Source organism: Glandiceps talaboti, chromosome 18 (genome assembly GCF_964340395.1).
Source record: "Glandiceps talaboti chromosome 18, keGlaTala1.1, whole genome shotgun sequence".
NCBI classification, from domain to species: Eukaryota; Metazoa; Hemichordata; class Enteropneusta; family Spengelidae; genus Glandiceps; species Glandiceps talaboti.
Window position 1 is genome coordinate 9,947,278 of NC_135566.1, and position 254,804 is coordinate 10,202,081.

A 254,804-nucleotide genomic window follows, 5' to 3' on the forward strand; every position below is an offset into this window, starting at 1 on the left:
ACTAGCATCAGGATTACAAAAGTTGGCGTGAAAAAGTTGTCAGGCAGAGCTATAGAAAATTTTATCCATAACAAAAGCCTGTTAAAATAACTGTTTACTCATTATTCAATCATTATATGTATTGTTATTGCATCATATAATATAGGGCTATTATATAAAAACTTTCTAAACAAAATTTCCCCTTGATGTTTTTATCTTGCGACAATACATTGTATCTAAATCACGATTGCATGGTGCGGTGAGCTGAGGTCCCCGCAATCTACACCATCCCTCCATAGACAACCTGAACACCCCTATTACAACGCCCTTGTATAGTTTCTTCCAAAATATTTGAGGACAAAATGGCGGACAACGGAGATTCAGACTTCGGGATAGCTCACTATCGCAGCAGAGATCCCATAAAAAACCTCAAAATTAAGTAAGTTTGTGAGTCTGCATTACACGATATATTTAGTAACTTCACTGTGTGGAAAAAAAATTATATGCTTGTACTACAGAAAAGATAGAACCCCCTTTGCACACGGACAGGGCTGTGGCTAGAAGTTACCGGAAGACTTTATATTTGTTATTTTATTGTATTATTATTTGTTTTTTTTGACTGTGTATCATTGACGTTAGATTATTAATACAATGTACTTCAAAGAGGAATCATGTAATATAAAAATTCATGACGTTATATGACATGTTCTTTGAGAGATCATTTAATTTCACTATTCTGAAGGGAATGGTGAAAGTTTGAAGACACTGTCTTCAACAAATAAACATGACACCAGCTGTAGTCGTCAACCTGGCTCTGGATATACTAGCTGCGGGCTTTCGACTCGTCATTTCGGAGGGGAGACGACGAGTCGGAACCCCGCAGCGGGTATATCCAGAACGATAGTCAACCGATTGCAATGATGGTCTACTTGTAGGTTTCTATTTTCAGTATTAAAATGTAACCATGGAAGTATAACCCACTATACTTCCATGCACCATGGATGTATTAGTGAGACTAATACATCCATGCATGCACTAACCCACTGCAGCTATTAATTATGCAACAAACATTTCATTGTGTTATAAAATGCTGTATTGGAGTTTGATTAATGCACATTGCTAGTGGTTTTGGTAAGAAGTATACTGTATAGTGTATTGTATAGCTTTGATCATGGAGGTATAAGGGGAGATCTTCCTTATACACCCAAGCTTTGATACAGTTTCATCAGGCTGATTGCCATTAATGAAACTTGAAGTGGGAGTTTTTATGTAGATTTTTTTTAATGCATGGCACACAAATGACTATGTACAGTAATTATCATGTTCATGCTCAATGAATAAGAACTCAAGACATATACATATTACATATATTTGTAGAACCATAGACATCTATGGTAGAACCAATAGATCTTATTATTACACTGTTTACAACTATAGATCTGATTATTTCTTTCTTTCAATTTAAGAGTGACTCTGCAGCCAGTTACATCAGCCACTACAGTACCCACAGCAACCAGTCTTCCAAGTGGAGATGGAAGTCGTGTTCAAGACCTGACGACACAACGTAAGGAACTAAGAAACTGTATTGACCATAGACTGTAAGATAGTCATACGTTGTGTCATTCACTGTTATCAGCCTAAATCAGACTTCTTGAGAGACAGTCAACTTGTAAGATACAGTATGTTGTTCAACCCTAATCAGGCTTCTTTCTTTGAAGTAGTGTCTGATAGGGTGACACAAAATCTTGCAACCTATGTTGATCATCCCATAACCTTAGAAAGAAAGACTGTTAAAGAATGAGGATGGGTTACATGTATTACAACACAGTTGATACCAGTGGACTGACCATGCAAATTAGTTTTACATGTACTTATTCTCAATTACAGAGTGACGTCATGTACACATAGTTCCTCAATATGTTGTACAAGGCCAACATGACTGGTGAAAATAACCCCTTCTGAGGGGAAAAGGGTTGGCAAATGCATGAAGATTTCCCAATATGGCATACCCATTTACAGACCATGGTGAAAGCCAATAAACCTAATACCTAAAGCTTGCAATAATCTATTGAAAATCTTCACAGAACAGTTTTCGGGAAAAATAGATTGTTCTACTTGTCAGCCTTGCTATTATTGCAAACTTGTTTCTGAAAGATTTTTTTTGGAACAACCAGGGGTGAAAAAATCATTTTGTGAACTGGTGGTCCCCGGACCAGTGCCTTAAAAAATCCAGTGGTCCTGCTGAAAGAATTAGTGGTCCAAGGTCCCGCTAATGTGAAACATTCAATCTTACCTATAAATCTGTATATTCAGATGACTTTTTAACATAAAATTTGTGTGGTTCGCCCAAAAAAATCGCTAGTCCTGGACCCAGGACCAGTGGATTTGTTCACCCCTGACAACCGTATTTTCAGCAAATTTAAATATCTGGATCATAATGTCGAGAATTTGGAATTTGTTCCTCAAGCAAGAGAATTAGGGTAAGAAATAGATTAGGGACAGGAATTTAGTGAGACCCTTGATTACAGTAGATTTTTTTTCCTGAGCTGAAATTGGATGCTGTTCTATAGTTGCCCCATCATGTTATTATCTTTGATGTTTCTATTTCAGAAAAAGATCCAGATGGTTCAGAAGTGTACACTTTCCGATGGCAGGAAAAGGTATTTTGTAAGCGGGAAGAAGAATTGTATGCAGATGAGAACAACTGTTTCAGTCCACTAGACTATAAATATCATGATGAAGTCGTCCAGTTACAAAATGCTGGTGGAAGACCAACAAAAAGATTGTTTTCATATGTTGATCATGATAGATTTACTAACATTGATGAGGTAGGTGTAGACTTAGCAACAATAAATTGAGAACGACAAACTTTTAGATATCATTGCACCTCATTTAAAGCTTAAAGTGGCCATATGGATGACGATGGGGGTGGTTATTTCGGATTTTTAATTTGTAAAATAATTATATCCTGGTTTCCTACTTGAAAAGTAAATGTGAAACAATGTATGCCAAGTCTGTGTTTGTAACTTAATACAATACAAAAAGCTAAAAAAAATGTGTCAAAAGTTTGTTATTGCACGTACATTAACAAACATTTTACATATTTTATTAATATTCTGCAATTTATTGTTACAAATTAGGACTTGGCATATGTTTTTTCACATTTATTTTTTAAGTAGGAAACTATAATAAAATTGTTTTGTGAATTAAAAATCCAAAATAAATACCCAATCCTCATCCATATGGCCACTTTAAGATTGTTATGCAGAGTGATAAAGTTCATTTCACAATGGCAAATATGCATTTGTTGTAAAGTAAAAAATAAAATATTTTATTTGGTTGTGTTTCAGCAAACCACGATGATGACCACCTCACCTAATGAGCAACCTACCTGGCTGGCACACAGAGTTCGCAATGTCAGACAGAGGAGAGTACAAGACAGGAGAACCAGAGAAAGGTCAGAGGTCAAAATAGTGACTGACAGTTAAAAAAACACCATTCTTACCCTATTTGTAGTTTGTGCTCTCACAAAGGTAGTGGGCATTTAGAAAATACTGTACCACAGAAAGGTCACTGGCAGGGAGAAATGTAGTGACACCATCCTCATCCTAAGGCTAGCTTGCACCCAAACTGAGGTGGTGATGATGTGGAAAATACTGTATGAAGCAATTCTAGTAAGATAGATTGTCAGTATTCCATAATAACTTCATACTCTGATAATCAAAAATATTCATAAACAGATATAATACTTGTAAACTTTAGAAAATATATTTTACCTTTAACTTTATACTTGACAATACTTTTATTTCTGTAGTGAAAGCAATGCTATGTTGGCTAAGATGAGTCCTATCATAGACAACCCATCAGAAGAATTCAAACTACGTACCCACATCACCAATACACCATTTCAAGTTATGCATATCATGGCTGATCTTACTTCTCAAGGATCTCAGTAAGTTAAACTTGTAATATGTGTGTAAATGGCAGCCATACTTACTTCTATGTTTCTGGTGACCTAACTGACCCTATGTTTGGCATGCATACAAGTAACATGTAATGAGATGATGTGTATGAGTGTATGTAGGCAATGTGATATGTAAATGTATGGCAGGATAGATTGGTAGCAGTCGGATGTACTGTACAATTACAAACATTTTCCTCTGTTTATACAGCAAAGCTGTGATGTATTAAAAGCAAGTTGTAAGTTCTCCAGTAAATAGGGCCCTGTGATGAATTCAATGAAGAACACAATAATTGATCAGCTTGCCCAGAATTTATTTACTAATTCTAAGAGTGTAACAGGAACTTGACTAGTTGCAAGACAACTAATTTTCATCTCCCTTTCCCACAGTTGATACATATAAGATTGTGTTTAGATGTTATTGTAAATCTATCTTGAGACAAAACTGTGTAACCATTTCATTAGATAACCCCAAAAAATTGAACCCATTACATGTTAAGTTACGTAAGTACACAACATACTGTATTTTTGCATGACAGGGTACCTGATTTGGAAGATGAGTATGTCCTATGTACAATTAAGGTAAGGTAATTCTAATGTATATAACTAGCTGTGGAAATAGCATGTTTAGACTTGTTAGTATACTATTTTAGATGTATATTCAGAGGTAGAAATTCTGTTCTAAGGCGTAAAAATTTAACTCATGCATGGTACACCCACTTTATTTACAAAATACAGGGTATATTTGTAACTTTAGCCATGGTAAATATGACATAGCAATTAGGGATGATCTTACAATGTCATACAAGCTCAATAAACGAACTTTAGGCATTGTCCTAAAAAATAGAATGAAATTGTAACACCTTCTGTACAACTATGTAGAGTGTAGACTGTAAGATATGTTGTGTTGTTTCCCCTCCTCTCTCTCTCAAAGGAGAGGGGTTGATCAGTGTGTGAGAGTGGCCCGTCATGGCGCACCTTACAGACTATGCAGACTGTTACTTGTAATCACATTTGGATGAAAGTGTTATTAACTTTTACTGACTTAGGTGGACGTCAATGGTGTGATCAGTGTGAAACCAGATTTCAATCGACACAGAGCCCCTTATGTTATAGTAACCGAATCATCAAAAAGAGATGCATATAGGTTTACACTTCAACATGTGTCTAAACAAATGACAAGAGAGGAACGATCTAGAGAAACAAAGATGTACAGAGAATTATACAGCAGACATGCAGATTTCCTTGCAGCGTGTGTTGGACACGAGTTTGAAGATGTAAGTTAATTTCAAAAAAATTTTTACTGTATACTTCTCTATGTGAAATCCAATACCAGTATAATGTACACAGTATAATTTGCAGAATTTTTTGAGTGAAAATAGTGAAAAACAATGTATATTTGCTAATAAACACAAACCCAATATACTTATTATTTGATCTATTCTGCAGTCTTGAAAACTTAGTCATGTGTATTTTAAATAATGCAGACACATTGAAAGAGTGCTTTTCCCAGTAAAAGCAGGACCATTTTGTTTGGGGCAAACTTTTTTTTTAGTTCTGCCAGATAACTGTTTTTCACGCCCTAACTGTAACCCTAATCACAGTCCCCCCAGCATTGTTTTGAAACCTGACAAAGTTTCTTTGCATAAGTCCTTGTTTGGGTAAATAAACCATTAACACCTTCTTTCTAAAGGGGATGTGGACTGTGCCCTTATCTGTACATAAGTCATAACACAATTCATGGTTTGTTGACAGGTACCCAAGGGAGTTCTTAGATTGTTGATTCTAGGTGAAGTCATCTCAGCAAGAAACTTTGAACATGACAACCTCTACATACACTACTTTATTGAACTACCAAGAAGTAAGTCTATACTTTTTTCCTCTGAAAATGAATCTACAGTCCAGTAACTGTAACTGAAATAATATATTTCATAATGTTTGTTATTTAATATGTTGTTTTTTTTGCTGAGGTGTGTTTATATCAATGATCCATGGACATTAGAGAGAGCCAACATCTATGTAGGATTCCACCAATTTACATTTAAGGTGCGGATGTTATTCATGATTTTTGCATATGGACATCACATCAGTGTAGACAAAACTATCGACAATGAGTAGAGAGGGTGGTTCAGATTAATTGAACTGTTTTCAGTAAAGGTTTGATATATTTCTGGAGTCAAAAAATGAACAAAAATGTTAAAATGTTACTGGTATTTTAAAAGAAGGAGTCTCAGAACAAATTTATTACATTCTAATGAAATTCTTTGTTTTTTTGTACACAGATTGGTCAGCAGCCAGAAATCAACAGTTATCAGGAGTATCACAGATCTGTCAGACAAAAGTAGAAGGAAGGGTAAAAATCATTTATCATACTTAGAGTGCCATAAATATTTGGACAGTTCAGCTATCCACGTAGCATACATAATCCACCATACTCATTGTCTCCTCAAAATAATGTACATCACAAGGTTCTCCTTTAACTTAAGTATATTAAAGTAACTTTCCTGTGACATTTTACATTTAACACAGTCAGAAATATGAATAACATGTTATCTGATGACACATGCAAGCACCATATGTGTTCTAACAAGAATCCATATCTACCTGAAAAACGGAATAGTGCCAAGAAAATGGTCATTTTGACAGATTATAGTTAGATTGTCATAAATGTTTACAAAAGTGATTGCCTGTGAAAGAATTTTATTCATAATTTGTTCTATTTGGTAGGAAAATGTAGCATATTTCTGTTACCCTTTTGAGTTTGATGTGCTGTATCGTAATGAAGATATTACTGAGGATGAGAAGTATGTGCTACCACATTGGCCACAGTTGTTTGTTGAGGTGTTATCACTGGATTCCTGGCAGAGATACCGTACAGAGGGTTATGGTTATGTAGATATGCCTGGAACACCAGGTAAGCTCATTATTCTATCCATGTAGAGGTCCTGGTAGAGATACCAGACAGGTAGAAGTCTCGGTTGAGGTACCATACCAGGTATATTGAAGTCGTGGTAGAGGTATCGCACCATTTAGATCAAGGTCCTGGTAGTGATAACATACCAGGTAGATCCAGGTCCTGGTGGAGATACCATACAGGTAGAGGTCTTGGTAGAGGTACCATACCAGGTAGATCGAGGTCCTGGTAGAGATACGGTACCAGGTTGAGGTCTTGGTAGCGGTACTGTACCAGATAGAACGAGGTCCTGGTATAAATACCGTACCAGGTAGAGATGTAATTCTGAGAGGATCACATGTAATGCTAATAGTTAGTAATACACTGGGGAGGGTGTTACATAACTGGGATCCACAAAACTCAATGTTAAAATAGCACTTTTATCTAAAGTCAAGACTACATGTAGATCAGGCAGGACATTGAGAACACATTACATATACATATGGTCTACAGTTATATGGCATATTTCTCTTTTCAAGGAATTCACAACATAGAAATTCACACTTGGCGTCCGATGGGAAACTCAGTAGTGGATAAAATGAGAAGTTTCTTCATTGGTGGATCACCTGAGCTGGAAGACCCAACATACACTGCTATACCAGCAACACACGAAGGAGAAATTCTGAGCAAATTTGGTTTTAAAACAGAGAGTTCTGGCACAGTTCAACTCAGGTTGAACATGGTACAACAGAGTCAGTAAGTCAATATAGAAAGCTATGACCAGTACTGCATTTCACATATACTGTTAGTGACGTTGAGGGCGCCATTTTCCTTTAAACAGCAAATGCTCAGTCCTAGATTTCAAAGGAATGGCCATTCGTTGTAGACTTGCTCACTATACTAGAGTGGATTCAAATATCTTGTATTTTTTCCCTTGTGTTTCTTTCTTGAATGAATATTTCATTTCACATCTCAGCAGTTTGGTGTCCTTTTCTGAGCAACAATTTTTTCGTCATGTTTTATTGAGAGATTTAATTCCTTACTTTACAGGATTTTTATGGAATCTACCACATCAAAGAGGAAGGTTGGTTCACTTATTGATAGACTTGGGTAAGTGTTATTGTATTTCAAACTTTAATTGTAATGTTCCTTCCCTCACGTCATCAAATCTCAGAAATGAACTGTAACCCATTATAGAAAGTTCCTACATAATTACTTCAATGTGAAATTGAGTGCCTGAGTTGATTTTATAAAAGATGTTAGTATGCCTTCATGATTAAACCCAGCTAGAGAGTAAGCAAACTTTCCAGTTGATTTTTTTTGGTACATAACAGTTGGATTATTGTTGATTGTCAGAAAACTCTTGCTTAGACTTACACTACTGTACAATGTACTCTATATCTCAATAATTATGTAATATTTGTATTCACAGTGGTCTCAGTATGCAGCATTCCGTCCAAACAGTATTAGGTAGGTGACAATTTCAAATTTTTTAACATCATAAAGTCACATTCTATGTGCTTGAAATATTGTTACCAAAAGACTAGTTAACAACTATTCACATATGGTTGACCAGATGGCCAACAATCTACACAGTGCACAACCCGAGGCCAAGGAATATTCTACATGGATAATAAATCATACATTTGCATATATGAATAATTTATTCATTCATGTAATGGGGTATATTCAACATAAGTCATGCCCTCACTAGGAGCTAAGATGGTGTTTTACAGTAGGCATGTAGTCAGAAGTTGTAAACCACTTACCCTTACCAGTAGTCCCTTGGCTTCACTACTTCAGTTAACATCTGTTGGTTTATATTAAATGCATGCATTTGAATCCAGTCCAGTTTATTTGCCTACCACTGTAATTTAAAAGTGTACTAAGGCAATGCGTTAAAGTCTTATATTACCACCTATAAAATTTAGAAATTATCAAATACAACATTATCACCGTATACTAAATAAAGTTATGTTTATTCATTTCAGAAATGTTTTTGAAAGCCAGGAAGAAAATGCAGGCAGCAAGAGACAGTCTACAAACACTGTAACTTGGTACTGTACTTTGTCACTATAATTTGGCACCATGTCAGGCATTGCTACTTCTAAAACATTCTCTAGATGTAACTCACGTCATTGGGCAGTGGTATTGCTGAGCAGCAGTTTATTGCCAGTCATTGAAAATGCTTTCAGTACTACAAGATGTCTTTGAGTGGAATACTGTTATTTCAAATTACTCATTGAGTTACAAGTTACAGGAAGATTAGTGACCTGGTGGGAGTTTCAGTACCGGTAGTCACCTGATGTTTAGCGTCCGTCCTAGAAAACAACACTGTACAAAGTGAAAGTAAATATATTGGACACTTTTAGTCTTTTATAATGGATATCAATTTTTATGTCCTACAATATCTTCTGTAATTTAGTCTTTTCAGTTTTTGCAGGCACAATGTTGTAAATACCGTAAGTTATTAAGGAAATTGAGAAAAAATACATTTAATTACTTGTGATTCAATATCATAAAAAAGTTAATGACCAAAATCAAACCATCAAACAGTAGTATTGAAAGTTCATTTGACCAAAACTAGTCAATCAGGGGTTGAAATTTTGTTAATTTAGGTAAATTCTGCTGTGAAATTTGAGATAAAAACAAGAAATATAATGTAAATAAGATGGCTAATTTATTGATCAACTTCTTAAAATGTTTACTTTGATAATAATCAATATGGTCTATTGATTGATGGAGAGACAAATATTTTTGTTACAAAACTTGTACTTATAGTCGCATTGAAATAATGTAAATATTTGTAATTTTATTGAATAAAAAGAGTACAAATGAATTTCAATGTGCAACTCATCTTTTGATCTTTATGGGATTCTGTTGTGATGTTAGTGATTTCCAGGTAAATCCTGTCATCACAAAACAAAGTATTTCCTGTGCCACCCACAATAAAGTGTGAGGTACGTTGTGGCAGGGCGCCCTCACAGTTTGACCAACCCCTTTTGAACGATAGCTGGTAGCATGGCATGAATATCATAAATATATATCTTGCAGCCAACAGTACAATATAATTGATGAGTCATTCAACATCTTCAGTAACATGTCTTTAGAAAAAATGACAATTTACAAGTCACTTAGTAAATGGAATCACATGTACACTGCAATCTGTGGTCTTGTCAGTCTATGTGACATTTACAGTTGTGGCAATATAATAATAATAATAAATGTTAGTTTTTATATAGTGCTTTCTCACTTTGTGCTCAAAGCACTTTACAATTATTACCCCTGGCATGGATCACACAACCGCCCTTTACACTTCCTCAACTCCCTGGGGAGCATACAATCCATTGCAGCCTTTTTATAAACGCATAGGATTAAAGCCTTTACATAGCAACCTCTATCCTACTAGGTGTGAATATGAAGATTTATCCAAACTTTATCATGAATTTTCCATTTGTGTTACCGTACTTGTAGTTCAATATGAATTCACAAAGTCCAACGAGAATGACCTTTCTGCTCTTATGAAAAATGGGGTAGTTCTTTACTGTGGGGAAGATTTACACGTGGACTGATATTGCAAAGTTTTCATACGGTGAACACTCCTCCCAAGTCTCACTGTAAACAAAGCTGTCCAGATGAGTATAACACACATGCAGGAGACTGAATCCTTGTAAAATATAACAGAATTTGTAGGTGTGTTGTAGTGTTGAATGATTCAGTGACTCCCCGTGTCAATATCATTGGTAAAAGTCATGTTATTACTCTGCTGTTGTCCTAGTGTTGAATGGTTCAGGACTCCCTGTATCAATATCATTGGTACAAGTCCTTACTCTGCTGTTACCTTACATCAGTGATCCCACTGTCCGTGATATGGAAAGATGCTGTACCATGGAGTGGCTGAAATGAAAATAAATTACACTGTTAATATACATACCAGTATGTTTGTATAGTTTCCATGACACACTTGACATGGATAAAGTTAACCTGGGATGGTTTGTGTCATTTGGATGGAAGTTGAAGTTTTGTGCTTTAATTCAGTAAATATCTATGTGGTATTTTATTCAGACTATTGAGGGGTCCACACAGTTTTGGTGAAGAAATGACTGGTTATATTGCAATCTCTATTTTATGCATGTCAGCTTTTCAGCATGGCAACCAGTAGTCACCAGTATTCAAAAGTTTAATATTCAGACCATTCCAAGACAGAAGTGGAGACCAACCGATGAAGAGGAGTGCAGTCTCTTCGAAATATTTGGGTTAGAAATGTATGGTTTACAATGCTATCATACATGTCAGAATAATATCACAGACATTGTTCTCTATTATTTAGGTTATTGATGAATTACTGGTTTCTTTCTGAAATAAATGATTACAAAAACCACTTGAATTTAAAAACTAGTTTGAGATTCATGCAGTTTTGTACTTATTTAGTGTCGAGTTATTAGTATACAATACACCCTTACCTGTCTTCCTGACTTGGAGAGTGTGGCTGTACCCTCTGCCAGTACAACTCTAGAGTGTGGTACATTCACCCAATATTTACCTAAAGCTGGTTTAGTACCACCACTTCCACCATCCCAACCTTTCTGTACCATATTATTTGTCACCTGTTGATATTTAAACAGAAAGACAACTATACATTTATTTCTAATTTCAGTTTCCCCTGTAGTTGTCTTTGCCAGCAGAGTACGTATGTTGCTAGTTTCCCCAGTAGTTGTCTTTGCCAGCAGAGTATGTGTGCCACGAGTTTCTTTTGACTGTTGACAGTTACATTTCCTTCAGTATAACAGTAATATTCTCCACTCTTGGATATGATGAATATATAAACCAAGGAGTTGTACAAATATACTTCATGAGAAAGACAATCTCAGAAATACCATCTTACTTGCACTGCAGTTTGAAACAGGCCAAACAACTGCTGTAAACTTTGAAAGATCCAACCACTTAATCTAAACTTTAGGGTTTTTACCAAAATTGTAAACTTTTATAAATTTGTTGTAGAAACTTACCACAATGGCCAAGGCATGATCTACAGCCAAAGTTAACAGTATACGAGATACATGTGTCATCAATAAATGACCTGTAATGTAATCAAATCAAAGTATACACATTGTCATCAAATCTTATATATCACTTTTAAATGTACCTATCCCTAGCAAGCTATCTCAATTTGTGAAAGTTAATTTTTTATGTAATTTTATGAATCTATGGTCACTGAAAGAGCTGACACAATTCCTAGCCAACATTAGAAACACTAATGTACTATTAATTATGTTTTCTATCAACATTGTTATATTTACCAAATTGATCAAGGTGTTCTCCTTGGCTTGTTTCTACCAGTGACCAAGTAAACAGTTCTTTTTGTTGACCACCAAGTATAGGTGATATTACAGCACCAACACATTCCACCTACCTTCTGTTTGTTGACCACCGAGTATAGGTGATATTACAGTACCATCACAGTCCACTTACCTTCTGTTTGTTGACCACCAAGTATAGGTGATATTACAGCAGCAACACAGTCTAAGATAACCAGTTTGAGTGACGTGTAAAAACTCTCACTGGCTGATATGAAGGCACTTCTTGTTTCTTCTAGAATCTGGATTACTTCAAAGACATCAAAGGCACTGATACATCGTATCCTGGAAAATGCTGTTGCCATATTCTGTGGTTAAAGATAATATATTTTTTACTGCAAAATGTAACATGTACAATACAATATCCTCTACTACATTCTTAAAGTATGTCTATGAAATATTCCATACTACCATAAACTAGTTGAATGTGTAGCAATGTTAGTACATGTACTTCAATTGTGAAGGTGAACATTTCCGTACCATCAATGGTATTATTTCATGTTTGACTGCTTTTGTTTGGTGTTTGGTGTCTAGTGACTCATAGTGACAAAGCCCTCTTACGTCACTCGTATTTTCCTTGGCTGAACAGAAGAAAAATATTGTGGACTAATATCTAATTGTCCCTAACCTTATCACTGATTTGTCTATCAGTCATAATATCTTGTAGTCTTTCAGCACTGAATCCTCCACTGGTATCGATATAAAACACATTCTGTTTGGCTGTCAATGCAACACTGGCTGCTGTTGTAAGACAGAACTACAAAACAAAAACATACTAATGTGACTTATATATAGCAATGGTAACAAATAATGTATATAAAATCCATTATTACAATTTGACATATAACAGAACCCAATAATTGTGTGCGTACCAGTTACAATTTGACATATAACAGAACCCAATAATTGTGTGCGTACCAGTTACAATTTGACATATAACAGAACCCAATAATTGTGTGCGTACCAGTTACAATTTGACATATAACAGAACCCAATAATTGTGTGCGTGCCAGTGTGGTATACTTGGGGTATTTACATACCTGTGGTGTTCTCTGTGGCAGTACTGTCACTTGCTTCACATGTTAAAGTGAAGCCGAAATGCCACAAGCATGAGTGCAAACACCAAGACTACACACACTGACACTCATGTATCATGAGGTTCTGTTAATAACATGTTTATCCAAAATGTCAGTTTTTGTGGAAATATAACATGTATGTAGTATAACTACATCGAATGCTTGTGCATTCATTTGCATACAGGTATACCAAAATGTACTGCGCTGCATTACATATACCAATAATATGTGTGTAGTGATGGTATGTTCATGATAATAACTACGTTACCATTCTGCAAATTTTCAATTTTCAGCTTTCAGTATGTATTGATTTTCTCTGGTCCACCAACTATCTCCGTCACTTGACATGTACAATCCACCATCAACAAAAACTCTGACATACTCACCTGTGTTTTACCTGAAGCTGGTCCACCAACTATCTCTGTCACTTCACATGTATACAGTCCACCATCAAGTAGTTTATCAATACTGTCAGTACAAAAACACACAATAAACTATCAAACATATGACTTGATTTTAGCCACTTTTATTATGAGTGCACGTAGGGCTGGCCTATCAGGAGTATCATGCTTGTACTCTTCCTTAGGATAGACTTTGGAGTGTTCAACCTAAAAATGTATGAACTGGGAATGAAGACACCTTGGTGTCTCTCTGACATTAGGGTATAAAATTTACTCAGTATAACTGAAAAGTTTTGTTTTTTAAATTATTGTTATTGCAACAATGAGTGATAATCACAACTACAGTGGTGTTCCATCTTTCTTACCTCTCACAACCTGTTGGTAATATTGCCACTTTACTGATGACATCATCATACAAATCACAACCATTGATAGGAAATGCAGAGTACTGGGCCAATAACAGCTTTCTGATTGACAGTAGGACCTGCAAACAGTATAAGTTATGTAAATAATATCAAGTTTTGAAGCAGAGATGAATTACTGCATAGGTGTCATGATAAAATTTAGCAATATAAACAAAACAAAAACAACTTAAAGATAATTAATTCAAAATCATGGCATTTATCTTGCATGACAGGCAAGTGATTTAGTATCTGAAATAGTGCTTTTGAAGGATTAAGAACTATTTAACATCAAGTGTAAAACCATCAAATTGTCTGAAGACATGTGGACTACAGACACTGGCCAATAGCTTTATACAATGTCAGATTGTACTCCTCTTGGCCAGAGGAGAGAGTGGACTCTTGGATAGAGGACAGAATAGACTCCTGGCTGAAAGTGTACTTACTTTATATGATAGTGAACATCTTTGAGCAAGGCTTTCTGGATCAGAACATACAAAGTCAACAACTATGAAGGAGAAAAAAAATATCTTTCAATTATAACACTTGTTACCATGTAAGTATGTGTAATATTTCCATGCTGTTTTACTAGGACATTTCATGAAAGAACCATTACACCATGATATGGATGAAAGAAGGAAAGTAGAACGATATAGGATATATACTCTATTCATACCAAACTTGTTTTTGTCAATAGCAATATTACTATTACTAGTATTAGGACTCCTCTGATTTTGTATTGTTCAATAAAACTTAGTGGTATGATATTATATCAAAGTCATTAAAGTGACCATATGGATATAGTTTGGATTTTATATCTTTTTATTATGTTTTTTATACTTGAAATAGAATGCTTGTAATTCAGTAAATCTATATTTTAAATGTAAACTTGTTTGTTATTGTGAATGATTTGTAAATAAACTGAGTAAACAAAAGCATACACTTATAACTACAATACAGTAAACATAACGGTAATGCAACTATTTATGCATTTCAACACATGGGAAATGACAGACGCAGTGATTACTTGTCTTATAAGTTATAGTAAGTCTAGTTCCTGACGGACCGTATTCCGTACTACGTTATATTCAAGGATAATGAACTAGACTAAGTTATACATCATAGACTTGAGTTTATTTATTTACAAATATATCATTATCACTTCCTGTATTTGTTAACATTTTACACATTTGTATGGGTTTTGGTATTTTTTGAGTTGCAAACACAGACTTTGTCAGTTTTGTTTCATATATCATTTTCACGTTGAAAAACTTAGTAACTAAAAGTTATTTCATACATTGAAAATCCAAAATAAACACAACACACGTGACATAGGGGAGATCAAGGAAACGGTAGCCTTACGTCTCAAGTCTCATACCTGTTTTGATTCCAACTGCATTCAACGCTTCATGAGCTTCTGCTGTTAATGCTGGACACATACCCACCCGAAGAAGGGGCATAATGGTGGTGGTGAGTGGGGACTAATTCATTGTCAACTCTTCCTGGCCTCCACAGACTTCACACTTGCCGCCATTTTGTCGTCTTCTATCCACCACATACCGCACCGCCCTCATACGGCTTCTTGTTAGAACCTTTCGTTCTAGATTTTGTATTTCGTCGAAAAGAAATATGACCCACCATTTCTGCAAATTACACTTCTAATGTTTCATTCTTTATAGTATTTAAACAGAATCAATTAATGTTTCGATAATAGATTTTTTGTTATTTCGTTTCTAATTCATGATTGTAGGTGTCATGTTACATCTCATTTCCATAGTAATTTGTTTTCAATTTTATCTCTGATTGCTTCAAAATATATTTGATATTCCATTACACAACCAAACCTTGCAACAAGGAACACAAAAAATGGATCTTTGCTCATATCTGAAAGACCACTTCTTTTAAAAAGACAATTTTCTTTTGCAATGGGTTATAAGGCCTAAAAAAAATGGGTAGTTCCAATTACATTCGATTTTAGAATAGGTAGATTTTTTATTTTTTTAAATTTCTTTTCATGTGAGTGTCTAGTTCAGGTAGTTATGTTTTCCGTTGTTTTCCATATGGCCTCTGTGTTATTGGTTGCTTCTCATCAGATGTACAGCCACTATAGACTGGAAAAAGTTTTATATTGTCTTTTTAAGATGTCAGTTTCCGCATCCACTATTGATTGTTTAATTCTGATGTTGGTAATTTTAAAGGCACTTGGTACTTCATAAAGTTCCAAAATTCACACAGGGAATGGGGTAGTGTAATAACAGGTCAAAGATGTAACGGGAGGTCGAGTGAGATCACAGGAGAGAGCTACGAACTGGGTCTATGTCAGAGATACTACTCAAAAGTGAGTGATTGGTCACAGTTGAAACGACATGGCTCAAAGTTTGTATAAGTGTAATGAAAATGAACTAACCTGTGTCATAGCTGTGATAGAAGTACTCTCTCCACATCTGTGCAAAAAAATTTCATTTAGAAAAGTAACTAATTCTCAGTACCTGCAACAGCATTTTACCTCATGCTTGAGGGTCAATAGAACAAGGTCAATTTACTCTCACGCACACCTATAGTAATGCATGTGAAGCATGTGGAGCAGAAGTTATGTCAACCAAGAAATCAAACCATTCATTATTTTTTATGATAAGCCTAGGCAGCAATATTCTATTTCAGGTGCTGAGAATTGATTTCAATCTCTCTGTGTTTTGGAAGACCTTTTCGAGATAGCCCAAAATGTAATTTGCTTGACATACTCAAGTCCCAACAGCTTCATCATGCCTGTAGGCTGGGTAATGAACTGTGAAATAAACTCGCACACTGATATCCACCATACATATAATTAGACACACTAACAAAAAAAGTATATCATGGAAAATACCCTTTATACATCTTACAAAAATTAAATAATACATTATCTGGGTAACAAGAATTGCTCGAAATCTACACAGATGTATGTCATGTGTGCGTTCCAGGCATTTAGTGAATTCCAACTCAAGAGCCAAATAATATTACATAATATTTACATTCAAGTGATATCAGCTGTGATATATATGATATTGCTATACAGTGTATACCTAGGACACTGAAGTGTGCTACATGCCTCATCAGCTAGCCATCAATCATATACTGTGTTTTCATAACTATATTAAGATATTGTAGAACATACAAGTGGTTGATTATTCTGATGTCTGTGTCTAATAAACCAAACAGTCCTCCCACATAAAAGTTCTTATCTAAGACATACAGACTGGATTGTGACGACGGCATCATTCTCCATCCCAAGATCTCTGATATCAATCTCATCTGACCAAGTTCCTGGAAAGGTATAGCTAAACTACTGTGTACCATTTTATCTAACCAAAAGCTATGACGAAAAGACTGTTTGTGATTTGGTAATATCATTCGTATATCCGATAACTATCTATGTTTTATTCTGAATTGATTACCAACTGACTCATCTGCCTTTCTGTATCATTTTGTACATCATCTGATCTTTGCTAAGTGACAGACCTGTTTGCATGGACTAATTTGCACTTGATCCAAAGAGATCGACCGACATCCATTTGTATTAATTCTCATCACACTGTACAAGCACCAATGATTTCCACTGATCAGCAAGTACTGTTAGTGACTAGTAACTGTTCTAAAGACTCAAACCACTCTGTACTAGTTGGTGACTTGTTCTACAACTGTATTTGTAGATATAGCATGTTTCAAACCTAGGTAGTAAGCATAACTGTTATAATACATTGCATACAGATTTTGAAAATGCAAATTAGATCATGAATATGCAAATATAGAGACACAATGTCATAGCCTAGGTAGTAGGCATAACTGTTATAATACATTGCATACAGATTTTGAAAATGCAAATTAGATCATGAATATGCAAATATAGAGACACAATGTCATAGCCTAGGTAGTAGGCATAACTGTTATAATACATTGCATACAGATTTTGAAAATGCAAATTAGATCATGAATATGCAAATATAGAGACACAATGTCATAGCCTAGGTAGTAGGCATAACTGTTATAATACATTGCATACAGATTTGAAAATTCAAATTAAATAATAAAAATGAAAAATCTGTAGAGAAACAATGTCTCATAGCCTACGTAGTACCGGGTTAAGCATAACTGTTACAATTGCATACATATTTGAAAATGCAAATGAGATAATGAATATGCAAATATAGAAACACAATGTTTCTAAACTTTGGTGGGTAACAAACTATTATATTTGCATATAAATTCAAGAAATGCAAATCAGATAATGAATATGCAAATGATGGAAATGAACTTGAATCACTGCATATTGCCATAATACAATGAGAAACATTATTTCTTTTAATTAACTATACATTCATCTACCTGGAGAACCAACCACGTGCATTTGATGGGAAATAAAAAGTACTTAAAATAGGTGACAGTACTATTTACAAATGCCAAAATTAAAGGCCTTTTATACAGCATTATGAGAAATTGGTGGCACTGGGCCATGACCATTGAATTCACAACATGTTTTTCAAATGAAAAAAAAAAAGTCAGGGTTGATATCAATTTTTATTTTTTATTTTCTCTCTTGAACCATAAATTCCCAGTCCCAGTGTTCTCAACTATAAATGGGTATTTTGAACTCTTGGTGAAAACATTCAACAAGATCACAATGAACTAGGCAAGTGAAAATGACTGGAATGTACTTTATACTATAATATCAAATTTTCAAATGTACAGAATACAAGACAAATTTCTTACAAAAAATTCCCTGATGAATTGTTTGATGCTACTCAATTATTTGCAGCAGATAATTTAATTATATATTTTGCAGTCTTGCAAAATGATTGAGTCGGTTTACTAAAGGTAGCTTCACCAGCTGCTAGTTGGTTCCGAGTTTTTTGAAGGTTTGCTCCAGCAGTGAACAGCTTCCTTTAGCTGTGGCACCAAAGTGATTTCCCTTCCCCTTGACTGATTTCACGTCACGTGTACATGGCAGAAATCCTGAAAGCAAGGTGTTGGTGGGTGTGATGATATTCATCTGCCACATAGTACAGCAAAAATGAGGTCCATATCCTTGGCATATCATCCATACAACTCTCTCCGCTCAGTTGAGGTAACCACGACAGGCTGGTGCTCCACACAAACATGGTATTTTATCATCTTCAATGGGGAACTTGTAATCATATGTGATTTCTTCACCTGGATTGATCTGCTGCTTGGAGTAGATTACAATCTTCTTCTGAGACTCAACAGAAATGATCTTTGCATAACAGTTGGGCTGTAGATGAACAAAAGTGGATAAATGTGAATATGTTAATTGCAAGCAATAGTTAACCTGTTGTGTTCTAAAAGGACAATAATTCAATCATCATTTACCTATTCTGCAAATTAAGCACGTCTAGAGATTTGTAATTTTATACAATGCATAAACCATAAATATGGAATTTATACCCTGGTCGTTCTATGTTATGACAACATACGTCTACATCACTGGTTCTGCTGTGTTTGAAATATGAGTCAGAATGTTCAAGATGCCATTACTTTCCCTAATTTTTCTTTGATATTACTGGCACTGGTATAATTATGTTATTCACCAATATTTTTCTTCATTCAGCCGGAAAATACTCATGACCTAAGGGTTTTGTCACTAAGAGTCACTAGACGAGTAGAGACAAAGGCCCCTCATGTCACTCATATTTTCCCTGACTGAACGATGAAAAATATTGGGGAATAACAGCTAACTATTCTGGAAATCGCAGCAACATGAACCACTGCTTATAACACTTAGTAATTTTTTGTTGAGGTTTTGAAAATACTCACATTACAACTATGATTAATAAACCTGGCAAAATTCCCACACTTGGTAGCATCGATGACACTGTGTTCGTCAACACGGAACAAGTAACTACTTCCAATACCCATCCTCTCGTAACGTTTTTCACGTTCCTCCGCGATGACTTGTCGTACCACTTGTCCAACGTACTCAACCACCATCTCATCAGCTGCTATGGGTTCCAGAGCAAACAAACCCCAGTTGTGTATAGAACTCTTCAAAAATTTCAACTGCTTCTTTCGGTACTGAAAGTACAAAGCACATTTATACAATGTAAACCAGTTACTATAGAGTATGCTAGTTACAAACCTAGTCAAACCTTGGCTTGAATCATGTACACTATGGTTATTCCACCTGCAACATTTTTTATTACAATGCAAGTACGCTTTTGATATGACATGGCTCAACTAAATTAGTTTACGCAGAACTATTTTTTTAGTTTTTCGTTCACACACTTCATAGAACGTTGTATTTCATACACGTTCTGGCCTGATGATGTTCTGATAACTGGGTGAAAGCTAGTCAGAATTTGTGTAAACCCTTTGAGTTGAGTGTTGTTGATACCATTCAGTTTTAATTTGAGTTGTATTTCATATTCATTGTTTACTTTTCTACTTGTGTACTTTCAGTTTCTGTTCTTGTAGGATAAATATCATTCGTTCATTCATTCTAAACTTGTTAGGCACTAACTCACCTTAAGCTGGTTAAATTTGAGTAAGTCACTCATTTCTGTGTGCCCAAATGATGACAGAAGTCTCCTCTGGTTGTTTCTGGCTTCTCGTGTAAGCTGTGCTTGTTGCTTGGCTTTCTCTGTCATCAGTTTACTAGCATCCTGACAATATGAACACAACACATACACATTATATTTATATTACAAACATCTCATCACTAACGCTTGTCACTCACACAAGTCTATTTTCTTATTGAAGGATTGGCAACACTTTTTCACAAGATAGTTAAACGCAAACAAAGTGACAAATTAATACAAAGCCTTGTCCCACCCAATGATACGGTAGGTGTGTCAGTCAGTGTGCAAATCTACATCCGATTTTGAAGCATTACAGCACCGGAGTTGCATTCTGACTGGGCTAGAATCAGGCTAGCTTGGTGCTGGATTGGCACTGATATATACATTACTATTAGGATATATTGGCAAATGGATGGCTTAATGCCTGCACCATACAGCCTGATGTTAATACATGGCTATCCTGACATCAAGTTCACATATCGCAAGCAACACAGAAAAGGAATCTTAAGCTGCACTCTACTCAATAACAAAGAAAAAGACTGTGACATCCATACCTCTGCATTCATTTCACTACTTTCATTACTGAGTGGTATTTGTCTGGCCTTTAAGTATTTCCTCTTCTCTCCTCCTGATATTTTGTAATATCCTTCACTCCTTGCACTGCCAGTTTGATGTTCTCTTAACATTTCCTCAAGTCTTTTCTTCTTTTTATGAGGGTAAGGTATTTTGGTTAGTGATGCAAAGTTAAGGATAATCATGACAATCTTGCTCACTCACTACCACTAGATGCAAACATACTATCACCCCTCCTCTCCACCCATTTAAAACACCACTAGATGCAAACATACTGTCACTCCTCCTCTCCAGATACTCACCCATTACCCATTTAAAACATCACTAGATGCAAACATACTGTCACTCCTCCTCTCCAGATACTCACCCACTACCCATTTAAAACATCACTAGATGCAAACATACTGTACCCCTTCTTCTCCAGATACTCACCCATTTAAAACACCACTAGATGCAAACATACTGTCACTCCTCCTCTCCAGATACTCACCCATTTAAAACATCACTAGATGCAAACATACTGTCACCCCTCTTCTCTAGATACTAACTCACTTAAAAGCAAAACAGGGGTTGTACCAAAATATGCCATAGTTTGAGAGGGGTGAACTGCTCTTGGAAATTAACAATAAAAGGATATGTGGATGGTAGACCCAGTGGGTATAGTTCAACCAAGAATCTTGACTATTATTAAGTAATGATTCGTAACACACACGAAGATATTTGGCATCTTCCAAGTCCACTCCATTATTAAGTATATTATACAATATGGCAAACTCTCCGTACGGATCACGAGCATCAAATGTCACTTTTTCAGGCTCTGTGGGTTTTTCTTCCTCTTCCTCCTCAACAACCGGCAAAGGTATTTCCTTTTTAGGTTTCTTTTTCTTTCTCTTCTTTTCTTTCTTTTTAGGTTCTTCCGGAAGAGCTTCTATTGGCACTTCATCTATGATTATTGTCTCTTCTGGTGGCAGTGTTTCAATTTCCTTGACAGGGGACGGTTGTTTAGGAGGGGGCGGTGATGGTGAAGGTGGGGGTCTAAGACTGTAACTGTGTTCAAGGAACATGAACTCCACGGCTTTTTCCATTTCCTTTGATATTGTTGGTGGTGGTGTTGGTGTCCTTGGTGGTGGTAAAGCATAGTCATGCATTGGTGGTAGTGCATAGTGGTGGTCCTGCAAAATTTAAGAAACAATTAGTTTTTCTGTCAATGTGTCATATCATCAACCCAACCATATTTCAGAGAAATACTTTTGGGATTTCAGTTTTAATCAATAATCACATTTTGAAAATTCAAATCATACACTCATGCATGGCGTGATAATTTATATTTTGAACAATGTACTCATATTCAACATCGATACAGAGTAGTAACATTCAACCAAGTTCTATTGCAATTGCCCAGCTTTTTATTTTTTAAATTTAACTTCATTCACACAGACACATCCATACACACTGTCACAGACACTTCCAAATGTCTACAGCACTACTGAACCTCAGCTCAGTTGTGCTGAAATATATTGTATAATTTGCATTAAGTTTATTAATATTCTAAGCATAATTCATAACACAGATGTATTTTGGCCTTTGCATCAAAACACTGTATGACATCAACTTCTAACTCAAGAACTAATTCTAATATAAGCAACATTTCTTGCTGAAGACAGTCATTCATATCAACCAATCAGATATTGTCATAGAAACGGCATTGAAACTTACAACAAAATGGTGTGTGACTGGGGAGGAATTCTAAGTACAAACAATACACAATATAATGACTTTGTGTTTAACCTACCGGTACTGGGACAGACAATCTCCTTTCCTGTCTGGTACATGCTAACACTTCTGCTGCCTCTCTAGCAAGCACTTCCTCAGTCTCAGAGGCCTCCTCTGTCCTTTCAGAATCAACCTCACTTACAGGAGATATCCTTTCTAATTTGATTTCTGGTGATATAGCTTGACCTATAGTCCTTTCAGGCAAAGAAATTTTGGCAGCTTGAAGTTCGGCAGCTTCACAGAGTAAGTCTAATGGGCCTTTCACATGACCTGTGGGTGTAGGAGGGGGCTGTGAACTCACAGGTGACAAAGTGACAGTAGGCAGTCCTGGACTAAGCATTCCTTCGCTGTGGTATAGGGGTGAAGTTTGTGGGGGCCTATGTACAGGACTGGGAATTAAGATTCCTGGAGTCAAAGGTGGTCTGTGAATCAGACTGTATTGTGTCTCATGGGGTCCAAGAACAGGACTGAGCAAATGTCCTGGGGATATTGGTGGTTGTACATGTACAGGACTTTGCATTATATGGCCAGGTGTTAAAGGCGGTCCATGCATTGGGCTAACAGGAGGTCCAAGGTGAAATGGTGATTGGGGTGGGACATGCACTGGACTGATAAGTTGTTCCATTGGCACTGGCACTGGCACATGTCTCTGTCCTGGAATAACCATCCTTGGCACAGGAATTTGAAATGACTCTGTTTCCATCCTACTAACAGGTGGTAGTTCAGACATTGAGGCAGCTTGTTCTTGTTGTTGTTTTGTCCTTATCATTGATGGTCTTGTTAATATTTCTAATAACATTGATGAAGTTTCTGTCCTTTGTTTATCTTCACTTACACTAGCAGCATCTGTCCTTTCAGGCGATTCCTTTGGCAATGATTCAACTTTACTAATCGCAGGCACAATAACATCCGGTGTTCTTTGTTCATGTACATCTTTCAGTTTTGCTAAGTGTTCCTCTTTCTCTTCAACTTTGATCACCTGCGCTTTGTCCTCAAGTTTAACAATAGGTTTTTGTAAGTTATCCTCTGGTAATCTTTCTTCTGGAGAACTGATCATTTCCACCTCAATATCAGGTTCAGCTTGTTCCACTTTCTCAGCAATCTTTGGAATTTCTGATGGTGGTTCACTGAAAAATTTAACAAGACTCATTATACCATGCACATGCCAAGTTGAACAAAAAAATATGGAATATATACTACTGTTGTTTATAACAGTGTCTGTCTTTGTCAACAGAACAAGTGTCTACATCAATGGTTCTGCTGTGTTCGAAATAGGAGTCAAAACTTTCAAAACTGCCATCACTTTCCCCAATTTTTCTTTGATATTACTGATGCTTTTATAATTATGTTATTCTCTAATATTTTTCTTCATTCAGCCAGAAAATAGTCTTGACCAATGGGTTGTCACTGTAGTGATAAAGGGCCCCTTAGGTCACTCACATTTCCCTTCGCAGAAAAATATTGGGACTTACATCTAAATACACTTCATAACTCATGAAGTACCAACATTTATACCAACATAATATCACATCTGACAAAAAGTTTATAAAAATCAAAGTCCCATGAATTTGCTAATGAAACAAAATACAGGATTTTCCCAGGAAATTTTTACCTTGTTTCCAGTTTTTCTTCTTTTTGAAGTTCAAGTTTCTCATCCTTCCGGATTTCTGTCGAAATATCATTTTCTCCCTTTTTGTCTACTAGTTTTGTAGTAACCTCATTGAAATCTTCATTTATTTTAATGTCAGGCTTTGCTTTGTCCCTGGAAATTCAAAAAAAAAAAGTCAGTTTTTGTTAAACTGCCTTTTTCAAAAAGACAACACAAATATACTGACATCTCAACATAACTGTATGCATAAACAAGAGCATATGAAGTGCATATTAATATGTAAACTAGAGCAAACAGCTCTGAATGCCTAAACTCTATAGTAACTCTGCAGAAATCAAAACCCTAAAATACTTATTTGGATATAAACAATTTGATAAAACGCTTACATTGGACTCGTTATTTCAGTGACTTCTTCATCAGCCTTGTCAAGAGTAAGGTCCATCTTCTCTTCTACAGCCTTGATTGCATCCTTAGCAACCTCCTCTTCTTCCTCCTCATCTTCGTCATCATCTGAATCTTCCGACTCCGAGGAGCTTTCATAGCCTGAACTGCTATCACCAGACTCTTCAGATTCAGATTCCTCATCTGAACTCTCACTCTCACTTGCTTTACTTTCTCGATCTGAAAATGACAATATTATTGTTAGTGTAAAAGATAACATACTACAACCTGTCATGTATTTGTTACAAGAAATCCTGTGAATTTTTAGTCTCCAAGTTATTCAAAAACAAAATTGAACTCTTCAGTCTGATCATGTATTGTATTTCTACACAAAGTGGGTTCGGAAAGATTTGTTAATCCTGTTTTGCTTAACTTTTGTTATAGTTTTGTGAAAACGCAAATACCCCCCCCCCCCCCCCACAATAGCGAGGATTAATGACTACAACACGATTCTATGTTTCTTTCCTCTGAGAAATAAGCACATAGAATAAAGAAATTTCAGTGTTCAGAAAAGTTATGGCAAGTGCAATTTGGTAGATTGACCATAAAATACACTGAGATATGGTCAGGTTACTAATTTGGGTTATACTACCCAGAGTATTAACTTTGTATCTGACAATGAACACCCACTACACTGTTGTCAAGTGAAGAGGGTTGTTTTATTGTATTACTGATCACTGGGACCTTGGCTCTTAACTACTTGGAAGCATGTCCAATTTCTTACCTTCAGTTTCAGAATCTTTATCGTCCTCATCATCACTGATGAGACTATGTTGTCTCTTTCGTGGTGATATTGCTGAAAAATCTGACAACTGACTAGCAACATCTGATGTGTCTTTTTCACGTTCAGAGTCAGAGTCATCCATGACAGATGGTGTACATGGTCTTGGTCTCTTCATTCCCCTGTCTTCCTCATATTCTTCATCATCAGGTGCTGGCACGGGTTTCCTTTTTAACTGTTTGAAAAGTGGATCATATCAAACATGAAGTGACCAAGCTTATAGAGCAATAGGAATATAAGATATCTTTTAAGATTAGATAAATTTAATTTAGAATCTTAGATGTGTCTTTACAATCTTAAGTGTTTGGTAGAAACAATTTTGGTAGCTGATAGCATTGTAGTTTTGACACTGCAATGAGGGAATGACCAAGATGGCAAGCATGACAGATCCCTACTTTACAAACAAGTATAGCGGACTCTGGTCCAGCATACATCACACACAAGTACACAAAGGAAAATGTATGCATGCATGATGTAAGAAGCCAGGAAGACATGGCACATATGTACACGTACACGTACACACACACACACACACACACACACACACACACACACACACACGACACGAGATACCACAGAAACATCTTACAAATCTATTTCAAGATAAGAATTCAAATTGCTACATCATGTAAGTACCACTGACAGCATGATGCAAATATTCTAGTCACAAAAAAGTAAGTACATCAACTTGTGACTGTATGTTTCTGAGATAATACCTTGAAAGATGGCATTCTTGGCATGGTAGCCCGCAGTCCAAGCCCTAGTCCCATATTTTCCATTCCAAAGTCTCTCATGGCAGCACCACCCCAGGCTGCAGTTGTGATTATTGGCAGTGACTTTTCCTTAACTGCTACTGGTTTTACTTCACTTGGATCTGATTGCTTGCTGACACTTGGTTGCTGTGACAAAAACAAAATCAATTTTACAGAATATCAACATACAATATCTAAGTATGGGTTGTCTGTGTCTGATGATCTCCAGCCATCCCTCCCTCCCTCTTTCTCCCTCTCTTTAGCTACAAAAACTAACCAGTCAGGTTACACACCAGCAAACGTCCAAAAAAAGAACCTCATGTACATTAAATATTGTACACGACTTATAATACAAAACATTTGTTTGTCTGCCTTCTGTGACTACTTCACATCAATTTTCCTCAAGATGTCAAACTTTTTCATTTCTTTTACAACTTCTGATATATACACTTTGAAATATATCTATATCCCTTTATTAAATGTTTTGGTTTATCAATGATGTCCACTGGGTGATGTTAAAATTTGTTCATGTCAGTGTTTTTGTTAAGGTTCGGGAACCCCTGGTGACAGAAAGGGGTAAAAATGGCAGTGTTTCCCCATAGAGGCTATGGTAATTTTGTTTGGGAACCCAGGCAATTGACATGGGAACCCTGGTAGATTTTACCTACTTACTGTACTTAGCAAAAATACTGCATTTCACATACCCAGTTGAGATTTCATTTGGCATGGTTTGAGTTGTATTGTAAATTTGAACTCTATATACGTGTATATTTAACTTATTTCTTTTACTTTGTCTACTGAAGTTTTAATTTCACATGCTTAACAAACCCTATCAGATTTGTCCTTCCCAGTATATTGTGTGTATGTTTCATTACCTTAGCTAGCTCCTCATTTTCATCCCACCAAGTTTCTAGTGCTTTGAATGCAGATGACTCCACCATTCTCTTACACAAATCTTTCTTCATGATGTGTTTGAGTTCTGTGACTACTTTCTGCAGTACACTGTCAATGTTCTCTTGATTGGGGTCTTTTTTGGCCTCTAAAAATCCTGGTGGAGGGACTGATGGATCAAACTGTGGTGGATACTGAATGCCAGGTTTGAAATCTGTATTCCAAACCTGAGCTGTCTGATTGTACTGTGCTGTTGGTGGCTGTGCTTGGGGTATTGGTGGCATACCAGGTGGCCAAGGTAAATTTGGAACAGGTGTACTGTTGGGAATGCCTGGCCTCCACAAACCCATTCTCATCAACATATCTGGTGAGGGTGAGCCATACATACTGTAATTTGGCTGGTACCCTGGTGTATTTGGAAGAGGCATTGGAGTGAAACTACCCTGTGTTGGTGGTGGTCCACTAACTGGCGGTGCTGCTGGTGGTGGTATGTTGACAGGAGCTTGTGACGGTGGTGGCACTGCTATTGACATGAGTGGTGGCGGTTGGCTAAGTGAGTCCACACCTGACACAGCAGGGTAGCCAGGTGGTGGCATGTTGAAGTTTGGTGGCGGAATGGCAGGATTGAAGGGTGGAGGGGGCACCGTGATTGGGACAGGCTGCTGCATTGTGTGGTTGACAGCAACACCTCCCGATATCACTGGTGGTGGCTCATTCACTTGAAGAGTTGTTTCATCACTAATAGGTGACAAACTCATTTTATCATCATCATCTGAAATGTCCATGTCTGTACTGTCAATATTTGATACTTGATCTGGTGACAAGTTCTGAGAAAATAATAACATAAATATATTGTTTTAATACGTCAGGTGGGAGGCCCAAACATTTAACTGGGTGGTTTGCCCAGTTAAATGGGCCCGTGGAGAACACTGACCTGAAAACATACATTTTTACATTAGATACAATTTTTTCTGCAGAAAAATAAGATCCTACATATGTATCATACTAGATACTTTTTGAAATAGAAATTTTAATATTAATAGTTGTTTGGGCCGAGTGCACAAACTTTGTACAGCAATGCTACAGAAGGTTGATTTTTGAAAACTTATTTTCAGTGTTCATGATAAGGGTAAGAAAATCTACTTTGTTCTCCATGCTTTCGGGCTTTTCTTTGAAGTTCAGCATAATTTACTGAAACTAAATTTCACAAAACATTTCCGCTATTAATTTACCAAGATTCACAAACTTTAAAGTGTTTTGACAGGAAACCTTACCTTATCTCTACTAGATTCATCTTTCACAGTGAACTGTATTCCTGGAGTAGAACCCCTGCTGTCCTCTTCATGCTGTACACTGCTAAATCCAGCCACAGTTGGTGTGTTTTCATGCTCAGAATGTGGTGTCCCTGTATAGCTACCTTGTAAAATGCTATCACGACTGTCCACATCTTCAGTGAACACTGGTGTGTGTTTTGGACTATCACTGTACAAATTGGAAAGTAGATCACCAGAATGTCTTCTCTTATCCCACTTGGTTTCACTGGGAGATCTGTATGTACCAGGTGATGACTGGCTAAGTTCCATGAGTCTCTCAGCCAAGGATCGCTCTGGTCTTTCAGGTGGTTTAGCTGGCACTGGTACCATCATTGGAACTTGAACTGGTACAGGCACTGGCATCGAAACTGGCACAGGAACAGGTGGTAGTGGCGGAGGCGGCAAATGAATAGGGGGTGGAGGAGCTTGTGGAATTTGAGGAGGTGGCTGAGTTTTTACTGGCTCTTCTAGAGGTGCGGGTGGGGGTGGTGGTGGAGGAGGGGGTGATGCTGCTTTTGATGGTTTAGGAGTTTCATCTTCAGAGCTGTCTGAAGCAAACGGGAGATCACTACCAAAGGCACCCCTTACACGTGTTTGTTTCAGTAACATGTCAATACGAGAGTCCAGACTTCCATAAGTAGTATCCGTTGATTGGTCTGTTTCTGTATCCTTCTTTTCTTCAACTGGTGTTGTTTTAACCTCTTTCTTCTTTTCTTTCTTTTTGACAGGTTGACGTGCAACTGGTTGGGTTGGAATTGCTGGTGCTGTTGACTGATTTTGTTGTGTAGCAGGTGGCAGAGGTGGTTGTGGCTGTGGCTGCGGTGGCACAACTGGTTGAACTACTGGCTGCACCACTGGTTGCTGCGGTTGAAATGAAGTTGATGCAGCTGGTTGTTGGAACTGTGTCTGCTGATGTGTATATGATGTTGTACCTGGTGCCTGTTGGTACTGATTTTGATAGTCATTCATTTGTAGAGGTGCAGTTTGTGGTACTGGAGGTTGTTGAGGGGGTGGTGGTGGTGGTGGAGGGGGTAAAGGTGGCCCCTGAGGCTGTCCATAATTAGGCATGTAAGAATTCCCACCATAGCCCTGTAAAGATTGATTTGTATCATACCCAGCAGCACCATGAGCAGCATAAGCTGAATTGCCTGAAGCTGCACTGCTGTACCCTGCAGCCATCCCTGTTCCTCGGTAGTTTCCTTCCACAGTTGGTGTCAGTGGACTCATGAAGTCACCAGTAAACCCACTAACATTAGTACTGTATCCGGAGTCATGACTCTGTGGTGTAAAATTATCATCATTCTGGCCATACTTCTGATTGTTGTAACCTCTTGGTGTGTTGTTCTGATTAGATCTTTGATCCATGCCACTTCTTGGAATTTCAGGAGTGTTCGTGTTCGTATTTGTGGTGGACCTCCTTGAAGGAGGTGGTCGTGACTTATTTCTTGGATCATTTGGTGCAGCTGACTTGGAAGAAGGCTTTGGCTTGTCGTTAACAAGGCATTCAAACATCTGTTCACATTCTTTCCCTGGAAAATACAGAGTATACTGTCAAAACTTGGCAAACCAAAAATTTTCAACAGACACAGTTTGGACAATTTTTACAACAGAATTCTCACATATCTGAGTTTGTTCTCTCCTTTCATTAATCGACAAATTTTGAGTAAGAACGAACTTCAGAATAGTTACTGGTTGAGTTATTCCATTTTCTGGGATTTGATTTTTCATTTGAAACTGTCAATCAATCTTTTTCTCTATACATAGAAAATCAACATACTTTCATTGACATGATCATTTGATTTTGGTATGTAAACAAGTCCCAAACAGAAAATGAGCTACTTCACAACACAAAAAGACAATATTCACAGTAACACTGAGATACCAACGTCTTTTACGAGATGATGCGAAACTTTTTGTTCATTATAAAGAGTAGACGTTAGCTAATTTAAAGTACACTTTTCGTCCAATTCATACACATGCTTCAAAGGATCCCATACTTTGAAACCTAGCCTGTAACTACGGACAAAATCCTTACACACTTATAAAAGACTTTTTCTAAGTGAACTAGTAGAGCGGCAAGAAAATAAGCCTACTCCAACATGAGAGTCAGAATGTGGGATGGGCAAGAGTTCATATTGTGACTGTGATGCAATGATCATATTTCGCACTGTATTTGTCAACAAACAAAAAAACACTTCATCCAGACATGAATAACAGAATACTACAGAACTTTACAGGAATCAATCCAAATGCAAACAAACTTACCTCCAGTGTCAATCTGTACAATGATGATATTACCCATTACAGATGTCCTGTTTAGCTTGGTCACTGCTTGCTTTGCAGACAAGACTGAATGAAACTTGACTCTTGCAAGCCCCAAATGTTTCTTGGTTTTGGGATGGTAGTATATTTTGGAGTTATCAACACTTCCAAATTTCTTACACATATCTTGTAGAAACGCTGTGTTGATGTTGTCATTCAGATTTGAGAATGTTATTTCTTTAGGTGGTAGTTCACCTACATAATACTGGTCATACTGTCAAGTAACACAAACAAAAAAAAAGCAAATAAATAAATCTGCGTCAACATTTTTGCAATGCAGTGACTCATCAATTCAGAATTATTCATTCTAGTCCACTTAAGATGTTTTTATTACATTCTTGCACACCATTTTCTCATTCCCACTATGGGTTGTATGCCTTTTAAAGTAATATAATGTGCCATACTGATGCTTGAGTATTCCCTTGTACACCAACAGTTTGTATTTCCTATACACTAGCATATGGAGATTCACAAGAAGCCCCATCTTTTTTGTCATTTTGACCCACAACAATTTTCAGTATTATTACAAAGAATCAATTGAAAACTGGATAGTGTCAACAAAACTCAACTAAAAGGGATTCCAAAAGTTTGATTAGTTTGCACTTTGCTACTTGCAACAGAATATCAACAGGTCAATAAACAGAACACACAAGTCATGGGGTATTTGCATAAAAAAAAAAAGAACATTAAATTCTTGCTATCACTTTTACACAATATGTTATATTGAAAGTAACACCATTTCAGGTATGTATGAACTAGCTTCAGTTTTAATTTACCCTCAGATAAAATGATAAATTGGTAACCTGTTGAAATGATCAATAATCAAATATGATTTTGATTTTTTTTATGTTTGACTTATCATGGTATTGGTATTTTACTGATAACCCTCCTGTTAAACCATTCATTCACATCACAGTACTTTTTCATTTTGCAAAAAAGGAATGTATGAACAACGGTATGTTCTACAGGGTCTTGCCATTTTTCCACAGAAACCCAAGTATAACCTTTCTCGTCTGATAACAAATGTTTACCTTTTGTGGTATCAGACTTCTAGTCATTTAGTCATACCCAGAATTTAGATATTTACTGTTTTACACAATTCTCAGTACCTCAAATAGATTACTCCCTAGGTGCATCATAAAAATAAGAACATTCGATTTCTTGGTTGACACCATAATTTCAACTCCATGCACTTCACATGTATTACTAAAGGTACGCGTGAGAACAAGTCAATCTTTTCGTTCTATTTTGACCCTCTAGCATGAGGTAAAATGCTGTTGCAGGTACCAACAATTAGATTGGTGTACAACAATGTTATTTTACTCAGAATGTGTTCAGCAGACTGTCTAACGTGTCATTTCTGTAGAAGTAACAGTTGCTTCTCTAACAATATCCTACAAAGATTGCCAAAAGACATGTTTACATTTTTTAAAAATTGTTCATTTATCGTTCACTTTCACTAACATACATTATGGTGACAAGAATAGTTACATAATTTTACTGGAGTACGTTTCATTTGGAAGTAGATAATTGACTTTAAATTCATTATATCAGCCTAGGCAGTTGCTGGTAATTACTGACATTTACATGGCTCAATGCAGATGAAATTGTGTAAATACTTGCATTCAGGTGACATTTCAAATTTTAATACTGGCATTTAACAATACACAAAATTTAAACTTTACCTACATTTGACGGATAAATTTTGAAGCCCACTTGCATATTGACTATTTTCACGATAATTTGGAATATCTTCATTTGTATTAATATGAAGATTTTCATTCAACTAAATTGATGATTATTTTTATTCAATAGATAAAGATGAATTTGTGACAATGAATGTTGATAAGAACTAAAATTTGATATACATTATTCTTAAGTTTTAAATTTTAGGAGCATTTTGCTCCCAAAAATTCAGGAGCAAATTGATCCTAAAAATCTTGCAAGGCATGAACTTTCTAGGCTGTGTATGTGATGTGGGATTTTATGCCTTATCATTTTCAATTAGTTAGGCTGGTATTAGAAGATGGAAAGGCTATCATCTCAACATATAAGTTTGACACATTACAATTTAATTTTTTTCTTCTGAATAAGTGTTTGAAAATTTCTATAGACTTTCATCATTTGAGACAAGTATCGGCACAGCTTCCTAAGTTCTATATACAATGATAATACAGACTAAGTTGCAAATGTTTTAATTTGCACTCTAATAAGTTTTTTTTTTTTTTTTTGGAAATCACATAGTCATCATACATACAAATGTAGTCCTCCATGGTAACCACAATGCATCAAATTTCTGTGCTAGATGCATCTCTTAGGTTACAAGTAAGTTTTTCACATGGTTTGATAATTTTAATAGTACCGGAAAAAGCTATGCTTCATTGATGATACTATTTTACCCATTTATACCTTAAACTTTGGAACAAACAGATCTGCTTTCTCCTTCCGAGGCCATAACCGACTTGAGAATCTGGATCGTGGATCCCGCACTACAACTGAATCCAAATGCTGTAAAACAGAAAAAATATTAAGATCAGTGAGATTATTCCAGACTCTTTACACTTACTACTTGACTTGAAAAAAAATGATTTGTTATGAGCCATGAGAAAAGTGGTATGTGTTGAAGACGATCATCGTTATAGTCGACTGCTCACATAACAGAGTAACACATTTAAATTTGCCTCCAAAACACTTCAAATTTGCAATGTCAGCATCAGAGAACATATTGGAGTGGATTTCATCTTGGCTGAATATTTCGGATTAAGGTTATGACTTTGGAAACTCCTGTCTTGGTTTCTGCGATACCGGTGAGGATTTTTAGGATGGGGATGGACCAAATGTTGTTGTCACTGGGACTCTTACCCCATGCACAACACCGTCATATCTGCACAACTTCTGTTGTCCTTTTCTGATGATGGGGTCGACCAGAAGCTTAAAACTTCGGAATTTTTTCTCTCCATGGCTTCCACTTTGAACGTTGAGACCATTAATACCTGAAACAAAGACAAAGTATTTGTAATTATCATTTTTGACGAGAAGGTAGGCCAACTTTCATTTTCCAAAACACAAAAAACATGTGCTGTTCTTCACCAAAACTCACTCGAAGAGGCTGACTTCCTTGTGTCTTGATGGTGATGATCGGCCGTTCTTGGCCAGTCTACCATTCTGTGATCTTTGGAAGACATTGTTATTTTCTAAGTAACATCGTGTTGGAGAAAGATCGATTCTATCCGCCAAATTTTGTGGTCATCACTTGGTAATTTGTCCTGATGAAACATCGACTGCCTGTGAAGGCTGCATTTGTAGACACGATAATACCCACAATGCTTTGTACAGGCTTCTCATTCACACTGATTATAGTATTGTACATTCAGTCTGTCGTACGTCATTGCTTAGTAAAAAAATACATAAAATGAGCATTTTAGACAAATAAAAACTTATTTAATCCATATGAAAGGGATAAAATTAATAAAGATATTATAAAATATAAGTAATTTATTACAAATATGATATTTTTATTTTTTTTTAAATGATATATGCTGCTATTAAGTAACCACTATTTATTTCTTTGAGCTGCACACCAGGGCAGAAACCTTTGTTACGGACAGTCTGATTGGTACCTGCTTTTAGCGTACGAAGGAATCCCCGTAAAGTTTCTTATTTTGTAGAGAAATTCTTGATATTTTTCTCAGTCATAGTACATTACAGTCACGAATTTGTTCTGGCCAATTGTTCTACTACACTTTACAGTTTCAGAGTAATACACATTTGCCGATATATAAGGGATGACGTCATAAATTTTACAGCCAATCAAAATCAGTGTTATTTCCTCTCACTCGTCACGAAGGACAAGAGCACGAAACTCAAAACATTGCATGCTGCAAATGATTGCGTAAAGATGATGGGGGATGCACGGAAAATTCATTTGACATAAACATTTAATTTTAACATTGTGTTGCATTAACCAACACGAAATCATGTCGACCAAAGCCAAGCGTTTCGTCAAGAAACTAGGAAGTAAACTTTCTGAAGGCAAGTATACTGCAACACACGTGTTGTGCCACCTCACGTGTCTTTAACCCTAGGGTTGAATATGGTGCATGCTCTGGAGTTACATTCAAAATGTCGTAACTATACTGTATAGGAACTACATGTAGACTACTGGATATACAAGTGTACTAAATAAATAAATAATGGTTATTAAGTGTTATATTTTTAAGCTGGACAGACACTCAGTTACTCACTCGCAAAATGTATCCCTTATTGAAGATACATACTTTATCTTTATTACTTAACAACATGCTGTGGAAAGCATGGTATAGTAAACACAATACAATACAATACAAGACAAAAATACAATACACATTACTTGTCTGCTGAGGATATCTTTCGAGATGTATCTAAAAGAATTGATACAATTACTAGATGAAAAGAACAAACAAATCTTCAATGAGGGATACTATGTATACTAAATATTAAAATAAATAAATGAAGTTACTGACTGCTGTCCTTTATTTTTAGCTGGACAGACACTAAGTTTTGATGAATTGAAGGAAAAATTTCAACACACTGTGATGCAACTTCCTAAGGGTCCATTGAAAACTGAGGTCAAGACAAATTGTGTGAAATATCTCAAGAAGCTATGGAGGTAAGAAGTATAGCGTACAGATGAGGATGTAGATGTAACAATTGTAGTTGTTTTAGTTTTGATTTTGAGTTTTTCATTCCAGGTTTAACTGCAAAACTAACGCTATGTAAATAGACCGTGATGCATCACAAAAGTTGAGTGAATTTTTCTGCCAAATGATGCCCAACCTGCCAAAAAATCAGATACTTCCTAACTTCAACATTAATTGCAGAACCCTCATGAGTCAAGAAAATAACTGATCCAAAGTACCCTATATTCCCATCAAAATTAAATTGGTTACAGTGTTAGTACTCAGAGATCACACTGAAAACATGAGCGAGATCTCAGAGTTGGTTGTACCCCTGTTTCAAATTCTGCTGTGCTAATAGTTTCTATGTACAGCACAAAGGTAATATGATGTCTAATAGTGCCCAAGTAAGGCCAAGCAATAAGTATTCTGTAACACTTATTGCTTGGCCTTATTTCAGCGTGAGTAGACGTTATACTATCACTTTCTCAGGCACATATTCTCTCCATAGTCAAAGAAAATCCCTGACACAACTTCTGTGCTACGTGAATGTTGCCCTAGGGAAAATAAAATGCAACTAGTTGCCCATATATGCAAATTGAGGTTACTGGCCAGGGTCAACGGTCTTAAGCCAATCACTGAAAGCTATAATATGAAAATGATGTGTTATGAATACATTCTTTTAGAAGTTACCAGAACTTTTGGCATATACCTGAAGGAAACTGAGTCAATTGCCTATTTGATAACAATTTCACAATGGATAAAGCCGCCTTTTATTAATGTATTATGAAAAAAGTTCTATATTCTAACATCGTCAACCCTAATTTCACACTTTTTATTCAGTGTGTTCTATATTAGTGCATTTTGTGGGACAGACATAATAACTATTGAAATATTTTCATATGGTGTACATTGCAGAATCATTAAGCAGTCCCAGAAGTCCAAGAACAGTAAGAAGACTGATCATGAATCAAATGAGTTGCCGTATAACATGTATGCTGTTGATGGCAAGAGATCTGCTTTGGAAAAATTAAAGAAAGCAGACCAAGACAAGAGACAGAAGTTAGGCATGTAACTGTTAATACTTTGTTTTCTCAAAAGAGAGCACATTGAGAAGTTATGAGAATAGGGCAGCATAATACACTTTTCCAATAAAATGTGGCAACTAAGTGATGTGAAGTCAAAAACTTTTTACACGATGACTAAAAGCTATAAATACAAATGCTGTGATAATATAACAGAAACCATCATATACACATGCAAATGTGGCATTCTTGGTGCATTTGCAATGAAGTTCTTGTAGTATTCTTTATAGCTGTAATTTCACTCACTTTGCTTGTTGAAGTACGGCTTAAAATACTGCAAGAACACATTTCATAAAAGATACAACAGTGCTTTCATATGATTTTGTGTACATGGAAATCATGTGTATGCAATAACAGTTTCAATATCACCACAGTGCAAAATACCAAGATATATATGCATGTGCAACAATGCAAGTAATCGTTGGTGTATAAGTAATGTAATGATAGATGTATGACAGAAAAATATAAAAAGAGCACCAGCTTTTGTAATTTTATTATCAAAATAGCATCAGGGATCCATATGTCAAAATGGCATCAAACCTCCCACCAGATCCCCAATATACCATATTGTACCATGCACAAGCAAAGTTGAACAAAAAATATGGTATATATACTCTGATCGTTCTAAGTCATAACAACATGCATCTGTGTCACGACAGTGCATGTCTATGTCACTGGTTCGGCTGTGTTTGAAATATGAGTCACAACATTCAAAATTGCCATTAATTTCCTTGATTTTACTTGGATATTACTACCGCACTGGTATAATTATGTTGTCCCCCAATATTTTTCTTCATTCAGCCGGAAAATACTTGTGACCTAAGGGGTTGTCGCTACTCATCGACAAAGACCCCTTTGGTCACTCGTGTTTTCCTTGTCTGAATGAAGAAAAATATTGGGGAATAATATCTAAAGTACCCTTCATGATGTCTGACTAACAATTACAGGAAAAGGTCACCAGTAAGCCAGGTAGAACTCCTATTGCTTGAATATTCAAATGAAAGACACTGTTTTCATGCTGCTGTAATGAATAATCAGGAGATTTTACTCTATGGCTGGGAAAATATAAGTTTTGCTAGTTTCTAGTCTTAAAAGATATTAATTATTGATCTTTCTACCACATGTATAATATGATATTATGGTAGATGAAAGTCAGTTTATTTGGTATTCTTTGCAATCTCTAGGACAACACCTATTGGCTGAACTTTATGAAGAAGAAGAATTGTGTAAAGAAGTTCTGGACATACTCACCATTAAGGTATAGTTGGGTATACTAGTCTCAACAGATGACTTGGGAAATATTAAAATGGGTATCCATACTTTAAAGTTAAAAAAAGATAATATTAAAAGTAAGTGTATGACGAGTACATGTTGGTGATACTTTCATTTCCTAACATTCTGAATGACATAGAAATGACAAAGTGAAAAGGAAACTTTGAACCATTTCTTTTAGTAAATTTCCCAAATTTCAGCAATAAATGATAATTTTCACTCAGATAAATGCCTGTAGGGTTGTCTACGGTTATTCAGAATTTACCAATGAACATAATTCCATTCTCATGCTGATTTATTTTGATGCAAATGCAGCAGCAAACATTGTCTCAGCTAAAGAAGCTGACATGAAAGTTTTTGTGTAGGGTATATTTTCTGTTTTTTTCTTTTATCAAATTCTTGTCGTTTGTTTTTTAGGAAAAGGAAGGAAATAGAAACTTGAAAGCTGTACAACTAGAAAGTCAGCTCACTCTAGGTACCAAAAACAGAGCTGTGTTGCATCAACATATGAATAGCTTTATAAAGTAAGTATCATGAAATTTACCGGTTTGCACCATGTGAAGAAGGTTCCCATACTCTCTTCTCAATATCATACTGAAATATTGAAATAAGAGGTGGAGAAAATGTATTTTCTAGAGTTACAATGTATAGAGAGAAAGTGATGCTCTTTTGGCATGTTGAGGGCGCTCTTGTTGGGAGTGGAACAAGTGGTGACTGGTCAGTGTGACTTTAGTCTGAGTGCTGTATGAGGAGTGATCATCAACTTTTTTCCTCTCACAAGTTTCATCAAATTTCAACATCTACTCTCAGACCATTAATACCAAATACCGCAAAACCCTGTCTTTTCAACTGTAAGTGTATAATTCTTGTTCAAAACCCAATTTTTGATTAATATAGAAGCTTAGTTTTTACTGACAAAAAACATGCGTAAACAGAAACATTGAAGTATTAGCATTGTAGGGTGTAATTTGGAAAAAAACAAATGCTATGGATGAATGTGGCTATATGTTGAACTTGTAAGCAAACTGAAATGTTTTCAAATTTATTGATATCAGTATGTTTTCATTATGTTAGAAAGATGACGATTGAAGTGTCGAATGCTTTGTTATCAAAAAAACAAAACAGGTGAGTGCACAGTGTTTTCTTGTCCTTGTATAAAATTAATATTGTACATCTGAAAAAATTACAGAAAAATAACATCAGAGTGAAATATTCAGGAAAGAAGTGGTAATTTTGTATTAGTTCCAAACTCAGATAATTTACCTAGTATATTTAGACTAAATTACTCAGACTTCAACTGTTGTGTACAGATCAATGACATATGCTTGTCATGACCAAGGTGCGATGTTATAACTTATATACTACCAGTATTTCCATCCCCTCATCCCTGTTAAGTGAAGGGTGTTGTTGGAGTTCCGTAGTTTCTAACGTACCGATAGTATCCCTCTTCAGGTCAAGTTCATGTAAAAGATAATGGCTGTGGCAGGATTAGGGATACAATGTCCTCCTGCAGTCATATGACAAGTCTGCGTCATTCATTGACATGTATACATAACAGCTGAAGAAGCTTAAGGCAGAGCAATTTCGTGGAAATATGTTTAATATATAAGTTATCTATTCTCTGAGTTTGGAACTAATTAAAAAGAAGATTCCAGCGCAAAGAAACAACATTTTTGGTTGCAATTGGTAATTGTTAACATCATTTTATCTTTTAAAACCATTTTGTTCATAAATGGCATGCACAAGACTCAACAGAGTGTACAATAGTAGAATAGAAATTGATACTTGACAATATATGTACAATATTATTTTACTGTATTGTACACTGTTATGTATTGAGTGCTGTGTAGGAAGCACTGTCAATGAAGTATTTCTATTACAGAGTTTTGGAACTAGAAGAGGCTGTATTAAACTTCTTACGATTGGTACAATTCCAGGACTCCATGATACCAAAGGTAAGAGCATCCATGGTTAATTTAAAAATAAAAGACGTGTACTTCATAATTTTCTATGAATTTCTCAAACAAGAAATGTGTCTTATTCCATCAATTGTCGATGTGCAAGTTTGAAGCAAAGATGTCCACATATACGTATATAAAGTGTTTTTTGCTAAGGGTGGTAAGTAGGTAAGATGGGTTCCCATGTCATTTTACCTGGGTTCCCAAACATAATTGCCATAGACACTATGGGGGAAACAGTGCTATTTTTATGCCTTTCACCAGGGTTCTCCAACCTTAGCAAATAAAACAGATATATAATCCCACCATCTGTTTGTTGGATGTCCTATGGGAGTATACTTTTCATTGATCTGTACAACACACAACATATCGTGAAGTTCTTCGCAAAGTTTGTTTTAATTGGATAGAAACAATGGAAAATATGACACATGTTGGTAGTATTCTTAATGATTATGATAACGTCTAGAAATGTACACTTTCCAATCAGATGGACACTTCCAAGAGTTTTGTGCAAACTCTAGGCTATAGGCATGAAGTATGTGATTTTCACCTCACAGGTTTTCTATCATAATATGGTAGTCAATTTATGGTTACCATAACTGAATATCCTCCTTGTTTCTATGACAACAGGCCAATGATACTCCCAGCTATGAGGATTTGATAGCAGCAGTACTGTCCCTGTATTTAGATCTGAATATATTCCTTGCAAGGTAAGTTAAAGGAAGGAAACATAAATGATAAGAAATTAGTTTTTCCGGAAGGTGTAGAACATATGTAACAGAATAAAGATCTGTGGAAGATTTGTTTTCCTTGTGTACAACCCTGTATAAGCTCTACAGAGTCAACATACATTAAAAGTCTGCCAAATGATATACTTCATGTAGCACAGTCTATAAGTTTGGCCATTTTTTTATCTAAGACTGTACATATTAGATAAACAGAGGAAGAAATCTAATTTTACATATGATGATGCTATAGACGATTATGGTACATACAGAAAACACTTTACCAGTACTTTGGTGTTATGGGTTATACTTGATATGGATGCTATAGACAATTATGGTACATACAGAAAACACTTTACTTTGGTGTTATGGGTTGTATTACCTTATCATTTTATGTTTTTATCAGGGGTGAGGATGATGTCAAGGTGCGAGGTAATCGGACAGTGTTCACAATGATGGTATGTTTAATGGATTCTCCTCAGTTTGCATATGATGCTATCTTACAAGTCACTGATGCAACCAAAGATGATGCTGAATTCTTACTACCTATCTTAAAGTAAGTCATTACTATGAAACCATGTCAATCGCTCTGCTCATTGTGCTAGAAACCAGAAAAGGTGTTTTAAGTGGCAGTAATGTTTTAGAAATCTGAAAGTGTTGTGAGGGTATGTTTCAGAAATCTGAAAGTGTTGTGAGGTGACGTCATGTTTTAGAAATGTCAGTGTTTTGAGATGACAGTAATGTTTTAGAAATATGAAAGTGTTGTGAGGTGATGTGTTAGAAATCTGAAAGTTTTGAGGTGACTGACGATTTAGAACTTGAAAGTGTTGTGAGGCGATATTTGAGGATGGATGTTTTAGAAATGTGAAAGTGTTGTGAGGTGAAGTGTTATGAGGTGGAGGTAATGTTTCAGAAATCTGAAAGTGTTCTGAAGGAGGCAATGGTTTGAAGTAACAGTAGTAGTAGTGTTTTAGAAACTGGAAATAGTGTTTGGGGTGACAGTTAGATTGTAGACCTTTCTATTGTCAGCAACTCACAAACAAAACATAGTATAGCTAGAATGTTTCAGATTATTGTAGTAATTGATAACCAAAACTAACAGAAAAGAATACCATGAAGTACTTCACATTTTTAGATGAAATATGAATGTTAAACACTTTCTAAATATAGCATTGATCCGAACTTATGGTGAGTGACACCCACAGGTCTCGTTAGACAACTTCTGTAATTAAACATGTTGTCAACTTCTTCTATTATTGTTGATATTTTATTTGATGAATTCTTTTACAGGAGAGTTTTACAGACCCCACCAGATAATTTGACCCATACCACTTACATCAAGTATATTACAACTGTGAAAACGGCCAGAAATTTGCTACGTGAATCTTATAAAGAGGAAGTGCAACTACTATTACAGGTAGGTTTCCTGTACACACTAGTTATGCCAAATAGAAAATCTTAAGTTCCCTAAACATCTTCATACTTTTCTCAGTGCTTTTGTGCTTCATCATGGAATGCATGAACTATTACTATATGAATATAGTACAAAAGAATGTTGACGGTTTTTGTGTTTCTTGATGTTGTACCACAAACAGGCTGCCAGGAAAGTGTCGGCACCAGCTGGATTTATGGAGTGGCTCAGTGAACTGTCACCTACAGTTATGGATGAAGTTCCACTAACAAGTCAGGCTTCTGGTGCAAAAATAACCAAATTCTTCTTGAAGGAAGCATCAATGGAGGTTATGGAAGAACTGATTGATGTAAGTTTGCTTGCCTTCAGCTGAATTTGATAACCATTAATATTCTAGTGGAAATGTGAGTGGTATTCCTTGATCATTTGAATTGCATTGTTTTTTCTTTTTTCTCAATCTGTAGAGTACGGTGGAATATGTTGAAAAATTAGTTGAGAAGGATGTAGAAAGGAGTGGTAAAGACGACACTGACAACAACTCTGAAACATTATATTTTGTTGATAAAACAGCTGATGAAACTACTAAAGGTGAACTCCAGGTATGATTGTGTTGTATTGAATTAGATAAAATCATAGCTGTGAAAAAATTATAATTTTGCCCATCCAATTTGATGTGAATGTAAAGATTTTACATCAAAATAGATATGGATTGATGTTAACACCACAGAGTGCAAAAGTAACGAGTCAAACTGTCCTTATTAATAAGTGCAATATTAATATTAATAAATTATATGCAATAATTATTGAATTATTATATTAACACCACCATAGCCTTAATTTTAGCTCATTTATATTGCTCTTAGGATGTTTCAGTGAACATGTAGTATAAACCTGTCTGGTTTTTGCTAATCAGGATACAAAAATCTCTATGAGCTATATGTGACAAGTTGGCATGTCAGAAATAGCAATATGGTGGATTCAACACCAAGCTAGAGTGTCAACATATAGAGTAAGAGTTAAGGGGTCTAGTCCTATTCTTATCACTAGCCTAACCCAATCTAGCTCCCTAGCATGATTTCAATATGTGTCTATCAATCAGTCTGTTATTGTTGTTAAAACTAATGTTGCAAATAACAACAGTATAGAAATGATAATCTGTCTCTTGAAATTTACTTTTATCATAGGCGGAACTTAGTTCTCAGATTTCTGATGGGGATGAATTGCACGATAGAATTCAGGCACTTATTAGTGACATGGACTATGAAACTGAAGACAAGGAACAGGAGGTATTTAAATTATTTTTTCATGTGTGAGTCTAGTTTAGGTAGTTATGTTTTCTGTTTTTCATGTGGTCTCAGTGTTCTTGGTTTCTTCCTATCAGATGTACAGCCATTACAGATTGGAAGAACAGTTTTACATTGTCTTTTTAAGTTGATGTCAGTTTCCACATCCACAATTTCCCACAAGACTTCACAGTTTTCGTGATTTTATTTATTTTTCCTTAAATACGTAAAAAAGTTAAGGGCTGGCAGTGAAAAACTAGGTGGTGTCAGGTAACCAGAACCAAACAATTTTTTTTAGGCCTTAGTCATGTTGATTGACAGGGATAGGTGAATTACACTGAATTCATTCTATATAATTACAGGGGAGGGGTAGAAAGACAATTACAGGGGAGGGGTAGAATGACAATTTCAGGGGAGGGAATCCTTCAAAAATTGTGTGAAGTATGTGAGATATTTTGAGTTTATCAGAAGTGTGCTCTCTGTTTGAGGAAAAAAGTTTGTCATTTTGTCTTTCTGCTAGTGTCTTGACTTTATGTAGAGTACAAATACGAATACAGAATACTTTGTTAATTGCAATTGTACAGGTCTGCCAAAAAACAAATTTTAAAAAGTCACAATAGATGAAAATATACAATGCGGGGTCCATGTTTATAGGTGTTTGTCACCTGTGAGGACTGCCTAACTTATGTCAAAGTTAATAAAATTGATGAATAAAATAGATTAAAAAAAGAATGTTCCTACCTCTCCTCAAATTAACAATAAAGTCTAAATATTTTGTCTCTGTTGTGAAATTACATTTTTATTTCAACAGGAACCTACCGAAGAAGAGCAACAGAAAGATGGACAGCAACCTCAAATGAAAAAGAAAATGGAGAAGAAAAAGAAACAGAAATCAAAAGATGATAAATCAAAAAAGATGAAGTCTGTGGTGTCACAGGGATTGGTAGAGATAGTAGAATTAAGCAATGGAACAGAAGGTAGTGAAGATGTCATCATACCAGATGATGTTGAAGAGGAGGAGGAGGAGGAAAAAATTGTACAAAAGAAAAAGAAAGACAAGGTCACACAAAAAAAGATAAAAAATGTCAGTAAAGATGATGCCGATGAAAAGTTACAGAAGAAAAAGAAAAAAGATAAGAATAAAGATGAAGTGACAGATACACAAGATGTAAATGTGGAGGCAGGAGCAATGAAACTTAGAAAGAAGAAGATGGGTAAAGGTGGTGGTGATCAGGAACAAGATTTGTCATCACAAAGGAAAACTGCTGTAGAAAAGAAGGGGAAAGTAAAAGCCAAAACAGGGAGTAAAATGGAGGAAGTACTTGTGGTTGAAGTAGAATTAGATGTTGAAACTGATGCTACTGTGGAAGATGAGGAAAGGGAACAGGGTAATACAGAGGAGGAGGAGGAAGTTGAATGTGAAAGGAGAGTGGAAGATGTGGAGCCTGAGAAGAAGAGTGAAGAAATTGATGTGAAGAAGGATAAAAAGGGAACCAAGAAATCAAGGAAATCAAAACGTCTGAGTGTTAAAGAGACAATGGCTGTGTTAGATGTCGAAGATTTAGGAAGTAAAGAGAAACAAGGTGAGAGTCAAGATAAAACAAACATGGATGAAAACATGGATGATATGAAACAGAATAGTAGTAGTGGAGTTAGCAGAGATGAACAAGCATTACCTGATACAGCAGCAAAGTCTAAGAAGACCAAGAAATCTAAACGTAAAAGTTTGAAAAGTAAAAGTCTGCAGTCTGATGAAAATGGTGACAAAGAAGTTGAGATTGTGAAAGGGAAATCACCAGAGAACAAAGATGTTACAGCTTTGGATATACAGGATACTATAGAAGTGGTGGTGAAGAAATCCACTGAGGGTAAAGAATTAGAAGGGAGTGGCAATGATGAAGACTTGACAGATGAGACACCAGATGAACGAGTTGTTGCAAAGAGTGCAAAGGATGTCCCTACCCCTGTTGCTAAGAGTCCAAACGTCCCTGCCACTGAAACTAAGACTGTCACAGATGAAAGTAGTCCAAGTGATCATGTAGAACCTTCAGATGCAGAAGAATTGAGTTGTGATGATTCTGTCAGTATACAGGATGAAGTTAACATCAAGAGAACTGCCAGAATGAGCACAGCAACATATGAAAGTGGAACAGCCAGTACCGGTAGTAACAGTGACACAACACCAAAGAAACAGATGGCAAAGAAAACCCCCACGAAGAAGAAAACTCCTAAGAGTGATCCTAGCAACCTCCCAGATGCAGAAGGAATTAGCAGTGAAACACCTGGAAGTATTGGGAAAGAGGTTATTTCCAGGAGTACAGCCAGAATGAGCACCACAGTAACGTCTGAAAGTGTAACAAACAGTAGTGCTAGTGATGCTACACCAACAAAGAAAAAATCAAAGAAAACGCCAAAGAAGAAGAAAACTTCAAATGATGACTTGGAATCAGGAAAAGAGAACCTTTCCTCTGAACAGGACCTGGCAACATCACCCACTAAACATGATAAAACTAATGATACAGAACCAGAAGCAATTAGTACAGACATTTCTGACACACCAAAAGAACCCAAAATAAAAACTCCAAAGAAGATTTCTGTACAGGAAGCTTGTGAGGATGTTGAACAGGTTGAAGATCAAGAGGGAGCAGCTGGCCATCAGAGTCAAGTAGAAAGATCAGATGATGATGATGATGATGATGATGATGATGATGATGATGATGATGATAAAGATGATGATGATAAAGATGTTGAGGAAGAGACAGGTAGCCAAGAAGAGGCAGCAATAAAGAGAAGCTCACCACAAGAAAGTAATTCTGAGGACAATGTCGTCTTCACAGATTCACTTGGGAAACCAGAAGAACAAAACGGACAGGCTGCCAAAGAGATCAAATCAAATGATGATATTCTCAAGAAAAGACAAGCTGTCTGTGAAGAAAATGTGTCTGCTGACAGTTCCTCAGAAGATGATGATAGTGTTGTGCCAGACTCACATGAATCAAGCTCTGCATATGACACAGAGATCATCAAAAGACCAAAGAAACAAGTGTTGAAGACAGTAACCAAGAAGGCAGTAGAAGACGATGTCGTATCATATGATGCAAAAGATGAGGAGGAGGATGATGAATCTGCTGTTCAAGTACTTTCAAGTGATGAATCACCTGATATTTTTGTTAAATCTTCAAGTAAAACTCCCTCGCCGAAAAAAAGAAAGTCCACTGAAAGTGATGGTTTATCGAAATCTAGTGACAAAGATGCGTCCATCTCAGATGCCTCCACTGGTTCTGCTTCCAAAAAGAGACAAAAGACCCCAAGTATCATATTGGGTCATTTGTCATTGCCTCTAAAACATGGAGAATATGTAAACGTCAATGACACGGATAGGACACCTGTGAAGATGTCGAAGTCTGCAGGTGAGGAAAGCATCAGTTCTGATGTAGGTTCTAATAAACCATCACCTGCTGGCAACCTGTTTAGTGGGAGTTCCGAGAAGAAGAAGAAGAAGAAGCCAGTCAAGGAGGATGTCCAGCAGGACAGAAAGGAAGGAAGTGAGGAAGAAGATACTGACTGTGAAATCATCCTTAAGTCAATCTCATCATCTGATGTGGAATCCATGGTAGAAGAGGGAATCAAAGTATTGAGAGATGCGGTCTCCCCAAAGACTAGACATGAGGAAATCACAGTCAAAGAGAAGCAGGAAGAAAATACTGATGTAATGAAAACTGAAGGAGTAGAAAAAATGACAGAAGCGAAGGCTCGGTCTGATACAGATGAAACAGAGATGTTAAAAGAAAAGGTTCCAAAATGTGTGGTATGTGAAAGCTCTCCCTTCAAGGGTACCAGAGGGGCTGAGGCATCTATACAGCTGAAGATGAAAACAACACCATCAAGCAAGAAGACCAAAACACCTACAAAGTCGACACGTAAGACAACAGAATCAGACTCTTTGGGCAGTGATGACATAGAAAGCAGTCCTAAAACCAGTAGGAAAAAATTGACTCCAACCAAGCTTGAGCTTAAAATATCACCAGTGAGAACAAGAGGTCGCCAAAGCAGTGATAGTGACGACAGTGGCAAAGACGAGATTAGTGCTAATGGTGTTGAAGTGAATACTAGTATGGAAAATACTGAGGTGAGAAAGGAGAAAAGTCCACTAAAGCCACATAAAAAACTATCTTCACCACACAGTCAGATGGATGAAGAAACAAGTGTTTTCAGTTCTGATGCTGTGCCGGATTCCGACACTACAATCAAAATTCCAGCACCTGACCCAGCGGTTTCACAACACTATCCAATTGCACAAGATCAATATCCCTCTGCTATTCGTCGAAGTACACGAATCAAAGCACTTGATACAGGATCCAGTATTTCAGAAATGAGTGATATTCATACTGCTACAGGAACACCAACCAGGACCAGAAGTAGAAAATCTCTACCCAGTGAAAGCGTGCTGACACCAAGAAGAAGAAGTACAAGAATCAAGAAATCCCTGCCCTATGTACATGTATTAGTCAGTGACAGTGAAGAAGGATCAGCAAGCCAAGGGTAGGTCAAAGGTCAAAGGTCAAGCCATTACTTTCAAAGAGAATTTTTTTTCAGCTTTCTGTATTACGAGTATCATTTCATTTCTTTCCGGTTAAAATCGTTCGGAAAAACGATTTCAAAAACTGTAAATCCTGTGTCATTATATACTGCAACTCAATGAGATTAAGACAGAATAATGTGTAAGTGTATTTGAAATTCAATAAAGACTGGATACTCATTAACATGATTTTGTAAATTTAACCCTACAGATCCACAAGCACTAGAGTTAAATCTGAGACCAGATCAGCTAAAAGAAGAGCCACGATGGCTGAATCAGATGAGGCTTCGGATGACTCAAAACGTAAGCATTTATGCAAATCTTGACTGTCATATGAATGGAGTCATTCATGTTACATTTGATTTTGCATATTGATTAGCATAAGGATTAACAATTAGTAGAATTTTCCAGAGGCTTCTTATGACACAAAACATGCAAATGTTTGATATATGTAAAGCTTAGAGTGTCAAATGAATGAAGTTATTTGCGTTACATTTGATTTTGCATATTGATTAGCTTCATTTGCATAAGAATTAACAATTAATAGTGTTTTCCAGAGGCTTCTGATGACACAACACATGAAAATGTTTGATATATATAAATCTTGGAGTGTCATGCAAATGTGGTCATTTGTGCCATATTGGATTTTGCATATTGATTAGCATGATGGAGTATGTGAATGAGACTAATCAAAGAAATCTATCAAAGGCTATTAAATATGCAACTATTGTGTTTACCAGTTTCGTTTGTTCTCATTATAGGTTATTCCACCAGACTATCCAAGAAGTCACGCTCAGATGTGTAGTCTGCAGTAAATTGCGACAAATCGTTTGAGTTTCATCAAGTTAGTTACTAAACTGAAGAAACCCACCATCTATGTTGTTTAAGTATCTAAAAGAAATCTTTTAATTTTTTGTTAATCTTGTTTCCATGGTGATGTCAAAAATCCATTACCTTTTTTTGTTTTTCTACGTTAATGATGTTGAGTTGTAAGTGCAATATGTGTTAATAGTGCACACATAGATTTACAAGAAGTTGTACCAGATTCGTAACTAGACAATACTGTTTCCCTGAGGAGTATATTTTGAAAACAAACCAGAGAGATTTGTGGTATCTATTAAAATGATTTTAACATCAAGTCACCACTGGTAGGCTGGTACAAACAATTTCCTCTTAATGTTTTTGTCACAGTGGGTAGAGAATTTATAACGGGATAGTTCAGAATTACAATCTCGTCATTTCAACGTTACGTTTGTTAATTTCCGTGATTGTAGATTAGATAGGCATGCAGATATTTTTCCCAAGTTTCCCGTTGCGATGATGGTCTGCTTTCCATCTTCATGTTTAGTCATAGCCTTTCACACCAACTATCCATAGTGAAGCACATATACTGCAGTGTATAAGTTTCAACGCGTACATTTTTCCCAAGTTTCTTGTGGAGATGCAGGTGTGTATTCCATTGTGTATGGAAGTGACCTATTTTTCACTTTGTGTTTGGTCAGTAATCACAACTACAGTGTGAAAACCACAGTCCACACCCTACACCCTACATGCATGAGTAAAGGTCTATGTACAAACTAATGTTTAGTCTGCCAAAACACTTGAACGTCTCAACCCTAATGTAAGAGGTCTGAGTGAGCAATGCATATTTGGTCTAATATTCTCATTTTTTGTACCTTGCCCTGTCCAAAAGTAATGTTCTCAAAAGTGCAAATTTGTATTAGCATTGATCAAGTGTAACAATTACAGTCCAATCGTCAGACTTTGGTAAATACACAAAAGTAGTTTAATACATTTCTCTCACTTAAATTGCTAAAACTGTAACAACAGCTCAAATTGTGTTTGTGTATACAGTTCCAATGTTCGTCTTCAGCTGAGGACAGTATAGTATTAGCTAGTAGCAAGTCAACAGTTTTCATGAATATTTAAATGTAACCTTTGACCTATGCTTTGTTCATATCTCAAAATAAATGCCATCGAAAGTATTCCTACAACTCAAGACAAAATATGATTTATTTAGTAATTTTCTTCGTGATTGGCCAAGAGGTTTACATAATTAGCATGTACTAATTCTAGCTGTTTGATTCCATAAGAAATTTACCTCTCTATTACAAAATACCTGTACTTGAATTGTAATGTCTGATGTCATTTTCCTGCTGATCAAAAATACAGAAAATACAAAGAAAGTGAACACAAAGAAATGTCTACATTTAATGGCTGTGATAATGCTGTTTCACTGCCTCTATCTGTTATCTGCCATATCCGTGGAAAGTTTTATAGATGAAATCCATACAAATGTTTATTGCACTACACATAGGAAAACATTCAAGAAATTTCCGGAAATGTCATATTTGATTCCTTCTTTATATACAATTTATGTAGGATGAAAGGACAACAGGTTATATAAAAAGTAAATTATTGAGGGGAAACACCTCAAGATTCTTAGAATTTGAAGTGGACTCCAATGGGATGTTCTTTCTAAAGTCTCAGTCCGTGCCAAAGATAGAGAAGTATGGTAAACTTTAAAATAGGTGAACTTTTTCTACAAAAATTAATACAGCGGTGATGTGACTACTGTTGTCCCACAGGTACAGGAAGGTTTTTGTGCCGTGGAATCTGCCAGACAGAGGACTTTGTAAGCCATTTTGATATAGCGCCCTCATACACCCAAATATGTAGTTCCTTTGTTTTTTTCACGTTACTACTAGTTGATATAAGCATAGTGTACTTTGAAACCAACAAATCATAATGTTCAAATTTATTTCTTCACTGGAATAAAGATGTTTAAGTTGTTGCAATGATTGAGTTGTGTGGGTGTGATTACTCTATTTTCACATGACATGATCTGTATTTGATGACAAGATGCATGTTCAATGGGCACCATTTTGGTGACTAACACCATTGTAATAATTTAAGTACAGGAAAATAATTTTAGGGTATGAGATGGGAGTGAGTGCATTGCATGAATGGACATCATTTCCACTAAGGCCTAATAAAAGAAAATTGTGTGGTTCCGGTTACGCTCAATTTTAGAATAGGTGGGTTAAAAAAAAGTTTAGGGTTGGCTGTGAAAAGCTAGGTGGGGTCAGGCAACCGGAACCAAACATTTTTTTTAGGCCAAAGCATGATGCTGAACAATTGTGAACAGGGATATCTTTGAAAGAACACTTAGTCTAACATTGGGATGTAAAACATTTATACTACATCACATTACAATTTTTAACACAACACCACGCCTTCATTCTGCATCACACTTTAAATACAACCATCACATTTCAGCAGTATGCAATACAGTAGCTGATAACAATTACACAGTCTCCAGGTTACATTGAATTTCGTTCTGCATCACACTTGAAAATGGAACCATTACTGCATCACAACAGCACATGACAATCTCTAACAACACCACATTCATTCATTCTGCATCACAATTGAAATGCAATTACATTCCTGTAACACTACATCAGAACAGCATTACAATCTCTAACAGAACACCTTACATTCATTCATTCATTCATTAAATCATCACATTCCTGTAACACTGCATCACAACAGCATATAACAAATCTCTGACAGAACACCTCACATTCATTCTGCATCACACTTGAAATGCAAGCCAACCATCACATATCGACACTGCATAGCAATCGTAGCTGAAATCCAACTTCAAAATAAGACCTAATATCGCTGTCAGGATCATTTTATTTATATTCAATATGGAAAACTGCATGTTACATAAATTTCATGGTACATTGGGTAGGAACTTGTTCATTCACTACTTGCTAGAGTGCGGTGTATGACAGCAGTGGTATGACCGAGTCCATCAGCTCAATTTGCATATATTTCTATATACCATAATATGGGCAGTAGGGAACATAGTAAAAATTCTTCGGGAAGTCAATTATATTTCACCTGCTTGCCACCCACTACACCAGAGACTTGTCACTGACTATCCAATCTAACAATCCTACAAGCTCAATACATTTCTTGACATCTTTTACCTGGCTACTTCATTCAAATTGTTATGTTAACAACTGAATTCTACCTCCCTGTCGCAGTCCAAAATGTAAGTCACAAGTAGACACAACAATCAAATGTTATTTATAACGCTTAGTGGTAATCTAAAATTCAGAACTAATTTGGTGCTAAAAACGTGTTGAGCTTGTAGTTGGTATAGAAGTGTTAGATTTAGAAGCTAATGACCATTTCTAGTCTCTGGTCTTAAACCCTTAGCAAACATTGGCAAAGATTTATTGATAATGGAAGTTTCCCCAATTTCAAGATGTATGTACATCACTATCTGTTGATGTGAAGTTTTGAATCATGTTTTAGTTTCCAATGGTTAATCACTGTACGAATATCGGTGTCCTGGTAGATTGGGTCGTGTATAGTTTTAAATATTGAAAGATTAAGAAAATCAATGATGACTAGTTTCTGCAGGCTGTTTAAAAAATTTCATCAAGAACCTAGAAATTTATCTTGAATTGCACATTGTTGATATCGAAACACCAAACATTTTGTTACACTACAGGAGATGCTCCTGTCAGAAATTTAAAACCTTACTTTCATGAAACAGACAAGGTGCTTATTTTGATATCTTTGAAATTGATTGTTCCTCTATTTCATATGACCTGTAAAGTTTATTGTATATGTATACTCTTACAAATTCAACTGTCAACTTCAACTTGTGCTTTACAGCAGAATTTATTTCACGCGGTATGTTTTTGAGAAGTATGGTACGGTTGTGAAATTCTATCCAATCGTGAAAAATTACTGACTTTCATATATGTCTGAATAATTCACATATTCATTTAACCCTTCTCAACTTGAAAGCACAGCTTTCAGCCTTCTATCATTTTACTTATGGTCTCCATATTGCAACTTGGCAGCCATCTTGGATTTATACCATAATTGCCATTTGGTGTCAGTGGTCACACTACAATGTTGTAAGATATTTGCTGGTCATACGCCATACGTATGCAGGTAACTAATAATCGCATCTCGTGCTCTCATTGGCTGAGATGACCATCCAAAAATACCATAATGGATTGTTGGAATATATACATATTTCCATGGTAATTCAATATGGCGGAGCCAAGATAGCGATTACTATCGGTAGTGACCTCACATGAACTGATAGGTCACATGATTTCTCAGGGACCAGCAAATGTAACATATTTCAATAGTGTACCATTTGCAGTATTCACAGCTGCAGATTGAAATCGGACATAAAAACCAGAAAAGGTTGTTCTTTAATAAATATCAAATGACAGTAAAAATTTATTAAGGAAATCTTGTGTATTGAGATTCCAAGAAATCCAAGATGGCCACAGAATCCAAGATGGTCGCAGAATCCAAGATGGCTACAGAATCCAAGATGGTCGCAATATTCTGAAATATCTGCATGGTACAGATGTTTTGATAATTTGATTGATTTCATTAACTTCAAATTGAGACAGTCATTTCATATTTTTCTCAAATAACAAAAAAGTTCCTGATCCATCATTTCATAAAATTTCATGAAAAATTATTGCCTGAAATTATCTGAACGATACAGTTCCAAACTGGTTTGTACAGTATGTACAGATTCTACTGTGTTCTTGTCCTGAAATTTTTGTAAAAATGTATATTGCAAGTATGAACATCTCAGACAGAAAAAAATTTACAGAAAGAAAATAACAGTAATTACCTTTTCTATTTCATTGTCATATTATTTTAATTAAATCCTTTTTTAAACATTTCTGAGGTACATTTGTTTGAAAAGAAAGACTATAAGATACGATTCTACAAAAATGGTTGCCACGACCTCTGTCGTATCTTTTCAACAAATTGTTGGTTATTTCTTGTTTTTTTTTAAAAGTTGTGGTGTTGCAGTTCCTGTTGAGGCTAACCTTGTAATTTTCTGTTACCTATGTTGCCAATATTCTGCTCTCTCTCGCACAAAATATCATCTAGTTCAAATTTGTCATGAATAAGATATCCCAAATGGTTTATCTACATGAGAAGCACTTTGGACTAGTTTCACAACACAGTGGACTTTGTCACCGAACTTTTGTTTGTCTAATTATAAGTGACTATGAAATTCATATCTGGAAAGTACATGTGTGAGTTTATTTAATTCTTTTCCTAAACCGTAATACAATCAGCAACAGACAAGCACTGACAAGTGGAACTTGTTACAAACAGGGAAAGTAAACAACTGAATTGGATTATTTAAATAACACTTGGCACAGCATGTTGGAAGTAAAGAGAGACAAGTATTACATTCCATCATTTGATAAGAACAGTTGTATGGTCCTTTTTATTTAATAGCTCACATGCTCAAACAAATATGAAGTTCCCCTAGTGTTTCACGTATACATAATGAGGCCATAAAACTGTTCTTATCAAACCATGAATTGCACTAAAAGTCTCTGCTGTTCCAACAAGTGTTACTAATCCAATTCATTCATTTACTTTTCCTGTCTTTAAAAAGTTCCTTTCGTCAATAATTTGATGTCAGCAGTTGTAAATTTTCAACTTTTTTCAACTAAAGTACAAACATTGGTACCACTAGAGGGCGATATTACACAGTAGTGGAAATCAGATTTGAATTTCCTGTAAATGAAACAAACAATAAATGAGTTGGGGGATTGTACATTGTGGAATGGTGTCATGTATTGTAATCTAAGAAAGGAACAGTTTTCAAAGTAAGGACAATTTCTTATAAAGAATATATAATGTGTCCTTTCTCTAGAAAAAAGGAATGTTTTGTGACTGAAGTGTGGTATAATTTTCTCCCCTTTGCCTCATTATCATTTTGTTGATTGAGTTCATTTTTATTATCATTTCCTGTCATATATTTACCCCAACTTAAAATATCAAAGGAGATGCTATTCTATAAAATTTCAGTTTTCCAACCCTACTCTTAACTATGGAAATGAAAAGATACAAAAAAATGCGTAGTTGATTCAAAATCCATTTTTTTTCTTTTTCATTTCAAGATTTGTTAAATTTCATTTTTTTTCCAAAATAATTTGATTAATGTATGTTGTAAACAATAATGTGCTGCCATAGTGATTTGATGATATTCACTATCCACTGTACTAAATAAATAACTCCAGTGATCAACACACAAATACAAGGGAATTACATTAGGGTTTGTTGGTAACTATCGTCTGCCATTATGCCCAGACTTTCTATGGGAATCACAAATTTCACATGGATTCATTTTATTGTAGAATATACTACATTGTTCCAATTATTTTTGTCTAGAACTGTACTGAAACTTAGTTTTAGTGATTTTTTTTGGAGAAAATGCCAGATGCCAGATTACAAGACGTTGGATTTTTTTCCCCTGTTTTTATGATTGGAGTAGTGATTACAAAATACTTTGACAAGTAGAGTGTTCTAGCTCCAAACATCAGCAGCGTATCTTCCTTTTGAGTGCATTTTCTTGAAGTAATCTTCGGCTTGGTCCTTGGTCAATCCACCCTCTGTCATTAGAATATCTCTTAGGACTTCATTCACATCACGAGCCATATTACGAGCATCCCTACAGGAATGAATACAATCAAACAATTATAAACTGATAAAAACATACAGCACAATATGGTTGTCAGTAAAACTTTTGTACAACATACTTGTCCATTTTCATGACCCCTGTGTGACCTAGGCTTTGTATAGCTAGATGTCTTCTACACCATTATTGCTGTTACTACAGTGTGTTTACTGGTAACCACCCCCCCCCCCCAAAAAAAAAAGAAAAAGAAGAAAAAGAAATTGTTTCAATGTACAACAATTTATACAAAAGTTACCAGAATACACCTACACTGTCATGGAATAATCTAAATACCTTCAATCACTAACCTATGTGTGACCTTTGAACTTACATGTTGGTATGTTATCTTATGTCTAATATATTGGGTACAAAAACAACAGCAATATCTCACTAGTTTCTCATCTATGTGGGTTTTACACCTGGTCTTAAAGGCCAGTGTTGGATGTTAATTTGACATGAAAAATGATTGTCTCACAGAGCTATACAAATGTTGCTTGAGGACAAAAGAATAATACTCTGTAAATCGTTATGGTTGTCCTCATCACACAGCACTAATGTGAAATTGCATCATATGTCTTTAACACTGTAAAATAGTAAACACCTCAACTTTCTCACAAATATAAAGATGTGCTCCCTTGTCTAGTAAGTTCTATACTGACAGACACCCTAACTTACCCACAAATATAAAGATGTGCTTCCTTGTCTAGTAAGTTCTATACTGACTGACACCCTAACTTACCCACAAATATAAAGATGTGCTTCCTTGTCTAGTAAGTTCTATACTGACTGACACCCTAACTTACCCACAAATATAAAGATGTGCCCCCTTGTCTAGTAAGTTCTATACCGACTGACACCCTAACTTACCCACAAATATGAAGATGTGCTTCCTTGTCTAGTAAGTTCTATACTGGCGGACACCCTAACTTACCCACAAATATGAAGATGTGCTTCCTTGTCTAGTAAGTTCTATACCGACTGACACCCTAACTTACCCACAAATATAAAGATGTGCTTCCTTGTCTAGTAAGTTCTATACCGACTGACACCCTAACTTACCCACAAATATAAAGATGTGCTTCCTTGTCTAGTAAGTTCTATACTGACTGACACCCTAACTTACCCACAAATATAAAGATGTGCCCCCTTGTCTAATAGATTCCATACTGACAGACACCCTAACTTACCCACAAATATAAAGATGTGCTCCCTTGTCTAGTAAGTTCTATACTGATGGACACCCTAACTTACCCACAGATATAAAGATGTGCCCCCTTGTCTAATAGATTCCATACTGAGGCTTTATTCTGCTTGAGTAAATGCTGTACATAAACTTTCTGTGCTGTGTCCCTTGAGAAGGCTACGTTGAGCTCTGTTAATGTGTTATTATTCTTGTATTCTGTTAACTCATCCTGGTAGATGAAGTCTTCTTTTTGATGACGACAACCAAAGTAAAGAACAGTTTCACCCATATCTCTTCCTACAAACCAAGAAAGATTGACTTTAATTATTAGAGAATCCATTCTTAGTAATTTGGTGTGACCATACACACAGGATGATACAACTTAGGGGGAGTTTGCGATGCTCTTAATAGTATATAAACATGTATGGTAATCTGCTGGTGTGACATGAGGAGGGTAGGTAATATCCCAATCCAAAGGTACAAATGCGCACTTTGGGGCAGTAATATTCTTAGCAGTGTACATGTGTAGGGTTTCCTTGTCAGTTTTTGATGAATGAGAGCTTTTGAGCTTTCAGCAGCAAGAATGTAGAACAGTGGGTTGACAGTAGAAATAAAATACCTTCATATTAAATTTACAGAGTTATGATTAGAGATATGAATATGGATAGACTCCATGGCATAAACCTGGTTTGTATCATCTGTAATGAGTGGCGGACACAGTTCAACACACCGTGAGATTCCAAACATTGACTTACCTTGTTCCTTGGTATAATGTCTTTCCTGGATAAATCCCCTGAATGGTGCTACTCCTGTACCTGGTCCAATCATAATCACTGGAGTCGCTGGTTTGAAAGGCAATCGGAACTGAGACTTACGAACGTAAATAGGTACTGTGGGTTTCTGAGGTCCATTGGGGATTTTGGTCTTCAACCATTTAGTTGCAACACCATTGGCAGGTCGACCAGTTCTTGTCTTGTACTCAACGAGTACTGCTGTTATATGTATGCTGGTTGGATGGAGCTGAAAAAATTAACAGTAAAAACAACACTCAGTTATGGATTGTTTAGTAAGAAGACAGACAGACAGACAGACAGACAGACAGACAGACAGACATATTCTTCCTAATTTTGCACAGTCCATGTTCATTACGGTACTATCTACTTACAAAATTACTGTAAAAGTTACGGGAAAAACCAGAGTAAAATCGCCCCAATTTTCCTCACTCTACAACTGACATTTTACAACTGTAAACAAGTTAAACTAAATGTGCATGAAGTATTACCTTAGGTGAAGAAGAGATAGAGTAATAGCGAGCCTGTAACCTAGGCAACAATTCAAGCAAGTGATCTACTGGTGGTTTCAATGATGGTAAATCTCGTAAGATGGTCAGTATATCCCGTTGGTCCTTGACAACCCATTCTGAGTATTCTTTCTTTCCTTCTGGAGAAGGCAAAGTGATTCTCAGCAAGAATTCTTTGTCTTTGGGGTCACTAGCATACTCTGCCAAGTCACGTAATACGTTGGTACGTGGTGGGTTGGTGATATCCACATAGTGTGATAATGCGGTACGGTAGCTGCATGGACATGGGAAGGGATGCTTCTTGCTGGATTCCTCTGTGAAAACATGACAACATGACCTTATTAAAACTTAACAATAAACCAGGGTGTTAATATAGAATATTTGCTGGTCAGACCAGTTAAAGGAGCAACTATAAAAACCATGTTAGTCTCGGTTACCCAGACTCTTGCTGCTGGGGTCTCTGCCTAAGAGACCTCCCCAAGCGAGAGTATGGGGAAACGAAAGTCCAACTCACCCGCGCAGGAATTTGTTTCTAGAAAAGTGCATGCTGGGGAATACTTCACATCCAACATTGTAGGCTAAACGATTTAGGTACTTTCATGACAAGTTATCACTTCTCAAGCGAGTGATACATCTAAATTACAACAAACAGGCCTCATAAACCCATTTTTTATGACTTGGAAGAAATGTACTGCGTTACTCCCACACGGGGTAGTTGAAATGTGGTTTCCCCAGAGTCTCGTCTGGGCGGCCTCTTAGAAAAGCCCTCAGCGGTGAGAGTCTGGGTAACCGAGACTAAAACCATGTGAACAATTCAAGGATACATCTGTCACACTACATGCACTATTCTGAGAGTGAGTTTTAATATCTACAATCTGTCTATTATGATAGTCTCATAGTCCACTGTTTCTAAAAGTAACATCTACCTTTTTAAATACCAGCCTTATGGTTCTGAACCCCAAATTAGCAAAGAGACACAGGGATAAAGTATGTATCTAGGATAATCATATATTTTTTACTAAATTACACAAAGGCGAAAGGTCATCCCTTGAAAGGTGAAAGGTTAAGTACAAACACTTACCATCCAAGTTATTGAGAGAGAAAACAACATCTAGATCGACACCAAGTGCTTCACCGATACCATGGACAAGTTCAGGATCATTGATAGGGTAGACAGCAACATGGTCACCAGACTCGTATCTAAAACAGACAAACAATCAAAATTTTCAGCTGCTGTATCCTGCATGAATCAAACTTACAACCCAACAGTAATAGCCATATTTACCAGCCAGTTTGCTCTTTAATAGTCTGTAAGATACAGACATTAGTGCCTGATAGGGCTGAACAACACAACGTATCTTACAGTCTAGCTCTTTAAAGGCACAGGGGCTAGCCTCAGGCTGTCTACTGGCTGAATTTGTGACTCTCTTATATACATTCATTCATGATTACCACATCATCATGAATGGATACATATAGTGGAGTCACAAATTACAATAGCAGACATGTTGTACTGGGCTTAACCTTTAAGTATGCATACATGACCTATCCCCTCTGACATCTGAACTTCCTGATTCTAGCTCCAGTGATATCAAACTTAATATGCATGCATGACCTATCAACTCTGATATTTGACCTACCTGATTCTAGCTCCAGTGATATCAAACTCAATATGCATACATGCATGACCTATCAACTTTGACATTTGACCTACCTGATTCTAGATCCAGTGATATCAAACTCAATATGCATACATGACCTATCACCTCCATTGTGTAATTCACGGTTGATGACGACTGGGGATAAGTATGGGTTCTTTGCATCATAGGGTCTGCAATGGTGAACAACATGTATTCATTAAATTAACTGACGATACATACCACTGGATGAATTATTGGCAGTGGTAAAAACGTGAGATGCATAAAATGAAAGTCAGATATTCTGGTAGAGTTGTAACAAAAGAAACCACATGAACATGTACCTTGGCCTAGAATTAATGCTTTCTTGGTTATGTGTAACACTATACCTGTCTTATTGTTAGAAATGACACCTGGATCCTTGAAGAATTGTTAACGGAACTGTTAAGTAAACTGTTAAGTATCATCGGTTAAGTAAACTGTTAAGTAACTATTAAGTAAACTGTTAAGTATCATCGGTTAAGTAAACTGTTAAGTAACTATTAAGTAAACTGTTAAGTAATTGTTAAGTATCATCTGTTAAGTAAACTGTTAAGTAACTGTTAAGTAAACTGTTAAGTAACTTAAATAACTGTTAAGTAAACTGTTAAGTAACTGTTAAGTAAATTGTTAAGTAAACTTAAGTAACTGTTAAGTAACTGTTAAGTAAACTGTTAAGTAACTTAAATAACTGTTAAGTAAACTGTTAAGTAACTGTTAAGTAAATTGTTAAGTAAACTTAAGTAACTGTTAAGTAACTGTTAAGTAAACTGTTAAGTAACTTAAATAACTGTTAAGTAAACTGTTAAGTAACTTAAATAACTGTTAAGTAAACTGTTAAGTAACTTTTAGGTAAACTGTTAAGTATTGCAATAGGCGCCGTGTGTTGGCAGCCTCACACTTACGCTCCCGATTCTCTTAACTAATTTTACGGTTTTAGCGAGGTATTAATGCTGAAAATGGTAGTGAACGTTCATGAATATTCCAGGAATGTTGTGCATTTGATTTTAATCACCGGAGTACTGTTTTATGTGAGTATTTTATCCAATAACTTTCCCTCTGGTTGGTACAGAAAGACGACAATGGTGGAATTTACCAATGGCCGAATCGTGCAGAAAAGAATATGTTATTCAAATGAGGAACTTCTTGAACTAAGAACAAATGTAGGAATTTCCTCCGACTTATCATGCAAATTAAAGAAATCTGGAATTCTGAAACGGTTTCGTGGCAAAAGAGCTGGTAGAAAAGATCGCGTTAGACCCTGGGACGTGAATAACGGAGTGCGACTGTCAAACTTGCGCTACCCAGATGTAAAAAATAACCAGTTCTGTGGAAATAAGACTACACTGAGAATGGCACTGGTAAATGTACGATCAATCAAAAATAAGTGTCAAGTGTTTCGTGACCAACTCGTAGAGAAAAATATAGACTTGTGCGTTGTAACAGAAACCTGGTTGAAAGAAAATGACACAGCCGTCAAATCAGCCTGTCTTCCACCCAATTACAACATTGAAGACCATCCCAGACAAAGTAGACCCGGAGGAGGGATTGCTGTTGTCTATCGACGGGACTTGTACAAGGTGGATACCATCAGAACAGGGGAAGAACGGTCGTTTGAGTTTGCAGAATGGACTGTCAGTCATAAAGAGGGCAGAATCAAGCTGATAACTATCTACAGGCCTCCTTACTCTACGGTACACCCAGTTCACATTAATACATTTCTAGATGAATTTGACAACTACCTAGATACAATACTAGATTGCAATGAAACATTTTTGATATGTGGCGATTTCAACATTCACATCAACAATGCGGATGATCAAGCTACCATCAAATTCAGAGACATTTGCTTTTCAAGAAACTTAACTCAACACGTATATGCACCTACTCACGAATCAGGAAATACCCTTGATCTTATAATAACCAGAGATGACGATAGGCTTGGCATCACTACACCTGAATGTGATCACTTTATATCGGACCATTGTTTTGTGATCACAAACCTTAGTAAAATAAAGCGAGATGTTGAGGTAAAGTCAGTGCAATTCAGACCTTACCGTAAAATAGAAATAACATCATTTGGTAAGGATATAATTGAATCTCCACTATGTGATCAAACCATTCTGTCGTGCAACAACCTGGACTATCTTGTGTCCATGTATGATTCTGTACTACGTGAACTTCTTGACAAACACGCACCCATGAAAACAAAACGAATCACAGTTAGGACTCAATTACCATGGATTGATGATGATATCAAACTAACAAGGCGGCTAAGAAGACGAGCAGAGAGGAAGTGGAGAAAACACCAAACTACCACAAGTAGACTTATTTTCAAACAATTAAGAAATAAGATGACAAATAAACTAGACAAAGCATGTGCTGAATATTATTCAACGAAAATATCTGAATGTCATGGCGACCAGAGAAAGCTATACAATATTGTAAACTCTCTAATCAAACCAAAAAACGAAACACCGCTACCTGATCACTCCGTTAAAACTGAACTCGCAAACAGATTCAACCAGTATTTTATTGACAAAGTGGCAACAATCAGGAATGATTTGGACACGAAGGCAGGAAATTCGACTTCGGAATTAATGAACTGTAATCAAACAAAGACTGTCAACAACAAGTTAGAAGGGTTTACACCTGTGACACGTGACGAAGTACAAAGATACATTCTGAAATCCCCCTCAAAGCAATGTGTTAGTGATCCAATTCCTACATGGTTACTAAAAGAATGTCTGGACGCCCTGACTCCAATTATCACCTCCATGATCAACTGTTCACTAAGCAATGGAGTATTCTCAGACACATGGAAAGCTGCAATTGTCACTCCACTCATGAAAAAGTCAGATGCCGGAACAAACCTAACGAATTACAGACCAGTCAGCAACTTGAGTTTCATTTCAAAATTAGTCGAACGCATAGTTGTTGCTCAGTTATCAAATCACATGCAAACCAATGCTCCTTTACCTATCAATCAATCTGCATACAGACAATTTCATAGTACTGAAACTGTTCTTTGTAAAGTTACATCTGAAATATTTCAGTGTATGGGCCGTCAGCAGGTGGCGTTGTTGGTGTTACTTGACCTCAGCGCAGCCTTTGACACAATTGATCACAGTATGTTACTAAAGACAATGGAGAATGACTTTGGACTTCATAGAACATCGCTGAATTGGCTTGCTTCATATCTTGCTAATAGATCTCAACGTGTTTCAGTTTCTGGAAGTTTATCTGACAGTGCTGGTGTCAAGTTTGGTGTTCCTCAGGGATCCTGCCTTGGACCAGTGCTTTTCACAGCTTACTCCAGTTCTTTATTTAATGCTATCAATAACCATATGATTACTTCCTATGGGTACGCTGATGATACGCAGCTACTAAAAGTGTTCACACCTCGGGCAGATAGTCAAAATAATATTGTTAATTGTTTAGAGAAGTGCATTACTGATATTCAAACATGGATGTTGAAGTATAGATTGAAACTTAACGAAAGTAAAACAGAGGTTATACTCTTTGGAACCAGGCAACAACTTGCTAAAGTTAGTTTTGATCACGTCACTATAGGAAATGATAGAATCAAAATAGTTGATAATATTCGCAACCTTGGTGGTTGGTTGGATTCTAAGTTATCCATGGATCATCATGTAAACCAAGTGTCTAAACGGGTCAATCACAATTTGTACAATTTACGTCGAATACGTAAATATCTCAATCAAAGTGCAACTGAAATATTAGTTCACTCACTGATCAGCTCCCACCTGGATTACGCAAATGTAATGTTGTATGGTATGCCAGCGTACTTATTTGACAAACTACAACGTCTACAGAATAGAGCAGTACGCGTTATTAAAGGCTTGAGGAAATTTGATAGCGTATCCCAATCACTAATTGAGTTGCATTGGCTTCCTGTTAAGGCGAGAGTGGAATTCAAAATCATTTTGCTTGTTTATAAAGCTCTGAACGGCAAGGCTCCAGTGTACATTGCAGATATGCTTGAGGGGGTTTGCAACTCCAATTATAACCTAAGAACAAATAGCAGTCACAATCTCGTAGTTCCACGGTCTTATAATAAATTAAATGATAGGGCTTTTGCCGTATGTGGTCTGAGACTATGGAATTCCATTCCACAAGAGTTGAAATGTTTAGATGAAATGGAACAATTTAAAAGAGGGTTGAAGACATACCTGTTTAAAGTTTCTTACAACTTGTAACTGTTGATTTTAGCCATGTTTCTGTTTTAAACACTTTTAGGAATGGTTTTAATATGCTATTGAGGTGTATTATTATTATTATTATTTTATTTTTTATTTTTTTATTTTTTTTTTTTTTTTTTATTTATTTATTTTTTTTTATTTTTTTTTTATTTATTTATTTTTTTCTTTTTACAGTATTTCTTAAATGTCAATGCTCTTTTAACTTATCAAATGTCTCTTTTAACTTATTGTGCAGCGCTTTTGAATATTTTCTTTTAAATAGAGGAAGCGCTTTAGAAATGAAATAAATGTTAAATGTTAAATGTTAACAGTTAAGTAAACTGTTAAGTAAACTGTTAAGTATCTGTTAAGTAACTGTTAGGTAAACTGTTAAGTAACTGTTAAGTTGATAAAAGAGTAAAACTTACGGTTTCTGATTTCTGAATGAATTGAGACGCGCAGCTTCACCAGTAAACACCTTCTGTGGGAGTATATCCTCATGATAAGTCACACTGTATTGACGTATACTACCCTCCTCTCCAGTTGCCTCCACACCAAAGTGCTCACAAACTGCTGGCCAAAACTTCTCCTTCCAGGTTACAAAGTCTTCCTCCAAACTGCAATGCGTGAAGAAAAAGATTTTAAAGCGTTTTTTTTTTTGGTTTTTTTATTGAGTTACGAACAAGAATTTGGTAAATGTTGTTAAACATTGATTTATGAACTAGGAAGTCATGATAAAATATTTCAAAATAAATCCAAAATCCAAAATAAATACTGAAATCCTCATCCATATGGCCACTTTAAGCCACATCAAATATACTTTCAGATCTTGACAAATTAATACTGTTTGCTGGTTCTAATCGTTTTATTGACCTTCATCCTGCCCTGTACATGTTTCAAACCACGTACACATGTTTTATGCTTTCATCTATGATAGTGCATTGGATACCTTCAGATATATTAACATTTTCAGGACGTGGCCTTTGGCAGATGTTTCCATAACAGTCATCATAAACCATTTATACATCCACACACACATCTACTGGTACTTCATTAAGATTGATTATACATTACTATTGTGACCTTTGAACTTTTATGCATGATCTTTCTGCTGGCTCAGCAGAATCACACACAGAGAGAAACACAATTTTTTTTTGGTTGTAATTTGGCACAAACGAACATGGATTATAAATAAACTATGAATTTTTTTTTGTAAATTATACTTTTGTTAACAGATAACTAAATTAAGAAATGATAAATTAACCAAGAAGATTAAGTGGAGCGAATATCAAACTATGATTTTTGAAATGAGAATTCTGCTGAAGAGATGCCTGGTTTGAGGTAGAGATGACACATAGATTTGAGTATTACTGTCCCATCGAAACAATGAAATTGCAATGCTAGGAGGAAATATATATCACCAATTTCAAGTTAGCGTTCACTGACTACGTTTGATACAACCGTGCAGAAACCAATCGTAAGTTCCTTGTACAATCTACACTTTAAAAGCACGAGAGAAGGTAGGGAGAAGGTAGAAAGTCTGAAATGTACTCACTTGCCATCATCATCTCCAAGGCCAAGATCATAGACTCTCTCAGCACCTAGTTCTGCCATTCTCTTGTCAACATAGATACCAATCTCATTGTAATGTTCATAGGTTTTGTTACCAAGTGCAAATACCTGAATGAATGTAAGGATACAAGAATAAATGCTCTATTCTACTACAAAGTATCAGTACCTAGAACAATATGACCAAGTTGCCTGTAATTTATAAAAAACAATTAGATGCTATTCCCCAATATTTTTCTTTGTTCAGCCAAGGAAAATACGAGTGACCTAAGGGGCCTTTGCCACTACAAGTCGCTAGATGAGTAGTGACAATTATGTCACTTTCCAGCTGAATGAAGAAAAATATTGGAGAATAACAATTATACCAGCGCCAGTAAAATCAAAGAAAAATTGGGGAAAGTAATACCAATTTTGAACGTTTTGACTCATATTTCGAATACAGCAGAACCAGTGACTTAGACACACATTGTCATCACATAGATGAGTGTTGTGACGTAGAACGACCAGAGTATATATTCCATAATTTTTGTTGAACCTGGCTTGTGAATGGTATAACAATGGTTGTACATCCAATCACGTACTGAAAACCTGGAAATTTTCACGAAAGACTTATTTTCACTTATTTCACTGGAAAACAAAAATGCAAAAATAAGAAGTGACTAGAATGCCTTCTTGCACATTAACACAATGTACCAATCTGGTAATTAGTGAAAATAAGTCTTTGAGAACGACCTGAAGACTGTAAAATTGCAAAATTTTCTAGTAGTGAAAATATCTAGGTTTACAGTAATTTACATACAACATGCAACAAACATTATCATACACTTCTTTTCAACACACTACTCTAAGTCCTACACAATTATTCCTACAACTGCTCTTTGCACTTCATCAACACTCTGGAGAGCATACAATGCATTGCCGCCTCTACGTGTGCAATTACAACGCAGTCAAAGTCTATTGACAGTTAAAAATCGAACTATTTTCAATACTTACAGAAAACTTGAGTTCATGAAGTTCATGACCACCTTCCTGTAGCCATTCATACATTTCCTGGGCATTATCTGTAGGATCACCCTCACCATAGGTGGCCAAACAAAACACAGCAAAAGAATTCTCAATCTCTCCCAACCTAGTCAGATCCTCCTGTGTACATTCAAATAATGCAACACAAAATTATGAGCTTGATGCATATATGTAACATAAAACCCCCTCTAACAAATATTTAAGGTCTGGCAAAAACAAATTCATGTATTTTTGAACCCATATGTAGCTTTTCACAAGTCTGACAGGATTATTTCAAGGTGTAATACATTCTTGGCTAGTCAAACTATGCAATTGCGTGCAACAGTACAATCCAATAATGTAATAGGGAACTTGCAAACCCGCCATGTTGAATATTGAATCATGGGAAATGTGATAATAAATGCTAATCTATTAGTATTATGAACAATATTGTTATATTGTTTGTAACCACAAATGATCAATTCATAGTCACCCTAACCATTGTGGGAGGTTTATTTTATCGGTAGCTCCAGATTAGGTAATACGATAACCTCAGATAATCCCATAGTCCTTTGCGTCTGAGCATGCTCAGTCTGGATTGCAAGTTCCCTATTGCCTAGTCCCCATATCTCCTTAAAATAAACTTCATTCTATGACTTCAGATTTGCTCTTTTAAAGGCCAAGGTTTCAATCCCAGGTTCTCAAAATTAGTGTTATCTTATAAGTGGAGCTATAGGCTTAGCTCGGACATTTTGTTCTGGACCAGCTTTTTGTACAGCTGTTGCTCTGCCAGAGAAGTTTTTCAGAGCTTGATATTAATCCTAACGCGACATTGGCCTTTAAACGGCAGATATTAGAGAAATGAATGACTGCTTACCATATCACATTCTTCTGGATCAGCTACCATTGCCTTCATTCCATATCTTTGGGCATCTTTAGCTAAACGACCGGCAAACTCCTCGGCTGTTCCGGTCTGTGAGCCATAAAACACAACCATGTTTCTCCCCTTAAAAATTAACAAAGATTGAAATCGAAACAAGTTAGTAAGACCAGGGAGGTAGTCCTTCCTAACGCCATGATAAGACATGGACTACAATGGAAGTGTTCAGTCTTTCACACACGAATTAAACGGTATCATTCATTATCACGATTCTTGTCTTTTTTTATTCCCAGTAGTATCATGTTGATTCTCAGTACCTGCAATCATAGACAGTGAAGGGGAACTCTATGCTGCAATAAGATTTTACATTACGCTAGCGGGTCGACATAGAAAAATAAAGTTGATTTATTCTCACATGCACCTATGAGTTGTGTGTAGGGCAGTATCTCACATGCCCCTATAGTAATGTACGAGAGTTGTGTGGAGGGCAGAAGTCTTGGTGTTGACCAAAAAATTTGAAAAATCATTATTTTATTACACCTTGGTGGTAAAATCTATTTGGACAAAGATGGTAAACATCTGAGATATAAAAAAATACGCCTTTGTGTAGATGGAAGAGATGAATTAATTAGTTTCCTTTCATCATCCTAATTGACTCCCTGATGACTAATTACTAGATTGTTAGACGTCTCAACAAAACATAATTTGGTACATGTATTACCAAAAGGGAATATTTTCACTTTCATTTCTAAAAGTTAATCATCACGATACCTTGATTTGAATCTTTTTTGAAAAATACTATGTCAATGAACCCTAACAGAAACAAGTATCATTACAATAGGAATATAAAAAAATATTTTGTAGTTTAGATTGGACAATTTTTTTTTCTTTTTGCAGTGTATATTGGATGTATTTGTAAGTTTTGAGGATTCCAGATTTATTATATCACATGCCCAGATAATATTTATCGTAAATTTTAAAAATGTTTTTATAGGTGCTGGACTAGATTGCCTTTGGGAGATTATTGGCAACCTCCAAGTGTAGTTGCAAGATAACTATTTCCATTCTCCCTTTCCTGATAGCTATCGATATACAAAAAAAAATGTACCGGTACATATTTATCTTGACTAGTGTAATTTGTAATTATTATATATTTTGGGAATAAATTATTAATTATTAATATTTCACTGCTGTTTCTCCACTGTCTATGGTTATAGAATCAAATAGGGATATCTTGCCATTTAAGGGTATAGGTTTGTCAAAGTGCTTGAAACTGAGAACAAGCAGTATCTATGTGTATCAGTGACATTCTATGGCCAAGCCAAATGACGTCATCACGACTTTATTGATATCACAGTTGTGTTGTTTCATTTTTGAATTAAACTAACTGTTCTTCTAATGTTTCGTTAATAATTTCACCATATTAAGTACATGTATTTCATATATACCAAGAGAAAATGATTGATTTCAATTTGACAGGGTACGAATTATCTTTCTATTTTGTCAGAACCATAATCTAGTATCTACAGACGATTAGGTACCAATTGAGAAATGTAATTACATTTCACAGAAAGTCGAGTTAATGAACCAAGCATACATGTAACTGTGTATATTTCAAGTTGAAATATTGGATACGTCATTTAATATTTAATGAAACACTATCTATCCCTAACTCTACATTTGTATGTGTAGTCTCGTTACCCTAGCATGGATACATGTAATTGTGTATAGTGTGAGTTCAAACATTTGAAACATCATTTTTATGAAACAATAGCCCCTGTCTAGATGTGAGGTAGGATAGGTTTGTGTCTACACGCAGGAAGGTTACGGCATAGATGTCGTGCGTTCCCTCCTGACTCCGTCCTGACAGTACATAGGGACGAAGTCAGGAGGGTTTCAGGAAACCTCTCAAAGGTGTCCTAAGTCAGTTTCAGGACAGGTTAGGGATGTGCTTACGTCTACACGGGCTTCAAACAATCCTTAGTCCTTCCTCAGGTAGTCTACCCCTACATAATTATTCACCTTGTAAAGACAAAGTTAATAATAATCTCAACTATCATAATCTAAAAATAACACAAGGACAGTACTGGTAACCCACATATTTTCTACCACAAATCAGTCAGTGACATCATTCATTTCCTGATGTAGATTCAATCAAGCAGTCGTAAATTTCTACATATGTAGATTTCTATACCTATTGCCATGTGAAATTTTAACAACGATGCCATATTAGCTTGTCAAAATTTGAAAAATATTACCCTCCGACATTAAGTAAATAAATAGTGTGTGAGAACGGTGGGTAAACGTTTAGCTACTTATTGTATGACCTTAAACACAAACAAAGACAGTGCTGCATCACGTGCTGGACACTAGACAATTTGACTACATGTACTTGGTTACCCACTATCAACAGACTATCACAGTAAACTACACACTCCATAGTTTCACTATAAAAGTTGTTGGAATCCATCAAATATAGCAACATTTGAGACATCACAAAAATTTTCAATCTATAGATGCTATACTGTAGTTTGGGAAGATCTTTGTAGATTTATTATTATAAATCTGATTAATTCATTTTGACTTTACAACACATGTTTTTATCTAACTAAATCTACAATAATCAAATGTGGAGGAACACCTGAATAGAGTGTTAGTGTTCTTATTCAATGATGTGATTTGGGGGAGGAGGAGGGTGAGGGGGGGCTGACACCTGTTGGAATTTCTGAGGGTTCTCTCTATCTAAATATACATGTAGCTCAAACTACATCAAATACTGTCAACATGATATCAAACTATTCAATACATACTATCTTAGCTTATTTTAAAATATATGGCAGACACTTTCAGGAGAAAGGCAAAGTTTTTTTTGAAACCTTAATCAAATTAGATACTGTTGAAGCATTCACTGTGGTCTTGGCATTCTTTGTACAAACTCCTTCGACAAGAGAAAACTGAGTTGGAATAAATCTTGAGTCCGGTTAGTTTATCAATAAGTTGACATAGTGACTACTTGTGAACTCTGTGAACTATACTAAAACACACATGTGACTAGAAGTACTAGTAGTAGTATGACTGGTGCTGACCAGACCAGGTACATAAATCAAACCAATTTATTAGATTTAACATATTTTACACATGTGGTGAACTATCTGAAGATTTTCTAAAGTTCTAAATGTTGTTCTTTATTTCATAAGCCTATAATTTCTGGCAATAATAGTTATAATTCAACATTCTTTGATCTAAACAATTTGGCTTGGTGAGAGAGAGCTTCATAGATACTAAGGGATGATATTTTTTACTCACTTTCAAGTAATGATGTTATTGTAACATGATAATACCGTTCTTCAAAACTATGTTACCCTCAGGTCAGGTCATTTACTCAACAGATGCTTTCTACCATACATTGGCAAGAGAGTGTTTAAAAGAACATAAAATAATACTTACTGAATTTTTCATTTTACTAATAAAACTTGAGTCAGTACTCCTCCCAACAGATGGCCTAGAAATAAACAAAACAGATATGAAATCATAAATCAAAATTTGGAAATGACTAAATTATGCACATCTAAATGGAAAGGTGCTACGATGAGTGGCATGATTATATCATAGTGTTCCTCACAGACAACGTTTTTATGTATATGTACACTCATTTTCACTTCCAACTGCTTATTCTTCTAGAAGACAATAAAAATATTTATGGGTGGATATCAGTTTTCATTCTCCCAGGACCCTGAAAGACTTCTCTCCTCTGCAATTCAAATTGTTATCCAATCTATGAAAAGCAAAAAGTAAAAGTTTATTGAGACTGTACTAATAACTTATAACCCAAAGAAATATTGACTTCTAAAGTATACATTGCTGGCAGATGAAATGCGAGATCTCTTAATCTTGTTCAAGGCTTTCTGCATGTCTCATTATTCTCCAAGACCCTTAGACTTATCATTCTTACAGTGTATGTTAACTAACAATTATGCTCTCTGCAAATTCATATTTCAGAATACATTTTTGGGTCTGCAGACTCCATAAACCTTATCCTTCCCTTCCCCCTATGTTAAAATATCATCTTTAAGGTCTATTGCTGCATATAAACTAAAATGCTCAGCAAACATATTTATTAACCCTGCAAAGCACTATATTCTATTTTGGGATATAATTAGGAATAAACTTTCTTGAAAAAATAAGGATCATAAGGTGAACTAAACAAGTTCAACAAAAGTCTTCATAAATTAGATTAAATTAGATAAAATTCAATTCAATTAAATCAAACCCTTCCCCAATGATAATAATAACATAAATTTCTGGAATGTGATATATTATTACTATACCAGAAATTTCTGTTATGAAATCCTACACAACACCTTGTGTAACGCTAGACATTGAAGATCACATGATAATTGACCAGGTCACATGACAATTGACCTCGTATGGCTCTACTTATTGACGTTCAATGATGATATACGTTGCAGGTGATTACAGAATCAGCCAAAAACAAAACAAATTTACAAACATAAATACAACATATTCTTTAATAATTTTCAATAATTTGAAATGAAATGCATTGATCACAGAAAAACATAAATAAGTTCATGCCACCAAAAACACAATTCGGATTTAAAGTAATTATTTACGTTTGTTCACTACTAGAAAAGTTTGCGATTTTAGTTTTCAGCTTAGTTCTCAAAGACCCATTTTTCACTGACTGTTACATTGTGTTTATGTACAAGAAGGCATTTTAGTCACTACATATTTTTGCGATTTTGATTCAGTGATATATTAAAGTGAAAATAAGTCTTACATAAGCGAAAATTTTCAGGTTTACAGTATTCACCCTAAAAATAGCTAAATATTTAAAGAAATGATCAAATATCACACTGAGTAAAAATTCTAATGAAATATTGCCTATTTTACAAAAATTGGACCATAGACAGTGAATTCACATTTGAAACAGACTATTTTAGAAATATCACTCATTGATGTTAGGCCAAAAAAAATCAAACTTGTATATGAAGCAATATTTACTTAAACAAGTTCAAATCCAATATTGGAGCATTGATTCAACCATTGTGCTTGGAGTGACTTTTACGATTAGATATAAATACAACTTGAGATAAAAAGATGTAAACAGAAACTTGAACGATTGATTTCTCCCTCCCACATCATAATGAGGGAGATGGTAACTAAAATAACAACTTTTGTTTATGCAATTATACATAAATATCAAATACTTACATAACTGTTAATTTTTTCACTTGCTGTACTTCCGGTTTCTTTTCATTTCGGAAAAAGAACCAATAAACGACAATTCCTAGACATAAACATAATAAAAATATATCCAGCATTCCAACTATGGGTTCTTCTTGTATATCTGTAGCTTGTTGCTGGACTTGGTCTGTTTCTACTGATGCCATGATGAAATCTGACAGAAAAAAAAAACATATAGTGAAATATGTTAACTTGACATTATATCTTTACATTGCAAACTGAAACTGTGATGTTTAGGTAACAAAAAACGATTCAAAAACACAAAAGCCCATACATGTGTAACATGTTTGTCTGAATACTGTATAAACCGCTATTCTCTATTTCTGATAAAGATACATGGCAAAATAACTAACAGACATGTTTTGTACCATACAATAAAGAACAAATTATAACATACATGTGGTTAACATTAGACAAGCAAGAACCAAAATACATGTACAGTGCACATACTGTGGTAGCTCTGAAAGTGAAAACTCACAAGACATATGCTTGGCATTTTACATGATGAAAATGAAACAAAAATAACATAATATACATTTTAAGAGCTTAAACCATTTTCCAGCATATTTTTCTCACGAGATAATACAACCACTGCAGTCTGTAGTAACTAGGTATCAAAACAGCATGATGACACTGAAGTAAAAATTTCTTGATAAAAATTGACAACCATTTCTGTCACATTCACTTGCATTGACTTACAATACCACATAAAATCAAGGAACAACCCAAGACTTTTACGAAAATACACATGTTCTTTTCTTACCGCTGCCTTGCTTCATTTTCCTGTGTGTTGGAGCAATATTTTTGACAACGATGGATGGAAATTAAGAAGAGCCAAATCAGAACTGACTAGAACGGAAACCAGTAATCCTGTCCATCCAGGATATACACGTAATACCGGCAAACAATTGAATGTATTTGAATGACTTAGCTGTTAATGAGGAGAAGAATGAGGGTACATGTACATGCAGTATACACGTGCAACTCTGGCCAATCACCGACAGTCACCACTCTAAAAATACACTGCTTTGGTAACATTTACGCATTTATATGTTGCTCTATGCCATGAACTTTCAGAATTACAAAACCTTTGACACATAACAATGTAAATCCTAAAAATAATTCCAATCATAGTTCACTGCATAATTCAGATTTGTACCTAAGGAAGGGTCCACAATTTAGTTTCACTACATCTTCATGATGACAATTAGCGATGTTTAATATTCCCCAATATTTTTCTTCGTTCAGCTAAGAAAAATATGAATGACCTAAGGGGCCTTTGTCACTACTCATTCGGCAACTCGTAGTGACAAAACCTTTAGGTCACTAGTATTTTCCGACGAAATGGAAAAATATTGGAGAATAACATAATTATACCAGCACCAGTATTATCAAAGAAAAAACGGGGGAAGTAATGGCAACTTTGAATGTTTTGACGCACATTTCGTACACAGGAGTGATGTAGGCACATGTTGTCGTGACATAGACACACGTCGTTGTGATGTAGAATGACCATGGTATAGTTCTCTTGTTATAGTTTTATTCAAGTAACACTGTCACTAAAATTATGGAAATACATGGAACACATGATAATGGTCTGTCAAAAACATACAATAATCAACAACCAAATAATGAAGGAAAATGAAGTACTTTCTCTAGAAAAATTAAATGTACACATATATTTTTTTTTTTTATGTGTCAAATATTCAAAAACAAACAAGCCCTCAAATTAGTGTAGAACTTTCTACAAAGATAGCCTTAAAGCTTCTAATTCGAACATTCATATTTTGTAACTATCCTCCAAAACATGCATAACACCAAAACAACTGATTAAAATAAAAGTCCACTCAGGCCCTACCATGGTATAGGACCTACTTACTGAAAATGTAAGCCCACAGGCTATACTTTATTACGAGAGTTGAGTGCAGCATGCCATAGAGCAGAGAAAATATCCATGCTTGACTTAAATGACCTGGCTTTTTACTGTTTCAAGGTCACCTCTGGTGGGATTCCTAGTCAAATGTCATCTGGGTTGTTGTACATTTGTAATGTCATAATAGCTTATAGTCAGTACAAAGATTTGAATTTGATATGTCTCGAGGCAATTGAGAAAATACAAACGAACTTTAGGTAGGTCACAGCCACTTCTGTCTAGCGATTGTAATTGATTACGTTCATGATAGTGCGTGCAGTGGCATGTGGCACATGATCTAGCAGAGACCATTTGTACACAGATGAACTTTCATTTGAAGATATATAATATTCAGTGTTTCAAACTGAAATAATCTTGAGCAATATTGTGATGATTGTCATAACATCAAATCTGTTGTCCGAAAGAACTTTTGCTGGATTTTCATACCATTCTCGCAAACCAGAGCTTATACGTTTTGGACAGTGTTGTAAAGAGGCCAGTGGTTTACAATCTTGTTTGCAAATATAGTGTTTAATTTCTCTTTACTGCCAACATGGTCAATATTACTTTCCACCTAGAGTTTGACTTTCTGAGTGTGCAAAGCTGTAAACTCAAGTAACTTATGAACAGTAATGGTACTGAAGGTCAAAGTCAAAATAATTCTCGAACCTCAACACAGACAGAGAATTGTCTTCATTATCTGCATCTAACAAAGTCATCATCCTTGCAGACCTCCAGTCATCACTATACATAATTTATGACCAGAATTCTGTCATAGTTTTGACAACTTGAATATGTATACTAATGTACCCTTTTCAATGTTTGAATTTACACACAATTACTTCCATTCACGTGCTACCTGGATAAGAACTCTGCATCCTAGTACATGTACCACAAAGAGCACAGTTCAAAGGTCAATGTGTCAATGAAGTACTCACACATGGCACGTAGGCCATACTGACATCAAACATACAATATGTAGATCTATAGCAAAGACAAATATTGTCAAGTATTGTGCAACAAGTTTCAAACATTACTTAATCATATGGGAATAAAAAGATTGTGCAGACGACTGTAAAAAATACAAAAACATCCCTCCACTTACATTTCTTCTTATAATAAAATTGATAATTTTAATACTTTTGAAAAGGATATATAAACAAGTCTACATGAGCAGAACAGATAAATGTACAGACTGAGAGAATATTGCACTAATTTCAAACACACATGAAATAATCCTCAATTTAATAATAACGGATGAAGTCTTTCGTTTCTAGGAAGATAGTAATGCTTTTGATATGCAGATGACCCGACTCACACACTATTCTCTTGGAAGGACACTATGCACTGAGAAATTGTTCAATTTCCAGTAAAACAACATAAAACAACTCCATATATTAAATATAGATATTTTAAAACAATATATATATGGTTAAAGTCTAACTTGAACTCTAATAACAATGTGTTACCTATGGCGACTGAACTCAAACTAAACTAAACATCATCATTATTATAATATTAGCAATCTATAAGTCAGTCATATCATTTGACTAAAACTTACACTACACATCACTGCCATAGAAATATTAGCAAACTATCTGATAGAGGGCATCTAAACTCCTTACAACTCCATTGGAATTTTGCCTAATGATGTCATTGTAATATTACCGAACTATCATTCATCTCAACTTCTGAACCTATCTGCTACCATATTACATTTAAATTAACAAGCATGAAATGGAATACATCTTTTCCAGACATCAGCAATTTGCCTACAAATCCCAAACTTTACCTTTATCCACAGACAACAGAAGGGAGACTGACTCTATTGTCAATGCTTTACTCTCTACCTAGCAGGTGTTACTCTTACCTCAGACCACTATAGAAATGATTGTCTGAGTTCTTACATCTTACTACAATACAGACAATACAGGGTAACCCCTATCACTTGTCTGTGCCCCTATCTTTTTCCACTGTATTTAACATCTTAGTACAGACAATACAGAACCTGGCTATTGTCTATGATTTGATCCAGACCACATCATATGGATCAGGGTGTAGTGGTGACAAAAATCAATGAAATCACATAGGGAACTCTTCCTTTGTATGTGGACAATGTGTCATTGAATAGTGGTTTAACAACAGACAATATGTACATGTACATGTATTCATGGATGTATTAGTGATGTATCACTAATACATCCATGATGCATTGTAATGCCATTAATCTGTTAATTGGTCATTTTTACCTGTATTCTTACTCTAGTAACTAGTACTGGTAACAGCAAAATTATCCATTCAAACAAAACCCCTTTGTAAGACTTAAACTACAGGGTAATATGCAAAACTAAATTATTGATTTTTTTTTTTTTTTTTATAATAGGGAATCAAATATTTAATAACATCTAACAGGGAGAACTCAAATCATTATATAAATCTGTGAATCTTTCACTCTTTGGAATAAAATTGTCAAGTTCAAAAACATCCTTATAGTTGAACCAATTTGACCTTTGTTCAGTTGAGCATTATTGAATGCTTTTGGATCTGGTGCCAAAGCTGATGCTGGCACAAGAATCTGTTCTGTCACAACCTTCCAAACTGATTCTGATTGGATTCTGATGCCAATATTTTGTTACAATTTGACGTGTGTATTTGTTTGTGGTCAACACAATTCTATTCTCTTCACATTTGCATATTTTGACAAAGTTTATAAAATACATCATTCATTATATAATAATTACACTGAGAAAATAAAATAATGAAAAAGAAACATTAATCAGTCATAAATTTGAAATACATGTAACTAGACTCTAGACACTTATGGATATGACATGGCAATATGAGTCATTCACCCAAGTACAATTTATCTTTGGTATGTGATTAGATAATGATAAGATAAGTGCAAGAATACATGTTTGTAGACTTCAGGTTCATATTTAGTCATGAAAATTTCTACTACCAGAGTCAAACAATTTCTTGGAAAAAAATCCCAAATTTTCGTCAGCATCGTCAGAGGTGTACTACAACATCCCCCTGACAATGCTGACAAGACATCAGTAAAAATTTGCAATTCGCTTCCAAGAAATTTTGGATTCTGTGAGTAGAAATTTTCATTACTAAGATAAGATATATGATATATTAAAACCAGTAGTGTGTCCAATGCATCACACAGAGGATCAACAGTAATTTTTTTAAACTGTAATATAACTTTGGTATGATACTTCCTAACAACTGTGAAACACTGCTGACTTCACTTGTGTTTATCACTAACATTTGTCAAAATGTTGTTCATATACATTGTACATGTTTACTAAATGCCACAAGCTGCACTATTCCAAACTGCCCCAAACTGGAGATTATCAATAGCGTTCATTCAATCAAAGTAATGATGTTTCGTCACATTGTATAAAAGCTTTACATCATTTTTACTTGTAAACTACACTTTTTAACAATTTCCACTACTTTTACAAACTAGAATCTGAATTAAATGGCTATTGTCTATTTCAACGTAGTTATATTTGGGGGGGGGGGCATATTCATTAGCATTTCATTTCTGAACAGTGCTGTCTATCATGTAACATGTCAAAACATATATACTACATTAACTGTTCATATAAATTGTAATTTTTAGTTGTTTTACATTTTTGAGCCTTTTGTTTATTCAGGGAGTTAGTTTTGCATTTCAATCCAGGAATGAAAACAAATAGCTCAAAAAAAACCAAAAAAAACCCAACAATTCAAATTAAAAAAACTAACGCTACTTAGTAATCAGGGAAGGGTTTCTAAAGTCCAAAAAGTCTAAAGCAATTTATTTTGCATGTAAGACTAAAATCTAACTTTAATTCATAAGGTTGTGTGAGTCAACAGACATGGTACATCACATTCCAAGTGAAGATCGTCAGCTGTTTGAATGACATCATAATCCTATGCTGTACTTTGAGTTATGGGTCAGGCTCAGGATCACCACAGGCGATTACACGATGCCGTGGATAAAACTCTAGTAATGGAGTCAGCATCCATCACTTTTAGATCTTCTTGAAAAACTAGAGTTACAAACACGTGTAAAACTGTTGATCATCACCTATCAATGATCGAGATACATATATAATTTCACCAGGTGATGACGGCGCATTTCGTTTCCGGTCATACGTGCGCCTGCCTAGCTACGTACATTGACAGTACGCTCGCTGGACATCTATGCATCTTCTGCTATAGGTTTAATGGCATCAACTAATCGAACTATATTTCTTACCTTGTTTCGGGTTTCCTGCCTTCAAAATCCGTAAATCGGGCGATATTTTTTCGAAATCAGAAGACACCGGCCGGCAGACGGTCGATAGCTGTACGTACGTAGGTGAAGAACAGCGACCACTCCAAGGTCAAGGGTTACATCATCAAAATTCTGCAAATCACGTGGGTTTTTCAACGTGACACAGAGTAGGTCTAGAATTATTTTCTAGACTATAAGAAACACTTTTATTATTATTTCTCAAATATATAATAATCTGACACCTGTTGGCTTTCGTAAATGACAAAAAATACGTTTATGGATAGGTGAATCTCGTCGTCGTAACACTCGCGTGATTATTCGAGATTATACAGTTCAGGAATCCAAAATGGCGTCAGCTATCAAGTCGTTGAATCCAAAGGCCGAAGTTGCTAGGGCTGCCCAAGCTCTTGCGATCAACATTAGCGCCGCCAGAGGCTTACAAGATGTACTTAAGACAAATCTTGGACCAAAGGGAACGATAAAAATGTAAGTGTTACTTCTACACCGCTCTTACGCCCTATGAAGTTCAGTGTCCCATGTTCGAGAGAAGCATGATCATGCAGATCTACATGGAGACACGTGCTTTACATGCCTATGACAATTTCTAATACATGTACTCAATACAGTAAGCCGCGTTTGCACACAAATGTATTGGAAAGACACAAGTTTATAGATACAACTTCACACAATATTTAATTAAATGTTAAAGGAAATACAACTGTAGCGTTCAAGATATTTTACCCACCTTGTACATATTTGGAAAGTGTCAAGTGACAAGCCTATACAAATACAAGGCCAGTTGGGAGCAGTAAGCAGATCTTCATTTTGTATTTGAAAAAAAGAAAGAAATATATCAACTTCACAGGAATAGAGAATGTATCATAATAATCTCAAGATTTAGGTTGGTAATGGTACTATTTTTAACAGTTAGGCCAAAGAGGCCCTGACTTGAGTACAGAGTCAGATAATATATTTGGTCGGTATGACTCCATTCTCAGTCAGAGATCCAATGTAGCTGCAATAATTGTAGCATTTGTTTTAATTTTGAGTTGTTTTTTCAACCACAAAATGATCACTATAGTTCATGCTGGGCAAACTCAAATAGACAAGATCACAATGAAAACGTGAGCTGGATGTCAGCATACTATATTACTACCCATTTCAGAATGCTGCAGTGCCTTGCTACTTTTGCTGATTTTGAAGGGATTAGGGTATCTCTTAGCTGCAATAATTGTAGCGTTTGCTTTGATTTTGAGGGGGTTTTCTGCTAATTTTGTGCTTTTTGTCGTTCCGATGCGTAACTGGAAGCAAACTCACAAAAAAGCACAAAAAAACAGAAAAAAATAAACTCAAATCGAAAACGAACGGTACAATTATTGCAGCTAGAGATTCTAGGGCTCTGAAATTTGCGAAAATGCATTCAAATGAATAATGACTGAGATGACTTGTAGTGGGGCCTTGGTCCCTGACAAACCCACACAGACCAATATGATAGGGTAATACATGCGTAGTGTTGTCCTAATTACACATATAGTAATAAGTGAACGAGGACGCTACATCTCATTATCATTCATGACCTGGCAGTCAACATTTGGAGAGAAAAGTCAACTTTCTTGAGCCATGCAGTTCAAAAAATCGCCTCTGAATTTGACGGTTAAAGAAGTATGATGATCTGTAGACAACTTTACATATTTATTAATATTTTACATAGAGAAAATCAGTGCCGATCTCAAAATTTTCGGCATCGGTGTTTGATCGCAAATTTGAGAGCCCCTGGATCTCTGACTGAGAACAGAGGCATACTGACCAAATATGTCAGATTCTGTCCTCAAGTCAGAGCCTCTTCGGATGAACTATAACTAGTGTGTGTGACTTAATGTAAATATAATTAATTCAAGTATCTGTCTTTTAATTTTTAAAGGCTTGTCTCTGGTAGTGGTGATATTAAGCTAACCAAGGACGGCAATGTTTTACTCCATGAAATGGTAAGACAAAGAGTGGATTATTGCAATCATACAATAATGTATCAATTGAAAGTTTCAGATTTGAAAATCACACATACCCCTGTCCAGCGTTTTCCTGGTTCGAGGTGTTTAACCTGATGCAAAATAAAAGAACCAAAAAACTTGAATTCTACAGTCAAGTTGTACAGATGTAATCACTCATAGGTGATGTCAATCAAGTGTGGAAGTCAACTATCTATAGTGTACATGTATGTCATGGGTACCAAAAATTGATTGCTACTAATAAATTAGTGAATTCAACTTACTGTATTATTAATAATAAACAATGAATCTAATAATTCCTAATCATCACAGTGTTATTCAGCATTCAGTGCAAATTATCGGTGTTCAATTGTTGGACTCAATTATCAAATATATGTTTTTTGATATTTGCAGCAAATTCAGCATCCTACAGCGTCATTGATAGCTAAGGTCGCCACGGCACAGGATGATATCACAGGAGATGGCACAACTTCCAATGTTCTAATCATTGGAGAGTTACTAAAGCAAGCTGATCTTTACGTGTCTGAGGTACTGTAGAAAGACTGTCAAAGAATCAACCAGTGTTACAGTAACAGTTGTCATATGCACTAACTGATAAAAAAATTGCTAGCTGTATTTATGCCACAACAAATGTTAAACTTAGGAATGAATAAAGAAGACAAGTTAACTTGTAAGCTGCTAATAACACTGAGCAGTGGGTGTTTATGCCACACCAGTTGTTGATAACAAAAGAATAACATATTCTTGACACCAGTGTACCATGTATTTGCTTAAAAGTGTGGTTCGAGTTACCATGAATCTCATGTGTCATGAAGTGTGTATGTCATATTGTGCATTTTGAGTTTGATGGGGTGGGAAAATGGACCTTTTATAACGATTTTATTTTATTTCCAACTAAAAATCGAGGAAAATGAATAGTTGAAGTTTGTGTGTGGTTTTGATGAGAATGTTGTATTGGTTTATTTTTGAAGGGAGTCCATCCACGACTATTGACTGAAGGCTTTGAGATAGCCAAGACCAAGGCATTGGAAATCTTAGATGAAATAAAGATATCGCGTGAAATGGACAGAGATACGTTGATCAGTGTAGCAAAGACTTCATTACGTACCAAAGTACATGCTGAATTAGCTGACATCCTGACAGAGGTAATTTAGTATGTTTAAAATATATATGTCATTTTGTACTACTTTTCTGAACTTTTTCATGATTCTTTTGAAATACAAAACTGTTTTAGAAGATCTGCTGAAGCAGTTGCTGATTGGCTGGCCATTGAGTGCAAGCTTTCTGATTGGTTGATCGTGTAGTCTAAGTTTGCTGATTGGTTGTTCATTTAGTCTTAGCAGCCAATAAGGTCATCGATTTGATTGTGTCATGCCAACATACTCTCACAGGAAATCTTTATCTTTTACGAGAGCAGTTTGTGCCCACTTCAAGATGCTAATTATGCAACGAAAAAAGAGATTACGACCCAAAAAAATACAAAATGGCAATCATAGAAAGTAATACCGCTGTGATATGATGAATGATGGCATACAAGAATGATATCTAAGCTGTATATATTATTTTAAATTTAGGTGGTTGTTGATGCTGTATTGACCATCAGAAAGGGGGTAGAACCAATCGATTTACATATGGTAGAAATTATGCAAATGATGCATAAGACTGAAACTGACACCCAGCTGGTGCGTGGTTTAGTGTTAGATCATGGTTCACGTCATCCAGATATGAAGAAGTCGGTATCTGATGCATATATACTGACATGTAATGTATCTATGGAGTATGAGAAGAGGTAGGAATAAAAATTATCGCAAGCTTTACTGCTTTTCAATAATAGATATAGCCATGTGGACCTTTGATGGATAATACAAAGGTGCAAAAGTGATTATAAAAAGAAGAGATGGGCTGAGAAACAGCTCGGGGGGCTATGCTTGGACAAATACCACACACAGATACCACACTTGGCGTTGATTGTTTGAATTGAACTTTCCAAAGAGTGCAATTGTTTACATACAGGGGTCTTATCAATTGAGTTTATCTTGAAAATCACAGTCGTGTATATTCATTTCATGCTGGTCATGTGAATTTCATTGTAATTACTGCGTTTGTTATTGTCCATAAATGTAATCTGAGTATTGCATTCTTTTGACAGGATTATAACCTACAGCATGTATTTTCTTTCTTTCTCTCACACAGTGAAGTAAATGCTGGCTTCTTCTACAAATCCGCTGCTGAGAGAGAGAAACTAGTCCAAGCAGAGAGAGCTTTCACTGACCAAAAAGTCCAGAAAGTTATTGATCTGAAGAGAAAAGTGTGTGAAGACAATGACAAATCATTTGTTGTCATTAATCAAAAGGTAACAAGTTTTAGCTGGTTGTTTTTCTCTTGTACTTCTAGTTAATACACCAAATACAGTAGAGTGAAAATGTGCAATATATGTCTGATGTCAACTCAATTGCCTAAAAAAACACAACTGTTTCTATCACTGACAGCAGACATCTTTTATGGATACTACTCACAGGGCTCGAATCAACACTAGTCGCATGTCCACAGACTACCAATTTTTTGTCATACAGCTACCATACTTTGCAGCTGGTAGCCCACTCAGGCGACCACTGATTATGCGATGATTTAAAGGATGGAAGATTTACGGACATATAACTATTTTGATAACAAACATATTTTCATTAGAGGAACTCTGTTCTCAGTTCAGGAATATAGGACTATTGGTCACCATCCTTGGGCTGCCAATTTTTGAAATTGGTAGCTTGCGCGGACTATTTCAGCCCAGTCAGTAGGGGTGTTTCTATTGTTTGGAGTTCTATTGGTCCTAGAAAATCTAAATGGAAATATACTGTACAAGTTAATAATGAACTATTAAAACAAACTGTGTACATGTAGGTGGCTGTTTTACCAGCTACTGACACCTTATCAACACCCCGTTGTCTGATAATTAGTAAACTAGTTTTTCACTTAATTATGACAAGACTGGTTTTTGAATAATTGTGAGCGATGGCATGCAGATTTGAGAGACATTCCTCATGTGGTAGCTCCAACATACACATTATTGAATTGTCCTAGAATAGAAATGTCTTCTTTGCATGTAAGACATGATGTGATATGATCAAACTTCAAAGATACTAATTTCATGGTTGATTACAGGGTGTTGATCCACTCTCACTGGACATGTTGGCCAAGGAAGGTATCGTGGCTTTGAGACGTGCAAAGAGAAGGAACATGGAAAGGTAAGATATAGCTTGTAGACTTCACAGATGTATGTAAGTACAGATCAAGAATTGTAGAATAGAGAATTGATGCTTGACCCCATTGTAGTGATAAAGTTACCCTTTTTGGGGGTCTAGTTCTGAAGTGAGATGACCATATGGCTAAACATCATTTGCTTATGACATGTGAGGGATTCAGATGAAAGCTACGTGGTTGCTTCAAAACTAGATTCCAGAAAGGTAACTTTATCACTATTAGCTCAAAAATTGTTTCCTGGCTAGGTTAGAGCATTGGACCACCTCAGTACTCACACGAGACTGACAGTAACATTTCACCAGTGTGTGTTAGCAACTGGACAGGTGGGTTGATGCCTGCACCAGACTTGGACAGTCCAATGTTCATTTCAGAATGACACTAGGGTTGCAAATTGGAAAGGGATTTTTGAGAGATACCTTACACACTGATATTTAGTTGTCAACCGTAACTAGTAGACAGAGACACATCTATAATATCCATATTTGTACAAAGGTAACTAATCTGGTCAAGTAATAACAGTTTCCTATATACTCTATGTCAAGACTTTTTTCATTGAAGACGCAATAGTCTGGGAAACCAGAAATATTTTACCACATATATGGCCCTCAATAGATATGCTACTTTTGTTTTCAACAAAAGAATAATTACAGTCTCAGTGACTTATGTTCTTTTAAGGGAAATAAGATACACAAGAAGTGAATGGTATAAGACAATTTGTTTGGTGTAACATCAGCTGATTAATGTATTTTATATCCCAGTGTCTAAACCTATACTGTATTTTGATATTTACAGACTGACTTTGGCATGTGGTGGTATGGCAATGAATTCAGTAGATGACCTTACACCTGATAATTTAGGTTTTGCTGGCTCTGTATATGAACATGTGTTGGTAAGACCTAATAGTATACTTTACATTCTGTCATCTGTCATATCTTTATAGCCAGCCTTTTATTCCATCACTGGTCTTTGTCATGAATCATTTCATCTAATCCGTCAACAATGATTGGAGAACAAGTCATTTGGGAAATAAAATTTGTAATTACAGGTAAAATGTCAGCACTGTACTTACTTACTTCCTTGGTTCCTTCACGTGACAAGGCAAGCAGAGAAGAGTGACAGTGTTATATACTTACTGCTGTGACTCTTTCCACAAGGAAATTACATTACGCCTTTATTGACCAGCAGTCAAGAGACGCGTACAAGCTATGGTAGTCCCATATGTGATTTACACCATGATGTTGTATGTCTAAAAGAATTCCAAGATTGCATTTTTGGGTTGGGAAGGAACATTGACAGAAAATGTAGAAAACCAAAGGTAATGTGAAGTATTAGCAGCAATGGAGACAACTTGTCATAGGGGAGGGGAGGAGGGGGGGGGGCTTGATGTGTTCAACTGTGTTTGCATTCTCCTGTATAACTTCAGTGATAACTGATTATTTATTTTATAATTGTTTACAGGGTGAAGAGAAGTACACCTTTGTTGAAGACTGTCAGAATCCACAGTCTGTTACTATATTAATCAAAGGTCCTAACAAACACACACTAACACAGATCAAAGATGCAGTACATGATGGTCTCAGAGCTGTGAAAAATGCTATTGATGACGGTATGTTGTCTTTTCTCCATTCGATATGTTGACACTCCCCCAGCTTTTCACAAACACAAACATACACATACAAATTCTTACATACAAACATACATACATACATACATACATACATACATACATACATACATACATACATACATACATACATACATACATATGCACACACAAATACTATCCATGTGTGTCTATCTTCTGCCTGTCAGTTGCTGTCTCCTTCCCTCTCCCAGTCAATCTTCCCTGCCTTCCTTCTCTTTCCCAGTCTATCAGTTTCTATCACCCTCCTTGTTCTCATACTCCTCAACTTCATAATTTGATGATAATCCTTTCACTTTCACAGCTGCTGTTGTAGCTGGTGCTGGAGCATTTGAAATAGCTGTACACAGTGCATTGATGAAACACAAAGATACAGTCAAAGGTCGTGCTAGACTAGGTGTGCAAGCCTTTGCTGATGCCCTACTAATCATTCCTAAGGTGTTGGCTCAAAATTCTGGTCTTGATCCCCAAGAATCAATAGTGAAATTACAGGAGGAGTTTCGTGACGCTAAACAGCCAGTAGGTCTGGATGTCAATTCAGGTGAGTTGAGCGATGTACAATATAGCTTTATGTTTACAACTGAATGGAGTTCACATTTTCAGCTCATAGATTCAAACACAGGTTACTAGTATATAGAATGACCCACATATTGTTGATGTTCCTAAATCTTCACATAAACAATGAACATATTATGGACTGTATATAGATAGTACTCTTTACTCACCCAAGGAAAATACAAGTGACATAAGGGGCCTTATCACTACAAAAAGTGACATGGCCCCTTATGTCACAAGCATTTTCCAGCAGAATAAAGACAGTTATTGGAGAATTTAATAATTATGTTTGTGCGAGTGTCATTTAAGAAAACAATGCTGAAAATAGTGGTGATTCTGAACTCATACATGTAGCAATTGAAAAACACTGATGTAGACAGACATTGTGAAATAGGTTTTAAATCTAATATTTTCTGTTCAAACATGTACAACTTGGCTTTTATGACATAAGCAGGCTTAGAGCAAAGGGCAATAATACATACTTTGTTACGTAGAACCAATAATTGTTATATATGTATCAGAGATTACTTGCACTGGTGCACTCGCATAGTAATATTATTTGCACTGCAGTGCAATACTAAAAACATTATTGTTAGGTATAAATTGACTTGTACAAATTTACTTTATTGTATGATCATAAAATGTCATCTGATGTCTTATTGCAGGGGAAGCATTAATTCCAGCAGATACTGGGATATGGGATAATTATTGTGTGAAAAAACAATTGTTACATTCCTGGTGAGTAGAAATTTGGAATTTTTTCTGTCTTGCCATTATGATATACTGTGAATTACTTGATTTTGAACAAATTTGCTGGCTGAAATTAAGAGTGGGCCTTGTTGAGGTGGCTTCTCACATGTGGATCCATCTACCTGTGTCTCTCTGTGCAATGCATATCTAAGTTGCCATTTCTCTGCCTCACTGTGGGGTTTGTCTTCATCAGAGATGGAAAAGCTTCAAGTAGTGCTCAGTAGTGTGTTAAGCATTTTAATGTATGTGTGTTGTTTGTGTACATGTTTGTTTTGTGTGTGCATGTGAATATACTTATATGGGACTTCCGTGTATGGTTTCCTAATAACTCTCCAAGTTTTCAAAAATGTAAAAGTGACCAATTTGAGTAAGTACATACATATAATTTGGCTAAAATGTCCTGTACGTACTAGACTATTACGAGCAACGCCAGAGTAAAGCACTTTCTATATGTGTTACACTCCTTTATAGCATTCATATCAAGTGTAAAAGTATACTGTTTCAGTTGGTTCGTTTACAAGCCTTGCATGTGTCCTTTCTGATGTGGTCAATTGGCAAAATGAAACAGTATTCTTTTATACTTAACATGGATGCTATAAACAATTATGGTACATACAGAAAATGCTTTACTTTGGTGTTATTGGTTATATCTTTTTTAGAAAAGCTGCTAAACACTTCAGAGTCTTGTGTAAGCTTTTAACCCATACATTATTTTCTTGTGTCCACAGTACCGTTATAGCCAGTAACTTATTATTAGTGGATGAAATAATGAGAGCTGGTATGCGATCCCTCAAGGGAGACTCTTGAGTCTAATCAGCCAAGAAGAATTTCGCTAGTCTAGATGTACTCCTATCTTAATACTTATTGTCAATTTATTGCACAAAGTCGATGTTCGTCAAAGCTGGAAGAAACCCACTTCATTTCTGTGTAAAAATTGGCCTAAAAAATGCAAATCGCGAAATTGATGAATTATAGATAACTCTTTGTAGTGCCCAAATTACAGCAGATACCCTCATACTGTGTAGTGTTGAAGTTTTCTTGTATGTTCCACAATCACATACTGTAAGTTATGAAAAAAAAAGGTTTACAAGGTCGGATTTTGATTACCAAGTGTTGTACCTGAACTTAAATATGAAGCTACAAAGCAAGTTACCAACTGTCGGCCATATTGGAATATTTTGGTACATTTGTACAGGAAGTGATGTCATCATTTTGCCATAATGGGGATGATGGGAAATTTCATATGGTGTCTAATTATCATATTCCATGTAAATGATATCATGCAATCTATGTTTTTTCCCAGTTTATTTTTAAAATCTTGTGTTGTAAACACTTTAAAACTATAGTTGAAAGTGATTTCCAGTGGCTGTGTTCATAGTTCAAATGGTACACTCAACTGCCATACAACCTTCAGTAATGTCCATTACACATATTTATTTGCATTTCACTTTCTGTGTGTGTTGTTCATTTGTATAAGAATTTAATACATTTTCAAGTTACTTTGAAGAATTTTGTGTTACTGGAAGAGGATGCATTTCCATAGCAACAAAAGAGTATCTACTGGATTTGATAAAAAATAATTATAGAGTGAATGGTTTCTCACTTGTATGAAAGAAATTTCAAGGAGACGTTAAAACCAGGCCTGCTTTTACAGTGGTGTTCCTTGTTGAAGAGCGCCCTCTACCACTTGACCTGAGCTTCCATTAATGTTCATTTTCACCTTGTATGCGTGTGGTGATGACTTTTGAAGGATATATACGGATACACTATACAGGGGTAGTTATGCTGTGCTGTGATTATTTTGTCAGATTTTGTTTCGTATCCTTTCGTATTCTGTTTTTGAGTTCTGTGTATTTTTATTTGTATTAAAATCTTGTACGAGCTAACTTGAGGCTGTGCGAGCTTTTTTCATGAATGATAATAAATAAGTGAACTTCTTTCATTTAGTGGGGAAGGAGTCTGGCATCAATGCAATTGCTGAACTTCATTTTCACACTTCTAACCAAATTTTGAAAACTTTCACACCTTACGTGATAAAAGCTTCTGTATTTACTACTGAGATGTTGATATTAGTTGACATAAATTTATTTCTAATGTGAGATACAGTGCTGGGTTTCTGGTAACATTTTGATGTTTTTACCATCATCTCAGAAAACAGGTTCATAAGGTTGGAACTTCAATGTCTGACTAACGAAACACTAACCAAACACTACCCTAACACTAAGCTAACACTAACCAAACACTACCTAATAGTATTTAAGTAATGTATGAAGTACAAAAATGTCAAAGACAGGTTTACTAGTAACACCTTTGAATGATTATCAAAAGTGACACGTTTACTTTATCGATATACTTTTAAATACTTTCACTAGTGAATACGTGCGCAGACGATATGCGCAGTCTTACGTTCTATCGATTGCTAGAGCGCGAGACTGCATATCGTCTGCGCACGTATTCACGAGTGAAATCCCTCATAAACATTTCAATTTCATGGATATTTAGAACCGCGATATATCAACGATGGAGACGAAGTCATGGCAGATTTCTCGGATCTGATCATCCCAGTGTTCTACCAATCACTCCATTCTAACTGATACCCGTAATTTTATGTTTCATAACCTCATGAATAAAAAAAATTGAAATTTCTTATTTTTCACAGCGCACGATTAGAGTGACCAATGTGTATGTGTGAGGGCGCCCCTTCACAGCATACCTTACCTGGGATGGGTTGATTCTGAGATAATACCGAGTATTGATCAATTTTTCTTATTCGTGAGGGTATGAAACTGAAATTTCGGGTATCAGATAGAATCACTAGCAAGGTAGAAGCATATCGGCAATGGGTATATACATACATACATACAGACAGACAGACATACATACGTATGTACGTACGTACGTACGTACATACATACATACATACATATATACATACATACATACATACATACATACATTCACCAAACAATCGATACAAAATTATTCATAAAATTACAATTGCTGGAAGGTGAACAACTAACGGGGGTTTTATTGTTTTTTCCAAGAAACTTTTAAAAACTGCTTTTATACAAAAGAACCAAATCAGTGAAATAAAAAAGAAAATACCTTTGACAGAATATTCCTGCTTTGTTACCCAAAAGCCAGAATCAATGTGTTACGACCTTTGTTTTCACTTTTCATTTATATGATACACATTTTTAAAACTCTTACGCATTTCACTTAAATTCTGCTCTCTTTTGAATTTGTATGTTATTAAAGCTGCAACGATCTGACCAGCAAGAATTTCTGAACAGTCGTTCTTTTTCTCTACAGGCGTTGGCTAATTTCAGGAATATCTTGAAACGGAATAGGGAACTTGCAAACCCGCCATGTTGAATGTTGCATCATGGGAAATGTGATAATAAATACTGATCAATTAGCATTGTAAACAATAATATTACATTGTTTGAACCACGAATGATCAATTCATAGTCACCTTGCCCATTGTGGGAGGTTTATTTTATCGGTAGCTCCAGTATTACAGTAACCACAGATAATCCCATAGTCCTTTGCATCTGAGCATGCTCAGTCTGGATTGCAAGTTCCCTATTATGAAATATATGGTGACCAGTGAAGTGATACCAATACTAGATTCTCTACAAAAAAAGTGTGGTTCGTCAGAAAATCAAATACTTTCGTCAAATAATTAATACACCATAGGTTAACACCATAGGCAGCATTGCTACATGTTTGGAAGTCGCATTGGTATGCTTATAATTCGTCAAATCTGAGTTGTCAATCCACATCAGACTGTTGGACTTGTTGGGGGCGCTTTACAACATGTACTATGATAAACTGAATATCAATGATCATCAATATACAAATGTACTCATAGCCGATTACGGTCAACGCTAAATTCTAACTTCTTGTTGTTGTTGTTGTTGTTGCTGCTGCTGCTGCTGCTGCTGTTGCTGCTGCTGCTGCTGTTGTTGTTGTTGTTGTTGTTGTTGTTGTTGTTGTTGTTTTTGGGTGTTTTGTTGTTGTTGTTACAGAGTTGATAAGGATGTCTTCACAAAATGACATGGCAGTGCAAGAAACTGAAGAACTCAAGGAAAATTATGCAATATTAATACTGTTAAAGAATTTTTTTAGTTATTCCCGTCTTTAAAAACTATACATGGCCAATATTAACTTCGTTAAAAATTGAAAAGAGAAAACAAGTCGAAAACAGGCAAGTACAAATATATCCCTTGAATATATGGTATTCTACAACTCAAACCTTCACCTGTAAATATCCGGTTAAATTTGAATTCATGTTTTAAAAAATCCTGTCATACATAAAGCGCATTACTTTACCGGGTAGCTATGCTTAAATACATTTTAAAAAATAGTTGCTTGTTTAACTTTCCACTAGCGAAGACATAAATTTTCAGTCAGCAACGAAAACTTTCTTCGGTTGAAAAAAAACACGATATGAACATGTCAAACAAACAGTTGATTGACAATGCTATGCATGTCAAATCAATTCAAATAAAATGGATTAGCCAATAGAATGGCTAAGATTCGAATCTCGACCAATCATAGCCCGGAATCATAGCCTCTTGTTGAAAAGATAAAGTTGATAGTTTTTCCTGATTTCCTAATATATATGGAATATTTCTGACATGATTTATGTTGAAAATTATACAAAAATGAAATCGTATCCCGTTTCACATTTACATGTATGGTTAACGGAGAGTTGTTGCCAGCTTCCCCGACATCCCATCACACCAACAGCTGACCATAGCGATGTACTGCCCTCTTTGCCTTCACCAAGACAGTGACCCATTCCGTCCATCATTGCAGTATTTTGGCATTCTACACAAACCGTCATATCTTTAAAAAAAAGAAAAGAAAAAGTCATCACTGGTGATTAGCAAGAAATTCTGAAACATGACCTGCTTCGCGTCTTGGGCATAAACACGTGATATTATTGGCAATTAAGAAGACACTGACATTTTTCACCTGTTAGTTAAAATAAGTCGTTTTTACACGTGAAAGAGTCGCAATTAATTTTGCGGGTTTGTTTACCCTTGTGTAGAAATTGACTCTGATAATGTATACGTGCCATCTACGGTCGGCCTTATATTTACCTTCGTCTTTCCAGAAGACTGTTCCAATTAACTATTATACTGATGTTCACGTATAGAAATATCCTTTGTATTATTTGAGAAGGTATTTTAGCGTGTATTCAACATCAATCAGACTATCAAAATTATGGCCAGCTTGGTTGGAGTTGAAAGAAATCTTGAATGTATATTGAAAGTTACGGATTTTCCATTTAATTAGTAACATTTCAATGAATATTTCAAATATTTATCTTAAATTGTCGAAATCCATAAGTTAGATTTCAAGGTGTCCTTTTTATAAAATTTCAACATAAAAAATGAACGAAAATTATCCAAGTTGTGACGTAGTTTATTGCAAACATGGGCAAAGGGCACACTACAAGTTTGATGGACTTACCACGTTTGAGAGTCTCTGTCCATAGCCGTTTACGTGAATTAACACACTTTCGATTGACATTGCTAAGTCGTACGGATACACAGTGGCTAATAGAATAGAAAACAAACATAGATGCTTTATATACATGTATATCAGTATAGTGTATCGCTTGTCATTTGGATCAGGGGGCTCACTAGTTATGCTTAATAGCAGTAGCAAACTTAGTGAAAGTATAAAACACAATTTACATGTCAAAAATTAGACAAAATATGAATCCTGCTGACAAGAAAACAATCATGCAAACTAGGGATGAAAACAATATCGTAAAATGTTAATACAATTTCATCTAATCAACTATTCTACGTGTTTTCTATTGCATTATATATACATATATATATGTGTGTGTGTGTGTGTGTATGTGTGTGTGTGTATGTATGTATGTATGTATGTATGTATGTATGTATGTATGTATGTATGTATGTATGTATGTATGTATGTATGTATGTATGTATGTATGTATGTATGTATGTATGTATGTATGTCTATGTTTGTGTATGTGGTTATGCATGCATGAGTGCAAAAAAGGGACATGTTGTATTGCTTAGAGTGTACACTACTTGTATTACCATGTTACAATAGTACGTGCATTGTTTGGCTACATGTGACAAAAAACACATCATGTTGGAAGAAAAACTATCTCAGCCTCTGATTAATTACCTTGGATGTGTTTCTTTTGGTCGAAATGGTCCGATTCTGTTATCGATTTTCCGTGCTTTGGAGTATTTGGACGGCATGATCATAGCTATTCCTGGAGATAGATAGACACAAAATATCACATCAAGTTGTCGATATTTACAATTAATATCAGCATCCTAAGCATAATTTGACTGTGAGATATGTCGTGTCGCTCGGCCCTCTCCGGCGACAGCGCCCGCCACGGTATACCTTAAAGACCATAGACCTACACAATGTCATGTAGGTGTTTATGTATTCATGTCTGGGTTCTAGGATTACTTATTGGTTATCTTTGTGATATTATTTAGTAATTTTCCTTGTCTTTCATTTCGTGACCATCCAATCGTACATCCATTTGAAAAATAAAACTCTTACAATTTTGACGCTGTGTGTGTGTATGTATGTTTGTTTGTTTGTTCATGTGCAATTTTTTTTGTTTGTTATTAAATTACCATGATTAAACTTATCGCTAAATACTGGCAGACAACTTGAAGTCCACATTCAACCATAACGAATCTACAACTGAAAACAATAACATCTAGTGGTGAAATATTCGACAATTAGAAATGCTCATTATAGATGTATGTAACGACCATTCATACAAAATGTACTATGTTACTATTCAAAAGGGATATATTCTTATACATATCAGAAACCACTCTCTGATCTGGAAATATTTATAGTGCGCCATCACACGACTGATCAGAAAATCCTACCGTTTGTCATTAGTTCATTTGGTTCGCAGTATCCAGCATAGCAGCCTCGTCGTTGTCTAAGAGGTGGACAGCCAGCTCCTCCATTTTCAGGTTTCTTTTGTCTAAATCGTCGGCGTTCACTGTAACCAATTCCACAAAACACACTGCATCCACTCCACTGTGTCCATTCAGTGACTTGACAATCAGCCGCTACAGAATATTGATATAGAAACATACAAGTTTTCTGAAATAATTGAGCACGACATAAAACAGCCACAACAGTTCAACAATTTACAACTCCATCTTTTGTTTTGCTATAGCACATATTTGTTAAGGTCCACAATACATCACCTTTATTGATTTCTATTGCTCCGTCTGTTTTGATAATTTCTAACTATAATCATTAAACATGTTGATACACTATTGAGTCATATCGGATTCAAACTATGCTGTGGACTACATAGATACTTTAATAGAAAATGAATGACTGGCAAATTTATATATATTAAATATAGTCATACATCATACCAGTCATTAGGAAAAAAATGTCATTTGGGTGGACTTTTATTTAGCTCAGAACATTTGCCGGGCTGATCTTGACAGTGTCTGTTCAGTCCACCTGAACTGCCAGGGCATTGCCAAGATCATAGGGACTCGTAATTTTGCTTGTATGGGGTGGATACATAACGTTATGAATATGAATGATGTTGCTACTTGTATTTGTACTCCATCTTGCTTGTGTGGATGGGAGGATAAAAAATACAATTACCAACCATGCTGCTGGTACTACTAGTATATATGCTACTATAAAGCGAGTATATGCATAGTGTTTGTAGAATACCATTATTTGTAGCAACATTATTAGACAGTTCGTATCCGTCGCTGGTATATAAATCCTCAATCCATGCAACATTACGTGTCCCTGTGGCCAAGATTAGCCAATAAAATATACGCAGGATAGACTTTTCCATTGATAATTTCCCTCCCAAACAGGAAGGAAAGGAAATATTATAGGAATGCTTTTAAAGATATGTCTGTAGAGAAAGTTGTTGTTATCGAAAGTATTCAATCCAAGTTTATATATAAAAGGTGTCCATTTTAAACCAAAAAAAAAATGAAAATGAAAAACTCTGTTCCATCCAATTGTTTAATGATAGGAACACAGGTGATCACTTCCCTTTGCAGTGACCTTGATATTAAAAATCTGTCCTGGAATCACGTCGGCCGTGGCATTAGCTGTATATTAGTTGATTTATTTGATAGTAGATGACAGTTTGACGGGAAATCTAAACATAGTCCAGGACTAATATAAAAATAGACCACTGTGAAAATCAACAGCCTTCAGGGTGGCAAAGTATACACTTTGACGTCACGTCGTTTCTGTTACATGATGTGAATTTTGATCAGAAAGGCCAAAGCAGTCGTCAAAAATAGAAAGTTCATGATAACAGTTTCTCTGGGAATGCTAGTCTTTCTTCTTTCCATCATCAACGGTGATTTTTTTAAAACTTGTGTCAACAAAGGCAGTTGTATGGTTGGCAGTTGGACATCTGCTGTGACTGCAGGGCCATTAGAAATAAACTCATTAAAAAGTGGAAGGAGTTATAACCCTGGCTATAAATCTACAAATGTAATGGTGTACTTGATACCTAGTCTAGACGATAAAATGAGGTCAAACTATCAATTTTTAAACATCGTTCACTACTAACACGCTTTACTAAATACTCAACCAACCAGAGAAGATTCAATTTGCGTCGTGTGGTAGGCTTAAAACTGCACTAGCTGCAACTAGATTTGTTTAATTGTTTGTTAAATAATATGACTTACTCATAATACAGTGCACCTTGAAAAGCATTGAATCACCAGTGTGTAAACGTATTTGTGTAGCTCTACGCATAAAATGGTATATAAATCCAAACAAATTTGATTTTTGGGTCCGCACTCTAAAACCAGTCCCCCCCCCCCAACACGCTTACGATTTCAACTTGTTACTGTACTAATTATGGATAAAATCGACCTCTAATAAGTAGCATGTACAATATCTAATTATTGGTATTTTAACAATTTTCAGTGAATATATTGTCGGTAGTCTGTTTGAAAATATAACACTCTATAATTACAGTATTGATGTTGGAGAAAGACGGACAGGAAGCTGCAGCATTTTCTTTGAAGCGATGTGGTTGGAATACATTATCACCTTTTAATCCAGAGGCATTGCTATATTAAACATTTTTTTTCACAAGCCAGACCAGTAGTGATAGTGCAGCTCTTTAAAAGTTTCAATCCAAGATTCCCGCATTAATGCTATCTTATCAATGGAGTTGGCAAGGATTACGTCGGATTATTCTTTTGTTCTGGACCAAATTCTACATAGCTCTGCCAATCACAGCTACAATGTAATCCTCCGAACTGGACTTTAACAAGAACCAGTTACTAAATGTGTGAAATATCTGTGAATGAATGCGCTAAGGGATTTGGCAAGGAAGAGGACTTGATTTACCAAGTGGACTACTGCACTCAAAGAACACTTTCATTCACGATAGGGCGATTGATTTACCATTTGATCACGTGACAGACCAAGCAGATTGATGACCGTTAAAGGACACATACAAGCTTGTGAACAGAACACAGACAATCACGAAACACAGACAATCACCAAGTTCATTTTGTGGTAAACATGTCGTAACTTTACCGCTACAAGTAGAAGTATGGCTCCAACAATATGTGAATTTGACACTAGGTTGTCAAATATGTAAGTGTCACTGTATTAGAGTACAGATTTAACAATATACAGGACAGTCAGTTACACAATACGAAGAACACGATGAGTTATGGAAATATGTTATATCATGGTAAAAACAATCTCGCAGTCTTCATCCCCCATTCTCCCTTATTTTCTGCATCTTACTCTCCCGTTTCCACTTCTCCCATGGTTCATTTATTCACTATCTATCTTTCAACCCCAGTCTGTTTGACCCTCTCTCCTAATTTTTACATACATTGTTATTTGTTTAATATTAAGTCACGTCCCTGGGCATGCGCTGTAATATAGAAATCATCATCATCATCATCATCATCATCATCATCATCATCGTCGTCGTCGTCATCCTCACCACCACCACCACCACCACCACCACCACCACCACCACCACCACCACCACCACCACCACCACCACCACCACCACCACCACCACCACCACCACCACCACCACCATCATCATCATCATCATCATCATCATCATCATCATCATCATCATCATCATCATCATCATCACCACCACACAGTGGTACACAAATACAGGGTATGTCATTACATTTATACTATCAATAAAAGTGTACAAAATATCAATAAATCGTTTCATTTTGAATATTATACCATCCAATGCAACAAAAGATAACGTGATAGTGACGGACGTCTCCTCCCACATATCCAGAGTACAATGGTTCTACGTGGAGAGTTTTGGTGTTTTGTATCAGCTCTCTTTCCGTTTCTATATCCATACACACCCTGATACAATGAATGACCCCTGACCCCTAGCGGATAATCGGAGGTATTATCTCAATTTGGAATGGATGTTTTATTTCAGTCACAAATACTTGAATAGCTTCGTACCAATGCTCCCATGTCATGAAAATGCCATGGAATGGTCAACTCTCAATAAGGTATCTATTAGAGCCGTCAAAAACAGACGGCAATGTTTGATATCTGGGTGGGCCAATGTTCAACAAGTAGGTGAAGATATACAGCCATCGTGGGCAGATTTGTAAAGACAGACGATGAATGCTGTTCGATTTTAATAAACTTTCAGTTTACCGTATGACCGATAGCGAACAATGCAACTCCACAATGTTAGGTGATTTTACAAGATATGAAGTTGATCACCATTTTCACGTGATGTCAGTTAATATCTAAATTCTGATCCCACATGATTTATAACTCATGGTAATAAACCCATACATAAAGAACGCCCTCATATCATATGAGAAACGTTAAACACGAAACTTGTTACATATATTTATATATATAATGCTTTGGTGTGAAATCATGTGCTAGTGCATTGTAATCCCGATACACGAGTAATACATATCCAATTTTAATTAACGGTGGCTGTCGTGAAACATAATTTCCCAGAAACAATCATGTGTAGTATGACATGATTTATATCTCACTACGCAGTATGACATCATTGCTATCTCACTACGTGGTATGACATCATTCATATCTCACTATGTAGTATATGACATCATTGCTATCTCATTACGCAGTATGACATCATTGCTATCTCACTACGTGGTTTGACATCATTGCTATCTCACTACGTAGTATGACATCATCGATATCTCACTACACAGTATGACATCATTCATATCTCACTATGCAGTATGACAGCATTGCTATCTCACTACGTAGTATGACAGCATTGCTATCTCACTACGCAGTATGACATCATTGCTATCTCACTACGTAGTATGACATCATTGCTATCTCACTACGCAGTATGACATCATTTATATCTCACTACGTAGTATGACAGCATTGCTATCCCAATACGTAGTATGACAGCATTGCTATCTCACTACGTAGTATGACATCATTGCTATCTCACTACGTAGTATGACATCATTGCTATCTCACTACGCAGTATGACATCATTTATATCTCACTGCGTGGTATGACATCATTGCTATCTCACTACGCAGTATGACATCATTTATATCTCACTACGTGGTATGACATCATTGCTATCTCACTACGCAGTATGATATCATTGCTATCTCACTACGTAGTATGACATCATTTATATCTCACCACGTAGTATGACATCATTCATATCTCACTATGTAGTATGACGTCATTGATATCTTTACGTGGTATGACATTATTCATTTCTCACTCTGTAGAATAATACACGACGGTTCTCACCACGACGAACTGTCAAGAGTGTGAATCATCAAGGGTAGCACCAAATGTAACCCAACTCTTTGAGTTTTAGGGTTTGAACGTAGCCAGCAGACATTTGATGTAAATAGTCTTTACTTTGTAATGTAACAATATTTTGACAGTGAAACTTTGTAAAAACAGTCCCAAAGTGATAATTGAAAAAAACAGACGTTTCGAGGCAATAGACTCTTTTATAAGGTTGTATCAACATTGGAATAGAACAAAAACGGTTTCATGGCAAATTTATTTTTTGATAGTTTCAATCATTCTCCTGTCTTGTTTTCATTTGTTCTCCCCAAGCAACCTGATGTTGGCGTCTATTATGATATAGTGATCTGTAGAAAGTGATACAACACAGGACAGGAAAACAGTATTTTTAGAAGTCCATCAACAATAACAAAGGGGGATACCTCTATTGTTACACGCACATGACTTCAAAGGAAAACGTTAAGTTTTCATTCAATTAGGTAATTCCTAAAAGCGAGCCGCCTAATTATAAAAAAACAATAGTTTATCAAAACCTGTGATTCATCACATTGTTTGCCCACTTCCGTTCTCTGACAAACAAAGCAATTGTATTAGATTTAAACAGGCCGATAGAAGTTCAATCGTACAATTAAATTGTTTTTCCTCCGCTTATTTTTCCATTTAACTTTCGATTTCTCATTTGTTGGTCTTTGTATTGGCAAGTAACTAAATAAGCATGTATGTATGTATGTATGTATGTATGTATGTATGTATGCATGCATGCGTGTGTGTGTGTGTGTGTGTGTGTGTGTGTGCGTGCGTGCGTGCGTGCGTGCGTGGGTGGGTGGGTGGGTGGATGGATGGATGGATGTATGTATGTATGTATGTATGTATGTATGTATGTATGTATGTATGTATGTATGTATGTATGTATGTATGTATGTATGTATGTGTGTGTGTATATGTATGTATGTATGTATGTATGTATGTATGTATGTATGTATGTATGTATGTATGTATGTGTGTGTATGTATGCGTGTGTGTATGTGTGTATGTATGTATGTATGTATGTGTTTGTATGTGTGTGTGTGTGTGTGTGTGTGTGTGTGTGTGTGTGTGTGTGTGTGTGTGTGTGTGTATGTACTCTCACTTTAACAGTTACACGATAATTACCTTGAATTTACAAAACACATTCTCCAAACAAATAAGCAATAGGACAATATTTGAAACGACAGTACGTCTATACCACTGGAAGATAATGCGAATGAAATCAGAGGTGTTCACCGAAACTTATTTGATTAGCTGGTACATTGCAAGAAGGAACTTAGGACACGAACTAGGGACACGTCTTTGTATGTGACCGTCACTCCCAGCAACGACAGCGTGACATTGACAGTCGTCTGTCGAGGAATGTGTGTCGCATAGTAGATCGAAAGTGGCGTCGAGTATACCCTGAGTTGTTGTCATGGATAGTGTACGACAGCTGCTAACAGACGTTGTCGCGACAAAGAACCACGATCCTCACGTTACTGTGTAGTCACCATACATTATACACATAAATTACTGTGATGCGAGTCAATGTCAGAATGTATGTTATGTGTACCATAATTGGTTATATGATACAAGCTTTCCGGCTTCGACACCCAGATAGCAACCCTAGATGACCTACATAGGATCTTTAGTCGCTTTGCAAAGTCAACCAAGTGATACTACAGTGGAAACCCAACTTTCAGCTTGCTAAGATAGATACACACTAACACTAGTGTCGTTTGATATGATATGTCACACAAGTCGGTGATAGCGGTGCCTTTGTTGTAATCAAGATCTACATAGTGTAAAACACCGGAAGTCTCCAAAAATGTACAGTGGAAGTCATGACAAACACCACCCTACAGTGAATACAACATCCATTCAATAGCTTATCACAGTTATATCAACATGTCACAACAATAGTTTTAGTTTGTGTTTATCTTAGTTAGCCGAAAGCTTAGTTTCCCCTGTCGTAAACCATAAACCCTACACGTGTGGGGTTTATGCATAAACTAACTCGACGCGACAAGCCAATCGAAAACTCTAGTTTTCGTTATTTAATGGCTGGGGTAAATATTGTCACCGACTATTACTAAGTGTGTTGGCATCACACTGCATTAGTGATCATTTTATTTTGTTTTTATATGACATCAAGGTGTACTAAGCATTGTTAAAGAAATCTGAGAATAATATATAATATACGGGAATTTAAATATAAAAAAACATGTCACACATTGCAAGATTGGACAACTTGGTCGGGTCATATTAACAGATTAGGGGGTACTTCATTGAAAGGACGCTTTCATTTCTAACCTCTTGTTTTGTGTTATACAAAGTCAATTTCCCTAGTCTTTGGAATGATTATTGTCATGCCTTCATCAATGCAATGTGCGTTTGACATATGCGTGTAAGTTTTGACACATATCCTTAAATTATTTGACCGGTGGGGGCGCACTTCAGGCAATATGCGCCATCACTTTTGTTAACGAGAGACAGAGACAGAGACAGAGAGAGAGAGAGAGAGAGAGAGAGAGAGAGAGAGAGAGAGAGAGAGAGAGAGAGAGAGAGAGAGAGAGAGAGAGAGAGATAGACAGAGAGAGAGAGAGACAGAGAGGTGGACAGGTGGACAGACAGGTGGATAGTCAGTCAGTCAGTCAGTCAGTCAGTCAGTAAGTAAGTCAGAGAGGAGACAGACAGTCAGTCAGAGAGGAGAGGAGAGGAGAGAGGTGAAACTGGTACGGGAGAGAGATAGGAAATTAAAATAGGGGACAGAAAAACAAACAGAGAAAAGGGCACAACGAACAAGACAAATAGCTGAGAAAACAAACACAGACAGGAGAGAAGAGATATCCGTACAAATGTATTGCATTTAATACACAGGGAAACTCAATTAAATTGAATGACTTGTGAAATAACTTGACTTCAACACAGTAACACTGATAACGTTCTGATGACGTTGTAAAGTCACTTGACAACCATTAAGACAATTTTACGACAGTGCACCTTTAATATCACTCATCCGTGACAAGTAGTGGCACAACTCTATTGTACTGTATTCATGTTGTTGGACAACTTACAATTAGAAACACCCATTCAATTTGTTCCAATCTCACTCCCTAATTCCATCACTTCATTTGACACACCCTCTAGGCAAGCCTGTGGTGCTTGGGTTGTCCAGGTGTCCTCAATTGGCCAAATGAGTCGTAAAAATCGTGGGGGATGAGAGAGTAATTATACTACAAAAGAATCAACCCAACAATGTTTGCTTTAAGTTAGCCATGTTTTCAGTACAAAGCCGCCCGGCCCTTTAGTAGTACACCCAAAGCCCCAGGGCCGTCTTACAGTAAAACCACTCCAGTCATAGAACTTAACCCGGGACTTGAAATAGTGTTTGCTTTCCACCCTTATCTAATCCGTAATATTTCGAACGCACACGAATTGACTATTAACCCTACGTGAATTATGTCCATACGATAAAGTCTTATCAGAATCATGGGTGCACTCGGAAGGTAGTATTTCACAAAAGTCATTAACGTGGTGATTGTAGTTCCATTATAGACACTTTCAATTAACATAAACTTAAGTTGACGAGTTCCGTGAAAAGGTATAACCCCATCACTGTAGTAGGCGTACGTGTACATGTTTCTATGCGCAGTTTGTGGTATGGAAAATGCACCTTATCAATAAGTTCACTGGTGTTTTCCATGTAATTAATTCAACAATATCAATCATTCCTGAGGAAATAACTTATTAGATGGGACTGGGAATAAGAAAAATCACGATCGAAGTCTAGGAATTTATGTCAGAATGGCAATATAATTAGCACCCTACATAGTTCAAATGAACACCAAGTACAATGATAGGTTTAAAGCGAATGAACTGCAAATAGGATAATTGACTCACAAGCTAACATGTCACATCAATGCAACTAGTGAACACGAACACCACATTATTAGGTATTGGTTGTCAAGTACACAGCTCTTAAGTTACAACTACATAGCTTTGGTAATGGAGATATTCGAAGAAATTACACAGAAACACGTACCTATAATAATGAACGTTGCTTTATCATGATAACCAAAATATCCAGTTAGGGGGGAAAAGTTGACTCACCTTGGCATACATCCGTATAATCAGTACAGCAATCCCTTGATCCGAGACACGATTCGTCGCAAAAACATTTTCCGTATCGACGATCAATTCTGAGTCCGTAACTCTCACAACTCATGTCTCTTGACTTACAACACATTGGTTTCTCTCCTCGATGGCAACTTCCCAAAACTTCTAAAATCATGTTTGCTGTCAGAAGAATTCCTACTGATAGTAAAAAAGAAGTCATGTTCGTCAAATTCATCTTTTTTGTATCCTTGGAAATCCTACACAGGAAAATGTTTGCAGCAGCAAAAGGAGGAATTACTTCCAGTGGAAAATGGGGTGAAGCTGGTTTATGGTATGGTTCAAAGACAACAGAAAAGTGCAACTAGATGAAGTCCATTCACTCTGACAGGTCCTCTAGCTATCAATGCTTTATCATGAATACAGAATACTTTATTTGGTAAATGCACCGTAATGAATGGTTGGTTGACACCATGTTGGCAACCAATCGACTCTCACCATGGTAGAATCATATCGTTATAAATGTAAAGTTCAAGGGTCGTCCCAAATTGTATGTTCACCACTTAGATCCATTGGAGAGGTTGGGGGTGTGGCAAGCAGTTTGAAAGATAACTATGCACTCGGTGACGTAATAATAAAGGTGATTGAAAGTAAAATACGGCCTGTAACTATGAATGGATTTGAATAGCGACTATGCGACTATTTAAAGAAAGGCCAACGAACTTCAATCTTGTACATGTATTGTGGCATTAATAGTCATCAGTTTCTACTTGTGTGTCTATTGGGGACAAAAAAAACACCCTCCACCGTTTGGAATATTTTTAGTGAAATGTTTGAGATATCTCTAAGTAACCGGTGTATAACACATTCATTATATGACTTTAGCGATCCGGATTGACATTGCAACTTGCACGTGACGTGACGTGACGTGACGTAAAATATTTATATTTATGACGTCAAGTACACGAAGGCGAGAACTTCAAACATGACTTCATTACCCATACAAAGGCACATTTGGAAGAAGAAGAAAAGCAACAAAACAAGTTATTAAACTCCAAAACGTACTTCAATTCCCAGTGATATAAATTATGATATATATACACATTTTGTTTCCAAATATACCAAATCCAGTTATTTTCATGCAAATCTTCATCCTGTATCCCTTGGTATGCTCAGCGTCCAGTGCCCAAATATCATAGTTTAAGTTATGTGTATCTGAAAACCAAACTATAAATGGACAACTTGGTCGGGTCATATTAACAGATAAGGGGGTACTTCATATCAATTGCTAAGTGTGTAGTAGTAGTGAAACTTGTACAGCCTATGCATGAACTGTTTCGCCCAAACACTGCTATCAAAGTCTCCATTCCATTTATGGGTTGTTAGAGGCCACATGTCAGTTTTGAAGATATGGGCTTCGTGTTTTAACATATTCATGTGTCCTTGTATTTTTACCTTACCATACCGACGAAAACTAGACTTGCATAATAACCTTTCGACCATCATCCATACGAACTTCTATTACAAAAAAAACATGCTATGGAAAGTAGAACATAAGGCAATTTAAAGTACATAGCGTGTAATTTTATGAACCTCTTGCTTGATTTTTCCCTCGAGAATTCCATGGTGAGTATGTTAGGTACAGCCATGAGATGATCGATGGTTGGCCAAAGTTGCCATTGTCCAACCATCGATAACAAACATGTGACCATCGAAACAATTACCAGTATTGCAAGCCTGACACATGCATTGATAACACAGCAAAATGTGTACGAGATGAAACGAAAAAAGGACAGTGTTACACACCATTTATCTAATTTGGAGAACAGTGATGTAGTAGAGCGATATCTAAGCGTACAGCCTGCAGGCTCTTTACATTTCTCAGTTGGTGGCACACCAGAACATTCATTGATATCAAGCAATGAGTGATCCATCGTATCATAAGCCACTCGACATGTCATCCTAAAACCTTGGCAAATTGCCAAACGCCACCGTCGTCACAAACACGCGGCAATTTGGTTGTGAGACATCACACTGGAAGTTTTTCTGTGTACGTATTTTCAGTGATATGAGGTCCGTCCATGGGTGTCTGTTTAATTCGATGTTGCTAAAATCTAAGCAGCATAATTAGGGGTGATTAATAATCAAATTACAGGGGTGATTTCATGATATCATTTTACGAATAGCTAGAAAGTGTACCTCACCGGATTTGATTTCTATACCTAGCCTACCGTGACAATCTCTCGTCACGCCATTTCTGTGTTGGGTTAATGACAAAAGTTAAACGGTGACATGTGTTATGTGAGCCAACACCATAGACCAATACTCGAACCATGAAGTATTATACCAATACTACGTGTACAGTTAAACGCCAAGTTGTACACTCTTCGGATACAACAGATTTACATGTACTTGTGGGTTTCCAAAGCACCCGAGGCCAATAAAATAAATATGGAATTGAATAGAGGAGCAAAAGCGTTCAAATGATCTTCAATATCAAAGTATTAAATATGCAAATTTACTACATGTAATGTTCATGCGGTAAATTACTTATGGTAATTATAAATTACACATTCAATCACCTTCTGCACAAAATTGGTTTATAAGTTATAAGTTTAAATAGGAGGGGGGGGGGGTTACTAGTAAATGGGTGGAATGGATTGACAATTATTACTCTGTACTCTGGCGTGAAAGCACATTCAACACTCTTTCGTACTAAACGTGTTTGAACAAACTTCGGATAGCTCAATGGGAGAAAGTGTTCACATATGTCTATCTATCTATCTATCTATCTATCTATCTATCTATCTATCTATCTATCTATCTATCTATCTATCTATCTATCTATCTATCTATCTATCTATCTATCTATCTCCCCTCTGTCTGTCTGTCAGTCTGAGTCTCTCTATATATCAGTATATATCTATTAAATCCATCTGTCGGATAAAAAGTACTAAATCTTCAGTGATGTTAAAGAGGCGAGTACAAACTGCCCCCCCCCCCTCTCCTCTTCCCCACGACGTCCGAGACTATTTATTTGTGCCTATGTCAAGGCTTTGAAGAGATATGTCGCCGGATTCGTCTGCATTGCTAAATGAATCAAGTTGTAACTGTCTGGGGCAACCATTGGCATATCGTTGATTACGACACTTGTCGGGAAATTGCACCGAATTACTACAAGACAATTCTAGGACACAACACTCGTATATCAACCGTCTAGACGTTATCTTGAACTATACAATCCACTGTCTACATCAACCATCAGTGTTCATTGACTGAGACACTTGGAGGACAAGGCAAAATCAGAGCGAATTTGGCCATCATTTTCTTCTACCTATCAGCCCTTCACTAACTTAAAATGTTCACTCTGGCCAAATTTCATTTCGGAAACAGACACCCTACACCCGATCATTCATATTATGGCTATGAAAGCCATACTAAACTACTTCAAGGAATTCACATACAAGTACAATAGACCCGTATCACAGAAGCCATTTACACTAGCAGACCAAGACAGTGTGAAAATAGTACGTTCTAAAAGAATTTGAGTTTCAAAGAGATGTGAACACATACTTGTATATAAATTAACAACTTTTATGTATTTATAGCACTTACAACTATTTTTCGCCCACATGTGATTACATAAAACTATTGAGAGAGAGAGAGAGAGAGAGAGAGAGAGAGAGAGAGAGAGAGAGAGAGAGAGAGAGAGAGAGAGAGAGAGAGAGAGAGATGTACATGTTTTGTAACAAGACTGTTTCTTCTGACATTGTCAACACTGCTTTGTATTTATAGTTGTTATTTAATTGATGTTATTTGATCTTTGTTTAGGAGTAGCCCCTACTTGACCTCATTCTTCAATTGTATTTTGTCTCTGGACCTCACGATGCCATAACAGTTGGTAGCCGAGGGTTACATGTGTAAAACATACATGGCTTACACAGACAACACCTTACCAATCCTACCACCATTGTCTGAAAATAGAATGCATATTTGGATTTTGATGTGCTATAGTTGAATAATATAGCCCAAGGTTTGAATGTCCGTACATAAAAAAAAATTGAAAAAGAAGTCTTCGAAGAATCTACCACTCTGCCCATCGTCTTCAAAATAGCATGTGAATGAACATCTTTCCCCCACATCTTTCATTTTTCTCAAACGTAACTCTACATCAACGCTTGACAATTATTTCAAATAATTCGAAGTTTAACCAGCCGACTACTATAGAGTTCTCTATAGTGGTCTGAGTTTCTATATACTATTGTCTTGTACAAAAAAATGTTCGTAGAGCAGCGTGCTCATAATTATCTTTTCTTCACCATAATAAACGGAATTCTGATTCAAAACGTCGGTGATTTTTTTTCTCAAATTATAGGGATTGTATTACCTGTTACTTTTGCACTCTATACGTAGACTTTTACTCTTATAAAGCCTGGATTTTTCTCTCATGACGTTTAAAGTATGCCTTGCAATTGCGAAGTGCAAAGTTTAAAACGCGATTTCTGAACGGATAAACTTTCGAGGCGTGTCCGCCGTGCGGTACCGTAATAACAAAGCCATTATCGTTCTGTCTCCGGAAAGGATGGCGATTACGATCTGCGTTGTTTATATGAGCCAACTAGTTGATAGTTTGTTTTCATTCCAATATTACAACAACCCTGGTGATTATTATACTCGTTTGTAATAACTTTAACGACTGCAAATCAATTATTGGTCTATTACAAACGTTACGACGTACTGTTACGTATTTGAACAGTGCGATATGGATACTGCAGTATGTCGACTTGGGTGATTTGGTATGCTGCCCATGCAGTGTTCACTGTATCCATCTATGTCTAGAAACGCTGATGTCCAGGAATCATGGTCATTTGAAAGTCTATTCGAGTTTTCCATATCTTAAGAACTACTGAAAGTTGGCATGGATTAAAACTAAACAGACTATCTGAGTACACGAGCTTGCCTTATTATCAGAGCTTTGTAACACACGAGTCTCTTTGCAAACTGTACAGTGTAACACTCACAGAACAAGTGGGAGTACTAAACACATAAATATTGCTACACACACTCTATGAGTCGAATTTCTGTCTTTGCTCTAAGCGATTGAACAAATTGTGACAGAACGTCCACTCGAGCTGATATCAAGTTCTGAAATCATTTCAAACATTTGACTAAGACATTCTTTGAATATTTTATACATGAGAGGTGTGAGAAACCAACAAAGGAAGTGTTGGAACTTCTTGATAGAATCATGGTAACAAGTTTGTTGTGGCAAGCAATTAGACACCTACTGATTATATGACACTTCAATGTGTATTTTAATTTTCTCTCGAAACTTAGGGATTACAACCCTTAATAAGTAAATCACTTTCTTTCAGTGCCACACTCATTTATAACATTCAAATCAAGTGTGAACATAGACCTTTCAATTGCTTTAATCATAGGCCTAGTATGGGTATGCATAGACCCTTTCGTGGAGGGTGTGTATGTGACCTTTTTCATGTAGTCGTTTTCTACCATGGAAGTATAATCCATATATGTTATACATCCATGTTTCTACTAATTTACTGCAGAATGATTACAGAGAATAGCAGTATTCACAAGTGATTATATATTTATCTCTCAATGAGATCTAGACAATGTTTTATGGCATCTATGTTTACACTCTAAAGTCATTGACTGTTTACTTGTTTTGCACATCTGACATTGTTTACAGATTGATTACATCACAGACAAGAAAGTTCTTACTTGTCTGTAATTACATTGTGAAGGAGAGACTGCCATATACTGGGCTGATAATTAAATCAATTGAAACAGTATACTTGTGGTTGATATGGATGCTGTAAATGATTGTGGCAAATCATGCAAATGTTTTACTTGAGTATTATAGGTTGTAGAACAAGGTATACCTAGGACACTGATTTTAATAAACTTTGATTGGACAAGATTGGACAAACACTTTACAATGAAAAAAGTGTAGTACAATATCTCGCCATTTGTTCTAAGTATTTCTGGTAACTTTATGCTTATTTGGGTTGAGTCACGAACAGAAACTGGAAGAAATGTTTTAGTTACGAACGTAAAACTGATTATAATATAATATAATATAATATAATATAACATCATATAATATAATATCAAAGTTTAATATCCATCTACGTTTGAAAACCCTACACAAAATTTTTTCATCGTTTTTTTGCAATTTATATGCAACATTCCATGTGACTTACACTTCATACTTACAAAAATATTCTGAGCTTCGTCAGAGTTTTGTCAAGACCTATTAAAAACTAAAGGGTATACTAGCTACATATGTATGGCCGTATCACACCAACAAATGCATATAATGCTTGATTTCCCATGACATTATTTTCTACTTTTCCACACTCAATCTATTTTAAGAGATATGTGTTGGTTCTGGTATTGGAATGTATCAGCTAGTCAGTTGACATAACTTTGATGTCAGATCTGTTGGGTATTGCAACTCCAGACTTGCCACATCAATGTATACATAGCAATAACCAAGTACATATAACATGTACATGTTTACAAGGCTTAATAATGAACTAGATTAAACTTGGATGGTTTGTAACTGAAAATAGACTAATAATATTACAGAGTACACAGACACAGGTGAAGTACTGAAATGTGATAGAGCAAGTCAGAACCTGTTTGGTCATTACGAGACAAAAAAACCCTAAATATTTAAAATGAAATATGATAAATTATTAGTAACAAAAATGAAATGACATTGACAATTGGCAGATCAACTTTCTCTTAAATGACATCAGTTTTCAAAAAAGTCAGTAAGTACTCTCGGAAATGACAAAGTTGAGAGAAAACAACTGCCTACAGGTGTGTGAGTTCATTCAAGGGTGTAGTGTGGGAAAGGTGTGAAGAGATATAGATATCGAGGTGTGAAAATGATAAGAAATCCACATAAATTAAAAATATACAGAAACAAAACATGTCTGCATAAGAGAAGTACACATCAAAGGATGTGTTTGTTTGGTAGAAGCACACTCTTGACCAGTTGAATATTTTCATCATTCATGGTCATTGGTACAAAGCATGTCAAGGTCTGTCCTGATCTCTTTTCCAGCCAGCTATGGAACCACCAACATGTAAGCAATGGTGCCATCAAAATGTTGTCAAAAGCGAAGTGACATAACAACTGACTTCATCTTATAAAATGATGAATGCAGCTGTCCGAGTTTTACTATAATTCATGGTTTCACTTACTTGACTCAATTCACAGATTAGCTACTTCACTGTTTATAATCCTTGGGATTTGATGTCTTGACTATGGATTAGTAATCAATCTGATGTGATGAAACCAGGGATTAAGGTCAGTGTCAAGTAGATTATGTTAATCAGTAACTCAATAACTGGATAAGACTCATCTTGAAAGATTGAAGGGTACTTGCTATGCCAGATGTTAACAGTCAAGATTCTGTATCACAAAGAATACAATTAATGATACTCTATTTATAGCACAAGTTACCATAAATACACTACAAGTACATGTATGCCAGTTTCTCTTCTTAACAGGAAAGCGTATGAATTTCTATGTATAGTAATGATCAAAGTATATCAACCAGAACTGGGGTGAAGCTAAGATATATTAAGGTAGGATATCACGATCAAAATAAATATTTGAAAAAAGTTTTGAACTTTAGCTTGTCTAAAATCTGTATTTAGAGTTTGAACACCCTACGTTTCTTTCATGTACTATGTACTTTGTTGAATGTCACACACACACACACACACACACACACACACACACACACACACAGACACGCACACATACACAAACACAGACACACATGCACACAGACATAGACAGAGACAGAGACACACACAAACAGTCACAGACACATGCATGCACACACACACACACACACACACACGAGTACACACACAGACACATGCACACACACATGAACACAGACACACGTGTACACACAGACAGACACACACGAACACAGACACATGCATGCACACACACACACATGAACACATACACACAGGAACACACAGACAGACACACACATGCACGTGAACACACACAGACACAAATTTTGTTTGAAATTTACAGATAACATACAGCGCATTGCAGGTTACTGTTCACTGGCAGTTTGATTCAATCACACAGAAACTAATAAGAAACTACACACATGCCACACTTTAAGATAGTAAGATTGAATGAATAGTTTCTTGCTACATTTTGTCTCAAATGAAATGAACTGACATGCCACCATGCAGACATCAAATGTAGACATAAACAAATTGTATCTATGTCTAGTTGCAGTATGTTTACAGATTTGGTCTTAATAGCTTGCAAATGTTGTTAAAACGATGTATCAAGATCAGTGAGACAAGGTTTCATGTTGAGATACACAATAAAGATAACACCTCTCTGTCTGTCTGTCTGTGTGTGTGTCTCTCTCTCTCTCTCTCTCTCTCTCTCTCTCTCTCTCTCTCTCTCTCTCTCTCTCTCTCCACAACATACATACCAAAACACACATCCACACAGAAATCTTGTTGTCAAACATACAGATAACACACCTACAGTTTAGATCGATCTGTGTGCTTGTCGGTAAAATTAACATCTATTACATATGTACTATATTGACCCTGGGTGTTCCCTCTAGGGTCTATAGATAACAATTAATGTTGTAATAACTTGAGTAAATATTTTTAAAACATACAATAAAAGCGTAATAAATTTTCCCCAGTAGTTCACTTACTCACAGTGATACCTACTGGTTTTATATACCACCTGCTATGGTTGATATCTTTATAGTCTTGTTATTCCAATATTTTTCTTCGGTCAGCCAGTGAAAATACGAGTGACCTAAGGGGCCCTTATCACTACGAGTCACTAGATGAGTAGTGACAACCCTTAGGTAACTAGTATTTTCCGGCTGAATAAAGAAAAATATTGGGGAATAATATAATTATACCATCACCAGTAATATACCAGAGTATATATTCCATATTTTTTGTTGAACCTGGCTCATGCATGGTATAATGGCCTTTTTATCTAGTCTGGAAGTTATCTTTGATATTTTTACTGGAGTGTGCTTAATACTTGAATTGTTAAATATGTTCCTTGATGTATGCTAAAAATAGCTGAATATTTTCACTGGTGGGTTTACTTAATCTGCTGATTTTGTAATATTTTAGCAGTATGGGCTAAACTGATTGAAATCGGTGTGGAAATTCTCTTTACCATGACTTTCTGTATGTTCCAGTTGGAATCAGTGAAACGACAATCTGAGTAGGCATAAGACAAATACGATTACCGAAAGTTCTGTGAATATCTAGGTAATTGATAGAAAATACAGTAACATAGTCTACATTATGGCATGCACAAGCTAATATATTGTCTTTGAACAGAAAATATGGATTATATATCCTGGCTGTTCTACATCACGACAACCTGTTTCTATGTCTCTGATTCTGTGGTGCTCAAAATATGAGTTAACATTCCAAATCTTTCCATATTATTTATATATAGAACCTCAGTGTACCTAAGGGTTGTCCTTACTCGTCTCGTAATGAGTAGTGACAGCCCTTAGGTCACTCATATTTTCCTTGGCTGAATGAAGAAAAATATTGGGGAATAACATCTAAATATACATAATATCATTCTCATCATTCTTAAACTTTATTCAGGTAAACTCCATATAATAAATCTCACTGAAATATTCTTTGACGTTATATTCCATATTAGGTTCTCTCCAATCTGTAAAGTATGAACAACATAGTAGTAGGAGCCTACTAAGTATTAAAATGTATCAGTTCCTTGTGTTTACTATTAAATTGGTCTTTCACTTGATACATTTGGCCTTCCTCACCCCATAGTTTATACAAATTGATACATTCCATATATGATGAATGGTGAAGTTGGCTTATTCCATATGAAAACAGGTGACAGGTTACCAAGAAAGGAAGGGGAGATCTCTTATTTCATATATTTGACAACTGATACTAACTATTATGACATAATAGGTTTGAGAACACTATTTTTATTTGATGAATGATGTCATCTGTTCATTACTCCGTCCACATAAATCTAGTCTAACTCTGGTCATAATGACCAGGCTATTTGTCACACATATTTCACCATTGTTTTTGAATATGAAATATTACAATACCACTAATGATATTTAACATAAAACCGTTGCCTGTTTGTTGAACAGAGATCATACACATTAATTGGCATGTTCTGTTGAAAATTCACTCTCTAGAAATAAGTTCATGTTTCTATGACACAAAATGAGTAGTTAATTTCTGATCATAACATGGTTAGACTGATTAGTTTATGTATTAGTATCTTCTAGCTTCTCTCCTACTGTTTTGAAATGTATATACTTGTGCCAATTGAATTTGACATATGATTTATTGTTCTGTTCTTTGTAAGTAAGTAAATAATGATCCATTCATCCACCAATCCATCCATTCATCCATCTATCCCTCCGTCCATCCATCCATCCATCCACCCATTCAATTATTCATTCATTCATTCATTCATTCATGTCATCACACTATGAAAGTAAGGTAGATATAGAAAGTCATAAAGTTTTTTATCATCTGCAAATCTTGATATAGTTTGTCTGATACTGTATCTCACTGTCATCATTCCAGCATATCCAAATTTAATTCAGATGATCATATTTATTTAAAGTCAGACTGTAGAAGACATTGAAAAGACATCCAGATTGGCTCTCTATACCTCAGCCCACTAAGGAAAACTATCTTTAGTGGTCTGAGCCTATACTGACCTTTCTTTCACTGTATGACTTTACAAGTTGTAAGATTGGCCACAAAAAATGTTTCTCTTCATTCTCTTGTCAATTTGTACAGTGGGAATGGGAAGTATGCACATCTTGCACGTCTGAGTCCCAGGAGAATTTCTCAAATACAAAATCTATGGTCATATACATCACATCGCATATTTGGTGATGATTTTATCCTCTTGATTAATGAGCTTCTATAAACCATAGCAAAAACCGTGATCTTTATCTTGATACAGGTCATCTCAGTTTAAATGGTTCGCATCAAATCTAATGCATGGAGTGTGTGATACAGATATTGTATGATATATTAAAGGTTAAATCATCACTTGAAAATGGCTCACACAAAACTCGGATCTAAACTGTAAACTAATAGACACACTGCTTGATAAAGTCAGAATATTAATAACTATTTACACAAAAATCTGAAGCCAAACTGTGATTAGGATATAGGATTAACATCATCAAATTATTACACGATTAGAAGGTTGAACTTATAGACGACATTGGTTTTATACAGTATTCAGTCTTACCAATCACTTCAAAACATCAATTTATGCCGAGTACACAGCTATAAACATGATCCAATCAATCAATCAATCAATCAATCAATCAATCAATCAATCAATCAATCAAGTCATAAATTGCCAGTATCCAATACTTAGTAAAGTACGGTGGTACTGTACAGTTCCATGTTCAAAGCTCTGCTGAATAGACATGAAGGCATTAGCTGTGGGTTTTTGACATAATACCCATTGCAAAGTGTTTCAGAGGTATGTGACAAAGCAACCCCACCAAATGATGTGAGGGCTTGTGCAGCAGACATTCCGTGTTATGATTATGCTGGTCTGGACTACAACATATTGGTACATTACCTGTATGAAATTTTACATCATTTTATTTCAGTCTGCAAGTATAGTTCACTTACTCTTTTATAGACGACTGATCTTGTCATTTCAAATGGGAATATCTACAATCTTCTTTGAAATTTATTAATCTATTTGTATTTTGTTGGTATGTGTCTCTAACCCCTACCCTCCCCTCCCCTCCCCTCCTCCATTTCCCTCCAATATACAAAATATTGGACCAGGTGCATAATACATTTTTGTGTAAAAATACATTAGTTAACCCTTCAACAAATGACAAAATGAAATCGAGTACTCTGACTACATTGGGAGAACCATTCCATTTTTTGATGTTTCCAATCGAGATATTTGTTATGCTGAATACCATCCTTTATTTTACCCTCAAAAAATTCTCTAATATCTAGATATCATTTATTTGTTGATGGATGGATGGACACGTTTATAAATAGTCTCTTCTTTCTTTTCTTGTTTAGCTGCATATCTGGCTAAGGTAAAGAGGAAATCACTCAATCTGTAATAGAAAACAAAAACAATAGTTTTGTTGATAGAAAATATATGTAATCTATAACATTACGATTGTCTTAGAACTGTAATAGAACAGTTCATTGTATAGTAGGGATTTCTTGAACATTTTTGATACATGTAGATATCATAAATTATGTCATCAGATCGTTTATGGGTTATATCTTCATATCGTCTGAGTTCAGTAATAATTGCAAGTGGAGGTTAAATATGCTACAGTAAGTACAATACTGTGAGTATGTTTGATATATGCAACAAAATTGATGCCAAAATACGTATAAAGTCAGCTTGTGTTCATTTAAACAATGAAATTTAGACAGCATGGTGTTCAAGGACAAAATGTGTACATGAACTCAGAATACTAGTTTGTTAGAGATCAGATCAGAAAAGAGTCATTTTGAAGTTTCTCCGAAGAAGTTATATATCAGCGACCAAATGAGTTATAAAGTGAACCTGATACATGGAGTCCTGTCAATGTCCTCGCCACTGAAGACACTCCCTAATTTCAACAAATTGATTATTTGTATTGAGTATCAAGATTATTTTCATTTACCCCTGACAGAGCACGGGGATGCTGTTTATTATAGTCTCAGTTTTGCTGGATCTCACCGGCACCACTCTACCGTAAAAATTCTGACATTTTATACCTCAACAAATTACAAACATAACCCAAGTACTGTTGAAAATATGGCTCAGTGTGTGGTCACTCACATTATCACAAAGAATTTCTGCTTTGAAGTCATGATGTTAGAATATGTCGGATTCTACAAAATCATGGTTTGGCTGTGTGCTAGGACCACTGGTTTGATTAATGATCATATTTTCAGGACACGAAAACTGAAGAAAGAACCAACATACCTTTCTACAACATTATAGTTTTTTTCATTCACAAATCAACCAACAGGCATAGCCCAATAACAAAATGAGTGTTCAATGCATGGGGTAACTGGAGTGCTCACAGAAACCTGTGTTGTTCAGTAGAGTCAAACTGAATGACTCTCTTCTTACTTACACCATGGTTTATTTAATCAAACCCAGAACCCTGACCACAGAGGTAAGAGGCAAGTGGTTTTAACCACTGTCACTGACAACAGACAACTAAGATAAAAGTGGTAGTCAAAAGTTTTTTTTTTTTTTGATACTCAGTTATTTGTTGAGATTAACTGGTTTATTTCAGAAGTATCTTGTGATGTGCCAATAAACAAAACAACACCAAACCCCAAGAAAAGTACAACATTTTCCCAAACCAAATTTTGGTACTATTTTATGGAAAGAAATAGACAATCCTAGTCACGCTGTTAAAGTAACTATATGAATCCTATTTTCATAAACCTCTTCTGGATGGTTTGTAAAATGTTACAAAAAAAGTTGATTTTAGCTAAGTATGTAACTAAAATTGTGATTGGATAAATTTTTAATTCATCTTCCCCGCTTGTGGGGTTTGTATGAAACTTTTACAACGACTTCACAAAACAATACAATTCATTACAATATCATACCATACCATACCATACCATATCATACCAAGCAACGCAATACAATGCAATGCAATGCAATGCAACACAACACAACACAACACAACACAACACAACACAACACAACACAACAAAACACAACAAAACACACACAACACAGTTTTTCATTTTTTTTCTTTCCAGTTATAGATTCTACAGAATAGTGTGAGAGAGTTAAATGAAAGAAACAAACTTTTTTTTTTTTGAAAGTTTGTTAGCTGACTTATCTCTATCGTGGAAATGATGACTAAAAATGTTTGAATACTGATAAAGGGAATCATTAAGGCTGGGTTGGGTGTAACAATCGTATCAATACAATGATAAAACACTACAAGTAAATCAACACTTATCAACATATGGACACCACACCACTTCCTATCATCAATGAACAGTTATCCCTCTAGATTAGGATAGGAAATACAGTATCATTCATTCCTCTTAATCTCACAAATCAACTGTATTTTGTCAGACTTTTTGATACATTGACCATTTATAATTATATACACTGCGTGTCAACTTGCTATCAACCACAGAACCTAAACCATGTGCAATCAAACACAAACTGAACAAAAACCAATAAATTTCAACAATTTTGAAAAAAAAAAAAATTATAAAATGGGAATTGAAAATCATAAGTGTGTTTTGTTTAAGTGACATTCTCTTCAGAAAACTTTTTTCTTCTTTCTTCAAATCATTCTTCTCGTCTCTCTCTCTCTGCATGTATGTCTTTCTGTCAGTTAGTTTGCTTGAATGCCTGCCTGCCTGCCTGTCTGTCTGTCTGTCTGTCTGCCTGCCTGTCTGTCTGTCTGTCTGTCTGTCTGTCTGTCTCCATATATACATGTATAAGATAATATAATGATAGCTTGAATGTTTTTGGAAAAACTAGTGGAGGTATTCCATCATCGTCCCAAATCACACCAATCTAATCAACCTGATTTCAGTAGGTGGGGTTGTCATCTATTTAATGTGGTTGTATTATTGACTTGATGACTGTCAAATGTCCTGATTAAAGATAAGTCTTAAGTCTTTCAACTACCAATAAAAGATGTAAGCATTAGAGAATGATAACAGTTGTTTAATGGAGTAGCAGACTACTGAAACCAGCAGACAGACAGAGACACATGCCAACCTTGTATCTGTACAAAGAAGTCGTAAATCTTGTCATACATATAGTCTACATGTATGTGACTTGAATACAAAACTCATCACAACACGTCGACATCAAGACACGACAGACACAGACACAGACACACACACAGACACACACACACACACACACACACACACACACATACACATGCATACACACACAAATACAAATACATACATACAACAGCCATACATATACACATACACACTTGATTATGCATATACATGGACATACATGTATATGTATTCACAGAGAGAGACAGACAGACAGACACACATACACACACATACACACACACACACACACACACACACACACACACACACACACACACACAAAATGACTACATAAAAACTATTAATATAACAACAAACCAGAAGCAAGAAGAAGAAATTTCTAATTCTTTAAATTAATATATATATTATGAATCACTGATAAGTGTAGGTCAAGGCACTTTCTATCAAGCTCATAACTTTTTTTGAGTGCTCCCCAAAGATTTTTTTTTTTTAAAAACACTTTTCTAAAGTTGTGATACAATGTGGAGAAAAAGCTGTCAAATTGACCAAACTGCCTCATCCTCTATTTAGAATCCCATACAAAAAAAACCCTTGTCACCATATACTCCAACCATTCACCACAAGTTGTGAAAGTTCAGATGAGGTAAGTCACAGTCAGAGTTTGTATTATTATTATTGTTATTATCTCTGTGGTTCATTGAAAAGTCATTACACATATGTTCACCTCCAGTAGTGAATATTGATTTATATGGCTGTTTACTTTAAACTGTTCTATTCTGAGGGGCATGATTATGTCTTTGAATCCAACTGAGAAAACAAGACCAGACTGTCTCTAAAAAAAACCTTCCTTGGCTTTGTTTTCATTTCACTCATGTGATATGAAAAACAAAAACTCTGTCAGGAAATATCAGACTACCTGACTCCAGTTCAACCTTGAAAAGATTTTTGCACTGAGAGGGAAAAATAGAAGTGGCTGTGAAGCAGTTTTGTAGCAGAATATGGTTGTGTTTTATCATTTGTGAACTAGTTTTTATCAAATTTTAACTTCTGTTCCAAACATAAACTTGGAAATTGTTACCTGTTGTTTATTAATTATATAAAACATGCACTTAAAGGCCCATGTCGGATTAGGATTAAAATATCAGAGTGAAAAAAAGTTGACTGGAAACTTACATCATCGCAAACCACAGCCTCTTTTACAGCACCGTCCAAAACACACAATCTCGTTATTTCGAAGTTCGTGGAAGAAATAACAGCTTTGGTTTGCGAGAACAGAAACTAACGGAAAAAGTTGGGCCAGAACAAAAAAACAATATCTCATGGTCCCGAAACCCTCAGACTGAAACTTTGGCTTTTAACACTTATGCTTTCACATAGCAAGTTATCACAATGTACAAACCTTTACATAAAAGGCCTATGATTCAATCCCAGATTCTCACATTAGTGTTATCGTATGAATTGAATGGTACAGATTACTTAAATAAAAATACGAGTTGGGTGTGAAAATCAGTTGTCTGACAAGGACTATAGAAAAAGTTGGTTGTACAAAGAATGGTCCTTATTTTACCTTTATCATTCCACATATAAGATACCACTAATGTGAGAATCTGGGATTGAATCATGGGCCTTTATTTTACACTGTGATGTCCTACTATGTCTGTGATATTTGCTTTCAAAAGTTCAACTGACAAAATTAGTGTTGACAGATATGCCTGTTTACCCTTCAAACTGACAGTAAACTGTAAAATATTTTGATAGAATAATTTTAAGTACAGCAGCTATCATAAGTATACAGTAACATATTTGAAGATAGGTCAAGAGGGAAGGTTTCCCATGTAACCTTTGCCAGTTTAAAAATTGTATATTACTTACCTGTTTAGGTATTTGACAACATCACGATCAATTTCACCATCTCTTGCTAATGGTATTACCCTACAAAAATTCAAAATGTAAATATTAATATCAATATTCAATATGACGAATAAGATGACTTCACTCGACGGTATTTTCTTTGTATAGCAGAAGGAGCTGTGTGTGTGTATGTATGTATGTATGTATGTATGTATGTATGTATGTATGTATGTATGTATGTATGTACGTACGTACGTACGTACGTACGTACGTATGTGTACGTATGTGTGCATGTTTGTGAGTGTGTGTGTGCACATTTAGTGCACAGGTGCGTGTGTATGTATGCACTGATGTGCACAGAACCAGAAAATTCCTATGAAAATATCTGTCAGCCCAAGAATAAAATCAAAGCGAACTTTTGACATGATCAACATTTGTAATTCTCAAACTTATGAGATAAAGTCTATAAAAGGAGAAAAAGATCTTTTAAACTATTTGTGGAGACTGAAGTCTGCTCAACTTTTGACACTGTATATGTTTGATAGCCCAATATTAGTACCGTAACACAGTCTATCAAATAGAATAAGATTTGTTAGAGGATAAATTCCAAGTTAAACTTTTGACATTCAGTCTGTTCCACTGTAATACAAAACTGTGATCCACTTATCTGATAAACCACTTAGCCTAAACAATACCGATACAATGCAATTCTTTGAGTTTTAAGAGAGTGAATCTTTAAGTGCTAGGATCTGTTGAAACGTTTTTTGTATTATTGTGAACTTGGAATTGAAATCTGTCTTTTTCTGTATTAAACTAAGACTATTATTTTTAGTCAAACTCTAGAGACTATCTAGAAACTAATCAATTATAGAGTTGAATTACAAATGTTGTAATGCACACGTAGTTCTACCGTAAAGATCATTGAGTTTTTGGTCTGTTCTGATCGATGATACTCATCTGCATGACAAATTCTATACTGATTGTTTAAAGGGTACATTATCAAGTGGCCATAGATGGCCAGAAGGTATTCATACAATGCATTGTTTTCTCTATGGGCAAAGACGAAACAATGAAAAAAAAAAATTGCAAGTATCTCTTTTGTTATCCATTGTTTAGTTTTTTAATCCATCAATTAAAGTGTTATATATTTTCCAAATAGTTTGCAGTCTGTGTTGATATGGTGATTTGTTTTGTTCATTGAAGAAGTGACTTTGGTGCTTCCGAACCATAAGTGACAGAAAACTGCACAATGGCATCACCAGAAAACAACATTCTAGGTTGTACAATTTTGAAATTGCATGGTGTATGCAAACATAGACCCTACACGTGTAGGGTCTATGATGCAAACTGTTGATGTTTTCATAGAAAGAAAGACATGAACAAATGCACAAAATGCCATATAAAATGACAATACTGTAATTAAACATTACATGAAGTTAAATAAATTGAATGAGACATGTTGGTCAGTAGGGCACTTGCTGTCTGTACAGATGGAGACAGTGGTATAGAAGAATGCAACATCTCCAATATAATGTGGTTTCCATACAATTTAACATGATGATGGATACTAAAGATGGCCACACTTGAGAGTCAGAGTGTGTACCAAAACATAAACTTTGTCTTGTTCAATGCTAACAGTCTCAAACAGCCCCCTTACCACTTCTGTTTTGCCTATAATCTCTTGGCTGTAGAGAATCCAAATAAACACAGTAGCAAGTAATCATCACTAAATGGAGAAGACAAATGACTGTTATGTCCATCCCTGACATGTTTTGGTGATCATTATAGTTCAATACATACTGCCATGTCAACTTAGGGCGACACTAGTCATCAATAATACTAAGTATAGACTAGGTGCCGCGACACCTCATCTTTAATGATTCATTTGTCCTCTTGTTTTAGGACTTTTTTGACATTTGAACTTTTGGGGAAATGAGACAAGGATTTCCTATAAATATACATCTAGTGTCTGTGAAAATATATGATTGATGAACATAGGAAGAGCTACTGTTTTATAGGATGAAAAAGTGCAATGACCGTACTCATTTATGGTAGATGTCATGAAATCATATTACAATGACCCAGTCCCTGTTGAAAATATCAGCAATAACAAATCCTGACAACTCTCACTATCCATTAATCTTAGCTTATGTTTATAAGATAAAAATCTGTACCTCATACAAAACATCACAGTCAAGGTGACTGAACTTTACACCACTACTATTTAATACCACATTTTACCAAAGTGTATATTAATTTAAGTTGGGCTAGACATTGCAAATCCATCAAATTTCTAAATAAATTTGATAGCGTAGATGAGATTGGTTGGACACCTAGTATCTGTCATCTCTAGGCAGCCTTGCTCCAGTGTACAACCAATGTCACACATCCAAAGTTTACCCTCAGTGTACCTAAAACTACCAGGTAGCCTTGATTTGGCTATTTAGGTGTTTTTAGAACCAACCTGGGACCCATCTCAGTTATTCAAATACAGCAAGACATTCTGTATTCTGTTAGAAAGGTCCAAATGTCTGATAAGTATTGATCACAAATGATGGTGAATATATATGTGAAATATATAGTGAATAAATGCTGCTACTAAGGACTGCATTACATGTTCCATGTAAAAGAAGGGGAGGAAAACGGTATAACAGTCCTCTAAGATGTAAAGTTTGCGTAATGTTTTCAGCAATAACTCTTTATCAAAAACAGAGGTTAAAAGTTTACAGCTAAAGAGCAAGACCTAAGGTAATAAAAAATGTGTATTCAAGAGAATATATACTACATGAATACAAATCATAGAACATTAAAGGAACAATATGTGAGATACTTTTCAGATGATACTTCAAAGACATCTATCAAGGTAAATTGATGTGTGTCTAAAATGAAATGTTTTATATGGCTGCAGTTGCATCTGTAATAAGCTTTGTACGCTTATTCTGATCAAGACATGAAGGGGACCAATACAATCACTATAAATGTGTTATGGATGGACGGTCGAAACTTTTCTCTACTATGTCATCTGAAATTTATCAAAAGTTGAACATGTGTTCAAATGTGCTCAATACAGTAGCAATTCTAAATCTAGTGACTGAAAACAATCTGAACTGCAGCAATTGATACTTGCATAGGTTATTAAAGGCATCTTATTTTACATCAGTTTTTATATATTTCCTTCTGAAAACAGTCACATTTGCAACTGTTTATTTCAAGTAAGATACTGAGCTAATTTCCTGTTAGGGGAAAGGACACCGCAATAGTGTTGTTAACTGATTTTAATGAGTCTTAAAAATGACCTAAAGCTACTAAACTGCGATGTCTAACCAGTGCAGTAGAACATTTCATGTCCTACGTTAATGTTTCCATAAAACCAAATCACTACATGTGGTTAGATAAATCGTTTTTGATGACTGGTTCTGATGTTTTCCTGAGGCCCTGAGTGTGGTTAGGCATAAAATTAAATTGATTCAATATCTCTTTGATGATATTCTAGAAAGTACACAAAAGCATAGTTTTTGATCTGATTAACCTTCAAGTAATGTACCCCATGGATAACTTCAAAGTAAGGTCAATGTTTTCATACTGCAGTGACCGTCCATTAAGCTTTTCTTATACACTTTTTCAGTGGGTGGGCATTTTTTTTCAATCATGGCAGGAGGGGAGCAAACAAGGAAGAATTGTGACAAGAAAGTCCTGATTTTGATACAGTGGGAGGGGAAACATTATGGTGTCTGTAGGGTAATGCATATTGTGTATGCCAAAATGAATTGTTGGTATAGTGGAAAGCACAAGTTATCCTAGTGGGGAGTGGGTAAATCATTCACAATATTAGGTGGGGAGTGGCCTGGCAAGCAAATTGAAACCCAGTGGGAGGTAGGGAGGACATATGACCTTCACCACCAGTGGGAGGGCACATATTAAAGAATACCTAAACACCCTCCGCACAATTATTTTTTGGAGTTGACTCTATTAAATCATCATTTTTGGTCTGAAACAACATATAATTAATAAAAACCACAAATCTGCCTGTTGACTGCACCTGATACTGATAGTTGCCAGCAACAAACACTTTGACTACAGCTTGCAACCACATCTTGAATTCTACAATAAATATTCAACGGGGAGCATAAACAGATGCCGGGTTTTATTCCTGAATACACTGATGGACACTCTCAGATGCATTTGTCAAGACAAACAGATTTGGGTATTCATGATGTCATCACAAGAGGTTTTAATTCCCATAAATGCTTGCAGGAAATCCCAAAAATGGCCAAACACCTGCCAGTGCAATAGGGCTATCTTTACATGATTTCAAAGTTGAATAAGTTACCGAGGTGCTATGATTTTATGATTACCGAGTTGCTATTTTATCATCGGTAATCAATACAAGTAAGACAAGTGTACTAAAGGCAGAAATATCTGCCCATAAAGAACCATATAAGTCCTCTGAATAACTCAGCACAAAATGAAATTTACTGAGTCATGGCTGTAGGCAGGCATATTTTCATGTACAAGTAAGCAGCAATTTGTTTACATCAATTTAATATGACTCTATGCCTTATAGACATGTAAGAAGCTGTGTCTGGCAATCATTAACTGTTAGCAGACTGACAGCCGACTGTCTGTGATTGGAATTAAATGGTCCAATTCCAAGTAGACATACACACTGTTGAAATGTACATTAACAAGAATGGGGCATAGTAAAACCAATGAAAGACATTCTAAGCCAACGTCAAGAGACATCTGGAGATTTGATGACATGGATAGCCCTAGACTAAAGCAAATACTGTTGAAGTGTATATTTAACAGTATATTAAAGAATGGCCCTAGGTTTACATGTACTTTTAAGGTACAGTAAAACCATCATTTAAAAGCTAGGTATTTCAAACTAACACTGTGAAATGTATATTTTATGATTTATAGTATTACAAAAATCGCCCTTGATTTAAATGTTCTTTTGAAGTATGAAAGAAATTCAATGCCGATGCTGTTGAAATGTATATTTAACAGTAAAAGAAAGGTCCTCGGTTTACATGTACTTTTGAGGTACAATAAACTTAAACAGAAGAACGATCTTCCAAACCAACACCGTGAAAGGTATATCTTTAACAGTATAAGAAAGGTCCTGGGTTTACATTGTACTTTTGAGGTACAATAAACTTAAACAGAAGAAAGATCTTCTAAACCAACACTGTGAAAGGTATATCTTTAACAGTATAAGAAAGGTCCTGGGTTTACATGTACTTTTGAGGTACAATAAACTTAAACAGAAGAAAGATCTTCTAAACCAACACTGTGAAATGTATATTTAACAGTATAAGAAAGATCCTGGGTTTACATGTACTTTTGCAGTACAGTAAAACGCCATCGTCATAAACCACTGACTCTTTTATGGCACCGTCCAAAACATACATATTTTGTTGCTTTAGTAGAAATATGTACTCTGGCTTGTGAGAATGTAAAACCCTCACTGTACAATGTTTTAAAGCTTAAAGTGGCCATATAGATGAGGATTGGGTATTTATTTCGGATTTTTAATTTACAAAACAATTTTATCATGGCTTCCTACTTGAAAAATCAATGTGAAACAACATGTTTCAAGTCCTTGTTTGTATTAACTCAATAAATTGAAAAAGCGTAATAAATGCGCAAAATGTTTGTTTGTTGTATGTACAATAACAAACTTTTTACACGATCTTTTAGCTTTTTGCAATGTATTGAGTTACAAACACAGACTTAGTCAAGTTGTATCACATTGATTTTTCAAGTAGAAAGCCATGGTAAAATTGTTTTATAAATCAAAACTCCAAAATAAATACCCAAATTCATGAATCCTCATCCATATGGCCACTTTAATATGCCAAGCCAACATTTTTGAATGATACATTTGACATTGAAGTATGATATACGACTGACCCTGCTTTTTACTTTTGAGTAGTATCTTTTCAAGACAAAAATGATTTTTTCTTACCTTCTTTCAGCTCTTCTGCATACTGCTCTAGCAAGATGAAGAGTTGCACTTGTTTTACCTCCAGACTGGAAGATAGAAAATACTTGTAATTGTAATATATGACTAAAATGTAAAATGTAATATACATAATTACAAATCAAATATGTTTGCATTAAAAGTTTGGACTTGTTGAAATAAGATGAAATATGGAAAACACAAGATAAAAAGAAAATTACAAGAAAAGAATACTACATGCTATTCAGTAAAGACAATTTTTCCACTGGTATTTATCACTAAGTTTTTTTCTTTTCTTCAGAGTTCTATTGTAGCTATTATTCTTTGCATTGCAATCTTTAATTTACATATATAAAATTGAACAGATCAATGGATTTCATTACAGAATTAACATGTTACAGCAACTCTAGGCTGGTAAAAAAGAATAGAACTGTGCAAAGCAATGGAAAAGACAGACAGCAGAACACAACAGTACAGAGGACTAGAACAACAGAGAACAGTTCAGATCGAAAAGGACAGTAAAAGTTAATGGGAAAAGTACTAAACAACACAATAATGGGCCAGGGGTGGGGGTGGGGGTGGGGTGAATTATATTTGGCCAGGGAATGAGTACAGGTGTACCCTGGAGGTTAAATTAAAAGCACAAACATTACAAAGATTACATGTAAAACAGGAAGGGTCAAATGTCTACATTCAACCAAAACAGAGGAGTCAAAAGTCTTGGAAAAATGTGAAAATCGGCAATTTGGATACTATGCTGCCCAAAATATTGACCAAAAGATGGGATCAAACCTCTACATAACGCTCAAATGACCTTGTATTAAGAACTACTATTATAAGAACACGAATGTGGTTTGTTTTTTGTTAAAATGATTGTTACAGAGTTCATTACACTTGCCTTTACTTTTGGTTGTCAAATTTGACACGGTTGTAAAAACCGATACTTTAGCTACATGCGAATTCTCTATGACTTGTTGATACAAAGTTACAGGGGAAATTAAGAATTCAATAAAAATGTGGGAGAAAAGCGTAAAGGAATTGAGTGGCTGTCCCTTGAAAATATCATGATATCATGAGAATGTGTAACTGTACACTGTAATAGTTTACCAACGTTTCAACTGCCAATTATTTTGTTAAGAGTCTGCAGGTTGCCCTGTACACCCCTGATGAGATGTACTTTTTCACGTTACTATGTAAACTTGATATAGAATCCGTTTGTGAAAAAGTGAACATGACAGACATGTGTTTATTGAAGTATGACCTAAGTTTCACAAGTGTGTTTGTCTATTGTATCAGGAGTACCACTTAATGTACTCTCAAAGTTCCACACATATTAGTTCTTGGGAGTTCCATTGATTTCTCTACTTCATATTTGATAAATGGTAAAATTGTGATATTTGTAATTAGGCAGGGAAACAATCATGAAAGTGTGAAGGAATCTAGTATATTTTGTAACTATCTATGATGAATGTGTTTCTTACTAAAGACCCAAGACAGTATTGTATGCTGCAAGGATATGGACGGCTATTGAGAACGACGTACACACAAAAAGGCAAAGGTACACACAAATAGACAGAAGGACAAGCATTTCTGCAGAATATGTCATTTTGGCTGAGTGACTGACTGATTGACATACAGAAACTGAGAAAGGAAGGAAAATAAAAGAATGAAGAAATAGAGGAAAGAAAACAAGACATTTTGTGAATGTTTAAAAAGTGACCAAGAACGAATGAAAGAATAAAGAAGAGTAAATGGAACAGGTAATATGAAAAACTGTGAATGAGAGAAGAATGAAAACAAAAAAAAAGTAAGAAAAAACCTGATCGCATCAATAGAGATATAAATCCATGCAATACAGTGTATGTAGGTGTATGAACTGTGCCATTTCTATACTAAAGTAGTAATCTACACCGTGTATTACATGACATTACATATGTCCTTTGTGTTAGAGGTTTCCTGTTTAAATTATTAAACAAAACATTTATCTGTGAAAACATCTCTTTAGCACCCTCTATAATCTTTCATCTCTAGATTGGATAAAAGTAGTATTTTACAGTCCGATGAATGACTTATCATACTATAGGTCAGCTTGTTGAAATAATCTTGGCTAGCTCAGCACTTTCATAATCCATTAGACTTGAATGGGTGGCATGAGAATAGCTTACACTATACTAAATGGTGCCAAAGGAAATGTTAGTGGAAAAATGATAGGTAGCAAGATAGTGCACTTGACTTGCTGGGTATGACATGACAAAAGCACTTATATGTTATAGGGTTTCACTCATCACCATTCAGAACAGGGATGCAATTGTTGGGCTTCAGTCATCATCATTTAGTACAGACATGTATTTACAGGACTTCAGTCACTATTCAATACAGGGATGCACCTGTAGGGCTTCAGTCATCACTATTCAGACCAGGGGTGCACTTGTAGGGCTTCAGTCATCACCATTCAGAACAGGGATTCACTTGTGGGCTTCAGTCATCACCATTTAGTACAGGCATGTATTTGTGGGTTTTCGGTCATTACTATTCAATACAGAGATGCACTTGTTGGGTTTCATTTCAAACCATGTGCTAGTACTAATTGCAATACACCTTCAATTTTGGCAGTACTGCATATATAAAGCCATGTTACATTATCAATATTAATTGCAGTGACTAATATCCAACACAGCTTAATTTAATTACACCAGTCTCCAGTGACTGTACATGAATTTATTGCCAAAGAACTTGCCCTATGTGAGCTATATAGATAGCAAAAGTATGTGATGTATCTGATAGCCACTTTGACGACTCTCAGGAGCCCTGTAAGTATCATATACCAAGTATTCGGAAGCAGTCATCTGATCTTTAGCCAGTGTCAAACCTCAAAACTACCAAAAAAGTACAAATCCAGCTGTCTGTTTCTAAATCATGGCATGAAGTTTTTCTGTTTTTGATATAGCTCACATTCCACACACATGCAAGTTAAAACACTTGTTTCACATGACTTCCAATGACTCATTGAGTCATGGAGTCATGATGGTTGAATGGCCAGCTTAGAATCTCCATGTTGCCAGTTCAAGCATTGCTGCCATTATTTTTCTCCTTGAGTTAAGATTTGAACCATCACTATGCCTCAGTAAACCCAGCTGGCACCTGGTAGGTTAGACATTGTATTGTGAATGTTGTAATCCAATGGAGTATATGCTCCCCAGGGAGTTGACAAAGTATCGAGGCTGTTGTGGCAAAAACTTGTGCAGCTACAGTTAAAATACTGTTTTTTTACTGCATTATAGGAGAAATTGTTAAATCAGGTCTTGTAGATGTAGATGGTACTTACTGGCAGTATAAAGTTCCTCAAAGGTGGCAGCTGATCTGTATACATATCAATCCATGTCTCAAGCTCTGCAACTACTTCACTGCTAAATTCTGTCCTTTCTGAAAAAGTATATGGAATATTATTGAATTTCTGTCATTTTCTCTATGTTGTTGGTGAACCTGATATATTTTTTCTACTTTGAAGGATTTATAATGTGGTACAGTCCTAGTTCCATCTAGATGGAGATTTTGGTGTAAAAAATAGTTGTTTGGCAGAAAAAGTTGGTCCACAACAAAAAAATAATACTATGAAATCCATATGGTGCCAATGATAAGATTAAGATAACACTAATGCAACAACCTGGAATTGAAACCTTGGCCTTTACGATCTAACTGCACAAAACTTTACAGTCACTATCTGAATAAATGGAATATTGGCATCTATATTAAAAGTGTTTATCATAACATGATGTTCATTCTAACGGATGCAGTTATTAATTAAAAGTGTTTGGAACAGTAAACCATATTTACGAAATGTAACTTTACCACAGTGCTACCTATTAGACAATAGCTTGCTTCAACAGTTTTCAATATATACTCTACATTATACATATACTTACTCAGTTTTGTTTCTGATAGGGCAGTCCTAGGTGTCGCTATGTGAGAGCCAACATCTTGAAGTAAACACTGGACCTGAAACCAACCAACAAAGATGAATGAATTAAAGATAACTATCTCACAGTGTAAATAAATTAAGATTTATACCCTGGCTAATCTTTAAATGTTTAGCTTGAATTTGAATATCAGTTTTGTGTCAAAAGATGGCAGTGAAAAAAAAAGTATAAATATTATAAATCAAGAGTTTTAATGAAGGTTCCATAGTGTATTACTTTCATCTCTTACAATACTTTTGGTGCAGAACAGCAGAACTTGAAAATGAGTCGGCAACACTGGCAGATATTGCCATCATATACCAAGGTGTGTGGATTCACTCGAGTGTCTATGCTGGCATTAAAAATTGATGTAGGTCACCATCTTTTCATTACAGACAGAGGAAATTTTTTTGTAAAAAGAATCATTAATTCGTTCATGTTGTAAGATTGTTAAATTTGTACCAGGTCATTAAATATGTTTCATGTAACCATGGTAATTATTGATTAACATGAATACCACACACCCAACCTGACTAAAATCTGATGTGATAAATAAAGTTCAATTTTTTTATTTTATAATACTTCTATTTCTTTCATTTATTGTCATGTTTTTGATTCTGTTGTTCTGGGACTGTGATGTTTTTTATATTTTTATATTTTTTTTATATTTTTTTATATTTTTTTTTTTGGGGGGGGGGGGTTGTTTGCTTGAAAGAAGGCAGTCATTCTCAGAACAACAAAATTGAAAACAAACGACAAAAATGAAGGAATTAGAGGTAAAAAAGCATTCAAGCCATATTCACCAAATTAGATTTTGATCAGATTTCCATATGCCATACTAAATTTGTACACTTTCTAATTCTGATGAAGAAATAACATAATATTATAATAGATGGTATTGCAATCATTCTCACATCTTCTATTTGGATTTTTCCAATTTTAGAAAAAAGTCTTGCAATGCGTTGTGAAGTGTAAATGACTAGAAGAGACATCTACAAATGTATTCCAATACCATGTATTTCTTTTCCACACTATCCAACTGTCCAAACATAAAATGCTCCAACTCTTTAGGGATATATTAAAATGAAACAGCATAGATTTAGGTATGTGGAAATGAAAACAAATGTGAAACCTATGAAAGCAGGGGTCATGAAGACTTCAAATAAACCACTAATCTCAATGTTTGCTGCAGCTAACAAGTCACATTCCTGTCAAATTGTTCTCTACTGCTCTGCTGTGAATGTTTTCAAAATGACAGAAATTCTACTGCTGTTGAAATGTACCCTTGCATTCTTTCTCTCTCAACTGGAACCAATAGCAAACATAAACCCCAATCAACAACCATAGTCTCTCATTTCAATTTTTCACATTAGGAATGCAGGCATCATTTGATTTACATATTAGGTACCAGCAATTATCAAATATAAAAATTAGAAATATTCATAACTGCAAATGTATTTATGTATTTTTATTAGCTATACATTGCCTTTCTAGCTATACATTCCCAAATTATAATTACATAAGTCTGTACCATACCATCAGGATTACTTTTTTCCATTGGCATTCCATAATTTGTACTAAATAAATGTATATAATTTCTGGTGAAGATATACATTTATTGTAAATGCTGAATCATCAACATCAAGATTTGGTAGTTCTAATAAATCTCTGTGACAATTACATTATATTTGAAAGGAAAACTGAAAAAGTGTACTTTGTAATTTGATCATTTGTTTCAAGTACTTCTACTGTATGACCATTCAAATTTAATACCCCATTCTTGTAGGTATACCTTAATGTCTTACAATGATACAATATCATATAGCAAGATATTGCTTCAATAGAAACAGAAAGAGTTTTATGGCCTAAAGAGATTTGAAATCTCTTTATAATTCAAGATTTCCAAGCTACGTCTGTTCCCCCACAATTCAAGATTTCCAAGCTTTGTCTGTTCCCCACAACAACAACAACAACAACAACAACAACAACAACAACAACAACAACAACAACAACAACAACAGCAACAACCACTTGGTAAACAAACATCAAGGTATGTACCTAAAATTCCACAAGATGCCAAGGTTGATCTTGTGATCACTTTTACATTGCAAATCTCAAAAACCATATACTTCAGTGTTCACATTATGATAAACTTTTAGAAATTGTTCAGCCATTTAGAGTTGCACCTCATCAAGAGTTGCTATGAACCTGAACAATCCAATTTCATGCCAATACTATGAAATAAAGTAAAGGTATTTCATAATTTACTGAATCAATCACTTCACTATAGCCCTTAAGGCATTCCCCATACATAGCTTGATGTGGTTCATTATTGGAAATTCATATTTAATACTTCTTGATTACTGCAACGTTTCCTCACAGAAAGTTAAAAATAGAGTTTCTGGGTTAAAGTGAGGTTGTTGACCCAATGCAATATATCTCCAAAGAGAAAAATTTGTGCTAAATATTTCTATCTGTCATTACATTATACTATGCCTTTATGCAATGATTTATGACATTTGTAGCAAAATACTTTTTCAAGGGCTTGGTATCTGATGGTCGTGAGACGTCCACCAAGTGATGAAATCCCATAAATAGAAGACATAGCTGACAGGTATTAAGGATAAACAGTGTGTTTGCTGAGGGCAGTAAGCAGGTAAAATCTACCAAGGTTCCCAAACAAAATTATGATAGATTACTGGGGAAACTATGCAACTCTTACCCCTATCCCAAAAACTTAAACTAGAACATCAAATTTTGAGTATTTTACCGTGGTCATAAAAATGAAACTGTCATTAAGGTTGTAATCTTCCCATTATGAGATGTAATAAAACATTTGATAGATGTCTGGGTATTCAATGAATGACCTAAAGTTCTAATACATCTGTCACAACTCATAAATTAAACCCAGTGAAACCAACTGTGAAGTTTTCTCAAGCTCATTCAGGTAATGTATGTCACATTTTGCCAAACTAGCTCACATTGTCAAGTTTCTGTTTAGTTTTATTGGTTATACAACTGTTGTTTTGCCCTCATAATTCATGTGGCAATGTCATGGCTAAAAGTGAGAAAACAGGTGTTGAATAGTTACAATGAGGGTGGTCACAAATACTTAACCAGGTTTTCTTCTATTGAACTCATTAATCAGCCCATTATAATACTACCACAGCATCTCAGATCTTCTCTGTGCATGCACCCTCAATAATGAAGCAGTGATTTTGCTTAGATCATTTGAGAAACTTGGTAGCTGGGATGTGGGGTGGGGTGGGGTGGGGTGACATCTTATAAATTAACATTGATGTAGATTTCCAAACCTACTTCTCGGGGGGGGGGGGGGGGGGGGGCAGAAACTTACCAGTAAAATGTAAGTTAGTTGTTAGTTACAAAGACACTAATGTAATGAAAGGTAAATTTAAAATCAAGTAGAAACTTATGTGGTGCCAACAATACTGTTTTCAAGGATTTCCTATCATCTTATCTATCATCATCAAACTGTATCTTTTCTAATAAAACTGAAGTGAAAGGTAAAAACTCTACCAGTTACAACTTGCCATACAATTCACCATTGCATTATATTTTTGGTAGATTTAAAGAAATTTCTCTAACAAAATATTCCCTAAATGCATTAGAATAGTTATGGTTGGTATGAAAAACTAGGCTGGGGCAGACTGGCAGGACCACATTGATTGTATGTTTTATCATTAACCCAAGTTGTGATGTCTTCTTGAGCAACTAATGTCTACTCATTCAGCCAGCTGTTGTATTTACAGTAATATTTCACGTATAAATAATCAGATTTGGAAGACACTAACTGCCAACTTGGTCTGGAGAACTTGAGAGATTGTACACTTTGCACGTCTAAACTATAAATCAATCACTGGCATTCAATAGCATGGGCTGAGAGAAAAAAAATGATATTTATCAATTTGATAATACATGTCCATGGACAGCATTGGTATTTAGACTGGGTTAAAGTATGATGCAGGAGTTGATAATATGTACAGAATGTGTCATGTTGGCTTCTACTGTTGGCTCCCTCTCAGATTTATAATAGCTGAAGTGCTGCTTGGGGTCGTACAACTTGTTAAACAGGTGGAAAGTTACAAGACCTGTAACCTGTGAGGGATGTAGACAACTACCAATCACTCCTGCTGGTAGTATTTTCATATTCTTTAACAGGTGTTTTCCCATTCATGAAAGCTAAAATAGCTATTTTGTCTGTATTCTGACTGTCTACATGTACATGCAGATTTAATTCATTCCAAGGGAGGGGTGACAGTGTGGGCGGTGCTTGGGCTGGGGTGGGGGGGGGGGGTATCTCCTTCAATGATAAACTAGACGCCCCTCACCACTGTTCCAGATATATCTACAAAACATTAGAGCCACTAAATACCAGTGGAATAGGCCCAACAATATCAAACTTATACTTTATGTCATTACTGTTTACATTTGTTGAGTTATAAGGTATCTTATTCCATCTATTTCAATCTAAATCTTAGACATGCCCTTTCCCAAGTCTTACATTATCTGGGGATTTGCTAACCCTTTACATCTCTTATTCATGCTATTTACCATATCTGACTCACATACTTTTGATTTATACACAATTTGAAAACAAAAACTGTTTTGTCGTCTTTCATTTAACTGAAATGTACAATAAAAGTTAACTTAACACAAAAGCTCAGTTATACATACAAAGACAACACATACACACATGCACATGCACACACACACACACACACACACACACACACACACACAATACTTAGTCTACTAACTCATTCTTAGAACCTCTATTTGGAAGTTTTCAAATATCTGTTTTTGTCAGTTTCCTGCACTTTCTTTTCATGTCACTGTGATGTAAACTTGTTTAAACTCTGTTTAAAACTAGTATTCGGAGAGTGGAAAGCATAGAAACAATTGAAAATGGGATGATGAAGACATCAACAATGTACAGCAAATGAAATAAATCTCGCTACACGACATTTTGTTAGCAGTACCAGGAAGTAGGTCAAATCTGACTGAGATACACAAACTTGTGCAAACAATCAGAAATCAAAAACACATGTTTTCGGTGGTTTGTTCAATACATTAACATCTGATTTGATTTTCTTTGCAGTTTTTACTTGGATATTGTTCATTGCAACAAGAGATAGCAAGTAATTCAGAATTGTTACATTATTCATTTCATCATGCATTATTCCACACATTTGACCAGAAAATAAGGGATGTATTTTCTGGTCATTTGCATCATGATAATACTCATCTGAATCATTAAATCAGTGGTGCTTGAAATATGAGTCAAAATTTCGGTATCACGATTATTTTTCCATATATAATTAATTTCACTTGTGCAGTTGTATATCATTCCCAATATCTCTCTATTATTCAGCTGGAATACTTGTGACATGTAGGTCTTGACACTACTTGCAGTGACAAGGCCCCTTGTCACTTGTATATGCCTAGGCTGAATGAACAAAAGTGTTTGAGACTAACATGCAAAATTGTATACTGACGTTCAAGAAACTATGTCAAAAACTAGCCTAGATCAAGTTTTGATGAAATGATATAATTTATTACTTGTGCACCCTAGTTGTACATGTACCATACCATTGTGAGGTCATGTATCATACAAAGGAGATATTTATGGTGTAATGAAGAGTATGGCCTTGACATTGACTATCCAGCAATGTTGATGTCCATGATAAAATTCATGTAAACACTGCTGATTTACAACATGCGTATGTGCATTGCCAGAAGAAACAATTTGTGGGACTGACAAATTGCAGAATGGGTAAAGCTGAAATATTTAAGAAATTTAAATGACAGCTCGTATGGTAAAATTGACCATTTTACATGTAACCCATCAGTTCTGGAAATCACTGTCAAGAGCACAGTAAGAAATATAGATTCCTCATTACAAAATGTCAAATACCAAACAAATTTGAATACAAGATAATGAAGAGGAGCATCCTGATTTATGGTATCCGACAATAGTATGATCTAAATACTTGGATGAACACTACATTGCATGAGGATGCACTGGCTCTCTGGCAAAATGACATTTACTGATGCATCCTCATCCAAAATCTGACAAATTGTTACCATAGGAAGGCAAAGCTGCACATATCAGTACATGGGATATAATCAACAGATATATTGGTCATTACATTGTAATTGCTTGTATATTACACTTGAATTGGGAAAAAGATAATTTTGGTAATGAAAATATTAATAAAATGTTCCATTTCTGATTAAACTGATCCTATCCACCCCATCCCTAGTCTCACTGCCAGACTCGTGACTATCGTTCCTAAGCTTTGTATGCCGAGCGACACAGCGGTGAGATGAGAGGGTCCCTCTCTTCTCACGGCTAAGCTGCTTAGCATACATAAAAAGATTAGGGAACATAGTCATGGGTATGGCAGCAAGGCTAGGGATGGGGGTGGATCCCTAACCCCTACCGAATCCAATAAGATGTACACAATGCAGTGTTCATTGGACCCCAGTATTATCAGTGTGTGACACAAAATGGGTCTGTTGTTCACATGAAGTGACATCATTCTGTCTTGTGTGGCCATAATTATTTATGGTTTATTCTTTGACTTTGATAGTTTAAAAGGCAATGATCCTAGCACAGACAGTACTCTATCAACATTCTGATTTGGAGACAGAGAGGAAATGACCATCAACATAGTCTTCACCAACTATTTTTGGTATTTCAGGGTATGGAAACAATTATCTAAGTTATAGAAGCAAAAACAGACTACAAATTTTATCCTACCTATATACTATCAAAATAACCTGCTAGAATTTCTGTCAATTGTTTTGTAGCTTTTATCCGTGTTTTATAAATGTGTAACTAATTACTTTGACACTATGAAATAGTAAAACCATAGTTGGGTAGTTTCAAAGTGCATTCAAGTCATATCAACACATGCACACACTAGCCAGACGACTTGCCTATCTGACTTAACATACCTGCCAAGCTACCCCCCCCCCCCACACACACACAGTCACACACAAACACAAGCACACACACACAAACACACATGATTTACACTTATTACCATTTGATTTTAAAAATTAGAAATTTAGACATTTCTTACGATATTTCTCTGTATACATAACAATAGAGTATAGTGGTGAAATATTTTGATATAACGTAGGTATGACTTTTGTATTCACCTTGTACTTGTTTTGTAACAAAAGACAACTACATAGTAAAATTTCTTAAGTATTATACACGAATGATGCAAAATGCACAACGTTTGTCTTATCAAAGACTTGAAATAACTAGAAACTAATGGGTTATTAAGTCAGTTGCCAAGGGACATAGAAAGATTACTTGTCAGAATGTATTGACATAGATAACTAAACACTGAGTCATGCTAGGAAAAACATATACCATCTGCTTACTTGATATTGTATGTGAAATTTATCTACAAATATACATTCAAGAAATCACAAATAACACAAACCCTGTCTTTACACTGTATTTCCATTAAAGGAAACTGGTTGAGTCTTATAAATATCAGTTGGTGTAGCCGGGTTATAGAAAAACAAAAGTATTTTGCTATTGTGCTGTAGACGGCAGTATTCTCACCTGTTCCAATTTGTCACCAAAGGTATGTTTGGCCTCTTCACTAAATTCCCTTGCCAATCTGTAAGTAAGCAAAGTGATACCTTGATGATGGACGTCATTCACAGATGGGCATTTTTGAAACTTTTAAGAATAATCAAACTTTCTTTAAACCCACCGGCACACCCTTGAAATTCCACAAAGCTCTCAAGTACTCTTGGAACATGGTTAGGGAACTATCATGATCGTAAACCACAACCTCAGAGGTCATAAGTCACTAATCAAATTAATTCTTCTGATCTTCTTGAGAAGTATCGTGATTGCTGAGTAATCACAGTGATTTTACAATCTTTTTGAACATGTTCTGGGTCATTGAATATGAACTCAATGTCATGGCATTACTCTGAATTTAATAGTTACTACACATGTAGATATGAAATATTTACTTAAAAATTCTTCATTGGCATAAACAGCTTGATGATGTCACAGGTCGCAGTCAAGGATGTAGGAAATATGTTACAGAGGTTTTAGACACTGTACCAATCAAATTGAAAGTCACTGACTGAATAATACTGAATTATACCCCCTTTATTTAAAGGTGCAATAGTAAAGTCACAAAATCCATTCATGATGTGAAACTAGTCAAAGATTCAAGCCATTTTTGTAGTGAATTACTACTGGTACAAAAACAAACATTGTAAACCCAAATACTTTGTGGGGAACTAAGCTCCTCATCTTCATTGGGTCCATGTCACAGTTTTGGATTCATTCTACAAACTAAAACCTAAATTAAACCACAACGAAAGCAGTATGATCTCACTGAACAAGAGGGTGAAATCTCCTCAAAATATTGAGTTTTAAAATGTTTGATTTTAACAGCACTGTATTACAGATTGAAACTCAGTGACAATTACATATAGTAATTAATTTCATTACTTTGATCTGTAATTCAAAGGGTTTCCCAGTCCGATACCCTTATACAATTTGAAGTAACATAGATACACAGATACATAGGTATAGATAAACACACACACACACACACACACACACACACACACACACACACACACACACACACACACACACACGCACACACACACACACACACACAAGTGGAAAGGTATAACTTCCTGTGAAATAATATATGTGGCAACCGATAGAGGGCGCTTGTCATCATCTAGGCAAGTACTACAATTTTTAGACAAGTGACTTGTCTTAACTTAAGTATCTCTGTCACAACATTAGTTTGGGTAGTGATAATTAGATCAAGACAATTATCTTGGCCATGTCCTTGTTGCTTCTTATTACATATTACTTTTTTCTTCTCATTTCTGTCTTTGTTTTTCTTTGTGAAGGGTAGGTGGAAATAGAAAGTTTATTAGCTGGTGAAAGCATGAAAAAAATCACTCTATCATCAAAAACATGCATTTGGAGGACAGCTTTATATATGCATTTGTTATATCACAAATGAGGTTTCCAATAAGAATTTCAGGTCAACTTTTGTTTACATTTGAGATGTTTGCAGTTTTGATTATGGGGGTATAAGCCAAGTTGTCCATTTTGGGGGGGATAAAGTTTGTTCAGTATACTATTAGTGTTATTTTACACCTGATATGAACGTTCTAAGTGAATGGGGCAAGTAGCTGAAATGCTTTAGTTATCCGTTATGCATTGTAAAAGGTACATGTAGTACTATGCTACTTATAAAAAAACATACTTTAACCACCACCACTTATTACTTTCTAGGCTAACACTGATCAAAAAAGCCTTGCCTTACCCAATCGTACATGACAATTCATCTGTTGTACCCAAAGCTTCGAATATAACATCATCTTTATGTTTACGTTCGCCAGTGTAAATACTAGACATTCCTAAAAGACAAACAAACAATTAGTCAGAGAAAGAAAAACAATAGAAAAATCAGTGTTATTAAACCTCCAAAAAAATCAAATCAAATCAAATCAAATCAAATCATCACTAAAATTTTCACTGCCCCCTGTGCTAGCAGTAATGTAATAATTCCATACATGGAGATTTGAGTAGTGAAGATGATGGCAGTCAATCACAACAACAAACTGTGTATGACTTTGATTGGTAAGCTTTTTTCGAGCCAATGTTGTCATGGCTAATAATCATTATGGTAATCATATACATGTCTATTTTATGCCAGTTTCCGAGCTTGTACAGCTGCATGTACTGCTCAACAGTTATTTACCATCCTCAGGTGACTTGTTAGATGCAACATTTCCCATTGTTCAGAAATTATGCTTGATAGCAGTCGATCACAACACTGATCATAGACAGTCTCTCCAGTCTATGCATAAACTGCACAACAGGACTTTGAATATTTTCATCACAATGCATGTTGTCACTGAACATACCAGATTTTTGGAGTTGTCTCTAGATGTATGGTTGTATGGGACGTTACTGTGCTCGCAATGTTCCTCAATTTTAGTGTTACTTGTTGAACCGATTTAAAAGACACTACCAAGCAAATTGTTAAATCTCTTTGTGAACAGATAATGTAGATGATGTTAATTATCATCCTGAAAAATACACTACAATTTTTAAAAGTGAAGTGTGAATTGGAGCTATAATATGTTAATGTATAATCCATAGTGTTGTGTAATGCATAGTAGACCCTACATGAGTCTATGATTGTAAGCATCTACACATAGTATCCTTCAATGTTGTCTTACTCAGTGTTGCAGATATATATATATATTGCACCTTCTATCAAAGTGGTGATGTTGTGTTTCATCATTAATTCTTATGTTTGATTTTTACTAGGAAAACACTTTTAGTCAGTTGAACATCTCCACATTGTGAATCTCCAGTTTCTTCTTGGGCTTTGTTCTTAAAGTTATACCTCCATGGTGATTGTAATTAGTAATTCATAAGTAAACAGTGCACAAAGGCTTCGCTAACACACTGGCCTTCAGTACTCTGAACTCATTTGAGTGGGTAAGGATTAGAGAAGCAACTACTTTGCAATTTTTCTAGTTGATAAGTGCTATATCTAGGAGTATTACCCCTATTTCATTTGTTCTTAGACTAAAATAAAGATACTAAGCTAATGAAATGACTAACACTTGATGTACAATTAAATCAGGCAATGTCATTATACTTTCATAATCCCTTACCCTTGTCTCCTGTTCTAGTGTAAATCCTGATTGCTTTTTCTTTTGTTGGATCATCGCTGTGAAAGAGAAAAACACATAATATCTAAGATAATGATTATAATTTCATTTTCATAAGCCTTTATGACATGTAATTGCGTTGGGATTGGGACAATTTTTAGTGAAATGTTCTTGCTTACAGCTGGAACATTTTTTGAAACCATTTTGTTGGCTCACAGTCCCTAGCTGTAATGATTCACTTGAAAAATCATACAACCCGAACAGTATTGAATCATCTGTGGGTAAACATATTTGTGCAGTCTGTATCAGTATCTGTATCATAGATGTACAAGCACCAATACTGGTTGTCGCGTACGTAGTCAAGGGTCACGTGTGGGGCAATACAATCAATGTACTAAGGGGCCCTAGTATTGATAGCATTCAGTGCAGTCATACACATAATATGGTATAATATATCCAATCAAACTGATTATTGGGTCTGCACCCAAAATCAGCACCCCAATGCGATCATGATTTCAACATCATGCTGTACAACTTCTGGATGTACTTGACCATAATCGTTGTGTACAATCATAGATACTTCTACACCACTTGGGTGGAGTGTCTATCATGGTACATAATGTCTAATTATCTGTATTTTTACAAATTTCAGTTAATGTATTGTTGGTTTTCTGATAGAAAAAAATAATAACCCAGTTAAAGCTAGTGCAGTTGTAAAAGTTATAAAAATAATACATGATGTATATAACTATTTTAGTTTCTAAGACTCTTGTAATGCTAATGAGTAATGTGGGTACCATGGTTTTCCTAGCCAGTAGTCCTGTTTGAAGACGGAGTATGGGACTAGATCTGACATTGTCCCTCTACACATAAAAAAGGGAAAGCAAAAAGGAAAAGGAAAGGGACAATTTATTGTCAGAAACGAGTCTCGACAGACTATCTGCAAGCAAAACCATAGACCCTACACGAAATAAAAGTGTGTGTGTGGGGGGGGGGGGGGGGAGGTCTATGGCAAAACTAACCGTGCTAATTATGTTACCTAGCCAGTGCAGTAGCAACAAACCATTCAGTTTAGACACATTTCTACCAAAATTCTATATTACATTTTAGAACATGTATTTTCTTGGCTTTATTTGTGGCAGTAGTTGAGCTCCTAGTTTTGTCTCAGACAGTTATTACACGTTTTTATATTGATAGTATGATACTGATATAGGTCGTGTACATGACGTAAGTCGTAAACATTGACTAATTTTCCAAATCGTGTACTGTGCGATTGCTTACCTGGACATTGAAGAACTGCTACAAAAATTCGTATTTAGAAAAGCTGCACGTCGAACATTTGGATGTCTGAGAAGGCAGACAACAGCTCTAGTACAAATAGTAACCGACATATTCTACAACGATTCAAATTCACCACACTAATACTGACACAAAATTTGACAAAATTTTACGAGTATAAAGTTGGCGTCAGATTCAGATTCAGATTCAGCTAGCGTCATATTGAGCGTCAGATTCAGCGTCAGATAGCCTCAGATCCGAAGACACCCGACGGACTCAATCAAACCTGAAATAATACCGTTGAGACTACAGGGAAAGATTCTGCTTCGCAACCTTTTGATGGAAGATGGAATGTCTCTGCTTGCACAATTTTTAAATTTTAAATTCAAATTTTTAAAAATGACAACATATTAGTATACGTAAACTTAGCTTTTACTGACACCATGTACATTATTGGCAAAACGTATCAACCAACGAACATACAGTGACTGAACTTGGGGCTATCAATGTCTCGGTTGTAAGTATTTCAACTCTATTTCACATATTTTTCCCAAATAAAAATTGTGCAAGCAGAGACATTCCAACTTCCATCAAAAGGCTGTGAAGCGGAATCTTTCCCTGTAGTCTCAACAGTATTATTTCAGGTTTCATTGAGTCCGTCGGGTGTCTTCGGATCTGACGCTATCTGACGCTGAATCTGACGCTCAATATGACGCTAGCTGAATCTGAATCTGAATCTGACGCCAACTTTATACTCGTCAAAATTTTCGTCTGCAACTTATTCACGAATGGTATGGTTGTTCTTTTTACATTCCTCAAGTGGGAAATGACGCCCTCGTGCGTTACGATATCAACAAAAATCTAATTATCGCACTTGGAAAATATATCAAACTGACTAATATAAAAAGGGAGCAATCCTACAAAACACTTATAATATATAATTTGAAATGTCTAACTACCCTTCATTATTATTTTTTCATTAATATTATGTTTCAACTCGTTGTTGTTGTTTGTTTTGTTTTGTAGTCTTTATTGTGATGTGTAATGTTACTTTTGAAAAGCCTATAAGTGTTATGATTTTTTTTCCAAATTTTATTTTTTTTGTACCTTTAACAAATCCCCAGGGTTTTGTTACGTGTAATCAATAAATAAAAAAAATAAAATAAAGATATAACATAGTTCCTCCACGAGAATTAAATATTTTTTTCCATATATTTTCTCTATATTTCAAATAAAGTTTTCAATATTACCATCACAACTAGTGTTTTGTTTGACTGTTTTTTTCCCATTTCCAACCATGGAGTCCATCCAACCCTTATCCTCACTTCCTTGTCTGTGCCATATCAAAGTTTTCCAGTTTGCCTTTATATAATAGTGCAGTTATATTACATGTAAAACCCAGGACAGGCTATTTGACCAAATAACACATTACCCTGTCAATGTAAACATCTGCCAATCGTGATGGTAATAGGTATGCAAGTAAATCAAAATGGCCTCTGACAACAGATTTCAAAGTGGAAAACATGATAAACACCATATTTTTGGACAAAACTTTGAAATGCACCGAATCATGTAAAACGTTGTCCTTTTCTGTACTGATATGTGGCTTCATTTTCAACAACTGTCAAATTACTATGACTTCCATGTTTTGCTATGGGTGTTTCTATAGCATGGCTAGGGGATGGAGTGACAAGTCAAAATATAGTCACGGACCCACACACACCACACAAGCAGAGTTAAGCAAGTCAATCTCATCATGCAATGCTGGCGACAAGCTGCTCAGTGTACAACATTCCAATTACAACTTCTTACAAAACTGGGCATGTATACCTTCCCCAAAGCAAACTCTAACCTCCTGGAGATGGGCAAATCCACCCAGCTGGTCTGTGTTACATGTATGTGTGTGTGCGCGTGCATGTCACAGCTAGATTACCTGGCAAGTCTTACAGAAACACTCGCACACAATACTCACACAAAAATAAAGCATCATCCCATGCTATTTTTTTCTGTCTTTATTGTGGTTAACACATGGACAGTTCTACACTTTGTATAAGAATTACAGATTCATCATCCACCCTGGTTGCTAATGAATTTCTGGGACCACAGCATGGAACAACATAAAACACAGGCAATGCCCGCCTGTTTGTTTGGTTGTTGGCTGGCGGGCTAATGTTTGCATTTACCAATATTTAATACTCATAATACGTAGCATACTAAAATTACAAAGGGAACATTTCCCTCCAGGTTTAATACACAATCAAATATATTTACTTTTCATGCTTACAATTAATATTTTTATTGTATTTTACTTATTTATTTTTTTGATATTTTTTTTTTCAGGAGGCTAACTGTGAACACAAATGTGTGAAGATCACTGAACAGAAAGCATGTAATTACACCATAATTAGAATGAACACAATCTCAGAAAGGTAGTCTAAAGTCTTATGTATATAGATATTGAAAATCAAAAGTCACAGGTACCAGAGTTTCAAGAAGTGTAAAAGCTGGAAAAAAGATTAGAAGATTGATTTTTTTTTCTTTTCAAATACACAAGAGTTCAAATTACAATATTTTGACAGCTCAACTTTTTACAACAAATTCCATATACGGTCCAGGAGGTACGATCTGATCCACATACACCTCCAATAGATTATCACCATTTTCTTTGTCTTCAACTGTATTTATCAACAAAACATATCTTCCACGACAAACTTCTCTTTTTTTTTATATTTCTCCTATCACAAAATTCACTTTGTGACTTGCACTAAGGAATAGCTAGCGTCACAGCACAGTTCATTCAGACACCAAAAAATAAAAAGCTTCATCTCTGACTCACACATTATTTGCACATTATTGTAATATAAACTAACAGAGGTACACAAGTATTAAAGACGCATGATATCTAAGCTATGGGCTATACAGTGCGCAGTCAGAGAACATTCGATCTGCTTATATAGTTTTTAAGTATTTCTTCAACTTCACACATTTGACCACAGTCATCTTTTTCATTTCCTAACTAGAATATAATTTATTTTCTATCTATGACTCTATCCCTAGATATTGTGACTACATTCCGTAACCGTATCCAGGTTGTGGTGGCATCATTCCAATGTTCTGAGGTGGCATTGCCATTCCTTGTGGAGGGATGCCCATTTGTGGACCTCCTGTAATCATAAGCTGCGGTTCATCTGGAAAGATATAGACAGATTTCAGTTATTTACCAGTCTCTTTTTATTTCACAAAAATGACAAATTACATGATTTTCCAAGACTGCATTGACATTATTCCTGTATGACTTTGGACAAGTCTTATAGCGGATTCTTCGTAGACAGGACACTTTGCACTGGAGGAAATAGCAAAATCTTGTGTTTTCAGGTTCGAAGACAGACATCAAACACTCTACTTTGAATAATTATCAGTTATCAATGAAGTTGCTACACATAATTCTAATGGAACACTGTCCAATACAAATTGTATCTCAACAAACAGAGATAATGTGACGTTTATCCGTCAAGAAATATTCATGGCATGGGAAACACAACTTAAAATACACAGCAATTACGTTGTCTAGATTTGAATGTTTTGAATACCTTTTTACCAAAACAGGACAACGTAGTAGTTATTTCATGACCTGATCACAGCTGATCACGATTCATCACATTTTTGGTAAGAAAACAGTTAAATTTTGTCAAATAAATCATTGAATTGTACATTAGTATGACAGCCAAATAATGGTGATGTGTTGGCGTTTAGTAGCCGTCTGATGTCAGTTAGGTGCTTTCTAGCTCATCAAAGGTTAAAATGTTTACACTTTTATAAGCTTGGATCAAGTCAGGTTAATACAAAGATTATTTTGTCAAATCAAAGTTTTCCACAATGTGCTCTTTTCCTTCCTTTGAGAACAGAATACTGTCAATCAGTGGTAAAGTAAGAGTAATAATGTATCAGTATGTACAACCCATAGGTCTGAAAATCAACACCATGGATATCTTTTCACCACACCCCATGTCAGTAGCAAAACGCAAACTATAATACATCTTTTGTGCTAATGCAATGATCAGATGAGTATGAACAAAGGGCAAAAGTTCTAAGCAGCAGTAGCAATCAAAACACAGCCATACATCAAAATAATTAATAAAGCCAACAAAACTAAACTATGTCTGTGAGAGATGAAAACCAAACCAAAGACTGTGCAAAATGAATAAGGGAGCCAGTCACCAGGACCAGGACATTTGGGAGGCTTCTTTTGTTTTTGTTTTTTGGGGTTGTTTTTTTTTACTTTTGACTTTTTGAGTTTTTTGCAGGTTACTTACTGTAAACTATGGGTTGTGATTCCTGGGCCTCCTGCTCTTCTTTACGGATACTTTCTGACTCGGTTAATTTGTCAACCTGTTATAAACATACAGAATGAAAATGAGCAGTGCAAAATGATGCAGTACAACAACATGCAATTATGGATGTCATACTAACCATGGGGGCGAGGGGGAAAGGATAGGGGGAAGTAGAACAAGGTTGCCACTATTAATAGATACATGCACAAAGCAAAGATATAACATGCAGAAACCAAATAAACACACTTTCAAAGTAAAATATTTTGTGTACATTCGGGTGCTTTTATTGAACACGGGGGCAGTACTATGAGCAAAACGAACATAAAACCAGTTGTACAAGTGCAATGTCAAGTGTGTGAGTTGCCAACACTTCTCCAATGCTGTGTTACAGAACATACTCTTTACACAGCTGGTTGTGAGTGAGACACAAGGGACAACAAGTGGGTTGGGTAATCATACCGATCACAGTGCAAGACCAGTCCTGCTAATTCTTTTAAATGATCCTTTTTCAGCTAACACTGTTACAGTAGACCAGACGTCACACTTCTGGTGATCTGAGACCAGTGCACGGCCGAGTTTGGAACCTTACCTTGGTCAAGTACTCTCTCATGACTTGCACCATGTATGGCATGGAGAAGTCCATAATGTTGTGTCTCCAGGACAGCTCCAAGATGACATCGGGTCTGAGAAGATCATAGCATGAAAAGAGAGATGCTGCAAAGCATTCAAAATTCTTATTATCCAGGAACCACTCTAGTAACTCTTCACACAATTCTGTCTCCCTGGATTCTGAAGCATATATCATTGCATCCTGTAAAAGACAAATCACATTATCATCACAAACAGTGGAACAGATGGATCTCAAATAAAATTCTTACTGTAAACTTGCATTGTTGTTACTCCTAGTAATGATGTATAGTCTTGAATCTTTTCTGTTATTTTTATGTTGTGAATGTGTGAAAGTTGAATGATCATGACCAACCATCCAAATATGTGAACTTGAAGTTAACCACTGAAACACAACTCCAGTACAACCCCCCCCCCCATATGAAGGAATTTAGTTTCCAGAGCTTATGTGACATTTTGAGACAGTTCCTTACACTTTTTCTCCATTACACTATAACTTGTATGTTCATATGTACAACTGTAAAGTGCCTTTTTTATTTAATCCTCTTTTTCCCAACTTGTACTTAGTTGTGTACTAACATTATGCGGAGAAAGAGGATTAACTCGTATGACATATTTAACAAGTTACACACAGTGGATTCTCTGGAACCAGCATATCATGTATTACATTCTAAATAGTAAATTGATCTACTAGTGACTAGGTTATCTTTGGAAAGCTTGAGATTACCTTAAAAAGCCTATCCTTCTTGCACAGCTCTACAGACTGCTTCCAGCGGTTATTGCGTTTATACAGATAGGCAGCAATTCGTCTGAATTCCAGCAGCTCATGTTTTTCTAACTTTTGGGCCAGGGCAATGTTATCAAAGTTGTCAAAAGCATCAATAGATGCCTTCAAGCTCTGATAATCTTCTTCATCAATTAAAAGATTATTGAGGGCATCGTTGATGGACTTGTTGTTGTGGCTTTGAACTTGACGGAGGTACGGTTTGACCAAAGGCAGCTGGTTGGCCTTGGAGAATAGGGATACTGCTCTTGTGTGATCCATACGAGGTATAAGAACTAATAACAAGTCATTGAGTAACATTGGTTTATAGTCCAGATAGAAATGAATAGCTTTGTAGTATAACTCAATGTTGGCGACCTGTAACAAAACACACATACGCATACATATGTCATTAGAAACAGCTAACTGTAAGATATGTCATGTTGTTCAGCCCTATCAGGCTTCTTAACAGGGAGCCCAGACTCAGAACACAGGCACTTGAATCAATCTGTATAAACACTTTTTTGAGTGCTGGCTGAAGTCATATTTTACAGACTATTCCTCCTCTATACACATCAAATTTCTAGAGTAATACTTTCGAGAGGTTGTCATCATTCCTATTAAGTGTTCTTATCAAGGCATGAAACGTGCCTCAAACATTCCAATTTGGACATATTTCACTGTATAGCTTTTCCGGGGTTCACCAATCAGAAATGTATAAGTGAAGTTTAAGGTCACCATCTGTTGGATGACACCTAGAAAAATGTGTGCACGACTAGTATCCCATTTAGCACGTAAGTGAACAAATGCAACTCTGATATTCCTGGGCTGATAGTCTAGAATGCATACACCAATACACTTTGAGTCATCATGAAAGAACCTTGGATTGAGTTAATCTTGGAATGAGTTAACCTTGGAATGAGTTAACCTTGGAATGAGTTAATCTTGGAATGAGTTAACCTTGGAATGAGTTAATCTTACCTTTGTGATAATATCTTTGAAATGACTTTCTCTCCAGGCATCTGTGGGATGTGCCATCATTGTGACTATTGCGTTATCAAACTCTTCATATTTATCATACAGGAATACCAATTCTGCCCACAGATGAGCTTGTTCTGCAGCACGTAATACCTAAACAAGTGAACAAGACAGAGATTACATAAATATATTTGAATACATCCACTAAGTTAGATACATCGTATCGCTCCACCCTCCCCAGCCGATGTGTGAGCCCCCCCCCCTCCCCCCATCATGTTGTACCTTACAGACTACCACTAAGTCTACTTGACATTTCTCTATTTCTTGTCATTTTGATTATATTATACTGCATTCTGTGTTATCATATTGGTTTGTGGCCTAAAGACAAAATAACCTATCTCAATTTATTTTACTTGTGTGCCCATTCTCTACATATGAAGCTATAGACACATCTGTAGTTGTACAGTTAATATTACCCAAAATGGTACAACATCACTTCAAACTTTAACTCCATGGGAGCATACATTATATGTGAAAACCCCAACACAAAACACATACAAAATCTTGGGAACATGGTGTTTGAGTTCATTACGATAATATTGCATTTTTCGAATGACGGGTGGTGGCTCCATTCTTATGAAATCAATGTCTCAAAAAAAATAGTAAATTTTTCATAACCCTTCTACCCAGTTTGTTATCAGGAATACTTACTTTTGGAATATTGACTCTTGACCAGAAAAGCTCCAAATGTTCTCTCATCTTTTGTGGTTTGTATTTGGAATACAGAATAGCTAATTCTGTAAACATTCCCATGTGGGCACGTTCAAGACCTAAAGCAGCTTCCAGAAGGGCTATCAATTCTTCAAAGTAGCCTCTGTCTTGGTAGTAGTTGATCAGTTCTTCTAATTCGTCAGCATGTACTACAATGTGAAGACCACACATTTGGGCCAGACGAAATTCTTCACCATCAACACAGGCAAAACACACCTGAAGTAGACAAAATCGAAGACAGTGAGGAGTGGCTTATATCTATCATATATTGTATATGATCAGTTTTTTTCTAGAGGCAGAAAGTAAATAAAATCTACAAACAAACAAAAACACCGGTGTTTTACAGGGATTTTCAACTAAAATTAACGTGGTAAAGTTATGAGAATGTATTCAAGTTTTAACAGATATATACCCTTCTCTGTTACTGGGTTCTGAAACTCAGCAAAACATGAACCTAAATGGGAATTTTGAAGAAGTTTGATTTGAATTACTACTTTTGTTTTCAAATACTGTAGTTACATTATAGTAATAATTAATAGTGGTCTTATGGAGGATTAAATTGTATATTACTGACTGGATATTATTGTGGTTTATATAAATACATATATGTCTACGTCCGAGACCTTGTTTAGTATAACTACATATGACATATGCTTCTTACCTCTTTCCAAGTACGGGTACTGTTTGCTTTCCTTGCACTGTCCACTGCGGCCTGGTATTCACCTAGATGTACTAATGTTGAAGCTAATCGGCCAAAGTTAGAAACATTGTTGTACAGGAGTTTTGCAGCATCATACATCTTCTCGTCGTAGCAACGATCACCAACCTGTCAAAGAAAAGTTAACAGTAACATTCATTAGACTCCTAGGATGACATCAATGCATATAAATTACCATTGTAATCCAAAATGTTGTCAAACTTCGGCTCATACGTGCTCTACGTTTATTTTATGTTATTGTTTTATCATGGTAAACTAGAAGGCATGTTGAAAAATTCAAATATTCAATACCAGAATATATATATGACATTTAATGACACTTGCTTTTATTATCAAATGATGACATCTTGACTGTGTTTTGAGTATGTACGTATTTCCATGTGGTGATCTGCTGCAATTACTGGTGAAATAGCTATTCTGACAGCCAGTATGTTCTACAGAAAGTAGCCACATTTTTTTTATTCTAGTCTCGTAAATATAATACATAACATAGCTACCTGCTTCTTAAAATAACATGACTAGTATTTGGGATGGCGATTTCTTACCTGTTGTATTTGTGCATGATTTGGTCCAGAAATGAATTCTTCTAGTTCTGCTAGGCGGTTTGTCTTTGCAAATGCAAAGATGAGTTCTGTTTCTACATAGGAATCTCTTGCCTTCTTGCGAGCCATTTGCAGGTATTTCACCAAGTCCTCCCAGTTACCTGCAGACATAATTTAGAAAACATCATGTCAGTGAAATGTCAAGATTACCTTATACCTAGATCTTTGTCTTTACAATTTTTCACTTCACGATTGATTTTAATGACAAGACATCCCGAAATGTTCAAATTACATTTTTCAATCAATACTCGGCTTGAAGCAGTAATTACATTAGGGAGCAGTTTCACTGGCAAGGTATGGATTTGTGCTTTGGTTCACAAACAAGTGTCCAGACTATAACAACACCTCTGTTAAAAGGCTTACCGTGTGTAGAAGCTGCTTCCACAACTTCCATGTATGTAGAGGGATCATTAGCCTTGATATAAGAATCAATTGCTTCTTTGACCATGCCTTCATTCAATTGAGCTCTAGCTAACTGACTCCATACGGCGGGTTCGTTACATCTTTCAGCAAATTCATAGGCACGGTCTAGGTTCTTTACATGCTCTATAAGCACCTAGAAATAGTAACAGAGATCACCTCGGTCATCTTACCGTCATCTATCATATGTAACTTAGTCTCACAACATTATGTTCTATGTTCTATGTACTTCTGACTTGGCCTCAAACAGGAGTTCAAGGTTGACAGTGTTGGTAGAATGTTTGATGTTAGTAAAAATGTAAGCACCATCTAAACCTATCATGGTTTGGACACCTATGCGCCCCTGAAATGTTCTTGAACTGATCTGCATTTGAACATGCATTACTCCTGAGATTTTCTACAAACATAATCAATTCTACTTATGGCATGACTTTCAGTTCAATATTTTCAGTCTTCTAGGAAAGTAACGTTTGACTCAATGTTGTAACCATAAACTACAAATATCACAAAGTTAATATAGTACATAAAGAGAGCGCTTGCAAATGATCAAAGTAGAAATGACAACCATAGCTTTAGAGGGTTGATTCAAGGAGACATTTTATTCTACCTTTCAGGAGTATAGAAAGGCCACATTAACAGAACCACATGGGAATTTACCTGGATTGCTGAAGTATTGACATCAAATTTCTTGAAAATAGCAAAAGCTTCTTCATAGAGTTCACTACCAATAGCAATGTTAGCAATATCTGGTGCATCATAGTTATCAAGACGGTTGATATATTCCATGACACGAGTACGGTCTGCTTTGATTGCTGTCAAAATCAACAAATTCTGAAGGTTTCTGCAAAATGAAGATGAGAATTGTTTATCCACTGGCTGAACAAGGAAAATATTGGTGAATAACAAATAATTATAATTTTATTTTTTTAATATGTACATATTTTTAAATCTGGTGAAATATACAATACAACTATTACATGAGGTAGTTTAGAGAAACATACCTATGATCACAGAAGACTGAGTTTTCTAACACAATCTTTTCTAATAATTCAATAAGTTCATTCGGCAGGTCAGCTGTCATAAAAGCTTTCACAGTAACTGAGATGTCTTCAGGGTCCTGTGTTTCTGATAATGCTGTCTGTACAACCTGTAATATACAACAATAAGACAAAATTAGTACACTGAGAACATCAATGTCAAATTTCCCCTTTATCACTTTCTGTTAACTTTGACAGAATCAACGCATGGGGAATGCCATGTGATATTTCTTTTCTAACACTGTTCATTAAACATGACAACCATTCTATGCGTTTTTTCCAAAGTCAGTACAAAATATCTCTATTTTTAAAAAAAAATTTAATAATAATTTTATTCCCAACAATATATAGTAATTACAAATTACAAATACATTTACCAGATAAATATAACGTCTATCAATAGGTAACAGAAAGGGGGAATGGAAATAGTTGTCAAGCAACTAATCTAGTCCAGCCCCTATAAATACATTTGACAATTGACCATAAATATTATCTGGGCATGTCCAATAAGATATAATAAATCTTGAATCCTCAGAACTTACAAATACATAACAATGCAAACAACAACAACAACAACAACAACAACAACAACAACAACAACAACAACAACAACAACAACCAATAAGTAAATACGTCCAATCTAAAGTACAAAATTAACCGACTGTAGATATTTTTTAAACTCCAATTTGAACTTGGACTTGCAGTGGATGTTCCTGATTAAGTTTCTGCAGATGAAATGCACCAAAACATTTTGCAGAAACTAGTGGCAAGATGTGCATGCTTTGTACCTTATCTTCCATAACAGGTTGGACAACACAAAAATTTTAATAAAATTCCCCAACAATAGCAGAATGTATACAACTGAAAGTCTCCCTTGCTCAAATCAACCTGCTTCCAGCGTAATATTTACAGTACTATCATCCCCATTGGTTGTTAGACAACTAATGACTACATACCTGGTCAATAAGCTGTCTTCTGTATTTGTTGTTTTCTAGCAAGACTTCAGCCCACAGATCAGGATCACGTCTTCTGACTAGGTAGCGAGATTCACTCTTGAACAATGAATTCTCATTACATACATTGATAAGTTCCATATCACACTGGCCTCTCTCATAGGCAACACACGCCAAGTGAGGATCTCTCTTCTCACAATATTTACCTACAACCCTGCTGTCATAGAACTGGTTCTCTCTGGGGAAATACAAGACAATACATAATGCTTACCATATGACTTTTTTTGTTAGAACTATTGATGAAAATTTATTCACAGTTATCACATAAATAAAACCATCCTCACTAATTCATTGATAAAGACACCTGTTATTACAAGCTGCAATTACTTGATTTGCTAAAAATCCAAGTTAAGAAAGATAGTTGAGTTCCCAAGTAATAATGTGCCAAACATTATGAAAATTTCCTCCAACAATTTTGTGTGAAGTCCTACTGGTTGGCTCTGATGTCAGGGACCAAATAATGCACACGCAAAGTAACATACTGAAATTGTGTGGCATGAATGACAATGAGCACAAGATATTTCTTGAGTCATATAAATGCTAATCCTTTCTGCAATTTTCTTCTACTTCTACAGGGTCAAGAAACTTGTTTGAAATGTCAAAACTGCTGGTAGTTGGGGTTATTAACCCTGATGCCTAGGATTAATTTACATGGTATTGTAGCAGGACTACTTATAGGATTGACCTTTGACCTCAAATGCATTAGCAAAATTTTAACGCATGCAATATAATGGAATTAAAGTGAACTGCTTAGAGCAGATTCCTCAGCCTGTTTACAGAGTAATACCTTAGTCTTTGTACATTTCACAGACTGTAATGTAGTTTAGACTAGTATGCCAACAGCTTCCATACATATTTAATTTGTTAGTACTCACCGAAGGAATCGTTCTGGGTTATTATTGCTGTCAATGTAGATCTTGGCCAAAGCGTTGTGAGTTGCTGGTTCTTCACATCCATCATGTATACGGGCCTCTAACCATGGCAATAACAATTTCATCCTGCAACAATAAATAAACAACATATATAGGCTCTGCATTACAGCACCTACTGGACCATTATGCCTTTACATCGATAAATTCCATGATAACTTCACAGCAAGGCAGAATTAAATAGTTGGACTTGTAAATGGATTTCTGAGAAAATCTATAATAATTGGCATGCCTTTCAATATTCTCAGTAAAATTATGTTCAAGGACGGCAAGAAGGGAAATCGATCTGATATCTCAAAAGGTTTAACAACGTTTTGAGCTCCTTACCAAAATGCAGACACCTGGCATGGAAGTCTACGTTTCATCCCTATATCACCATAGTTACAAAATCTTGACAGCACAAACAGTTGTAATGCTAGGACTTGTTTGATATACAAAACAAGGGAATTTTACAAGGTGCTGTTTTTTCTAATTTTACAAGTTGTGAATTTATTATGACATCCCTGTTTTCATGAAATGGAAATTCAACTGTGTTGGTCAACCATAGTATCGATTTGAACTTTTGTTCAAAACACAAACATGAAAACTTAACCTGAAATTTTTTAACTTTTTTCAAGAGATTGTGACATACCTGTTTCTCTTCTCAACTTCTTCTACAAGTTCATCAGTAGAAAACTGTCCCCTGACAACCATGATAAGACTTTTAATGACATCTTCTGAACAGTCTACATCTAAGAGTCCACCAATCACCACAGGTAAACGTGAGGGATTCACCTACAAAAAATAAATCAAATCATAAAATAAATTATCTTCAATACTGAATTTATAATGTGGAAAATCATGACACAAAGATTTACTTGTTTTATTTTGTCACAAACCTCAAAGTTTTAGGTTGTTTCTTTTGAAGTCGTGGACTACACATGCTCAGACTGGATTATTTCCGAGGCTCTCACCAGATCTATGATGACACTAATTATAATTTCTTTCTTTAATATCTACACACTTGTCCTTTTTTGCTCGATTTGCTCTTAGGATTATTAATCTATACGTAACATGGATTATTACAGATGAAACTTGTTACAAATTTGCTGAAGTTGGCATTTTCTTAGAAACATCCTCGTGGTTGAGCACTGAAAACTCACCTTTTGCACATAGATTTCAATATACTTTTGAAGATTATTACGATACAAATAAAGCACCAGGTCGTGTACAAAATCAAAACGATCACAAACAATGATTAATGGCAGCTGATCGGTTAACTTGGCTTCTTTCAAGAAATTTTTCACACGTTCAGGATCGTAACAGTTGCTTTCACGACAGATGCGTTCCACCTCTTTGATCTGGCCGGTCTTACAGGCAGCCTGCAAATAAAACAACAAAATATGTAAATGACATATGTTTTCTCAGTCTTCTGTAATGTTTTCATAGACAATCATCTCTGTCGTGTAAAACAATCTCGGTCTGGTAAAATGTATGTCCTGAAGCGAAGCAGTTGGCCAGTGAACACAAACCAAGCACTTGTCTATAGAACATGGTTTAATCTTGGAGATTTTCAAGACACTTTCTGTATAATGTGACAAAAAATGCTCTGAGGTCTCCATTTTAATGTCACTGAATTGTGCACAGAAAATATAGACAGGCAGCCAGAAGTCACCAACAATTTGCATATTAATTTATGCAATCTTAATAATCGACCATTTTAAGTAATTTTTAACACAGACTGAAACAATCAGCCATACAACACTCACCTGGATATATTTAAAGTGTACATCGGCATCCTGGCTAAAGTTTACAATGGAACCCAGGAAATAAAACAGGCCTAAAAGAAAGAAGTATACAAATGAGATATGTCTACAAGACAAGTATCTGTCACTCAGACATATATGTAGCGACATACTAGTATCTATAAAATTTCAATCTCTTGTGACAACAACATCTACAATTTGAGAAACGATTGTTCATCAAGTCCATAATCTTATAACATTCTTTATGTAGTGATATATTTCATAAAATGTATGTCCTAAAGCGAAGCAGTTGGCCACTGAACATAAACCAAGCACTTGTCTATAGAACATGGATTAATCTTGGAGATTTTCAAGACACTTTTTATATAATGATGACAAAAAATGCTCTGAGGTCTCCATTTTTTTGGTATATAAAACACTTCCTGGGAAAAGTCTCTGGGCATAACTAAATCTCTCACACCAAAGGTAAATGGAAAGTCTATGATCTACTTACAGTAGATAATGCAGTGTTTTATGATGTTATAAAGGCTTACAATACACATGATTACGGACACTAAATTGGCTCAACTATAATGTTAGATCTCAAGAGGGTTGTTCATTCAAAAGGTCTGGCGAGTTTAGACTATGTAATATTACTAGCCTCATGTGCCGATGTGTATATTTTGAAGACCCAAGTGAACTCAAGCTGATCTTCAAGATTTGCATATCCTTGTACGAGGCGAGCGATGTCATATAATTTCAGATGCTAATACAATTTGTATGAACACACCTCACACTGACCATCATGTGTTCTACTCTCTAACTCACCCACGTGATAACACAGAACCATCAGCAAATGATCTATATTTCACTTGACCTGGGTAGTACTTACCTTCAAAACTCTTGAAAGATTCAAACAGCTCAATGAGAGAGGATGTGTTAAGCTGTTCATGGTACTTTGTTGCAACCTGGACACATATCTGTAAGTTCTGACGAATGTTTGCTTGAAGCATGGCTTTCAAACATTCCAGAGAATCATCAACAGAAAGGGAACCAAAATAGTTCACCAACCACTACAGAGAAAAACAGTACAACATTTTTTGTTAAATTTATTGAAAGTAACCAGGAGTTTTGTAGTCTGCAAGATACGACAATCATGCCACACTATCAGCTAAAATTCACAGTGGTTTAGAGGCCTGATAGGGCTGAACACAACGACATTTCTTACAGTGGTTAAGAAGCCTGATAGGGCTGAACAACATGACACACTTTAGTCTAAACTTAACGATAAACAACTTTATTTTTCAAATAATTCTTTTTGTATATTGTTTGTTACCAAGTGTGGAAATTTCCATTTTGACAGCTGCACAATTATTATCAGCATTCTTCTACTTCCCCATTTTCAATTTTTTCATCGTTACGTGACTTATTATACATTTGCTAATATTTACAAAATATTTCTACTGGTATAGATTCAGACTAATTCAGAGAAGATATGGGAGCGGGGTTATTTGTGCACAAAAAAACTACAACTTGGGAAAAACAGGATTAATTTGATCTTATGGCAATTCTATAGTAAAGTAGTCATGTCATATGAACAAATGCAGAAAATTTACACAATACATTGACTGATACAAATTTTCCAATGATCAATATTTCCTATGTAGGTCACTGATAATATTATGCATAAAACCAATTTGACATCTCATCAGTATAAATGTTTTCAACTGCTGTACTTTATAGAATGAGCAATGGAATTTGAACTCGTACCTCTGGGTTGAGTAAGTGTGTGTGGACAACTGCTCTCTTGATGTCATATAAATCTGTGTAGTGTTCCAAAGCTCTCTGTAGCAATCCTGCTTTCTCACACAGCTGGGCAATGTGAGCTCTATCGTAGTGAGTAAACATCTGGTTGCCCAAAATAGCATCTGCCACTTGAGGAGCTGACAGTAAATTCATTTCAAGCAGACGGGTCTGTAGGTGTCCTTCCGATGGACGGTTGTTCTTCAATGCATCCAACAAGAAGGATGTACATTGTTGTACCATATTTTGTTCCATGAAGACATCCACAATCTGGATTCATAATGTAGAATAAATACATGTAACTAACTTGTGAAAGAATTGAAAAATGATGCAGTGTTTAAAACAGACAAAGTACTAAATTCTTCTGGCAAAACAGCACAAGTCATTACAAACTATCGAACACTTGGAAATTTGGCAGTTTCTCTAACCTTTGGATTTCTTATTTTTCTTTGCCATTTCTGTATAAAACCTAAAATTATAATGTGTCTGACAAATTTCCTCACATTTTGTTCTGAAACTGGCAGCCAGATTCAGCACATTTTCTGCTGGGAACTTGAAATCGGCCATCTTTAATGATACATTGTAGGAAAATGATATTCTACTATATGTACCACTACTATTAACAATCTGTCAAACAGTTTGGTTACCCAGATGCTCATAGAAAGTATCCCAAAGTAATACTAAAACTGCAAATAATCCTTCATTCCTAGAGTCAACTGGGGAGCTCAGTTTGAATAAGCCATTTTTCATCTTGCAGCAGATCTCACGTGAGCTATCGCATCCATAGCAACCATGTGAGGGTGGTCAAGCTGAAAGTGTTAAGTGCTTAGCAACGCTATTGTTCTCAACATCATCACATGGCCAAGGCGGAAGTTTGACCACAATCACATGTATGACAACCGTTGTTGCTAGGCATATTTGCATATCTCGCGAGATCTGCAAGGAGACGTAAAATCCCTTATTGCGAAGTGGCAATTACAATTGATATTTTCTGCATCTATTCCTACCTGGTTGATGTCAGCCAAGGGTTCTTCATCAGCTACCAACATTTGTGAGAAGCCAAGACCTTGTTCAGGACTAATACGCATCACATTACGGAGCAAAAAGATGTAATCTGGTGTGTAGCCAACTTTCTTGGCATACAGCACAATCTTCTGAAACTGGCCAGTCTCAGCAAAGCATTGGATGACCTATCAGATACAGACCAGAAGAGTTTATATTATACATCCAATGAATATGCAGTGCAATAAATTTCACTTTGGAGTAAAACATGCAGTTACAACTGAAAGTTTTAGTCCACATATTAAAGGAAAAAATCACAAATTACAATCATTGTAAGAATGAATGTGTGGACTTTGTAGCATTGGATGACCAAAAGAATAGATGAGATCAGAGTTCAAATATCAATTGAATATACAGTAAAATGAACTTCATATTAAAATGAAACATGCAAAATTATACATAAAATTTTTCAGTCCAAAAAAACTGACAGAAAAGAGCTAGTTACAATAAGTGAAAGCTGTCAGAAAATATATGTTTTGAGTGTCATCTAGTTATTTTGCTGCATAAGCAGCACCAAGAATGACTAAGGTTGGCTTTGAAACTTACCTTATTTGGAACATTAGCTCTCAGGTAGACTGACAAAGCTAGAGTTGGATCACTCTGTTTTACCAGATCGCCAAGTTCTTCACTGCATTCAAGCTGAAATTAACACAAAAGGTACTAATCAAACTTCTGTAAAATCTACCACATTGGAACTTGAAAACCCTACATCTTGAATCTACTGAATGATGCATCATGGGAAATATGATAAATATGCATCAATCAGTATCGTAAACAATTGTTATATTGTTAGTAACCACAAGTAATGTAGTCATGGTTACCATGACAATTGTAGGAGGTTTATTCTACTGATAGCTCCACATTAGGTATTATGATAACTACAGGTAATCCCATAGTCCTTTGCATCTGAACATGCTCAGTCTGGATTGCAAGTTCCCTATTGGATCCATGTTTTATTGGAATAGTAGCAGGTTTAACCTGTCTGCACTCTCTGTACTTTATAATTCCCTTCAGAACAGTTGTCGTTCCTTTCCAAAATGACCATGTCACGAACACAGATACATTTTGTTAGGAATACAAAATTGGTTGAGGAATCAGAACTATAATGTTGCGGTAATCCAAGGAATGGGTGTTATGTTGTGTAGTACTTTTAGGAAGCAATAGTTCTATATTTGCAGTGGGGAGAATGAGAATGCTACACAAATGCAAATGCATACCAGAATGAAACTGAAACATTTTTGATAACCTTTCTGTTCATGTTTTGAACAAGACATTGTACGATTACTTTTGTCGTATTTTGCAGACTTCTGCCAAAATAATTCTACATTGATGATTTTGCTGTACGTCAAAACTCAGTCTTCAAAATGCAAGTACACATCAACCAATCATTTGTAAGTATCAACGTCAGTACCAGAGAGCCACGTATTGAGCATCTAAGAAAACAGTGACAATAATAGTTACCTTGTCTTCTTTCAACCATTTCTCTAACAGTTGTTTTCTTCCTTGTTGTAAGACTGGACGACACAACTCCAAAGATTCATATTTGTTCAATTGGCCTTGGTCAAGAAGAATACCAAAGTACTGCAGCAGTGGTGAAGTCTGACCAGGCTGAGCAGGTACTCCCTGGAATCGTTGGATGGTTTGAGGGGTACGCAGAATTCCCTGTGGTAGGACACACAAGAGCCATACATTGCATTGTAAGGTTAATTGTATACAATGTACACGTAACAGAACTCTGAACTTTACATTAAAGGTTGTTGAACTGACACACAACTGAGTACACTTACACATCAAAGGTCAGATAGAAATCATGTCACCTGGGGTCAAAGGTTACCGAACAGAACAATCTTACACAGAATCAGTCACAAAACTAAGTTCCATTCCATTGGTACTGAACTTTTGTATGTGAATAATAATAATATCAATAAACAAACCATTTTCAACATTTCTACACTTTTTTTTATTTCTTAAGACAATGATTATGTGACAAAGAATACAAACAAAACACGACCAAAAGAAACACAAAAGAGCACATATCAGAATCGGCCCCAATTTTTCATTTTATTTGCTGTTTATTTTTAATAAACATTTCTACACTTCTAACACATACACAGACTTTCTTACCTTTGGTGCATTGGCAGCAACTTTAGCAGCTTCCGAGTAGTTTCCTTGAGCAAACAGGTTGTTGAACTTGCGAACAAACAGGTCTTCGGCACCAGCTAAGTTATTGCGTACAGCCAAGCGCAGAGCTAAATCAGGATTTTGTAGTGTGTTTGTGATGTATGGAATGAGGTTGTCTTCTTCCACACTTACAGATAGTACCTATGTATGGTAAATTACATAACACTGTTAACAGAGGTTAGCAATGACTTCACTTATGCGATAAATGTCATCCTGTTTCAGCTTCAAACTTATTCCCATTCTTTCTCTGTTTCTGTTTACCTAATCCAAGACAGCAGACACTAACACACATATCTTATCAGCAATAGAAAGTCTGTGGGCAAGTAAAAATTTGGTCAGCATCAATATTGTGAGGTCTCCCAATAATGCTTGTGTTTAGGAAGAACACAACACATTTCTTGAATATCACTGTCTTTGTGTATAATGGTGAAGTAAGTCAACAGTGCCCCCAAATTCATTCTTAATCAACACAACACAATGCAATGAATTCTGAACATCTTGCACAACTGTTCACTTCACATTCTATCAATGTTATTATTCTGTTGTTCTCTTTCCTTACCTGTCCTTTCCTGTTGACACCAATGATACCAGATGATGGTTCATGGGCAGCGGTAACAAAGATGGTATCACCACTGATTCTATTCATGTAAATACATACGCCGGTTTCCAAGTCATACAGATGGATGTATCCATACTTTGTGATCAAGAATATTACATTGTACTTATAGCTGACCTGTTCAAATAAAAATTGAGAAAAAAGTTTATAACCACAAATCTAATTACATTACATCAAATTAGCAAAAGTAACTTTCATTAGTGATCATAAAATATTTGTCAATGGATACACTTCATGAATATAATTTTAACAACTTTCAAACCTTCTTGATCTTTAAAAAAAAAAAGACTATTCAGTGTTATAAGAATAATTAATTTTGCAAAATCAGAATTTGTAATTAACAGAATTTTCAAAATAATTTATAATGATCATAATCCTGAACTCAATTTGACCGAAACTGTCAAATGTGTTGACATTTATTGGTGTTTTAATATCTACATTTCATTTTCAAACCAACCTGCATGGCCACAGGGAAATCGTTCTGTGCTTCAGGTGGGAAGAAAACATCTACAGCTTTCTTCTGGAAAGGCTGGTTGCCTGTGGGAGGAGTTCCAACTTCAATTATGTGCAGCTGCAAGGACAAATTTGAAATAATGATTAGTACTAGCTTTTCAGATATATATCAAGCAATTTCTCTCTATAAATCAATCTTATGAAAAGACCCTTGATGCGACTTTTTCAGCATGTTTCATTTCTAGTCTACAGTAGTAACTGGAAACTTATATTAAGTTTCCATTAGTATTATGGATTGGATCTACTGAGGCAGCTCACCCAAGTCTGAGCAAAACGTCATGGCCAGGAACACTTTACTGTTTATTGTATATATTCCTATGAAACTGTTTAGTGTATACTAAGTTTCAAAATATACATTAAAAATTTTGTTTGACCATATATATATATTATTCCATCCACACAACTGCAAGTTAACAAAGATGCCTAGTCCGCCAATAAAATTGAAATTGTACTCAAAACTTCTAAATTTTATGCAAAAGTGGTATCAAACATCCACCAGACCAAAAATGGTCTTTACTTTGTCCCCCAAAAGTACTATATTTACTGGTCTAATAGCACTCTTTTGAACAAAAAAAAAGTTCTAGAGAATAGTGCCAGAAAGGTTAATAAATTACTGTTAGTACAACTGTGCTGTGTCTAATTTCTTTGATTTGCTCACCTTTCCCCCTTGTGCTCCTCTGACACCAAAGCAGAATAGTGTTGACGCCTCTGGATTTCCATCAATTTTGAACTGTGAGAATGCAGCAGCATGGCCCTCAATTGGCTGACTTACTTTACGCTCCACTGAATACAGCTGCATTGCACCAACTACACGGTTTTGCTGCAAAGGAAAGCAATTCACCATTTATTTCAGTAACATCTTTGCAAATTGTGTATTCCAAAGAGTTTAAAGTCCACAGTATATTAATCACACTAGGTTGTGTTTCATATAACTGACAAATGGCAACTAACATTGATAAAATCACTTTTCTAGCATGCTAATGACATATCATAAGGAGGGTACTCCCCTTCTCAAGTAGATCTGTCAATACACTTCTAAAACCTTCAGTCAGTTTCTCAAGAAATGGCAACAAACTTGCAATGAAAGTGAGCTTTCTAAGCTACTAAGAGAATATGGATGGACCAAAAGAGGAGTAGGCAGATATAAGGGTCTATACCTGTGCAGAGATACCAATCAACAACAACCACTGCTGCTTTTGGTCTGTGCGATAATTAATAATTTGACATCCTGCCAGACTGGAGTGTCTGTCAAACACTTTGGCAGGCTGGGAATCTCCTTCCATTGTCCAATGGTAGACAGCATTGTCTGTCACTAAACCAATGGTGTTGACTGAAATCCACTTCCAAAATGTCACATCCTCCACCATATTGTGGGCCTTCATTTTGCTCTTCATTTCAATGTTGAAAATTTGTAACGTTTTGCCAGCTGTGAGGGAAAGAGTTTATATTTCTTTAGAACACATCTAATAATTACAAATATTCAACATTTAATTTGATATTCTATGTCATACACTTGTTATAATTGCATACTTTTCAGTTGGAAAAATGTACGTTCAAATTAATAACTACTGGAGAATGCAAAAATAAATCTCGGTCATTTTAACTTTAGAAAGTGCACATGACCATAATTCTATTATCAAGAATGCCAATTAATTATCAAATCTTTGAGTAATTAATCATCATTCATTTCTACTTACCTTTCAATGCAATTACTTTACTCGTTGGATTCATGATAGCAGAGTCAGCTGAGATAGGTCTTCTGATGGGGTTCTGTGCATCATTCATGTCAATAATCACTACCTGGGCTTGATCACCCACTTTTTCACGAATACAGATAAATTTGTCAGATTCCATGGTCAGCGTGCTAAATCCAATGTTGGCTGCATTGATACCAACATTTTGGAGCTGAAAGCCAACAAAGTAGCAAACATTATTGTATAAATCATATATTTAAAAAAAAATATCATATAGAAAACCTCTTATTTGATAACAAAAGAGAGATTTATATAGCGCTTAGTATCCATCTAGTGATGCTCACTGGCACTTTACAATAGATACTATCACATATATAACACTCTCTCTCATCTTTAATATCTAAAATAAAATACCCCAAGAAATGTATTTTAGTAATTTCCTACACTAACATTTCAAAAAATATTCTTTAATGGAATTTATCATTGTGACTGGAGTATGGAAGAAAACTACAATGTGTAAGCTTGTACGGCCTTGACCATAACCTTGTAGTACAATACTACAGAGTTTACATAGTAATATAGAACAGGATACACATACTAATTCACAATGGGTAAAAAGAGGATATTAAAATACACACTGAAATACACCTCTCCTCAACAGGAAATGATATCATGAATCAAAAGTCAAGCAATACAAAACTGATACTGTTATTAAAACATTTACACAAAAGTTTACACATTTTAACTGTCTCGGTACTGTATACACATAATATTTACATCACTGTTACAAAAAATGCCCACATTTATTTCCATTATTTATTTTTACACTATAGTATTACTCGTCGCACTCATTTTAACTTGCTTCAATTTTCAGGAGATATTTTCAAATTTTGATACAGAACAAAATAATTCAGTATAAAATGTTTCATTTAATTTGAGAAAATTCACTATAATTGGCCCCATTTCCTCACACAGATCATAAGGCACATGTATCAATGCGTAAAGAAACTGGAACATGACATGATGACATCATAATATCTGGTTAATTATTCATGAGGAGTGGCTCTGAAGGTTCAGAAATCCATAGAAACATGGAGTGTTTGTCAATATTGAACATTAAATAATACTATTTGTCATATTTCATATCTGGTGACTCTCAGCTGTGCAGTAGCTTGTAATTTATATGGATCATAATCATATTAGCAATGTACCAAAAATGTTCATGTTTCACCTTTGAACTTTTGGAGTTGGTAGCCATAAAAGCATACATTTGCTTTTGAAAGCAGCTTCCTGTATTAAACAATAGCAGTTTTACCTTCAGAAGTAAGCTGATATTTTTACAAGTATTGTATTTACCAAAAAAAGAAGAATGGCTTTTGTGCAAGCAACTACGTATATCCTTGAGTACAATTTTAATTCAGAAATTCTGTGCTCAGTCTCTGTCCATGGAAGTGGAAAGTCACTCCCCCTTATAATGTCAGACCGTCTACAAATAATGATATATTTTTAGAAGTTTGACATTATTGGCAGCAATTTGGCCTTGAAGAAATATCTACCACCACTTCATTATTTTCATACTGGTGACCCAGCCACTATTCACTACAAATTATCTGTATGCTTTTTAGTTGATATAAGGCATTAGCATATTCAATTGGATTATACCAAGGCATTCACTTAGTATTTGTAATTTTCTCCTTTCATTTGAAATCAGCAGTAAATGGACTGCTAGCTTTATCTAATAGTTGAAATAGCTATCCTATTGCGTGTAATGTGATTGATAAATGAATACTTGCTTCTATTTTGAAGGTTCTGATAAAATGTCTCTGCTATGACATAATGGATTGAAAATCACTACCAGAGTACTAGTGTTCAAGGATGCCTGATTTTACTTTTTTAAAGAGAGGTACAACACAAAGATTTAATATTTACATTTTGCAACTCCAATGTATCTACTTATATATTTAGCATTTCAATGATGATTTACTCTGCATTTTACCTACTCAGGGAGGTAAATTGTCTTTAGACTGTTAGGCCAACTATTAACTAAACAAGTTACAGCTAACCATGGGTCATGTGACTGCCAACACACCCACCCACCAAAAAAATGATGTGCTTCAATGGTCAGTGATCACTGTTAAATATGAAGGACAAACATATCAGGAAATTCTCGAAATAAAAAAAAAGAAATACTAATGGTTGATCTACAAATGATAGTTGGTAGTCTGATTTCTAGGGCTTCGTGGTTATTTTACCCGTGTGACAGATAGAAACCGGTGAATGTGTGAATGAATGGTTTATAAATACACTGACTCCCACCGGGTGGCATCCAATAATAATTTTGTCAAATAATTATGGTGGAACGATGCACATGGTAGCAATGGTTGCCTGCAAACACGATTTACACATTTAAAATCACTCCATAAATAATTACCATACATAATTTCACTACAAATACGCACACTTTCGCATTTTTTCAGTCCGATTTCTATGAAGTATATTGTGGATCTGTAAACAGTGAAATAAAGGGTGGGATACAGGGACAATATCCGGTACTACAACTCGTAAAGTGGGCTTTCAACTGTGTGTTTATTTCAAAATTGGAGTTGGTTATTTTACTTATCGAAAAAAATACTACGTTGATATTATAAGTGAGCGTGGGGCCCAACAAGGTCGCCATCTTCGTGTTGGAGGGCGTGTTTTACTACTCGTCTACACTACACTCGCTCCATGACTAAGGTCAAATGGAACATACCTGAAGGTGCTCCTGGAATCGAATGGGAAGCATCTGTGCCATGCTGTTGTCGCTGTGTCCCGGTTTTCTCAAATCAAACTAACACCAGGTGATTTGGTGTTAGACTTCAGTCGTGTACCGCCACTCAAAGGGCTATAGTGTACCACACAATATAGCAGTAATGGCGGACACCGGTACGAGAGGAAGAACGTATCACTGACGGAATCTTGAAAATATTAATGCGCAAAGGGATTTTTCATGAAATTTCACTCTTTCGTCGACATTTTCAGCTAAATTGTGGAACAAATTCATCGAAAATAATTTTTTATAACAGACAAACATATAATCAACCAAAAATATAACTCTGCTTTGTATTTTCGCAAAATTTTGGACTATATCTCCAAGCAGGTGGCTGTGTGAAGCGGTTCTGCCACATGAACAGTTTCACGGATTTCTAGAGGTGAAACTGAAGGGGCCGTCCTCGGGGGGCGCTCTTGCAAGTCAATGTTACTAAACTTTCGTTGATTGCACATGCACAAGAACTGGTCCTAAGTTTACGTTTTGGAATTGGTAAATTGTACAATGTAAACAGTACGAGATTGGAAGCCGTAGGGCTGTTAAACGACGATAATTTGGTTGTTTTACTTTTCTTCACATTTTTCTTCCACTATTTACATTTTATAAAAAAAAATTGCCAATTGACTTTTCTCAAATAAAGTTTAAGATTGGAAGAAAAATTAGTCCGTCTTGTTTTAAATTAGTGACATTTGTTATAAGAATTAATCTCTAATTATCAAACACTAACATTTGTTTATTTTATATTTTATAATGTACTCAAATTATATTGTTTTCAATTTTTTTTTTCAAGTTCATGTTCATCTGAGCTGCTTTGTAACTGACTGTTGTAAGTGATACACAGTGTTATTTATTCATGTTGTGAGTCAACCTGTAAAGGAATATGATGAAACCAAATTTTCAGACTATTATAGTTTGTGTTGCTCCGCCCTCACCTTGCAGACTATAAATATATCATGTATGGATGATATTTGAAGTGTATTCTAGAATTCAAGAAATTGCTTTGTACTTGTTAATTTAAGTACAAATAAAGCACTATTGTTTACATGGTAAAGTCCACCAGTTTGAGTTTGTTGACCAAAGGAACCTGTGACCAGCCATTGGCTATTGAAAGGGGGGGGGAACCTTGCAAACCCGCCATGTTGACTGTTACATCATGGGAAATGTGATAATAAATACTAATGTATTGTAAACGGTACTGTTACCGTTGTTTGCAACCACGAATGATCAATTCATAGTTACCCTGATCATTGTGGGAGGTTTATTTTATCAGTAGTTCCAGATTAGGTATTTCGATAACCACATATAATCCCATAGTCCTTTGCATCTGAGCATGCTCAGTCTGGATTGCAAGTTCCCTATTGGATCCATGTTTACGTTTTTCCTTCCCAGTGTCATAATAGCAGTTTCTTTTCACTATGGGTAGAATTTTCAACACACTAGGGGTACAGCATATTTTTGATGAAACTAGGGAGTGAAAATCTACCTTAAAGTGACAAAAATTGATTTTCTCAATCAATAAACACCGTTGACGAGTTTGAGTGGAGTACTATTCTAAATAGACTTGGTACAATAAAATTGGCACTATAGACATTTGTATTTGTAATGAACACCATCAATAAGTGTGCTTAGGTCAATATTGACCAAGAAAGTGAAAAGTTTGCAGCGTTTGACTATTTATGTCAGATTCTATGAATTATTAATCAATAAACAAAGAAATGTCAAGACACAGAATGACAGCATTCAAATATTACCTTATACCATAGAATGTCAAAGGTAAAATGGTTTGTTTTCTCAAATCAACTGATTGTTTCCAGAATTATTTCAAAGTAAAATAATAAAGTTTGCTTCACTAAGAGTGATCACCAAGTTAAAGAGGCATACACTGAGTTTGCCAGTACGTTTTTGGGGTTTAATTTTTGCTGCACGTGATATCAAAAGGTGCTTGGAGTATATACTACTTACTTTAAGAATACCATTGCTTGCTATCAGCAGAACAGTTTGATGCCATATTTTAGTACATGTACACTAAAATGTCCAGGGAACCTCGATTGTGAAAATAGTGCCAAAAGACCATATTTTTTAATTCCATTGAAGGCATGTATCAATCATACATAATTAGTTCAACCAATGCTCTAAGTGAGTATTTTTTGCGAGCCACTCAAAAATGTAAAAGTTTGTAAACTCAGCTATAAAGGCTCAGCTTTAGTTCTCACATTCAATACTGAAGGGAAACATTCATTTGAAGCATAAGTTTCATTACATTTGTTTATTACACAAATACACAAAGAAAAGCACAAACTGGCTGAAGTAAGTAGTCAAGGCGATAGATTTAAGTAGTGATAAAAATTGACCGACATAAATTAAACATTTCAAGTTTAGACACAAAAAATAAAAGTCCCACTCAAAACTACCTTAAGTAACCATGTAAAATAATTGTGATACTTACAGAAACATGAAAGACAAATGTATTTTAAAGACTGTAATGCATAAATTTCTTATTATGAGTAAAAGGCTTTTGATTGTTACCACATTTAATACTTTTCTTAGAAAAAAATTACAGAAAATTATTTCCAATTTGTGAAGTTCAAGGTGCAGTGATAATACTGAACAGACTGCTAGCTTAATTACCATACTGAGCCATAGATATCCAAATTACCATAGTTGGAATTTTTCAAAACAATTAAACACAACTTCATATATTTATGAACATCTACGAAAATAGACTACGTCATGAATGAAACAGTTGCCTAGGTAACAGTTACCTAGGTAACACTGGTGGTGGACTCTCTTATAGTGAGTCACAATATGATATGAACTGCTAATGATGTTAAGTACTGCAACACAGCATAACACTATTTACTAAGAGTAACACACGCTATTTCCAAAGTACTACAAAATATATTACAAAGCTTTTAACAATGTAACAATCACTTCAGTTTGCGAGTACTTAAAACACTTTAGAGAAACTTGTATTGTTTGATAATGTATGCAATCAGGGAGGAAATCAATGGCAATTCATTCCTCATAACCCAGGAGATGTGATAGTTTTGATACAGCAAGACTACCTGGAAACAGTTTGGCCCACATTTTACAAGAACTGCTTTTAATCTATTCAAATCATGAGAATAAATTAACAATACACGCACCATAATAGTTTGAGGTTCAAATCAATGTTGTAGATAGACACTTGTATAATAACACTGGAAGTGAATATTACAAATAATGCTTATTGATATTATTAGAATTATTTACTTTGTGTTTCAACTTAATGTTTATACATACTCACTATGTGTGACTAAGCTTTCAAAGACCAATACTACAAATAAGGCTTATTGAAAATATTTATATAACAAGTGATCTCTTGTAATTATTGACTAAATGTTTTCTAGTTATTTCATTAGGGTGACCCTATGTTTTTAAAATGTTTCTCATTACTCTTTCATAGCAACTAGGGGATGGTCGGTCGACCTAACAAAAAAAGTAAAAAAATAAAAAATCCTCTTCTTAATGTTTCATATCTTCTGTTTATTGGATTCCTGGTAACAAGCCCTTTCCCAGCTTCTCTACACACTTAGCATATTCTCAGCCTCCCCTACTTGAATAACTTCTGTCATGAAAGAAATGATCTGTTCTTGAACAAGTGTTGCCGCCACCACCATGACTGTGGATGATGTCAACACTGTGTGCAGATATTTGGGGGGGTTTTTGCCAGAGAGGGTGCTGTTTATTTTGATGTCGGAAAAAAAATAGGGTAACCTTTACCTATAGCACTGCCAACATTACAAATTGTTCTTGTAAGTACATTACCTCAATGACAATTTTCAAAACATATCTTCAAATGATAATTAATCTGTGACAAAGCATATCATTACACTAGAATACACACATGGTAGAGACATCATTTCGTGGTTACAAGTAGCAACTTCCAATCATTCACTCTGTATCATACAACCAGATTGTTCATATACTTAATTTTAAAACCATTATTTTTATAACAAACATATCTCTACAAAATTGTGCTAGTAATGGTATTATACAAATGAAGGCAAAAGGCCGCACAGAAAGCGCTGTCAAAAGTGTATACTTTCAGTTTACAACATTACTTTCATTTAATTGGTATAAAACACCAACTAATGCACTTGCTATGTTGACTATCAAAATAAATTCAAGTTGTCATAAAGTAATCTCTGATACATTACACAACAACATATTGGTGATAATAAAAGTAACATGGCCTGGAATTTTTGCGTGTTTTGCGTTTTTTATTTTATGATAAAAAGTTACTTGTGATTTATACTCCTTACTTAAACATACCTAAGCATCAGTAGTCACTGACAGAACTAATATATTATAGGATGGTATATTATTGCATTTTACACATGATATCTTCTTTCGTAAGTCTCTTTATTCATACTATTTACCCAAATCAAATGGTACGACAAGAAACTGTGCAAGCATCACTCTGAGTCATATTATTGTCACCTCATAATATCCCAATCACGGGTTATCTTACACATTTGAAATTGAAACTATACCTATAGTCTTGTAATATGATCTCAGATCTGCGTTGCACGGTTGCCAAACAAAAGCCAAGCATGACAGTATCTCTGGTGCACAGCTCTCAGGCAAGCCATCAACAGCTCCTTTAGCACTATGTGACCTGTGGTTGCTTTTAAAGTTAGCGAAATCACCCGAGGGTTTAGTAGTTAGACTAAACTATACCTTAAGAAGAATAACATGCATGTACATATTGGTGAAAATACCTTCAGAAATGAGAAGAACTTAAATCAAACTGTTTCACGCTTCTGCAATCATCAGATGACTGTGATAAGGTCTGTATGTTCACTTAGATTTTGGCTAGTACATCCTAATTAGAATTTGTTTAGATGTGGTAAGATAAAACATTATAATGACCAAAACAATGCAAAGTTTACTATTCACTGTTAATAGATACTGCAAGTTGCTTTATAGAGACGTAGACCCTGAAATCTAGGCAGCGTCATTAGCAAAGGCAATGACATATATCTCAATTTAAAATTTAAGGCAACTACATGTAAATATGATAGTAGCAAAAACTGAGTTTTGTAAAAATACAACTTTAACATTACAAAATAAAAAGCTTAAAAAATTAAACAAACTTTGGCATTTACAGCAAAATATAACATTTACGTGATACAAAAATATGTAAAATACCTTAGTTATCTAAGGTTCATGGTTGCTATGATACTGGGCATGAAATAATAACAGTAGTTGAATACTGGCAGTACAATTTGCAATTACAGATGAAGAGAGTGGGCGAGATTGCTGCAAAATATCATTTCTATGATGAAAAGGACACTAGTATCATGGGCAAATTGTAAATAGAGTGGAATACATTCCTTTTGATATATTTGATTATTGTATCCACACAGAAGTATTAGGAGACTAAGAAATATCAAAGGCAAAATATAAACTGTTTTCATTTATATTTTTACGGCAGATGAAAGGTATGAAGTGGCAAAAACATACAATTCTCAGGTTTTAAAATGCATTGATAATCAATTCAGCTAAAGGAAAATTCTTGTGTGACCAGCTGACATGTGGTGGGGAGGGGGGGGGGGAAACTTAAGTCATGTTTACCATCATATTTCCCACAATGCACCATTCTAGATATTCAAGATGGTGGGTTTACAAGTTCTCTACACCACTGAATAAAATACACATTTCGTAGATTTAACAGGCAACATTTCTAATTTTCACACCATATGATTAAGTACTAGTATATTTCAGTATTTAAGAGCCTTTTTATGCAAATAAGATCCAGATGTACATGGCATACTTAGCAAGATCTAAAAAAGTATGCCCACCTAACATCTAAAAAAAAAAATTAAAAATATTTACACTTTAAAATGGGATAATGATGTTTAGCAATATTGAAGTAAAATTAGTGAAATTAACTAATTGACTTACATTATACTGTATATTTGAATTTCTTACCAATTAAGTATACATGTGGTATTTGATTTTAAAAATCTAGTCCAGAACTTTACAGTATGTAATTAAGTTTCACATGAAATGAGAGAATATTATGCTGGCAGCTATAGAACTCAAATTTAGTTTTTGAAAGAAAATGACATAAAATAGTTCGATTATGTCATTTTTACTCTAAAAAAATATCCATCTATGTAAAACTATGTATTTGTAACAATTGAGTCATGTGCAATGTTTTCGTATGAAATCAAAGTAATCACAAAAAAACTGTAAAATTCTGGACTATAGTTTGAATTAAAGATAACTCTACATTAAGTTTACATATGCCATAGTGCAGCAAATATTTTTATGACGCTTCGTCATGTAATTTCACACAATAACAAAGATGCACTCAAAACATATACAGAATATTAATATGTATAATACTGATTTACAAACACCAGTCTCTCATGATAGAGAGGGACTGACTGCTAACATATACAATATTCTCTCCATTACCAATGTGATAGTCTAGTTCCTGACGGACTGTGTCTGTACTATGTTATCTTCATACTATACCGTCTAGTCAATCCTGTTACTCTTGCACAGAATTCTGTGCTTCCTCTACAGGGTTTATATAAACATGATGATGTCATCGCATCCCCATGTGATTTTAGCTTAAACAGACTGGAGGTGGAGTCCTGCTTGGACATTTGCATATCATATCAGTCCTAGAAACATGAAAACGATGACAACAGCCTGTCAATTTGTGATGGATTACTACTGACATGTGCTGTTCGCACTTCGCCCACCATGGGGTTGAACCACAATTAATGCCTTGAGTAACCGAATTGACTAGACGGTATAGTATGAAGATAACGTTGTATGAATATGGTCCATCAGGAACTAGACTACCAATGTGATAACATGAGAGGCTGTGAAGGATCATTAAAAGCCAGGGATTCAATCCCAGGTTCTCACATTAGTATTATCTTATTGGTTGAGCCACAAGTCTCATTCATTTTTTCTGGACCAACTTTTTCTATATCTCTGCCAGACAACTGCTTTTTCACACCTAGGTTTTAATCCTGAACCAAACTGGATCTTTTAATTAAGTTTTGATGACATGGTATCTTCTAAGTGTCATTCGTATTGTTCCAAGTTCACTTGCAATCTGATCCAGTCTTTCTTCTATCTTTACCTACAAGCAAAACAAATCAATAAACAAAAAAGTTCAGTAAAAGTAACTGATGGATGATAGTGTGTATAAGGAATTCTACAACCATCCTTGTATTGGCCTAGCTTTTCATCTCATGACAATTTCATATTAAATTAAAACCTCTTACAACCATTTTAGAAAACATAGCCTGTATTCTAACATCCCTAACCCTAATATCACACCATTGTTCACTTTGTTGGATTCTAAACTGAGCCATGGTACACAACTCATATATTGGGGTCCTGTCAGTAAATATTTTGGCACAATCATATGCACGACTGGTGAAAACAATAGTGTGTTATATCACATATAACGTACCCAGTAATGTCTGATTTACAATATTGACCACTGCAATGTCATACTACAGTATAAAATACCTTGGCACCAATAGCTGCTGATTCAACCCCCAATATATACACAATCACAATATAATACATTTTTACAAAAAATAAACTTTCAATGGCCATTTCTGACATTGTCATACATAGTACACATTTGGTATCTTCTTAATCCCCTTTCTCTCAACCCATACTTACTTTTGTATAAATAAATACCCTCTGAGAAAAAGAGGGTTAAAGTGGCCATATGGATGAGAATTTGGTATTTATTTTGGATTTTTATTTGATAAAACAGCCTCACTATGTTTTTATACTTGAAAAAATAATGCAAAAGAACATATACCAAGTCTATGTTTGCAACTCAATAAACTGCAAAAGTTTAAACAATGTGTAAAATGTTTGTTATTGTACGTACAATAACAAACTTCTTACACTGTGTGCATCTTTTTGCAATGTATTGAGTTATGAACATGGACTTGGTATATGTTCTTTTGCATTATTTTTTCAAGTAGAAAAACATAGTGAAGCTGTTTTATCAAATAAAAATCCAAAATAAATGCCAAATTCTCATCCATATGGCCACTTAAAATAAGTATACATTGGCAAAATGCAATGTTTTTCCTGTCAAACTGCACATAAATATTTAAGGAAAGGTAAAATCTAGGTACAACACATGACACTGAAGTTGTTAATGTTAAATCCAAGTTATAAACACATCACATGTACCTGTTCTCTCCTTGTCTGTGGGGTAGCTCTTGGTCCTGTGTTTGGTATTCTGCTCAGTGATGACTCAAGTTGTTTTTTTTCTTCTATCAGTTCATCTAATTTTCTCTCTGTTTCTCGTATGCTCTTAATTCTTTCCATTATTTCTGTTTCCGACCTGTGTGAACTCTATGTTTGAAAAGACAATAAACAAATTAGAAACAAGTATAGACATTTTACACTATACACAGGAAAGGGTTCATTTTTAGTCTTGAAATAAGAACAGGAAGTCTGGCTACAAGACTGGTGATCATTATTAGTGCACGGTCAATGAACCCTATCATTAAGACATGCCCTATTGCAACAATGTAGCAGTTACATGCATAGGTCATAGGTCAACTTCAACTTACTAATACTAATACATGTGACTATTTCCAGTAAAAATGTTGCAAGAAATGTTTTATGTTTTAGATGTTGCAGGTCTGCTCAGGAGTCTATAAATGAGTGATTTTTGTAACTAAGACTAGAAGAACTGTCACATATTATCACTTTCAATGAATGAAACCATGACTTCCTACAGCTGAGAGTATGTGGATGAGTTGATGGACAATTGCAGTAAGACTACCTTCCATGGTTAGTTCTACATTACCTTAGAACTGGGACTTCTCTTAGATGACTTGCTAGACCTACCATCCCATGCAGGACTAGTAGTATAAACACCAGACTTTACTCTATCTAGTACAGAGTCTGCGGTAGAAGGACCATCTATATGATACAATGAAAACACAAAACATCAGTTTAGGATAAAAAGGTTGTCACACACAAATCTTAATGATTGATATTCCTTTTATTGTCATATCTTTTGGCAACCAACTAGTGAAGATAATACAACCTCTCTTTGAGTTACTAAAAAAATCCAATACATAGGGTGTACAATTTGTTACAAATAATTAATATGTAAATAATCAGTCAACATGATCCAAGTTGTCAACATTCATTACAATGATAATCACATGTTGAACAAAGTGTGTTACAATGCTTGCATTCCACACAGTATAGCACAGTACCATACAGCACTGTATTGGAGCAAAGAGAACTGAGAACATAACAGTACTGTGCACCACAACAATACAGTACAGAACAAATATTACATTAGTGTCACACAGTACAGTACACGTACAGTACAGTACACAGTACAGTACAGTACAGTATAGTACAGTACAGTACAGTACCGTACACTACAGTACAGTACAGTACACTACAGTACAATACTGTAACAGTGCAGTGCAGTACAATTGAGTAATTGCAGTACTGTACTAATAATAATTATGTAAACACAGTTCAAGTACTTGCCTGCTTGTGAGAGTTGACTGAAGTCTAGTCTGGATACAGGACTGACTCTAGGTGATCTTCTAACTGTTGATGATGGTGTTGTCCTAGGGCTAGTAGTACTGATAGCAGACCTGGCAGTAGTATTTGGTGAATGACTATCAATCAACCAGTCTCTAGCTGGACTTGATTCTATCTTCCTGGGACTTCCATCTTTCACTGGTCTGTTTACGTCATTTAAATTCACATCAAACCTGGTTGTGTTACCTTCCTTTTTCTCTAACAAACCTTGAAATCTGGGCGACACATCAAGTGCTGGATTGATGCGAGACTTTCCTGGTGAACCAGGTGTGCGACTACTGCTGGGACTGGACCTTGGAGTTCTACTGAAGCTGCTAGACTTAGGAGGTGATGATGAATGGGTGTCTGGTAACATAGCATAGGTGGGTGTCAGGTCAGTGTATGATGTGGGAGATGGTGATGTCTTCCTCGGTGAGATCTTGCGCTGTCTTTCTTCACTTCTCCATTTGTCAAATTGAGCAGCAGCTCTAATCATTGGTGATACAGGTCTATCAAGTCCACTACCATTAGAAACACCAAGTAGACTACTAGATAGGTTGCCTGATACATCCCGACTACTAAGTCCTCCAGTACTACTAAGACGACTGACAGAAAATAACAGAATTAAATTTTTATTTTTAAGAATAATTTTTTTTCAGAAGCTTGCAAAGTAAACATCACTATTCAATAGAATAGACTTTATTATCAAGAAATTAGTCTTTGCCAAAGAGAACACAATGATTTTGCTAATTTCTTTTGTCTTTACTGTAAGGAAAGATATATACCAAAGCTTTGTAGAAAGTGAGACATTACCAAGACTCTGTCTCGCTGTCTCTCTGTGTCATTTCAATTAATTGATTCATATCTCACCTGCTGTTGAGAAAACTTGAATTCAAGTCACTTTTTTGAAGTGCTTTATCTTCACCAGTAAACATATTATAATCTACACTGGATTGTAGCCATTTCCTGTAAGTCCTTGTGCTTCCTGTTGATGACTTAGTCTCTGCTAATCTCTCCTTTAATTTAGACAAGCTGAAAGACACAAAAAATGTAAATGTTACAATGTTAGAAAGATTTATGAAAATGTTTTGATTTAGGTTTCTTGACTTTCATTACAAATATTAGGTTGACTGTAGGGATTGAATTCAAATACTGACATAGAAGTCACCATGTCTTACAACAATTACACACACACACACACACACACACACACACACACACACACACAAACACACACACACACACACACACACACCACACCATACCATACACAACACACACCACACACACATACACCACACAATACACAACACACACACACACACACACACACACACACACACACACACACACACACACACACACACACACACACACACACTATGAAAAACTACCTTATTGTAGGAGACATTCCACTTTCCCTCATTATTGTATTTTCATGATCAAGTCTTTTCACTTCCAACTCCAGTTTGGAAATTGTTCTATAAAGAAAAAGAAATAAGTTGACGAATGAATGTCTTGTACAAACACATACTTTTGACAGACACACAACATAAATACATCATTGAGAGAAAAGAAACAATGCTATGCTACCTGTAAAGAATATATTTGTTTTCATGGAGGTAAATCTTCTAATGTTATATCAGCAAAAAGGACAAATATTTCATGTGTTTTAAAAACTGAAACTCAAAACCAACTGATAACATGACTGCCATCTCTCTATCATATTGTCAGACATCCTCCTTGTAAAATCAACTAAAATGTTAGATAATATGACTCTAGCATTGTGGTTTTAACTACAGAACACACTAGAAATCTATGACATGTTTGTGGTTTTAATTTCATATTTAGATTTCTGCAAAATGCTCAGAATGCAATTTTGAAGCAGAGATCAGGAAGTGAGAAGTGACTACTAACCTTTTCAGATTGGCTAACTCTGCCTTGGCTTCATACAAATCCGTCTCAGTTTTATTTAGCTGTATCTAAAAAGTAAGAAAACCAATATCAGATATTTGTATACCAGTAATGTCACACAGTGTCAATGGTTCAGTGAATATGGCAAACTAACTAAATGTATTTACTTTACATGAACTTGGTGAATATAACAACATCAGAGATTGCATAAGCTATGATACTCACTTTAGTATTGTCATGTTCTTTACCAAGTGCTTCATATTCTAACATCAGCTGAAAAATACAATGAATCAAAAAGAGTCTTGTCAATAATAGATATGTAAAATTAACAATATGTTGCGAATAAAAAATTATATGTAGTTACTTTTGGGCAATGACAAGGTTGCAATAACACACTCAGCATTTGATTGGGTGGACATGTATGGACAAGTGGAACCTATCCCCCCCCCCCCACACACACACACCCTCATTTGCCCATTGCACAGAAGACCAAATGACTGTCAAAGCATTTTGCCCTTTTCCACATATGATAATTTACCGAAGGTAAATCATACAGAACAGGGAGAGATACTGTCCTTGGTGATCCCTTCACTAAAAAAAATATACAAATGTTGGATAAATTAACTACATATTTCATCAAAATTTTATTTTATTTATCACAATAAAAGTGGCTTCAGTTACCAAATGCATATTCGACAGCCTTGAATCACATTCAAACTGTAAAAATGACCTTAAAAATGCACCAACTATAGAACAATAATAAATAAATAATTTTAAAAAAAATAAAAAAAATAAAAAAATCATACTTCTAACCTTCTCAAGCATTTCTTTACTTCTACTGTCACTTCTTGAAGCTTGTTCATCTTGTAACTAAATGAATGAAAGAAAAAGATAAATTGTACACAAAGATCAACATATTGGTTTTGAGGTTCCACATTCTGATGATGACAAAATTTGTCACCTTGCATCTTACACACCACACTGTAGTTAATATTCCCTTTGCACAATTTTCAGTTGGTGTTTATACGAGTAGAGAATTAGATCAGGCATTAGAAATTAGCAAATTTCAAAACATGTAAAAGATAACTATCTAAGAAATAGCACCAATAGTATTGTAGCACAACTACAGTTTATATGACCATTTTATAAAAATGCATTTGGTCAAGAATTAGAAATTTTGGTTTGCAAATTTCAAAACACATAAAAGATAACTTCCTGAATAAAATGAGATAACTTCCTGATGGAACAACAAAATTGTCTACATCACATGATGACATACCCTGTAAGCTTCCTGTAGGGTGCTTTCCAAATCTCTGTTTCTCCTCTCAGCTCTCTGTAACTGTGCTTCTTTCTGTTTACAATATAGTTTTAAATTATCTATTCTCTGCTCCAAGGCTTTAGATGTACCAGATGAAATACCAAATCTCTCTGCACCATCAGTCTGTAAAACGTACATCAATAAATAGGTCTCACAAAGATTGTCAGTTAACAAAATACATGTAGTTACAAGTTAAGATACTGACAAAATAATCAAGATATTGGAATATATTTTATGAGACACAAAACGATAATTATGAATTTGGAGGCCACATGTGATCGATGATCAACATGAATTATATTTATGTTATAATCTATGACAATATTGTCAAAGTAACCTAGACTAAAATATCAAAATGAACATAAAATTGTGACATCAGGAGATATTGTTAAAAACCACTATTATTAGTATAGTAAGACTATGTGTTTCATTCACATCTTTCTTGCACAGGCTAGTATGTAGAGATCTTTTTACAGTGTCATCTGTCTGCTGATGACCTCCCCTGGTAAACTAGAGTCCAGACACCTGCTGGTGACCTCCTCAGGTAGACTAGAGTCCAGACACCTAGTGGTGACCTTCCCAGGTTACTTTTGTTTACTACTAATTTCTAAACACTCATAGTATGCACCTCACACCTGCTGGTGACCTTCCCAGGTGCAAAACCTGTGTTGAGTAGCCCCCAATATAGCCGATATAACAAAGACAGGGTAAAAGGTGACTACTCAACATTTCTATAGCTGTATTTTTTTAAAAATAAATATAAATATTCTACTTACGACTTGTATTTGTAGGTTAAGTACTGTACTTTCTAGTTCTTCTATACGACTGAAATAAAATAGAAACATCAAAATTAACTCCCTCATAATCATATTTCAGACTGTTATGTCTATATAAGACAATGGACATATATACACTATTAAATTGGTCCAACACAATCTAGAGAGTGGGAGGGGTTACAGGAAGAGCTTTTCGTTCTTATAAAAACAGGAAATAAGATTTTGTTGTTTGTGTTTTGAGGGGATACAGGAAAACTGGGAAGGGATTTGCTATAGAATCTCAGTGACAGATAAGCAAAAGGTGTTTTGAAATTGATGATTGGAGTCTTGCTTTGAAACTTATACAGAGGGTTCATCTGAAACAAACAGATATTGGAAAATAAAACCATACTTAGTCTATCTAATTAACTCTAATTTGGTAGAATCCTTTTTGCCATTGTTTTGTTTGTTTCACTTTGTTGAGGACTCAATGTGTGTCATTCAGTTTCAAAAAACAGTTACAATATACACAATATTATTTTTTAAAATCTGTTATAACTATTAGACAGAAACAATATATTTGGCAAAACTTTTTTTTCTTTCCTGACCTGGAAATGTTTCATAAAAATGTTCATAATGTATCCAGAACATTTCTTTAAAATGCAAAACGTTAAATAAACAGAGATTTGGTAGAAATATGCTGCCAGGTCACACTACTGAAAGATCTGTCATCGTCTTTGCTTATGTAAGCACAAGCTGTTACATATTACATGTAAGTGCCAACAATGATAGATCTACCAGTCTACCTAGGTCGCCACATACTAGGAATCCAGTAGCATGAAAACTTACCTATTGGCTGATTTGAGAGCGATTTCTAATCGTTCACATCTTTCTTTCAGTTTGGCATTATTTCTCTCTAGTCTCCTATAAGGTGATTTGGACTTGATGTCAGAAGTATTACCCAACTGTTCTTTCAACTCTGAGATTTCTGCTTCATAATATGTTCTCAAATCTGCCATGTGTCGAGCATGCTTTTCACGCAATGTCAATCTTTGACTGCAAGGTAAAAGGTAGAGAAAATCATTATGACCCACGACTTTGTACAAGAAAATGTCATACATTTCAAACCCAATATGGGCATTTGTGTCTGAGGACTGGGTGGTTTATCGCCCGACAGGATGTGGGACAATAACTTCTTTATCTAAAGACCCAAAAGTCCATGTGTTATGAAAATTTTACTGCATGACGATTACATATTGATGATGAATGCTTTTGCCCCTTTACAAAGCTATGAATCCATATATACTTACCTAGAGTTCAAAAAGGCTTCAGCTAATGATGTAGGAGAAGACATAGACCTATGAAGTTGTGGTGGTGAGCTACTCTTTCCATCTTTCACTGGTGTAGTCTGAAACAAGTATGAAATGCATTACATATCTAGTAACATATAATTCAATACCTGAATATTTCATATCATTATAGTTTCAATTCTACAATAAACAATTGTGTTATGTAGATAAGTGGTACTTGACTACATCTACAACTGCTGACATCAGACAGTGGACAAACGGAATCTGTTACAAACAGGGAAAGTAAACGAAAATGAATTGGAGTGTAATAACACTTGGCACAGCATGTTAGAACAGCAGAGGGTTGTATTACATTTCATGGTTTGACAACGACAGTGAAATTCTAATTTGTTGGTGAACATGAATTTTTATGTATAGAGGCCATACAGCTGTTTTTATCAAACGATGAAATGTAATACAAGTCTCTGTTCTTCCAACATACTGTGCCGAGTGTTATTAATCAAATTCAGCTGTTTACTTTCTCTGTTTGTAACAGGTTCCATTTGTCCACAGTCTGATGTCAGCAGTTGTACAAAGTGAATAACTCTTTCATACGAAAGACAAACATACAAAACATTAACTTCTAATTGTAATTTTGCTATGTATTTTTTTTCCACTTTAATTTACATATTGTACTAAGTATGATACTGAAGATAACTTGATATATTTGGAATAATTAATATTTTTGCTTTCACAATGATTTGGTTTTCGATACTACCTAAGCTTGAGAAAAATTCTAGCTAGCTTTCTTTATCGTATTTGTTGACATGTAATATTTAAATGAATTTCTCCTAAGTATTTTCTTTGGAACATTCTACAAAACTGAAAAAAAAAAGTTAAATCTAATCTATCAAATATGACTTTTGCCATGAAAAACAAAATCAGAATTATCAGCTTTCATTTACAAAAATTTCAAAGATTACGATATATGGTATGACTTTACCTGATCTTGTATTGGTTTATTTATGGGTAGTTCTTGGAAAGTATCTTTGTCATCTAACCTCCAGTAGTTGAACTCAGAATCCCCTGAACTGTTTAAATTGAACACTACTTCTTCTTTTGAATCTGTGGATGTTGGTTTTTGTTGCTGAGAGTCAGTTTCACATGTTGCGTCTCCATTTGGTAAAGTGGTTTTCACAGATTCTCTCTGAGGCTCTTCATTCCTGTCCCCACCTGCCCTAGTGACGTCTTCTTTAGTTTCTGATTCTGAATGCTCTGCCTGATCACCGTCTTCATCTTTTGTTTCCATCCTAGCAACCGCTTCATCTTCCTCCTTTTCTTCTTCTGCTGCATCATCTTGGACTTCATCTTTCTCTGGACTTTGTATTGTAACTTTCAATTGTCGTTTCTCTTTTCGTCGTTGTTTTCTCTTAGCAAGGAGTTCCACCTGTGAATAGATCATTTTTAACTGCTGGTCATGTTGCTGTTGTTGCATCAATAATTGTTGTTGATGCTGTTCTTCCAATAACTTCATCAAATCTTGCCACTTCTCTTGTTGTTCCTCAAGACTATTTCCATCAGATGTATCATCTGAGGTTTCTCGTTTTAGACTTTTCCTGCCTTTCTCATCAGTGGCATCTTTATCATCATCATCATCACCATCATCATCAGGTTGCTCTGCCTCTTCTTCCATCCTTGCACCAATGATGTCAGCCAATAGTGAACCCATCGGAGACACACCAATCTGTCCCCATGGAGATACTCCAGACAACAACATGAAATTACCAAGCTGCGGTGGCAAGCCACTGGCATCTCTACCATAATCTTCAGTATCGATAGTAAATTCAATGTCATCATCTACATCTCTTAGTAGCTGATTAGGTTCAAGATCAGGACTTACATCAGATGCAGCATCCTCCTCATTCTGTGCATCAGTACTATCAACTCCTGCCATTTTGACAACACCTTCTGAAAACTCATCAATGTTTTCACTTATACTCGGACCTTCAATAGTTGTATCAGTACCATTCCTTGAAGTACTGGTTGCTGCAAAACTAGCAATACCTGAATCAATACTGATTTCAGCACCAGGAACATTATCCACCTTTATACTCCCCTCATCTTCTGTCAGTTCTTCACCAACTGTTGCAGTATTTTCATTTGATTGTTCCTCTGTTTCATTTGATGGTTCCTCTGTTTCTTCATTTAAAGTATCGTCATGTGGTTCACTGCTTTCTGCTCCATTTCCTTCGCTACCTCCTGCAACATCATCTTCATCTTCGTTCTCTACAAGAGGCTTTGAGGAGACTTCTTCAGTTTCTGTTGTTTTCTCTACATCATCATTTTCATCATCTTGTTGTTCCTCTGTGATATCATCAGCTCCATTTTCAGCAGTACAGGCTTTATCTGTTTGGTTGACATTACTGCTTTCATCAGGCTGTTCCACTGTAGTTTGTTTGATAACTCTTGACTCTTCATCTGAACTGTGTTCTGGTGAAGGAACCGGTGTGGGACCTAACACACTGATGCTAGGCACTGCAGTCAATGACAATGTATCTTTACAATTTGGATCTGGCTCTGCCATACCCCTATAAGAAAATAACAAAATACAAGGAAATGTTATCAAATTCCTTTTTTATATCATAGACAGAGTAACTTCTCTCCTTTTGTCTGTGATTGCATGAACTTTACCTCAACAGCACACAATGGTCATATACATGTACCTTTCCCAAATTTCTTCAGATTAGTAAACCTAAACATAATGTACTGTAAACATTAATATTTTCCCTTCTAGAAAATGTTTAGTGTACAAGTGAGTGTTCACAAAAGACTAAGTTGGGCACATTGAGTATGGTTCATTCCAATGTAAAATCATATGTGGTACAGTATCAGTGTTGATCCTTGGTAATAGGTATCACCTTATCACTAAGACTTATATATTGACAACTTACTTTCATGAAAACTTGTCTCAGATGAAAACATTCTAAGAGTGGTTTACAGTATTACATAATTAATTAGGGGAAACATAGTAAGTACCGGGGTACTAATATCCTCCTCCTTGCTTAGTCAATATCATTACAAAGAGAATATCTCCTCTTCCATCCGAATCTTACTCTATGGTGCAATATCTTTATCATCGTCGCAAACCATGGCCTCTTTTACGGCACCGTATAAAACGTACTGTCAACAGGTTATTTTGCAGTGTCGCGGAAGAAATAACAGCTCTGGTTTGCGAGAATGTATCTTCATGGTCACATTTACATGTAAAAATTATTAATTTTGGTGATTTTGGGTGGCATGAAATCATGTTTTTACCAGCCTGCCTTAGCTTGGTGGCCAATCTTTCCTATATCAAATTGACAGACCTGAAAATGTCTACCAAATGAACATGGAGAGTGGACATTCAAGCATAGACCTTCCACCAACCTGTTGGTGGAGGGTCTATGGTTCCATCCAGGGTCTGAGAATAAATCTGCCTACTCTTGTCTCGCCTCCATTTATTGGTACATCATCAGTCATTCAGTGTTTCTTATCTCATGGATTTGGTCCTTGGTTTAAAGGTTATCTCGCCAAGGTCAAGGGTGACACCTGAATGGTTGTGAATAGTGTTAATAATTCTTTACTGGGATAATCTAACAACGATAATTCATGTTGGATGTTGTTTGCTCAGTATCAAACAAGAAACACCTCAGTAAGCCATGCTTAAAAATCAACTGAGAATGGAAACCACTAGTCTTTGGTTATGGTTGTCAAATTATCTTGCACATGTTATGCAAGTTAACTCTGACATGTTTGGATCTGTGTTTCATTTTATGACTTCATGCCAAAGATCTGTTTGTTGTAACCTGCGGCAATACGTCTGACAACACAGCAAGCATTATCCATGTTTTCAGTCAACTGTTCTTTTTACAATTATATTTGATATTATTAATATATTGTGGATATGCATCTGAAAGATCCTTAAACCTGTGTGTTCTTTTGCATCGGCAGATATTACAAAACCATCAAGTGTTTGTATTAATCCTCCCATCATTTCCATTGTATTGTACAAACGATAAGTGTAATGGATGCAAAAAAAATCCCACGTGTGTAATACATTGTGTAGTGCATTGTGAGGAATCATGTTAGTGTAACGTTACCTGTCTGTTACGTGTATTAAAATAGGCAGGCAGGAAATGCGTCAATATATCAGAGCTTCTCGCCTAAAACACCTGGTGCGAGACGGACTTTAGTGGAAGTTTCCACAGCGCAGAACCACTACAGTACTAAGAAAGGCCAGTTCGATGTCTTCATACACGAGATGTTCTAACGGGATCCGTACATGCACAAACATGAAATGATCTCTGAACGACCCACTTGACTGGTTTTATTATGCTGTCCCATTAACATATTCATTCAATCGTTCAGGAATTCATGAAGTTTGACATCGGCTACCGAGTTCAGTAACGAAGGAAAAAATATGCAGTTGCGACTATGTCACATAACATATAGTCACTTGTTCAATGAAAGAGTGAAGCGAACATTGTTGCCTACAATAATCATTGGAGAATGTGATAAAGGACTCATTGACAACTGTGTATGCCCCCGCACATCACAACATGCACCGACGTGACTGAAATGACTGACAACGGTCGATATTGCCACGGAATACACGAAACGCTCACCAATTTCTCAGTTGCATAACCACAAACTTGGAACTCTTGTACAGGTCAAAGGAAAAAATTCTCACTCACCTTTTTATTTTATTTTTGGAAATACGAGCTGCTGGTATTTGTTTACCATTCGACTTCGTACGTGCACCGTTCGTGACCTTTGCAGACGCCAGTTGACCTGGGCATGCGCGTGAAGAATTTCTAGTTGAAGGAGTCAATATAAAAAATGATTGGTCAATTATAACGTCATTGAAAATGTTGCACCAATCAAACACGGTGTAACATTTGACTGTCGTACACGCCATGTTGATGAAAATGAGATGTTGCATGGCAAGACATGTACTTACCTATGCCTAGGGTGACTATTATTACAGCGTAGTATCGTACGTACCTTTTGTAGAAGATCGATTCTAGTATATTTGAAATACTGCACCTGTTTTGGGGGACATGGATCAGAAGTTTGAAGAACCTTACCTGTGAAACAGAACAAAGGCAATGAATTTAATATGTTGTGCAAGAGTTGTAATATTTCCATCACCACTGATCTCCATCATGTCCACTCACATCGGTTTCCATGGTTACAGACGGCTCCATCACTTTCAAAATCTCTCTAGAATTCCGTATTTGAAGAAACTGCGATGTGCGTCTTTACCAGACACTGCGTTACAACATAATTGTATATGTATAGTTCCAGTAAGGTGGAAAAGAAACAGGATAGAAGATCATTTGGTACATTTGAAAGAAGATGAACTTGAGGAAGACTTTGTTCGTGGATCTGGCCCTGGTGGACAAGCCACCAATAAAACTAGCAATTGTGTGGTACTAAAGCATATACCCACAGGCATTGTTGTTAAGGTTTGTATTCAATAAATCCATGTCATTACTATTAGCAACAAAGCAAGTCATGTGGGGATGATTTTGACTATTGTGGGGTAGCCTGGAATCCATGTGGATTGGGATTTTAGATTTAGCTTTTTTCTATAATCCCATTCTGCATGGCTTCCAGGCTAATCGTGGGGAGACAATAGTAAAAATTGCAATATATCTTGACTCTAGGCTATATTGTCACTAATCAAGGCATCATTGATGTTGTTTGACCATTTCGTGTAGGGTCTATGGTTTGACCTACTATTACTACTGTAACAGTACTTAGGGTGTATTAGCAGAACTGCAGTTTGGTGGACCAAACTTAAAGCAGGTTAGGTGGTGATGAGTATAGTATCTGGTATATTAAATTTGTATTCAGTGCTGACAGAATGGTCTTATTATGCAGTGACCTACAAACAAGTTGAACCATTCTTGTGCATTTAGTCATTATTACTTATTTTGATAAAAGACTGACACTAATCTTCCTTGGCTATTGAAATGTCATTTCCTTCATCTCAATAACCAGTACAATACACTATCTGATGAATAGGAAAATACAATGCAAAGCAAGGCTGATGCCAGTCAGTTTGCCAGGCATATAGCCCAAGTCACCCTACACCACAGAAGTGAACATTGCAAGTTTAGAAATACAATTTTCTGCACTGACCTCAGATCAGTGAAAAATTGTTGATTTCCGTCTGTTAATTGCAGTGCCACCAGACCCGATCCCAGACAAAGAACCAACAAATAGCCAGAAAAATTCTAAGAGAAAAACTTGACATTCATTTCAAAGGAGATGATAGCATTATCATACAAGAGCAAAAGAAGGAACAACAGAAGAAACACGAAAAGAAAAGGAAAACAAGAATAAAGTTGGAAAAGTTGAAAGCCTTCAAAGCCAGTCTACAGGACAATGACAGTGACAATTAATAATATATTAAAATAGTTTTTGTCAATTGTAAACTGTTGAAGGTGAAATATTATGAGATCATTGGCATTCTGATTTGGCTTGGTTTTGGGAGCCCTGTCAGCCACAGATTGCCGTACTTAAATTGAAAGATATTGTACAGTTTCCGTTTTAAACATTTTGACATGTAGATAAATTGTGTCATGTGGTATGCAAATTAATAGGTACAGTAATCATGAAAAATGGTCAAAATGCAAAATGAGGTCTTTATAGAGAACATGGGAGAGAATAATCATATGGAATCAGTCTGAGATGGGTGTCGTATGATCACTGATATACACATCAGTTCAGTATGAAGTCAGAATGCTGTGGGGTGTAAAATACAGTTGTATATTCTGTGTACTTGGGGTCTTATACAGTGACATTTACACATCAAAATGCAGTTACTGTAAACTATTTAGATAACAGTAAGCAGATACATTTTTTTTGAAGAATATCGTTTGATTGAATTTTACAGGTATTTAATATTTGACAATTTAAATTGTAAAGTGAGTGTGAATCAACAGCATGTGATTCTTCGCTCTTATAGGAATTCCAAGATTTTATTATTTGCACTAGATACAAACAATGTTTATGACTTACTTATAAGGATGAGACTGTGGTTAGACTGACCATAGAACTTTCACCCACATTTGCCAAAGGATAGACTTGTCAATGACAACAGATTAAGTTTGTCTATTTGTCTGAGTATTAAATGACTCCATTCAAACTCTTATTAGTACCGATACAGTGTAAAGTTGATTTGAGATGTCAGCAGTAATCTGATAATCATAACATTAAATTGTCCCGTATTATCATAATGTTTGAAGTGTGTATGTTATTTTCACTCTCTGTATGGTTTGGTAACCCCTATGTAAGAATGGTATGGTCTGGGTCATAGAGGTCAGGAAAATGATAACATATCCAAGATCACTATTACCGTATACGATTTATGACAGTTTCGCCATGTGATTTCATGTGTTAAATGACCCTTCCACTAGTACTATTGTAAATGTGGGTGTATTCATGTGATGTCCATAAAAAATAATCTTAGCTGAAAGTGTGGGGAAGGTTTAATATTGCATGTTTTGCTTACCCAAACTATATGGGCTTCACACGCATACACCTAGATTAGCAAGAGGAGTATTTCACCATCTTCAAATACCAATTATACCATGTCAACCTTGAATTGTGCCAATTTCACCATTTCAACTGTCACCTCTATACCAATTTCACCACCTCAGTTTCACCACGTCAATTTCACACCATGCCAAAAGTTCACCATATATCGACCTCCAGTCACGTAAATTTCACCACTCCCATTTCAGATCTTTCCAATTTCACCAGATGTCACATTCTTCCATCACATTCAATGGTATTAGACATCATTTAGCATACACACAAGCAGACATTGCATTGGCTAAAATCATCAACACATACAACTGGCATCATTACTCAGTGAATTTTATTTCATTGCTGGACATTATCACAATATCAATTTTATAAAATATTATATACTACATCATTATCAATTGTGACCACTGCAACATACAATCCTTCAAACACCATATAGATAGTGCAGAAAATAACAAAGTGAAATTATACACCTAGAAAAGGAAATCAAATACAAGTTTTGTGAGTGGGTGCTAGCATACATTCCTTAAAAATACATAAACAAAAACACGAAAACAATTGATCCTGACTGTGTAGTTACTTATACAGTGAGTCTGATCGTTTAAAGTGGCTGCCTAATGGATGAGGATTGGGTTTATTTTGGATTTTTAATTAGGCCAAATAAAAAAAAAAATTGTTTGGTTCCGGTTACCTGACCCCACCTAGTTTTTTACACCGACCCTAAACTTTTTTTTAAATATTTGAGAAAAAAAAGAAAAAAAAATTGCTAAAATTGTGAAGTCTCGCAAGAAATAGTGGATGCAAACACTGACATCAACTGAAAAAGACAATATAAAACTGTTCTTCCAATCTGAAAAAGACAAAATAAAACTGTTCTTTCAATCTGTAATGGCTGTACATCTGATGAGAAGTAACCAATAACACAGAGACCATATAGAAAACAATAGAAAAACATAACTACCTGAACTAGACACTCAAATATGAAAAGAAAATTAAAAATAAAATAAAAAATCTACCTACCCCACCTATTCTAAAATTGAATGTAATCAGAACCACACAATTTCTTTTTACGCCTTAATAAACCAATTTTATTGTGGCTTCCTACTTGAAAAATCGATGTGAAACAACATATGCCAAGTCCTTGATTGTAACTCAATAAATTGCAAAATATTAATAAATGTGTCAAAATGTGTTATTGTATGTACAATAACTAACTTTTTACACATTTTTTAGCTTTTTGCAATTTATTGAGTTATAAACACAGACTTGGTCAATGTTGTTTCACATTGATTTTTCAAGAAGGAAACCATGATGAAATTGTTTCATATATTAAAAATCCAAAATAAACATTATCCAATTCATTGTATGGCAAAGTGTACTTAGAAATGAATGATCTGAAGAAAACTCAATTCTAATTACATCTCTGTACTTTTATCTTACAAAGTACTAGTAAATTTACATTGTTCAAAGAAATTCACACAAAAAAATATTACAAAATAGAAATTAATTTCTCTAAGTACCTTTGCTAGATTTGTGTAGATTTTTCCTGTCATTTGGATTTTAGTTATAATTGCTTTACAAAAAAATATCTATTCAGGGAGCTTGTTACAAAATGTGTTGACAGTCTTTTAAATATGAACTTGTTGGCAGTTCCAGGATATGCTATGTATAAATAGATAGTCAACGAGTTCAGGGGGGTTACGCCCCCCCTCGTTTATTGGCACATAACCCTACTGAATGAGTTGTCTATCTTCCTTATACTATGGCGTGATTGGCTCAAATTGTAATATAGATCACATCCCTACAAAAGAGTGGGTTATGGCTCCATATAACCAACCAAAATCAAGGCCTCTGATTGGCCAAGTCGGTCTAGTCATAGTATAAGCATATTGATACATTGCCCTGATACAATGCCATGTATTCACTATATGGAGAGGATTGACTCAGGTATGGTTGTCACTTGAAGTTGACCATATCCTGGATTTACATGCAAAAGCTTCTGGCATTGAATCTTAAACTCTGCCAGTGAAAATACTACTAATATGCCTTTGCACCGATGCAAGTTATCACTGATACATATGTAATAATGTTCTTTACCAAGGAGTGTGTTACTTACAATCTGACTCATAACCATGACTTCCATTCCACAGGGGTGCAATTTTCCATACCACTATGTTTATCAGTCATGTGTTTCATGAAGTTCTAACACGTCTTACTGGTACCACTTTTCTTGTAGATACCTTGTTTATGAATTGTCAACAATTGTTTGTTGCGAAAGCCTTTGTATGTACCATTCACAGTCATGCATGATGTGAAATACAACATTTTTCATTTAGAATTTATTTCCACTATTTTCACACATTCATCGATGCAAATAAAATTCCTCAGTGAAAATACTTTTACATGTGACTCGTGGTTACATTGTACACTTTCCTAAATCAGCGACAATTAGGTCAAGGCAGAGCAGCCACTCTCTCCTTTCAATGAAATTAAGTATACTTATACTTCCCATGTAACAAGAAGTAATCTGCCACCCACTGTAAACACAATTCTTGTATTGGCATATTCAGTATCTGGCACTTCGCTTGGCTTCCACCTTACACTGTTGTAGGAGAACTCTGGCATATGTAATACCTACAGGTGAATCAAAATACAACAATAATGTGTTAGGGTGATCTTATTTTTAGTTTTTCCCAGCAATCAATCGATTTATAAAAAAAAATTATCTTCATGTTTCTCTGCCTCCCCTTTTCCTTCCCTCTATTTTCTTTTTATTGGATTCCTGGTAACAGTCCCTTTCCCAGCTTCTCTACACAATTGCCATGAAAACCCTCCCCCTTCTTGAATAACTTCCGTCATGAATTAAATGCTCTATTCGTGAACCACCTATTGCCGCCACCACTATGACTGTAGATGATGTCGACAGTCCAGACACTTTTTTATTCTTGCCAGAGAGGGCGCTGTTCCACAAAATATAAGAGGCGGGTGAAAATAAAAAAGTCAACTGAACTACATAAATGGGAACCTGGTAGGACAAAGTTATGTGGAGGATTTATTTCTATGGACTTACAGAGGTTGCAGGGTATTATGTACTCCTCAGGGAGTTGTGTAAGACGTACAGGTCCATATCTGGGCAATAAAATGTACAGTGCTATGATCACTACAGTCATTACAGAGGGTGCTTCAAAATTTGCATGTACCATTATTACTATAATATCGGTATTACCTCTTTTCAATCTTTCCATGGATGTTTTGCTACCAGCATACGTAGGTCTGACTTCCCTACCCATATCCTCAATGACAGTCAGTAGATCATTGTACTTGCTCTGTCCTGGGTCACTCACTGCAGCTAGACTTGGCACCATGGTAAAATTTTGGTTTCTTGGGATAGATCCTCCTGCTAAGTGAACTGAGCTTCTGACTGGAGTACCTGTAAAATTAAATAGGGGTGAAGCTCTTTTCTAACATCAGCCTTATATGGCAAATATGTAAATGTCACTCATCATATTTCAATTCATATACAAATTCCAGGTTGAGAGAAAAGCATCTTTGTCTAATAACTCACCAACACTTCATCCTAACCCACTACACTTCATCCTAAGTCACTAACACTTCATATTTGCATGTGTCTAGTTTTTCTTGTAAACAATAATTAGTCAATAGTTAGTTATTCTTCTTCCATGTATATATTGTATGTTGTAGCCGTATGTTTTTTGAACATAAGCCCAGACTATTGTATTTTGTTTGATTAAGTACACTGTATGTATTTAAGGGGATGGACTTGATTAGTTACTTAATAATTATTAGTACTTCCAATCTCCTCTTTCCCGTTATCATGTAATTGTATTATTTCCTTGTATATTGTATGTTTAAATATTGGGAAATAAATCATATTATTATTATTATTCAGGGCATGTCTTTTGAAAATGGCAGGAGAGCTAAAAATCACTCTCCTGAAACCATCCAGGCGAGTGGTAGGCGAGTGATTTAATACCTCTCCTGAAAATAGTCAGGAGAGTGAAGAAAAAAATTTCATTTTCATTTCTATTTGTATTTTTGGCCAGTTGGCTCCGAATAAATAAAATTAACAAAAAAAAAACATTTAAAAAATGTATGCAAAAATATATTTATAAGTAACAGTTCGTTTGGTTATTTGTACAACAATTATTATTGCAACAATTTTGTTAAGTCTGTGCACATCAAAATCTTGATAAGATATTCAGTTTTTTGTTGTGACTACATGTAGTACAATAGAAAACTAGGTTTTTAATTTCAAATTCGAACGTTTTTATAAAAGCATACTACCTGAATATCACCTCCGGAACAATTTATAGTCGCTACAAAGTACATGTTTTGCAGGGCATTGAAGAAACCACCACTTCTATTTCGCTTAAAATGCAGCTAATTCAAACTTGAGATTGTTCAAAACTATAATGAATCGACAAAAACTAACGTACCCCAGATGACAAATGCCTCCTGATGTTGAGCTTTGACGTTAAATTGCTTGCTTATTTGACTAATTTGTAACCATTCACTCGATCCGCGATCCGAGACAATAACACACGTAACCCCACCTAGTAGTAGTACCTGCACACGGACGACCGGTGTCGCCGACTAAAGTAGCGAGATCCTATCACGTCTGAGCAGCAGACCTACTTTGTTTTAGAAATCACAACAAGGCGAAAATTCGAGCAAATATTTTATATGTTACTGCAGTCGATAAAGTCATGGAGGTAAAACAGACGTGGTCGGCAGTTGAGTAGATCATCGGACAAAAACAATGAAACTGTGTGTTGGAGATTATGAAATAAAAACCCGGGAATTTCTCTGAAAACTGCACGAGAATAATAAGATAAGATGGGAAAAATATCGACAGATTATTTTTATTTTTATTTTGTAAAATAGTCGATCTTATAATATTTTATTGTCATTCTTTCAATGCCCTCCAAAACATCGCCAAGCTATTGTCGGAACTCTAGGCATGTACTTTGTGTAGCGACTATAAATCGCAGTTGTTGTTCATGTTCCGGAGGCACGTAGGATGGTCTCCAAAACCACGTTCTAACAAAACTAGGCCGATCGGAGTTTAAAACTAAACTCATCGATGGATTGCTGAAAACGAGAACTCCAAACAGTCATCGTATCAATCGTAATTGCGCAAATTGCAATGATGCGAAAGTTGAAATCTCCCTGCATACTGAGCTGATCAATATTCATGATATGCCATGACATCATGCATGTCCCGCTTCGAATACGTCACTATTTTTCCCATATAAGGGTAGTACAATGCAAATTTCAGATACATATATAGGTCATGAATGACAGCGCTGACTTCAGCTGGAGATCGACGATTATGAACACGGAAGTGTTCCACGCTCCCACCACGTAATTTTACCGAATAAACGTTGATTTTTATGGTAACCACATATTGAAAAATGATATAAAATAACATCAGGCTGTTGTACAGGTTGGTTGGGGCCCACGCGAGTGGAAAATCGCTCTCGTGGATTTCAATTTGCGCGAGCGGTAGGCGAGCGGAGCGATCGCTCGCCTCAAAAGGCATGCCCTGATTATTATTATTATTATTATTATTATTATATTCTAACTCACCAGCACTTCATTCTGACTCACCAACACTTCATCCTAACTCACTAACACTTCATCCTAACTCACTAACACTTCATCCTAACTCACTAACACTTCATCCTTACTCACCAACACTTCATATAAACTCACTAACACTTCATCCTCACTCACCTTGGCTGTGTTGTGGTGCTTGTGAAGGCTTTGGTTGGAGTGCTTGCAAATGAAGTATTTGTTTATGCACTGATTTATCACCTCCAGGCCTAATCGAAGACTTCAAATTAATGGGCATATCACTTGCTGTAAGTGTTTTCTCTTTGGCAACAGTCCCTACCAATTTAGGTGTAACCTGAGGCTGAGCAGACTCTGAAGCTACAGTTGAAGTGGGAGGTGGCATGCGTTGTACATTAACTGCTTTCTGTGTTTTAGGACTAGAAGAACGTAAATCAATGGGTGCATCTGTAGTAGACGGGTTGGCATCTGTTTTATCTTCCTCTTTTATTGTATTCTCATGTGATGGCTGACTTTTAACTTCTCCATCTTTACTTTCGGCTGAGTTGATAGTATCAGAACTATTCTTGGAAGATTGCAAGTCCATGGGTTGTTCTTGAACTTGTGCTGAGTTAGATGATGTCAAATCTTTGCAAGACTCCGTGCTTGTTGGTGTGTTTACTGAGGTTGCATCATCTTTATGCTGTGCTGTAGATAGATCTGCAGGTTCAGACGGCTCCTCTTCTTGTGTGTTGCCTGTATCCTCATCAATAGCAGCTGTTTCATTTTCATGCAAACTTTCTTTATCTGTGTCATCTGATTCTTGACTATCTCTGCTAACAAGGCTTTCTACATCTCCAACAGTCACATCTTGACTATCTCTACTATTCTCATCACTCTCCCCGGGTTCACTATCATCGAAAAGTTCATCCTCATCTTCTGGTTCTCCCCTTGAAGTTGTAGCATTCTTTTCTAGTTTTCTGATCTTTTCTGGCACTTCAATTGATTCTAATATGCCTGGATGTCTGGGTCTTCCACGTCTGTTGGCTTTGGCTCCTGGGTCATTCAGATGTAATACTGGGTAGGGATTTTGTGCTGTGGGCATACCATCTTTGAAATGTTTAGAACATACTCTCTCATATCTGGAGGGAGCCCAGTGTTTCCTGGATGGTATATTCTGACAGACAAGTTGTGTCCATACATGTCTGCCTTCTGGGTCTTTCATTTCAGTTGGGAACGGATAAAGCGTGAACGGTGGTGAGCATACACAACGACCTGTACCATAGTTGCATTCATGTTTTTGACAAGTCAGTTTCTTCCAAAGTCGGAGTTTTCTTGTGTTGTTACTGCAGCAAGACACAGCACACACACAGGTGGGCATTTCAGAATCCAGTGTGAATTGATTGATGGTCCTGTATAGGTAACAAAAACACAATATTTGTTGTTGTTGTTTTTAAATAATAAAAAAATAAGGCTAATTATGACAAATATATTTTTGACAAACTTTTTGTAACTAACTGCGAGAAAACAATTTCTAAAAACTAAGTGAAACAATCTGGTGACGCTAAAAAATAGTTGTTAAAAAAGAAAACACCATGGCTGCAAAATTTCCCATTAAAAAGATGATTTATTTACTTATGGTACTTATTTTTGAATTATGAAATGAAATATTCATTTACAAATTCTTAAAATCTATCCACATAAGTCGTAAAAAAAGGAATTGTTTCTGGTCAGCATGCGCATCGCTGAAATATCCCCGCGTCTGTCTTTTTTGTGTGTGTTTGTCCAGCCCATTCAGTCTGCAGATCCTTGGGGAAACACAAAAATAACCCTCCCTACTTCAGTGAAGACAACTGCAAAAATCAACCCACATAATAGATTGAATGATTCTTCATTGTTGGTACTCCTACCAATCATTCACTAATGAGTGGGAATGCCTGCCACTCCAGGAAATAAAGGTTTTTTTATAAACATTCGGTTCTGCATCATTTTATGATTTCACCGCATAAATTTCACACGATTACCACAAAACACCAAACTCACAATCTATTTCATCTTTATTGTTGTCATAGTGATCCACTGCTTACTCACAGTACTAGGCATACATACATATGTATTAGGTGATCACTGAATATTCATGACTATCTGAATGTATTAAGCACTTAGGAGTCATGAATATTCAGTGTTCATCCAATACATATGTAGTGGATGAACTGGGGAGTGGGGTACTCCCACTTATTGGGTATAAGTATATGTACTGCCCTATAGGGTGGGGGTTTTCAATCTTTGGTCTAAAATGGGTGCAGTATTTCTAGAGATAAGGAGTCTAAAATGGGGTCCACTTTATACAATTTTTGATTTTGTTTGGTCGAAAATGAGGTCCTGGAAGGAACCACATAACAAACCCTCGACTAGTTCAAAATTTCTGGGAATTTCCCTCGGAATTTCCACCAGCTACTTCATTGGTTGACATTTTCATATTGGTGATTACTAGTATCTATTTTGGTCTACAATGTGGTCTTCTAAAAATTTGAATGGTCTAAAATGGGGTATTGGTTTTTGGTCAAAATGGGTCTAAAATGGGGTCTGAGGTTGACAATATTATTATTTATTATTACAGTTTTTCTTTTTAAGACTTTTAATTGTAACAACGTATGTGACATTTTTTTATTTGATTTCATATTCTCTGTGTCCTATAAAGCCAGAGGGAAGGATGTGACTTTTTTAAGAAAAAAAAATATTTTAGTTATTTTATTTTTTATTTACACTGTATAATTTGATATGTCTTCATAGGACAAATGATGAAATAATATAACATAATATTTCTATCATAAAAATAAATTTGATCCAGTAGACTGTTATAGTCCTGTACTAGCTGACTTTAGACAGGTTACATTAACTTTTACACTACCTGATATTTTAAAATGATTTTAAAGTACTTTCAAGGTCAACAACCTTAGTAGACAATTGAAGCAAAATCTTAATGAATTCAGTCAGTAAGTTTGTTGTATTGTCATTTCTTTATTTTCCCTTTCTTTGTCCATATATACTTTCTTTTTTATCATTACCTGTATCTCTTCTAAAAAATGTTTGTTAAAATGAAAATAGTTTTTTTTTGTGAACAGATGTCATTCAAATTCATGGTCACCTGCAACGTACGTCCATTGTGTGGTGTATTTTTTTTACAAAAATATTTTAATAGAGATCGAGAAGAACAGATGTCAAGATGAAAATTAAGTAGCTTCCTCATGAATGCGAAAAAAAAATCATTTTTCTTAAACGAAAGTAAACAGAAATGGCGACACTTTGCAAACTTGTTAACAACACCTGAGATGTTTTCGTCTTCCGTATTTGTTTAATCTATGTTCATGTCAGTTTACTTTTTGTAGAAATGCATCGGTCATGAGTTTGTATAAATATCTTATTTATAACAGCGATAGCATTGCGAGTGACGCACGGTGACAGCGCGGTTATGTTTTATGGGCGTACTTTAAACGGGTCAGATGAAACACTGATAAATGAAATATGCACGCCGTGGGTGGAACCTTAACAGTCTCTGAGGAAATTTCTTCTCGGTATAATCCTGGTTTTAAAACAGGACAAAATTGCACACAGAATTAATATTTAGTTCGCCGGTTGTAACAACTGAAGTTTTCTTAATCTGTTCCTTCATGTAAGTCCGTCTGAAAACGGTTTACATGGCGTAAAACTTACCCAAAATGAACAAGAAGATGCCGACGTGATACCGGAAAGAGTTGGAAGGGACAGCACGATGTACGTTGTTACCTCTTGACCTCGAAGTGACCTTGCGCTTGGAATTGTGGGAACATTCTGTGGGCAGTTGTACCTCTGGGACGGTGTCCGGATTTACACACAATCGTCGGGATTGGCCAGTAGCAAGAAAGGTCGCATTTATTCAAATATATTACTGTAAAGAGCATATTATACTCCAAGTTTTTAGGTATATCGCGATATTCTTTTGACTTTTCAGTCGTTAACCGATGTACACGTGACACCTGGACTTTACTCGTAACTGGGCACTCACTTCATTGATCATGTCAGACAATGTTTACAGGGTCCTATGAATCGTGCCAGACGAGTACATTAATTTACATAATAATGTAGTTAGCTTTGTCGGCGCTTTTACATGTAATGGCTCGTAACAATATGTTTATATCAAACCATCAACATGTACAAAGTAGCAAGAAATCGTAACTGTTACAGTTACAGTGCCTGTAAGTATTTCGATATTGGAATTTTTACATTCGGAATCACCCTGAAAATATTCAGATAGGTTTCTTATATGTGAGATACAATATATATGTAATACAATCGACATCTTGGAGACTTAGTGGGCTAAGGTACATTTGTGAATTATGGCTCAGAGTGCCTTATACACAAACTATTTCAGTTTCGGTATGCGAAGGCGGGATATGTGTTAGTCTTGAATACATTTGCTTCCACGCGCATATGTGGGCCTACTAGTACATATAGTACTATAGTGCAACATTTTATATTTGATGTGGCTGATCTTTGAGCACGTGCTAATAGGACAAACAGCTTTCCAGAAGACAAAAAGTTACGAGAATACATAATTGGAATTTTCATCAGTTGAGACCGCTCAATGTGTCGAAAGATGAACATGGAGATATTGAAGTGCATTAGGCGTATTGCATGTAAACTGCAACATGATGAGTCACATCTTCAGTTCACAGTATTTGAAATTTATAAGCTTCTTATTCGATCGATGGATAGTTGAATTCGACCCCTTTTATTTTTAATTTATTTAAAAGAAACAAAAATCCCATCTTTTAATCAAACGTTAAAACAAATGAACAATTCCCCAAAGCAATATCGTGTACATGTCGTGAACAATTCCATTCGAATCAGACAATGTCGTATCGTCATCAGATAACTTGACATCAGACATGCAATTGTGATGTTAATCCTCATAGCTCAATCATGGAAGTATCAGTAACCAGTGAGACATATATACGTACTTTCATGGCTCAACACAATATCATAAATCGACACATAGTATTACTATACATGCACGTCATACATAAAACTGCATAAATAATATATATGACCAAAAGTTTATTATTACGAGAAGAACCAACAGCTGGCTATATGGGACAGCTGGCCTCGCGATTGGATAATTTTATTTCGCACACAGAGTGTGAGCTGTATGAAAAATGTTACTATTTGAATGATCGTATACGTTTTTACACACCTTTATAAATGCAACAGAGATTGTGTAATGATCCCTTGGAAATTAAGCAAGTCTAGAGCAGAGGACTCCGTCACATCTCCGATCCGTTACTAGTAAACTCCACAGATGTGTTGGACTCTTACAGGAGCGCATAGACGTTTTAATTTAAAAAAATAAAATTTGATTTTATTTGTCCACGACGTTTTAGTCAAAGTGCATGGTTGATTTTTCATTATCAACTTCAGCATGTCCCATACTTTCCTTTAGACAAGAATGTTTTATCGAAAACGAAACACATTTGCAGAAAGCTGACGCTCAGAGAAAGTTGCTTGTATTACATGTAGCAATACAATTTTAAACACTGCCGCCGAAATCCTGAAAATCTTCTCAATCATCGGCATGGCTTTCACAACAAATACAACCTTTATCACACAATATATGCACCACAGCGCCATCTAGTGGTGAACAGTGATCATTTTTCGGGAAGGCAGTCACTTAGAAAAAAGAAGTAACTTGGTATGTATGTATGTATGTATGTATGTATGTATGTATGTATGTATGTATGTATGCATGCATGCATGGACATGGTATATTCTAGGACAAATGAGCCAAGCCGTTTACTGTAGTGTGATCACTTTGGTTCGAACTGCTGTTTGGTGATCTGCAGTTCAATAACCTAACTGAAAGCATCAGAGAAAGAGGGATACGAGGATTAGTCATTGATAAGGTTTTTGATAAGATGACAATCATGTAATGTCCCACCTTTGTTCTTTGTGTTTGATATGGACATAGTATCATCATAACACCACTCGTCTGCACAGCACTGAACAGATGCCCCCCAACAAGTCAGCAGTAAATATAGTCTGGTTTGTGAGCATGGGACATATAGTTACACAACACAGTAAGGGTCACTCACACAGGTTTGGTTGAATACAGACACAACAAGTATAATGTAAGGTTCTTATACTTTATTTGTTTGACTGTCATAAAACGTTAAATTACTTGTAATGAACATTTCTTCAGGCAAAAGAAAATAAATAGGTAAGTTTGAAATATACTGGCACAGTTTATCATAAAAACAACTCTGGTATATAATGTATCACATTTGGCATCAAATCGAGGCCATGTTATCTTACCCATAGTCTCGATTACCCAGACTCTCACTGCAGGGGGCTCTGCCTTATGAGACCACCCCAAATGAGAGTCTGGGTAACCAAGACTATCTAAACTGACAATGGGATAACATTCAAAGTGACGCAAGCTGACTTTTTAGGCTTTTTTACTTGAGTGAAAATACTTAAATAAAACCATTTAAACTATTTTAGTATAATGTTACTAGTAAAGTGCATGCCTCCACTGGCATTAAAACACAATGTGGTGTTCTTAGCACAGTAGATGACATAAACATGGAAGTATGTGTCCATGGCATAACACAGGTATCCTGGACATTTTAGTATATGCACAATAAATTATGTCATCGAATTGGTTATATATGCGTGATTATCCAGTTTGAGCTCTGTCAATAGCAAGAGGTAGTTAACTATGGCTGTTAGTAGAATACTAGAGATAATTAACTATGGCTCAGTTAGTAGAATACTAGAGATAATTAACTATGGCTCAGTTAGTAGAATACAAGAGGTGCCTTTTTTAATATGCATAAAAATTATCTCCAACAAATGTATAAACTTGACTTATAAGGTACTCAGTGCAGTACTTATGCCTCATGTGTACCATACAGTTATCTGGTAAGAAAGTAGGTGTAACTAGATTTTGTCTATTAACTAACTGTAACTAGATATTACCTAACCTTACTAAAATGTTTGTAATAAATGTTCACAAAAAGTATTTTCTCTGCTATATGTAGCTGGTGTGATAAAAAAAGTTACACTAAATACAGAATCTTTGTTTACTTCTTTTGTCTGGGACCGTGTGTGTGTGTGTGTGTGTGTGTGTGTGTGTGTGTGTGTGTGTGTGTGTGTGTGTGTGTGTGTGTGTGTAGTTTACCCATACCATTTTTTGTTTACAGTGATGGATCTTGTAAGATAATATTAAAAAGGTACAAAGTAACACACACATGAATGTATCAATAGTATTAGTTAAAATATCAAGACTTTGAATTACATAAACAAACTAACTAACTACATTCAGATGAGGTGATTATGATATGACAGCTAGACAGAAAAGTTGTCTGGAGTTGTAACTTGTTATGTATGTCTTTGAATAACGCTTAATAAAATGGTGAAAGGAGCAAATCAGAATTAATGGAATGATGTTATTAATATATAACATTTCAGTGTTCTCCACGAGGGGTTTTTGAGGGGCGCACCGCCCCTCTGTTTTCATGGACCGCCCCTCTGTTTGCGTTCAGCGCCCCTTTGTTTTGGTGTGAACGTCTTCAAGAGATTCTATTCAATGCCGTTAATGAAGGAAGTAAACAGCGACACTGCGTCTATCATCATTTATGAACTTATTTATCGCCTTGATTATAACAATGGTAGCCGAAACAAAAACAGTAAATGTAGTACCGTCGTAAAGTAGAAGACGGTACGTTGGTAGTTTCTATGGCCGGGTATATCAAGCCGGTAATTTCCAAGCCTTCCCGTATACGTAATACAGTACGCATACGATGTACGATGTCACGGCAATTTTCGTATTGTATCGATAAATACGAACAAAATCCTAAAATTTATACATGTTCTTTAGAAATAACTACTCCGGTACGGTTCCATGGTAACATTTATGTCCTAAATGATCACGTTTGGATGTGAATCGCGATCGTAGTACCACGAGGTAGCTCCGAAGTGGCAGCCATGTTTGTTACTGTACATTTGCACTGAACGTATTCGGTTATTCTTAGCCCAAATTCGTCACATTAAAAATGTACGTATTTCCGGCAAATTTGGATGAAAAATCATTTTCCATTCATGAAAATTAAAAGGATATCAAATTTTAGAGAAATAAAGGAAAATGAATTGTTTTCAATTAATTTTTATGAATGACATGCACATTTACAAGGTGAAACCAACAACTCAAAACTAAGTGATAGCTAGCCTAGAGGTGCATACATGTACATCAACAATGCCATGTGTTGTCACTCCTGTGTGTAAAACATGCTTGCCAACATTACTATAACATCGTTTGTGTAACTGTCAACCTCCTTCCTGAAATTTTTACATTGTGAATTATGTGAAAGGTTTGGAAATTGGTGATTACAATACATTTCAGTACATTTTAGTTTGCTGAATGAATAAAATAGGAGTTTTTGATTTTGGAAACTTTTTTCACTTCCTAATATTATGATCTGGAAATATGCTAATGATATGCAAATAAATATGCAAATTAGGGCGCCCCTGTATTTTTCTAAATTGTGGAGAACCCTGCATTTAATAGAGAAATGATGAGGATATTGAGGATTACTTCTCTATTTGCCATACATTTATAATAACTAAAACATTCCCTGATTTTGTACATATTTTTATCATCTTTGACTGCCCCAATCAACTTTTATTTTTCAAACACAGAAAAGTTTTTCAAAAACAGCACATTTTGTCCAATATAACATACAAGGGAGGGATAACAGATTACATTCTAGCTAGAGTCATACATGGTTATCTGAAGGCCATTTGTAAGTGATGTGTTCTATACTATCACTACATGGAAACAGTGATAGAGTCGTGATAATAACAAAAGAATAGATTTTTTCTGTTGATTTATTCATAATCTGGTCAAGATATGACTCAGTATAACCCTCTACTCTATACAGGCCCGATTGAGGAGAGCCCTGGGTATACTTTAAGTGAACATTCCAAGAAGTCTCGGTGCTGTTCAAGACAGGATGAAAGTAAGGAATGAACGGCAGTGGTAAACTGTTACAAAACAAAGGTAGGTATTAGATGAGAAGATATGGTCTTCAAATAAGTTTCATTGTAGTCTGTAAGATATGTCATGATGGGGCGCCCTCACACAACGGTCAACCTCTCTCAGCAGGAGAGAGGAGGCCAGTGAGGGGGGAACAACACAATGTATCTTACAGCCTAGTTTCATTGCAGATGAGATAAAAATAGACCTTTAGTTGAAATGCCTTCGAATCTCTGTCAAATGAATGGTATCAATTTTTGATTTCATAATCTTGAACTTCTTTCAGCTTCTACAAGACATTCTCTCACAAGTGCTCTGGCATGAATTATACCTGGATAAAAACAAAAGAAAAAGAAAACACATCACAATAGATCCAGTAGCTGCCAGAACAATAAAAAATAAGTACCGTGTGCTAACAAACATTTAAAAATGTGACTGAAACCTTTTCATATTTTCAACATAGAGGACTTTATAATATAGCGACAAAGTAGATGTCGATGATTATCATGATGTACATAACAAGGGTAACATGCTGTATGTTTTGTCAAAATGATAAAACTTTGCAGTGTCCAATTATGTTTTTTCTCAGCACTGTGCGGCGAGCGATAATACCATAATGTGGATTCGTGGACTAGGAGTAGGAGTGAAAAAGGTAAAAAGTGAGATCTTCCATGTACCTCTTTTGAGTCTTTCCGTTGAACTTTTACTTCCAGCATATGTTGGTCTCATATCTCTGCCCATATCTTCTATAACGGCTAATAACTCTGCATATTTACTCTGTGGATGGGCTTGTCTTGAATGCATGTTTTGTAGGCTTTGTAATGTCATTGCATTGACTGATTGCATCACTGGTGTTCCCATCACTGAAGTTAAAGAAAACAAACAAACAAACATTATAGTTACTGTTTACTGCTCTCTGAGTACTTCTAGCTTGCCACATCACTGTTGTTCAAAATATTATAGTGTTTTCATTTTCACCAAACAAGTGTGGACTAACGTGATCGTCGAAAGCTGTGTCATTTTACCCCTTTCACATATTATCTGTCAAATATGTCAATATTATCGATAAAATATTTCGATCGGGTCACAAGTGTTTGTGGATATTACTCGGATACTGGATAGGAGATTCTAGTAAACCTCAGACCACTAATGAACGTAGCTTAGTCAGGAAAACAATCAATCTGATCTGTGTCACTCCAGTTTCCAGGTTGAACTTACCATTCGAGCGATTTATTATTATCGGTGTTTGAGAGGGATCCATAGTGAAAAAGTATTTCAACAAGAAAGACCAGGTTGTAAACACTGATAACTTCGTCAACAAAAGAGTTGTGCTTCAAAACCGGGAATCAAATGGCGAAAGTATAGTAGCCCACAATGCAATGTCATAATAAACTATATCCGGGTCAAAGTTAATCTACCCTAGTGGTACTTACGAAACTTGGCTTCCGTAGCGTAGGTATGTGATTGCATGCTTTGCTCTGAAATTCTTTGGTGTATGTCGCTTTTATTGCACCAAACAAGAAACCCAACGTCTCGGTGTACGTTACAAGGAGGTAATCTATTCACTGCAATTTGACTTTCAAATTTCCATTGTCTTTTAACGGCAATGATTGGTTACATCGTGAAACTATGCAAGCTAGGATGACGGTGGTGCTGAACGTTGTTCCCTGTAGCCCGAAAATGAGGCATTTTCACATAGTAGCCTGTGTGTTCTTAATTTTAAGTACACAATATAATTCCTAAATTTACTGCGTTTGCGTCTAAGTTGTTTATTAAAACGTAGGTACAAGCAAATACAGATGTTTTTGAAAGTGAACGCATTATATAAAACCGCACTAAATCATTTTGGAAATGGACACTCCTTCATAAACTTGACGGTGCTTTCTAGAAAACCAGGAGGTCCGGTGGTCTTGGGTTACCAGTTCAATGTTCAGTTTGCACTTACCCATATTCACTTGTGAATGCTCTAGCGCCAAGGCTGTTATTAGACCTTCTTTTGCTTGCAAGGCTGACTGACACATGACATTTATTCATTGTGCTCCCGACTGGGAATATTCGACGATTATTGATATAAAGACTAAAGTTTCATCTACAGTGGAAAAGATTACTTATATTTGACTGTAAAAGTTAAAAAACCACAAAAATTTAGTAAATATTTTTTTTTATGTACGTAGAACAGGCCATATTCTTTTCTTTTTTTTGTGAGTTTTTTTTTCTATGAATCAATCAATTTACCATTCAAAGGATTATACATGTAGTTGATCATTGTAATTTACATTGCATATTTCATCAGCTGGACTTTTATCGCCATATGCAGACAGTGAAAGGAGTTTTTCGCAAAATTTCTTAAAATTGCCAACTCATTCAATTTCAAATACTGGGTTATTACATAAGTATTCCTTTCCTGTTCATTGTTTTTATAGAAATTCAAGCATACCAGCCAACAACAACAAAGTATAACTACATTGGGTATGCATACATCACACAGTGTGCATATTAACATAATCCACTTCCTCACACGTCAAGTGACCTGACCAACTCAGTAAGACTTTACACAGGTACTTTCTATTTTTGTGTCTCTAGCTGCATACAGGATTGTAGATTGAACGATGGAAAATGATGCAGGAAAGAACTGTTTCCATGGTGATCGTGACAGGTACCATGGTATCGTTATTGATGCCAAAGAACAGAAGTGTAAAGATGATGAGGAATTTGAAGAGATACTAAAAGGTTGGTTGATTTGCCCACTTTGTCCCACTTTGTCCCAGTTTCGTTACAACATAGCAGAAGGTTGACAGTTGGGATTACAATATATCTATCTGAATTTCGTACATTGTTTACATATTGTATCATAGTCTGAAGGGTGACCATGAAGCCATGGGCCCACTTGTGTAACCACTTGCTAACCCAGGGAGCACATTATATAAGCGGATGCAACATCTGGATCTTTCAGGCGAATTATATAGTTATTGGTGATGAAATATATCATGATATACACATGGGGCGTGTTCAGGATACATGCAGTTAGCTAACCGTTTCGACCACTCCGCTTGAAAGTGCAAAACCATATAAGCAGATATGTATACTATAATAATAATCTTTTATTTATACTGGATAGTTCTTTAATTGTATACATACTTGTCTCCCAAGAAGTCCAGTCAGGGCCATCCCTCATGGGTTCAGTGTGATGATACTTGTAAGATTCATTATTTGACATCATATGAGTTGACCCAACACTTGAAGCTAGGTCACAGGTCAAAGGTCACTTTGATAGCATGAACAGAAAGAGAAACAGCATTTTATAGAATCAGGAAGATGAAGTACAGACTAGCATTAGCAATTGTATCATTGTTTGTGTGTGTGTTAGTTTGTGCATGTTAGTGTCATTTTTTTCCAGATTTTTTCATAAATTATGCTTGCAGAAGTATAATTATACTCCTCAATATTTTTCATCATTTAGCCCCCCCCCCCACCCCCCACCCCCCAAGGAGAAGATACTTGACACCTACAAGGAGCCTTGTAATTACAAGTCAATAGATGAGTATTTATTTAGTGACAAGGCCATATATTTTGTTATAAGATTCATATTTTCCTTGGCTGAATAAAGAAAAATATTGGGAGTAATATCTAATTATAAAGTTAGCATTTTTCTCTTTATATGCTACATGCATATTAATTAAAACACAAATATTTTATCTGTTCTTTCAGCTTCACTGGCTGCATGGCAACAAGAAGGTCTTAGAGGAATACATTTGAAGATAAAACTTGAACAGGCATCTCGTATACCAATAGCTGCTAAGGTATATCATACTCAAAATAGTAACCCCTCTTTCCCCCCCCCCCCCCCATGCCAACCATCCTGAGGGAACGTTATAAAGAGACATCTTGTATAACAATAGCTGCTAAGTTAGGTGTACATATCATGCTCGAAGCAGTAACTCCAGCCCGATTCTGAGGGCACACTTTAAAAGCCCCTGTGTGGTAAACTTTTGTCTGGCAGTGTTATGAAATAAACCTGATCCTGCTGATAGCTCCACTGATAAGATAGTTGAAAAATGATATAATAACTATAACAGAAAGTGAAGACCTTGATTTTAAAGTGACCATATGGATGAGGATTGAGTATTTATTTTGAATTTGGAATTTATAAAACAATTTTATGATGGCTTCCTACTTGAAAAATCAATGTGAAGCAACATATGACAAGTCCTTGTTTGGAGCTTGATAAATTGCAGAAGATTAATAATTGTATAAAATGTTTGTTATTGTACGTACAATAACAAATATTATTTTGCACTTTTTTTTAGCTTTTTGCACTGTATTTAGTTACAAACACAGTCTGACTTAGTCAATCTTTGCACTCCTGGTCAACAATAATATTTTTTGTATGTTTAAAGTAACTGTGTTATGTTTACTTACTATAGCATGGTTTTAAATTCCACCATACAAAACCAACATATGTTTGGATGGTGAAATGGCTACCAACAGATGTACCAAATCTTATACCAAATTTTGCAAACCATTATATTGGTAAGTGATGATAGTCAATTCTCTATATGGACACAGAATTTGTTAGATGGTAAAGAAAAGGGGAACATTTGGTAAGGTGTATAAAGCTTGGTATATTTTGAAAAGGAGCGGTTGTAACAATTAAGAGGAACTCAGCTAGCTTAATACACAAACAGCTGTTGATGCAAGATTGTAGCAATAAATCTATGTTACTGTAGTACAAACTAAGTTAATATCAGTTTCAAGGTTAAATCTTGAAAACATCAAGAATAAGAATACATGAGAATACATAATAAATGTGACTGCATACACATGTTGATTGATCGTAAGGGCAACATCATATGTCTGTTTCTTTGAGGGACTGTGGGTCACCCCCAACACAGACACTTTCCTGAGAGAAATACTTTGTCTTGACAAGTCATGACATTTGAAATAGAGTAGGCGTTACAATATGAATTGTTATTATTTTCAGGAGTGGCAGGGTTTGTTGTCAATGATAACAATGAAGTTCTTGTTATACAAGAGAGGTTTGGGTTTACCTTTAATCAGAAGACCCATTGGAAACTGCCTGGTGGACTTGCAGATACGGGTTTGTTTGACTTAGATTTTCAAACATGTGTAGACATAACTTAGTTCATAGTTTAGTGTATTTTTAAAAGAGGAAAATGTTTATGAAAATAAAGAATAGTTAAAGCTACTAGAGATTTCAACAAAAAGGGAATGCCTGGGAATCATAAAAGCATTCCACAAAGTCAACAATTCTTAATGACATAAAACGTAGTAAACTAGTATAGATTAATGATTGTACTGTGCTGTGCTAGTTTAGAAACTGTATGTGAAGAGTTGTTTTCTATGATCTCTCTCCATGTATAATCAAATTCTACTGAAAATCTTAGCTAAATCTCCTGCTGGGGAAAGGGTGAACAGCATATGTCAGTAGTAATCCATCACACACACTGACAGGTGGTTGTAATTGGTTACTTCATTCAGTTTACCACAAACTCAACCTCCAGTTTTGAAGTAAGTGACTTGAGAACGCAATGACGTCATCATGTTTATACCAACGCTCTATAGAAAGCCATTTGGCTATATGGTGGCGAGAGAAAGATTGTAGAAAAACGTGCCCACACATAGTATAATTTCTAGACTAGAGCTTTGCTGGAGTTTACATATAATAATACAAGATTGCACATTTAGAAATCAAAAATGTTTTCCCTTTGCAGGTGAAAATATTCCAGATACAGCCAGACGAGAAGTATTGGAGGAAACTGGAATAGACACTGAATTTATATCATTACTATGCTTTAGACAACAACACAATTTCAAGTTTGGTCAATCTGATATTTATTTCATATGTTACATGAAACCTAAAAATTTAGACATCAAGTCTTGTCCTCAGGAAATTAAAAGCTGTCAATGGATGAAGGTAAGCTACTACAAAACCAGAAAGACTGTAGAGTTTCAATTAGGCAGCACATCTACATCTTACACAACATTCTTTGGTATAAATTACACCAACAAAATCCAGGCATGCAGTGCGCACGCACATAAAATGTTACAATTTAGTGTTATTGTTTCATATGACAGTGATGTTGATTTGAATATTCGCAGTGAGATAATAATGATAACAATTTATTTATACTGGATAATTCTGTAAGTATAATAAACATTTATCTCCCAAGAAGTCTGGTGAGGGCCATCCCTCATGAGTTCAGTGTTAATGCAGTAGGAAACTGGAGTACTCGGAGAAACCTTCGTTGTTCGGTAGAGTCAAATTGAACGACACTCTTCTTACTTACAGCGAGGTCAATTTAATCAAACCCTGAATGGGTTCGAACCCCGACCGCAGTGGTAAGAGGCAAGTGGTTTTACCTATCAATGCACTATCAGTGCGTGTATTTTGTTTTCTGTAATGGTTGTAACAAAAAATGTTGTGTCAGATGTAAAAAAACATCATACTGCCTAATTGTAACTCTATAGTCACTCTAAATGAAAAGAATTCTATCAGAACAAAAATTTATCTTTACCTGAAATAGAATTTTTATTCCATATTAAAGTAAGTTGTAAAGACCTTAACTTCTGCTCCACCTACATGTACTACATATGTGTTATTATAGGTATACAGAAGAATAAGTCAACCTTCTTGTTGTGTTTTGACACTCTAGTATGAGGTAAAATGCTATTACTACAGGTGCTGAGAATAGGTCAACCTTCTTGTTCTATTTTGAACATCTAGTATGAGGTAAAATGCTATTGCAGGTACCGAGAATGAGTCAACCTTCTTGTTCTATTTTGACCCTCGAGCATGAGGTAAAATGCTATTACAGGTACTGAGAATTTACAACTTATGAAAATAAGTAACCTTGTTGAACACAAGTACTATTTGTATTTAAAATGAAAACATGATATCACACGGTTTATATGCAATTTTCATGAACATTCTGAATGGAAAAAATAGAAAATGCATGACACATGAATGGTACAGAAATAATATTGCATCTAAGTCCGGACTTTGCAAACTCTATTTTTATTTCCACAAATTGTGTACACACATTGACATGAATGTGTTTCTTATCAAATGACATTAACAGTTGGAAGACTATGCATCTCACCCCGACGTCACTGATACTAATCGTTACATCATCAAATGTTACATGGACAGTGTCAAGCGTGGCCATCAATTCCACATTGGAACCACTCCAGTGCTAAACTTCAGGAAGACATTTCCTAATCTCGTCTACAGTGTGGTATCAAGTGATGCAGAAACTAGAACTGACAAAGATTGTGTATGGGATGGTAACCTCGGAAACCAGTCAACAAACTTACAAACAAATTCCTCAAACACCACATAATGACAGTGTTAGGAAACATTATTGCAGGGTATTATGCTATAATTTATGTTTTTATAATCCTCAAGGTATGTATGGGTATCTCTCAAGACTATCTGTGACGACATTGTGTGTGGTTTTTTTTACAAGTGCCCATCGATAGATACAAGTCTGTTTTAGGTATATCGGTAGACATAAATCCCTTCCCCATAATAATATCTTTAGTAGTCACAAATACAAAATGCTCACTGTCGCAGATACTCAGAGTCTTTATTCACACTTTACGACCAGTCACAGATACCCTTTATTCACATTATATGACCAGTTACAGATATCCTTTATCCAACATTGTGTGACAGTTGCAGACACCCCGCTTTATTCAACATTGTGTGACTCGTACTTTGCAGTCACACTTACCAATTTCAGACACCTGTACATAAATTAATTTTCATACCGGAATGTATCAATTTGACATAAGTATACACTTATTGCCTGGTTATAAAGGCACTACTGTAGTAGACATTTTACTCCTTGTGTTATTATGTACCAACTATATCCCAAGGCTTAAAGTCAAAGGAAGTAGTTGCTACATAACAGCATGAGGGGTAATATGATGTCTACTAGTGCCCGACTAAGGCAAGGTAATAAGTGTTTTATAACACATCATATTCTCAGTCACGTAATTCTTTCAAAGCAAATCACCATAAAGACTCCCATGATATACAAATATTGCCTCAGGGAAAATAGAATATTACTAATGCATGCTGTATGCAAATTGAGGTCACGATGGCTCACTAGACCGTATCATGTGACATGATCTAATCCAATCACTGAAGGCTGTATGAAAACAATGTGTTATAAATTTCACTAAATGGAAGAAAAGTACACTCGTCTTACCGAATAAATATGATGATGATTTTTATTGGGGTGTTGAAATACAGAGTTATACTGTTGTGGAATAGCAATACAGCTGAACTGCAAACATGTAAAACTGCTAACTGGTGAATTAGCAATACTATGAACTGCTAATGTATACTGCTAACACACTGGGTAACTTGTATCACAAAATTGGCATGTAAACAAAATATTTGTATATAAAAATATGCACTCTGGACATTTATAGATTTTCAAAATTACATAATTTGAAAACAATGGCTGATAAGAAATATTTACATTTTTACAAAGATGAGACTGATAATATTTGGTTGAGTGAACTGTGTATTTCATTGAAAGACTATTTAATACATGATTGTGACGGGCATTTACATTTGTTTTGATTTTAATAATGAGTTTTGTTTTACCCCAAATAATATAACAGTGGGTAAATGGGGAGTCAGGAAATAGCTTACAGCTAGTCTGGGCCTGTCCCCTCACATATTTATATACAGAAATTCACAGCAAGGTACTCAATATGACTCCAAATATATAATGTATTATGTACACAAGATTAAAATTACAAATATACAGTTGATCAGTTATACTGCACCAGTAAATGTTGCTTGGAAATTTGTTTGAAACGATATAAAGAGTTAATACAATTTATGTTGGCAGGGATGTTTTTCCAAATTTTTGCACCCAAAAAGAAATTGAAAATTGACCTGGGTTTGATCCGGCATGACATGGATATAGATTTTGATGTAAGCAGAACTGAGTATCATAGTCGTGACTAGTAACTCTGAAATAATCATAAAAAGAATGCAGTGATTGTTGGTGGATCAAACCCTATATAAAAGAGCCTACTAAATATTTATGAAGTTTGATCGAATATTCAACTTAATAAACAAAGAGCTGAATGGTCCATGGAAGATTTAAACAATATGATTATCGTACGAGCAATCATTTTTTGTGCAGTTAAAATACAGTTCAAGTGTGATATTACTTTTAATTTTTGTACTTGTCTTACAAGTTTAAGTCTTGTGGTCGTTAAGTAAAATCACAGCACTTTTCTAATATATTCAATGCATGACAATAAATAAATATTAGATACTGTACAATATCAAAATCTCTCAGCCTCAACCTCTGTCACAACTCCTATGTGCCATAGAGAAGTACTTTCCAAAAAAGTAGTTGCATAAAATGATCAGTGTTGTTAAATAAAGTCATAATTACGTATTGTTTATTGATGTCTTGTTTGGTCTGTAGACGGTTATAAGTTTATCCTTTTCCAATTGTGCCCAGATTTCCCATTCTTTGATAAAGTTATGGTTTGTTTTTCCAGTGGTAAAGGAAGTAGTGTTCTTGTGGTCATAGTAATGTAAAGTTGAGTTGTTTTGTTCTCCAAAACCAAACATTCTGATCTCATCACATGTATATGTAGCAATGGCAGCTATAATTCCTCCTGGTGAGACATGAATGGTATTATACAGTTTAATATATTTGCCTCCTCTTAGAAATGTTAGCCATTGCTTAACCCAAAGACTTGTTGTTGGCTTTTAAGGGAACAAGCAGAATTTAATGTAGGGGGAGGCCCGGAGAGAAAATGGGGGGGGGGGGGGGGGTATGAAAAAAATTAGGGGTGCAAAGGGGGAGCATGAAACTTTTGATGGGCTGAAGGGGGGGGGGGGGGCTCAAAATATTTTGCTCATGATTTGAACCAAATTAAACCTCAGGAGTTGTCATCTGCTGAGTACATATGCGAAATTTCTTACGGCTTTGGGATGAGGGTGGGGGAAGGGGGTACCTTATAATTGCATACATACAAATCTGTGTATAGCCATTGGGAGAGCTACAAAAATGCTTTGGGTTCATTTGGGGGAGGGGCATGACATGTTTGAGAGAGAGAGGAGAGGGGGGCTGTGAACATTTCTCTCTCAACCCCCCACCCCTGTAAATTCTGCTGGTTCCCTAATCTAATACTATGAAGAATCGCTAGATAAGAATGCCACCAATGACACACTATTGAGCCATGGCTGTACTTTTGTTTTTAGTTTCATTCTTTTACTTGTAAGACTTGATAAACTATAGTCAAGCTTCAAATCCGACGAGATTATCCACTCAATTTTAAAATAAATTATTTCAATTTACAGTCAGTATTGCAAACTAAAAGTCAAAATGTATATCGACAATTCAATTCAGAAATCCCCTAAACATACTTGTGGAAATACTTTGTGATGATTATTTGTTAAAAAGTAACTTTATCGCACCTGTATGTAGGGTAAACCAAGTATTACCTGTTTCACGATGTCGATGTATGTACATGTGTATATATTCAACTCCTTCAACTATACAATATCGAAGGTACGAATTTAATACTCACCTGTCGATGGATACCATCCTTTTTTGTCTAAGAATTGTGTGTGGAAATGTCTGACGAAGTCTGGATGAAGGATTCGTATCATCCGAGGATTGAAGAATGTACCATTGTTCATAGAACGCTGTGGTCTGGGTAGGATAATGAAGGATTTTGAAATAATCATTACATACAGTAACTATAGGAGATTCAAGCCATTTTGTTTATACTCACTGTAGTAACTGTTGATACAATTGGTATCATGGATAGCATGGAAACCCCAGAATCCGGAATCAAGAATCATTAAAGGGGCACAAGCTGAATTTATATATTTTGGGATGTATTTTTTTCTGCATTTTGAAAGGTACTCAAAGTATTCTACTGTACTGATGTATACCCCTAATTTCATTTTTGTAAAATATGGCCCTCCCCCGAGGACCAATTTGTAAAAGTTAAACCCCATTCCCAGCCCTCCCCCTTGTAATTACAAACTAAAAATGGTCAAAATATTTGAAGATGATGAGACTAAAAACAAAAATCTCACAAGGGACTTGAACATTTAACACCATTTAATTGGAGAACTCGACATTTCAATGAATACACTTTCTCGATCGGTTACACAAAGATTACATATTTTCTAAAATTCACTTGTAAATTGTCAATACTTCCACCATCAAATATTATGTGTTAGTAATATATTTAACTGTAAGATACATTGTGTTGCTCTGCCCTCACTGGCTTCCTCTCCATGTGTGATTGACCAATGTGTGAGGGCGCCCTGTCACGACACACCTTACAGTCTACTTGTAACTCTATTAAACACGAATCAATACATAGCATAGGCCCAATCAAGGTCACAACTTGTTGAAATTGACGTGCTTTACTTACATTTTTTTACCCTGAGCGATGGTACCATTGAGAAAACTTTCAAGCCATCCCACCATAAACCGAGTGAATATGGGAGTAACAAAGTAAACATTCTGAATAGGGAAAACAATAATATTGCAATAGAGATTTTCAAATATGAAGTTTAGGTACTTTGGTTTAATTTATCAGTGTGCTTCTAAGTTCATGGTGTTGTTACAATTCCCAATACTACATATCCATGGGCGGACACGTTGGAATAATGGTACAATGTAAATTTTGTGAAATTTACATACCTGGGAGTCCTTAAACCACAGACTGCTTGTCTGTGCTTAAACTATTGTGTATATATACCACAGAAAAGTAAGTTGTCTGTGTGTATATGTATAAAAACACACTTCTGTGGTGAAAGCGTGGATGAAAATATAGAAACTGCTAATCATTTCTCACTAGTCGACAGGACTGGTGTGAAATATCCATGGAAGTGTTCATACGTTGCATTCTAAACATGCAAATAGATACCGTCTGACTCCATGAATGTTGCTTGTCGTTGATATTGTAGTTTCCCATCTTTTTAACTTTTTAAAAGTAATTGTACCATTGATTACTTTTGTATGCTAACAAAATATTCATTTATTTAACTTATTCAAAGATGGTAATCCTTTCAATGGCAAGGCTGCGCTCTGAAGGAGTCCTCTAATATATCTATAAAAACGTGAACTATTCTCTGTTATCCTACAGACCTTTTAGTGGTCTGGAGTTATCCACAGCAAGTAAGCTTACAGGAGAAAGAACTGGTGGAATTTAATTCTCTATTTGTATACTATGTAAACAATTTATCTCAGGAAGCCAGTGTGAAGAGTAGAAAATGGGATTGTGTTGTCCACTACAATGCCATTGGTTAGAATATATACAAAATATTTTTTAAATTTATCGTGCTATTATAATGCCAGCCTACCTGTAGACTTGAAGGACTATCACTACTTCACTATTCTGCTATCCTAACCGACATCTTGATTTTCTTTTTAATTTTCGAAGGAAATTCAAAAAATCAAAATGTCAGTTATAATAGCGATAGTCTTTCAAGTCTACAGGTATGTTATTATAATGTGATGTACTGTTTGTGATCTGTTTACCTCAAAATTGTGCAGTTCTCTAACATAAATAGATTCAGGAAAACCACCGTAAACATGAGTTTTGCTTCCAACATCGACTTCATAGCCATTAAGCCGTGCAATATTCATTCTGGGAATTGAAGGTGTACAAGGGTTAGAATAGCTCTCTAATTGCTATAATGTGTGTGGGTGGGGGAGGGAGGGGGGTGTAGAATAGCTCACTCGCTATAATGTGTGTGGAGGGGGGTGTAGAATAGCTCACTCACTATAATGTGTGTGTGTGGGTGGGTGGGTGTAGAATAGCTTACTCACTATAATGTGTACATGTGGGGGTGTAGAATATCTCACTCACTATAATGTGTGTGGTGGAGGAGGAGTTAGAAAATATCACTATGGAAATATCACTGGAGGTGTAGGTTTGGGGGTCGGGGGTTTAGAATATACCAGTCATTGTGCAGCTGTGTGTGTGTGTGTGTGTGTGTGGGGGGGGGGGGTTGCAATATATCACTAACTACTAGTGGGGCTTGTACATTACCTGAAGACATAATCATATTTGTCAATTTCAGCTCCCATCTTCGAATTTTTGAGGGTACCACTGTTACCTACAACAGCACATCGAATACATCCACCAGTGGAGTTTGGAAATAATGAAGAAGTTGAGTAGTTTGCATTGTTCACCAATCGAATTAAACCTTGTAAATACAAAAAAACCGACACAGTTAAGCTCCCCCAAACATTATAATCTATTGTATGCAAACCATCACCACAATCCCCATCTCACAGGGCTTTAATAGTGTGAGGGTAACTGGTCATTTCGGCACCTGACCATTTCATCCCCAGTCATTTCGGCACCACTTTCTCTGTACCCTGAACGTTTCTAGCAACTTCACGAGCGCCTGAGCCCCCACTCACAAAATGATAAATATACCGTGACCCCTCACCTCGTCTAGTGACATCCCTGAATCCCATTGGCATGACTGGACAGTAAGTTAAGTTATAGAAGTTCTCCCATGTATTAATGTCTTCCTTTCCAAGGAATAATTTCAATCGTGGATTAAATCGTTTGTTGAACCAGGCAGACGGACCTGGCACTTTTCGTAAACTTTTAGCACATGTCTGTTGAGAATAAAATCATAAAAAATAGCTGTTTCGATGAATTCATTCATTGTGAAGTAATTTTGTTCTAAATCTAATTCTTGTCAGAATACCATGAGTACATGTACATGTGAAACTGTTTGCACCAGTTTTAACAGTATGTTAGCATAAACAGAATCATTCTGAAATTTCCAGTTATCCTGTATTGGCATGGGTTGTGTACTCAAAGTTTTCGCATTTTTTGGCTATATTTTTGCGTCAATGCATAATTGGGTTGGCAAGCACAGGTGTAGATAACACCCTAATAAGCCGGATATTCAGATAAACCGAAATGTTAAATCCAGTAATTTTTAACAGACCCCTGTACATTTTTTGTTATGTTTTATTTCTTTCATTTAATGATTAATATTTCACTAACCAATGGGACTTCCTGTGGCCGTAGCATTGGTGGGCGATAATAGGTGGCCTTGACACTAGCTGAGATATTTGGGAGGTTTGCTTTCGTCAAATCCAATGGACCGTCAATATGCAGAAAATTACGAAGCCAGCTGTCGTTTGAGAAAGTGTCAACTGACAACACCATTGGTATCGGTGGTGGCATCACTGATGTGTTCACTGGAGGCAGTACTGGTGGTTTTACTGGTGGTAGCGTTGAGGGTGAATTCCTCAAACTTGGAATGGGAAATTCTTGCAAACTTTAATCAATTACATATGTTAAGAAGGAGAAGGTTGTGTGTGTGGAAGGTGAGAGAGAGAGAGAGAGAGAGAGAGAGAGAGAGAGAGAGAGAGAGAGAGAGAGAGAGAGAGAGAGAGAGAGAGATGGGTAGAAAGATGGAAAAAAATGTAAACATTAAAGGGAGGAACAACCAGATAATTTTCAGACCGATCTGCCAGCTAGGTCCTGTTTGAGTTGAAATATTTTTCTTTCTGAATTTACATATTTATAATTTGATTGCCTTGTTCTGAATGATCAGCCACCTAAATATAAAACAGTAAAATTCTACTGCAATGGGCCGGGCCCAATAGTTTTCTGTGTCACATGAATTCCAGCTGGACGGAAGCCGCTGGCCTATACCTAAAGCATGTTTTGCTAATAATGACGTTCAACTTGCCATGTACCACAGGGATACGTAATATTTCTTAGATTACTGTTTTCCTTGTCTACAGGCTTAAAATATAATGCCAATATGACTTTAATATATTTCCCATACCTGTATACTTAGACGTTATTCCCCAATATTTTTCCTCGTTCAGTCAACAAAAATACTCCTGACCTAAGGGGCCTTGTATCTAGTCACTCGTAGTGACCACCCTTAGCTCACGAGTATTTTCCGGCTGAATGAAGAAAAATGTTGGAGAATAACATAATTATACCAGTGCCAGTAATATGAAAGGAAAATCGGTGAAAGTAATGGCAATTTTGAACATTTGAATCATATTTTGAACACAGCAGAACCAATGACATAGACACGCGTTGTCATGACATAGATGCGCGTTGTCGTGACGTTGAATGACCAGAGTATTATATATTCCATATTTTTGTACTTAATGGCTTGTGTATGGTATAATAGATATAGTGTGTATGATATCTTAATTAGTAGTAGCAGGATTCGTGTGATATATTCCTAGGAAAACAACAATATAGGAAATACAACGTGTCCCTATGCCATTTACGATGATTATTGCAAGTGTAAATTATCGTGCTATGCATTGATATAAGACTACACAAAAGACATATACCTGATAATAGTATCTGTCTCAAAATGTTTATCATATACTATTACTTTTCATTACTTCAGGTATAGAAATAGAAAATTGACCTGGGTTGTATCTGGCATGACATGGATATAGATTTTGATATAAGCAGAACTGAGTATCATAGTCGTGACTAGTAACTCTAACATAATCATACAATGAATACGGCAATTGTTGGTGGATCAAACCATAAATAAAAGGGCCTACTAAATATTTATGAAGTTTGGAAACATCTAGAATATTCAACTTAATAAACAAAGAGCTGAATGGTCCATGGAAGATTTAAACAATATGATTATCATACGAGCAATCATTTTTTGTGCAGTTAAAATACAGTTCAAGTGTGATACTTTTAATTTTTGTACTTGTCTTACAAGTTTAAGTCTTGTGGTCGTGGTACAGTATTAAGTAAAATCACAGCACTTTTCTAATATATTCAATGCATGACAATAAATAAATATTAGATACTGTACAATATCAAAATCTCTCAGCCTCAACCTGTGTCACAACTCCTATGTGCCATAGAGAAGTACTTTCCAAAAAAGTAGTTGCATAAAATGATCAGTGTTGGTAAATAAAGTCATAATTACGTATTGTTTATTGATGTCTTGTTTGGTCGGTACACGGTTATAAGTTTATCCTTTTCCAATTGTGCCCAGACTTCCCATTCTTTGATAAAGTTATGGTTTGTTTTTCCAGTGGTAAAGGAAGTAGTGTTCTTGTGGTCATAGTAATGTAAAGTTGAGTTGTTTTGTTCTCCAAAACCAAACATTCTGATCTCATCACATGTATATGTAGCAATGGCAGCTATAATTCCTCCTGGTGAGACATGAATGGTATTATACAGTTTAATATATTTGCCTTGTAGAAATGTTAGACAAAGACTTGTTGGCTTTTAAGGGAACAAGCAGAATTTAAGGTAGGGGGAGGCCTGGAGAGAAAATGGGGGGGGTATGAAAAAAATTGGGGGTGCAAAGGGGGAGCATGAAACATTTGATGGGCTGAAAGGGGGGGGGGGGCTCAAAATATTTTGCTCATGATTTGAACCAAATTAAACCTCGGGAGTTGTCATCTGCTGAGTACATATGCAAAATTTCTTACAGCTTTGGGATGAGGGTGGGGGAGGGGGTATTGCATACATACAAATCTGTGTATAGCCATTGGGAGAGCTACAAAAATGCTTTGGGTTCATTTGGGGGAAGGGTATGACATGTTTGAGAGAGAGAGGAGAGGGGGCTGTGAACATTTCTCTCTCAGCCCCCCCCACCCCTGTAAATTCTGCTGGTTCCCTAATCTAATCCTATATGAACATTGATGAAGAATCACTAGATAAGAATGCCACCAATGACACACTATTGAGCTGGCCATGGCTGTACTTTTGTTTTTAGTTTCATTCTTTTACTCGTAAGACTTGATAAACTACAGTCAAGCTTCAAATCTGACAAGATTATCCACTCAATTTTAAAATAAATTATTTCAATTTACAGTCAGTATTGCAAACTAAAAGTCAAAATGTATATCGACAATTCAATTCAGCAATCCCCTAAACATACTTGTGGAAATACTTTGTGATGATTATTTGTTAAAAAGTAACTTTGTCGCACCTGTATGTAGGGTAAACCAAATATTACCTGTTTCATGATGTCGATGTATGTATATTCAACTCCTACAACTATACAATATCGAAGGTACAAATTTAATACTCACCTGTCGATGGATACCATCCTTTTTTGTCTAAGAATTGTGTGTGGAAATGTCTGACGAAGTCTGGATGAAGGATTCGTATCATCCGAGGATTGAAGAATGTACCATTGTTCATAGAACGCTGTGGTCTGGGTAGGATAATGAAGGATTTTGAAATAATCATTACATACAGTAACTATAGGAGATACAAGCCGTTTTGTTATACTCACTGTAGTAACTGTTGATACAATTGGTATCTTGGATAGCATGGAAATCCCGGAATCCGGAATCAAGAATCATTAATTAAAGGGACACAAGCTGAATTTATATTTTTTGGGGATGTATTTTTTTCTGCATTTTGAAAGGTACTGAAAGTATTCTACTGTACTGATGTATACCCCTAATTTCATTTTTGTAAAATATGGCCCTCTCCCGAGGACCAGTTTGTAAAAGTTAACCCTCATTCCCAGCCCTCCCCCTTGTACTTCCCCCTTGTAATTACTGAAGGCTCCCTTACAAACTAAAAATGGTCAAAATATTTGAAGATGATGAGACTAAAAACAAAAATCTCACTTTCTTGATCGTTTACACAAAGATTACATATTTTCTAAAATTCACTTGTAAATTGTCAATACTTCCGCCATCAAATATTATGTGTTAGTAAGATATTTAACTTCATTTAAATAATACGCTACACTTGATACATAACGTTTAGTTGTCAACCATTGATATGTTAATTGATGTTACCATTTAGCCTATAACTTAGACTGTAAGATACATTGTGTTGCTCTGGCCTACTCTCCATGTGTGATTGACCAATGTGTGAGGGCGCCCTGTCACAACACACCTTACAGTCTACCTGCACGAATCAATACAGAGCATAGGCCCGATCAAGGTCACAACTTGTTGAAATTGACGTGCTTTACTTACATTTGTTTACCCTGAGCGATGGTACCATTGAGAAAACTTTCAAGCCATCCCACCATAAACCGAGTGAATATGGGAGTAACAAAGTAAACATTCTGAGGGAAAATAATAATATTATGATAGAGATTTTCAAATATGAAGTTTAAGTACTTTGGTTTAATTTATCAGTGTGCTTCTAAGTTCATGGTGTTGTTACGATTCCCAATACTACATATCCATGGGCGGACACGTTGGAATAATGGTACAATGTAAATTTTGTTTAAAAATGTAAATTTTTGTTTAAGGGATTCCTTAAACCACAGACTGCTTGTCTGTGCTTAAACTATTGTATATATACCACACACAGAAAAGTAAGCTGTCTGTGTGTGTGTATATGTATAAAAACACACTTCTGTGGTGAAAGCGTGGATGAAAATATAGAAACTGCTAATCATTTCTCACTATAGTCGACAGGACTGGTGTGAAATATCCATGGAAGTGTTCATACGTTGCATTCTAAACATGCAAATAGATACCGTCTGACTCCATGAATGTTGCTTGTCGTTGATATTGTAGTTTCCCATCTTTTTAACTTTTTAAAAGTAATTGTACCATTGATTACTTTTGTATGCTAACAAAATATTCATTTATTTAACTTATTCAAAGATGGTAATCCTTTCAACGGCAAGGCTGCGCTCCGAAGGACTCCTATAATATATGTATAAACACGTGAACACCCTCAGATGTTTTAGTGGTCTGGAGTTATCCACAGCAAGTAAGCTTACAGGAGAAAGAACTGGTGGAATTTAATGCTTTCTTTGTATAGTATGTAAACAATTTATCTCAGGAAGCCGGTGTGAAGAGTAGAAAATGGGATTGTGTTGTCCACTACAATGCCATTGATTATACAAAATATTTTTTAAATTTATCATGCTATTATAATGCCAGCCTACCTGTAGACTTGAAGGACTATCACTACTTCACTATTCTGCTATCCTAACCGACATCTTGATTTTCTTTTTAATTTTCGAAGGAAATTCAAAAAATCAAAATGTCAGTTATGATAGCGATAGTCTTTCAAGTCTACAGGTATGTTATTATTATGTGATGTACTGTTTGTGATCTGTTTACCTCAAAATTGTGCAGTTCTCTAACATAAATAGATTCAGGAAAACCACCGTAAACATGAGTTTTGCTTCCAACATCGACTTCATAGCCATTAAGCCGTGCAATATTCATTCTGGGGATTGAAGGTGTACAAGGGTTAGAATAGCTCACTCACTATAATGTGTGTCTGTGTGTGGGGTGGGGGTGGGGAAGGGGAGTGTAGAATAGCTCACTCACTATAATGTGTGTGTGTGGGTGGATGGATGGATGGGTGGGTGGGTGTAGAATAGCTTACTCACTATAATGTGTACATGTGGGGGTGTAGAATCTCACTCACTATAATGTGTGTGTGGAGGGTGGCAGCTGCAGTGCATGTATGTGGTGGAGGAGGAGTTTTTAGAAAATATCACTATGTAGGTGTAGGTTTGGGGGTCGGGGTTTAGAATATACCAGTCAGTGTGCAGCTGTGTGTGTGTGTGGGGGGGGGGGGGTTGCAATACATCCCTAACTACTAGTGGGGCTTGTACATTACCTGAAGACATAATCATATTTGTCAATTTCAGCTCCCATCTTCGAATTTTTGAGGGTACCACTGTTACCTACAACAGCACATCGAATACATCCACCAGTGGAGTTTGGAAATAATGAAGAAGTTGAGTAGTTTGCATTGTTCACCAATCGAATTAAACCTTGTAAATACAAAAAAACCGACACAGTTAAGTTCCCCCAAACATTCTAATCTATTGTATGGAAACCATCACCACAATCCCCACTCATAGGGCTTTAATAGTGTGAGGGTAACTGGTCATTTCGGCACCTGACCATTTCGTCCCCAGTCATTTCGGCACCACTTTCTCTGTACCCTGAATGTTTCTAGCAACTTCACGAGCGCCTGAGCCCCCACTCACAAAATGATAAATATACCATGACCCCTCACCTCGTCTAGTGACATCCCTGAATCCCATTGGCATGACTGGACAGTAAGTTAAGTTATAGAAGTTCTCCCATGTATTAATGTCTTCCTTTCCAAGGAATAATTTCAATCGTGGATTAAATCGTTTGTTGAACCAGGCAGACGGACCTGGCACTTTTCGTAAACTTTTAGCACATGTCTGTTGAGAATAAAATCATAAAAATAGCTGTTTCGATGAATTCATTCATTCTGAAGTTATTTTGTTCTAATGCTTGTCAGAATACCATGAGTACATGTACATGTGAAACTGTTTGCACCAGTTTTAACAGTATGTTAGCATAAACAGAATCATTCTGAAATTTCCAGTTATCCTGTATTGGCATGGGTTGTGTACTCAAAGTTTTCACATTTTTTCGGCTATATTTTTTTCGTCAATGCAACATTGGGTTGGCAAGCACAGATGTAGATAACACCCTAATAAGCCGGATATTCAGATAAACCGAAATGTTAAATCCAGTAATTTTTAACAGACCCCTGTACCGTCATTTTTTGTGATGTTTTATTTCTTTCATTTAATGGTTAATATTTCACTAACCAATGGGACTTCCTGCGGCCGTAGCATTGGTGGGCGATAATAGGTGGCATTGACACTTGCTGAGATATTTGGGAGGTTTGCTTTCGTCAAATCCAATGGACCGTCAATATGCAGAAAATTACGAAGCCAGCTGTCGTTTGAGAAATTGTCAACTGACAACACCATTGGTATCGGTGGTGGCATCACTGATGTGTTCACTGGAGGTAGTACTGGTGGTTTTACTTGTGGTAGTACGACTGGTTTCACTGGTGGTAGCGTTGAGGGTGAATTCCTCAAACTTGGAATTGGCAATTCTTGCAAACTTTGATCAATTACATATATTGAGGAGAAGGTTGTGTGTGTGTGTGTGTGTGTGTGGGTGCGGCGTGTGTGTGTGTGTGTATGTGTGACAGACAGGCAGAAAACAAACGTATATATATATATGTATACATATATAAATACATACATATAGTGAGATGATGTGTGTGTATGGAGACATACATACATACATACATACATACATACATACATACATACATACATACATACATACATACATACAAGTACGAAGGAAGGTGGCAGGTAAGTAGGTAGGTAGAATAGAGAGAGAGAGAGAGATGGAAAAAAATGTGAAGGGAATATTTATCGGCTACTGTGAACAATTTAAAATTAAAGGGAGGAACAACCAGCTAATTTTCAGACCGATCTGTTTGAGTTGAAATATTTTTCTTTCTGAATTTACATATTTATAATTTGATCGCCATGTTCTGAACGATCGGCCACTTAGATATAAAACAGTAACATTCTACTGCAATGAGCCCAATAGTTTCCTGTGTCACATGAATTCCAGCTGGAAGCTAATGTGTTGGCATATACCTAAAGCACGTTTTGCTAATAATGACGTTCAACTTGTCATGTACCACAGGGATACATAATGTTTCTTAGATTACTGTTTTCCTTGTCTACAGGCTTAAAATATAATATTGTTATGACTTGAATATATTTCCCATACCTGTATACTTAGACGTTATTCCCCAATATTTTTCTTCGTTCAGTCAAGAAAAATACTCGTGACCCGATACTCGGGCCTTGTCTCTAGTGAATCGTAGTGACAACCCTTAGTTCACGAGTATTTTTCGGCTGAATGAAGAAAAATATTGGAGAATAACATAATTATACCACCGCCAGTAATATGAATGGAAAATCGGTGAAAGTAATAGCAATTTTGAACGTTTTGACTCATATTTCATCCACAGCAGAACCAGTGACGTAGACACGCGTTGTCGTGACCGTACCGTGACATAGACGCTCGTTGTCGTGACGTTGAATGACCAGAGTATTATATATTCCATATTTTTGTACTTAATGGCTCATGTTTGGTATAATAGATATAGTGTGTATGATATTTTAATTAGTAGTAGCAGGATTCGTGTGATATTTTCCTAGGAAAACAACAATATAGGAAATACAACGTGTCCCTATGCCATTTACGATGATTATTGCAAGTGTAAATTATCGTGCTATGCATTGATATCAGACTACACGAAAGACATATACTTGATAATAGTATCTGTCTCAAAATATTTATCATATACTATTACTTTTCAGTAATGATATTACTTCAGGTATGTCTTGTACGAACACTTGTATACAGTGACATGCATGTACCGAGGCCGAAGATACCGTGGCCGATGACGACAAATCGGTCTTCTAATTCAAGTGTCGGTCTTCTAAGTTCTAGCTCAAGTGTCGGTCTTCTAGTTCAAGTGTCGGTCTTCTAATTCAAAAATCGGTCTTCTGATTCAAGTGTCGGTCTTCTAATTCAAAAATCGGTCTTCTAATTCAAGTGTCTGTCTTCTAGTTCAAGTGTCGGTCTTCTAATTCAAGTGTCGGTCTTCTAATTCAAAAATCGGTCGTCTAATTCAAGTGTCGGTCTTCTAGTTCAAGTGTCGGTCTCGGTCACGGTAGACATGGCATAGTGTAGTAGTTACTGAGTACAGTTTTTGAAATATAATTATCGGGTATCAATTGTCATGTAATATAAAGATACTTACACACGAAGGTTGTGAGTGAATGTTACTGATGGTGATAATTGCATACTGAAGTAAAGGAACATAGCAGTTGAAAACCCGAGGATGAAACAAAAATATTCCTTCATTTTCATCATGATACTATCTGTTGTCTAAATTTGAAAAAAGATAAAGAAACATCAATATCATGTGTATGTGTGTGTGTGTGTGTGTGTGTGACGCATTATTTACATGTAATATTAGTCATTTGATTGTTATACTGTGATGCTCAAAGGGGGTTAGGGTTAAGATGCCGCTCATTGAAAAACATTATACTAGATGACTTCGACATATAACACGCTCACAGAGTGCCTATGAAACTATCATTTATAGATTTCTCATCTCATAATGTAGGACTACGGTATTATGAATATACAGGAAAGAAAGCTGTCACTATTTTTGAATTCATCAAAATGTTGACACTGACCCTGGATTGAAAATTAGCCCTTTAAAGTGACAATCCCAAGATGGTGATAGACGTAAACACACATTCTTATAAATATGGCTATCTCTTACCTCATAATTAAATAGGCTTTTCAAAAGAAAGCCACAAGAAATTGTCGAAACTTACAAGATAAATGGCTGCTCTTGAGGTTTAACCAACGGAATTTCCAAGCCCCCCCCCCCCTCCCACCCACCGTAAATTATTGTTCCCTGACACCAAGACACATAAGCCTCTACGTCAAGTGGTCTGAGAAGTGTAGGACCAGAGTTGGTGTACTCTCAAAAGGTTGCTATAATTCACAAGTTATGTTTGGGTGGATGGATGAGAATGTGATAACTTAACATAATATTTAAACTGTATACAGGTCAGTATTAGTCTAGTGCTACCCCTCATTAGATCTCTCTTTTAGAGACCACGTTGGCATCGATCCAGATTAGGCCAGTATATACATATGATATTTCCATTTTAACACATGCATATTTTGTTTGTGTGTGTATGTATGTATGTATGTATGTATGTATGTATGTATGTATGTATGTATGTATGTATGTATGCATGCATGTATGTATGTTTACCTGTTTGTTTGTTTGTTTGTTTGTTTGTTTGTTTGTTTACTTGTAACACGGTTCCTGGGTTACCTGTGCGAGAACACCTGCCCCCTTCTCCTATTGTGTATCTCCCCTTGCCTGCCGCTTAAATCGACCCAAGAACGATGATTTGTGGCACTCAATAAGCAAAGCTATCAAACTGAAATTACACTATTGTAACAAGTCAAATATATGATTCATGTACAGGTGACAATATCACCCGGACCTCGCTGACAGATTGAGAAAGAAAACTCGCCAACTGGATTAAAACATGGCTGACGAAATTTTAAAATGATACCGTAACGGAGGAACGGGTGGGTCATTTGTTGACCTCAACTGGTTATGAAAATTGAAGTAACCAACAGTGTATTTGACTGCCTTGTATTCACTGGGTCAACAAGTGTGGAATCGACTAGTCTACCTGTAGACCTGAAAGACTAACGCTACTCCACTACCATTTCCGCTATCCTAATTAACTTTTTTTTTTTCATTTTCGCTCGACCAACTCTTGACTGGCGAAAATGCAAAATATCAAAATGTCACAATAGCGGATATAGTGTAGTAGCGTTGGTCTTTCAAGTCTACAGGTAGGCTAGGAAACGACTAATCATGAAATATAGAAGCACGGGAAAAAATCTTTCATCTGCATTCGGGTTGTTGTAGTATATACTCAGAAATAAATTAATACAGACAGACAGACAGACAGACAGACAGACGGACGTAGCGAGACCTGTCTCAGACTCATTATTGCATGGCAAAATAACGGGGGGGGGGGGGTCAGGTTAGGGATAAATAATCCCCCTGACTGGAGGTGGGCAGGAAGAAGATAGTCCTCTTTTGGTAGTGGTATTTGTTTGACATGGGAGTTAGGTGGGGGATCGAGACAACCCTCATTACTGGTGGTTGGAATTTTGAAATTTATGTGCTTATTTGGTAGGCTCTTTTACCCCTATATTAGATTTTGTTGGGTCATACACCTGTCAACAACAGTGAACATGATGATACATTGTTCATGGACATCACTATTAGAAATAAAGACTGTGCCATATGAAATATAGCCTGAAATCCATGCGGATGTGGGTTTTGAATTCGTTTATTTCCCTAAATGACTGTGACTAATGATTCAACATGATTCAATATCTGGCATGTGAACACTACAGTGCTTTATTCGTTTATTTAGTTTGACAGTTATTTCCTCGTGTGATTAATTTATATTTGATTTTTTTTTATTTTTGGAGTGATCACCCCTAATGGAATCGAGTCGTATTCCCATATCAGCTTTGACTGTACTACCTTTGTCACCGAAAGATTGTACAAAGGGTTGGAACTGTTATAAATGTTAGTGTAGTGTAGTGTAGTGTAGAGTAGTGTAGTGTAGTGTAGTGTAGTGTAGTGTAGTGTAGTGTAGTGTAGCCATTGTATGTAGCATCTCAGTGTGTACATAAACATGAGATTTACCACTCAGAGATTTTAAGTTCACAATACATAGTTCATCATATTTTGGAACTTAAATTCACGTTGCGTTTGTGGTTCGATTAATGGAGATACTCTGAGGAAAATATACAACTATTCTTTGCTACAAATCTAAGGAAATGGTGCTGTCAGGAATACATTTTGTATATAGTTTCTCTTCTGCTTTTTACGTTATGTGTAAACTTATCTTAATTTGAATTTCTAGCCATCCTTACAGTACATGTTTATATAATTTGTATCGAATAAACGAATCCTAGAATATTTGTTCAAAATTGAACTGTGGTATTCGTATTGGCATGGTCTATAATAGGCTTTACAAATGACAAAACAAGTCATGGAGTCAAAAGAGTGACTTCTGCCATGCACCCCAGTATGGGTCAAGAAGTCAAGTCTGACTTTGTTTGCTGTACGTATGTCTGATTTGTGTACTTTTAGTACGAGGTGGTTCGTGGTGACCGTAAAATGCTTCTCTGTGCCGCAGCAGGTCATTACGTCAGTGTGTGTTGCTAAGCGACAAAAAGTAGCGACAGGCAGCTCAATATAAGGCAAGTCATTTATCAAGTCGTTTGAGTCTCAGGAATATATAAATGTGTTATGCAAGAACCGTAAATCATTGCAATTTTCAGCTGAGACACTTTGAAAACGGGTGACCCTAAAACGAATGACAACCCGAATGACAGAAAACGAATGACAGCATATACAGTGGGTAAAGAATAGAATGACACCCTTTTCTGCATTCAGTTAGTTGAATGACATCCTCTACACTGAAAAACCACTCTTTGAAAACATAATACAGGAATGATCAAATGAAAACCGATTCTGAGTGAGAAACAGCAAAGGTGTGGCTTGCCCCATCGCCAAATTTAACTGGTCGTAGGTTGTTGTCTAATATGATGCTGTCGATCTTAGCCGTGAAGACAGTTTTCCCCATTATAATAATCTTTGGTGGGAATTTACAATTCAGAACACGTCTTGCCCATTTTCAATGATTTGACGGACTACACACTATATAATGAATCTGACTGTAACTACGACCACAACTAATTCGGTGAGTTTAACACTTGAGAGTGTCAAGATGACCGAAACGGGGGTGGGGGTAGGGTGGAGGTGGGGGCTCACTTCTGTCCTAATAATAATAATAATAATAATAATAATAATAATAATAATAATAATAATAATAATAATAATAATAATAATAATAATACATAGTTTATTAAAAGATAAAACGGTTAAATTGGTTCAGTTCACGGATCAGTAAAATAAGCATGTTGGGAAACAAAAACTAAAATTAAGTTGATTAAAAGTGGCTCTATGGATGAGGATTGGGTATTTATTTTGGATTTATAATTCATATAACAATATTATCATGGTGTCCTACTTGAAAAATCAATGTTTAGCAATACATGCCAAGTACCTGTTTGTAATTCAATAAATTGTAAAAGACCGATAAAATGTGTAAAATATGTCTGCTGAGAACGGTGCCATAAAAGAGACCTGTAGTTTACGACGTTGGAATTACTGTGTTTGTGTTTGTGATATATATTACATGTGTGTGTGTGTGTGTGTGTGTGTGTGTGTGTGTGTGTGTGTGTGTGTGTGTGTGTGTGTGTGTGTGTCATGTCGAATTCCCAAGAGGTCAGACATGACGCTGTTTATACATGTTGCCAAACATTAAAGAAGTTAATATATTTCATTGCAATAGTTATTCGATGTGGTTGTGGCGTCCCTTGTTTATGTTCTAGGACGATCATAATTATGCATGACCTATTGTTATCTTGTATTAGGGTGCTGATTTACTGTGCACTCAGACAACTTTAGTTCTTTATACAGTGGTCTGAGCTGTGCAAGACTTTTTGTAATTTATACCTCAGACCACTATATGTGGTCATAAGTGGTCATAAGTGGAGTTTACAGTAGTTACGTATACTCTTACGACGTAGACATTCCGATGGTTTTTGTTTGTTTGTTTGTTTGTTTGTTTGTTTTTAGTGTGGTCGAGTGGTTAAATCTCTTGCATTTACACGTAACACTGCAGTTGGGGTTCGAACCAATTCTGGGTTTGATTAACTTTAGCACGCTGTAAGTAAGAAGAGTGTCGTTCAGTGTGACGATGTCGGCTAATCGTTCATTGCTATTTTACCTTCATTATTTTGCCTGAATTGAACTTCTTGGTACATGTTTACATTTTTAGCCTGATGGCCTCCTCTACATCAGGCTAAAAATGTAAACATGTACCAAGAAGGTCTCAAGTCAGGCAAAATAACGAAGATAAAATAGCAATGAACGATTAGCCGACATCTACATCGGATTGGACTCCACCAAACAACGCAGGTTTTCACCGGGTACTCCGGTTTCCTCCTGCACTAACACTCAACCCTCCTCCTGTTATTGGGCAATGCTTGTTGGATGGTATATAAGGGGAGAACCATTTGATTTCTGCGGGGTATGGAGGATTTTGAGTACCAGAAAATTTGTTTCCAGGTGAACCAGAAAAAAAAATTTGACCCTGTAATGGCTTGAGAAAAAAAATTGTCATAACAAACAGAAGTGAAAAAAATTTTGTCACAGTGCACCAGAAATGAGCAAATTTGGAAAAATGTTTTTAATACAAAGTATAAATTCCTGTTTTTCCAGCACTTATCATTAAAGCATGCACTATATAGCTCTGCTTTAAACCCAAGTGTTCCTTTCCTTTTCTGACCCAAGAAAACATATTTCAGGATTTTTGTTGCAATATCTCAATGACACAGTCAATATCTGAAGGGGACTATTTGGTTTCTGTAAATTAAGACAATTTAAAAGACAAGACAGGAGTCAATAAACTAGTGTTAAAATCAATATATTTTTCTTTCAATATAAATCTCTTATAAAGATATTTTCTTCTGGTTTCTGGTACTACTATGAATGATGGCTTAAAGGAAAGCAATTCACAGGGGTCAGGACAGCACTCCCCAGATCAGTCAGCTCCTCAGGGATATTTTACCAGTCATCTTTTGTACATACAAATTTAAGTAGCAGAAGTATGGTTGCTAGACAGACGTCTTTCATACTAACTGCTAATTCTTCTACTTGCACAGAACAAGTTATTTAGAGGTACAGTTGTGAACCATTGTGACGTGGTATAGGTATGAACAACGCATTACAAACTTAACGACTAATTAAAATAATTTGCACTGCTACTCCATTTGAAAAAAAAATTGATGCAGGACTGACAGTAGAAAAAAAATTGCTGTCACTGACTGGAAAAAAAATTGCTCCCATACCTACTTCCTCCATACCCCCCCCCCAGAAAACAAATGGTTCTCCCCTAAAGAAATAAATTTAGAGATGGGATTTGGTTTTTGACCATGGAACTGTGAACATCTGACTCAACTCAGGCTCCGGCTCTGAGTGAGGCATACATTAGACAAATTAGACAATGATGAGCATAATATTTGTAAACAGGATAACTTGTTGATTGTCGAATTCAGATTAATACCTAATTTTCCAATAGCGTGATCAACACTTGTCTTAAGCTTACACGTGAGTGGAAATTACATCTGCATGTCATGCCATGTCATGTCATGTCTTCTAGAACAGTGCATCCAGGTCAGAGATGATGATAGTAAATTATATTAAGAATAATGACATCATTATAATTTCAAGTAGATTTACAACGCAACTGTTGGTGTGTGGTGTTTCTCTCTGCTTGAGTGTAAAAGCGTACGTATACCGGTATGTGACGACGATAACCTGTGTGGCTAATTCCCAACTTAGACAAGCTCGTTAGATCCTGGTACCTTGGAAAGATAGTTAGAGTGGAGAATCGTTTTACGTTCTGCCGATCTACCCACAACTACCATACTTAGACACCGAAACAATACACAAGGCAACACCAGAACGGAACACGAGTTTAAGAACAGTGAGGCTGTCATCATCCGTCCGACAGTGCGTGGAAAAACATACATTGTACATGAGATGAATATAGATGAAGCACCTAGATTACCATCTAAATTTAGGTAAGCCTATGTTTGGCTATTCGTGCATGTGTCCTGTCAATTTCAAAAGAAAAATACCAACATTCATAGATTTATTGTGACTGCCAACTGTTGCCGATATGTTAATCCCCAAACATACCACTTATTTCAGGATGGCGTACACAATACAAACATACCGTCTAAAAAATATATTGTACATAAAGTATAAGAAAATTTGAATGACAATATTTCTGTATGATTGTAAGAAGTACTCAGATTGTGTTATCCATACATGTCAGGTCACATTTCTCTGAAGAGGGTGGGGTGGGGTGGGTTTTATATATTCATATAACAAATGTAATGTTGTTTCCTTGTATGGCAAACGAATATGATAGCTGCACTCTGATGCATACATTATTTCCCCTGCCATTTCAAATCTGTAGCCAAACATTGGACTCAAGTAACAATTTGGTATTAACCTTACATTAAAAAAACTCATGCATGGTGAATGTATTTGTTACTCATTATTTCGACCTATGACCAAACATATTCATTAAACACAGAACGATCAACTGTAAAAATATGAGACCTCGTGAATTTACACCGTATTTAACATGTATATACGTGTGCACATAGAATAACCAAACTTTGTTGTTTCCCTCCTTCTTGTCATATCAGGCCAGCATGGTTGCATAGTTTAGCTTACGTATTCAGATTCTGACCCGAGATATTAGTGGACCTTAAGGACAAGACCTCACCAGATTGTTGTAAATACTAGTAAATTGGAATTATCCTGAAAGCAGCAGCCGGTGCTAGAAAATCACGGAGTTGTGAGTCGCCATATTTTAGTCATAAAATGTCACACCATTAGCAGTGTGTATTGACACAACATGAAGGGTTAACATTGCTAAAAAAAAAATAACAGGAATTATCGACTGATTATTACCATAAGTGTTCAGAAAAAGCTAGGCCACAAAATGTGTAGTATTGGATGATATGTAACGAATTTAAACTTAACAGATTGTTTTAACAGTCGTTCAAAAGTACCAGAAGTAGATTGTACTTACATTCACGCTAAGAAGTCCCACAGTCTGCAACCCGACCACACGAGCAACAGAAATACGTGCCTGTATGTAGTTATAAAACAAACATCTCATTGTGCAATGCATCTAGGGGGATTACAAAATGGGAATATGTGGGTGGGGGTTACAAAAATAAATAATTTCTATTGTCGCTTGTCAACATTCACAGCATCGATTGTCCTGTCCCTACAGCACAGTATACACCAGGGTTTCTTATACATCATCAATGACAATTTTTCCGATACTAGAATGCTACCTTCTCATGTTAAAATGATAAGTACTTATTCAGAAACTATTCAACAGGTAGTCTGTAAGATTTGCCATGACGGGGCGCCCTCACACATCGGTCAACTCCTCCCACGTCTATCGAACGGTACCCTTCCTGGCGTTTGCGACCAGATTGGATAAGAGGAGGCCGGTGAGGGCGGAACGGCAAGACGTATCTTACAGTCTATTCAACAGGCATAATAGCCAAATAACAGGATACACACATCTGTGGTAGTGGAGAGTTGGAGAGTATTTCTTAGTAGGTAGAGGCAAAAAGGTAGAAGGATAAACTATATGTCAACATGATATTTGTGTCGCTTTTTCATAAGAATTCAGAAACTTGACTGCCAACTGTATTCTTAGTTACATGTGAAGCCTGGTATATTTTTATATCAAGTCCAAAGACCCTGATAAAAGGTGTTAATTATGGTTCAACCCCACGGTGAGCAAAGCTTGAACAGAGCATGTCACTGGTAATAAAATGCTGTGGTCATCGCTCATTAAATATTCATTTGGTACAGCTGTTTTGACTATGTCCAAACAGGACTCCACTGACAGTCCTTTAAATATGACGTGGGGACCCATCAACATAATCATGTTTATATGAACACAGCAGGAGGGAGCACAGGAATGTGTGCTGATTGAGGGCATTTGACCAGTCATTATTTGTACACAAGTTTTAATCCATCTAACTCATCAAGTCGCACATTCTCGAACAATCAAAAAAGAACCCAGACTATTATATAAAGTATTAATTCATTTTATCTCATTTTTACCTTCCGTAAGGAAGGTTATAATATACTGATGAAGTCTGTGTGTCTGTGCATGTGTGTGTGTGTGTGTGTCTGTGCATGTGTGTGTGTGTGTCTGTGCATGTGTGTGTGTGTGTGTGTGTGTGTGTGTGTGTGTGTGTGTGTGTGTATCACCATTTACGAAAAAATGGCTGCATCAATTCAAACAAAATTTCATAGACATGTTCCGTAGGGTAATGGCAAGAACTGATTAGGTTTTTGGTAATAATCCGATGAATATTAATGACCAATTTGAGTAATTAATCGATCGAACGAGTATAAAGTTGGCATCAGATTCAGATTCAGATTCAGGTAGCGTTGTCTTATGAACGTTATATTGAGCGTCAGATGGCCTCAGATCCGAATCTGATGCCAACTTTATACTCATGCTCTACACTACTGAGAAAGACTCTGTTTTCAGGGGTTTTATGCCAACCTTATTTTGTGTTTCCCTTGGATCTGCACTCTGCATTGGCTGCACAAACACAAGAAAAAAGAAGACCGAGGCAGGGTATTTCAGTGATTCAAACTCACCAGAAAACATTTTTTTTCTTGGCCTTAAAATAGGTTTACAATGATCGCAGAGTTCACAAACAGGTGAAATATTTATCATCGTTTCAATTTCGTCAGATATGGACTTATCATTTTCAAATTTCACACACTAATGCGCAGGTGAATAAAGAGAAATCGTGTCTTTTTAGATTTTTGATTAGAAGTTTAGGAAGTATTATATTGACCTCGAACCGTCTCCTTTTTCCCGTGTTCTTTTCCGATTTCTCTCGATAACAAACTACCGCTGTTTGTTGCAAGGCTTGTACATAATCATTTATCTAGCCCTGTATCTCAGGATATAAATACACTCTCACATATTTATCAAATGTAATAATCTATCATTTATACCCAAATGTGTGTGGTCAAAATATGGAAAATATACCAAGCCTCGCCTAGCCTACGAAGAAAATTTCGCGACAATGTATCAATAATGGTGACCTATACATTGACCTCTATATAATTAGTGTACAGTGAGGGTGCGCCACTCAACAAAATCTTGAGAATGTGTAAACTCGTGGTGGGACAGAAGGAAGTTCAACACCCACATGCCATATCCCGGGTATGTAGAGGATGGCAAGCTTTCCTGTGCTGAGAATAGGAGGCGTGGCAGGCATTTGAACACCATTGTTTACAACTAACTTTCATTGGGACTTGACGAATCACAGATATAGAGCTAAATTTCTTGCATAAATCCTTACGGAAGGCATTAAGTTTAAATCTGGTATTGTATATTCTACATCACTTGTTTATTATTACAACTTATTCACTGTTGGAAGACGACCTCCCTATGTCCACAGCGCAGCGTCCCGTGTATTCTATTCATATTCCAGCGCGATTCGATCGAGTTAAATATATGTATTTCTCTCTGTATTATAATTAGATATTAATTAGCGATTCAAGATACTGAAATAATAAACAAGAACTTGACGGAACTTTTGATGTTGTCTTTATTCATGTTATTCAATATTGTTATAGAAAACAGGAAAGAAAGCTGTCACTATTTTTAAAAATTAGTTGCGTTTTGGGGGATGTATTCATCAAAATGTTGACACTGACCCAGGATTGAAAATTAGCCCTTTAAAGTGACAATCCCAAGATGGTGATAGACGTAAACACACATTCTTATAAATGTGGCTATCTCCTGGGGGCTTGGAAGATTGGTGGAGAGTCATTATTTTTTTTCCCACCTGCTTGCCTGAGAATTATTTTTTCTCTCCTTCGCCTATGCTGGCAACTTTTTTTTCTTTGCTTCTTTGAGATATCCTGATTTTTTTACGTCAATGTTGAACACCTACTTTTGTTGCCACAATTTTCTGTTTGGTTTTCGCACAGGGTAATACAGAGAGTAAAAAGATGCTGTTCTATCACACACAGATTTTATTTAGAAAACTACATATTTCATACATGTTTGATTTTCAATTAAATAAACATCATTGACAGTTTTTATGCCATGTGACACACTGAAAATACAAATCGGAAACTTAATCGGTGAGCTCAAACATTCAGATAGACCGATCAGTTTCTTCAGCTTGGGGGATTGGGGGGGGGGGTGTCAGTGTTTTTTTCCATTGGGCCGACAAACAGTCACTGACCCCCGTGAATAAAGTTTCATAGCATCTGACAGTAAGCTGTAGAGGGAAGAGGTTTGAGACTGGGATATGTCCACCTCTTGTGTGAGTGTGTGTGAATGGGGGGGGGGGGGTTCTAGGGGGTCTCCCCCATAGAAGCCCTGGAGGCTTTTTACTTCGAAAGGTAATGTTTAGGCTATTCACAGACACTTTTAGACAATAATTTGCAAGCTTTACAAGACAGCTCCAACATGTAAAATGCAACTACATAAGGTTGAAACATGTTTGAAATAAAGTTCCATAGCATCTTGACAGTAAGAGGTGGAAGAAAGAACTTTGATTTGAAACTGGAACACGTCTACCTCTTATGGGGGGAGGGGGTTCTAGGAGGTCTCCCCTTAGAAGCCCTGGAGGATTTTTACTCTTAAAGCCAGTTTTCAGGCTATTAACAGACACTTTCAGACAATAATTTGCAAGCTTTACAAGACAGCTCAAGTTTTTCAAGTTTTTTTTACAAATTTTGGTGAATCTTATTGTTGGGTTAACGAATGAGTGACCTCTGGGGTGATGGAGTCCAAGGCCCCCCCCCCCACCGCCAGATCTACAGTTTTTTGTTTCTATTTAGGCAATTTTTAGGTTATTCATAGCCTCTGAGATATATATTGCCAAGCATCGAAAAGCTAAAGTAAATATAACTTTTTAATAAGTTTTCCATGTTATAAAAGTGGGTCTGTAACATTGGTATAGGGGCATTGATATTGCATGTATAGTAAAGTTACTGATGTGTGAGGTCATACCTAGTGTACAATAGAAACTTGAATTTGAGTTGTGGTGTCGATACATGTAGTGTCTGAAATAGGAAGTATATTCATCCCTTCTGACAAATTCATACTGAAGAGACTAGAACAATTTAGATTAAGTTCTTTTATAAACTATATAATACTATGAAGATTACGATAACAAAACCTTCAAGCTCACTTTTGCCCCAAAGTGCAAGATAAGTGAAACACTGTGAAACAGCCAAACACTTACATGGCATGTTCTGTAACTAGTGTGGTAGCTAGGCAATATATGTATTATATGTATAATTTCATGTATAGTTATGTTTGAACCCTTACATGAAGTAATATTTAAACAATTTATGAAAGAAACAGAGACAAGAACAAATATATATATGTACCACAGGCCAACGAAACTGACTGGTCCCTGACATGTGTTTGAAAATGTTTGTCATGATTTGACAAGTGTCCTGGTTGGAGAGGTACGAGCAGGTTGAACAGTATACTCGAACCTGTGCATCATTTCCCTGCCAAGACATTTTTTTCTAGCAGCAGTGGTCCATCTTTTTTTCCATCACCCACTCATATCCGGATTCTTTTTCAAGCAACTCCATTTGGCATCTTTTTTTCCCCGAAATCTTCCAAGCCCCCCCCGGATATCAAATGGTCCACCCTTTAATAATAACAACTTACATACATCATAGACCGTCAATATATATGCATACACACAATACATTTTGTATGTACTTGTCCTAAAAGTTAACCATCTAGTCCGTCACATGTCATGAACGATGTGAGTACAATACACATGTAATCTATAGCCCCATTGAGATATCTCAAACATGCAGTAATCAATCAAACAGTTGGTTGTGAAGCCCCTATAGAAGATACTTGAAGATATTGAAAGGACTGTATAAATTAGACACACTTCACTGGTATTTCGAGTTGATGGTGGAATTAATTACTGAAAATAGACTTCACTTTTAATAGTGATTCTTTTCAGATGTTCACATCTATTCATAAAATTCACTATATTGAATAATTGTTTATCTGTATATGTATGTGTATGGTTTGGTGTTAGGTCTTCATTTCAGTAAGAACACAAATTAAATCATAATAATGTGAGGCAGGTGTAAGGCTGGCAAATGTGGTGAAATCTTCATTGATTTTCAGCATACGATAGTGAACTGACAAGGGCATGCATGTATTATATACAATTTTATTAACATGTACTCATATACTCCAATGGTGAAAAGAGAGGTCTTACTCTACAAATACACGAGAATGTTCATCCACCCTCACAGACATTGATCCACCCCTACATACATACATACATACATACATACATACATACATACATACATACATACATACATACATACATACACACATACATACACACAGTGTATGTATGTTTCAAGTTGGTCCTGACATGTATATAATCGTACGTGGTATTTCAATTCAATATGGGTACGTTCCTTATGTAAGCCCACTGTCTACAAATAGGGTGTATAATTTGCCTTTAAAATGAGGTTCACTATATTATATTCTCAAATATTTTGGTCTAAATTGGTGAGAACACTTCCTTGGCCTGATGAGGCAATTGTGCCATGGGAAGGGGTATGTATGTATGGGGTATATATACAGGTTACTTGTTGAAATAGGTCTGAAATGTGGTACAATGTGGCAGCACTTAACCTATTAATTAAGTCTGAACACAGGTTCCCTCTCCACCTTGCATTCAACTTACATACACTCGAGTAATCATTATTTCATTAAATTGAAATGACAAAAAACAGTTGTCTAAGAAGATATTACAGTTATCTAAAACAAATCCATTCTAACCTGTTTTCTCATCAGAGTTTAGCTATTTTGAGTCTTCGCTTTTCTAAGATGGACACACACTAAAACTACTGTCGCGAGTTGATACAACAGTGATAAGCTATTGAATGGACATTGATTTAATTATAGTCTCAGTAGGGTGGCATCTCTGAAAACTTGTCTATTTAGAGTTCCATGAACTTGCAGTGCTGTTTTGGGACTTCCAATGTTTACACTATCTTGATCACAGGGTGATTAGAATTGCACAACAGAGGAACTGCTATCACCCCGACCCACTTTGAAGAACAATAGCTTTAGTTTGCGTCTTTAGCCTCATGCCAGCTTTAACACCAAAGGCTATAGATTACCAGTGTGTAACAGTGTGTATCGACATAACGTGAAGGGTTAACATTGCTAAAAAATAAACAGGAATTATCGACTGATTATTACCATAATGTTAATATTAAATTTAGACGTGTTCAGAAAAAAGTTGGGCCACAAATGTGTAGTATTGGATGATATATAACGAATTTAAACTTAACATTGTTTTAACAGTCGTTCAAAAGTACCAGAAGTAGATTGTACTTACATTCATGTAACCCGTCCACAGAAATACGTGCGTGTAATTATAAAACACAAACACCAACTTGTGCACTGCGTCTAGGGGGATTACAAAATGGGAATGGGCGGGTGGGGGTTACAAATATAATTTCTATTGTCGCGTGTGCATTCACAGCATCGATTGACCTGTCCTTACAGCACAGTATACACCAGGGTTTCTTAAACATCATCAGTGACAATTTTTTCGATACTAGAATGCTACCTTCTCATGTTAAAACGATAAGTACTTATTCAGAAACTATTGAACAGGTCGTCTGTAAGATTTGCCATGGCGGGGCGCCCTCACACATCGGTCAACTCCTCCCACGTCTATCGAACTGTACCCTTTCCTGGCGTTTGAGACCAGATCGGATAAGAGGAGGCCGGTGAGGGCGGAACGGCATGACGTATCTTACAGTCCAGTCAACAGGGCATAATGGCCAAATAACAGGATACACACATCTGTGGTTGTGGAGAGTTGGAGAGTATTTCTTTATAGGTAGAGGCAAAAAGGTAGAAGGACACAGATATATTTTGGTAGGGGGCAGTGGGCGTATGAATCTAGTAAGAGAGTATTTTGTGAAATGTTGCTGTTGGAGTGTACGAACAACTTGCAATCACTTTCCCTACCTAAATCTATATGTCAACGTGATATCCGTGTCGCTTTTTCATAAGAATTCAGAAATTTTATGTTAGTTACATGTAAAGCCTGGTATATTTTTTATTTCACACCCAAAGTGTGCTAGAACTATATACATACATACGGTATCAAAAGGTACATCATATGTCATTGGTCCATAAAACGTGTGCTTGAGGAGTTCTTTAAATGAACGATATGTTTCCGGCATGCAGTGCTTCTCGTTCGCTCGAGGGTCTCAGAACCATTAACCACCACTGCTTGTTAACAGGTGCGGCATATCCTCTGGCATATCCGACATTTCATGAAGAAACTGCCAATATCATCTCATCTATCATTGCCAACTTAACCTCTATCCGACCGAAAGGTTGTTTACTCTGTTTTGTGAGCTCGAAAAAATACTCTCTGAATCGCGATGATTTGGTGCAGTAGGGAATGTAAAAAAGAACAACTTTATAAAAAAAGACTTTACTTTTCAAAAACGTAGTATGTTGGTCATGCTATTCATGAATCATGGTCATATCGCATACACAGAGATCAATTTACAATAGAGAAACGTATTTTGTTTTCATTAATTACTCAATTAAATTTAATGATTATTTCATATATAGGAATGTATGTATGTATGTATGTATGTATGTATGTATGTATGTATGTATGTATGTATGCATGTGTAAGTGTGCATGTGTGCATGTGTGCATGTATGCATGTATGCATGTATGTATGTATGTATGTATGTATGTATGTATGTATGTATGTATGTATGTGTGCATGTGTGCATGTGTGCATGTGTGCATGTATGTATGTATGTATGTATGTATGTATGTATGTATGTATGTATGTATGTATGTGTGTGTGTGTAAGTGTGCATGTGTGCATGTGTGTGTGCATGTATGTATGTATGTATGTATGTATGTATGTATGTATTTATGTATGTATGTGTGTATGTGTGTATGTGTGTATGTGTGCATGTGTGTATGTGTGCATGTATGCATGTATGCATGTATGCATGTATGTATGTATTTATGTATGTATGTATGTATGTATGTATGTATGTATGTATGTATGTATGTGTGTGTGTGTAAGTGTGCATGTGTGCATGTGTGCATGTGTGCATGTATGCATGTATGTATGTATGTATGTATGTATGCATGTATGTATGTGTGTATGTGTGTATGTGTGCATGTGTGCATGTGTGCATGTATGCATGTATGCATGTATGTATGTATGTATGTATGTATGTATGTATGTGTGCATGTGTGTGTGCATGTGTGCATGTATGCATGTACGCATGTATGTACGCATGTATGTATGTATGTATGTATGTATGTATGTATGTATGTATGTATGTGTGTATGTATGTATGTATGTGTGCATGCATGTGTGCATGTGTGCATGTGTGCATGTATGCATGTATGTATGTATGTATGTATGTATGTATGTATGTAAGTATGTATGTATGTATGTATGCATATATATGTGTGTGCGTGCATGCATGTATACATACATACATACATACATACATACATACATGTACATTGTAGATCACTGTACGCACATTTTACAAAATTCTGTAGCCCTCTTTCAATCATCAACAACTTTCAAGCCTCCCCTCCCCTCCCCTTTCAACCTCCACCTTGTTTACATGTGCCCCCTATTTCTCTCCAGTGACGGAAACTTCAGTAAACAGCATATCTACAAAGCAAACTAGCAGGAAGTCAAAGGTGAGTAAAGGTCAGTTTCCTGGGGTGAGTGGTAATGGTGACTGAAGCGCCGCCGATGGGTAAATAACGTTATCACTCAGTCATCACTACCACACAATTTATCAGGAAACTGACCTTTTACAGACACTTCATGGGAACTTAAAGGTCAGAGTCTTTAAAAAAATCTTTCACCCGTTGATAATGCGGTAGACACTTGAATGGAGTCTCTAAGTACTACTGTTATTGGGTAATGTAGTAACAGGAATGTTACTATACTGGTTTCAGAAGTGATCATCATGTCAACCAAAATAAGAGGCATGGCTTAAGTAATGGACAGGGACAAAGAGTAGTATAACTGCTTACAAAGCCAAAAGTTTGCTTTATGTCACCAACAAATACAGTGAAAATTTGAAGCATTAGAATACCATGCTGGAATGGGACTGTTTGTAGGAATATCATATTTTGGCATCTAAAGGAACTTACACAACTTTGTTGTTAGATTTCTTTGCATTAGTAGTAATAAAAGCCTACAACTGAATTCAATTTATTTGTATTGGATATGTACAAAGTGTCCCACCATCTCTCTTTTGATAACTATTAACTGCAACTAAAGCCTTCAATTCAGTCACTTTATAAACCTGTTTGTAAAGGTGGCGTAAATTCTTTTCATATACTTACTTAATTCCGAATGTTTTGATTTGTTTGCAAAGTCATGCATGGCAGTATTAGTATAAAGGTATTGCGTATATATCTGGTTAGTAAACATACAGACTATATCCAACATGGCGTACTATGTCAGGGATCATGGAAGAGTTTCTGTAATTTGATCACTTCGTAATATCGTGTCTTTGTTTTGAACATCAAAGTATGAAACTAAATACATGCCGACTATCACATGCTTGATCTAAACACTTTTGTTCATCGATCGGTCGATTGCAAATGTCTGTATTTGCTGCGTATCGCGTTTCTTTTAACCCAGTGTATGTACGTGCTCTATATAAAGTCACCATATTACAACATATACTGAATAAATTTGCAAACCCCAAATGGACTTAAGTATCCGAAAGAAATTTGTTTCAAAAGTTGCTTTCTTGTCAAGAAACTATAGTATTGATAAAAAGAATTCCATAAATTTTATTGTAAACATGATGTTCCTTGATATTCACTTATGAGTGCATCTATTGTGATATCCTGTCCTGTCCTGTCCAGTACATGAAATGGGCATCTTTTATAGGACACACACAAAAAATAATAACAATCAAACAACTTTATTATCATGTATTTACAAATTCATCACTTCACAATTCAGTATCGCTTGTGTTTTTAAATAAAGTTCGATAACTCTTGCCCCAAAAAATTAATTTGGCCCCTTTTAGATCGTAATCTATACTCTCATTTGCATGATAAGGTTGACCATTCCATGAACTCGGCAAAGTTACATGCACATTTCATGAATTGGGCAGTTTCACGGATTGGATGTATCATATGTCTTAGAAGGAGAAACTATTTTGTTGTGAGTATATCAAATAGCACCCTGAGTAAATTTAACATTAGGGCTTCAACGAATAGTGGACAGAGGCCATATGTCTGGTAGAGGGTAGCGGAGAGAGGGGAAACCTTGGCGAAAATTGCGGGGAGCGGGCAGTGGTGGGCAGGCAAATCTGGCGGGAGGACAGGTCGTGTAATATCGCAGTGGGAGGGAAGATACGAACACCTTTCACTTTCCCCTCCAATCTTGAATCAAACGTAAAATTATGTAAAAAAAATGTTTATTAGCTATGTTTTAACTTTCTGTAATATTTTCAGAAAAATGACTCGTTGGCCGCACCTGATTTGACACTCGCGCCATCTCAAGATTTGTGATCATTTACAGTGGTCCGCCACAAATGCCTATATGCTATATATGTACATATGGGTTTTCTTGTGAAGTGCATGTTAATTTTATGAAAGATATATATGTTCATTATAGGACCACATACAAAAATACATGTTGGCAATTTTTATCTTCAAAATTAGTTTTAGGGGGATAAGAATATAATTTGGCCCAACAATCGTATTGTTAACCATTGGTTAGGCATTGAAAACCCGCGAATACATGATTATAGTCAACTTCCATGGACATGGCCTTGGCAACAGCCAAATGGTAGTATATTTTACAAAGATAACAATATTTTTGGTTAGTCAAAACTATTGAAAACAAGTATGCAAATATGCCTAGCAACAATACCATGCACATAGCAACATTAAAAACATTATGTATATTGTAAAGGTAACAACAACAACAACAATAGGTAGATATATGTAAGGGTGACCTTAATTCTGTTTCTCATGACCCGGCCGACATAAATTTCTTCAATCTGGCAAAAAAATCTTTTAAATCAATGCCCTCTATGGCAGGGATAGGAAATAAATTGCAATATCACTCATTGTCAGATGGCAAACTAATCCCATAAACGCGTATCTGAATGAAAATTTTTGTTTATCGGTGAAATTTGGGCAAATTTAATAAAACAAACAGTTCAAATTTTCCTCATTTGTAAGTCATTTATAATGTTATGATTATGAATTGAAAGTATCAATACCGTTGAAGAAGCCGATGAACTATAAAGTATTGGAATTGATGGAGTAAGGTTCATGGTCTTTTGGTTCCGAGGTCTAGACTGTAAATATAAACAAGCTAGGGGTTCATGCTACTGAATTGATAGTAAAGATAAATCGAAACATTGTCCCCTTGAAGGATCTATAGGTACCCATAATCTTATAATTATAATTATAGACAGTCATTGGGAATTAAGTATGCCTGATATTTACGAAATTAGAATCACCATCACGATGTTACAAAAGTAGCAGTCTAAATGAGTTTGTGTCTATACACTGCAAAGCGATATTTTATAATTGAAGAGCTTCAAGATGTTAATCTGTTTCCCTTGTAATGTCTGATTACAAATGTATACAGCGACACTTTCTATATATGACGCACAGCACGGAAACAGAAGTTGCCATTTAGATTTACTAAATTTGACAAAGATTCGTTATGGTAACCATGGATACCATGGTTAATATTCGGACCCACAGACCTAAATGAGCTATACTATGAGTCTATACGATACCGGGTTGGTTATATGCATTGACTATTGTGTAGCTAAAGACAAATGGGCCATTGTACATTTTCGTACCATATGTATTACTTCAACATACATCATGTCTTGTAGACGAGTGACGTGAGCGGACATCACTGCAACCTAGGCCTGGTTAGCCAGTCAAGCGTTGGCTCTAAATAAACAAAACTTATTCGTAATTATTGTAATGCATGGTCATCTGAAGTTCAGTGTCTATATTTATTAAAGAACAAAATAATTCAGTTGCTAGCCTATGATGTAATCTGTGTCTGAATGCTAGACATTGCCCAATTTCGACCTTTCAAGAATCAAGCATGAAGTACCTGGTAAGAAAACACAGCGTGCACAACTTAGTAAAATTGGTGTGCTTTATTGCCCAGCATAGCCAGTTATATTGTATTATATTATATTATAGAGAAGTGTATATTTACAAACTGTGAACAAAAATAATTATGTAGTAGTTTCTATGTATAATATAATGGAAGTATAAATAATCTGTACCTGACAGAAGCGAATCACACTATACGGGTCAAAGTGGACACTTTTTAAACCTGACAAGTACAAATATATATGTCTGCATTTAGTAAAAAAGTTAATGTGAGAACCAACATTAATACATGTGTGTATATCTCTTGTTCTTCTTTATCTGTGCCCAAGAACTTATCAAATATTGGTCACACTTTAAATACCACAAACCATGGCATATATATGCAAGAATTAATTGATTTTGATAAATACAACCATCAAGCTAGCCAATTTGCCTGGAAATAGAAGCTATTCAAATGTCTCAAAACTGTACCATATGAAAGCTTTTAAAATTATCAAACAAATGTTGGGGTTCACCATTCTGTTTTCAGGGAAATCAAGACTATGTCATTTTCTATAGAGTTAACACAGTATTCGGCAGCTATTTGGGATTCCAAATGGGTTATGAACTCTAGTTAGCATACTTAAAATATTTGGAGTGAAATTTCTTTTCAACCATTGTGTTTACTCCAGAGGCACCACCCCGCCTTAAATTCTGCTAGCATCCTAAGAATGTAGTAGCCAATAACACTAATTCTTGGTGTTATGAATCGCCATATAGTTCAAGTTGGTCCTGACATGTATATACTGGTATGTGGTATTTCAATTCAATAGTTTTTTTTTTTAGACATGGTGCATGTATCACTGCCATTTTGCTTGTAGCTTTGGCTGGAAATTCAACGCTAGTGATAGAAAATCGCCCATGTTTTGAAAATTTTGCTTGGAAGCTCAAAGACAACGGCCAATGAAGTCATACTTTCAGATCAGCACATGAGACTTGTACCTTGTGAAGTACATGAGAATCCATATAATGCAGAGAAACTTCCTCAATCTGAAGGTCGGGTCAATCGCGGGGGGGGGGGGGGGGCAATCGCTTGACTTGACATGCATGTAAATTCACTAAAAGATTGTCGTTGAGGTATTGAAATGCAACTATTTCTTTTCTATAGAATTTTTTTTTCCCAAGATAGGTCACTGTTACGACACCAGGCAACATTATCGAAATGATTTAAGCATCCCAAAATACAAAAATAATTACGGTCAATTTAGCACAAAGTTCATTGGGGCCAAAATTTGGAACTCTATCCCTTCCCATATAAGTCGGAGTACGTTCAAAGCTAATTTCAAGAGCCATTTTCTTAGCCAGTATTAGTTGATGTATACCATTTTGTTCTTTCTTTTAAGATCTGTGAGTAATTGTTTCCGAATTTAGTTAAATACTTCTCCGGATTTTTGTTATGTATGTTTTTTTTGTTTTGTTTTTTTTTGTTTTTTTTTGTTTTTTGTTTTGTTGTTGTTTTTTCTCTGAGGACAAAACTCGATTAGTTGTTTCGTCAACTATTTTTTTGCCCTCATTAAAATAAAGTATTGTTATTATTTTTAACAACAATGTGTGAACTTAACTGCTTTTGACTTGATGAAATGAAACCTTGTCAAGAAATTAAACCAAGTCTTCAGTTATTATTTGTGTATGGCGATTGTCTATTCCTATCTGAACCATTCAATGCATTTCCTGGCACAGCTTCAAAACAATCAGACAACTTCTTACTAGTGAATTTCTTCCCTGGTGAGGAAGGTGCTCCCTATAATTTTACTATTAATACATTATAAATGTGCTGCCTTTTGGGGTATGTTCCTTATGTACACACGCAAATTCCCCACAAGCGTAACTCTAGATGTACTCCCGTGTACCTTCGCTGTTACTCGCTTCTCTGGTACAAGGGTATACCTAGATCTTTCAGAAGTACACTCCGCCGAGTTACTCAGTGTAGAGAGTTACATCGGCAGTACACTCCGTTCCGTAACTGAGAGTTGGAGTTACGTAGCGTAACTCTCTGCTCTGTTACTGCGCGTGGCGTACCACTAGTGTACCTTCGCCGTACCGCGAGTGTTACTGTGGACCCCTGACCTCGAAAATTACCCACAATTCCTCAGTTTGAGAAGGGGTTATACGGGGGGTTTTGGCCGGTTTTGGGGGTTCAAAACCTCATATTTTGGGGGCAGGGACGATTATTTTTTGTTTAGTAGGTCAGAATTATACATCACTCTGGCTGTGGCTTATCTCCGGATCCAAGTACGATCTTCATGTGAGTCGACGTCTGCTACACGTATACCGTACAGGTCAACGTTCATCAGCTGTTCTGCCATACTCGATCGTTTCTACATCATGGTCTCAGAAAATGTGCTACAAACATTGTTTTACACGTATACCTAGTTTTGATCTTGGATAAAAGCAACACAAAACTCAAGTATATGTGTTTGTACCTGGGGCCATGGCATATATATAAGTGTAAACGCTCAAAGGTAAGACACACAAACTTACACATGTCAATCAAACTCAAAGTGACAATATTTATTCTAGATCAGTAGATGCAATTTATATAGATAGCATTTTCACAAAAGTCACTGAATGTTACATCATAAAACTTTGTCTACCAATTAGTAAAGACACTTCATATTTCTAAATTTGATTTGAAAAGTTACCAATTTTTTGATATTTTAATAACAATACATCTGATAAATATCATTACATGCACAAAATCAAGTGTTCTCATAAATCACCATAGTCACTTATGTGTTGTCGGGTTTTTTTTATTATCTCACATTGAACTATTTTATTTCACAATCTCGCATGTTCATTCTTTCTCTTCAAATTACAGTTTTGAACATGTAGCAAGTTTGACTGTGTAAACTGTAAATGTATATATACATCAACATATATGCAACAAAAAACGGATTTGATAATGTGATATTGTCATATTACGCTTGTATGCTAATTATTTTTTACTAAAATCTACCCAAGGTAGGCTTAAAGGGGCACAGGCTGAGTTAAGACGGTTTTTGGATGCAGTTTTTTGTTGCCTACGAAGTGTTACATGTTGTATTCAACCTACTGAAGCACACTCATTCATTACTTGATACTGATATAACTCAATCCTGGTATTTAAATGTATAATATAAAAAAGATTTGATGATATAATTGTTGGTACATATCAAAAACAAATCTGAGGAAATCCCTGTCATTACATGAACAACACATGAGTTGGATGGTTGGCAAAAAGTGACATATCATGGCTACATGAATAGTTGTAAACACTATACTTGATAAGTTTAGCCATGGTTTTATGTCAAGTATTTTTTATTACTAACCAAAGTAAAAACTGTCTAAACTCTGTCTGTGCCCCTTTGAGATTCATACAAAGTTGTAAAAGTCTGCACTAAATTTTCGTTTTTAAAAAATACTTTGCTTTCAAAATTATTTTCTGAAGATATCACAATACGTTAATATGACTAATTGTATAGGTGTAGTAAAATAAAATAAAAAAGTTCTCTGGCTATACAATGTACCATTAACAGACGACAGCACATTGTACCATACATGTAGTTACATTTTGAAAAGTTCACTTTGTTCAGTGACAAGTTGTGATGATCATAATCCATCATTCAAGAAATGTTTCACAGATTCTTTCACAACAATAGTACTGTAAACAGTATTTTTTTAATTTCAAGCCTTTCTTTCATAATACTCTTTGTCTATGTACATATAAACTCAGGAGAGTATGAACCCAAATACATTAAGCTATAATCAGTAGTGATACATCGAACTACATAATGTGGGGACTTGATTTGGTGTATTACATGTATATCAAAAAACTTTCAACATTATATTGTGGAGATGATAAGTCTCTAGGCTAAACTGTGTACCATAATTTATATTTATGAAGTATTGCTTATTGATGTCATACACTTTAATCAGTAACAATAACTTGAAGTTTTCAAACTTCTTGACTAATGAAGACTAACGAGATTTTTCCACTGTTTTTGACATGTATGTGTAACAACACAAATTTGATACACATATATATTGTGACAAAGATTTGTGGGAATGATAACCTATGCACAGACATACATTTCATGCCAGTCACAAACAAATAAAGTATCACTGTCTACATGTGTACATTCATAAACTGTAGTCAGTTAACAAAATTATTTATGACTGCAACAGGTATTAGAGTCTTAGGGGTTTGAAATATGTACGGTTGACAGTGACAGGCTCTTTTGAGGTGATTGTCTTCATCAGTTTGACTCTCTCACACCTAGCCAATCTGTAAGAGGTAGTCTAAGGCCTGTTTGTTTATCTTCGTAAAATCCAAAAGCACCAACCAATTTGACATACCTGATCTGTTAAAAGAAAGAACATTCCAACTTTACTGACAATGAATTATCAATCAAGATAGTATCAAGTGTTATAGATTCTTCTATTATTATGATATTGATGACATAAAACATAATATCATATTGAATAAGGATTAAAATATGTACCTCTAGACAGTCACACTTAACATTAAGTAAGTCAAGACATTTCCTATACATCAATGCTTTTCTTAATGACAGCAAGCAGGTAAATCTATCTGAGTTTTATCTAAAGTGAATTTTATTTGTAGTTCCCCACCAAAATTATGTGTTGAACATTTATTAATGTGTTGGACACTTGATGGTCATACCATATATTTTCCTTTTTGTTGTACATGGTTCCCAAATCTTTCTGTTCTAAGAAATAGTTTGAGTGTTTTTTGTCTACATTTAGTTTGTGTATCTGACTGTTTGTATATCCACATTGTTTACTACTAGTTTCTCATTTCAGTGTCATTTCTTCTTGTTTGTTCCTGTAGATTGATAAACACTCCTGATTAAATGCCAACTTTGTTGATACTGAACTAAATGTGTATTCCAGGTAATATGCTTCATAGTTGTTATGACACCTCCACATTCTTATAAAAATATCATTTGACAGTTTTTTAATCACAGGAAATTCTTTAAAAGGGAATAACCACTCCAGGTAATAAGGCCATTTTCATAAAACTTTGGGTTTGGGTTTCACAAGATTGCCAAGAAATGCCAAACTAACTTGTTTCACAATTATTGTATTGCCTCATCAGAGTTAACAAACAATATTAGATAAACAATAAATACTCATGACTTTTTTAAAGTAATAAGTACGAAGGTGTCATGAATATTTACTTGTTCATCAAATGTATGTGCATGTTTGTTGACTCCCATGAGGCATCACAGAACAATGAACATGTGAAGTAAGATTCAAATTGGTGTTTCTTTGCAAAAATGTGAAACTTTTGTGATGTGAAAGTATGATATGACTGACTCTCCCGAAAGCAAAGTCTACAAAAATGTCTGAATTTTCTAGGGTGTTATTTTCCTAAAATTTGTCCACACAATGATGTTGTTCACAAATGCAGAAACTATTTCCCAAAATGTAGTATGAAATTCTCTTACGTGACCAATTTACAACTAGACTTGTCATATATTTACCTTGTTTGATTTATTTCTCCCATTCTAAACAGTATCAATTGTTTTTTCCTCAGCTCCCCTATCTCAAGTTTCACTTGATACCTGTGAATGGCATAAAATAAATAATTTATAAAATTAATGGATAAACATTAAGAACTAATGTTGAAAAAATATGTGGATCACAACACAATGAGCATTAATTGTTATAGCAGTTCTTTAATACATGTTTGACTACACTGCGACAAGAAGTACAATAGCTCCACGGTATTACATTTGCTCACTTTCACTACAGCTAAATGCTTGCCGCAATGTGTTCATACACCAAAATATTCACCATGATGTTTCCTTACACCTAAATGTTTGCAAACTGTCCTTACATCTACATCCCCACGATCACAGATTTCTCTACTGCATTGCGCTGTACCATAATATTCTATACAATACAATACTATACTATACTATACTGTACTGTACTGTACTGTACTATACTATACTATACTATACTATACTATACTATACTATACTATACTATACTATACTATACTGTACTGTACTGTACTGTACTGTACTGTACTGTACTATACTGTTCTATACTATACCATACTTATACTATACTATACTTATACCGGTACTATACTACACTATACTATATACTATATATATACTATACTATACTGTACTGTACTATACCATACTACACTATACTATACTATACTATACTATACTATACTATACTGTACTGTAATGTACTGTACCATACTGTACTATATCATACTATACTATTCTATACTATACTATACTATACTATACTGTACTGTACTGTACTGTACTGTACTGTACTGTACCATAATATACTATACCATACTATACTATACTATACTATACTATACTATACCATACCATACCATACTATACTATACTATACTATACTATACCATACCATACCATACTATACCATACCATACCATACCATACTATACTATACTATACTATACCATACTATACCATACCATACCATACTATACTATACTATACTATAGCTATGCTATACTGTATTGTATTGCACTGTACAGTACTGTACCATACCCTACTGAACTGTTCTATACTGTGCTATGATTGACTAATGACTACACTACACTATGCTATTGTGATTGTGTTCAACTTTGTTTTTATAGGAACATCTTTACATATTGATCAATATAAAGACATTATCATTTTAAATGGCACACACCTTTTATGGTCATTGCCAAGTGTTAGTCTGTCAGTTCATGATACCTGGCAGCAGTCTAGATGCCAATGTGGTGTTTAACTAAACCATATCTGGTCAAATTCCTTTAATAAGCACAAAAAGTTGTTCATCCAATCAGTGAACCCCAACTGTTATAGAGATGTAAACAGAGTATAAGTAGCTTCCTGCGATGATAAGTCACTTGTCTGTGGATGAATATACCATATTTGGACATTACATTTACAAATAACTGCCCCAATAAACACTAACTTTATGAGAGACTGTGTATTGGTGAGACTTTTTAAAACTGTGCCTTCATGTGAAACCTTCTACTAACACAGTCTATTCAAGGAATTTTTTGTAAAATGTAATGATAAATTAAAACTCTTTTGTTGCAGTTAGTGACTGGAAAAACTTTCAAAGCTACAGCTATGGCAGCAGCTACATCTTGTTTCAAATAGAAAAGATGACAAAATGTAGAAGAAGACAAGGACATTAATTTAAACCTAATAATATTGAACTGGAACAAACATGGCAGAACAGTGGACATTTGTACTCATATATGTCAGAATGAGATATGTATTTACCAGACAGTGCATGACAACATCTGTCAAGATTTTTTCAAGTTTCTGACTAAATCATTGCACCAGAATATCATTTTACTCAAATAAGATTCATACACATTATTTATGTACTATATTAAAAATTATGAAAGTGGTTGATGCGAATGTAATACCTGGTACTTATAAATGTTTTTTGTTCTATGAGAGAAAAATAAACAGTAATAAAACAAAAAAAATACTTGATTGCTTGGGCAGATTCTTGAAATGGTTACCTCTCTGTATTAACAGTGTGAATTCTGTTGTTAATAATGTGATTTTATACTTTTTATTGGTAAGTATAAAATAACATACTTCTTAGATACTTCTCTAGTGGTGAATATTTCAGATATGATACCTGATTACAACCTGGAAATCTAGTAATGCTCAGCCCCAGTATACAACAAGCCTCTTCCAACCTAGAACTCTGTTTTAGAGTGCTATGCATGATTGGTGAACATGAATTTTCTGATTCCCCAGCATTACAGAAATGCATCAAGATAAAATTATTCTCACCTAGTTTTCTTTATTTGTTTGTTGTTCTCACATCATATAGCTGGATCATCAAGTTTTCTGTGAGGAAGAAATTTATATTTAAATTTAAATCTTGTGAGCTTGTCCCATATTCAAATATTATGCTTACATAATAATAGTAATAATAATGTTGGGTTCTTATATAGCGCTTTTCCACATTTAAGCGCATAGGATTAAAGCCTTCACATTGCAACCTACATCCTACCAGGTCCCCAATTATACAGTTGGGTTGACTGAGGCACAGTTGTGGTTCAAATCTTGCCCAAGGACTTTAGCCACTCAGAAACAAACAGCAGGCAGCGACAGGGCTCAAACCTGCAACCTGTAGATTCCAAGGCGGTCACACTAACCATTCACCCATCATGACTCCACTGTGCATAATAACATGGTAATTAAGTTAGAGGCAGTGATTAAAAACTCTTAGTTAGAATGGATTCCTAATCATCACAGATAAGTGTGTTGTTAAAGAGAAATTACTTTCATTTGACCTCAGAGATTGGACAAATACCTGAATGTCATGGATGTGTAGGTGTGTGGCAATATTAATGCTAGTATTCTCAGTAAAAATGTATTGTATGTTTTTTGTTATTTTGTTTTTTTAAACAACATTTAATGTGATTATCTAAATAAGCAAGGCAATTCTTTCCTGTTGAGAAACATAAACATCTAATAAATATATAAGGAAACATATACAATAATACATAACATTTATCTAACCTAACGTTCATTGTATATTTATTTATTTATTGATTACACGTAACAAAACCCTGGGGATTTGTTAAAGGTACAAATAAAATAAAATTGGGGGGGAAAAAAATCATAATAATAACACTTATAGGCTTTTCAAAAGTAACATTACATATCATAATAAAGACTACAAAACAACAACAATAACTATTCAACGAGTTGAAACATAATATTAATGAAAAAATAATAATGAAGGGTAATTAGACATTTCAAATTATATATTATGAGTATTTTGCAGGTGGTGCTCCCTTTTTATATTACTAAGTTTGATATATTTTCCAAGTGCGATAATTAGAGTTTTGTTGCTCATTATTTCTTTAAATTGTTGTTCTTCTGTCAAGTTTCTGTAATTATTAATATGTTTAGCAGCTTCACTAAAGAGTATAAACCATATTGATATTACTCTAGTTTATGCATGTATTAGTTCTGGCACCAAACACTGTCACAGATGAATGTAGTTTTAAGATGCAAT

General features: G+C 35.7%; 14 protein-coding genes and 1 long non-coding RNA gene across 17 annotated transcripts; 6 read left to right on the forward strand and 9 right to left on the reverse strand.

Moving 5' to 3' along the window:
- Positions 1–341: 341 nt before the first annotated feature.
- Positions 342–9,145, forward strand: LOC144449419 (tectonic-like complex member MKS1). The gene is made up of 14 exons (XM_078139950.1): positions 342–418; positions 1,446–1,543; positions 2,590–2,807; positions 3,330–3,436; positions 3,794–3,931; positions 4,480–4,522; positions 4,990–5,217; positions 5,696–5,801; positions 6,223–6,293; positions 6,668–6,854; positions 7,373–7,589; positions 7,884–7,943; positions 8,266–8,303; positions 8,825–9,145. The coding sequence occupies exons 1-14, from the start codon at positions 342–344 to the stop codon at positions 8,884–8,886; spliced, it is 1,650 nt and encodes a 549-aa protein (XP_077996076.1). The 3' UTR covers positions 8,887–9,145.
- A 1,462-nt stretch (positions 9,146–10,607) lies between these two features.
- Positions 10,608–15,602, reverse strand: LOC144449555 (DNA repair protein RAD51 homolog 4-like). The gene is made up of 9 exons (XM_078140104.1): positions 15,447–15,602; positions 14,515–14,576; positions 14,033–14,151; positions 13,653–13,734; positions 12,819–12,947; positions 12,306–12,498; positions 11,843–11,913; positions 11,297–11,440; positions 10,608–10,730 (listed from the first exon to the last, which is right to left on the reverse strand). The coding sequence occupies exons 1-9, from the start codon at positions 15,526–15,528 to the stop codon at positions 10,671–10,673; spliced, it is 942 nt and encodes a 313-aa protein (XP_077996230.1). The 5' UTR covers positions 15,529–15,602; the 3' UTR covers positions 10,608–10,670.
- A 1,335-nt stretch (positions 15,603–16,937) lies between these two features.
- Positions 16,938–34,325, reverse strand: LOC144448996 (histone-lysine N-methyltransferase SETD1B-like). The gene is made up of 16 exons (XM_078139390.1): positions 34,193–34,325; positions 33,955–34,085; positions 33,502–33,600; positions 31,036–31,306; positions 28,732–30,299; positions 27,442–28,284; positions 26,531–26,713; positions 25,758–25,989; positions 24,979–25,213; positions 24,596–24,745; positions 23,003–24,110; positions 21,848–22,382; positions 21,192–21,370; positions 20,584–20,721; positions 19,877–20,134; positions 16,938–19,334 (listed from the first exon to the last, which is right to left on the reverse strand). Exons 1-16 carry the CDS (start codon positions 34,275–34,277, stop codon positions 19,161–19,163), a joined length of 6,189 nt encoding a protein of 2,062 aa, XP_077995516.1. The 5' UTR covers positions 34,278–34,325; the 3' UTR covers positions 16,938–19,160.
- Positions 34,326–35,069: 744 nt separating this feature from the next.
- On the forward strand, positions 35,070–50,803 carry LOC144449631 (uncharacterized). The gene is made up of 16 exons (XM_078140204.1): positions 35,070–35,124; positions 35,614–35,740; positions 36,666–36,814; positions 38,017–38,090; positions 38,522–38,628; positions 39,179–39,229; positions 39,987–40,059; positions 40,693–40,772; positions 41,194–41,343; positions 42,078–42,204; positions 42,383–42,547; positions 42,663–42,797; positions 43,383–43,484; positions 44,293–48,023; positions 48,272–48,363; positions 48,822–50,803. Exons 1-16 carry the CDS (start codon positions 35,070–35,072, stop codon positions 48,863–48,865), a joined length of 5,262 nt encoding a protein of 1,753 aa, XP_077996330.1. The 3' UTR covers positions 48,866–50,803.
- A 988-nt stretch (positions 50,804–51,791) lies between these two features.
- Positions 51,792–78,982, reverse strand: LOC144448841 (NADPH--cytochrome P450 reductase-like). Of its 2 annotated transcripts, XM_078139148.1 has the most exons (13): positions 78,842–78,982; positions 72,645–72,831; positions 70,860–70,914; positions 67,410–67,538; positions 66,524–66,673; positions 65,517–65,641; positions 64,390–64,578; positions 59,798–59,914; positions 59,165–59,283; positions 58,066–58,397; positions 57,535–57,803; positions 56,852–57,076; positions 51,792–55,594 (listed from the first exon to the last, which is right to left on the reverse strand). In XM_078139148.1, the coding sequence occupies exons 2-13, from the start codon at positions 72,821–72,823 to the stop codon at positions 55,450–55,452; spliced, it is 2,034 nt and encodes a 677-aa protein (XP_077995274.1). In that variant the 5' UTR covers positions 72,824–72,831; positions 78,842–78,982; the 3' UTR covers positions 51,792–55,449. The 2 variants fall into 2 exon arrangements, with proteins under 2 accessions (XP_077995274.1, XP_077995276.1); XM_078139150.1 differs by lacking the exons at positions 70,860–70,914; positions 72,645–72,831; positions 78,842–78,982 and having other exon boundaries at positions 56,852–57,080; positions 57,539–57,803; positions 67,410–67,532.
- Positions 78,983–79,198: 216 nt separating this feature from the next.
- LOC144448801 (T-complex protein 1 subunit zeta-like) lies at positions 79,199–88,947 on the forward strand. Its single transcript, XM_078139100.1, has 12 exons — positions 79,199–79,345; positions 80,781–80,844; positions 81,259–81,393; positions 81,837–82,010; positions 82,440–82,654; positions 83,059–83,218; positions 84,025–84,107; positions 84,916–85,012; positions 85,582–85,729; positions 86,070–86,306; positions 86,986–87,058; positions 87,799–88,947. The coding sequence occupies exons 1-12, from the start codon at positions 79,206–79,208 to the stop codon at positions 87,875–87,877; spliced, it is 1,605 nt and encodes a 534-aa protein (XP_077995226.1). The 5' UTR covers positions 79,199–79,205; the 3' UTR covers positions 87,878–88,947.
- A 2,177-nt stretch (positions 88,948–91,124) lies between these two features.
- On the reverse strand, positions 91,125–103,404 carry LOC144449500 (somatomedin-B and thrombospondin type-1 domain-containing protein-like). Its single transcript, XM_078140045.1, has 5 exons — positions 103,016–103,404; positions 93,985–94,173; positions 93,251–93,341; positions 92,555–92,640; positions 91,125–91,924 (listed from the first exon to the last, which is right to left on the reverse strand). The coding sequence occupies exons 1-5, from the start codon at positions 103,254–103,256 to the stop codon at positions 91,731–91,733; spliced, it is 801 nt and encodes a 266-aa protein (XP_077996171.1). The 5' UTR covers positions 103,257–103,404; the 3' UTR covers positions 91,125–91,730.
- Positions 103,405–114,914: 11,510 nt separating this feature from the next.
- On the reverse strand, positions 114,915–141,823 carry LOC144449011 (corrinoid adenosyltransferase MMAB-like). The gene is made up of 9 exons (XM_078139407.1): positions 141,662–141,823; positions 140,384–140,439; positions 139,018–139,111; positions 137,265–137,322; positions 129,626–129,698; positions 129,028–129,125; positions 125,709–125,773; positions 119,759–119,818; positions 114,915–115,194 (listed from the first exon to the last, which is right to left on the reverse strand). The coding sequence occupies exons 1-9, from the start codon at positions 141,769–141,771 to the stop codon at positions 115,095–115,097; spliced, it is 714 nt and encodes a 237-aa protein (XP_077995533.1). The 5' UTR covers positions 141,772–141,823; the 3' UTR covers positions 114,915–115,094.
- Positions 141,824–143,655: 1,832 nt separating this feature from the next.
- On the reverse strand, positions 143,656–166,367 carry LOC144449398 (clathrin heavy chain 1). 2 transcript variants are annotated; one of them, XM_078139927.1, is made up of 28 exons: positions 166,193–166,367; positions 163,444–163,651; positions 162,904–163,172; positions 162,405–162,566; positions 161,691–161,804; positions 161,177–161,350; positions 160,561–160,758; positions 159,898–160,098; positions 158,983–159,075; positions 158,382–158,564; positions 157,342–157,644; positions 156,464–156,644; positions 155,596–155,666; positions 154,990–155,208; positions 154,479–154,621; positions 153,794–153,916; positions 152,862–153,096; positions 151,870–152,015; positions 151,526–151,709; positions 150,812–151,004; positions 150,392–150,549; positions 149,790–149,954; positions 149,069–149,344; positions 148,361–148,510; positions 147,344–147,757; positions 146,579–146,800; positions 145,972–146,047; positions 143,656–144,846 (listed from the first exon to the last, which is right to left on the reverse strand). In XM_078139927.1, the coding sequence occupies exons 1-28, from the start codon at positions 166,232–166,234 to the stop codon at positions 144,725–144,727; spliced, it is 5,025 nt and encodes a 1,674-aa protein (XP_077996053.1). In that variant the 5' UTR covers positions 166,235–166,367; the 3' UTR covers positions 143,656–144,724. The 2 variants fall into 2 exon arrangements, with proteins under 2 accessions (XP_077996053.1, XP_077996054.1); XM_078139928.1 differs by lacking the exon at positions 145,972–146,047.
- Positions 166,368–186,116: 19,749 nt separating this feature from the next.
- On the forward strand, positions 186,117–187,613 carry LOC144449535 (mitochondrial translation release factor in rescue-like). Its single transcript, XM_078140079.1, has 2 exons — positions 186,117–186,629; positions 187,353–187,613. Exons 1-2 carry the CDS (start codon positions 186,270–186,272, stop codon positions 187,569–187,571), a joined length of 579 nt encoding a protein of 192 aa, XP_077996205.1. The 5' UTR covers positions 186,117–186,269; the 3' UTR covers positions 187,572–187,613.
- A 2,623-nt stretch (positions 187,614–190,236) lies between these two features.
- Positions 190,237–198,057, reverse strand: LOC144449632 (uncharacterized). The gene is made up of 4 exons (XM_078140205.1): positions 198,010–198,057; positions 194,479–195,707; positions 191,948–192,151; positions 190,237–191,355 (listed from the first exon to the last, which is right to left on the reverse strand). The coding sequence occupies exons 2-4, from the start codon at positions 195,674–195,676 to the stop codon at positions 191,288–191,290; spliced, it is 1,470 nt and encodes a 489-aa protein (XP_077996331.1). The 5' UTR covers positions 195,677–195,707; positions 198,010–198,057; the 3' UTR covers positions 190,237–191,287.
- A 3,539-nt stretch (positions 198,058–201,596) lies between these two features.
- Positions 201,597–204,708, reverse strand: LOC144449156 (cyclin-dependent kinase 2-associated protein 1-like). The gene is made up of 3 exons (XM_078139630.1): positions 204,584–204,708; positions 204,043–204,228; positions 201,597–203,696 (listed from the first exon to the last, which is right to left on the reverse strand). Exons 1-3 carry the CDS (start codon positions 204,624–204,626, stop codon positions 203,629–203,631), a joined length of 297 nt encoding a protein of 98 aa, XP_077995756.1. The 5' UTR covers positions 204,627–204,708; the 3' UTR covers positions 201,597–203,628.
- Positions 204,709–204,804: 96 nt separating this feature from the next.
- On the forward strand, positions 204,805–212,569 carry LOC144449124 (nucleoside diphosphate-linked moiety X motif 6-like). Its single transcript, XM_078139584.1, has 7 exons — positions 204,805–204,918; positions 205,949–206,095; positions 207,074–207,165; positions 207,790–207,895; positions 208,347–208,463; positions 209,098–209,300; positions 210,466–212,569. The coding sequence occupies exons 2-7, from the start codon at positions 205,975–205,977 to the stop codon at positions 210,724–210,726; spliced, it is 900 nt and encodes a 299-aa protein (XP_077995710.1). The 5' UTR covers positions 204,805–204,918; positions 205,949–205,974; the 3' UTR covers positions 210,727–212,569.
- LOC144449122 (uncharacterized) lies at positions 211,619–223,574 on the reverse strand (the record flags this gene model as incomplete). Its single annotated transcript, XM_078139583.1, has 13 exons — positions 211,619–213,040; positions 213,959–214,083; positions 214,820–214,911; positions 215,932–216,040; positions 216,446–216,602; positions 216,852–217,026; positions 217,424–217,700; positions 219,351–219,579; positions 220,468–220,592; positions 221,374–221,465; positions 222,481–222,589; positions 222,989–223,145; positions 223,394–223,574. Coding segments are annotated over 13 exons (2,061 nt in total), but the record flags the coding sequence as incomplete, so codon positions are not given.
- Positions 223,575–247,562: 23,988 nt separating this feature from the next.
- Positions 247,563–253,225, forward strand: LOC144449083 (uncharacterized). The gene is made up of 3 exons (XR_013482151.1): positions 247,563–248,221; positions 250,591–250,652; positions 252,851–253,225. It is a non-coding gene; the product is annotated as an uncharacterized LOC144449083 (long non-coding RNA).
- Positions 253,226–254,804: the final 1,579 nt, after the last annotated feature.

Excerpts from the sequence above, each read along its gene's own strand:
- LOC144449419 (XM_078139950.1), top strand. The coding sequence starts at position 342 with ATGGCGGACAACGGAGATTCAGACTTCGGGATAGCTCACTATCGCAGC. Across the intron at positions 5,218-5,695 it reads TTGGACACGAGTTTGAAGAT|GTACCCAAGGGAGTTCTTAG; the intron begins GTAAGTTAATTT and ends GTTTGTTGACAG. Across the intron at positions 7,590-7,883 it reads AACATGGTACAACAGAGTCA|GATTTTTATGGAATCTACCA; the intron begins GTAAGTCAATAT and ends CTTACTTTACAG.
- LOC144449555 (XM_078140104.1), bottom strand. The coding sequence starts at position 15,528 with ATGCCCCTTCTTCGGGTGGGTATGTGTCCAGCATTAACAGCAGAAGCT. Across the intron at positions 11,914-12,305 it reads TGGTGGTCAACAAACAGAAG|GTCATTTATTGATGACACAT; the intron begins GTAAGTGGACTG and ends ATTACATTACAG. Across the intron at positions 10,731-11,296 it reads TCTCCAAGTCAGGAAGACAG|CCACTCCATGGTACAGCATC; the intron begins GTAAGGGTGTAT and ends TTTTCATTTCAG.
- LOC144448996 (XM_078139390.1), bottom strand. The coding sequence starts at position 34,277 with ATGTCTTCCAAAGATCACAGAATGGTAGACTGGCCAAGAACGGCCGAT. Across the intron at positions 30,300-31,035 it reads TGTACAGATTGACACTGGAG|GGAAAGAATGTGAACAGATG; the intron begins GTAAGTTTGTTT and ends TGTATTTTCCAG. Across the intron at positions 26,714-27,441 it reads AAAATGAGGAGCTAGCTAAG|CAACCAAGTGTCAGCAAGCA; the intron begins GTAATGAAACAT and ends TTTTTGTCACAG.
- LOC144449631 (XM_078140204.1), top strand. The coding sequence starts at position 35,070 with ATGTCGACCAAAGCCAAGCGTTTCGTCAAGAAACTAGGAAGTAAACTT. Across the intron at positions 38,091-38,521 it reads TGGACATACTCACCATTAAG|GAAAAGGAAGGAAATAGAAA; the intron begins GTATAGTTGGGT and ends TTTGTTTTTTAG. Across the intron at positions 38,629-39,178 it reads CATATGAATAGCTTTATAAA|AAAGATGACGATTGAAGTGT; the intron begins GTAAGTATCATG and ends TCATTATGTTAG.
- LOC144448841 (XM_078139148.1), bottom strand. The coding sequence starts at position 72,823 with ATGGCATCAGTAGAAACAGACCAAGTCCAGCAACAAGCTACAGATATA. Across the intron at positions 67,539-70,859 it reads TTAGTAAAATGAAAAATTCA|GGGAGAAACATGGTTGTGTT; the intron begins GTAAGTATTATT and ends TTAATTTTTAAG. Across the intron at positions 64,579-65,516 it reads CTTGGAGATGATGATGGCAA|TTTGGAGGAAGACTTTGTAA; the intron begins GTGAGTACATTT and ends CACGCATTGCAG.
- LOC144448801 (XM_078139100.1), top strand. The coding sequence starts at position 79,206 with ATGGCGTCAGCTATCAAGTCGTTGAATCCAAAGGCCGAAGTTGCTAGG. Across the intron at positions 85,730-86,069 it reads GAAAAATGCTATTGATGACG|CTGCTGTTGTAGCTGGTGCT; the intron begins GTATGTTGTCTT and ends TCACTTTCACAG. Across the intron at positions 87,059-87,798 it reads AAACAATTGTTACATTCCTG|TACCGTTATAGCCAGTAACT; the intron begins GTGAGTAGAAAT and ends TTGTGTCCACAG.
- LOC144449500 (XM_078140045.1), bottom strand. The coding sequence starts at position 103,256 with ATGAATTTGACGAACATGACTTCTTTTTTACTATCAGTAGGAATTCTT. Across the intron at positions 93,342-93,984 it reads AAATGAACTAATGACAAACG|GAATAGCTATGATCATGCCG; the intron begins GTAGGATTTTCT and ends ATCTATCTCCAG. Across the intron at positions 91,925-92,554 it reads GACAGAGACTCTCAAACGTG|ATATGACGGTTTGTGTAGAA; the intron begins GTAAGTCCATCA and ends TTTTTTTTAAAG.
- LOC144449011 (XM_078139407.1), bottom strand. The coding sequence starts at position 141,771 with ATGTCGGTTACTATTTGTACTAGAGCTGTTGTCTGCCTTCTCAGACAT. Across the intron at positions 139,112-140,383 it reads CACTAGAACAGGAGACAAGG|GAATGTCTAGTATTTACACT; the intron begins GTAAGGGATTAT and ends TTTGTCTTTTAG. Across the intron at positions 125,774-129,027 it reads TGAGGAACTTTATACTGCCA|TCTGGAGGTAAAACAAGTGC; the intron begins GTAAGTACCATC and ends TCTATCTTCCAG.
- LOC144449398 (XM_078139927.1), bottom strand. The coding sequence starts at position 166,234 with ATGGCACAGATGCTTCCCATTCGATTCCAGGAGCACCTTCAG. Across the intron at positions 163,173-163,443 it reads TAAAGTAATTGCATTGAAAG|CTGGCAAAACGTTACAAATT; the intron begins GTAAGTAGAAAT and ends TTTCCCTCACAG. Across the intron at positions 154,622-154,989 it reads TTGAAATCTATGTGCAAAAG|GTGAATCCCTCACGTTTACC; the intron begins GTGAGTTTTCAG and ends TATTTTTTGTAG.
- LOC144449535 (XM_078140079.1), top strand. The coding sequence starts at position 186,270 with ATGAATTTAATATGTTGTGCAAGAGTTGTAATATTTCCATCACCACTG. Across the intron at positions 186,630-187,352 it reads CCACAGGCATTGTTGTTAAG|TGCCACCAGACCCGATCCCA; the intron begins GTTTGTATTCAA and ends TGTTAATTGCAG.
- LOC144449632 (XM_078140205.1), bottom strand. The coding sequence starts at position 195,676 with ATGCCCACCTGTGTGTGTGCTGTGTCTTGCTGCAGTAACAACACAAGA. Across the intron at positions 192,152-194,478 it reads AGCACCACAACACAGCCAAG|GTACTCCAGTCAGAAGCTCA; the intron begins GTGAGTGAGGAT and ends TTAATTTTACAG. Across the intron at positions 191,356-191,947 it reads CATGGAAAGATTGAAAAGAG|GTATTACATATGCCAGAGTT; the intron begins GTAATACCGATA and ends ATTCACCTGTAG.
- LOC144449156 (XM_078139630.1), bottom strand. The coding sequence starts at position 204,626 with ATGGATCCCTCTCAAACACCGATAATAATAAATCGCTCGAATG. Across the intron at positions 204,229-204,583 it reads AATAATAAATCGCTCGAATG|TGATGGGAACACCAGTGATG; the intron begins GTAAGTTCAACC and ends CTTTAACTTCAG. Across the intron at positions 203,697-204,042 it reads AACGGAAAGACTCAAAAGAG|GTATAATTCATGCCAGAGCA; the intron begins GTACATGGAAGA and ends GTTTTTATCCAG.
- LOC144449124 (XM_078139584.1), top strand. The coding sequence starts at position 205,975 with ATGGAAAATGATGCAGGAAAGAACTGTTTCCATGGTGATCGTGACAGG. Across the intron at positions 206,096-207,073 it reads ATTTGAAGAGATACTAAAAG|CTTCACTGGCTGCATGGCAA; the intron begins GTTGGTTGATTT and ends CTGTTCTTTCAG. Across the intron at positions 207,166-207,789 it reads GTATACCAATAGCTGCTAAG|CATGGTTTTAAATTCCACCA; the intron begins GTATATCATACT and ends TACTTACTATAG.